At 40.6% G+C, this 217,856-nt stretch overlaps 2 protein-coding genes and 2 long non-coding RNA genes across 11 annotated transcripts; 1 reads left to right on the top strand and 3 right to left on the bottom strand.

Annotated features, from left to right (window-relative positions):
- Window positions 1-4,291: 4,291 nt before the first annotated feature.
- LOC112841091 lies at window positions 4,292-29,547 on the bottom strand. The gene is made up of 6 exons (XR_003915747.1): window positions 29,518-29,547; window positions 20,808-21,112; window positions 18,202-18,348; window positions 15,495-15,802; window positions 10,964-11,135; window positions 4,292-4,426 (listed from the first exon to the last, which is right to left on the bottom strand). It is a non-coding gene; the product is annotated as an uncharacterized LOC112841091 (long non-coding RNA).
- Window positions 27,140-28,514, bottom strand: LOC108639839. Its single transcript, XR_001920775.2, has 3 exons — window positions 27,984-28,514; window positions 27,447-27,586; window positions 27,140-27,321 (listed from the first exon to the last, which is right to left on the bottom strand). It is a non-coding gene; the product is annotated as an uncharacterized LOC108639839 (long non-coding RNA).
- PPM1K (protein phosphatase, Mg2+/Mn2+ dependent 1K) lies at window positions 28,340-43,798 on the top strand. The gene is made up of 7 exons (XM_018073419.2): window positions 28,340-28,460; window positions 31,957-32,485; window positions 33,045-33,145; window positions 40,470-40,635; window positions 41,165-41,309; window positions 42,357-42,491; window positions 42,813-43,798. Exons 2-7 carry the CDS (start codon window positions 32,046-32,048, stop codon window positions 42,942-42,944), a joined length of 1,119 nt encoding a protein of 372 aa, XP_017928908.1. The 5' UTR covers window positions 28,340-28,460; window positions 31,957-32,045; the 3' UTR covers window positions 42,945-43,798.
- Window positions 43,799-53,460: 9,662 nt separating this feature from the next.
- Window positions 53,461-186,018, bottom strand: WDFY3 (WD repeat and FYVE domain containing 3). 8 transcript variants are annotated; one of them, XM_018073365.3, is made up of 67 exons: window positions 179,748-179,874; window positions 166,314-166,524; window positions 159,522-159,645; window positions 150,584-150,693; window positions 149,358-149,519; window positions 147,481-147,673; window positions 144,198-144,384; window positions 141,335-141,501; window positions 138,429-138,896; window positions 136,887-136,985; window positions 133,630-133,823; window positions 131,005-131,462; window positions 128,908-128,991; window positions 123,384-123,561; window positions 120,923-121,137; window positions 119,246-119,358; window positions 117,932-118,163; window positions 115,809-115,909; window positions 114,621-114,839; window positions 110,876-111,057; window positions 109,675-109,906; window positions 108,264-108,424; window positions 107,067-107,178; window positions 106,439-106,629; window positions 105,171-105,323; window positions 102,736-102,809; window positions 102,472-102,633; window positions 100,938-101,032; window positions 98,794-98,914; window positions 97,550-97,767; window positions 94,651-94,886; window positions 93,267-93,401; window positions 91,846-92,025; window positions 90,394-90,438; window positions 89,711-89,944; window positions 88,261-88,360; window positions 87,190-87,350; window positions 86,384-86,613; window positions 85,434-85,543; window positions 84,449-84,631; window positions 83,770-83,927; window positions 82,223-82,300; window positions 81,030-81,257; window positions 80,210-80,263; window positions 77,736-77,904; window positions 77,356-77,519; window positions 76,445-76,593; window positions 76,055-76,175; window positions 75,629-75,714; window positions 75,271-75,351; window positions 74,639-74,693; window positions 74,154-74,273; window positions 73,257-73,374; window positions 71,995-72,101; window positions 71,067-71,220; window positions 69,024-69,115; window positions 68,477-68,689; window positions 65,753-65,900; window positions 64,572-64,726; window positions 64,000-64,158; window positions 62,374-62,553; window positions 61,129-61,311; window positions 60,400-60,496; window positions 59,096-59,425; window positions 58,319-58,430; window positions 57,683-57,880; window positions 53,461-57,148 (listed from the first exon to the last, which is right to left on the bottom strand). In XM_018073365.3, the coding sequence occupies exons 1-67, from the start codon at window positions 179,870-179,872 to the stop codon at window positions 57,028-57,030; spliced, it is 10,785 nt and encodes a 3,594-aa protein (XP_017928854.1). In that variant the 5' UTR covers window positions 179,873-179,874; the 3' UTR covers window positions 53,461-57,027. The 8 variants fall into 8 exon arrangements, with proteins under 8 accessions (XP_017928854.1, XP_017928871.1, XP_017928899.1 ...); XM_018073410.3 differs by lacking the exon at window positions 179,748-179,874 and adding an exon at window positions 185,922-186,018 and having other exon boundaries at window positions 57,028-57,148; XM_018073376.3 differs by having other exon boundaries at window positions 57,028-57,148; window positions 94,696-94,886.
- Between the last annotated feature and the right edge of the window lie 31,838 nt (window positions 186,019-217,856).

Here is a 217,856-nt window from a genome sequence, read left to right as displayed (position 1 = left end):
CGGGGCCCCGAAGCCCCCGGCGAGCCGCGGGGTGGGCGGTGTAACCTCCGCGTACAACTGCGGGTCCTGCTCCTGCCTGTTGTAAAGCACAAAGTGGTGCCCTTTCTGTGCTACCTCCCAGGGTGACCTGAGCTATAAATCCCATCCTATCTCAGACGCAAGGAGCCTTTTGTTTGACCTTTCAGGGAATCTATTTGATATTAACCCGAGTATCTGTTAATAAAGAAGGAGGAGGGTCTGCTCCTCCGAACTCTTCATTCAAGCAGTCTTCAGCTCTGCATTTTTAAGGAGACTGCTTGTGTTAATAGGGATTAGACACGCTTCTAAAGACTGTTGGGTCTTGTACCGGCTGTTTAACCCACAGGCAAGTGTTTGAGTTTTATTAACACATTTTCACAGTCAACATGGCAGCAGCAGAGATTTCCAAAGGAAGGATCATCTTAGGGATGGGAGCATAACTTGCAGATACACAAACAGATATCGAAAACAAATATAAATATGTGTACACGTTAAAGCTTCACATCTTCGTGATATACAAAGCTGTCATTTATTTAATTCTACGGAGGGAAAGGGAATGAATCTTTAAATTGGTAAAAACTTCTGCGTTTTGAAATCTGGCGCTAAAGAAACTCCAAAAAGTGTGATGGGTGTTTTGTCTGGGAAATAAAAATTGCACCTTATTCTTCATACTACACCATGTTTGGGACAGAATTTTTTGTATGTTCACCTTCCTGACCCTTTTTACACCAAAAAAAAGTACAAACAAACTCAAACCATATTTTTTCCAGAAAATGCTTTTCTGAAGTGATGTGCAGTGTTCCTTTAACTTGCCTGTGGCCTGATTTAGGAATGCCATATTTTGGGTGTGTTGGTATAAAATTTCCTATGTTTTTTGGCCAAAAAAATCAAAGACACTCCACAACACTTTCTGTTTCAGTGCTTGTTCCATTCCCTTCCTACATAATTTTCTCACATTGTTACTTTTATCTATAGAGTGTGTGTCAAGACTAGAATATTTCATATCTGCTCTCTTGTTTGAATTTCCAAGTCCTAAAAGAGGACTAAGCTCCTTTTTTTCCTTTCTTTCCTCATTTTCCTTAGTTACATACATACATAATTATGTAAGTTACATACATACATACATACACATTATTAGGGAGAGATGCTGATATCTAATTTGAGCTACAAACATCTGCAGTTTCTTCCTCGGAATTAGAAATGTTTAGAACTGTAATGCTGACACATTCAGCCTCTACAGTGAGCTTGTGTGGTTATATACATGCTGTGTAATCTTGACATTTTAATCTTAAGAGTTTGCTGCTGCCAGCATTTCTTAGGCATGTTTTGGATTCCTCACATCTACTGCTTGAGCTTCCTTGTCTTTCTGAGTCACCTGTAGTTTCCTACAGTATTGTCTTCCCTTTTGTAAGGAAAATATAAGTACATGTTTTTGCACATCATTTTTACCTGCCTGCTTTTAAGTATTCCCTGGTTGGCCTTTATCTTTAAGCTTTTCATCAGGCTATCTGCCACCAGGCAAAAGCAGAGATGAAATAAAGTTTGGAATTCTTTACGTACCTGGGAGTATTCTTTAAGTGACTGGGAGTATGAGTTCTATTTGTGACCCCTCCTGTTATCCAAATAGAATGTAACATTTGTTCTTAATATTTTTTTGCTTTCTTCTTTGTTTAACACACTGGAAAGAAAATAAATAAAATAAAATTAATTGCAAAAATCCAGCTTAATCGATTTCAGATGTTTTCATCTAAACTGCATGCTCCAATAGCCAGCAAATCCAGTTTGCCAGTACAGATGGCATTGTCATGCTGAATCCTGTCAGATCTTCCTGTATTTCCTTACAGATAAATAAATACTTCTTGACCCATCTTGGTTGTTAAAGGCAGTAGGGTATGTGCATTAGTCAAGGCAGGTAAAGTTCAACAGACTGCCAGTTTAGGGTTCCAAAGACAATTGTTTTAATTTGATTTTTCATCCAGGTAAAAACAATGTTAAATTCTCCAGGTGATCTCCACTTGGGCTGGTTTTATGTTCAAGCAACCATGCCAAACCCCCCCCCCCAACAAAGATCTGGAGAAATAAAATACATTAGATATAAGTTATTTAAACTACAGCTGAGAATTGGGAATGAACCCTGTCTTAATCCTTTGTCCTGAGCTTCCCTAGTGTGGGTTACAAGTCTGATGCTGGTTCTGTCTCCCACAAAAAAGTGGAACTGCTGAGATAAGGGAATAAAAAAATGTTTTCTCTAAACCTTAAAATCCAAAAGCATAGATTAAAAATTAACTTAAACCACCAGATTGGGAGTGAACCCCATAACATTTTATGGAAAGTACTAGTAAATTCTCTAAAGTCTATTTTGAGAAAAATATACTTTCTGTTTAAATAACGTTTTAGATATTACCATGGGTTCTGGCTTTATTCAAACCTTCTGAACCCTCTATTCAGCACTGATCAGACCCCACTGGGGATGCCGTGTCCCATTCTGGGCTCCCCAGTACAAGGAACACGTGGACATACTGGAGCAGGTCCTGTGGCAGGCCACAGACATGGTGAAGGAGGAGAGGCTGAGAGAGCTGAAGGCAGAGAAGTCTTGGGGGGATCTTTTCAACGTGCATTAATAGCTAGTGTGGGAGTGAAGTACAACAGCTGAGGAACAGCCCCACTGCCAGCTTCATTGCATCTGCTGAAAGAGCAATTTTTGGCAGCTGGAGCCATTACCCTTTTAAATTGCTGCAGATAAATCTGAACAGTGCTCAGGGATCAGAGCTTTTACGTAGAAGCACCCATTTAGTTCATATAGGGTAAGAAAGCAAGTGTCCACAATAACTCATAACTTTCTTCTGCTTACACAGTCCAACTAAATTAATGTGTTCAGTTTTGTTGGGCTTTGGGGGGGCTTCATTACACCAAGCAATTTCAGAAAAAGTTTTGAATTAAGTACATTTTAGCAATTAAATACTCTTCCTCTAAGCGAACTGAGGGAAAAGAAATAGTATATAATGTTATAACTTTTTATGACAAAATGCTTCTTTATCTTGATCTCAAACATTGGATGACAAGAAATGGCATCAAGTTGTGCCAGGTTTAGATTGGATATTAGGATGAAAGGGTTGTCAAGCATTGGGACAGGCTGCCCAGGGCAGTGGTTGAGTCACTATCCCTGGAGGTATTTAAAAGACATGTAGATGTGGCACTGGGGGACATGGTTTAGTGGTGGACTGCACAGTGCTGGGTTAAGGGCTGGACTCGATGATCTCAGAGGGTTTTTCCCAACCTAAATGATTCTAATATTCTGTCATTAAGAGCTTCTTTAAAAATCCTTGGCTAGAAATAAAAACCCAAATTAAAAAGCTGTTTTTAAATACTGTTGACCTTAAATATGAGAGGTCCTCTCAGTGTTTACTTCAGGAGAGCAACGTCATCCCAAAACAAAGATTAGCTTTGAGGAAGTTTTCTTTTGATTAAGTGTGAAGGCTTTTTCAGTATGTTAGATGGTATTGTTTTATTTTTTAAATATACTTCAGTGCATTTTTATAATGTAGAATTTTACTTTTTTATAATGTATTTTTTAAAATGCATATGGTGATTTTTCCTCATTTTTGTTTAGAAGTGTAATCAGTTTATCTCTTCATTTGCCAGCATCACATTTTCAGCATTGGTGAATTGCTGCTATCAGTGTTTTTAGAAGCACAGAATTAATAAATGAATGCCTAATGAGTGCCAGCTAGGTGGCACTGGAAAATGCATTTCCATTCTCTAAGGAAATTATGCAGGTACTGAGCTGAAGAAGCTGCTTTAGCTCATCTCTTTAGGGTCTTCAAAATGTCAGTGTAATTCCTTACACTACCCAAGCTATAGCAGGAAATATCTCATGAACTTGTACCACAGCAAATTCTGAATAAATTTACGAAACACCTCATTGTGCACTACTTTTAATGAGCACTCCTTACTTTTCCTTTTGAGTGTGCACCCTGATTTGTTACCCTTTTTTCCACTCTCTCATTTGTACTAAAAGATATAATTGTAATTGTGAAAGTCCTCTTAAGAATCCAGTTTCTGGCAGCACTGTAAGACACATTTGCTCTGTTTTCTGCTTTGGCAGTAAACCCTACGTTGTTTTTGGGCAAAACAAAGGTGCAAACAGAAGACACTACAAATCATGTTTCTTCACTGAAAGCCAAGTTTAAATGCCACATTCATCAGATCACACATCTGTAAACTTGCAGAGTGTGCTGGAGGGAGGTGTCTTTGCACTTGTGCTTACCTTGCTATGCTGGACCCAAAGGATTCTGCGAGCCTGTGGAAGCAGCTGCTCCCAGCCTGGCTGCAGCTGTGCCCATCCCTCATTACACACAGCTTGCACCACAGTTGTTTCCCATGTACTGTTCGAACTCTCCAGCCAAGCCTGGTCCAAAAGACGCATAAGATCCAGAAATAGCTCCATATTAGAGTTTTGAGAAGGATTATGAGAGGTTTTCTGCATAAAACTCTGGTATGATCTCAGAGGATGTTTTGAAATCCCCAACAAATTACTTCTCACAGAGGCTGGATTAAGATCTGTGGAGTAAATGCAGTTACAGGCCTGTGCTACATCACAGAAAGGAACGAGCAAGAAAAACTTGTATTATTATCAGTATTATACTGATAATAACAAACAGCTCACTGTTGGTATGTATTGCTTCAGTCTTTCAGTTCTATTGTATAGTTTGAACAACAAAGATTAGAGATGGTCCTGTAATGAGCAATGAACACAAAAATTGGATAATCTCCCTCTGGTTTTTAGTACTTCTCTGGATCACAACAGTAAAGTAAAAACAGTTAGAAAAGAATAGACAAGCCTGAGGATTTTGGCTAAGTCATTGTTTCCCAGGGACTGCGTAGCAACTGGTGGCTACACAAAATGGAAAGAAAATAAGGGACATGGGGTCTCTCTGAAAATTCATGCTGTATTTCATTTTCTTCTTTTTAAACCAGCCTATGCACATTTTGGATCCTGTATTAATTTTGGCTCACCTGAAACCTTTCTATTATAACTACTAATTCCTTCTATTTTTATCCGTCACACATATTTTTTTTGCTATTTCATTTTCTTTTCAATAAAGCTCCCCCTGAATTAATGCTTGTGTAGGATTCAGAGGGAGGAGGCTCTGCTGGAGGGAGGAAATTTAATAGGGCTGTGTGTAGGAGGATGAGCAGGTCAAGGAAGAGGAGATGAACCCCATGCTTTGTAAGGAAGGATAAGGATGGTATCAAAATAATGAGGTGAATTAAACAGAAGAGAGAACAGCAGAAAGTGAAAGGAATGGAATGACCTTGTTTTAATAGAAACAGGGATCAATGGCAAGGGAAGTGTTCAGGGAGACAATCCATACAGAGCAGTAATGAATCACGGGAATCAGTGCTTTAGGAATAGGATGCAAACAGGAATAAAATATTTAGAAGGCTGCTGCATTTACCAGGCTCTTCCAAACTGCAGTGTCTTTCATTAGATTATTAAAACAGACGTGTACTAAGGAACATTCTTTTACATACTTATTTACTTTAAGAAGTCACAAAATGATCAAGGATTGTCTGACTAGATTAGCTGTGGTATTTTGCATATCAAGGCACTCAAACTGACTACTTTGCAAGGCAGCCAGGTGCTGGAAGACAGTAGCTTACTGTTAAGGATCAGGCACTGTGGAAATCAGTATTTCCTGAAGATACAAATCTTTTACATAATCCTTTCTGTATTATCCCCTATATCCTATCCCCACTAGATTTATGAAACCGGCGATTCACCACTGATCCGATTACTCCAGTTAGCACCAACTGAAAACAAACAAAAAAACACACGTACCTTCACCTCAAAATGCTGTGAACATCCAGCTGACTCTGGGGAAATAGGAGCTCCGGGAAAAATCTCGGATCTGGCAGCAGGTATTGACAGTGGTATTAGGACACAGAATTAAGGAATTAATTGAGCAAAGGTAGATCTAAATCATTTCCGTAGCATTATGTCCATAACACTTGACCAGATGGTAATACATTGATAAGAGGTGCTACTGACGTTACAGCAAATAATCTGTGGAAGTACCAGTAAGGAACACAAAGCCAGTCACAGCTGTTACCTCGATGGATACTCTGTGTGAAATTTGTCTTCTTTGTGTTCATGGGAGGTGGATTGTGGGATGCGTCCACTGAGTTGTGTAGTGACTTAAATATGATGTCAAATTATCACCCAAAACTGTTGATCATAATGTAATTAGTAAAAGCTGGACTATTGTACCTCTGCAGCTGCCAGCCACCTACTCACCTACCTCAGGGATAAGCGGATCTGTTTCTGTTAATGAGGATTAGACACCGTTATGGAAACTATTGATTTACATATGCCCAGATAAATGCAATTAAACTTGTGATATGCTATTGTACTTCATTTAAAAAAACGCCAAAAAACAGCAGTATCCTAGCACTGAAAAAGCCTCCAGGAATTCTGATCCAGACTATGACACACTGCAGCCACATTATCCTGACTATCTAGAATTATCTTTTGTTACTGCTCTCTGCTGCAGAGTTTCACAAATGTATTTAAGGATTGTTTCATTGCACTGGTACTACAATCCTGATGAATGCAAAAAGGCCCCAAATATCCAGAGACTTTTCAAAACTTAGTCTAGTGGTTCTCATAAATCCTAAACTCCGAGAGAAATTTTCAAGGGAAAACGTTCCTGGAAGGCTTTGGTTTTCACATTCACAAATGGAAGGCCAGAGAGATGCTCAGTAGGATTGTTTTAACCAACTATCTGCACCAGATGAAGAAGCTGTACACTTTGTGTCAGCGAAAAATGCCAAAGGAAGAGGAAAAGAATAGAAGGTTAGCAATGCACAGTTTTTTTCTTAATTCATGGTCCATTTAGGAATGGATATTTTTTTATACAGGAGAAGAAGAGAGAGATGGGAGAATTCTACAGAAACTATTGCACAACTTTGATTATCAAACAGCTGAGCAGGCACTGGAAATCTTCAGACAGAGCTTCACACATCATGGCACGTGCCAGTGGTGGCACACAGACCACTGCCAAGCAACGTGCTATCCATGAAAGAGCCAAGAACTGCTCTGCCACAGTGGCTTCCAATAGCAACTTCAGGTACTGCACACCCTCCTCTTCAGGCCAGGGTCCCCAGGGCACACAGACAGAGGGCTTTGTGAAGGAAGTTAGTGTATGCTCCTTCAGTTTACACTCTTAGCTGTGATTCACTTTTGGACACCTCAGATACTTGAGGAAAGATTTAACCATCTAGGTTATTCCACATCCTACGCTTTGATAATTCTGATGTGCCCAGGGTGAACATTATTAGTTTTTCAAGCATAGCTAATTTTGCATTATAACAATATTTTTTATTATTCTTAACTAACTCTTGCTTTTTTTTTAATTGTAATTTTTTAATTACTCTGCCAAATTCACCACTAATGGGTTCCTCTTACACAAAAAAAAGCTAGCTTTCTTCTGCATGTTTTCGTTCCTTGGTTATGTTCTTATGAGCTTGCAAATCTGTAAGCACTTTTCTCCATTTGCAGGGCAATGTGGGGAGGTCAGGATGTTTATAAGGACCTGGAATTCCAAAAAATTCATTTTGTATTTTAGTTTTGATTATTGCCACTTAAGCATAATGACAACATCCATCCAGCTAAAAGTTCAGTTTCACTGGAAATTGCTTTTTTTTCCAGTGAACCACTGCTAATCAAAAATGTATGAGCAATGCTTTCATAAGTAAAAAAAAAAATAGTAAAACAGTCTCATAAGTAAAATAAAATAAAAAATGGAGAGTGAACAACTTTCTGTTCTAACGTGGCCATCTGTCATTTATAAAGACATCACCCCATTAACCTGTCTAATCAACTCCATTCTTTTTTCAAAGTTGGTTAAGTAAGTTTATGAGGAGACGTAGATGTTCTCTTGATTAAATCTGTTGTAAAACGGCCTCCCTGGTGTTCTGCTTTGTGTGCATTTACACATATAAAGGTAATTACAAGTACATATCACTACTGTAAATTCCATGCTTGTCATATTACAGTACATGACATTTTCATTTCCTCCTGGTGAAAATGAAATCTGATAGTTTCTGTTCAAGCAATAATGACCAATTAGAATTTGTTATTATTAATGTCTATCCTAAAGTATTCCAAGTCATGAGGTGGTTTCCTCCTAGGCAGTTGAATTTATAATGTGGAAAAAAGGGGGTTGACATGTTGCTATACCACCTTCAGCCATTCCCCCTCAAGACTGGTTATTCCTTCAACAAACTGGGAGATCCTTACGAAAAACCCACAATACAAGAGAGAATATTACTGAATTCAGGTTTAGAGTTGAAATAACTGATTCTCCTCAGCAGAAATGTCTGTCTCTCAGCTTTCCTGCCTGACATTTTGCTTTTATCACAGGAACCAGAGCTCAGTTCTCCTGCAAGTGCCCGTAGCTCCGGAGAAGTGGGAGTCAGTTAAGTTGCATTAGTCCTGATGCAATGTGGTCACTTATCTGCATCGGGATTTCTTCAGGGCCTTCAGGTTCCTCCAGTAATGGGGAAACTATTGCAAACTGACCCTTAGAAGAACTGCTCAAGGAATGAAATCAAATAACTGTGCTCTACTGGAACCACAACAGGAAGGTTTCTATAGCATGCAGTCAAAGTTTATGTAAATACCTGAAATACCAAGTGCTTTTTAAATGCTTTACTAGTCACTTAAGTAAGTCCCAAATAGGTTGTACCTGATAAAATTCCAGTTTTGTCACTACCAATTTCAGCATTAGGATAATTTTTTTAATTGCCTGACTCTTGTTTAAAATAAAATACCTGTCTTCAAATCCTAGGATGAGTAGATTTACACATATGAATAATTTTTTAAAGGATCCTTCAATGGTCATAGAAAGCAAATTTCTTTTTAGAGGAGTTTGAGAACCAAATCTCTGTGAAATCTTCCCTCTAGAAACTTTCCTCTCTAGAGGTAACTTGAGAGATAGGCAATGTACAAACCCACAGTGAAGAGAAGAGGAAAGACAGCTCTATATCATATGTGGAGAGAGAGAGTGAGAGGGTTAAAAAAGAGCAAGCAGTTGGAATTATATCATGATACATCATATGATAGAAAGCAGATGACAACGTTTGAGATGCTCCATTTGGAAGATGGAAACAGATCTCCTCTACTCTCACTGAAATGCTGTGGAGAAAGCTGGTAAAGAAACTGTTGAGGAGTGTTACAGCTCAAGAGTGGCCAGTACCTCTCTTGACAGATCTCAGATATTAAAAATTCAAAGGAGCATAAAAGTATTCAGACAAAAATTAAATACCCAGAACCTTGTATCAAGCACAGAGACACAAGAATGGAGAATATTACTTGCCACTTTTTCTTCTTTCCTCTTTCCCAGGCCATAAGCACCTGTATCATAGTCACAAAGTGGCAGCTGTTTCATCTCCTTTTTCTCTCCCTGAAGAAAACTGACACTTGGAAAAACAAGGAGTAAGCTTATGCCACCTTTACAGTCTGAAGGCAACTGGATGTAATACCATGCAGCAGATAAAACTCTAATCTAGTGTTGGCAATTTTAAAAAATGAGTGGTTTTGCACAATTTGAGCTTTACTTTACTGGGTCTTCCCTCAGAATTTTATTTTTTTCTCAAAAGCAAAGGGAGGTAGTAGTAGCAGAAGCAGAGAGTAGAAGCAGCAATGGCAGACTAAATACCCTGAACTTCAGCTTGTTCAGGCAGCAGGCAGACAGGATCTCATGAGAAGCTGTGGATGCCCCATCCCTGGAAGTGTTCAAGGCCAGGTTGGATGGGGCTTCGAGCAATCTCGTCTAGTGGGAGGTGTCCCTGCCCATGGCAGGGGGTTGGAAACAGATGATCTTTAAGGTCCCTTCCAAACCAAATCATTCTGTGACGCTATGATTCATGGGAGGGTGCTCTAAGGGGCAAAGGGCCACAGAGACTGGTCAGTCTTGGAGGCCAGCCTCCTGAAAGCACAAGGACAGTCCACCCTGAACTGCAGGAAAATGGGTGTGCACAGCAGGCAGCCAGACTGGTTGAACAGGAAATTCCTAACTCAGTTCAAACGTGAAAAGGAAGTGTATGGGGCTGGAAGAGTGGATGGGCTGAGCAGCAGAAATGGAAGTTTTGTGGCTCTGAAGGGATGGAGTTGGGTGTTACGTGCTGTTGCACATTGCCAGAGAGGCTGTGGAGTCCACAACCTTGAAAATTTAAAAAACTTGAATGCATAAGACTCTAAGTAATCTGACTGTACTTTCCAACCTAAATTACTCATCACTCTACATTCTTCACAGAATTAACAGTCATACAGGCCAGCCTAGACCACTTTGCTCAGGGCACTGTCCAGCTGAGTTTTTACTATCCCTACAGAGAGGCTACTCACGATTTTAACTTAGCCATGTTAATTGAACCTAATTTAAACTTAATCCTTACTGGTTCATTTCTGGCAGCCTTTCTTTTCAATTTGTGTGAAATGTATGTATCAGTATGTGGGTTTCTTTCTTGGAGGGAGTGTCAGTTTTCAAATCAGGATCTGCATTGTCATGAGTATTTCAAAGATGGAATCAATTAACAGCCTGATTTAATGTAGAATTTTTTTTTCAAATTAAATACAGACTGGAGGCTATCTTTTAGTTGTTCTTTCTTATGTGTATAGGCAGTTTGTAAAAGTATAATGTGATATTTTTAAATTAGAGGTATTTCAAGTTATTGTTAAAAATGGTCTCATTTTGAATATTGGCCGTTATAAAAAATGAGATTTACAAATATTTTCTGATACCCAGTCACATCAGAGGTACAAAAATGCTGTGTGTTGTTAGCATGATGAAAAATAAATTATATGAGAATAGCATAGATTTTCTACAACATTCACTGCACTTTTTATTCAACATTTTATATAAATTGATCTAAACATACTTACAGTAAGGAAGTGAACTAGATGACTTCTTGATGGCACTTCCTATAAAATATTTCTGTGATTTCTTTGTCAGGAAATTATTACAGATCTGAGCCCAGGGTTGAGAAGTCTTTCTGCCTAAGCCTATGCCTATTGAAATGCACTGAGGTCTCTTCAGTTAGATCATTGTATTTAGCTGAAAGAGATCCAAAAAAGAAGGTTTAGGTGCAGAAATAAAGGTTTACATGCTCTGGCAGTGCAGCTGTACTGGTTCTGATGACAATGTTCTGGGTTGTTATTTCCTCCTCTTTTATTTTAAGCACCCTTGCAGTAGCATGGCAAGGGTGTTTATCCGTTTAAGAAGGATCTCTCTTTTTCAACTTACATTTGTATCTCAAAAGGATACAAAATTAAAATAGATGGGATCAGATGTTAGCACATAACCTCACTGTTTGAATTTAATAAATACTGCAAATTGCAGTCTTGCTTAAAGAAAGGAGCAAAAACTGAATAAAGGGTTTGGGATTCAGCTGTAAAAAATAACCATAAGTATCCACACGTTTTTAAAAGCTTGAATTCCAGCGTTACGAGAGTGTGAATGTTGTCGGGGACTGGATATAGTATTATTCTAGTGCTAAGTCTATTTTCTGCTTTTTGAAAAAGAATTTTCCACTAAGATTATGACTGCCAGATTTCCTACACCACTTGCTACCCTCGAATATTTTGGAGGCTCCCATCATCTTAACACAAGCTGTAAAAGAGGTGATTTGGCCCTGGCACCACAGACGTGCCAGTTCCTGTGACACTTCAGACTCCTGGTAGTCTAAAGTGTACAATTTGAAAACACTTATGTGAGCAAATAACCGTGCTCTCCACTTACTAAATTAATTTAACGAGCCACATTGTAAAATTATACTGCAAGCCATTCATGATCCTTGAGATGAAACATGTTACTCTTCAAATAATGCTGTACAGTGAAATACTTACACCTTGAAAGGAGAAAAAAAAATGACAGAAATATCTTAATTTAACTGATCTCTCATATTTTTAACATATTGGCCTCATACAACTGATGATTGGGTAAATAGGCATTCAGGCACATGCCTTTTAGACAAAAAATCTTAAAGTCTCATTTTCTTAATTTGAAGTGGGTGCTGGATAAAATGCATGGGGAAAGTCAGATTTTTCTGCCAACTACAGCATAGTGGAAATCTTCTTGCATAATGAAGTGTTAACTAAGTCATGCTTTTGGAGAATGATTTAAAGTGTGATTCCAGCACCAAGAGACTGTAAAAAAAAAAGCAGGGCTCCATGGTGTCTCAGTAATTTCAGCATAAGATATGCTGAGTTTGCAAGGAAAAAAGGTGGGAATGTTTGGTTTGGGATTTTTTCCCCCTCCTAATTTCCAGTTCCCCAAACTCCTCCTTTGGGCTTTTTATATCTCATGCATCATTAGATGGAATAAATTATCATCAGACTAAATTGCATAATTAACTATGGCTGAGTTGGCATTAAAGGGGGAGAGATTTTAACCTGCACCATAGGCAAATTTGGTGGGAAATAACTGACAAAGAAAATGGTCAATCACCTCACTGGGGCTCTTCTACAAAATAATCTTTTATAGAAGAATCAGAGCTTTCAGAAAAGCATAATGAGCTAAAACAAGCTTGTATAAAAATATGCATGATATCTCAGTTTAAGGAAAACTCAGTACCAGTTTTATGGATAAATTTTAGATTGTTCTATCAAATATCAGGAAAAAAAACCAGAGAACTGAAAAACAGAGAGATAAATAAAATTTTGGTATTCAATCATTTGCTTAAGAAAATAAAAAAGAAAAAGGTAGATAGAATACATAGAAATGCCCTATAACAGGTAAATCTGAATAATCCACTGAAGTATCATCTAAAAAAGCAGAGGATTATGGAGCACAGGCACGATCTGTCCCCGTATCCTGTTTAATTTGCAGAAGTAAAAAATTAAGAGGCAGCATATAACATCTGGTCTCTATTCCCCACAGAGACCAGATTTAATTGTACTTATACTAAGAGACCATTATTTTTGTCTAAACAGCTTTCTGCTCTTTCAACCACAGTACTCTTAGTACCTTGGCTCTGCCTGTGCACAGTGTCTCCAGCCCACCCTCCAAAGCAGCAGCAGAAGGGGATGGGGATTTTGGGGGAGAGGGCAGAAGTGGCCCACTCCCAAGGAAGGGAAGCTCCCTTCCCTTCCCATTCCCCACTGCTAGGGCAGGGGGAGGGCTGCAGGGAAAGGCTGTGACCTCAGCAGGCAGCACAAGAGGTGAGAGGGGCTAGAAATGCAGTGTGCTTGCTCCCTGTTATTAGGAATGCTGGGAAGTGATCCATGCTAGCAGTAGTTTTTTCTTCATAATTTATGTGTTATGCCATAATGTTTTGCTACAGTGGGATTGAAACTATTCGAAGTATTTTTAATTAACGAGGACCCATAAAGGAAGAAAGCTATATCCGTACAAGAAAATAGGACAACAGGGAGCCAGCCAGAATTCTAAGGAAAATACTGTCAATGAGGCATAAGGCTGACTGAGTCTTGACTTACACTGTGGTGCAAATATTTAGGGCGAGCTAAATAATGTAAATTTGAAGCAAAATCAAAAGCAGAACGTTAAATAGGCTGTAATAGCGCTATGGAAAAGCATATACTCACCAAGAATGGACACTGCCTGGCAAAGCACTTGGACCATGCTTTTTTTCTGCCTAAATTACACATGAACTCTTGACTAATGTTGCTCCAGATGAAATTCAGGTTTGACTAATGTATTCCTTAATAGCTGCTTGTTGTCGGCAAAAGCAAAGAGTTATAGATAACAAAATTAAATATTTTTTTCCCTAAATTAGAGGCTTTTAGGTAAAAAGCTAACTGAAGTGAATTTGCCATGGAAGCAGGCCACCAGGATTTAGCTTGCTCTGCAGAGGTGCAGAGTTGGTTTTGCTTTTTTGCTGTGCAAGTTATTTCTGTAGATTTACCCCGACTGTAAGATTCGCTAAACTGGAAGTGTAAAAACAGTTGTAGGAGTTATCTGAGAAGGAGAGAGGAGAATTTAAAACAAAGAGCTTGTGTTTTACTTTGCTTGTAAGGTAAAAGTAAAGGGAAATTTGGGGATAACGTGTATTATGTATGCTTTATGACAGCTAAAATGAAAGGGAAGATTGCTTTTTTTTACATCTGGAAGGAATAATTTTCTTGGTACAGATATTAAGTAAAATGCTGATAATTCCTTCCTCAAATGTGGAGTACATAAATAAGTTATACAAGAATACTGATTTTGTTGTGCAGTATATTCATAAATATTAGATAAAAAAAGAATCTCAGTTACAGAAAGCAACAAAAGCTAGTGCAGTCTCCTGAGTTTTCCTTTTATTAAAATAAATTAGTAGACTTGTTTGGATTCTTAAAAATAATTTCTACCCAGAAGTTAAACATGTTTAAATAAATTGACTGCATAGATCTTACAATGAAAGAAAGGCCCAACACTACTGCCAGATTTATGAAAAAAGTTTCTTGGTTTTATCTGGTGGATTAAAAAGTATATGTTAAATAAAACATGGTTCCTGTTGATTACTTGATAATAGTTTGAATGGTCTGTGTATAAAAAAAAAATTGCAGGTTTCTCTAAAAGAGTCTGGTTTTGCATGAACTGCTAGTTTTCACTGCTGGTCTTTTTTTTTTTTTTAAAAAAAAAGGTACCAGAAGGTTACATTTTTTAGGAACACTTAAAAACACCTTTGACACATGTAGCAATAAGAAAGTGTTATTCAAAGCTTGACCATTTAAATAGAATTAATAGAAATCCATTTTGTTTAGACTGGAAACCTGAAAGGATGAGACTGAACAAGACTCTCTTTTCCCCCATTTTTCTAGAAACAGTCATACCCTGAAGTGTTGACTGAGCTGTTCATTCTCAGCTCTCTGTGACTTTAAAGGTGACCTTCTCTCTGTCTGCACTGTGTTATAAGGGTAGTGACTGCTCCTTCCTTGTAACCTGTATAAAGATCCTTGGGACTGAACTGATTTGATTTAGGGAAGCTGAGATCAGGAAAGTTTCTGGTACTTCCACTGTCCTTATCTTACATAATGATTACTAGAAAAAGACACTACAGAACCCCTTCACATTGAGGAAACATGGCAAAGGCCAGTAATTTTGGGTGCTAGAGACAAAATCTCAAAGCAGTTAACCAGTTTCATGGCAAATGGACAAAGCTAGAGGAGAAGACAGGAGATGTTGCTTCCTCTATGTTTTCAAAGATTTACAGAGAGCTACATAACACATCCTGACTTCTGAATTACAAAACCACATTTATTCTTAGGTGGGGGTTACAACCCCTTATAAGGAGACAAATAGTTTCTTTTCCCACAAAGCCTTTCTTCTAGAAATAGAGATGCTAGACCTTAGTAATTGAAGCAAGAACTACTTCACACGTATCTTTCAAACTCAGGAGAACACATAACCAGTTCTGACCACAGGAACTTATTTTGTCTGACATGGTGGATATAAAAACCACGTTGCACAGCTTACCTTCAGTTCTTCTGCCTCCCTCCAGTCACCAGGCATCTCCCTCATGGGCTGGTCTGATGGGCTAGTGGACAGGAATAGCTCTGTTTCTTACAGTATTTGAGGAAGCCACTTTGTTTAGAGTGGTAGCAAAGTTTAAAGGTCCTTCCCCTTTACTCCACACTGGTGATGCCGCATCTGGAGAGCTGTGGCTCAGCTTTGACCAGTGGCAGATCTTTTCTGCATCCTGCTGGAACTGGTTCTGTCTGCCACAGGGACAGTTCCTGATGTCTTCACAGAAGCCACCCCTGCACCTCTGCTGCTACCAAAACCTGGATACATGAACCTAACACAGAAAAAAATAATATAAAAAGTGAGAGGGTACAAGAAACATAGTGAGAATTTAAAAATACGTTGAACTGCTCAGAGGGAGACATTGCAAGAAAATTTTAAAAGGGACAAGAGACAAAATATAGCAGGAGGAATTCATCAATGGTCTGGATGAGGGGATTGAGTGTACCCTCAGTCAATTTGCAGGTGACACCAAGTTGGGTGGGAATGTTGATCTGGAGGGCAGGAAGGCTCTGCAGAGGGGTCTGGACAGGCTGGATCAATGGGTCAAGGCCAATAGTATGAGGTTTAACAAGGTGAAGTGCTGAGTCCTGCACTTGGATGGCAAAAGTCCCATGCAGTGCTACAGGCAGGGGACAGAGGGGTGGAAAGCTGCTTGTCAGAAAAGGACCTGCAGGTGCTGGTTGGCAGCAGCTGAAGAACATGAGCCAGCAGTGTGCTCAGATGGTCAAGAAGGCCAATGGCATCTCTGCTTGGATCAGGAAGGATACAACTAGTGTGGCCAGCAGGACCAGGGAAGTGACTGTCCCCCTGCACTCAGCACTGGTGAAGCCACACCTCAAGTGCTGTGTCCAGTTCTGGGCCCCTCAATAAAAGAAAGGCATTGAGGTGCTGGAACAAGTTCAGAGAAGGGCAGCGGAGCTGGCTAATGGTCTGGAGCACAGGTTTTATGAGGAGGGGCTGAGGGAGCTGGGGGTGTTTAGTCTGGAGAAAAGGAGGCTCAGGGGGGACCTTTTCACTCTCTACAACCACCTGGAAGGAGGCCGTAGCGAAGTGAGGGTCAGCCTCTTCGGCCGGGTAATAAACGGCAGGACAAGAACTCCAGCAGGGAGCGGGCACAGGACAAGGACAAGGCCGCAGTGCCGCCTCTCTGCCACCGGGCGGCGGCAGCGAGGAGGGACGGGCGCTGCAGGGCCGCCTTCGGGCCACCGGGCGGCGGCGGCTCCGCGCTCCAGCTCGGATCCCGGTCCGCAGCAGCCCTTGGATCGCCCTGCGCGCACCGCACTCGGAGAAGCGAGAACTAAATCTCAGCTGGCGCTGTTTCATCACCCTCTCGGGGCGGGAAGAACTCCCAAGATAGGAGGGGAAAAGAATGAAGTGCCTCGGGGTCACATGGCTCAAGTACGCTGCATGTAGCTTTGGTGAGCATTAAGGGAAATAAATACAAATACATGCAGCCTGGTCTCAGAGGAGGAAGGATGCTGCTTTTTGTCCCATGTTAACAAGCTACTGGGAAAGCTTGCTTTGCCGTGCCGGGGAGACCCTACAGAAAAGCAAGTCTCGGCTATTTCATTCCTCCAGGATGAGGCAGACTAGTGTCACAGCGTGGAAGGCAATTCTTACATGGTAGTTACTCTGGGATATTTAAATCAACTTACTATTACCATCTTACTCCTTTTCCCATCTAAGGAGTTGAAAAATTCCATTTCTGCCAGAGTATCATCAACTTTATAAACTGCTGCATGCTACAAGACGTCGTTTCTTCATTGTTACTTTACTCACTGGGGAGTTTTGATTTCCACCTTTCTCCCATGAAGTGGGCAGCAGAAGATGAGCCACACAAGCAACTTTTTTTGGCTTACTGCAGCTTTCTCTTGTCTTTGTGAGCCAGCTGTGTGGGGATGCAGATGCTACACATGCCTCCCTAGACCAGAAAACCTGCGCCCAGAGGTCTTTGTGCAGCAGCTGTGACCTTCAAGGAGTTTCTTTGCAGGTGATGCAGCATCTTGCACTCATCTGTCCTTAGACTGCTACTTGCTAGTACTGGGATCTGTGCTTCTAGGTCAAACATACATCTCTGGGGATCTGCATGGTATTCCAGCCTTCTTGTGCCTCTGAGCATGGCTTTGGGTCTGCAGCCCAGGGAAGGAAATATTTTCAATGTTTTCCCCATGCTCAGGTGGAGACCCGGCACAAAGGTTCTGCTGCGGCAGAGTTGGCTCAGCGCGGGATATCCAGGGAACCCAGATACCTGAGCTGCTCCTGCCTGTGGGCAGCACTACTCCTTCCTGCAGGAACCACCCTGCGGGCTTCCCTCAGAGACCAAGCCGAAGCTGAGAATTCAAAAATGGGTTTTCCAGTCACTGGCTCCTGTGGCACCGTACAGCCGATCCCTAAGAGAGCTGCCAATGGGGGGAACCACAGCCCCGGCTGGACACGGGACACAATAGCAAAGACACACCCGTCACCATGGGTGACCTGTCATCATGGGTGACCTGTCACCATGGGCTGCAGAGCTCAGCAGGACTTGGCTGGTACTCGTGCTTTGGGCTCTTTTTCTTCCTGGAGCTGGCATTCATGGAGTCTTTTCAATAAAAGGGAAATACTTTCTAATACGAATCAGTGCAATGGGAATTGCAATGAGACTTATTTGACTGACCTGAGGGTCATGTTTCGTGATGTATTTCTGTACCAGAGTCTGAGGTTATATTTAATGTGTCCTTTGGGTGCTCGCTGGGAACGAGGAGGGCAGATGAACAGACACATGTCTTAGAAGAACTGCTGAGTTCAGAGCTGGTCCTGATGACTAGCAGCAAGATACAAAAGTAATTTTGTCAGTGGGTAAAGCATTTACAAACATGTTGCATTTCCAAAAGAGGAGGTGTTGGCTGCCCTATACAGACAAGGGCACAAGGGAGGATAGCTCTGTGGGAAGCCAGATTGTTGCCCATGTAACGATTCAGGGAAAGGACATTAGAATAACTTTGAAGTCCACCTGCCACCTCAACCCCGGCTTTTTCTGTTGCCCAAGATGTGTATGAGTTGTAAATACTCAGACACCCCTCAGTCTGGCCTTTGGGTGGTTTTTGCTTTCTTCCTCATTAAGGCACTTTTGTCTTCAGTATTCCCATCGAACACTTCCCATAAACTGCAGCTTTGATTGCAGCACATTTAAAGAGGTGGGTGACAAGCTGGTGTTGTCCAGTGGGTGGCTGTAGCACTGCTTTGCCCTCAGATTGCAGACAAACCTGGCTGTCTCATTTTGGTGAAGTATCAATGACCGGACCAACCTTCAGACTAGCCAGAACACTTGCTGAACAGGTAGGAAGGCACAGAATAAAAAGATGTCTCAATGCACGACTGTGGTCCTGCCTTTGTAATTCTGCACCTGTGTCATGGTCAGCAAGCAACTCAGCCCCACTCCCTCCCTCCCTCCCTTTCCCTGGTAAGATGGGGAGAGAATCAGAGGGGTAAAAGTGAGAAATCTCATGGGTTAAGATAAAGAGTGTTTAATAGGTAAAGCAAAAGCTCCACACACTAGCAAAATGAAACAAGGAATTCACTTCTTCCCATGGTCAGGCAGGTGCTCAGCCATCTCCAGAAGAGCAGGGCCCCATCACATGTAACAGTGACTTGGGAAGACAAATGCTCATCACTCTGAATGTCCCTCCCTTCCTCCTTTTCCCCTCAGTTTTATATGCTGAGCACACCACCATATGTGTGGGATATCCCTTTGGTCAGCTGGGGTCAGCTGTCCTGGCTGTGTCCCCTCCCAACTCCTTGTGCACTCCCAGCCCACTCACTGCTGGGGTGGGGTGAGGAGCAGAAAAGGCCTTGGCTCTGTGTAAGCACTGCTTAGCAGTGATAACACATCCCTGTGTTATCAACACTGTTTCCAGCACAAACCAGCTACTGTGAAGAAAATTAACTCTACCCCAGCCAAAACCAGCCCAGTCTGGTCCTGTGAAAGGCCCTAGTTCTCCAGAAGAAGGTACAAGGAGGTCCCCTAACAGCAACATCCTAACCAGACCTTTTCCTTTAGCACCCGAGAGAGACACGACGTGAGAATCAAAAGGCAACATCTTTATCCATCGAGGCTGAAAGTAAAACCAAATGGGTAAGTCACCTGCAAATTCCATGGCAATCTAGTCATTCCAGACAAACACCTGCACAGCATGACAGACAGGTTTTCTTGGCGTCAGGCAATTAAATTTTTATCAAGGTGTAAATCAAAACACCAGCTTACAAATTACCATCATAAAACATTGCTGGAGGTTATGTTTTCCTGTTTCTTTTCTACAGCTTATTAACTCTATCTTTCTGGAATATGCTGGTTTAGATTTGTCACAGAGTAAATCAGAAATGGAATTCAGGTATATGGATGAGTCTTAAAATATTGGAAATAACATTGTGAACATTTGTTAAAGCTGCTTGTGCCTTCATTCATTGGATATTATACTCACTTGAATCCATTTTGTGTTATTATGTAGATGCATGCACAGACATAAAGCTACCAGATGAGTTACAGCTACTTGCTGTGTTTGCCTTCAAAGAAGCTGATGGTCTGTCCTGTCAGCTGGATTGTCCACCTGTAACTGCTACACCCCTCCCTGATTTATACATGTTGGGAAAGTGCCCAAGAAGGAGCTGGGCCATCTGCCAGTTTGCTGACTTCTTACTGTCATAGACTGAGGTCTGTGCAATTAGACTTTGCTGCACTACAGAATTAAGTGTATTACCTTGCCCTTTGAGATAAACAAATTAAATTTGCTGCTGCTGGTGTATGCTATGTTATACTGAGCACTCTGCTTTTTCTTTATTCCAGCCTTACAGCATCAAAACATTCATTGAAGGATGGTGGTAACATACTGTCCACATTAAGTGACATTTTATCATGCAGATCTATTTCCTTTATGTTTTTTCTAGTCAGATGTTTCTGAAATTTCAGTAAGAAATAAGGAAAATATTTTGCATGGCTTTGTCAAATATTTTAATGTAGTTTGGGCAAAGGTCAAGCGTTCCTATGTGGTCAACAAGTGATAAGCAACATTTAATAACATGCCATTTAAAATGTGTTAGTTAAAAGAAATCTAAAAGTGCTGCTTTTCCAAAGGTTCATGCAGTAATATGCTGAATTCAGAAATAGGTACATTGTGACTTGTGGTAAGAAGAGGCCTCAGTGCTGAAGTAAAGGAAAAAGGGATGAGGTGCCTATGGAGAAGAGGAGGTATAAATCTTGCAGAAACAGCAAGCAATTCAACTCACCTTGCACAGGGTATTAATGCTGACCCTCATTGCTGGTCTTCTGGTCTTGGCTTCCCTGAAATTAAGACCAGGGATCCATGTCTCCAGTGTGCCAGGAATATTGGTTATCAGCCCCTTCAGAGATGTCTTGTGGAACAGCTGGGTCTCCTTCCCACCTGCCCAGAGCCTGCTTATGGATGCTGCAGCATGTGGAAAGGATCCTCCACTCCGGCTCTGCATTTTCAGCCCAGACGTAAAGCAGCACATTGGACAAGATGCACTCCAGCGTCTCATTCGCTGTTCACACTGTGATTTAGGATTAACAGCTGTTAGGACAGAAGGAGAATATGTACAGGGTTTTGTTTGTTGCAAGGGCGTTTAAAAACAGACCTTGTAAATCCTCAAAGAAGTCGGCAGGGTGCAACTGCATCGCACTGTGCTCTGCGTAAGACGGAACTCTGGCCAGCCACAGTTAGAGCATGATGATCACAGGGAATGGGGCCAGAGAAGGGGGAGATTTAATACAAGTTAAATGTACTTTCATGGAACATTTCGGCTGGTTCTGTGTTGCAGTAAAAGCTTTACTGGTGTCAATAAGAAAATTCCCATTTATTTTATTGCTATGAGACAATCCTCCCTCCTTGGCCTCCACTAAAAAAGAAAAAAAGTAGGTTCTGGAAAAAAACACTGAATGTCATTAATTCCAATTCTGGAAGTAGATTGTTGAAAAAGCATCATGGCTTGTGAATGCAAACACTATATAAAAGCACAGGCTGGAATAAAGAAAGAGCAGAGTGCCCACTGTAACATATACTTACAGTTGAGCAAGATACATGGGATGTGCCTGACAGCACCATGTTTTGGTAAGGAATGGTTGTACTTCCCTATGTCCTGCACCTCTCCAAGATCTTATCTGAGTATGGTCTGACTCATTCATGCATTTTCCTATTTGTGGCACCGTGCATAAAACATGGTTTTGTTTATTTCAATACAATGGACCATATATGGGCCATATTGGAAAAACGGTCATTTCGCAGTGGTGTGGAAAAAGATAAGATCCTAAATACAGGCTGGGGGCAACCTGAAACCCCAAATGGGAGAGAGAACATAATCATGCACAGATACAACTGTGCAAAATGAAAACAAACTGTGCCTGAAACGCAAAGACCAATGGGCTGAGCAGCTCACAAGTGTCTCCAGGAGCAGAGATCCAAGGCATGTGGAGTTAGGACCTGTTGGAATCTGTGAGGGAACACTTCTGGTTTTTTGCTAAGGTTTTCCCAACTGATGGAATAACGTCCAGTGTTTCACTATTCATTCAGGACTACACCTGGGCCAGGCTTGCCCAGAATACAATAGGTGACAGACTGAATCAAGATGTGTTTACCTCCTCAAAAGTCAAGATGAGGATTCTCAGAAGTTCCCATATGCTTTGTGTCAGGCCCTGCCCTGCAAGTTCACAGGTTCACTTGTAAACACAGGATTTCGTGAAATCATCCGCATTACAAAATGATGCTACAGGATTTCATTTTGCATGTGGGCCTTGTGCTTTTTGGTTTTTTACAAACATGTAATTTAATTTGAATATTGCCTCAGTTTTTGTCTTACAGAAGGGGCATGGGTTTATAACACTGAATGCCTATTATCCTATTCTTCCTATTTGCTCTTAGGACGAAGCAGTTACCCTTCCTATAGTAGCAGGCAGTGGTTGGATTAACAAGTAAGCAAAGATGAGTACAGCATCAACAGGAAATAGAAACTGCTATTAAGCACAATAATGCCAAAGGCTGGGTCACATGAACTGACTTCTGTATGATTTCTACCTTGAGAAATTTCTGCTGATTTCTGCCTTCAAAACCACAAATGCAAAGTAGCAACTACTTTCAAAGAACACTCTTTTCCTGTGTCAGTTCTAGAAAAGCCTTTCTCATGAGAGTTAGAGAAAGAAAAGCACGGCCAAACAAGAAGCTATTCCTACAGAGCAGGCTTACCTAAAGAAATACAGGTATCAGAATCTCTTGAAGGATGCTTCTCAGCAATTACCTTGCTTTAGCACTCTATTTTCCAAGTTGTCCCAAAAAGGTCACCACAGTCCAGCTCTGAAGGTTAACAGGGATGGGCTATTTCAGACCAACAATGCAATGACTGTCAGAGACCAGGGCAGTGGCAGCCCCTCTTCTTCTCTCTTGAATACTCGCTCCAATTTTTAGCTCAGGCACAGAAGACAGAAAAGCTGCCTGTCTCTCAAAGCAATATCCTGATTAATTAATTCAGGAGTCTATTGGTAAGACTTGGCATTTCCCACCACTCTCAGAAACCCAGACCTCGTAGGTGCAAGAGTAGAACAAAAGAACTCCCCCTACTCAGCGCTGAACATGCTGAGGGTACAGCACTAGGCCTGCCTCCATGACTCTCAACAGTTTCTGAGAGAAGCCTCACATAAAGGCTTTGCAGCAAGGTAGCAAAGGCACACAGTGGGGAGGCATCAGGAGAAAATTATTCTCGTTCCTTTTTACTCTATGGCAGCAGGAACCATCTCTAAACTTCCAGCCAGAAACAATGATAAGTCTGCCCCAGAGACCCCAGCTGAGGCATCTGATCAGGCTCTCACAGGGCTGGGGACAAACATCAGGCAAATGCACTCCATTAGGATCACTGCTAAACACATTTGCCATGAGCAGCATTTGTTTTCCTTAAGATTCTTAGGTCAGTTCTGCTAAAGCTGCCTTAAATCCCAGACGTTCAGAGCAAATAGGGATGGCAATCCAAGTCAGAATACATAACTAAACCCTTGGAGGAGAGCAGAAGATGGTGTTTCTTTATATTAATGACACCTCTCAGATTCTCCACCATTAATGGCTTTATATTCCTATTGATCATAAATATGGAATATGGGATTGAAAGATAAATTATGCGATGCCCCAGACACTTGAAATATAAGACCAAAATAAAAGAATATGGGCTTTGCTCAGTTAAGAGCTGTGCTTGATACCTCTTTTAAAAAGGAATCACAAGTCACTAGCATTTTCTTGGGGTGTGGGAGTGGAGGGTAGATGAATAAGAAATAAAGCCCTCCATTCCCTGGGGCTGCTGGATGAGAGAGCAGTCAATAGTGAGCACACTCAGCTTCTCCACCCCTCAGGACACCTATAGGAGATCACCACCAAGAGGTGGTGTCCTTGCCTGTCTGGAGAAAAGTCTGGCAGGCAGAGAGAGCTTCCCTCTGTGCTCCAGGGCTGTTGGACAGCAAGGAACTGTGCATGACCTGGCAGCATCTTAAACTAGTGCCTTTAATATTGCAAAGCTGATCCGAATCCAGCAGTATACTTATTAGCATGTGTTGATCTCTAAAGAAGAGTGGTTGCTAAGGAAACCACTTAAAAGCCTGCTTTAAAATATTTGCTACATATTCAAAAGCCAGAACAATTTCCTGCTGTCAAATTACAACAGCTCTTCAAAGATCATTAGGAATATTCTTTAATCATTAAGACAGAAACATCCACGTGGTTCTTCTCAGCAGACAGATGACGAAATTCTGATATGGGGTATTATCTTTGTAAAACTGAAGTTACGTCACTGAAACAAAATCAGCTGTGCTACAGCACAGCCATTCCAAGGATCAGATTTTTCAACTACATATTCCTAATACAAAGTTATCATGTCTGACATCCTAATATTTTGAAGTATCACAACTTCTAACTTATACTTCCCTAAAGAGCCATAGAATCATTTGGGCTGAAAAAGTTCAAGGACAAATTCGATTTGCACAGCTAACGTGCTGTAAGTGGAGAATGCCAAAGGCACAACGTGAAGGGCTAGGAACATCCTGTTCTAACTCACTTTTCCTGGCATTTAAGAGGACATATTCTTCACTAGAGGCACAAAAAGCTCAGCAAAAACTTTTTTTTCTGTTTCCAAATAAACTGCTGAATCCTCAAAAGCCATTTAAAGTGTCAGGATAAACAATTCAATGACATTCTTTCACTTTCAGAAAACACAATGTATTTTAATGGTATGTTAGTTAACTTCCCTCGCAGTAGCCCTCATAGTGCTGTGCTTTTTATTTGTAGCTGGAGTGGTGTTTAAAACACAACAGTGTTTTGGCTGCTGCTGAGCAGTGCTGGCACTGCTCGCTGAGGAGGGCGAGTGACAGAGTGGCTTTGTGGGTGAGGTCAACCCAGCCAAGGTCAACCCACTACTCCTGAGATCATCAAGGACAGAAACCTGACTTTAGTTTTAATGATAACAGCCAATCCTCTTGGTCTGATCCTCCCAGAAAATATACAGTGTTTAGGTATAGGAATTTATTTTCCGTCTTCACCAGGACACAAACAAGCCATGTCATCCGAGGAGTCCTCTGGGAACAGATGTACTTTTGCCTCCCGTCTTTCCTAGGAATCAGAACTGGTTTAGAGCCAGCAGTTTGTTCTGGGTACTCCTGTGCTTGTGCTCAAGTTACACCATCATCCTTTTGTTTCAGAACGTCTTCTGTCTCTGTGTAAGTCACGAGTCCCAAATGAGACAGAAACTTATTGAGTAAGATAACCAGAGGGAAAAAAGATTACCATGTCCTCAAGTCTAAGCACAGAAGGGATGTCACATCACCTGTAAAAGTACTGAGCATGAATTAGAGAATTAGGCATTGCACATCATTTGAACAGTGCCAAAACCAATAGGGTTTTGCTTTTCTATTTCTTGTTTCTAATCAGAACACCTACCAGCTTGCTTAGTCATGTTTCAATGTTAACACTATGATTATTTATGCAAGGACAGTACCCAGCAAGAGTGCCAAAAAGCACATTTCCCAGGAAGAAGAAAGCTGCTTTTCACCCACACCCTGAGGACTGTGTGCAGTGTCTGTCAGCAAGGAGAAGCATGGCTGCTCCATCAAAGCTGGGATAAGGGTGACAGCGAAGTGGACAGGGACCTCACTGATAGCTCCATGGCACCTGACAGGGAGAGCCAGGCCAGCTGGTGACAGCAACAGGTAGAGCCTGCAGAGTTTCTCAGCACACAACAGCATCCATGCACACCTTTCCCACAGTAGCTCACCTGACTTTGTAGGGCTGCCTCTGAAAAGTGCTGTGAGAAATCACAGCTGCTGCCAGTTATTTGAAAGTCAATGTTAAGACAGTAGCTACTTCCCTTCACCGCAGCCACAGGATGTTTTCTGGTCTCTTCTGATCTGCTACAGAGACAATTAGCTAGAAATGTGCCATAAGGCAAAATTCTTCACTTAGGAGGACAGAAAGTTGTAAAAGTTCTCCCACTTGTAATGCCAGGCATTGCAGAGCACATGCTGATAAGAAGAGCACAGTGCTCAGACCCAGTTTGCTCTGCATTTATAGCTTGATCTGAGATCTAATACATGGAGATTAAAATGGACATTTGTTTTCCACCCACCCAAGAATCCCAGATGCTGTGTTCAGTTACAATGCTAGGCAGGACAGCTTGCTAGCACATGGGCAAACAACCTGCCCCGACCCACAGTAGTTTGGTTTGTTTTCCAGTCACTCAAGCTAGTTGATTAAGGTTTTAGAATCTGGTGATGGAAGCACACAGGAAAGAAGGATGAGCGAAAAAGGGAAGAGAGGTAGCAGGACAGAAATAATCACAGAAAAATATGTGCAAATCATGAAGGGAAAGGAGAACAAAATAAAGTAGAATAGGTGGCAGGGGAAGGAAAGGTCAGGAACATGACGAAGAAGCAAAACCAGAGGCAGGAAGACAGAAAAGAACAAGGGAGATAATCTTTCAGGAGCAGAAATTCCTTATGAGGAGAGCTGGAATCTAGAAAACTTAACTCATCCTTTAGGAAAAAAAAAAAGCAAGGAGAAAGTCCAAATTAACTGTTTGCAGTCAAAAACAAATGTTGCACAGTACAAATTCCTGCCCTTCTGGTTTCTGACTTTTTTTGCCTCCTGTCCTCTGAGTGCTGCTAGAGGCCCCCCAGAGTACCAAGTGCTGCACCGTAGCCCATCCCCTTGCCCCATGCCCCAACCTGTTCCTCTGCATATTCTTGCTGTTGTGCCCTGGCCTTGTCTTCAAGCCTGCTGCCTTCTCAGAAAGCTATTCTTCTGCTCGCTGCCTCCTTTCTCCAGCCACCTCAAACTCCATGCTGCTGCAACTTCAGCTGCCTCTCACTTGCCTTCCAAAACCCTGTAAATATAAGGGTAGTTCCACTGCACATAAAGGCTCAGCATGAACATTTATAATTTCCACGCTGGCCTTTCACTGCAAACTATATGGGGCAGAAATTGTCTCCCAGCACTTGTGCCTCCATATCATATATGACCCTGACACTTCTTGGAAGCCCCTGCTGATGCCACTCTGTAAATACCAATACCTGTTTTACAGGTAATGTGCTGGTTTTGTTCTTAATAAATCACTGTGCTAGTCTGGATACACTTCAGCCTGGGTCATTTCTGCTCAGGAGATCTGCTGCTCTTTGTCCAATGCCAGGAGAGCTGGTTTCCATGGAGCACTGTTTTTCATCCGTCTCACCAGAGAAAAATGGGAACCAGGGAAAAACAACCTGCAGTGACAGATGACAGTGTTGCCATCCCCAAAAGATTTGCAAGGTCAAATTTCATTCTAAATGCTGAGTGAGACATCACACAACTGGAAACCAGAACAATCTGGTAGGTGCTCCCTGCTTACCTAAACTCTTCATCTACAAGTAGACTTGTACACTGAGAGCTCTGAGGGTTTTTATTGCTGCTTCTCTGGCCAGAAGTTGATGGGTTTTGCAGTCAAGGCACATCGTGCAGTAGGCAATAGGACTGCTTAGCTGTCCCCTGCTGAATACAGAAGGGAGACAGCTGACATCAAGCTTCTTTCAGAACACAGCAAAGGTGCATTGCAGTGGATGCTAATATTAGTGGCAGCTTGGACAGGTTAAGGATTGCCACCTAATAACAGCACTCAATACAGATACAGAGGTCCAAGTTCTTAAGAATCTGTAGCCATAGTCAGGAAACCAAAGAACTTGGTTTCCTGAAATATTGGTGTCTTTGTGAAGTCCCTAGTTGGGAAATTGAAATTGTCAGTTTGTAAACCTATTTGTCCAGTATCATGTCTTAAAGGGCTTTTTGCACAGTCATGTTAATCACAAAGAAAAGTTAGAGGAGATAATGCTCTTGAAGTAAAAACAAACAAACCAAAACCCTTGCTTCAACAAAACAAAAGCCTTCTTACCTCACGAATATCTGGGATAAACTTGACAGCTCCTTAAGCTCCTATGGAAACTGCACTGGCTCTCTTTTTTCTCTTCAGGTGTCTGTTTTCAAGTACCCTGGTCCCCAGCAGACAGTACAGCGTGGAAGGGACAGCGTGTTTCAAAGGCTTTTGTAATAAGAGCCATTTGATTTGCCAAATTGCGTCAAAGGTCAAAGACTGTGTCAGTAGGAGCACAGCACAAAGTAAATGATCTGTTTATGGTCCCACTTGGACACGGGTCACTTAAGAAGGCAGCAGGGCTTTTCCCGTAGAAGCGGCCACCTCTGAGCAGCGCACGCAAGAGTGTTTTGAATCTATAGATGTATTTTTCCGTAAAGACGTCACCGCTGTTTCCCCAGGCCTCTTGAGCAGCCCAGGGGCAGCAGCTGCAGGCACAGCTCGGCTGTCCCGCAATGGAGCTTCCACCTGCCGACAGCTAAAGGAGGCCGTAGCCAGGTGGGGGTCGGCCTCTTCTCCCAGGACGAGAGGACACGGTCTTAAGCTGCGCCAGGGGAGGTTTAGGTTGGACATTAGGAAGAATTTCTTCACAGGAAGGGTGAGGAGACATTGGAATGGGCTGCCCAGGGAGGTGGTGGAGTCACCACCCTCGGAGGTGTTTAGGGAAAGACTGGACGTGGCACTTGGTGCCATGGTCTGGTTGACACGGTGGTGTGAGGTGATAATCTGGACTTGATCTCAGAGGTCTTTTCCAACCTAATTGACTCCGTGATTCTGTGCGACCGGGCGCTGCGCAGGCACACACGCCACCAGCCCGACGCCTCCGCTCGGCAAGGCCCGTTCGCGCCGCCTCCCCCCGCGCAGCCCTCCCGCCTGGGGAGGCCGGAGCCCCCGCTGAGGGGCGGGCGGGGGCGGTGGAGGAGGCTCGGCCGCCGGCCGCCGCCGCTGGGCCGATTGGCGGGCGCGTTGGGCGGGCGGGCCGGGGCGCAGCCGGCGGCGGCAGCGGGGGCAGCGCTCGCAGCCTCGGACGGGGAAGGCGCCGCTCTCGTCTCGCTGGGCGCTGCCGCCGGTGCCCGGGCGCGGAGAGGTAAGAAGCCGCGCTCCCCGGGCCGGGCCGGGCTGAGCGAGGGAGGGCGCCGCGGGGAGCAGGGCGGGATCCGCGGCGCGGAAGGCTCTTCCCTGCGGGCTGCTGGGCGGGAAGGCCGCGGCAGGGCCGCCGCTGTTCCCGGGGCTGCACGGCACGGAGAGGGCTGGAATGGAGGATCGGGGCTGGGAAATGGCAGGAAGGCGGGGGCTTGAACGGCGCTGCGCGACGAGCCGCGCAGCTTTTGTCGCGATGCACAGAATAAACCCGGTTCTGTGATTAGTAAACTAGTCATTCGTGATTAGTATATTGCAGCGGAGTCGTCTTTAAATTGGTGCTGTATGTGTGCAGTTCGCTGTCGAGGCAGGGGGGGGGCGAGATTAGGTTGTCACCGATTTAAAAAAAAAAACAAAAAAACCCAACAAACCAACCCTCTGTTTTAAGTCGAGCTTAACATAACAGTTAACGTACCCTTCGGTCCTGCCTGCATCTGTGGGGTTGGGAAGGCACGCGAGGCAAGTGCACTTGGAGTTGTACATTCCTTTTCACATACGTCGGATCCCCCGGGGCAGCAGGCATGCCTTCGTTTTCTTCCGGGCTTCCTTTTTTTTCCCCCCCCTTTTCTTCTGGCAGCCTGGAAAATTTCCATCTGCCGAGCAGCAGCCAGCCTGTAAAAAGGGGCACCACGCATGTCGAACTACAGTTTTAATCGCTCACTGCCTTAGGCATTCTATTTCCCTTCCTGCCTGCAGGAACTGTTTCTCTGAGTTAAATGCGTACAGGTGAACAAGATCAGATGGAGAGCCTCGAAGCAGATTTCCATCTAGAACTGTCCATCTTGCACTTTGGCTTTAGCAGCAGTGCCCCCCTCCCTTTTCAATACCTCAGTTCGTGATTGCAGACATACCAGCTAGCAAAGCACAGACTGTTGTATGTCCAGCTAAAAGCAACACTGTTTACATAAAAGAAACTGAAGAGCAGGTTCCTGCTCCTGACTTGCAGAGACGCTTGAAAACCAAAACTGTCGTCAGCATTTATTTTTGGCTGGAATAAGAGGCCTTCTGAGAGTTGAATTTGATAGGGAACAAATGCATTAATTAGCTTGTGAATTTGGACTGATCCTCTGATTCATGCTGTGAATACAGGGGAATCTAAATATAAGTAGCATTTCATGTTCTCTTCTCAAACTGACAGAAGTGAAAACGAGTGTGGGTTTTGTTAATTGGCAGGCTTTCAATTTGCTCGTGCTGCGTTTCACAAAAGGAAGTTAATGTATTGTTGTTACGATTCAAGGATAACAGGAAAGAAAAAGCAGTTTTTAAATACCTGTAAGTAGACTGAAATAAGGGTGTGATATTGCCATCACCTGCAGTAAAATGGAAAATCTTAAAATTCCAAGTGGTTCCACATTTAACTGATGCAACAACAGTGATTTCCAGAACATTCAGCCTTTTATCAAATCGGGAGTTAACTTTTAAGTGCTAAGTAAAGAAACCTTTCCTCTTTCCATGCAGAAATTGCATGAAAGGTAAACCAAGAGCATCTAAAGCAACATGCTTTGAGCTGTGAACAAGTTTAATGAATACCTCCCAAAAGCTGTGTCAGTGCCATTTTCTACTAAAGCAACCACTTACTAAGTTACCTTTGACTGCATGTTTTTTACAAGCACACGGATTTTATGAAGCTATTTAAAAACACAGTTTAAAAAAATATTTCGGATCTACAGATACACTTGTGACAGGCTTGGGGAAAGTACCAGAGCCAGGCATGCCAGCCCAGAATTACAATGTCTCTGGGGTACATGTGTTGCTCTTTGCTGCTAGATTATATCAGACTACTCTGGTGCCTTTTTTTTTTTTTTGCATTCACCATAAGCCTGGATATTTTTAGTTCCTTTATTATGGCATATAATACCTTTCACTCATAATTTTGCTCTCAGCAAACTTTAAGCAATTAAGTCAGAAATCCCTCACTTAAAATTTTGCGTGATTAGTTACAGTGATCTGATGGTCCAGTTCAAATTACTCTGGTGCAACAACATGTAGTTACCACAAACTGCATCCCAGAGTTTCACTGAGTTAGCTATTTCTCTACAAAAGGTCAAAGAAGCCAATCTTCAACATTTTTCAGCATACTAGATGAGTCATCATTAGTGAATTTTTGTCTGTGCTGAGCCAAGGGGAATGTTTTAATTTATCTGGACTGCAAAAGAGATCTGAGAAGCCAGTAGAAGATCTTGCTTGCCTATGTTAGCCAAAGGAATCCATTTCAGGGTTCAGGCCAGACAGAACAGCAAATAGCTACATGGGATTTGTTTGAAGGGGAAGGTTGTGGGTGCAATTATGGATGTCCAAGGATACACTCTTAGTGGTCATTCTTAGCGCAAAAAAAATCACAATTAACTTTGCAGGTTTGTGTTGAAAAGTATTGTTCAAGACCTCCATAAACGTGACAGAACTGAATATCCTATGCAGATGAAAAACCGCTTTAAAATCTAAGCAAATACATTTCTTCCCCCTTTTCCCCGGGGAGCCACAGTGCGGATGTTTGGAAAGCATGTATGATAAGCTCATTTTTCACAACCCATCTCATATTTTCACATACTGATATTTTAGTAAAGTCATTATCACTCTCATTTGCTCCATCATAACCACCCCAACCATTGAAAATTGGGGATGTCATTTGGCAGGTGGCCAGCAGGAATGCCTTACCTTGTTCTGCCTGCAGCACTCGGGTTAAATGTGGGCTGCTGAGTGTAGGATAGTTTGTCAGTGAGTCACGCAGACCGCCCTGGACTTGCTTCCAGGCAGAGCTGTGCTTGGCATGATTAGCAGGCTCCGAGGGTGACGTTGTTTCCTAAATGATGTAACTGAAAATTCCTCTTTCCCGCGCTTCTTGTTTCCCGATCAGTTTCCTCATTATTCTCCAAGACATTCCAGCAGCTGCCGTATCTTTTGCTCCGGATCTTTTTTTCCTGAGAATCTCTGTGAAGACAAGTTATGTCAACAGCTACTTTAATTAATTTGGTACGAAATGGAGGGTATCAAGTAAGAAGGAGAGCCGTGCTCACATCCCGCCTCTTGCAAGACGAGAAACGCCCAACGGGCGCCTGCTACGTCTCCAGCTCTGAGCGCCGTGCTTCCCGCTTTGATCCGGACGGGAGCGGCCGGCCGACCACATGGGACACCTTTGGCATCTGGGACAATCGCATTGATGAGCCTATTCTCCTCCCACCAAGCATAAAGTATGGGAAGCCGATTCCTAAAGTGAGCCTGACCAACGTGGGCTGCGCGAGCCACATCGGGAAGCGCAAGGAGAATGAAGACCGGTTCGATTATTCTCAGCTGACGGAGGATATCCTGTACTTTGCAGTATACGATGGACATGGTGGGGCAGCAGCAGCTGACTTCTGTGATAAGTACATGGAAAAATATATTAAGTAAGTGCACATCAAGGGAATGTGTGTCAAATAAATTTCAGCAGAGATTCCTTCCTTAGGACTGAGGGAGAATCAGAGGGTTTTACCTTGTTAATCTTCCTAGATTATGTAGCCACCTGTCCTAACGGGACAGCAGGAGCATCAGGTGGAACAGACGTGCTATGAACTACTTATTCTGTGTGGTGCCTGCCCTATGGAGCAAGCCCACAAAGACAAGAGAAAAATACAATTGTACTCACCATCCAGGAGATGACTGGGAACACAGGGAGAGTGTGAATTGACTGTTTTCACATAAGGTCACTGTGATTGCTGACCTGCAGTTTGCTTACACACTCTTCTCTCTATCCCATCCCTGGATGTTGGAAGAGGAACTTACATATTTGCAGAATTACAAGATTATGCTTCCATGCAGGTCATTAGTAAAACCATGTTACCTTTTCACTGAAATGCAGCATTATTCAATGTGTGCAAGAAGGAGACAGGAGTATGAAGCAGATTGATCAAAATGTGTATTTCTTGGAGAGAAGTTTAGTTTTTTTGTTTGCTTGTTTGTTTCCAGGGAATTTCTTGCTGAGGAGGAGAACTTGGAGAATGTTTTGAGCAAAGCTTTTCTAGAAATAAACAAAGCCTATGAAAGGCATGCTAATCTCTCTGCTGATGGTAGGTAAAAAGATATTCTACTCATATGGGTGCGGACAATAAAGTATGTCTTATTTGCTCAGTAGTATTGCAGTAAAATGTCCAGAAAAGTGCTTGAAAACAGTTTTACTTAACACAGGATTTAGCTCTGATCACTTAACCGCAAATGAAACAATTATGGTTTACCTCCTTAAAATGAAATAGCTACCCAAAGTCTCAATCAAATTTCCTGTGGGAGTTACAAATCTGAATGTTAGCATAATCATTAGTGAATTTCTCTTAATGTGATTCTGTCAAGGACAGTGTTTGTCAAGGTAGCAAAGAGCAATTTAGATTTGCAAGGACCATAATTTTATTGTGCAAGAAACGTGGAGGGGGGGTTGGTTTTGTTTGGTTTTTTGTGTGTGGGAGAAGTGGTGTTTTTATATGTTTGTTTGTTTGTTTGTTTTGAAGCTGTTATTCCTATGGTTTAAAAGCAGCAGTGTCAAAGTTCCCTTTCTAACTTGGCTGCTGCACCTGAGGAGGAACATAAGCCACAATTAATGCAATAGATACTGCTTCTGCATAAACAGAATCACAGGAGTAGCTGAGTGTGAAAGGGAAAAAAGCAGTGAAGAGGAAAACAAGTTTGGCTGTGGTAAGGCTGTGGTAAAGCTAGCACCAGCCCTTTTAAACTCCATAATCCTGGCTGTTAAAGAAGTTCTTGTGTACATGTCTAGAGACTAAGTACATCTGAAGTTCCAGTTCCAGCAACTGGAGCTTATAGAGAGTAACTTGGGAAGGGAGATAGAGGTGCCTGTCCCAGTTCTGTCACAGGAGTTTTCTTGGCCATAAGTAAAATTTTGAGAGTCAGTTTAGCCAATCTTAAAAAAACCCCAAGAAACAAAAGGCCAATTAAAAAAAAAGACACCAACAAACCACAACAATGAAAAGACCCCAACCACCAAACCCACCTTCCCCACCCCAACCTGTCCCAGTGCTGGTGCAGGCTCTGGAAAAATGACTGAGGTTGTTCCAGAATGGAAACTGTAGAAGTCTTCTCTCCAAGAAAGACTGGAAACCAACAAGTCCTCTAGGGACTGAAGTGATACTGTATTCTCAAGCTGCTTTTCTTAAGCAGGGAATGACTACAATCAAGTAATGGAATGGTTTCCTGCACTTTAGCTGCTAGATGAATCTAGGTAGACTCAAATTATTTCCTGGCAGGACAGGTAGCCTGACTGTTGCAGCACTGTGAGGGATACATACCTTTCCTCTTCCTTGGTACAGGCTAAGGTATCAGGAAAAAATTCTTCAGTCCTGAAATGCAGCCCTTAAAGGTATTAAATCTATAAATTTCCTTTTCCCATTGTATTTCAGTGGTAAAAAAGTCAAGAGTCACTTTTGACCTATGGGGTGAGTTTTAACTGAGCTCATGAGAGACTCATCAGTAGAGCAGACGTGCTTTTTATCCTAGTCTCCTTGCAAGTATGTTTTCTTAAAAGCCCAAATCCAAGACAGCATTTGAATGCTAGTTTATGTGCTTTCCTGGATCAGAACCTCAAATTTTCATTAACATGAAGATCTATTCATCCCCCTCCCTGCCCCCCTGTGAGTAGGACAGCTCTTGGTTTGGCTCATTGCAGTAACCTCTGTTAAGTGTCAGAGTGGCTCCTTGAGGAGAAGGGTTGTTTTTGATATACTGTGAAGAACTGTGTTTGATATACTATTCTGTTATTCTGAAAATGGTTTCCAATTAGAATATTTTGTACCTGAGACTTACAGAACTGGATTAGAGCAATATTTCATAGACAAGTTGTGCAGCAAGCTGAGCATTTTAGAACTGCTTGTAGGATTTTTTTTCATATCATTTAACTAACTGGTGCTGCCTAATGCCAGCAAACTTATGCAATGGTTATCAGGATACTGGACAAGACCTCTTAATTAAAAAAGCTTGAGGTCGAGCAAAATAGAAGGTAAAAGTGTTGTCAGGCATCCACAGGGGCCACACTCTGGCAGGCACTCAGTGTTTCTCAGGTAGGCTGAGCACCTGCAAGCTCTTGAAGGAGCCTGTAGGATCTAAGTGCCCAGTGCTCTTGGCTGAAAATCAAGCTCTAAGGCAAAGAATGGAGTAACAGGGTACGGATTTATGAACGGATTAAACTTGTTGCATATCTGTTGCTAAAATAATTCAATACCATGTTTTGACTGCTTTGTGTGGATATTTTTGTTGTTGCTCATGTTTTGAAAGTTACATAAAATTTCAGTGCTTGGCATGTGTCTGTTAGAAGCCTAATTCCAAACTGTTTCAGTTTGCCAGCAAAATGTCTGATTAATTGTGGCTATTCTAGATGTGACAGTCCAGACAGTTGCTACAATATCTTGAAGATGGTGGCTGGTTGTGTAATGGTGTGTCTGGGATATGGTGGATGCTCCCCAAGACTGACCTCCTTTAGAAACCTGGCCACAGCTGATGAAGTGGGGAATGATAGCTTAGTCTTGTTCCAGTAAATGGCCCTTCCAGGGCTCGTTCCTTTCACTGTGTCTGAAAAAAAAAAAAATAAAAGTGCATGTTGAGGATGTCCAGGTCTTTGCTAACACACAGCCAAATTTGACCTGGGTGTGTACCTGGGTGTTTGAAGGAACCTAAGTCCTGGGACAAATCCCTGTAGCCAAGATTGCATGTTTAAGGCATTGTTTGTATTTTCTATTTAAGGAGTAAAAACCTTACATAATGGCACAAATTTAACAGAACTAGAGATGTGCCTTGTTGGAGCCCCTACCTATGTCTTCAAGAGCATAGCCCTTTGTAGGTCACTTTACAATTATAAAATATTGGAAATTACAGATGGAAAATACATAGCATAATAGTTACTGCAAGCTTTCAATAGTAAAAAAAAAGGTACTGCTACTGTGTTTGGCATGCAATTCACTAGTGCTGTTGGAGGGTTGTGCTGGCCTGCTGGAGACTGTCACTCTGACAGTGATCTGTACCTGTTGCTTCACACAAAGGCATAAGAAACTTGCTGTAGGCATGTCTGGAATAATCTGTCCTCTGCCTAAATCCTGTCTAATCATTAACAGCTTGGAGATACGCCTGAGCCCTGGAGCTTGGTGTTTGGTATCTCTTCAAAAATGCATTTTCATTCCCTTCCACGCCTTTAAATATATCCAGTCACTTTCAAGGCACAGCTAAACTTAGGTATAGGGCACAGCAAAGGAAGCTCACATCCAACCAATGTCATTATCCATGGGACAACTGCCTCAGATGGGCAGAATTTTTGGATATTTTTGACCAGCCATAAAAACCGAAATGTAAAGGCTGAATAGCTTTACTCAGCAAGGACTGCAATAAGAATGTGAATTGTGTGCTTGAGGGAACTGGAGAAATGTAAGATAAACCCTCTCCTGGCTCAGTGCAGTCACACAAGGTATTGTTACTGATCCTGTTCACTGTGAGCCACTGCTCAGAGAAAACTACAGGTGGTCTGTCCATCGACCTCCACGGTCAGTGCATCCAGCTCTAACCACAGTGACCACTCACTTCTGGAATAGCCATCTCATTAAAACATAGCCAGGTATAAACTGGTGTATCTATGCTTGAAAGGCACCTCTTGAACATTTTTATGCTGAGCAAACAGCAAAAGTTATTTAAAAATAATTAAATTTTAAAAGTAGTGGGGTTTGGGTTCGTTGTTTTTTTTCAAGTTGCCATTCAAAAAATGATTTTTTATTTCTTTACATATGTTAACCTGCAACACTGAGGAAAAGAGAGAGCTGCAGAAACTGTACTTAAGTATCTCCTAAATCCATCAACGTTGCAAAGGAAGCCTTTTAATCCAAGGACCCTGATTATAACCTAATCAAGTTAGAAGCTACTAATTACAATATTAAAGGGGTGTTAATTTTGCATATTTCCCATGGGTCAGAACAATTCACAATTCAGTGCCTTTAAGATGACCCCATTTCAGTTGGTTGGCACTGGTTTGGACTCCCCATTTTGGTGTTATATATATATATATATATAAATAAATTGAGCAAACAGATTTGGCCATATTCTGTACTAAAGATGTTCTTCAAAGTGGCCACTCTTGCCATATATGAGGCAGCTGGCCCTCTAGCATTGATAAAATTCTTTGGTTAATTTGTTGGTTGATTATTTATCTCCACAGGGGGAAAAAAATGTAGATTTTATTTTGGCTGAATTTAAGGTGGTTTTGTCACACAGTTATAGAAAGAGGGTGAGAACAGTGGCAATTCCCCAGAAACACTGCGGCTGATTTATCTGTGGCCAGAGGTGCACGTGCAAGCCTGAAGTGCTTCCCATCTGACCTGCACAGACAGTGCAGGCAAACCTGAGAGTGATACTTCCCCTGTTCTGCAGCCCTTACTCTTTCATCTCCAGTGTTGCAGGTTTATTTTGTTTGAACAAAGTCCCTGGGTGAATTTCCTATTTGCCTCTGTGTGCGTGTTATTTGTGGCAGACACTGTACCTGGTCAGCAGCTCTAGAACTGGAGGCCCTGGACATGTGCTGGGCTTCAGTGGAAAGAGAGATCTGCTTAATTTTGTCCCAGGTGAAGGAGTCCAGCTCCTGGACTACTGGAAGGTTCCCACATCCTCTTTGTCACATTAGTTGAGATGACTTGCAGTAAAAGTTGTCCAGTGAGTGTTAAGAACCTATTGAAAGATCTTAGTTTTATAGTGATATTGTTAGGAAAACAAAATAAACTCTTTAATTGTTAAAAGCCAATACATATGCTGATGCAACACATTTTGTATTGTTAAATAAACTAGCAGCAGTTGTCGTAAAGCATTAGAAATGTTTTCCCATCATCATTCCTGTGGGTTGGAGTTGTGCTAGAAATCACATAATGCTGCATCCATGTTCTTGCATCCCTACCCAGATCATGAACTGGTTCCAAGAAGAGATCATGAGCAGCATTTGTGTTTTTTCTAGAAGTGCTATTTAACTAATAAACTATCAAGTCACTATGTCCATTATTACCACAATTCTGGAAAATATCTTGACTTGTTCTTTAATACCATTGCTTGATTTTGTGATAGCAGCTCTTTTCTTTGCGTGTTTGCACTCAAAAGGTGCAGATTCACCCAAATGTTCTCAGTCTTCTATGAATTAAAGGCTACGGATCTTAACTTTTACAGAAATATCTTGTGTTTCTCAGCATAGTCCCAAAACCACAGAATGAAATGGGAAAGTAGCAGCAATTCTGCATTAATTTTAATGTCTAAGTAAAATGTATTTTCTGTAAAAAAAAAAAAAGAAGGTAGTTTTATGTAGGTTCTTTATTTCACTTCTTTTAACTGTTGGCTAAAACAGGTATTTTACTGGCTCCACTTAAATTCCTAATCACAGTGGTACTTGTTAGCATCTCACTTTCGTAGTGTGCCTCAAAGTGAGGCTGCACCAGACTAGTCCTTGCTTCAAATTAGAAACAAGATGTCAGTGTTTGCCTGAGCAGCCCAAAGCTGCCAGCACCTAGTTTGGAATATCACAGCCTGCATGGCAGCCGTGACATAGTCCACGGTTTGACTTGGCCAATGTTCATGATGGACGTGCTGGTTCAGTGTACAGCTAAACCAAGTCCCTGCTGCAGTAATAATACCTGTTTTAAATAATAACACAAGCTTAGTTAACACTTTTGTGAGGGTGTTTTTCCTTTTGATCCATCAACTCGCTGATTTCACTGCACAACAAGGCTCAATGCACCTTTCAGGGCTTTGTGCACTTCAGTTTACTCCCAGCTCTGTTTTACTTACAGGGTGTTGAGGCCTCATAGGGTTGGGAAAAGAGGTTGTCAAGACCCCAGAGCAGTTGCATTCCTGTTGCTGTTTGCTGGCAGCTGGTTAGAGATGGGGCTGGCTGGCATTCCTTGGGATCAAACATGCAGTCCTGTCTCAGATCTGTCTCCATTCCCTGGAGTCAGGCCTGCAGGGCCAGATAGTTGTAGCTGAGCTCTGCAGAAGCAGTGATAGAAAGATATTTAACTGTTAGTGACATGAAAACAGGAATATAACTGGGGATTTACATTCCTAAGTAAGCCCAAAACTCACCTCGAATTGGCTTGCTTTGAAAAACTGGAACAACTGGAAAAGCCCAGAATGCAGGTGACCCACAGAGGGCCTTTCAAGGGGATTTGGCTGTGAATGCAAATAGCTTGTCCTGGCCAGACATTTTACTGTAATAGCTCAAGTCAGCAGGAGTAGCTGTTTTCCAGGCAACTCTCGCTGGGTTACCTTTGCAGAATTTGCAGGAAGGGAAGGTACTAACTGTAAAATGGGACTACTCCTTTCAAAAAAGCAAAGAAAAAAAGGAAAGCTTTTTCTTCACTGCAGATAAAACTACAGATCTTTTCTAAAATATGCAGACTCACATTTCTTCTTTTCGAGCACTTCTATTTATTCCTGAGCATTGTAGAAATCTAAATGAAAAGCCCTTAAATTTACTTGCCCAAGTTAATCCAAGGTCCCTGAGTGCAGTCAGCCAGCTCAGCTCACTGTAGGAGAAGGAGCACAGCACCCAGGCCACTGTTTTGCCCTCTAGGCAGTCAGTCTACACCCTGTAAATGATCCCAGCAGTGCCCTGGGGCAGGTTGTCTGGGCAGCCACTGCCACCTGACTGCATCAGTTTGCAGGCACGAGGCAAGGCAGAATCCCAGAATCCAGCTTCACCTTTTCACCTCCAGCAAATTGGCAGGATCTGAAGGGAGTAGCGTTTCCCCCCTGAAAAAGATCTGTGGCCTGTTGGCTGAACCCTTCTTCCCTTGGCAAGGCTGGGAGAAGCAGAGAGGGAGTGTAACAGCTCTGACAGCAATGGGAGGGTGCCACAGACTGGGAAAGGAGGGATCTGTTGCTTTTCCTCTGGTGACCTACATGGAGCTACAATTACTATTACTCAGTCGCCTGCTTCACCACTTAACAGAAGGGAAGAGCCATCACCTTTATGGTGAGCTACCTGTGCAGTCACTGTGCCCAGGGATAAGGACAATATCAATGTAACTCAAGCTGAGCTAGTGGGACAGAAAAAACTGTTTGCTACAGGCTGAAAGGATGCCCATGTAACTTGCAGTGCTTTTATTCCACTTGCCCTGTTTGCAAGGAGCCATGTTGGTGCACAGAAATACTTATCCTTTCCACTTCCTCTCTCTTTCCCCAGTCCTACATGCATGCATGTTTGCTCTTGTTTTTTTGTTTAATGTGTAGATTTAGTTTAAACTTAGAAGCAATTACTTACTGGTTATGTAGAGCACATGTTGTCTTCATTTTACCAGTTGAAACTGTTTCTGCTATAAACAGTTCCACGCTTTGAGGCAGTGCTAAAACTTCTCTTTCATCTGACATTTATAGCAACTCTGCTGAACTCTGGGACCACTGCAACAGTGGCTCTGCTCCGGGATGGCATTGAGCTGGTGGTGGCAAGTGTGGGAGACAGTCGTGCTCTGCTGTGCCGAAAGGGAAAGGCCATGAAACTCACCATTGACCATACTCCAGAAAGAAAGGAGGAGAAGGAAAGGTACCTGCTGGCTGATGATGGGGCTTCCCAGAGCACAGCCTCCAGTCAGGATGAGCTTGTGTTCTGCTGCTGGGTTGGGCCAGAAGAAAGTAGAGAGTTGAACATAGTGCTCTGAGGCCACCTCTGAGCTGGCAGTAAACAGCACAGCTCCAGTTAACTCACTGGGTTCCATTTAGAGGACTGTGGATGTGGAAAGCCCTCCACGAGCATAAACTGTCTCAGCAGTAAGATCAGCATAACTAAGATTCAGTACAGAGCCATGACTACATTGTTCAGACTTGTCCAAGACTGCCAAGTTAGAACCAAGACCTGAAGAAATGCACTGTGATTCCCAGGTCAGGACTCATCCCACCAAGACACATCCCTTCCATGGAACCTTCTAACAGCTAAAGCCAACCCTCAGTCTCCCAGCTTAGACGCTCCATACCTCATTCCCCATTGTAGCTAGGGACAGAAATTGTGATAGAGAGGGGGGTAATGGTGTGAAGCACTAACTCGTGTTCACTTCTCCTTTTGTGCCTCTGGACAGGATTAAGAAGTGCGGTGGCTTCGTTTCCTGGAACAGTCTGGGACGACCTCACGTGAATGGTAGACTTGCAATGACGCGGAGCATAGGAGATTTGGATCTTAAAAACAGTGGTGTGATAGCCCAGCCAGAAACAAAAAGGGTTCAGGTAAAAGAAGGTCTGGTTGGCAGGGACAGCAACATTCGGACTAAGGGGCATCATAGGTATTTGATGCAGGTGGCAGCACCCACACGACATGAGCCAAGGTGAAGCCTGATGGCCACGTTGTTTTTTACTGAAGTAACCAGAGAGCAATTCTAATTAAGTTGTTTCAGATTAACACTAAAAGGACAGAAAAGAATCTGGTACTAGATTCAACCAGATCAACTTCTAAAACCCATTTCTCACAGAAAAATACATGATAAGGGAAGAAAGATAACATATAATATCTATTAATGAAATAATTAGTCTGTTTGGGTCTTGTGGTCAAATGAATAACTTTGAGGTGAACGCTGGTATAGAACCATCACTGAGAACCAGGTGGGATATGGATGGGCCACCATCAAAAAAAGTAGAATAGGTAAAGGTTTGCACAGTTGAGAGGAAAGGGGGAGGAGGAAAGGGCAGCTGGACGCATTTTACCATAGCTCTGTAGTTGTGTGGAATACAAATTAACCACCCAGAAGGTATTCAGCACAGTTGCCTTCGCTTTGGCAGGAAGGCTCTCCTTTCAGCTCACATTCTGTTTGTTAATTTTTTCCAATGCACCTCCCAGGGCCCCAGGAATTTACATTCAACTGGCCCTAATAAAAATGCCACCCACTAGGCCTGAGGGGTTTAGGGAGGTGACTGCAGTGCTATGATGTCTCCCTTGAAATCCTGGCTTTCAGAAAGAATTTTGCTTACTGGATAATGTATCTGGTCTTTTGTAATAGATCTGGTCTTTTGGCTTCCTAGAACTGGAAGCACCTTAAGACACTCTCCTCCAGTACAGGGAACACAGTCTGTGTGACCCATGGATGTACCTGAGGATTCAAGGTGCAGCCTTTGGCTAGCCAAGAATTGAGGTTCCAGTTAGTCCTTGCACAGAAAGCAGGAGAGCAGGCAGTACCCCTGGAAAAAGTGCTTTGCAACAGAGTGTAACAACATGAAGGCAGTTAATCTGCCTTGCAGCACTCACCCCTTTGTTGTGCATTCTGTGTGCCTTTATTGCAGTTGCATCACGCACACGACAGCTTTCTGGTCCTTACCACAGATGGGATTAACTTCATAGTGAACAGCCAGGAGATCTGCGACTCCATAAGCCAGTGCCATGATCCTGCTGAAGCTGCCCACGTTGTTACTGAGCAGGTAATGCCAGGGCTTCTCTGGGCACCATGTGCTTGTTGGGTTTTTTCGGTTTGTTTTGGTTTAAAAAAACCCCAAGCATACAACCATACATCCAAGTGAATTGGACTTTTTTCCTTACCCTGGGTCTCGCCACCTCCTTGCCAGGCATCAGTTCAATTAACTTGCTTAGCTCACAGTTCACTGTAACTGCAGCTTGTTCCTGTGCTGAACATGTCATCGGCAAAGACAGAAATGGCCAGCGTCTCACCACGGTTCTGGATGGTGGCATATCCTGTCGAAAATTCTGGAGCATCAGGGCTGACACTGTGTTTCTCCTTTCAGGCAGTGCAGTTTGGCACTGAAGACAACTGCACGGTTGTCATAGTGCCCTTTGGAGCTTGGGGCAAGTACAAGAACGGCGAGGTCAGCTTCTCCTTCAGCCGCAGCTTCGCTTCCAGCGGGAGGTGGGCCTGAAGATCTGCCACAGCCATCTTTCCCTGCCATCATCTGGACACAGGAGAACATGTCCATCTGTTCACAGGCTGACTCAGTGTCTTGTCCATCTCTTCTGTACCCAGTGTTTAGAAGGTGCCACTGCTCCCTTGGTGCGTAACGCCCCGTTGTTGCTTACGGCTGACTCTGTTCTGCTGCCTGCCTTTATTCCAGTTGGCACTGAGGCAGCCGTTTGGGATTGTAGTCCCAGCAGCTCCGCACATCACTTTGTTCACATAGACGAGGCTCTGGGCTTTCACCTGAGGCTGGAGGGGTTGCACAGTTGTTCCATACCTACCTGTATTCCCCAGGACCCTTAGTGACGTGGCAGCTCTAAGTCTGAGCCACATGCTGGCTCCCTTGTACGTTAATACGTGGGGGAACAAACGCACAATGTTGTTGGGTAGACAGAAAGAGGGCTTGTTGTCTTCCTCTGCTGCAGCCACCCAAAATTCCCCTGTGCTTCAGGAGAAGTGGGTGAAAAATAAGGCAGAAGTTTCAGAAGTGTTTAGGTTCTGATGCCAGTGGCATTCAGTGTAGCTGTACAACTTCTGAGACAGTGCTGCTTTGCAGGGCTTTATGCCATCATCTGTGATCCTCTAGCTCCAAGGAGACAGATTAGGCTGGAGCCACGTGCTGTTGGACAGATGGGAACCTTTCTCCATTGGGTCCAAAGCCTGTACAGTCTCTGTGGACCATGCAGCAGTCCCCTGCCCTGTCTTATTTTTGCTGTGTCAGTGCTTCACAGCAGGGAAAAAGACGCACAGTTTTGATACCCAGAGACTCTCATCAACTTGAATTTCTTTTCTTTTTTTTTTTTAAATAAAGAAAATAAGCTAATTTCAAAGAGTTTACTCTTCAAGATTTGATGTGTAAGACAGTTTATTTCTTCATAAATACACGAAGATTTTTGTGCCCTCTGCTGAAGTTGTCTGAGTAAGCTGTGATCTCCCTTGTCTCTTTATGGTATATAGGGAGATGTAAAATGTCCCAAGCAGGCTAGAGAAAGGAGAGAGCGTAACTTAAGGTAATTTTTGTAAGTTTTGGGTATTGTTTCTAGGAGGTGTCAGATATTCAGACACTACAAGATAGTTTTATACTTGAAGGAAGTGTTTCCACTTCTCTTGTTGGGGGGAGTCTGTGTCCAGCGAGGCATGGGGGGACCAGAGCTCTGAGCCAGCTCATTTCGCTGCTGTGACATGGACTGCAGGTGACATGTTGGCAGCAGGTGAAGATCTGTCCCAGCATGTCTTGTTGTCTTGTTCAGACCACCTCCTTCCTTCTTTTCACATCAGGTGTGCAGGTCCTGTGGCCTCCAGGTCACCCTGTTGCAATAAAATATGGGCAGAGAAAAATTGGTATTTTCTCAGGCTTGCTGCAGTATTTCTCATTCTACAGATGTTTCCATCTGCACAATTGTAAAATCAAAAGAGGCAAAAGATATTAAGTCACCTTGCAAAAAAAATTTCTGAGGTGCCTGCCCTGATCTTCATTTTACAGCGTGAAGCACTTATCTTCATTACTTTTATCCCTTTCCTTTTAGTCCAGGGTTACTTAGTCACATAGGCAGTCATTCCACACATTTTTCCTTGCCTCTGGCTGAAGACCTTGCAGCACCCAGCAGAGCACCGTGTTGTACTGACATCATTAGGTACTCGGTGTTTGGAGTGTGCTGGTTTTGTCCCATCACTTGGTGTGTTACATGGTGTGTATAATGTATATATTCAGTTCATAAGCACAGAGAGCTTGTGAGTCTGTGTGTATAAATCTCTGTTGTACGGTGCCCAGGCCTCTGTAATGAGCAGTCCACTGTTGTACAATCATAATTCCTTCTATGTCCTCAGATTTTCCCCAGGGCTGTGGTTTGGTGTTTGCCTGGGGTCAGAATGGTTGCTGATCCTGGGCTCAGCCTGGCTTACCTGAGGCTGGGATGGCACTTTTAGTTGGGACCAGCAAGAGCAGGTTCTCAGTCTGCAGCAAGTTTGAAAATTCCCACAACCCATTTGTGGCAAAAATAGCAAAACACAGCCTCTCCCAAGCACTTGAGGAGACATTGCACCTGACAGGTTCAGAGAGCTGCTCTGGTTTGTGCTGCAGCAGCAACACCTGACAGTCTTCCTCCTGCCAAAGTGTCCTGCTAAAACAGCAAGTCTGGTAGTTCCTAGCAAAGGGTTAACCACAGCCAGCAGCAGTTACTCCAGGCACAGGGAAGGGTTGGAGTCAGCCTCTGGAGAGGGAGTTGTTGTGGAGGTGGCTTTGGTATCAAATGTCGGACCCACTTGAGGGGCACTGCAGGGCTTTGGACAAGCTCCATAGACACTGTCCTGTTCTAAATGCTGCTCCTTTCAGTTTGGGCAGCTAGCCATCTATCCAGACAGGAGATACCAAGGGCTTGGGGGTGTTCGTGACAAGTAAACACAGATTTAATTTTTTTTATGAGCAGTGCTGGGTACTTGCCAAGCTGAATACGTGGTATTAAATGCAGACTGCTAATGAAAAACACTGCAAATGAGGAGCAGGTGCTCTGAGGAGTGAGCTGGCAGCTAAAACAGCTTCTAAACATTGACCCAGATGTAACATGAAGTGAGAGTTTTCCTTCTCACTGGAGATTTCTGGGGCTTTTTTTTTGTTGTTTGCTTTATCCCTGTGTGGTTGTCTGATTGCATAGAGAATAAAAGCAGTTGGGGGCTTTTATTCCTCCTAATAGAGTGGCTGTCCTCTCAGAAGAGGGTCCATCCATAACTTCTTTTGAATTTTATAAAGGGATAAGGCAAATTCTGTGAAATAGATGATTAGATAAAGATGTACTGGTGGTTGCTATTACTGCTTTTGTACAATCACAGAAACACTTAGATTGGGAGGGACTCCTGGGCATTATCTCACCTCCTGTCTTTACCAGTCCATTATTTTGGGTGGCCCCTTAACAGCTCAGTTCCCTCTCAGGTCACATACACGGGCTCCCAGCTCACTACCATCCCACTTCCTCGTGCTCCCCTGGTCACGTGGGAAGAGCCAGGGTGCACAATGCAGCATGTGCCTGGGGCAGGAGAGGACTGGGGCACCCCTGATAGCCAAGGGGCCCATAGGGATGAGGAGGTAGAGAAATCAGCTTCAAAGTTTTGGACCCAAGAAGACACTGCCTCCATAGCTGGTGTATCCATACCCAGGCAGCACATTGCTGCCAAGCTGTTACGATGCTGGGACAGGTCGAATCGCTGTCCTCCACATGGCCTGTGTGCACAGGACATCCTCTGGATCTTTGGAGACCTCATCTTCCTGCAGATCACTGTAGATGGCTCCCAGCACTGCTGATTCTCTCAGGTAATGGATGCCTTCATCTCTGTCAGTCCCCTCTGCAGGGGAGTTCACAAGACCATCCTCACACTTGGGAAGAGCCATCTCCAGGGACCGCAAATTGCTGCCTCTTTTCCAATTCCTCTCTCAATTCCCCAGTTCCATGGAAGGGATTCCAGCTGTAGGGCTTCCTTACTTTCCAGTTGCTCACTGTCAGTCCTGTTATCCCAGCCAGCTATTGGATGAACCAGGCAGCAATCTGCTCACCTGGAGTCCTGTAATCTTCCCACATGTCTCAAAGCTCCGACAGGGTAGTTTCTGCTTCTTGTCTGAATTCACTCACTCTTTCCTCCAATTTATTTGTTGGAGGACCGGCATCTTGATCAAACCTTTCCCCTTCTTCCTCCTTCCTTTCCTAATTGATGATACGGACCTGCTTTCTTCTTGACCACAGCTTCTTTTGCACTCCTGGGGCAATCCCTGTAGTTGCTCCTGTTGTTGGGTCCTGCCTCAACCACAGCCCCGAGAGCACTGAACTGTGTCTCCATAGGCACAGGCCAGGCCCCAGTACAGGGTGAGGGGCTGCTGGTTTTCACTGGGGTAAGGCCAGGCCCCCTTCCATCAGGTGACACATCAGTTTTCCAGGGTTGCTTGCCTATTCAGGTGCAAAGTCCCAGGCTATGGGAGGTGATATCTGTCTTAGGAACCTGCCCAAATCCTTCCACACACCCTGCCACCCAGGGAATGCCGCCTCAGGGCGCATTTCAGTATTGCCTCACCCAAACCCTTCTCTTACACCAAGATGACATCGGATTCCACCAACCCACAACACACCACCACTGTTGGTTAGTACTGTTCACAGCTCACGTAGGCGTGAACAAGAACCTCTGGAACCTGCACAGTCATCCACAACAGTCCCAAGTAGGGAGAGGGAGATGAATTCCCTCATCCTCTTACGGAGATGAGACAGCTCCCATGGAACAGCAAGGCCATCAATGCCAGGGACAAAGCCCAGAGCCATTGTTTGTACTAATGTGTTCCCAAGTTCAGCAAAATAAAGAGGTAAGCAGTGCAGCCAACAAGCTCCATGACTCACACAGGAGCTTCCCACTTAGTAACTGCTGTAGCTGTAGCACACTGGAAACAAAGCTGCCCTTGTCTCGTGCCTCACATCGGTGCCAAAAAGGACCGTGGAGAGTTGACCTTGTCTGGACATCAGGAGCCCACCAAGCTGCTCTATCAGTCCCCTTCTCAGCAGGATAGAGTGGGGGGAGGAAATAAAAAGGAAAAAAACCCACATTGGCCAAGACCAAAGGTATTTTAATAAAGTGGATTAAATAAAGATTTAGTCTTAGTGTCTGGCCACTTCCTGGGATGTAGGGCTTTAAGTGCACTGTGGTTGCTCTAGAAGACAAATGGAACAGCAAATGCTGTTGTCCTCCCCCTCCTCCTAACTTTTTTTGCAGGGCAGAATGAGGGGGGAACGTTGGACAGACAGTGCTGATGCTGTGGGAGCATCGCTCTGCAGCAGCCAAAACACTGGTGTGTCACCAGCCCCCTTGTAGGTACCAATGCCCAGCCCAGCATCACGGGGCTGCTGTGGGGAATGAGCTCCATCTCAGCCAGACCCTGTGCACACTTCTAGGTTTTCTTCTATCTGGTCACTAAGCCTCCTGCTGCCTGTAGCAGCTCTGCAAGCAACCAGCTGTACACTCCAGGGACCAGCAAAATGCTCCTGCACAGCAGAGAGCTCCTTTCAGCTTGAGGACAAAGAGCAAATTGTCCTCACAACAGCAGCTGCCGTCAGAGAGGTTTATTATTCCAGGGTATTGCAGGATCTCACACTTTGAATGAAAAGAAATGGAAACTGTTTGCTCTGTAGCTCACTGTCTTTCTCGTGCATCTGATATTTCAACAAAAAGAATATTTTTTTTTTGCAGACTGAATCAAAGATTAAGGGTGACCTACTGAGCAGACCATAACAAGGGTTTGCTTTTCCCCTGCCTTTTAGGGAATGGATTCCAAAGCCCAATGGATCTGATAAGAGTATTCTTTTGCCTGAACACTCCCCCTGAAGCAGGGCAATCTCTCACTGTACAGGCGCTGCAGGAGGGGGAGTTGTGGGTGCAGAAAGGCAAAAAATGCTGTCCAGCTGGGTGCTCATTTTTACTGTAAGGATATGGAAGGCAAGGGGGGAACCTCACATTGCTGGAGTATTAACTAGGAGTGGTGTTCACACAGTAGCTGAACAGAAAGAGCAGGTGTTCAGAAACCAGCTTAGTTGCTGCCACCTGGAAAGGAGGGGTTTGTGCTTTAGAGGGAACTCACAAAAATGTCATTTGGAGCCTTGATTTAGGAGACCTGATCTCTCTGGGTGCTGAACACAGTGCAAGAGACTAAAAGGGGGATGAGATCCAGTAGTTCATTTAATATGGGCCTTCAATGCAGTCAGTCCCTTTGGACCAAAATGCTCAGGGCTGGAGAATAATGATGGAGCACAGCTTGTGCTTGAGAATTGGGGTGTGGAGCAAAATCAATATCACTGCTTTTTACATACTTGTGGGAAATAAAAATTATGAGGAGTTTAGACTCACCACAGGATTTCTGCTGACTTCGACAGGATCAGGGTATCAGGCCACATTTTCTGTCTCGGCAGGTGGATGTGCTGTGGTCAAAGGCACTGGGATTTCTACCTAAGGGAGAAGCACAAAACAACAGATACCCGTGAAACTTGATTTTTTTCTTGAACAACAGTCAGTTGGGCAGTGCTAGGTCATTGGTCACTCACCCAACAAGCTGAATGTATGGTACAGCAGCACTCCGGGTATTCCTTGGTTCTGAAGCTGCTGCTCTGCATGCAGAGATATCCATCGGGACCCAGGACACCGAGTGCTTGGGCAGTGGTGTGTGTCATAACTTTGTACAGACTCAAGTGCAATTGCATACATTCATTGCATAGTTTGCCTTAGGACTGTGTGTAATTCCTGTGGTTTGATGTTTATCTTTGATGTAATCATTGTCCAAATTTCATGTGCTACTACATTTTATAGAGCTGTCCATTTTCCCTTTTCTTTTTTCTTTAAAAATATTTGTTCATTTTCATCAACTCAAAGCTACAGCAGAGGAGATAAGTCTGTACTGGAATGCTTACAAGATCTTGTAATAAAGAATTTGCTTCTAGGAGTTGTATCACTACAAATGGATTTTTCTACTTCCCCTGCACTGCAAACTACCAGAAAAGTTTCATCTTCTCAAGCTGTGTCATGACCATCCTGTTAAGCCCCCGGCCTCAGTCCCTGCCATAAAAAGCATGTGATAACCAAAGCTTTGCCTACAAAGACATTCTCCCAGTGATAACCAGTGCAAAGTACCTTCTGTCTCTGGGCTCTGCTGCATCAGGGCGACATGTTCTAACTTGCTATTTTTGTCTGCCTGGGCGGCTGTCACAGTGAGCAATGTCATCCTGTGACACAGCACGAAGAAACAAATTGGGCCTTCTCAGGAAAAGAATGTATTTTTGCTTCTGCATGAATCAAGACTTTTCTGTTGCACTTTAAGAAAATAAGAGCCAAGGGTTTTTACCTTATCTGCAGAAGTAGCCCTGAGATCACTAATATTTTTAATTAGTACAGATTTTTCCAGCTGGGCTCAAACCTATTTTATGCTCTCTCCCTTGAAATAAGCAGCCTTGACTTCACTGAAGTCTTAGCAGTTTCCTATAGCTGAGCCCCAGCCCTCCCTTTCAGGACCAAAGTGAGTATTTTTTTTTCACTGAGCTAATCTCAGGGTCTTTTTTGTTATCCTTTGTGGCCAATCCACATCTCAGCTCAGTTTGGAGCTGATCAGCTCTTAGATATCATGGTGGTATCGTCACTGCTCAGATGGGTGAATTTTGAGAGCTTGGGTAGCGCGTCGGGAAACCTGCTGGGCAGCTCTGCCCTTCCACAGCAGTTGGGAAATGGATCCCAGCTTACTCTGCAGTCGGAGTATTTGTCCTGTAACGAGTATCCCTGTGACCTGCTGCTTTGTCTGCAGGAGAGGAGAGCGGCTGGATCCCAGCAGCACCACAGTGGTTCCCACCCAGCTTCATCAAGATGGTGTGGGGAGAGTAGCCAAGCCTTAAGAGCGGCAATCTTTGCTGTCACAGGCAGAAGCTGGCCCCTGGGAAGGGCTGGAAGCTCTTCCTGGAGCTTGTGTCAACACCACCCCCTCGCAGCTCACCTGCACGGGGCGGGGGTCGTGGCTGATGGCACAGAGCTTTCGTCACTGCTGTTGGGCAAGAGCCTTGCCACACACATCCCCCATACCTCAGTATTCACAGCAGAAACTTACTCTTGCCCAGAGGTTGTCTCTGCTCTAGCACAGTTCTGCCCAGCAGAGCAGAGCAGGCGGCAGAGGCTGCAGACACTGCACTGGGAGTGGGGAGGGAGCTGCCCCTGCTACTGGGAGGAGGTGCTGGTGGATCAGCCAAAGGCCCAGCTGGATTTGGGCTACCACTGGCCCTCAGCAGCCTGGGTTTACCTTTTACTTTTTTAACGTGGGTGTTACTTTTTTTTTTGGTCATTTCCCTCCACGACTTCACAGCTTTCCCTATTTGTTCCCACTTCAAAAAAAACTTGTCACATCTCCTGCTGGCCTGCCCACCTCACAGCATGGAGGCCCTCGGCTGGGGCAGTGTGCCAGGGGCTGTGGCACACTCTTGAGCAGGCATGATTGTATTTAGGTTCATCAGTGGCCACGTTCAAGTTTTGGACCCGTTTCTTGCCCTTTTTTGGGGCCAGCCACACACTATGCACTGTCACTCAATTCCCTCAGGAACAGGGCAGGATTTGGCTCCCAGCACATCACTCCCACTTCTGTTCTTGCATACCCCATCCTCCCCGCGTGGTGTGGCACACTGACCTCACCAGTGAATCAAATCCACGTCCTGACGTGGAGATAGACGTGTCCCACTGCCAGCAATTCTTTAAAAACACAAATACATTTTCTATAGCACAGAACACTTGAGCTTAGAAAAGCAGCTCCAGACCTCACCTTTCTGAACTGTCAGTGTTATTGCAACTGTCATGAAAATCAATTTGGTCACAGCAAATTGGCCACAAATTGGGTTTTACCTGCTAAATTGAAGGCCTGGCCCTGGGCAGTGCTTCTGCCTGGTGGGAGCTGTGGTAGAGCCAGAGTTAAAAAGGCTGGTGCACTAACCATGAGCTGCCCAATCACTCACCCACTGCCTTGTTTCACTCCAAAACTGGCTGCTGGACCAGCTGACGCCTGTTGGGATTTTACAGTTCCAACACCAACATTAGAGCTGCCACAAATTCCCAGAGCACCTTCTCCCAGACCCAGGTTTAGGGCAGGAAGCTCCCAAAAGGCTATGGCTTTCCTTTTGTTTGGACACAAAGGAGCCAAATGAACTCTCCCAACACCTGATTTGCAACTGGGACTCCAAGTTGCACTGTCTTAATGTTGACACTGAATTCTGTGCTCCACAGGGCAGGGGTGGGACTGCACTTTCCCAGTCAAAAGGTCCATCAGGACTGTGGCCCCTGCCCTATGCTTATTCCTGGCACCTCCACTCTCCATCATGCCTGGGGGATGCCAGTGCTTCCCATGCTTTGGCCATGCCTCTCAGTTTGTGGCTTCACAACCTGTTTGGGAAACAAAAAGGGCAATTTTTTTGTTGTTGTTTCACCAAGGCAGGCTCTCCAGAGGCCTGTGGAAGGGAGGTTTTGAACACGCCAAAGACTGGCAGAGGCTGAGAAGAGTAGGTGCAGAGGTCCACATTGGGGTGCAGAGGGCAAGGACTGCAAAACTACCTCATGGGGCTGGATCACCTTCCCACAGTGGAGCCATGCCCTCCATCACATGACAAACTGTGGAGAGGAGGCACTGCCATGCACTCTGCAGGCAGGATGGGACACTGACAGCAAGTTCTCTGTGTCATTCAAAAGGCTGCACCAAGTTAAGCCCATGTTAAGTGCTTTAACATGGCACAGGCCAAAGAAGGTGGTCACATCATTTTTTCCCAGGGAAAATAAAGTTGAAATACTCCGTATACTAAATGATCAGGCTGCACAGCCCAGCCTGGAGCTACTGTTAGTAAGGGTATCTCTCCCCAAAAAGAGTGGGAGGTGATGCCAGACCCCACAACCCACAGTCAGCATGGTTACCTGGCTCAGAATGCTTCGGTGAGGTTCATCCATGACCTGCTCCATGACAGCAGAATGCTGGGCTGCAGCTGTCAGCATCTGCAGCCACGCTGAGAATCACAGTAACTCCCCATAACTGTTAGAGAGAAAGCATTTTTTTCAGTGTATGGAAAGACTGAAAATGTGGAAATGCCTTGAACCTATGAAAAGGGGATGTTACCAATCCCATATAACCAAGACATGGCTTAGGAAGGGCCATGAAAATGGCTTCTATAACTACTGCTCAAGAGCACACCAAAGTATAACTAAAAAGATCCAAGAGTTCACAGAAGGAGTCCATGTGAAACACAGTACACACAGACAGTTAAGTTCATTGGTAGGTGTTCCTTTTTTTTTACACCTAAAGAAATCACCTGCTGTCAAATTCCAAGAATGCACTGTCAGGTCTGGTGCCCATCAGCCAAGGAACAGGTCCAAACGCATTAAAACCCAGTTTTTAGTTGGGAGATGAACTTGTGGCCACCAGTGCTGGCACTGCCAACATGAAACCTCACATTCTTTAGCATTACCAGCTTAGAAAAAGGTATAAAAATGGATTGAAGAATTAGAAAAATGCTTCAACATTTGGGGATCTTAGGCTGTTTCTTACCAGATAAGGTCAAGTTCTGCTCTAGTAGTTATTCTCTCCTTGAGGAAGATGATCTAAACTGGATTTTGATACAACCTCCTTTTTTCCACTGTTCTTATCCCAGTATGACATATAGTTATTCTGTCTGCTTTCTCTATATTGGCAGAGCCTATTCTTCTACACATCTTCAAATTCTTAATTCACACTCTACAGTGACACAAAGCAAAAAAGAATAAACTAAGACATTATTTCCAGCTGCATCATTATGGATGGCCATACCCACATTCAGAAAGCAAAACTGTAACAAGCAATAGAAATTTACTCCTGGTGATAATACAGAAACATGTTACTCATTAGTTACCACTCCCGGGTTAAAAATGTTTATTCAGCTGCAAATGTTGCATCTTTCCAACAAATGCAAACCAGCTTTTTGGTGGTAAATAGCAGGTATTTATTTGAAATGAAAAAAAAATACTTCAGTACCTGAACTATTGCATTTAATCATGTATTGTTGTAATTGTGTTACTCTACCTTTTTGCATTGGAGACAAATATACAATGAACATTCAGATATCACAGATTGCACACTAGATAGTAAATCGTCAGGCCTTTTACGTAACCACCAAAAAACAGATATTGGATTCTGCAATATAGTACAAAATTCCACACTCCAGTCTTAGCCAGTTATCTTCAATTTACTCCTGATGCTGTACAAATAAATGGCCATTTAACTAGGGCTTACAAGTTAATAACAGGACAAAAAAAAATATACATTGCACTGACACAAAAAGTCAGCTGTGTTAATAGTCATGCAACAAGTAACCAAACTTGCTGAAATTAAAAATACTTTCTAAAAACAGTTTTAACTGCATAAGTATTTTATACACAGTTCATTTACTGAAACAAAAGGAGTCTTTAAATGATACAAAGCAAATATAAGTTTCTACCAATTTTATACATAAGAAAGTGCAAAATAACTTATCTAAAGTGTTTTGCTATTGAACTGATGAATGTTGGCTGGAGGCAGCCAACCCCCTCTCAAAAGCATGACATTACAGTTGCACACTACATACGAATGTTAAGAGTACATGGATAAGTTTACTACAAAGAACAAGGCAGGAGAAGACATGTGAGGTACTTGCAGAGAATATAGTCTACCAATGTTAGTGTACATGAGTATATTTTCGCTCAACAGATTTTTACATGGAAAACAAAGCAAGTATTTGCCTTAGAAGCTCGAATGAAATGGAAAAAAACCCCCACTCCCACGTGAACACAACAGTTGCCCACAGCACCAGCTGCCAGAGGAAATACGAGCAGGTGTGTTTTTTCCCTCCACCTCCAGCAAGAAAGAATGTGGTTTTTTGGAACAGCACAACTGAAGAATTAGGTAAGAGGGTTGTGCTGGTTTGTTTGCAAAATGTAAACTGGGACCTCTACACTAAGGAAACTGTAAAGAATAATGAATTTTTTTTTTTAGTACGCTGCCAAACATCAAAGGTGCACAACACCACCCGTGCTGGATGCAGTTGACCACCTACCTCTGCATTGATGGCCTGCTGCCCCCGTGAGCCTGCATTAGCACTACATGCCAACTGCTTGCTTTTAGTGTTAAGATTGTATCAGTGTTACTGCCATAACCTTGTTTTTATTAGGGTTTAATTATGTGGCTGTACAAGTTCCAGTCCACAGAAAAGAAGGCTTCCTTAAATTTGGGTTTGATTTGAAATCTGGAGGCAAGGGGAAGAAAAGCTCTGTGGACTCAAAGGCATTTAGGAGTTGTTGAAACAGCCTTTTGCTCAAACGGAAAACATTAAGGCCACTAGCCTGTCTTCTGAACTATGCTGGTTTTGCATCATTTTGGGAAGGGTGAAGGCAACGTTAGAGAGAACAGCTGAACACAGAAATTCCAGTGCTCTGCACGTGCTTACCAAGGACCTTTTCCTGTTTTTAGGGTCAAATCTGTAGGGTAGCCAGGCAGTGTGGCTACTTGACCATCACTCTTTGGATCCAAAATTTGGGTCAGCTAAGCTCAACAAACCTGCATTTACTCAACAGTGTGCAAGGGCTCTAGAGAAGCCTTTCTGTTCATTTGGGGACCTAGTACACATACCAAAACAGGAATATATCTCATTTTACAGACCAGCACATACATAATAAACAAAAAAGTATCAAAATACATATTTAACCTTCAGTGCATAAACATGTGATACCAGGGTAAATAGTAGGTGGTCAGAATTAACAAATTATTCACTGCTAAAAGTTCAAATCAAGAGAAGACAGGTGTGCCCCCACAGTGTCAAGGACCTTCTTGGAAGGAGCTCACACCAGCACAGAGGGCATTTTTGATGGTGTGATTCTGATAACAGCAACGGTTTTAATTATTTGCCATCCCAGGGCCAGAGTCTGCCCAACTCATTCCAAGTGAAGTTGTGAGCGATGGCACTCACTGAAGTAGTAACAGAGCAAACACGAGGCCACCTGTCTTCTGTTGGTCTGGGCCATATCCCTACTGCTATTTAGAAGAATCCATTGTGAATATACCTAGATCAGTCTGTCACCCATTTACAAAATATATACACATACGTTAAAAACCAAAACCAAACCGAACACCAGCCTGCTCGCTGCCCTCCCTCTCCACCCTCACCCAACCAAAAACCCACTGGCAAGACCTCATGCAGAAATTAAGTCCACGTCCATGGGCCTATGCAATGTACGTGTTCCAATCCCAGTGGATATCAGTGTCTCTACTTCATCCCACATGTAGTGCAAAATAAATGACATAGTAGTAAAAAAATACTGCAATTAAATTCATATTGGAACTTAAAAACCATAATGGAAATCTACTGCTGTCCTCAAGTTGATGCCATGTGCTGAAAGACAGAGAGGGCTCCGAGAAGCATTTCTGACATGACTAAATATGACCCTGTTTTAGAGCAATGCCTATTGTTCCAAAAGGCTTTTTTTGCAAACAAGCTACAGGACAACAGCGGTTAAGTTTTATGCACAAGGAATTCATTCTGTACCTATCTGCAAGCCAATTGCTATTGACTAAAGAAGGTAAAAGCTGGTTCTTGCACTGCATGAATCAGCTGCTAACGAACAGTAAGTAATTAATAAAACTGCAGCTCTGACATATGTATAAAAGAGGCCTTATTAAATATGAACAACACTGAGGTGGTAAATAGTTTGGTATAAAATGCAACACAAGTGTACAATTTAGTTCCTGGTTATCTTACAGCTAGAATAAAATACTCCAAATTCCTATTCTCAAAAATGTTTTGGTTTTTTTTTTTTTTTGAAAAAATCCATGTAATTCTATGAATAGCCTCACTTAAATTAAGATACTGTGGGCAACTGAAAGAACAAACATGCACAGACTGGATTTTTAACAGAAATACACATAATGCCTTCGAGTTTTCTGGTTTGTTTTTTTTTTTTTTTTAAACATTCGTATTTAAATTGATAGATGAGATAAAGATGCCACACAAAGTACAGTGGTTAATCTGAAGTCCCATGTAACAGGCAGTTAAGTTCATATTTAGATAAAAAGGCCATTATACCTATTTACAATATACACAGTTGCTTGCGAAGAAGGCAGATTTACAACTATCTTCTAAAAAGCCTTCCCCTCCCCCTCCCCCCGAATAAGATGACTAGCTCTACAAAAACAAGACAAGAAGGGGTGTTTAGGATAAGTGAGGATTTTCTCCATAGCCACGTCACATAGGTTTAGGGGTTGACAGTTCTGTTGGATTTGCGGTTACTAATCATGTCTTCCTGGGCCTTGCTCTTCATTTTGCTGTCAGCCTCGTTTACCTTCTGTCAACACAAACCAACTCAATGATCCCTTTTTACTTTTAGTGCTTAAAACGCAGTATAAACGTAAGTGTAAACAGACAATATTCTAATCCCTTCCGGTCACCGCACGGTGCTCTCACTAGTCCTTGGAGTGACAGCGGGGCTGGATGAGGGCTCCGTTTGCCGGGACTCCATCAATTTCTGGGCCCCTCCTCTGAACCCCGCTCGTGCTGCAGGTTGTAGAAGCAGTTCTGGCACACTCTGACTGGTGAGGAAATCTTCAGTCGTTTGATTTCAGATTGGAACCTGCTGCACCTGGAGAGAAAAAAATAAAGCATTGCTTAACACAGGTCCCCTCCATTTCCATGCGTTTTCTATCCAGCTGTGTAAACTGTCATCATGACTTCAAACACCAGAAAATTTCCAACCTTATCTTGACATGGAAATGCAATGCAACATGGCAGAAGCAGAATTTAACTCATATGATTGCCACAGAATCAGTGCAGTGACTCTGAGTGACAGTTAGAAACAGCTGTTGTCACCAGTTTAGACTCAACGTAGAGCTACAGAGATGAAACTAGAAAAACCATCTCTGACCCAGTGGACCAGAAAGGTTCCACTCCAGTTCACGGATAAGAGGAACTCACATACAGCCTCCATGTCATACATCTTCCTGTCTGAGGCTGCCTTCCAGTGGCTCCTAAATCAGCATCCTTACAGTCCTGCACACAGTTTAAGTCGGTAAAGGAAACCTCAATCTTTTGCCAGAGTTCCGTGGCATGCAACAGCTTTACCCAGCCTAAAATTCTGCATGGAAAAGAGCCCAAAGGAGACTGCTGGCTGGCTTACTTCTGGCAGAAGAGCTGTCCACAGTTCCTGCAATGGTGACGCCTCTCAGTGAGTGAGAACCGGACGGTGCAGCCCGAGCAGCTGTCTCCCCCCTCATCCTTCACCCAGTGGTCAGCTGCGGATCGACCCGGCTGATCGCTTACAGACCAGCTGAACACCCTGCCCCGGCCATCCCCAATAAGAATCCTGCTGTGATCCCTGCAAGAAAAAAGCAAAAGCATTCCTGTAACAACTCTGGCACAGTAACACGCAGACACCGATGGCTGTTTGTACATGTCAGAGACAGTATGATGTTGAACTGTTGCATAGTAACTCACATGCCAATTAGCCTGGTCTGACTGAGAAACGGAGCTACAACACTCTATGTAACGTAATACAGCTGAATAAATCTACTTATTTCACTGTTTTAATCTCAGTTCTTGAAGAAGGCTGCCCCAAACAGAAGCATCACAAAACAGCATTGTGCAAAGAGCAATGGCTGGTTGGTACCACTTGATCCCTGTATGGGCTATTCACCTAAGAGCTGGACTTGATGATCCTTGTGGGTCCCTTCCAACTCAGAATAGTCTGTGATTCTGACACTTCCTGCTGACAACACCCAAGAATGTTTTAAGCAATAGCTTGTGAGCTACTCACTTGGAGATGCCGAGTGCAGTGATTTCTGCTGGGTGTGCGTTGTCTTTGCGATCGAATGCCGTGTGCATAGTTAGTTTGCTTCTAAACACCAACTGGCGCTCCCATCTGTATCCTAGAAATGAGTGGGAAGGAGGAAGGGATAAAGCAAACTTGTTGGTTCTCATTTTTGTTCCCTCCTCCCCCAACACTTCTACATGCAACTTTGCAGAAAGAAAAAATGTCCCGCTGGAGATCACTCTCTATGGTTCAAGTTTCACTCAGGGAAAACAGTTTTCCACTGCTTTCCAATGCATGTATGCATGGAGAGGATACACAACAATGCACAAAGCATCCAGTTTCTCTGAGTCCACTTGGGAGTTGCATAGAATGGGGACACAGTGAAGCCCTGTACCAAAGCTGGAAAGGACTGGCATAGCCTCACTTTCTTTCCTTTTTTTTAATTTATTTTAACCATTGTATTGTGTTTTTCAAGTAAAGACTTAGATTTCCAACTGTTGTTAATTTTCTTCATAAAAGGTCATATGATGCTGTGTTTGGGGTATGTGACTACAACAGTTTTGATGACATTCCAGTGCTTTGCCTATTTTACAGTAGTACTTGCAGAGTGTCTTTTTCCCCACTTTGCAACCTATCCCCTCTCAGGAGTTTGGAGGTGTGCAGTAAGCTGGGAGGGGGCACAAGGTGTACAGCTGAATCAAACCAACCTAAGGGATATTCCACACCGTATAACATTACACTAGGGAATAAAACCAAGGAGTGTGCCCAATTTTTTTTTACCTGGTTTAAGCTTGCTGTAGTGCCGTGCTTCAGCATAGCTGGGGTGTGGGTGGTTAACCTGAGCATGGGGATGCATTTTTGCTTGTCCCTCAGAATAATTCACAAAGATAAAACCATCTTTCTCATCCAAGCTGAGCTGGTCTGACCAACGCCTGGAGTCATCAGAGCCGCTGTCTGCTGACCACGCTGCTGCTGCTCTGTTGGATGATGACCTAGGCCTGTGGCTGGTGCTGCCTGGTTGACTCTGGCTCTCTGGCAGTTTTGTGTCTTGGCCTATGCATGGATCATCTGCCTCGGAGTCACTGCTGTCCTCTTCATGGGCTTCCTGCCCTGGATTCACACAACAAGAGAGATGTTGATAGCAAGGCTGCCCACAGCCTGCGCTTTTGCCTTATTCAGATACTGCCACTGCCCACAGCCCAGCGGGTACCACCACTGCATGGCGAGAGGGAAACAGCATGCTGGCATCTCAAAGCCTTTGCAGAGATTCAGCTCTTGCCAGGAATCCCACTATTCATCCCTTTTGCACTGGTCTGTCAGAAAACAACACTCCTTAGCTGAAGTTATTTCCTGCAACAGTCCACCTGAGGTAGGCTATGACAGACACAACGAGCAAAACCTTCAAAAACACTCAAGTCGGCAAAACCTTTCAGCAAAACTTACACAAGCACAGTCAGCTATGCTGAAACTGTCTGACTGAAAAATATGATGCACATTTGTTAATACAAAAAAGCAATTACCAAAGACATTTATACTCCCACTGACACAGAAAAAGAAAGTTGCATTTATATAATGATTACTAAAGAGTATCATGGTTTGGATTTGGATCTGGATCTCATATCTTCAATATGAAGAGGGCAAGAGGAAAATGAGATAGCAAACAATCAGCAAGCGCAGATCAAAATCTTCCAACAGGGGAAAATTATATCCCTGCTTGCCTAAACAGCATGCTGTTCCATCAGTAGATGTTTTTAACTCTGTTGTTATGCTACAATTCCATTTCAGACTAAAAGAATATGTAGCTTTTGGACAATGGTAGCATCTACTGGGTTCACCAATAGCACAAATAACCACACAGAGAAAAGTTCCATCTTCATGAAAAAAGCTATGATGGGTAACACTTTTTCTTACTCACAGCAACATGAAACTACCTTGGGCAAGGTGGTGAACAGAACTCAGATACTCTACTTATTGTGCCTACTGTCTTTTAAGACAAAATCTCCATCATCCATTCTGCACTCTGTAACCACAGGATTTCACCTACACATAGCAAAGATCAGATAAAAGGCAAATACAAAACATACCTATTTGTGCTTCCTGACAATCCTCTGGCATTTCCAGCATCTCTACAGGCTCTGGAGCTGGTGTTTCTGGTACTTGTAAAAATTCCATCCGCCAGAACTGGAGGGACAAGGGATAGGCAAAGTGGCACTTTACTAACTTTTGTCTTTCTTCTGAGCTACTTATAGAGTTAAAATGGGTGAGTAGAACTGTATATTTGCACTGGTAGCATGCAAGGCAGGTCACATCCCCTTGATTTTGGGGATTAGATACTATAAAAGGACATCTGTGTTCATGTCTGAACCCACTCCACAGAGCCATCTCACCAGCAGACTCTGTTTACGGCAAGCCCAAGGCTGCACACGAAAGTACTGAAAACTGGGTTAGACTCACACTGATCAGAGATGACACTAAGTTTCTCTTTTCTTTCCAGGCAACAAATTGAAATGCCTCAGGCTATGTAAAACAAAAATGGTGAACAAAAACTACAACCTCCAGGCACAAAAGCTAGTGACCAAAATGTGACCAAAACAGAGTAGGAAGGAAGATGTTTGTTACTGACCATTCCTAGTTACCACATCCCAATGGGTGCACTGAAGGGGAGAAAGAACTGCTCAGGTGAAACACCCAAGTACAGCAGGACTGCTTTTGGTACTGGCCAGGACACTGTGTTGGATAGACTTGGCTTCTCTAAATACTGTTACTACTAAGGTGTAAACTTAATTTTCCAAGCGGCGATTCCTGGCACTTACCCGGACAACTCCATCCGAATGCCCCGTTACTATGACGTTCTGGGTATCCCACTCATTCATCTCTGACACAAAGCAGCACATAATTTGCTGGCTTCGGCCAGTGAAAGTGTTGACACTTGCAGTAGGGCTGCCATTAATGCTCCACACATGGATGTAAGTGCCAGCACAGGATACAATATCTCCCTGCAAAGACAAATAACACCTCAATACAAGTCTTCAGCAAAAATATAAGCCAGGTTCGATCATAAACCAAGTTCAGCCAAGTTCAGGTTGGCAAGAAGTTTCAACTTTTCAAGAAGTTTTAGTCGAGTTGAGTTTGGCCACCTGAAGAAACCTTTAGGATTATATGCCTTTTTTTTTTAATTATACCTAGAAAATTAGACTTAGTAGCAACCTATTTGTTGTATTTACAGGGTACAGTGAGTTGACCAATTCCTCCACTACTCACAGCATAACAATCCAACAGCACATTTTCAATACTTTCCCTTCTCAGTTTCCAAAGACTCTGCTAATGTTGACGCCTCTCTTTTTCACAGACATGTACCACCTTAAATTTCATTTGCTTCCTTATTGGGAACAGTCAAAACTAGTATAGAGAGAAAACAGGAGCTGCAGTCTAAAGCACTGGCAACACTACAACCAGACCACTAACAGCTAATAAGCTGTGCCTCTTGCTACCCCCCTCTGTGCATTACAGCCCCATTTTGTCTTGATTTCAATCACTACATCTGCTCCAGTTGCAACAGGGTCCATCCAGCCCTGCTGACCATGCATGGGAGCTGCACAAATGATGACCTGTAACTCATAGGACCACCAGGCATACAAGCTTTTAGGATGTGTCCATTTCCACTACAACTGGCACTGCAGCTTCACCCAAGGTATCTTCTGCTTCCTTTATGTTAAGCTTAAGAGAAGTCAGCCAAAGTCACATATCAAAACCTTTTCTTAGCTCCTGTGGCAGGTTTGACAACCTATTCTGAATGTCACACTAGCTATACTACTTCTAGCACTGTTAATAACCTCTGCTGAGCTCAAGCTACTCTGCATGGAATGAATCCATGGGTAACTCTGGACAAAAGACACAAATTATTTCCTAAACCAGCTAATTAAGTTTTCAGATGATTTATATGATTTTTGACAAACTAACAGAAGAGCCCAGTTTGTTTTTCCTCGGTTTAACAATTTCCTACTCTTGCTACTGTTCCCACATGGAATGGCATTGAATGGGTGGCATTTGGTTCTTACCGTTAATTCATTTATACAGAGAGCTGAAACTGGAGCCCTGTGACCTCGAAGCTGCGTTAGAAAGGAGAGTTTATTCAAATCCCAGATGATGCAGGTGCGATCCCGTGATCCACTCACAATTATGTGATAAGCCAGTGATGCTGTTAAGCATGTGACAGTGTCAGTATGACCCAGTAATGCCTGCAAAACACAAGTCAGGAGGAACAAGCTGAAATCAGGAGAGAGCACAAAAATTGCACATTAAACCCTCTTATCTGGAAGATTCAGATAATGTAACATGAATATTCTATCAGAAGATGCAGCTGCCTTACAAGCATTCAGTTGATAACTATTTTCATAATTGAAAATGATAGACTAATAATTTTTTTCCCATTTAAAAAGTACTTTGTCAAAACAGAATTTCAAGAGTCTAATGGCATAGAGCCTTACACTGGGTAAAAACCATTCTGGAGCAGTAGCCTGTTTATAGGGTCAGAATGTGTTCCAGGCTGCACCTGAAATTACATTCTGAGAACAGAAACTAATGGCTCCTTTATAAACTTCTGTTGATGTTTAAGAGAAGATAAAAGAGACAAGAAAGAGCTGCAACCAAAAAGGCAAAGTGAATTGGAAGGAGGAGAAAAATACAAGTGTCTACTCATATTAGGCCCAACTTTTATATTTTAGGCTTAACTGCAGCATACTCAGTCACAAATCATTGGCTGAAGTACAGTAGATGGCCTTCAATATACTACCCTGAAATTTAACATACAGTGTTTTATCTTGCACTGTTCTGAAGTAAAATACTTTGGAAACACAGCTCTGTACAGTTGTTAGATAGCGAGCAAGGGAAGTTATTAAATAATTCTCTAAATTTCTTAAGTTTGAGTGAAAACTTTTCTCTAACAAAAAGTCCTACTGTTAAGATGCCAACAGGAACAGTAACACTCTACAACCTAACTACCTATAACAATTATACACAGTTCCTAGAATATTTGGATTTAGTTAGGGTTGGGTTTTCTTGTTTGTTTGTGTGTGCATTTTGTGATTTTTTGTTTGTTTTTTCCTTAGTAAACACAAAAACCCTCTCTGCACTTAGCTGCAACTGACTTTAAAGCCCAGCTGCTTGCTTTAGATTAGAACTTGCTGTCTTGAATTAATAAAGCAAGAAAAAACTTCAGGTGATCCTAAAGAAGTATACTCTGCTCCACAGACATTACTGCCAGAAAGACAAAAGTTTTGCACAGAAATGTAATTTGAACATTTTTAAAGAAAAAGTAATTTAAAAAAAAACAATTTAAAAAGAGGAAAATTAACCTTTAAGGTAGCCTCCTTTCACCGTCCTTCCTGACACAGTTTTTAGATGGGGGGTTACATATAACACTACAATAAAGCAGATCATTTCACAAAACACACCTGTACAGTTTTGTTAACATCACTACCAAAAGCTCCTGGTGTTCCACTATCCTTAGATATGATGCCATTTTAAAGATGCATTTTGCCCACTTTCGATGCAGATCTGTACCTCGACTCCTCCCTTCTCCAAAGATCTGCTGGACTCATGGTTTCAAAGGTTACTAAGGGAGAAATAATAACTTTGATCCTGTAACATTAATTTAAATAAAAGGCATTTTTACTGTATTTTACCTGTTTCAGTGTGAGGGCTTTAGCCTTTTCTTTGGAGACACCCATCTCCCACACACACACTGCTGTGCTTGTTCCTCCAGTGATAACAAGTTTGGGGTTGGGGCAAATGGCACACAGTATCTGACCCCATTCTGACAAACATTCGTAAACTATCACTGCCTAAAAATAAAGAAAACAAAGAAGAATTACTTGCAGGACCAGTATTTGGTAGGATAAAAAACAAAAACCTGACTGCCACCTTACATTCATTAAGTCACTAAGATATCACTGCTACCCCTTACGCAGTTTTTCCTCAAACACAAGCAATTCCAACCTCTGCCTCTGTAAGATGCCTCCTGAGGTAATATAAGATGAGCTTTAATTGCACAGATTTAATTCATTCATATTAGTTGGTTTATGTTATTCTGCCAGCGCTCCGATGAAGAAAACCAGGTAAGGAGCAAAAAAACTTACGCGGTACAAAATTATTTCATTCACATGTGAAAGAAATTTCCACTGCTGGATTTTTTTCCACTATTGAGTACCAATTGCTTTGGTACATTCAGCACCAAAACAGATTTCAGATTACCAACCTTGTCTGACTCGTAGGTACCCAGTCTGCAGCTGAGGTCTGCATAGCCCCAAGCAAAGGTTTTATTCCAGGTAGGTGGGATGAGAACCTTATTCTGTTCTACTGCCAGAATGCCTTTATCAGTGCACACAATCTGTCCCACAGGCTCCTTGAGCTCTAAAAAGAAGATGGGGTTATGTTTTAGTGCTGATCCCAATAAGTACCTGCTGTTCTGCAAAAGCAAGGTCTCTGTATTGGCTATTTATACAAATCCTTGTTTCAGCTGCAGTGATGACAACTTTTGCTTCACTCCTAACAAACACAGACCTAAGCACCACCAGCAATGGGAAGAATACTCTGAGGACCACAGACAGCTCTGATGCTATCTGTGAGGCTGCATAAGGTGTTCCTCAGACAAGATGCCTGTGGTCATTAAAAGTGATTGCAACATTTTTGACACAAATAAAAACAAGCTTTTGATATTGATTCCAACACCTTGGACAAACATTCCCACAAGCTGCTTTCCTGACTACAGCTCGTAGTGTCCTATTTGTTTTTCCCCAAGCTTTGCAAATATAGATTAGTTCTTTCTAATTTCCTGACTCAGAGTCTACACTTAAGCCCTACTATGCCCTGTGTAATAGTACATCCTCTCTTTTTACAGCAGGCAGGCACAGTCACTGACTCAGCTAGGAAAGAAATCACTGTATAGCATTTACCTGCCTCACAGACAATTAACTTTTGCTCAGTATAATGTCAAATATTAAGTCAAAAACCACCTTCTTTTGTCTCAGTGCAGCTACCAACACCACCCTTTCCTGCCAATACTTCTCAGTATTTCTTGGCACTGCAACAAAGAAGCCTTTTGCCATGAAAATCACAAAAATTGAGGTTAGTGCAGGCCCAGAAGCAACATACTCTGAATGCTGTTTGTTAAACTAAAACTCTGTAAAGAGGTGCTTGGGCCCCATTTTATCCCTCTGTTTAAACAAAGTTATATTAAACTGGTGCTTCCCAAGTACACTTTAAAGCAGCTAAGAACATAATTTTACACCATTAGAGTATTTTAAATTTGCCCTTCTCACAAAACTACAGGCAGTAGCAATATCAGAACTAAGCAAAAGATGAAAAGGGACTATCTTGCTGAAACTCTGAATGCTTGGAAGATGAAACAGGAACAATTACTGTGGCTTTACAGTTTACCTTTCACTGGAGCAAGAGATGGCCTCAGGTTGTCCAAATGATGGAAGAAAATCTTGTCACCTGTGGAACCAGGAGGCACAGAGGTTCCCACAGCCTCTCCATTCAGTCGGCTTCTAACACGCTTTGGTGGGTGTGGTTTTTTGAAGAGCTGAAATTCATCAAGAAACTAATTACGATCAAAAATTACAGGCTTACAAGGGCACAAGCGTAAAAAGATCATAAATAAGTCCAATTTACCTCCTAAAAATTCTGCAGGTCAGCAAACGTTACTTAACTTCTCTCGTATTCACTAATAACTTACGGCAATCATTTCAAAAAAACTTCAACAAACAATATGAAATCCTCCAAGGAGCAAAGTTTTTTTTAAAGCTGCTCCCAGCTGCAAAAGCAGCTGAATTAAAGCAAGCAAAAATCCCAAAGCTGATGCATAACGCGGTAAGAAATTCTAACCCATGGTAAACTGAAAGCTAAGTTTTGGCTTTGAAACAAACTGCGTCCCACAAACAGCAGCTCACTCGCTTGGAGGTGGTCAGGCTACCAAAGAACAGAGTAACAGCATGGGTGGGTGTGGAATGGGACCCCATATGACAATCATGCACAAGAAAGGCATCTGAGTCCCTGATTATCTTCTGCATAGCTTTTCATTATGAGGGGCTGAATTTACATTTTATCGCTTCAGTGACCATTCCAGTGTTAAACAAGGCAATCGTTGCTTCTAATAAGCCATGTTCATCAGTGATACACACTAAGGTTTATCACTTGATAAATTAATAATAAACACCTTAGGTGGTAGATGCTATGTATTACAATATGTAACTCACAAACATAAACGTGGAGTGGTATTTTGCAAGATTTCAACAGCTCTTTCACAGAGAGGCTACTACAGCACTGAAAGGAGAACTGAAATTCCAATGCTGAAACTTGTTTTCCTTTGAGCCCCTCGAAATGTGCTACCTGTTTGCCTTTCCAAAGCAGAGGGAACATGCATAAGCCTGAGGTAGCTGAACTATGACGGTGTAGATGTGTTTCTACTGCTTGTACCAACCCCCTGGGTACAAATAACAACACAGCCTGCATGCCACCCCCCTCCCTGAACGATAGCATGCCTCCTGTCTGGCTGGGCTATGGGAAGACTGAGAGAGAAGGTCCATCATACAGTATTTCACATGGACAACGGATCTCAAAACTCTCCAATTCCAGCAACAAAAAAACCAACTCCTCCTTTGAATGACTGTTCCTCTTGCTTATTCATTTTGCTCTGCCCCTCAAGGTGTGGCATCTCAGGCCCGTTGCAGTCGGTGAGAGCCCTCTTATAAACATCACATCAGCTCTGCAACGTTTTGCATCACAGACTTTTAAAATGGAAAACCAAACTACAAGGTGCATTACTAGTGTAAGAGATGAGATAAAGAAGATGTAGTCTCCATGTTACATCTCCGTGCAGCAAAGAAGTGAAAAAGGGCAGAGCCCTTTCCTGAGACAGCCTGCCCTGGATCCTCTGTGGAAAGTCAGAGGGTAACAGAAAAACTCAACAGTCACATAAAAATGTGCTCCAAGAGCACTCACCACCAAAAATGACTGGAAGAAGTTGAGTTTCCTGACTTTATTGCAGCTTATTTCCTCATGCAGTTTCTGGTAGATCTCACCACATTCGTATCCAACAGACATTGGAAGATTCAGGCAGACCTTCAGACTCAGCTGCAATGCTCTTCCACTGCCCTGCCCTGCCCCACCCCTATCTGTTCATCTGGCTTTAGCTGGACCATGTCTGATTATCATCACAACCCAGTGACTGGTTATTATGTAAGAGGAGAAAACCCTGCAGCCACTGCATAATTAGATTATTGAGAGAGCACAAGGAAGGAAAAGGAGAAAAGCCACAGAAGACAGATGAACAGTTCTTAGCCTTCCTTCCAAGCTGTGAGAGACCGACAGCTGTCAGTGAGTTGCCACAGGAAATATCCCGTGGCTGTCCTAAAACATTAAGTGCTGAGAGCTGAGTCTAAAGTTTCCAACACATTGGTGGGGTTCCCAGTGAACTGCTGACTCTAAAGAAATGCACAATTAAAAACCAAAAAAAAAACCAAAAAAAAACCCCAGTCAATCTCCCCAAACCTAAAACCCCACAAAGTAAAACTTTAAATTATTAAATGTAATATTAAATCTAATCTCTTAAAGAGAAAAAAAACTTTAAAGCTTTAAAATGTGTCTATCTATCTCAACTACAGCTGTCCTACAAGAGTCATAGCTTCTTAATTAAAAGTCTTAATTTTTTTTGCAACATATTCTTCAAATAAAAGATGTGGCCAAGCCCTGTAGAACGTCAAGAGACTGGTGTAAAAAAAGGAAGCATAGCTATTATAGAAATAATTTTTTTACAGGATAACCTAAAATACCTAAACACTAGGCTTTACTTTGAAACTACATTTTCACTCCTCCCCTCTAACTTTGCAGCAGGAACATACTTTTTTTTTTTTTTGATATTGATTTTTAGAGTTGAGTTATAATTCATTTTGCCTTTAAGGATGTAAAGGGGAAAAAAAAGACATTTCTAATCTCACAGGGAAAGCCTAAAGTTAATCATTGCATCATGTATGACAGAAATGTAAATGATTTCATATCACTGGAAGAACAAGTTTTACTCCTAAAACACCTTCTTGTTCCACATTAACACATTTCAATTTAAGTGTTAACCGCAAAATAAGAATTCTACAAAGGGTATACCTGCTTTGGTATCTGTCCAAAGTTATTAATGAATCCTATGGTAGCTGTCTCTTTTAATGGGTCATTGATGTTATATATGTCCACTTGCCCCTCATAGAAGAGATGGTGAAAGACATTTACAGCTTCTACTGCAGCAGGACCTTGCTGTTTATAGCCAAAGATCAAGTCAATCCACTCATGCAGGTGTGCACTCACAAAGTCACATTCCAGAGCCTGAAATTCAAAGGGCATGCATTAAAACTAGATAGACTGGTCATGGGTTGAGCTTACTACACCTGCCACAAAGAAAAATGCAGAACATATTCTGACATGTTTTTGTTATGTTCTGATACAGCTTTTCACTGAAGCAAGTCTTGCCTCAATGTACTCCCTGGTCAAAAAGGAAGGGGAGGAAACGCTGGTTCTACAGACCTTGACAACAATCAGCCATCAACCCTGAACTCACAAACTGGTTGCTAACTGTGACCACACAAACTGAGCTTAGATTAATATGCAGTGGAAGGTCCCAACTGAGGTTTTCTATTGTCATTACTAAAGTGCAAATTACCTCCCGATGAACTCTGATAAATTCACGAGGATCTCCTTTTGCCCACGGAGGGAGTATGACATCACCAAGTTTAGTGCCATTTTGTTTGCAACCTATTAAAAAGACAAAAATGAAAACAAAAGCTTGGAGAGAAGCACTGAAACTGCACTGCAACAGCAAAGGTGAAAAATATTATGAAAAAAAATTCAAATTCTAACACCTTTGTTTCATAAAGGAAGCCATTTTTGTCTTTTCTTTAAAATACTATGTTGTTTTTAACTGTCAAGCAACAAAACATGAAAAATTCTGCCTTGGTTGTTCATGCAAGACGGCTTGCAGGAAGAAGAATTCAAATATTCCATGCTAAGTTTTCTGAAGAAGTGTTTCAGCATATGGTCTTCAAAACTAACATTACTCTTCTAGCTAGTGGTGTTGATTAGATTACACATCCTCAGTCTTCAAAATGCTGTAATGTACAGTCTGAATTCAAAACCTCTATGTTTCTCTTTTAAGTGCTCTTGGAACATGATTATTTTGTCTATTTTTCTATTTAAGTAAATTTATGCTTTTCTCTTCCTGTCACAGGAAAGATCCACTGCCATGCATGAAAGTTAATGCAAACACCAGCCAATAAAACAGCCCTCTGTGATCACTGCACAGCCAGAACCTTGTTGTGCCAGTTTAGCTCCCACCTGAGCAGCCAACCCTGCTACTGGGAACTGCTACCATAGCAGCTGCCCATTTTGCACACAGAGGAATCAGCACAGCAAGGGTCATTTTCTTATCTTCTCTTTGACTTCATTGTTCTCATTCTGTGAGGAAAACTGAAATAAACGTGCTGGTCCCAATTTAAGAGAGGGCAATAACCTGTATTTGGCATCTGCTTAGCATGTATATAGCAATGACATGTCAAATGAGTGTTTTTTGAAGAAAATAAAGCCCAGTATGAGACAGTGTAACAGCAAACTGTACTGAGAGACCCTGGCGGAACATCACAATACAAACATTCTGTGTCATGTAATGGAATTATTGTTCTACCCATGAGAATGGCTACACATCATAGGAATACAGGCTAAATATTCGTTTCCTAACAATGAGCAGCTAACTGGTATCCTCCCCAAGCTCCATGTCCAAGGATATAGGTGATTCCCCTGGGCATGGTCTGGGCACAATACATTCATCCTGCCCTGGACAGCCCCATTCCCACTCTGAGCATTAAATAGGGGCATATTGTGATTACCAAAAATGTACTTGGTGAGACTTCTCAGTTATGTACTTGTGCTGTTGCTTGTTAGGTTCACAGCACAGAGCTCAGAATATAAGAGCTTAATGCCACTGTTAAGAGTTACAAAAAACCCTAAGTAACATGCATGTCCTACAGAGAACAGGTGTGATATCTGACTCCTGTTGAGTATCACTGTCACAAAAGCTGTGACATTTCAACAAAACCATTAGGAATACTTCAAAACAAAGTTCTAAAAGTGAAGACTGCCAAACAGATTTTGCAAAGCTTGAAAAAATAAGCACACAAAGATAGTGAACACCATCATGGAGTAGCAAGTTACATGAAGAAAAATGCAAAGTAGAGAAACTCCAACTAAAATATGATTATCTGTGCATTTTGAATGAAAAAAAAAAACAACACCAAAATCGAGTAAAACCACTTCAAACAAAAAACCTTTCTGGGTATTTCAGTGACTTGCTCAGCAATTCTCAGAAAAAACTCTGTATGAACTGCTTAAAAAGAACACTCATTGCTTGATAAAATATCTTAAATGATAAATCCGAAAAAATAAATCTGAGGTATCACAGTGGAAAGAACAACTCCTGCTACACTCCTCCCAGTGAAAAGATGAGTTCTGAATCATTCAGACTTGCAAATACAACACTGAATAAACATAAAGTATCAGGAAATACCTTAAGTACTCCTGCTTTTGCTTTCATGTCAGAATGGGCAAGTCACCTTTCAGTTCTGCCTGTATCAGGAGACGCTTTTATCTCATGTTGGACTGTCTGGCACTGTTCTTACACCCATAGAGATGCTATCAAGCTCTTATTGCCTACCTAGGTCAAAATTGTTGGAATTCAGTAGGAACTCAGGGAGGTAGAAGAACTCTGGGATGAGCTCCTTCACGTCTGCCATGTTGTGCTTCGACGCTGAGTACCAGGCCTCGCGCACGCTGTGGAACATCCTGTCAGCCAGGTCAAAGTGACCGCCCTGAGGGACAGAAACGGAGGCACACCAACACCACAGTTATTTCTCAGCACAGCAGGTTTTATCAAGAAGGCAAATCAGAGCATCCTCTGCCTCATAAAGACACTAGAACGTAGCACGTTTCTTCCTCTAACACAATGGATTTGATCAGCTGCATTACTTTCTGGAACACAGTAATTGTAAACATAGAGCACCGAGATACAAAACTTTAAGAAAAGAGATATCCAGTCTGACTTCAGTCTCTTACAGAGAAACACAAATCTTTTTTGCCTGATGGTTTCTGTCTAGGAAAATATGTGACATGTAATATTACAAACTGCATTACCCATCAAACTGGCAAACAATTCCAGGACCTGCAAACTTTTGTTTCTTTTAACACTCAGTACTAAAATGTCTCTTTGGATAAACATACTGGTTTAAAATAAAAATCTTTCAACACCTGCAGCAAACTAAACAACTGGCATATGATTCTTTCAACAACATACAAATAAAGCATGGGCAGCAAAGTATTTTTCACTACAAAACTTGCTTTGGTTTTTGTCTGGTGATACTTTGTTCTGCGTACATTTAGAAAAATGTTCATACTACAAGGGGAAAAAAAAGTGTATTTCATTACATCTTTTTAAAAGATACATCAAAAACCTGCCAGGCAATAACAACTCTGCCAAAAGGTATTTCTTCCACAATATTTGATGAAAACAAAGCTGACTGATCATATTTTTCAGTTATGTCTGAAATACATAGCAGGCAAGAAATACGAAGTGATGTAATTTTTACCTGTAACCGTAAGAAAATCTGAGTAAAAGGCTCCATCCGGACAAGGTAGGAAGCCACTATCATGGCTGATGAATAGTGGGTCCCATAGTGATAAGCTGGGGTTTCCCCTACAGATTAAACATCAGAAATATAGAAGAAATAAAGCAGTTAGGTGACAAATTCAGTACTGACTGGAAAAAAAAGAATTAGTACTGTATTTTAATTACTCTGTGACCGTGGTCACATTTAAAATTGGAATCTGAAATTTTCATTCTCAGAAATTTGAAAGCTTTATATTTTGTCAAGGTCAACCCTGGAGTTTTGGCCGCAGTCCAGTAGCCCTAAATCAGTGGGCCTCTGCAAAGCAATACTGAATGGTTAGTCATTTTTTATTTTAACTAATTGAAACATTGCAGTGCAGCTATGGAGATTTCTGCTGAAGAAACGTTCTTTAAAAAAACTGTGAATTATTTTTCTTTACTTTTAGACTTATCAGTTACTGTGGAATTAAAGCCTTAGGCAGAAATACATATCAGAATTGTTGGCTACAGATTATGTACAGCTTTCACTTTCTTAATTTCCTGGTGAAAAGTCTTTATAAACACACTTAGAAAATACTGATACATTTTTAGAAATGAATGTCTCTGCCACCTTCTGTTGTGTTTGATACAGAACAGCACTGCAGTAGTTAAACAAGCCTCTGTCTTTGATAAAAACATATAAGAAGAGTTGCTTTGCCATACAAAAGGTTTTTTTCAATATATAAGGAAGCTCTAAAATCATGAATATGTAGCTTAATTGCATCTCATTCTGAGGTTTTTTTTAGTCAAAAACCTGCTGTTTCTTTAGCCAAAAAACATGCATTAAGATCAGAAATGAAAAAGGTACAATACTGCTAATGCAGAAGTATTATTCTCATTCTTTCTAGTACTTATTTTCATGACACAGCACTCAAATTGTATTAGCAGACAGAGTTGATTGTGCTTCATGTGCCTGCCCATTCCAGACTTTAGACAGTTTTAAACTCCTCTAAATGTGCAACTGTTTTGTCTTTGTTTTTACACATAAACAAAACCTGTCATTTGTATTTAAAACAAACAGCAAGAAAACCAACACCCCTTTGCTCTAATTCAGTGTTCATTGGACAGTCACTAAAAAACATAGTAGAGTTCTGCATATCCATATCCAGACCTCTTTACCCATAATGTAAAAATACGAGTCTCTCCCATGACATGACAGGCACACCTCCCTCTGCTCTTCCTGAAAGATGGATCAGTACTTACCATTGGGATCTTCCCAATCTTTGTATCGCTTCTTGTACTGGGCTAACCTGTCTTCTGTTTGAGCTCCCATGGGCTTCGCCAGGTTTCTGAATGTTTTGGGATTTGTAAGATCCAGTTCCTTTAAAAATAAAACAGACAACAATTTTATAAAACCAAACCAAATCAAACCCCTTCAATACTGTTGATTACTATATTTAATGCCACATACCTCCTGAGCCTGTTATCTTTGCTTTTGACACACACAGCAGGTGCAATGTTGGATATGCTTTAAACAGTCCTTCAGTCTGATCCAAGAGAGTTAGTGTGTTTTATTTTAAATCACATCTGGGCTCTGGATAACTTTTGTCCTGCTCCCCTCATCCTGTCCTCAATTCCCCCTAATTCTGTTCTTGAATACTCGACAAGCACACTAACAATATTTTACGTTATGGTCTGGCTGATGGTAATGCCTGACCACAAAGACATTAATAGGATGTTTCATCTTTTTCAGAAGCAAATTCTTCACCATGGGTCCAGATTTCATTGTAGCCCCTACCACAGCCTTCTGGACAAGGATGCTTTCTCTGTGGGCTTAGGAGACTTCAGAATATTCAGAAAAAAGCTAATGTAAAGGCTTATAGGAACTAATGCAGCCTAGAGAGACAACTGCCTCCCTACAAATCCCAAGCCCTCACCTGTGTACTGTAATATCTGTAAAATCAGCACAGGCAAGGACCTGCACACACGAGACAGCCAAGAATCTCTCATACCATACCACTGATAAGTGGGAGAAACAAAAAAGAACTACTGATAAAGGTTCCATGCTTGGTTTTACCTGAGCATGAGCCAACTGTAATATCTGCAAAACCTCCAACTTATAAAAGATTAGTGGTAAGGCTGACAAGGTACTTCATTTACCTCTGAGTCATAGTCTGCGAGGATCCAGGGAAAGACAGGGTACTGCATGAGATCATTATAGGATCTGCCGGCCAGAGTGTTTAAGTGCATCAGGTACTGGAAGTTACTGATTTCTCCTCTCTTAAGGAAGACAGATAACAGCACTGTAAAGTTTTCACTTTACAACAATCAAATGTCTACACTGCCAGACTGTCAGTGTTCAGTGTTCTCCACAAACATATGAAACTTATTTCAATATTACAATGGTCACCTTACTTTGACTACAGCCTCCCCCCACCCCAGCTGCATTTTCAATGGCACAATCATTTCCTATTTGAAGATGATATAATGAAATATTACAAACTAAAATGCTGAGATACACTTTCTATAGTAGTATATTACAGCTGTTTGAATAAGAGGATGCAACTTATGTGTACTGATTAATTACATATCACTACAAAATGTAGAATTTAATATAAAGTAATCCCTAAAATTTTGATACTTACTTCCCATCTTTGAGTAACAGATTTTTCTCCCACTAAAGTGCTAAGCAAGCCAGACCTAATGGGAAGAAGAACATGCATTGTTTGACTTAGCAGTAAGATCTGGCTTACATCTTCACAAGACAATTCAAAGTTTCAGGAATAAATCTTGTAAATTGCAACAATTAGAGAAATGGGTCTTTAGCAGTACTCTTTTTTACTTCTAAACACATACTGTAAGAATTATGCATGTTAACCATGCAATTCAGTGCCAGTGGCGTCTACTGCATGAAATATTTTTAAGAACTTGGACACATCTAATGGCTTCAGCACTCTAATTCTTTTCAGAATGTATCTGCATACTGACAACATTAATCTTGAAACTCTATATTAACTAGTAAGAGGATACACCAATGCTGCCAGTGACATTTTCTTTGTCATTTGTTTCATTTTGACATTTTGTGTCATTTTGTTTGTGTGTTTGTTTTAAATACACTTAAAAGTAACTGGAGCACATCATCACTAGTTACTTATTTTGGAGATGCCCAATTATAAACAGAGGTTGCAGAACTCCCCAGATAATCCTGACATTAATGCAAGCATCATGTACTGGAAACTGATGAGTTCTAGAGCTTGTGAGGAACAGAGTCACCTACCCTTGCTCTACGCTGGTGTTTGGCCTCTGCCCCGACACCGACTCCGAGCTGTCGGTCAGAGATGGCACCACAGCCAGAAACCTGCATCAGCAGTGAAAAGGAGATTACAATCAGTGTTTGTGTCCTGGGTGTGTCATCTCCTGAGAATCAGAGTTTAATTAGTACCGTTACAGACTTTGTTGTGATTCTGCTACAGAACATCTTCAACAAAATCAAATGACAGGTTTCTCGCTGAAGGCATTTAGCGCCTTCTAGTGGTTCTTTCGTGCAGCACTGAGGTGCTACCAGGCATCAAAAACGGCTCAACGCAGATATTTGCAAGTACTCATATTAAATGTTCCAACTTATTTTACAATACCTTTGATAAACTTTGTTTCGAACGCCCTTTTGGAAAGCTAGAAGATAGTTTCGTCCGTCTCCTGAGAAAACTTCAATTGCAATTGGCTGAAAACAAAGAGGACAAACCCATGTCAACACTAACTCATCACCTCTGGAGGTCAGGTGCAGACCAGCTTAGTCATATTACATCTGGCACCAACTTAGGTAGAAGTAGACTTTGCTTAGTGCAGCCAGATGTCTTATTTTTGGACCACTTATATTCACTGACACACACAATAACCAGGGTGAGCCAACAAGGATGCCCAACTTAAACACTTCAACACAGTCAATAGTTTCACTTTCCAAACACTGACGAGTTACATACTGGTTTTAGCTTTTAAAAATGACAACATTGTCACAAAACTTCAAAGTTGTCTCCTCAATCCAAATATAGCGTCCAAGTTACCTGCAAAAGGTATCTCCTTTTATGCACTTCCTTGATATCTTCATATGCAAAAATGCTGCAAGTTCTTTTGAGCTGGCTTGGACCTTGCCTGGCTCCTCTAGGTATGATTGGCTCATGCATCCTGTGAATCAACATAAACAGGCAAGAGAGAAGTGATTAAAAAGAAGAGAAATTAAAAGAATTATTCTCTTAATTCGTAAGAGTCTAGTTACAGAAAAATCTGATTTTCACAATATCCCATACTACACTGAGCAATTTATAAGCACAGAGGAAATTGCACCTGAGTTCTTCCTGCACCTTACATTGTTTTGGAGTTGACTTCCCAAAAATCTCATTAAATACTTCTTGCTCAGCTATTAAAGACTGAGGAAACTCTGTTAATCCACTCACTTAGGAGGCAGCGTCTCGATGTCCCGTATTTCTCTGGTGGCTGTCATGGTGAATCCGTCAATGACATAGAAGTGCTCCTTCCCAAAGAGCAGCAGCCCTTCGCTGGTGTCAAGGCCCTGGACCCGGGCACAGCGGTACATGTGCTGGATCTGTAATCAAAGGCAAACACTTCGAGAAAACCCATTAATGAGCTCAGGCTCAGACCACTGCCTTGTTAGAACAAGCCACAGATCTTGATCACTTGTAGATACAGCAAAAATCCTGTCATTTTCTCCCTTAATCAGAGATAATGCCTGCAACTAGCAATTGGGGAGGGAGTTAAAGAAATTCTTCTCAGTATGATACAGATTTATCTATTTACCAATTTATCCACTTGCACTATGCTTCCTGAACATATTTCAGAACCTGTAGACCACTCAATCATGATCACAATTGTATTTACTGGTATACTTCAGATGGACAAAGTCTAAATATACAGCATGGTAAATCAAAGTTGTTCTTGGGGATAAAATACCAGTTATCAATCTTTTTCATTCTAATGAAGAGAACAATTAATTATAGACAGTGTGCCAAGTTCAGCATTCATATTTTCTGTATATTTTCTGTCCAGACTCAATAAGCTGACACTATATTCCAAGCATGGGATAACTCACAGTTTTCATTTCAGGACATGTTCGTTTTTCCCTTTTAGGCAGAAGTTAAAAAAAAAGAATGTTCCCAGTACAGGGTTTTCAGGGTCAGGATCTCTTTGAACCAAAGCCCACATTTGGTTTCAAGGAAGAAACTGATGAAATATACAGCAAATTCAGCTGCAGATCAGAGAAGTTATATAGGACATTATTCATGCTTGTGACATGTAATGCAGAAATTCCAATGCAGTAACTTCTTAGTGTGTTTGAAGTACACAGTACCTTCTCCCCTTCTTCAAGAAGTCGAAGCAAAGTTGTATTGTCAGTCTTCTCCTCTTCATCAATCGAACTCCCCTCAACAATTTGATCCTGTGACTGGTCCTGGTTCTCATCATCTCCTCCATCAGGAGCAGAGCGAGATCGTTTCAGGGGAGGCTTTACCAGGCCTGGAAAAGAAGAACAGAGACAGATAAATAAACCCCTGAAACATAAAAAAATCAACTTCACAAAACCTATCATCTTTCAAATTACTAACCCAATGCCAAGACAGAAAAACAAGAGTCCTACAGGTTCCTTATGCTTATCTTTATGCAAACGCATGAGAAGATATAAAGGCAGATAAATTTCAAGAAAACAGTTCAGGACAAACCAAATGATCTAACCTTTGACCCTTGCAATAGTGTCCTCCCCATGTTCTGGTTCCTGCTGAGTTGTTTCACCCACTGTATTCTCTTCAATAGCATCCTGGAAGACTGCAGGGTTTCCAGAAGCCAGGCGCATGTAGTACTCCTTGCTGTCATAGCTTATGGCTCTGCGGTAACGAGCAGGTTTCTTGGAAATAATTGAAGAAATTGTTTGGTCAGTCAACTCCTCACTCAGTGAAGGTGTTTCAGGAACAGGGGGTGCAGCACAGTGCATGCCCATCAAGTGCTTTGTGCGTGCTCAGTCATACACCAACACATATACAGAACAGGGACTCCTCAGGAGACCTGATCTGTCAGCTAATTTGCAAGGCAGCTACTAAGCCACTCAAGTAATAGTGGGGTTGCAGAAAAACCTGCAGATAAACCTACAACATGGGAAATAAGAAGTGTGGCCAGTATGTTATGAACTGACATGAAAGGCTGGGATTCTTGTGCTTAAAACTGATTGATCAGATGGCCATTTCGTCACCTTTCATAACTCCCTACAACATTTGCAGCTTATTTGTTAGACAGATGACTTCTTTGTAAGGCAATAGTCTGAATAAAAAATTGCCTCGAGGAAAGATATAGATATGTGGAAGTTGATATGACCTAAAAGCACTAACGGGTTCTGCTTTAAGGTTCGAAAATTCTTCACTAATTCAGTTGTTCCTCTTTTTGGTAAAGATTCTTATGGTTCATGGGCAGTAGACTGGCACAAGAGTATGCATTTAACTGAAGCAATTCTTTGAGCACTGTTTGTACCTTTGGGTGGTGTTTTTGGTCTTTTGGTTTGGGGGTTTTTGTTTTGCTGAGGGTTTGTTGGTTTGGTTTGGAATTTTTTGTGTGTCTGTGGTGTTTTTTCCCCTCCTTGTCCATCCCATTCCCCATCACAAGCTAATTCTTATGTTCCTCCCTTGATTATGGAGGCAACATTCAGAAGAACTAAATGAGGACAATTAATATGTTAGAATGATCACAGGAAATACAGGTGAAGATAAAACTGTTATTAGAGAGCCAAGGGTCTTTTCAAAACTGAAACACACGGATGGATGAAAACCCATTGATTTTATACTGCAGTTGGAAATTTTCTTCTCTGACTACTGTTTAACCCCACACTCAAACTCCAGAAAGTTTTTACAATTTGTTCAGTTCTCCATCACAATAATTTTTTTTTTTTGTTTTGCAGGCATTATCTCCCATGAATTTCAAAATTAGGTTGGGATAATGACAAAATACTATTATTACAAATCCAGTTCAGTGCTTTACATTATGCAGAATTGTAGAATATCACTGCCATTTAAGTCAAGATCTTCTCCACTTTTGCAGTATTAACTGGACATACCTAAAATAAGAAATTACTGGGGTTTTTTGTGTTTAACTGTATAATAGTATAGTGGGAAACTAAACGACTCATAAAAAAAAAAATCAAAATCAAACTAATTTTATTACAAGTTGATGCTTGGGGTGACGAAGTGATTAAGATCAGCAAGATGGAGAGTTATTATTTCATGTAAAACTGGCTGTTCCCAAAATAAAAAATTTAAGGCACTGTGATCTAATTTGCTCACTTATGTTCAGCCAAGCCTTCACTCCTTATCACCACAAAAATGCCACTCAGACAATGCTTAAAACGCCTGTGGAAACAATTTATCTATAGCCTAGAAAGAGAAAGCCTAAATAGCACTGCTAAGATGAAGAAAGGACAACAGTAACAATTTATATTAGATATTCTGTATAATAGAATTACTTTCATTTATACGTATTAGTTTCTTCTTGACGGTAATTCAAAATGAGTGAATGCACATTACACATTGTACTTAGTGATGGGCAAGACTGCAAATCTAATTAACAGAGAAGCACATAATCCTGAAAAGAGTAATACTGCAGAAAAGCCACTTCCAAGCAGGTCTTTTCAAGGCAGGATTCACACTTTTTAAACAAATATGTATACTTCGTTAAGAGTAAAATTGAGAAGAGCCAGCTAAGACAAAATTAATAAGGGCTTTAACAGAAGTAGGCCTGTTACAGCCCATTATGGTCAAAAAGGAGAAAAAATGCTCACCAGATCCTCTCTTAGAAACACTTTCCCACTAAGTGCTTCCCAGTGATCGTGTTGCCCATTACTAAACATGTTCCACCGACCATTAGTTCCGACCCCAAAGCCACAACACTTCACACAGTGAGAACAGTGGTAGCACAGCCCAACACAGCCTGTTAGTGTGCAGCAAAGAAGGTAAGATCTACAGAAAGTTTTATTAGGTGAAGGTTGAGGAAAGCACAGTAACGTCTTCTAATGTGATTACTGAAAAAACCTTTAGGCCTGGAATTATGTACTGAAAGAGCAAGTTGAAAGCCAAATGTAGAAGCCTTGTTAAGGTTGCCTAACATGCAGGAGGAAAAAAAGTTGTATTTATTTGACATTCTTTCAGTCAGTGTACTTGTTTCTTTACCTTTTGAGGAATGGTATCATCAGATGTCTCAGGAAGTCTGCTTGAGAAGTCAGACTGAAAACAGGGCATCAATTACATAAGCATCAGAGAAAGAACACTTTTGAGAAGAATGCATGATGGCAGTTCTCTACTTCATGTGAACTAGACTGTCACCACAGCTACTGTGTGTCAGATCACAAGCAGGCAAAATATACTTGATGGTTTAAAACTGACTGACTGATGTGACTGACTTGTTCTAAGTACTTTGACACTCAGGCTTAATTTGAGGAAAAAGATTCCTGCATGCATATACATATACTTAAAAAGACACAATAAAGACTGCTCCATTTCTTAAAAATTGTGCTCCAAAATGAAAAGGAGCTAACTGCCAAGCTTTCAAAGGCCACACACATTTCTGCTACACAGCCCACCTTCATAATCACAGATGGATGAAAGTACATTTCACAGACCAAGGACCATATTCTGTTTGGTTTTTTTTTTCCCAGACCCCTGTTTACCACATTATCTAGAACAAGGACAAGAGCTCAGACTGAAATCTCCCATAGTTATGGTACTTCTCAGCCTCTAGAGGCTTGTGAAGGTGCCTGTGTTGTTTGCTGGAAGGAACACTCAGCATACCTCACCTGATGTAGCAATTGCTAATCTTCAAGTTCCTTTAGTTTTGAGCCAAGTGCTTTACCAAGCATTTAGGACATACAGACAGAATACCACATAATACCAACAGAGCAAAATACATTTCTTAGGAAAAACTTATATAAAAAAAAAAATAGATTTTGCAGCAGGACATAAAACTACCCATCACAAACTCTTGAACACTTACCAGCAAGTTTGTTTCTTGCTCAGCTTCGGGCATGTAGGGATACTGAGTATAAAACATGTCATTTCGCACCATCTTTTTCCTCATTCTGCAGGGACCCTCAGTCATCTCCAACATCCACTTGTCCAGATGGGAGCCAATGGGGGGACCCCACAAACCTCTCTCTCGGAGTAACTCGTATTCAATCTGAGACCACTCCTCTGTCACGTATTTTAATGCATTCTGCTGACGCTGAACACAAAGACATTGGTAAATGAATCAGGAGCAAGGCTTTTAAACCTGTCTCTGATATGAGCAGAGACATTTCAACCACACTACAGAAAAGCAAGTAGTAAGTAATAATTCCAGCACCATTTTCTAGTATTTGTGGTGTCAGTTACCATAAAAGCAGATGTCATACTGTAATCTTCTTAAAATAAAAAAAAAGAAAGGGGAAAAAAAGAAAAAAATAAAAGAAGACGGTAAAAGCTCTGCTTTTTGGTTTGCATTGTTAATTGAATATATTTCTAAATGGCAAACATGAAAGAAATGTTAACACTAAACCACTCTGAAGTTGAAAAAGGATTTTAAGAATGAAATAGTTCTGGAGGTCTTCCTGCCTATATTTGCACTGTAGAGAGAAGTTTAATGAAGCAGAGTTTGGTGGTTGTTTTTTTTAACTAATTGCTTTCAATGACTTGTTTCTCTCAGAAGTTGATTTCTTAAGATTTATATAAGCACGCAGCTCAGCAACTACTTTGAATCAAATGTCTTTGAGAATGTTTGGAAGAAACCACAGGGTGCAACAATTTCATTCTGGAAAGCACAGAGCAGCCACTTATTATCACTGCATGACATCAGAAAATTTTATGCTTCTCCACATCTTCTCTTCCTTCTGCACAATGTTTTAGAAAGACAGCGTATTTCCAATCTCTTTTTGTTCCCTGTTTTATTTTTTCTTTGCACTTCCAAGTAAAGACTATTTAAGCTTCTTTACAAGACTTTTAATCTACAACCAGATCAAAATGAGTTTCCTCATTTGTTTATTGGACTGCACTTAAAAACCCCTGAAAAATAACAACTGTATCTAAACATTCAAGTGTTTCACCTATGACAAGCCAATATTTTACAAGCCCCATGATGCCAGAAATGGCATTGGCATAACCTAACAGACCAAAGTAGCAGTGTCAGGTAATTAATCCTCTAAGCCACCATACCTCCTGGTATTCTTTATACTGCATATCAACCAGGTCCCGAACCACTGCAATGTGAGTAAACATCCACTGGGAAATTTCCTAATACAAAGATAAGAGAACAGACAGAATGACACTTTATGAAGATTTTGTTTGAATGAAAATGTGTATGAATAAATGTGTATGAAAAGGTGTATGAATTCATCGCCTTGCTAAATTTGCTTGCAAATAATAGTTTTTTTAAAAAAATTACTTAGATGATGAATTTCAAACTGCTGCACACAGCAGTATTTAAGTTTTTGTTTGGTGTTTTCTTATTTTGTTCCTTTTTCTAAAGGGGATAAAATTACGTGTAGGAATATCCTTTAAAAAAAACCTGGCAAACATTTGGAAAATATTTGAAACACATGACTAATAGCTCAGAACATTCCCAAACAGCCAAACATTGGCACTGACAAATATTACTACTTTTCCCTGTTTCCTTATAAGTAATATCTTGTGGATGCTCCCTTGTTCGCTGGAAATCCTGAAGATACCCATCCCTCCTCACTCTGTCCCACAATATGCCTGTTTTCAATTATTGCTTCCTCTATTGACACAGTCAGCAACAGTTCCCATCAGCTCTTGGTGAGTTTCTTCCCTTTCACTTTCAGTGTATGCCTGCTCACCAGGGAAAGGACAGAGCACTGAGAATTCTTTGTTTTATCAAACCTATTGGCTAGTTTGCAGATCAGAAAGAAAACTAGGAACATGTTTTTTCCAGAGGACACAAACGCAGATTAAGTCAACGGGAGTTAAACATTTCCTTGTGACAGGAATACACCTTGAACCAACATGTCCCCAGTGTTTCAAGTACTAAATACAATAAGAACTTAATCCTCTAAAACTTTCAAACCCCTCTTTCCTTTGTTTTCAATGCCCCAAATAATTTACACTCTTTGCACTGCCCCATTAGGTACAGTTCTACTGAGAGCACCAGCACCCCTGCTGTGCTACTCTGCTCTGGACTTCTTTTTAAATTATTTTTTTTTAGCAAGCAGGTTTGTAAAGTGAATTTTTTTTAAGCAAGCAGGTTTCTACCATCACATGTTGCTTTGCTGAACTCTTCTTTGTAGCACAATAAAATCAGCACAAAGCAGCATTTGTTTGGTCATTATACATGCATGGTCATACAGGGATTATTCCTAAACCACATAATCTTGAGGGCAGGATGGAAAAGAGGACAAACATCTGCCTCACAGCTTCCATTTCAGTGCAGTAGTGCAAACTGAACTGAAGACCCAGACTAGCAAAGGCATAAAGCACACATGTATCCAGAAGCACCTGAGCAGTCTCACCAACAACAAAGAGTTTAACTCTTGGCTTAATGTTAAGGATATGCAGATGGACCTAGTAGATGAGGACACACAGCAGCAAGATGCCCAGTCTGGACAGTCAAAAAAGGGAAAGAAAACCAAGCACCAGATACCACTTCACACTCTGCAAGATTCCCTCCATTGGGATATTTATCACAAGCCCTGAACACACACTGCTGGATTTTAGACTGCATGTTATTAACTGACAGAAATTACCTGTGTAGAGAGGTTGTGTTTATTCAGCCCACTCTCCTTGCGGTTTCTCCTGGAACCAGTCAGTTTAGAGAGGCCAAAGCCACTGCTAACTCGTGAAAGTTTGGACTGTGTGGCTGGAACCAAAGCCTCCCCTCTACTGATGCATTTCTTCTCATGAGCTGAAAAACAAAGTGTTGGGAGCGCTTTTTAGGTATTTCCACAGCGCCCCCCATTACAGTTGGGTTTTTTAAAAAAACCCAACCTTTTCTGTTGCTTCAGAAAGGCCTGACTCCACTCAAAACATTTCTGCAAATATACTATCAGGGAGATACTGGAAAATGGAGCAAACATCAGCCAGGGACAAAGCATATCCAGAAATACAGAGACTGTAAAACCAAGCATTCCAGAAGGTTCCAGATAGTTTCCAGAAAGTCTTTCCATACATCCAGGTTAACCTCAATTACCTCAGAACTGTGTAATCATCAAAGGAGTCACATCTATGGCACTTTATTATCTGCTGTCTAAACTCTTGCTAATTCAATCAAGCATCAGTTGACCATCTTTATTATATGGGCACAGAACTAACTTGTTTTAACTTGTTGTCCACCAGGAATCCCAGGTCCTTTTCCTGGAAAACTGCTTCCTATGCTGAACAGATTTCTGAGTCAAGAAGTAGCTATAGCATCACTGCTATACTTACCCAAATGATTTTGCCAACACTTTAAACTCGCTTCCTCAATAAAAGGTCTTGCAACGGTTATGTCCACTTGGCCACGATCATTGACAGGCAGAGTCACTTTGAAAACTTCTTCCAAAACTTGTTTTTTACTGTGGATAAGCTCTGTCCACACTCTGTTTATGGCTTTTAAAAGAAGCTGGCGACCTGTACAAGTACAAGATCACAAACAGCAAGCTCTCTATAGCGCTTACAGAACTGGTATTTTTACAGTAGTGAAATGAATAATTTCTGCAATTATACTCTAGTTTCTTCCCCTCTTGCATGATGTGTGAAATGCCTTTGGTCAGACTGTCTTTTTTTGCCATTTATATGCTATCAATTAACTTTGGCCATTTTTCCCCCGTGAATTTGAAACACTGGCTCTGATCAGCTGTGGTTCATCTCCCACATCCATCTACTAACAAAATGAGATTGAAACAAACCTTACAGTAGTCTGTGTCTATATGCTTGAGTATTTTTACACGACTGTATGCCTAAGTACATACATGCATAAATATTAAATGTACATATGTAAGAAAAAAAAAATTCACTGAATATTTTCTTCCACAGCTAGTTCATACATTTCCTTTGAGTGGAAGATCCTGAGGATGCCACTAAATAATAATTTTATAGTTTATACCAACCCACTTTCCATTGCATTTAACACAGTGCAAATAATGCAGTATTCCTAATTCTGGTGCATGTCCAGACAAGAATAAATACCTCTTACTACTTTAACAGAACACTAACTTATCCTGGATATGTCTGTCTTGGTATTTCCAAGTGTCTTTTCATTAATGTTTTATATATTTTTATACACACACATAGCCCACACACCTTTCCAGAGAGTAACTGGGTAACACCCCCGCCATAACCCCCTGCCCCGAGTTACTGAGGTAAAAGATTAGTGGTGACAATACAGAAGCATCATTATGTGACATCTGTGGCTTTGTCACTCTCAGTTTACCTTCACTGACATCTTGATTGTAGACTCCATCAGGTTCTATATCAGAGGGGATCATAATGTGCCAAGTTGTCATCCTGGCTTCTGCTTCCAATCCAAACCCATCAACATTGCTACAAACACACAATGAATTAACAACCACCAGAAAAAAAAAAACCAACAACATACCAAGCTAAAGCATTTGATCCCCTGTAACAGTATCACAAAGACTAATACATGCTACCACAGCAAAATATCTTCACTTGAGTTCTGACAATCCGTGGTCACAAGCTGAACTGAAAGTTTATGAAACAATGACATGCCATGGACACTGGTGTCACTAGAGGAAGACGGTGATATTTGAAGAAACACAAAACAGACGAGGCCAGAAATAGAGAACAGGGTTTGAGGATGCTTGCCAAGTGTCTCTGGATGAAACACAAGTTGTGCATCTTTTTGGAAAGAACAAATGAAAATGCCAGGCTGGCATTTGAAGCAATGCAGAAAAGTGGGTGTCTACAGCATCTGTCATGGACACCTGATTTAATGCATGACTGGACTTACTCAATGCTCTACATAAAAGTACTAAGATACAGAATTCGTATGAAATGATTCAATAGGCAATAAATCAAGTGATGGGACCTTTATTAATTACCTAGCACCAGTGTTTCTATCTTTAAAACATTTCAAATTACAAAAGGATAATAACAAAATGGTTAGATAAACACTTGTCAGCATTTTGAAATACCTCTGTAAAAGGATGTAAAAACGGTCTCTATACCCAGGATCTTCAAACCTGATTTTGTTTCAAAATGAATCTCTTCAGCTTGTTTGTAATTCACTGGCTGGGAAGTTACAACCAGTTATCCAGAATTTGCTGATGTATTTTCAAGGTGAGCACCATTACTGAGAAAGAACAGGACATTTTTGTACTTCACAGCCCTGATTTTGAATGAACTGTCTGAGATATTTACCTTCCCCCATGCAGATTAATCAAGCAGTGAGCCAGGCAGCTGATGAACTCTTGATCATGATTCCCAGGTCCCAAAATTAAGTTTCTATTCACAGTAAGGACCCTTAGGGAATCAAGGAGAGCCACTTGCTGAGGAACAGTTTTGTGCGCTCTTGAGAACTGATACAAGATGGTTCTGTTCAGGCAGTGATAAATGGCATCCAGCGATAGTCCCTGAGATCTTCTTTTTGACTGATGAGGAGCAAAAAAATCATGATCAGATAGCAGCAGAAAATCATTTTACTGGCACAAAATCTTCCCTTGAATTGACCCATGCTCATTTTTCACAATTGGTATTTTACCAAAAGTGTCAATCCCGTGAATTTCAAGGACAAAAATTACATTAATGATAATACATTTATAATTCTAACATCTATAAAGATGTTGCTAATTTCTAACAGTCACAGTCTTCTAACAATCTCCAATAAAAGTATATGAGGAGAACACTGGCTTTCCAAAAACATCAAGGTAAATTTAGGAAGCTTCCCAAAATTCCTGCAAGGTATATTTGTTTATTTTGGTGGATTTCTAAAAAATAATGTCATCTGAGAGCAGTTTTTACTCAACTACCCATATTAAAGCACTCCACACTGACAAGATGAGCTAAGAAAGCTCAGTAAAGAGAGAGGAAGCCTGGGGAAGAAAAGCATATTTCTATGCTGACCTGACATGTGTCACTAGCAGGTTGCTTAGTGACACCACTCCATGCATTTCAACCTAACCTTCAAAAATGGTTTTGCAGGCAGGCTAATAGAACAACACTGTTACCTGTGCAATGAGCTGGATTATGAAGTCCACAAGAAGCTTGGATTCTTTGTTGAACATGCCCTGCCAAAGCTTATCTACCACACGCTGTGTAAAATAAAACACATTGTTCACCAGCACTTGGTAGCTTCCTCCACTCGTTATAGGCAGAGATGCATCTTCCCCTAGGTAACAAAGAACACAAAAGTTTTCTTCATTTATCAGAAAAACCCATCTGCATAAATACACTTACATTAGTTCATGCTTTCTAGACTTCTGCAAAAGAGATTCAGTCAAAGATAAAGTTAAAACCTCATGGTTTCCCTACAATAAGCTTTGATGGTAAGCAAACATAGTTCTGAATTTATTTTATTAATGGACTCTACCCAGTGAAAGACAAATCACTGCTATGGCAAGAAATGGGGAGCCTTACAAGCACTTTTGAAGAGAAATGCATACAGCCCCATGACACCTAGGATGGAGACAGGGCAGACCTAGAGCTCCTGGGAAGTCCAGTAGGCCACCATGAAATCCAACTGGGCCCCCGAGCAGCCATACTCCTACAGGCCCCTTCCTGATCATCTAAATCCATGCATTGGTGGAACAGCCTACCCTACTGACATCCAACTTACAAGCTTCTAATTCTCTTCCTATCCATTTATCAATGGAGTGTTAATCCTTTTTTCTGGGGTGCTGCCTTCATAATAAAGCTACAGTAGGAGGGAGTGGAAACAAAGCTAACTTTTAACCTGTGATAAATTGACACAAACTCCAGATACTCTACCAAGGTAATAAGGACATGACAGATTATGCAAGATCCAGTTTCAGTTCTTTCTGCTGTGACTGCAATTTGTCTGACTTTCATATCCAAAAGATTTATGCCATGTAGTTTTTTTGAATAACCTATTTTACAGCTTCGGCACAATCAAGGTAGTGAGGGGACATGCAAGGACAGCAACACCATTTACACATCAGAGGAGAGGAAAGGGCAGAGAGAAAAATAAAGACAATCAAGATGCAAAATAACAGGACAACAAAAAAAGAAAAAGTCATAGAACCAAAACCTTGTGTTTTGATTAAAGTTTGTTATATTACCCAATAAAACATCAGCTGCAAGTAAGTGGTCCATCACTCCATCCAAAACATATGTCTGAAACTCCTTCTGCTGTGTCCGTGTTGATCTTTCAGGGGAAGCCTGAAAAAAGATATGAAGATAATATTCAGATAATTAATATCTCTGAGCAAAAAAAAGAGGGAGAGGAAGGCTGTCCTAGGTGATTTCCTCTTTTCTCAGCTCTTGTGAACTACTTTTATTTTCTCTTAACATTCTGTCCCAAGTAAAAAGTTTTGGCTTTATCTAAAAATTTAAGCGTGCATGTCAAGGATACATTGGCTGCAAGCAGTCTTACAGAGCAGGCATTATTCCTATTTAAATCCAGTACATTTATCTTCTGCCATAATAGGAACTGGAAAAGAACACATTCTGAAAAGGTGCACAAAACTAACTATAGTTAAACATATGGTTAAACTCTGATCTCCTCAGTTCACACAGTCACCCCTCCTTCAGTAAAATGAGTAAATGGGATAGATCAAACGTAATCAATCATCACTTCTATGTGGGGTTCTGCATATTACTAAATCAGCCTTGATAAAGTCATATAATAGATATATGGGTTAAACTAAAGGGGAAAATGACTTTAGCACCTTGTGTTGGTCAGTGAACACACGATCACCCCTAACTGAACAATTCACTTGAACACTCCTAGAAAGCAATATAGCATTAAGTTTGGCAGTGTTTACATACCCAATTCTCTTTATTCTAGGGGGCCAGTAACATTGATGAGTGATAACAAGTTAAAACAGCTGTAAAGCAATGGCAACCAACAGTATATGGTCTCAAACTCTCCTTCTGATGTCAGTGGATAACTGCACCTTTTGACATTTCATTTTTTGCTTTGTGACAGCAAAGAGGTGCCCAATTGCCCCAGGAAATTTGTTAGGAAATGTACAAGCATGGTCCAAAATTCCCGCAGCTTTCAAAAAAGATCAGGGAGACTCAGCAATACATAAGATGAGGTGGCAAAAAGGCAGGTCAAGGAAGAGTGAGAACTGATGTGAACTGAACATTTCAAAATACATTGTCTGAAGGAGGTGTGGGCAGTTAAACAGTAACTGAACTCCTCACCTCCCTGCCTCACCATTAACAGGATGATGCTTTCATCAAGTGTAACAAGCTTTAAAAGATAATTTACAGGAAGATAACACAGTTATTTTGTGAGGTTTTATAGCATATGGCACCATATGTGTTTTTATCTAATTGGTACCATCTATGGCAACATTTCTTTTTATCTAATGTGAATAAAACAGAAACCTTAATATTTCTGCAGGGATTTTATATTCTCAACAAAGTCAATACAGCTGTCGTGGTCAGAAAAGTGTTTAACAAATGAAACATACTTCACAACAATAAAACTTGAAGAAAGCTACAACTTCACAATAAGTTCAAATAATAAAAAACAAAACACAAAACTCAAAGAAACTCTACCTCTAGCAGAAGATCTACCAGTGGAGTTTGTTTGTTGGCTGGTGTGAGACATAAGTTATCAATTATCATCACACGCATGAAGTCAAACACAAACTTTTTGGCAGGATGGTTGGTTAAGTATGTTTTGGTGCCAACGTTGCAGTATTCTGACTGGCTCCTGTTCATGCCAGAATCAGCTGCAAAGGCTTTAAACTCTTCAGCTGGGGACCCAGCTTCGTCATCAAGATCAGTGACCTGTGGAAAAGAGCACGTTAAAACTGTAGAGATCAGCAAATTAATGGCAGTTTTTTCACTTTTCTATTATTTGCTTGTCTTTCTAAGGCTTTTTTGCTTCATATTTTGCTTCTTAAGAAGCATTATGATGTTCAGGATCAGTTTCCTAATACACAACAGGAGAAACATCCAGTTTCAGATTCCCAAGGCAATCAATCATCAGTGAAGACTGGTGTGAGTTACATTTCACATTCACTGACCAACAGAAGTACTTGAGCAATTTCTAAACACTTGGCAAAAATAAATTTTCTCATTGCAAAAACAAAAAAAAAAATTAAAGTTTTGAAAAGTTATTAACTAAAGCAGTTAAAATAAAACCAAGACAGAAACCAACTAAAAAAAAAGGCCATCAAGCTTACATAACAGAAAACAAAAAAGTAACTGAGCCTTTTCTTTTTTTAATACGATACCTTCATCAGAGTGCAGTTATGGGTAAGCCGGTTTCCCAAAAATCTCTAAAAAAAGAGAAAAAAAAAAAGGGTCTCCACAGCTTTCCCATTTCTGATGAACAGAAACCTTTGAGAGGCTAGCTCTTAAAGAGGACTGCAACAAAAGCACAAACAGTAATGAAAGCTGTCAAATCCAAGAGACTGACTCTTTTCATGTAACTCCCTCCTCCAAGTGAAAGAAGGTACAACATGATTTCCCTCAACAAGCTTATCCATTGCCAACTCACATGTGAAATAACCAAACATTTTGGACATTTGGTCTGCTTTAGTAGGAGAGTTTTCCCAAGAAATTAAGAGGACTCCAAATATGTGTTCTTTCTAGTTTTAATAGCTGTCTCAGAAAAGCTGAAAGATCAGTTAAGAATTTTCTCTCAAGGCTGAATTTGGATTATAATGTTTCGTTGCAGAAACCTGGCTGTTATTCAGCTATTTCACAAGGGATTGATTTAGGCAGAGGGAAATGCTGGAGGAATAAACCAATTTGGAGTCACAAGAGCCTTCAAACTGTGAAGAGCTCAAGTTGTCAGGCAGCTATACAAAGTTCCAAGGGATCTAGCAGTTAAAATAAAATCTGCTCAGAGACACAAGGTTCCTCTAAAAATTCTACAGGTGAATGCCAAATCAGCATTACTAGTTTATAAGTAGCACTTTTTTGAGAGAGACCAAGCTCCTGCTAATATAAAAGCAAAAAAATCCCCTATTTTTCATGAGAGACTCATCAGCATGCTCTGTTAAAAACGGATCTCCCACTTTTATTGACAAAAGGATAGCATGCCACCAGTAAGTATTTCCTGAACTGTTTTATCATACCCTCCATTATTCTAGCATTTGGCAACCTGTAGCCCAACTATCCTTCCATGTTCTTAATAAAATTACTTTTAGATGTTGGCTAGCAGTACCTGTTTCTTTCCATTCATTTTCTAGAAATAGTATTATTTGTAAATGGCACTAAGCTCAAAGAATACTTTAGGCAGCAATGTTGAATTCACACCCTCTCCTGGCTTGAACTCAGAAGTTCCGGGAAATGCAAGAACACTGTTTTGTGGTTAGGCCACAAAAGCAGAAATGGTAAGTGGAAGAAAAAAGAAGTTTTAGATTTTATCACATCCTCCAGAGCAGAGGGTTGAATGCACAGGTTGACTCAGTCTTCTTAGCTTTTGTAAATATGAGCTAATATTTTTCATATAATTGAAAATAATGGTCCACTAGAAAACAAACAAATTGTGTATGTTCCCCCTAAAATGCTGTTCTGTTGAACACGTGCTTCTTTCAGCTCCAAAACCCAAGTACAAAATGTCCAGCCCAGCCTTGACAATGCCCTCTTTTGCAGGGTGAATTATGACTGTTAATTGATAAATCCTCAAAAGTAACATTCAGGGGAAAAACAAACAGTTAAATAGTTGGATTTCCTACCATCTCAGAGTAAGGTCGTATGTTGAAAGGGAACACTGTTGCTGCCAGCGCACACAGGAACTCTGGACTCATCCACAAGGAAATGAGGTCTGGCACATTGTGATACAAATACCGAAAGAACTGCATCAGGGTGACTGGATATTCTCGAAGCCAAGAGCCTTCCTCCTCTGACTGCCAAGGCTGGGTTGAAAAACAAACACCAGATCAGCACAGATAGCACTAATTGAAGAATGCTTATTTCAGAAAGGAAGAGAAGCTGCAGGGTCAAATATGCAATCAAATACACTGTCAAACATGCAATGACATACACGATGTAACGTGATGAAAGATGGGGCCAAATGTGACCAACCACATGGACAAGCACTTGTTCAAGCAGAGCAGACATAAGTGATTGAATACGGGGCCAAGCACATGACCAGCTGTGGAAAGCACATCAAGAACATGTCACTGTGTGTTGAAGGACTTGTCAGAACACCTGACTGAAGACGCAGTGTCTGAACATGTGACCTAATAACTGATCAAACAAGTGATAGAAAACGAGTTTGAGTACATCACCAACACAAACCTGACACAATGTGATAGAACACATATCTAAGCATGTCACCATACGATAAACACCCGACCAAACATGTGACCAACCACCACGACAGGTGACCAGCAAGAGATAGACCATGTGACAACAGGAATGTGTCCTGCAGCAGGTCATGAAGGCATAACCAGTACACATGTCCAGAAGATGCTTCTAAACATGTTAGCATGGGAGAAACATGCAAGCAATGGAGCACATCACAAACACATGACGACCAAACAGGAGACAACCAGACAGGTGCTGCTTTTAAAGCATTTTGTGAGATAATTTTCAGTAGATAACACACTCGAGATTCAAGGAAATACAGAATTTTCCCACTGAGAGACCAACTTCCACTACTCTTGACATTAGATTCAAAGACGAGAAGATGACACATTTTTCTGGCAGTAAATTCATTTCCTCCAGCATGTGGCTATTCATAGTCAGGGGACTTCTCTGCATGTGGAAGGTTCGTGTACAAAATCTGCAACTCGCATAGCTCTGAGCAGATGGAATATACTCTCTCTAACATGCCCCCACGATGTTAATTGGGAAAGAAATTCAATTATCTCTGCCAAGGACATTTTATCCTTCTGCTTTCTTGTTTTGTTTTAATTGCAGCTAAACACAGAGCCCAGCCTTTTTGTGGCCACTAATATTTCCACAGACACTGGGAAAAAAGTAACATAGAATAACCCACTAAAATGACAGTTTTCACCCAAGTATTACAAGCCTATCTCACAGCTGGTTTTGTCGTGACACTTCACAAAAAATTTTTCTAACTTGGCTTTTCACCACATGGCAAACTCAACTCATAATATTCAAATGCAAGCAAAATTTTTTTTATGCTTACAGAATTCAGCATGCTCCTCAGCATTCCCAACAACAGGAAGGCAGCTTCTGTGCAAACACTGTGTATTGAAGAGGTAACAGTGCCACAGGAGGCAGGAACTCCAAATATGAATGTCCAAATAGAGTCTAAATCAAACTGTAAGAGGTGAAAGAGAAAAAAGAAGACATGAAATAATCCCTTTCTCTTATGCAATTGGATACTGCTTTTTATTACACATACAATGCACTCATTTGGCAGTATTTAAAAAATTGTTCTGCATCCTCCAGACTTTATCACCATAAGTTTCATATGAAAGTCATATGTCACTGAAGAAAATTTCTTTCAACAATGGGCTAATGTAACTGCAATTCTTCACAAAGTATTTAAGTATTTTGAAACAAAAGAGCACACAGGTTGCACAATCCCCTCAGTTTACTTCTTGCATCTAGCAGTAAAACCCACATGGTATCCCACAGAAGAAGAAAAAAAAAAGATAACAACACCAAAAAATCAAGTTGGAATTTCCAGCAGGCCTAAATAATTAAATGAATTAAAAAATAAAACAGGACAAAGTTCCCACCTCCTGCATTAAGAGTGCTACTAAGTAGAATTTAGTTTTGATTTAACAGTGTCATACTTCAATGCTGTAAACAGATGAGTGAGCTTCATGCCTCTACTTCATGTTAGCACAGTGCTGAATGTGCTGTCAAGTACTGCTCTTGAGAATACAGGCAGACAGAATACTACCTGGTCTGAAAACTTTTACTTTTCAGTTCTCACTGATGAATAAATGTTAGCACTGCATCCATTCTAAACAGGCACTTTGTCTATCTCGAGTGTGGTTTTTCATCATAAAGCACTACCCTAGGCCTTCTAGGACTCTGTTGTAGACTATATAATATCTACTCATTTACATATAATTCAAACAAGCCCCAAATCAACCTGCTCAGAATAAGAGCAACCAACATTTTTCAGCAAGAACTGGATTGCCTCCCCAAAAAAACCACAGAAACTTTTTGAAATGAAAGCTATCTTGTTTTGTCTGTAACCTTGTGAACCCTCTTTAACACAACAACTCCCTACTTCTTAAAAACCACAAAGAAACCCCACAACCAAAGAAAGCAAGCAAAAAATTATGTTCGCTTCAATGCCTATACCCCATCAGATTGAACTAGGGATCTGGTTCTCATTTGACCCCGAAATGGACCAAAATGATGGCTAAGCCATAACAGCCTGGCTTCCACATACCCCCAGGGTACCCTGTCCTCCCACCCCAGACAGCTCAGCACTAAACAGCACACCCTGACTGAGTCAGCTGCAGAGGAGAAGGAGGGGGTCTGGTTAATCCGTTATTTTCTTTCATGACAGACAGAACTACATTTACATCTTACTAGATAATCCCTACCTGGCAACCCTGATTACACTGGCTGCTGATGACAGGTGCACTGACCTGCAGGTTTTCAGGCAGTTCAGTGACTGGCTGCTGCAGGAAAAGGGCCATGAGAAGGAAATAGAGTGCAGGTACATTAGTGTGCTTCGGGAGAAGGGACTGCAGAACAGGAAAGCCTGGGAAGTGACAAGCATCCCGGTTGATCTCCCGGACCGTTGATCTGCCGCCAGCACTCCTGCCCACATTGAACCCTAAGATGAAAAACAACACACAAAGACAAAAATGTTAACAGGGAATTGCCTGTGAAGATCACTCTTACCCATGCAGTGAACTTGAGAGAGTGCCTCCTCAGAAACTGATGCTGTAAAAAATGAATGTGTGCATACAGACTGACACACACATATGACACCATTCTGCTTCAGATGTTCACTTTTTTTAAACAATTAAAAAAATAGATGACACTGCTCCATACAGACTGCCCAATGCTACTGCTTATAACACACAGATCCATTTTCTGGCTGCGACCACAATTTCTGACTTCTGAAACACCCAAGCTTCTGAAAAAAGATATTTTGCTGGCTGAGAGGGAAGTTATCACCTTAATCTCAGTTACAGACTTATATTACCAAGCAGCAATTCCATGGCCCATTTAAGTCTATGGGCAGCTAATTTTTCTCCAAAGATGTCTCAGGGGCATCTTATTTCAGATGTTTTGTTAATGAATAATCAGCTGGTATTAAGTATTAAGTGCTCTTATTTTGTTTAATTTAAGTGCTGTCAGAGCCACCTTTTGTGACCCCACTTCTACCTAGGTATTTGAATTTCCTCTTTAATGAAAAAAAAAATCACCCAAACATCAGGATGGCAGAAGTTCTTATTTTCAAGTAAAGAAGAAGGCAGGAAGACAGCTCAGTCTCCACATCAGCAGAGTGAGCCATTCTTCTGACATTGCCAGAGGTCAGGTTGTTTTTCTGAGACTCAAATACAGATACACTTTCCACCGGAAACTGACTTTTTAAACAGAAAACATCTATCAGGAATCAGACCAGTGAAATCTGTGCTACAAATTTGAGGGAATTCCATCAGTAACTTTCAACAAAAATGGCTCGTATTTCACCTCATGAGAAATTTTGGAGCCAACATGTTCCCTCTTATTAAAAAACACAGGGTACAAAAATTAGATAATCTGTCGCTATCGGTTGATGAGACACAAGTTTAAAAATATCTGTTTGGATATTTTAGTCTAGCTTGGATTCAATAAAGTGATACTATAATAAGAAAAATAGAGGAAAACTCTACAAATGCTCTTCAAATGTGATTGTATATCAAAATCTTATTTAGAGAGATTTTGTGACTGAAGAAAGTGTTTATGTTATTGGGTGCTTAAAGCAGACACTGAATAAACAACAGTCTATTGCCTAAAATACCAGTGGTTTTCAAGTTTTTAGGCACAATCATGCAAGGGAAATGCTTGTACAAAAACTGTTTCTTAAACAAAATACAGAACGTTAATCAAAATTAGTCAAACAACAGATGCTTTTTATGATAACAATAAATATTTGCATGTGTTATACGGCTTCAGAAATGTTGTTTTCCTTAATCTTCCTAATTATTAATGCAAATCATTATTAATGGAAAGAACCATCCTATGCTCCTAGCTGAATATCCCAAGGGATATATTATGGGAAACTGTAAACATACAAACTTAACGGAGAGTTTTATTTATGCAAAAAAACAACAAGATGGCATACTTTGAAACCTATCAAAGAGACAAAGCAGAATATTTTTTTTTTTAAAATATTTTTATACTTTCATTTCAGGAAGAGCCCTCTTCCTGAAGTAAGATCACTTTCAACAACACTTCACAATTATTTCCTTATAATAAACCAATTCAGAAAAGCCTTTGGCACAGAAACAGATCATACACTGCTGCAACACAGAGAGGTGGCTCCTTGTACAGTTATTTTAGGAATAGCTTTAAGTTGAAAGTACTGTGATACAAGTGCCCTGGTCTAAAGGCTACTCAAGCTCCTGAAAGACTCCCATTTAACATCAATCAGTGGGTTTGCACCAGGGCCTGAATGGACATTCATCTAAAACATTCCATCTTATTTGGACTGAAAAAAACCCCAGGTCTACAAAGAACTGACATCCATTACTTCAGACATTTGGAGATGCATTTCAGACAGTTGAGAGATGCTCAAAATGGGTCCTGTAGACTGAAGTGTTATACACTGAATTCTAGATCACATGGGGTAACTGAGAAGTCTGATAACCCTGATAAGTGAGGCTTTAAGAACCTGCAAAAAAAGTCTTTAATAACAGAGAGCATGTTTGTGTATGGACGAACATAGGAGAGGGAAAGAAACTTTGAGATGATACCACGAACACAGAAATTCCTAAGAAAATAAAAGTCCAGATTGGTAAATCTGATTGGCACAGAACTGAGTAGACAAAGCAGTTCAAGTATAACACCACACAATGCTCTAACTAATAAAAGTAAACAAATAAGTAAATTTTACTGGATCTCTGTTAGCTGTGTACATAAGGTGCTATGCTATACTACCTTTTCATCTATAGCTTAGATGTGCCTGCCCATGGGACATATTTAACCTTACCATGATGGTAACAGAAAAAAACAACTGGCTACACAGGCTTTGTGCAGATGAACTACAATGACATCTGTGCGATGTCAACTGGAGGGCAGTTTTGTAAAACCTCTCCCTTTTGCCTAGGAAATCTTAACTCTTAGTTGTAAGAAAAACGAGGAGCAGAACCATCTGATTGCAGCACAGACAGTAACAGAAAGGATGCACCTCCCAGACAGCATCCATACAATAACCCCCCTCCCTCAACACATGAGCACAGACGCTCCCCCAGTAATCCCTAAATCCTGAGGAGTTGAGATGCATACCTAGCACAGTACCAATTTTATTGGTCAGGACAGAATCCGTCTGATCGAGCCAGCCTCCACCACTGAGACCCTCCTTAAACTTGATAAGGATGGACTGATTACTCAACAGGACCACAAGAATTCGCATGGCTGCTGTGACTGTGGTGGAATGCAGATGTTCTTCCATAAACATCATAATCCAATCAAAACCCAGTGTCTTGACCAGTTCTTCACAAGCCCTAAGTAAAGAGAGTTAAAAAAAAAAAAAAAAAAAGTCACATTTTACAGCATTTAGTTTCCTACTAGACAGTAAAAAACAATGTCCTCCAGTGCAGGGCAAACTTCGAGAGCAAATTCAGATCTATCAAAGAGTTAACTGAATTCTTAGGTAAGTTTGCTACAAACACGAATGTCACTCGTTGAATCTTGTTAGATGGAACAGTTAAGTTGTATTTATTTAGAAGAAAGAAAAAACTAATTACAGCTCCTGGGACTATTCCATTGCATGATATTTCTCCAACTGTTGCTTGTGATAACGAATATGGAATTCTGAACTGGAAACTTTTTGTTAAGCCATATGGGAAGTTTTCAGAAGTCTTCTTAGAAACCGGTATTAAAAAAAGTGAAGGAATGTTGTTTGGTTGGTTTTATTAAGGGAAGAGTTGCTTGGAAAATATCTGAAAATACATGGGGTTTTTTTCCCTTTTTTTAAAGCACTATTCCTTAAAAGCTTAAACAGTTTTGGGTTGTGTGTCCATCAATCCCTACATAATCTACAGATGCCATACATTCACAAAATGCCATCAACAGACTCCAGACAGGCTACTGGGTTGAAAGCTGTATTTTGTCAAGGTTTAACATGAGTGATTCAATGTCTCTTCTCCATCTTGCCATATGACTCTATGGTCTCATTAAACTACAGTATTATTCTTCCCTCACATGCAATTTTAAGTAACTAAGGGGCATTCTACGGTCAATGATCCTAACAATAACCCCTGCTGGAGCCATTTGATCTCAGTCAAATGAGAAGCTGATTACCCCACTTCTCTAAAAACACAAGTTTCCTCTTTGACAGATTTTATTTTCTCTATAGCCACACATGAAGTTATGAGAAAACAGCATCATGAATCATGTATTCCATCTCTACTGGCATGGTAGAGGTAATTAAAAGGTAATTCAGTGAATCAAATGGGGTCTGTGTAATTCTCACCCTTGAAATAAAAAACTATAACCTTTCTCTACCTCAAGGGTTTTTTTGTACTTACTGCAAATTAACAGTTGTCTTTTCTTTAGATGTATATAGAAGCTTCAGAAGGATATCTAAAAGTCTGTTCCGTAGTAGAATAAGATTAGCTGAAACAAGTCCTCCAAAATCATCCTCTGTTCCTAAATATTTAAAAAAAAAAAAAAAAAACAAAATTAGGTTTTTGGAACTTGGGCATTTTAAGACTATTCATTTTAAGACAATTCATAAATTCCATCCATAAGCAAAGGAAGGTGTACTAAGTACACATACACCGCTGAGAAATGTTTGGTGCCCCGTTACCACTGTCACACACAGTTTGGGCAGTTTGAAGAACAGGTAAAAGGTAATCACAACTCTTCAGACAATAATCTAAACTGAAGTAGTCACTCCTGGCAGGCAGATATACAAAACCAATCAAATACCCTTCACATTCCCCTCCCTTCTCTCAAAACTGCGTAACATGCTAACTAAATGCACATTTAGCATTTTGAAAGCTAGGTTGGTGGGAATCCTGATACTTCCCAAATCCCTCCCAATCTAAGAAATGGAGACAAAAATTAGTTTAACAGATCCCCAAGCTCATCATCAGTTGAAAAACACACTGCAGCCAAGCAAATCCATGCAGCTCAGGACTAGCTTCACAGTTATTTTGCAAATTCCTCTTCCTGTACCTTATACTATCAGAGGAGGGCCATGCTTTTACATTATTTAAAATCAATAAAATCACAACTTGAGGCAATATGAACAAAAATAAAGACAGATAAATGGATACTTTCTGAGCCAAGGTTTTGTACACAAGATGCAAACACCAAGTATCTTCTATGACAGAAATACAGAAGAACTGGTGAACACCACTAGCCTAAAAATTTCTTGTCTTCTGCCTCAAAAGCTTCTCTCTCTATTCCTGCCACATCCTGAATTTCTCCCCAAGGTTCTTCAGTCCCCCAGACAGGCAAAAAACCAGCTCAGGCTGTGGTTAGGCTGGGGAAAAAAAAAATCATGGCTGGCCTGTAGTGAAAACATCAATCTGGATCTCTCTCCAATACCCACAGCCTCTTTTTTACTAAAAAGCTCAAATTTAATCATCTTTGAGACCACAAAAAGCAAAGGTATTGAGAAGGAAGAGGTGAGGCACAGCAGAATAATGATGAATCTCACTGGACCACAGAATGGTTTGGGTTGAAAGGGAGCTTTAAAAATCATCTAGTTCCAAACTCCTCTGCTATAGGTAGGGACACCTTTCAGTAGAGCAGGTTGCTCTATCCACCCAACCTGCCTTGAACACTTCCAAGGATGGGGCATCCACAACTTCTCCGGGCAACCTGTTCCAGTGCCTCACCACCTGACAGTAAAGAATTAGTTCCTAATATCTAGTCTAAACCTACTTTCAGTTTAAAGCCAGTCCCCCTCGCCTCATCACTACATGCCCTTGTGGAAAGTCCCTCTCCAGAAAGTGCAGTCTGCCTAAACCTTGTTCTTCAGGAAACCAGATAATAAAACTAACTTTATAGCAGAAATACTTATCTCTCACTTGTCCCTGCTCACCAGTATATTCCCAAGAGATGCAGAAACATAGGATCTTTAGGTACTCCTTCTAGTTATTTGGGTGACATTTACTGTGGGACTAAAACATTTCTGCTCAGGGAGACTGATGGAAAATGCAACTGCATAAGCCTTTTATCTTAAGGAAAACAAGGCTAGAAATGGTCTCAATATATTCAATATAACTCAATATAAAAATTATTGAAGGACAATAACATTTTTTTTTCCTAAGAAAAATAACTAGGCTGTCTTAGTTAATTCTTTCACTTCTTCTACACCTGGAGGGAAGATGCACCTAGTAAAGATGCACCTAGTAACAAGTTGCCTTTTTTTTCCCTTTCCTCCCAAAGAAGCAGAGATGCACAGCTGATTTGAAGGAGCAAGTGGAGGAAAGAGAACAAAACTATACAGTGAAGGAAAGGAAACAAAAGAAAGCTGAAAAGGTTTTGCTCTGCTTTGCACTCAATACTGAAAACCAAAGTACCAGTACTAATGGGCAGCCAGGTTATAACAAAATTATGACATTGCTAACGGCACTATTTCTACGTTTCATGTGTTCAAGCACAGAAGAGATCACAAAGTATTTTTATTCTACTGCTTCTAAGTGATGTCAACACTTACCACTGTCAAGCTTTTCTTCATTGTTTATTTCCATGACCACAAATTTCTCACAGACTGCAAACGTAGGTAAAGTGGAAGAGATGAACTGTCCAAACCTTGACGTATATAGAAAAAACATCACTCACTGGTATGACAGATGCACTCTCATCTATCAATAATTCACCTTAAATATAAAACTGTGACACTAGTGACAGGGTGATATCCCGAAATGTCAGCTTTCTCACATCTAAAGATTGAGGAAAATCATCTCTAATCAAAGTAACTAGCCAAAACACAAATTAACTTGTTGTAATTAATGGAATCTTTGCAGACAAGTCTGTAGGCAAGGGACCCAGAAAATGCTAAGATTCAAGAAAGGAAACAGAGATATCACCAAGTCCTAGTAAAATGAACACCTCAAGTTAAAGACAGGAGAGCAAAAACATTATTCTCAACTCTTTACAGATGAACAATTATTACATCAATTATTACAGTGGTTACTCAACTCTGGAATAACATTTATGTCTATAGCTTGAGGTTATGTAACACAAGGTCATGGTTTTCCACGACAAGACGTTGATGTACTCAAAGAAAGGAGATGCAATATATTCCCCTTTCTGCTGCAACTAACCTGAAATGATCCCTAGCCAGTGTAACTTTTCCCAAGTTATGCAATATTTTTCATTTTTTATTTCCAGGAAGGAAAACAAGGAAAATTCAGACAGGCATCCTACAATTTGTTCTGTAACCATTTAAGCTTAAAATCAATGGTTATATTCTTGAATAATTTTTTTCTTCTGTATAATTAAAACAAAGACAGGTCAGATGTTCAGGTTGAGGCTTCTGACACCTATAATTGTACTTAAAGTGAGAAGCTGAAAACATGACCATTTGTATGCAAAGAACTCCCAAACCCTGCAATAATTTATCCATTTTCTTTATAATGAAATGGGAGAGGAGAAAAATCACGTTATCAAGGAGTTCAACTAATTTTAAAGCATTTCATATACTCCTGTATGTATGAATTGCAATAATTGGTGTAATTTCCATCAGTCTGAATTAATGGTAACGTATCTGACAGTCTTAAATATTTTTTTATACCGTGATGATTAAGAAAAAATCTGGAACTAAACCTTTCACTCAGGATAGTAATTAAAACTGCACTTTAACCTGAAGTATCATTATAGCTCATCTCAAGTAATATTAATAATATTCAATATTCAATAATGGTATTTAAGAGAAGTGCTCAGTGCTTCACACGAACAAGGGAGTTGCAATTCAGCACCTTTAACTTCTCACCTGTAGAACATTAAGCCACTTTGATAATCCAGTCATACTTGATCAGATACAAACTGAAAATAATATGCAAATCAAGGCTTTAACATACTGGCTATGTCTAGTTCAGTCTAGTTCTTCGAGAAGCAAAACAAAAAAAATCAGTTCATGAGCATTCCATGTTACACACTCCAAGGCCATATGACCATTAAGTATTTTTGACAGAGATCATTAACATAATAAAAACAAGAAAGACAGAACTATCACAGGTGTGGGATACCTGAGTAAGTCATAGCTGCTAGGGAAGCCTTGAAGCAAAAAGCTCAGCACATTACTAATTGCAGCAATAGTGGGCTGGGACAGAGACATGTCTCGAAGAGTCAGGAGCAGTCTTGGGATGAGCTGGAATTCCCTCATTAACTTTGCGTTCTTTGCTGCTTCGCTGGAAGAAGGAAAGAAAGGAGGTGGCAATTTAAAATTGGGGCATCCTCTACATATTACCTAATCCTGTAAGTCCCATTACCAGGTTTGCATTGGCTCGTACCTTGACTCAGTGAGAAGTTCAATGAAGTGCTCAAATAATGACAGATGAAGCTCATAGGGTGCATGAAGCCAGACCTGAAATACAGAATAAACAATGATGTGTTGGGTACACAAACTGACTTGTAGAATAAAAAAGGACATTAACGTACCAAAGGTTATGAAAGGCTTGAAGAGATTAAAATTGTTCTTGTACACGACTATTTACCTGTCCATAAAAAAAATGCACACTTCCAAACATATTATATTCTTTGTCAGTGTATCATGCTGCAAACTTCTAAAGAGTTCTAGACAAAAAGTTACACAATTGTCTGGAACACCTCTTTAAACAGATGGTGCGAAGCAGTTATTGGGGTTTACAAGGCTGATGTGAAACGCTGTGTTAAGTTTATTTGGCTTAACTGAAGATTTTTGTCTTTGTAAAATTAACTTACTATCCTCTGCCTAGATTAAACTCAAGGTCTTCCCTGATTTTGATTTTTTTTTGCCCAGCATTTCCTGCAGTTAAATTAGTTAGATTCCCTAGCAAAAAAAACCCCAAACCAACAAACAAAACAAAACAAATTGATTGTTCAATCAATAGAAGAAATAAAAGATATAAAAGCCAGAAAGCTCAGTTACAGCTGCCAATCTTAAAATTGACTTGCCATTGAACAAAGCATAATTAATACTTGTGCTCTGGTGTATAAAACTGGCTTAAATAAAAATGTTTCTAGCTTTTGCTTTTCTTCTAATCTTATAATCTAAAATGATGAGAACAAATCTTTTAATTTCCCTGTTCTGCATGAGTAAGAACATCTAATTTATCCAATTTAAGTGAAATGCTTGGGTCACTGATTTCTGAATGCAGAAGAAAATAAATAATTTCAAAAAAACCCAACCCACAAACAAAAAAACCAACTAAATCAAAAAAAGTTTCTTCTTAGTGACTCACAGACCTACTGCCTGCACATTTTTAAATTTATTTTAATCTGTTAAGTGGATTCATTCATCAGTTGGTCTTCAGGGAAAAAAGAGAGGCACAAACTAAACAACAACAAATTGGACCTTTTATAGTTGCTTCTGAGTGACTATACACCACTGATGAAATTTCTCAGTTGGTTCTTTTATGGGGGAAAGAAAACAAAAAGGGGAAAAAAAAGACAGAAGAGTAGTCTTCAGCAGAATTCATTTACAGTCTCACTGTAGAAGCAGTTGGGCTGTGATTCACACTCTTCTCTGCTAAGCGTTCACCTAACTTAAGATCTCTACTGCAAACATCATCTCTTGCAGATGAAGTAACTTATATTAAGTCTATGTTTAATTTCTGAGGACAAAGGAAGCATTTTTGTAACTTATAAGGTTTATTAAAGATTAACTAGTCACATGATACTGAAAAACCTATGTTTAGACACAGCACAAGCTTATACCTAGTTTTAACATTACACTTAAAAAAAAAAAAGGAAACTTTGTTGGATGACAAATTTCCTCTGGTTTAGAACCCCACTAAAGTTAAAAAACCCGAGGCTCATTTCCTCTTTCTATGTGTCACAATTACAGCATATTGTTGATTTTGACAAGTGGGGGCGTTGGGTGCATTGAAGACCTTTAAGGTCAAGAAAAAGCAAACCTAACAAGATCAGTTGATTTTATTAAAATAAATGCTATAGTAAGCAGCAGGAGAGTTTTTCATAGACAAGACCCTTCCATAACGTTTCCAGGAGTGCTCTGAAACCCTCAAATAGACATCTAAAAAAAGGAAATGGGTTAAGTCTGTAAAGTCATTTGTGCAAGATGGACTTGTGATATTAAGTCAGTATCTATAACTAGCTTAGTAGCGTTAGTAGTATTTTTATTTATTTATTTTAGTATATGTGAGTCAGAATTCTTTTACTCAGTCTGTGTTAGGTACAGATAATACCAAAGGAGCAAACGCTAAAGGACAAGGTCTACGAATCGTTTATCACCCTCTAGCACACTAGCATTTCCTTCTCAACTTTGCTACTTTCCTTAGTTTAACAACACTTAAATATTTCATAGGTTGTGCAAGATGAGTTTTAACTCCCTTACTACTCCTGCAGGAGATGTATGATAAAATGATTACCATGTTTTCTGTTGAAAGTTTACCTCTTACTGTTATTTTCAGTGCATCTTTCATGCCTTGATACATGTACTGCAGTAGAACACAAAGGTTAAAAGAAGTTCATGAACCAAAAACTACAAAATGTATCCTCTAAAACAACAAAAAGCAGAAACATCTGTGGCACCCATTCAGTGCTTCTGCAGTGATTCAAGCCATTTCAGCAGGAAAAGTCACCAATAATCTTGTTGCTCAGCTGCTTTATTGTACTATGTGAGAAACAGTAAGTTCTCAGCATAACAACCTAGTTTGCTGCTGTTCAATATTTAAGGTAATCACTATCCAGCATCATCACCACTTCTCTGTGCAGCTTTACATACTTCAAAATCACAGAGCAGATCCTGGAAGGCAGCAGAATTTGGAATAATGGATGTCTCATGCCCGCTATCAACAGTTCCCACCAAGGAAAAGGTCAGATGGAGGATGTGGCTGTTCAGAAGGGATCGTTTTTTCTTTAACAGCATTGCCAGCAACTGGAACAAGTAAACAGAAAAAGAATTAGCAGCCAATGAGCACACAGCAATGTTGTCTAAGCACAAAGAGTAGAGATGAATGTCTGCATCCCTTCTTAGAAGGCCCTTAAAGTATGTCTGATACTCTTGATAAAAGGGCTTGAAAGTGGCATTACAGCTGGCTACAAAAGGGGCATATCCAGGACACCCTCCAGTTCATAAAACATCTGTTCTACACTGCAGACAGTATCTAGGTCCTGAGGATTAGGTGCACACACACACCTCTCAGCCCTCTGGCAGTCAGTCACAGTTGAAGAATCTCTCTCAAACCACACTATTTGGTGATGTCAATACAAGTGGAATGTAAGGTCATATGTGATGATCCACTGACTACTTATGGTACAAGGAGGACACTGTCTCAGTTTGTTTGGTCAATGTAAGCCAAGGTCTGCAACAGGCTACTTGGAATAATATGTTTTGACGTAACTATACCAGGCATTAACACCACAAGGTTTGTAAATGTGCTGCCCAAACCACAGAACTTTCCATTTCAGTAAAGCAGTCTTCATGAGAAACATAAAATTCATTGCTCATGTGAAGATCTTTCCAAGTCAGTCAACCAATCCTTCTGCATAACTGACTGCCCTTTCCCCATTCTGATGGAGAAGTAATAAGTCTTCAGCTTGAAAGCAAACAGCATCACCAACTATAAAGTTTGTGCAGTCGCCTCAGAATGATGATTCTAGGAGTCCACTTGTTTGGTTTGCTTCATGTGTCCCTATCCTCCTCTCTTGCTGGCAGATCACAGAGACAGAAGCTCCTAGGCTTGCAGAGGTGGGTTTGAAAATCATGGAAAAAGAACCATCTAAGTACCACAGTTGTGCTCTTATGTGCTGTTAATGAAGGCTCAGTTTCACCAAAGCACCTAAATGTGCACAAGGGCATGGCAAAGACACTTTCCCCCCTCTCCTTTAAAAGCCATCCTAAATAACTCATCTGTGCTAATTAGCCAAGAGCTCAGTAAACTTAAGAACAGAAACTCAGGCTACCACAACACAAGGAATTTCCATGGGAACTGCTGTGACAGACAGTGAAATTCAATCAGCGTGATCTGTTTTAAGACATTTCTTACATACCTGATAACCTCTGATTCTTTCCATCTCTTTGCTGGCCAGTGGATTGCTCTTTACCACGCAGACTAAGGCCTTCACAGCTGCATACAACCCTTCTACATCTGATGCCATGGCTACAAGTCCCAAAATAGCAGCAGCTCCACCAATGTACTGCAGTGTAGTGGCAACAGGCTTGGGGACAAATGTTCTTACTCCTAAGCATAGGCAGAGAAAATAAATTAAAGCAAAATAAAATCTAATTTCTGCAGGAAATAATTGTGAAAATATAAAAGTATTTTGCATTTTAGCATTGCTTGAATTACAAAATGAATGTCACTAGAAGAACTATGACACCTCAGAAAAGGATGTGAAGGAAATATATTGCACTGGAAAATAGTTTATGACCTAAGGTAAAGTAATTAAATATATTTTCATAATGATACATTATACAAACTGAAACAAGCATCCTATGCTAGCAAAAAAAGATAATAGTATTTCCATGGAATATAAAAATGTTCAATAAATATAACAATGCACCATTATACCACATGAATGCACCATTCATCAATTACATGATTTATCTTCTAGACCTAAGTTTTTATTGACAAGTAATTAATAATTTTTGAACATAATTCTCAAGTACTCAACTCACCCAAATACCCTATCAAAGCTGCACCAATGGAGCGTGCTGGTCCATTCAAATGTCCTGCTGAGTTATGGAGCAGCTTCACAGGCGTGGCATTTTCATGAGAAGAAATCGCCAGCTGAAGAAAACAAGAAAAAAAAGCAGGGGCTGAAGTGAAGATGTTTTTTTAATGCAAATCTAGACATAACTTCTGTATTTTCCTCCTGTGATAAAGAGTAACATATAACAAAAGAGAACTAGAGTCATTAAGACACTCTCTGAAGTTAAGAGAAATCTCCAGTCTCAAAGGTTAAGGAAGATGAGTCTAACTACTAAAACAATCCCACCAGGCCATAGAACGAGTTTGGGTTGAAAGGGACATTTAAAAATAATTTAGTTCAATCCCCCTGCTGTGGGCAAGGACATCTTTCACTATATCAGGTTGCTCAAAGCACCACCCAGCCTGACCTCGAACACTTCCAGGAACTGAGCATTCACAGCTTCTCTAGGTAATTTCTTCCAGTGCCTCACCACCCTCATCATCAAAAGCTTCATCCTTATGCCTAATTTAAATCCAGCTTCTTCCAGTTTGAAATCACTGCCCCTTGTCCTACCACTACAGGCCCTGGTAAAAAGTCTTTCTCCATCGTTCTTATAAGCCTCCCACAGGTATTGAAAGGCTGCCAATAAGGTCTTCCTGAGCCTCTTCAGGCTGGGCCAGGCCAAGTCTCTCAGCCTTTTCTCATAGATGCTCTTTTGAACTAAAAATTCACTGATTTTTAATGTACTCTGAAGAAAAAGTAAACTAATGTTCTGGTTCCCAGATGTGAATCACAGCTAGAGGAGTAATCTATCAGTTCTGTTATATGCAACAGTAGAAATATTGTTGAACAATATAATCTTAACTGTGTTTCTATAGGAGTACAACTATCATCTACATCAAAAAGCCAAAATACCCCCAAAAGGTGCTAAGATACATGGTTAACAGTAAATCCAAGAATGTGTATAAAATTTAGGAGTAATTTCAAGAATATGAATAGAATCTAGGGTTACAGTCTTCCTCTTTCTCCCCCTCTCCTCCCCCCTGCCAAACACGACAGTCATCATGGACAACTTTTCTGACAAGTACATTATTGTTCCTGGTTGCATTGACTAAATTGTCTTCAAAGAAGTTAAAAGAAAGGAACAAGTCACGCACATTAACCAACTAATTTCCCAACGTACCTGTTTGGCAATAGCTTTACTGTCCAACTTGTTGTAAACTTTCCTTATTTTTGCCACTGTAAATGAAGAAACTGACAGTGCATAGAGACCAAAAGACACCTTCTCTTCTGGTACCAAAGATATTGGAGATGGATTGATTCCTTCAGACTTCGAATCTTTGCCTTAAAGACAAAATAAAAGTTCATTTCAGTAACACCACTGTTTTCCTTTTCAGTTTCAAGAGTAAAATTAAGAAATTTATATTGCAGAATAAGTATAGAGGAAAGATTTGACAAATAGCTGAGATGTAATATTGTCCAGCCTAAGGGCTGTTCACTTCCCATCTGAAGGAAAGCAAAGTAATCAAAAAGCAGAGAAGTATTGGGTACATCTGCATCTCTGCCTGTGAAAAGACTTTCTACAATGGTTTACTAGAAAAACCGCTTTAGGATGGTACAAAAGATGCAAGATTCAAGGAGAATACATAACCGTATCTTTAATATTTTCTATCCACTGCTCTGAAAGTGGATGCTTCTTGTGAGGCACTGCAAGCACTGTGATTGACAGCTGTCTACAACCTCAGAGGAAGCATGCAAAACTCAGCACTTAAAGGTTCAACAGAGAAATTCACTTCTGCAGCTCCTGTCAGGTCAAAAGGTGCAACTCTGGTGAACCACAGGAATGGAATTAGAAAAGCATGAAGGATCCTCACCTAACACAGAAAGAGAGAAGCTGGGTGTCTACATAATTTGTTAAGTCTGTCAAATCTCACTTGGGTACGAATAGTTCATTTGGGTGTCTGCATATTCTAAAACAGGGCTATGGACACACGTTTCTAACAAGGTTATTTAAATCTTTTTGTGTTGCACTTCCCTCAATTTCAGAGAAGAACACTTAAAATTGCTCATATTTGCTAGCTACGAATATTTAAAGGTTTAAATACTTAAAAACTATTTGCTGCACCACAATCTCTGCCTTTTTAACATTTTTTTCCTCAGTTGACCCATTTGGGCCTTACGAATGACATTTCAAGACAGCTGTGCTTGAAGTACAGAACAGATTGCAGATTAGCAAATGAGAGTTATCACCAGAAGCTGACAGGTTAAAATGCCTTTCTAATTTCACTTTCTACAGATAAATATAATATACAGTACGAATAATGACAGCTTTAAGCGTTTCCAACTAGTTTAAAACCGAAGTGAGGAACACAAGCACTTCTATCTATCATATCTCAGTACAAGAACTACCAGAAGTATGTTAAAACAGTAATTTGGATTTCTATCACTGTCTTCAATAGCAGCTACTAATCTTCTTCCTGTGAACAGTCATAGCTTTTCCTCTCTGCCACTGCATACTCTCTCACCTCTTCTGCACACAAAAGATTCCACTACACCCAGGCCAAGTGACCAGCTGCCACGTGAACTGTACTTACATGGTACATATACCGCTTGGAAGCTTCCGACGTAATTTGGTCCCAGCTCATAAATGGTGCTGATTCCTGGGGCAGGCAAAACCTCCTCCAGGAAATGCGTAGGGCCCAAACGCCACACCAAGGACGAGAGCTGGCGCTGGGCGGGCGGGGTGCCAATGTAGGCATAGACAGTGCTGACCACAGGTGGATTGGCAGAACCAGAGCCACTGGGACTGCTATGAATGTAGTGAAGCTGCAAAGGAGAGAAACATGGGGAAGTTACTGAGAGAGCACGGGTACCGCGACGACAAGATCAGAAATTCGGGAAAGCGTTTTTGCACGCCAGGGGATGTATCAGACAGCTGCTATGTAACATATGGTCTTCTGATACTGTGTTGAAACAGGCAGCGAAAAACATTAAACTGAAAGTAAATGCAAAGACCAGAAGCTAAGGGGCTTTCAAAAGATGAAGTTGTGTACGAAAACACAGGATGAGAATATGCGGATTCTGTGCTTAAAGAGGTTGTATCTTGATTCTAAAAACATGGTGCTCTATGACCATCATTGTTTTTTACAAAAACAGTAGGACAACCTCAAAGTTGTGTTGTTTCTCCTTTTTCACCCAGTGAAAACATACCTTTGGTAATTATACTGCTTTGAGCTAAAGTGCAAACGTGATGAACTAAATTAGGTAATATTTTTCAAACCATAAAGCAAATACATGAGTAAGATCCCGGCCTATATATAATGACAGTAATAATCTCACAGGCCTTTTCTATCTGCATTGTAAAAATTGTGTTACCAGCTATTGAATGTATGACAATGTATTGAATGTATGACAAGACAGATGGCCAGATACATGCTCATGTATCACAGTTATTAGCATAAGAAGTTACTACAGTCCTCCTTCTGTAAAAGGAATACTGGAAGGCAAACTTTGAAAGACAACATATGGTTGTACCTGTGTACAGTAACATTAGCTAATTTACACCCCAGACCAGGTTTTGCTTTCTCCCTTAAAGCCTATACTTGACAAACGATGTTTTTTTGGGTTTTTTTGGGGGGGGAGTTTGTTTTTGTTTTTTTTTTGCTGGGGGGAGAGGGGATGGTGCTGGTTTGTTTTGTTCTTGATTTTTTGTGGGGTTTTTGTGCACATACTATGCACAGAGAGAGAAAAAATCACTCCAAGCAGTAAAAATGAGGTTTGAAAGATTTATATTACCTTAACAGTGTTAACAAGCTGTCCATCGAGGTAGAGAGCAGCTGTGCTGTTCTTCAGCATGCCTTTACTCATGACCAGAACTAGGTGATGCCACTGGCCTTCCACAATGAGGTCACCGCAGCGGAAACGGGCACAACATGGAAGAATTTCATAAAATGATGATTCCTCACTGAAGTCATCAACTAAAGGAAAGTACCAGTTAGTGGGCACCAGTAAGAGCTTAAAACAGACAAATATGTAATCAGAATTTATGCAATATGAACTACAGCAGTACATTAAAGCCAACTTTTTTGAAAGCATGTAATTAACAAAAACCACAGCAATATAAGAATAAAGCCATACAATTAAAAAGTATTACTTTAGACTTTCAAATACAAGAATTGAAGAATGAAATCAGATTTTTTGGGAAAGTATTCAGACCAAATAGTCCCAGTCTGACAGGTTGACCATCCTGAAATACTTGCATGTTAACAAACCATTACAGTTTTGGTATTATCAGCAACAGATCTCCACTTCCTTTGCCTTCTCTAAGAAAATTCTCAGGATACGTTCAGACTTTAGACTTTTGACCTTCTCCCCTCCCTTTGAAACTTTACCTGGAATTACTAGTTTCCTCAAGTATTTACTAACTTTCTCATGCCACCATGCAAGTCACAGAAAGATCTGCTGTTTTTCTATTTACAAGTTTTTATATTTACTGCAGTAGTCACAAAGAAATAAAAAGATGTCTCTCCAAACCCACAGAGCTTTTTTTTCACTTTTCTCACACTGTGGGGAGAAGGATACCCATACTTCCAGACATTCTCCTCCTAGTTTTCCCTGCTCCACCATGGTCTCCTCCACAGGTCCCACTAAGCGCTCCAGTGTGGTTCTTTCAAGAGCCACTGGGAATCTCCACTCCAGTGCCTCTAACACCCTCTCCCCTCCTTCTGCTCTCACCTTCATGTCCTCAGGGTGCTTTCTCTCACATTTTTTCCCCTTATTCCTTGCACCATGAAGTGTTTCACTCTTTTTTCCCCAGCCTGGTTGCTGGACTCAGCTGTGTCCTGCAGGGAATATGCTGTGGAGCTGGTCAAACCCAGCTATATGTGCCATGGGGCAGCACTGGCCCTTTCCCCACAGAAGCCTCCTCTTGATCCCCTGCACCTGGCCAAAAACTCAGTATGAACTTATCACTATATTGCTTGAACCATTAGGTCACACATAAAAGAAAACACAAGTGAAAAGATTGCCTTTCAAAGTGTCTGCATCAAAATCATGCTAAATCACAAAGCATAAGTGAAGTTAAAGATGAGGTTGAAAGCCTGAGACATTTTTCCTTAATAAAAGCCACAAACAGGATGTCTGGCTGGCAAGACATACATGAAGCACAAACCGAGGGTACTTGTAATTCAAGCCTAAGCACGGTGGCTTTTCTTGTTCCCTTTTTGCAGTTCTAAGGAAAATTAATTTTCTGAAGCACTGCTACTGAAGGGGTAGCTCAGGACTGAGACGTTTCTGCCCAAGTCAAACCAAAGACCTCGCGATGCCTTATTTGTTCCATTTCAGTCCTGTAACCACAGCGAGTTGCCCTTCCCTTCCCACCTCCAGGAGCCCTGGTTGTAGAGGTCACTGAGTCAGGGCAAGCACCAGCTGCTGTGGGATGAGGCAAACGGCACCGACAGCTCTGGTGGACACCATCACACCAACAGTGAGAGGAGTCACAGACAGATGCCAGCCTTCCAGACACATGGACACAGGAACACATTCCCAGCCTCCACAGGGGCTGCTGACCACCCAACCCCAATTCACCCATCCACACCCTTCAAGCATTTCCCAGGACTTTTTTCACTAATGGGTGCCCAATTCTCCTCTCCTGACTGTTGAAATACTTTTTAGTCCTCAGCACGGAGTTTTTTAATTTCTCCAAAAGGCATCCTTTGACTTCATGCCAGAGGGCAAGATCAGTTTGCAGGTGCATTAACTCTCCATCACAAAACAGAATGACCCACACTTTACTTGAAAGTCCCCCCAACAAAAAAAGATTGAAAATAAAATAAAAAAAAAGAAAGCCCAGGGAATAGTTTGACAGAAAACAGGAACTTTTCAGATCTCTCTTCATTCTTTCATACTGAAGGAAAAGGAACCATTAATCCCCTTAACCACAACAGCTGCCTGAACAGAGAGAACACTCATTTCTTTAGAAATAGCACAAGGAAAATCATAAAAGCAAAGTAGTTGGAACTAACTTTCAGATACAAAAATAATCTCAAGTTCTCTCAGCAAAACATCTTTGAGAATAATTCTTGCTTACCCAGTCCTTAAACCACCTCATCTATTCTTACAACAGACTGCCAGCACTTCCAGTCCCTGTGTTAGTGGGCCTGTCATCTCAGTTCCTCAGGTACTCACCTGCTCAGCACTTGATGGTAAAACCACCAGTTATGATTTAGCCACAACAGGGTAACACTCAAGTAAAGCAAAGTATCCTGGTCCAATTAAAAATCAGTCTTTTAGCTGGACAACTTCAGATCTTTTCTGACAAAGCCTCTTCAAATCCAATCTCTTTCAAGGACTTACAGTAAGGGCTTACAAACTGAAACCGTATGATCTATAGCTCCACTGCAGGCTAAAGCAGTTAATATGAAGATAAACTTGTTTCATTTTCTAAGAATTCAGTCTTCTGAGAAAGAAAAAGCTGCCAGTACCTCTGTAATTTAATAGGTTTAATTCCTCCTTCATACTAGGGGTTTTCAGCTCCCAAGTTTCAGATTTTGAACCTGACTTCTAGTGAGGGAGACTGCTGCCATTAATGATGTGAATGCCTGCTTACAAAATACTCCTTATTTTCTTGGTAACAGTCCACTTAGCTGTTTGTGTTGTTTTGGGTTTTTTTTAATAACAACAGTTGTATAAATTCTTTATTAGTGCCTGCTACTCAAAAGGAAAGAAAAAAAGCAGGAGCAGATTTTTGATAACCACTTGTAACCCAGTGTGTTGGTCTGGTGAAGAGTTAACCCTGAAACACATGCAGAAGGCTGTCCTACTCCTCTCAGTTCCCTCCATAGGCCCAGTGTGTAAACTGGCCTGTCAAAACTGACCACTTTGGGAGGCTCCGATGGAGGACAAGGCAGGAGAGAGGAGATGGCTAATCCTGAAGCCCCTGACTGCACTGACAGTGTTCTCTAGCAGATTTACTGGCATCACCAGCTTCACCTAGATCTTCACTACATCTCTTGTAATTCCACCTTTGGTCACAGATACTGAATGAAGCTACAAACTGTTTCTGAAAACTGATCACAGCATTAAAACATGCAATGAATGATTGACTGCCTTCAAACAGCCCTCCAGTGCTGGGATTATCCAGAAAAAAACCTTCACAACCCATTAGTTTACTATTTCCAAACTTCTTCAACGCAAAGACAGTTGAAATTTGCACCTCGAGACATGATGTCTAAAATGAACACTACAAGATAATTAAAAGGCAAAAACCTTTCAAAACCATAATGTAATGAATATATAGTACTTTGGCAAACTTTTTTCTTTATATACAGACATCTTATTTGGAAATTATAAAGGCTCCCTAATTTCTACATGAATGATCAAATTTTACATTTTTCCATGGTCAAAACCCACTAGGAACTGGTGAAGCTGCAACAAAAGTTACATCAGACAAGATTCTTCTCGACACCAGGTTTAAAATAAACTTGCTATAGCATCCCCAAAATACTGTCAGCATTAGCTGATGACATGACACAACTCTTACCATAATTTTGAAGCAATTCTTCTTTAGTTGAAACAATCAGTGACCGGTCCTTTGCCGAGAGGACAATGGCAAGGCATACGTAATGCTGCTCTGAGGAGTTTGCACGACGCACTACAGTCAGAAGTCTCACAGGATGGTTATTAGGAGGGGTACTAAAATGTTCAATACAAAACCAAGTTGAGTAGCTTAAACCAGACGGTGGTGGGAAAAATCTCTCACCTAAAATCAAAAAAGAAAGCCCATTACACAGTTGCAGTAGGTAGTACTTAGGATATCTACCTGTTTCTTTTTCCGTATCTGACATCAGCTCTGCCTTCTCAAACTTTTCCTTCCTGGACTTCAGTGTTACTTACATTTCTGACTCAAGTTTGCAGGAAAAGCCACATAAAGCTAGCTCAGAGGGGTTTCTTTCAAAACAAAGTAAAGCAAGAATTGCCCACTATTCCTTCCTATTCTAAAAAAAAAAATAAATAAATCAACTCTGAAGCTGCGTTTGTTCAGAGCAACCCAGTTTCAGTTCCCTAGACTAAAAAAGTGGAAAAGGATCAGGCACTCAGAAATGGTTAATATCATGATAAGGTGCTTCTTCCATAGGTGTGACTTGCCGAAGAAGTCTCTGTTGAGGAGTATCTCTCCACCACAAACATCTGACTCTATTTCATCTCTCCTAGGGTGCTCCCACTAATTCTGTCTTACTGCAGTAAACCTTCAACTTAGTTTTTAGACAGCACACCAGGTTCCTGCAGGGTGAATAGCCTATAACAACATGTAAAGCAAACAATTTTGATGAGATTTTTGTGATGATGTGTGCAATTACACCTGTAATCAATGCAGTCAAGAACTCAGCAGAATAAAGTCGCAAGTACGGCATCATAATTAATTCCATGTTTCCTATGCTCTTCACACTACTACCTCAACTTTTTCTTAATGCACCTAGGTTCATTATTCATATGCTTGCCTGATTACAATTTCACCTGCTGAGAGCCTTGTGTTTTAAAGCAATCACAGGTTTGTATTTTATATTGCTTTTTATTGCCCTGGGGGCAAGAACACACGCACAGAAAAAGACACAAGAAGTTCTCGATTATGAGTGCACAGTGTTCAACACCAACTTCACAGCTAACAAAGACATAAGAGAACTAAACATCAGATACAAAACACCGCTGACAGTCATACTTGAGTACTTACCAGTTCCAATTCCACTAACAACTGCACCGTCAACAAGTCCTGTTGTAACAGCATTATTTGTAGGTGCATTGTGGGGAGCCAAACTTGGCAAGAACAGGCAGCTGTTAAACAGAAGACCAGCAACACACCAGAGTTTATGGAAGTCAATATAAGTGGAGTTCAATACAAACAAAATATAGCCTAGGAAAATATATTATAAGCACACAATCACTCTTCATGACTTTATGTATTAATGAAAAATAGAAACGAATTCTCAAGACTGCTCCTTGTGAGCAGCAGAGCCTCTTTGTGAGGTTAAATTATCTCCTGCATGAAGAGCTCTGGCAGTGTATGTTATTGGTGTAAAGGCATAGAGACTGATGCCCATGTGGTTCCATTGTGTAAGATGCTCCTCTGTGGGCAACCATAACTCACTACAGCCTTTGAGTTTTTCTGGACTCTCTAAGAGGTCAGCTAAATATTCAAAAGATCTGGCAATTGCATACTATGGTGTTCTTATTTGATGTATGCTCTCAGAGTAACATATTTCACCAAATTAGCAATGTTTGGTCCTTACAACATCCACTGATGCTGTGGACACAACAGAAACCAATATAAGGAGTCCCTCCCTTAGGTACTAAAAGAGTTTCAGTGATCAACCTATCCGAAATGGAGTGAATGCCCACAGGAGTTCAGCTTATCTATGTGTATAGATAGTCCTACTGGAGGAAAGATGATGGTTCTTCCACTTGTTGAGAGTCATCACTCTGTTGACATTTACACCTGTTTATACTGTAGCTGAGTTGCCTGACAGTGCTAAGAGTTATTTTGCTCTCTCCATAAAGAGTTAACTTGACCACTCATCTCCAAAGTAACAACAATCCAGGATTCTGGTCACCACTATCTTCTTTTGGATTACAGTTGTCATTATATACTTCTTCCTCTCTCTTGAAAATGTTGTTCTCTGGGTGAATTCCCCGTGGTCAATGGTACTACAAGCAAGTTCTCTCTAAGCAGGTAACTTGCAAGGGTCCGCTAACTGTGGATTTCGTGAAACTTCTTGGCACCTAAAAACAAACTAAAAAGTTTTAGATTTTTTTTAAGTGATTACAGCAGCCTTCTTAGGTGACTTGCTGAAATTACAAGAAGTCACAGCTGCATTATGTGAGTTACTTTTGGACTCATTACCAGCACCTACAAATCTCTGGAAGCAATGACAGTGACAATTCATTTTGCAAGCTTATTGTAAGTTGTTCTTAGGTTCCAAGCATTTTCTCTTTTCTTATGAAGGATGTAGAACAGAGCTTATAGTATAGCATTTGTTATAAAAAAACCAAGGTCTGTCCCTGATTATATTGGATATGAAGGCTAGATGTAAAATGGGTGTTGCATTCTTGCTTTGGAAAGCTGAGAAGAGAATGCAGAGCAACAGAGCTCCTAAATATCCAGAGTTTTCTATTCCACTTTTGTAACCAAAAAGACAAAATGTTTTCCTTAAACAGACGCTAAGAATGGTGTAATGTTTTAACCTTCTGAATAGTCAAGTTAAATCATATTACGTGATCCTCATAAAGTGCTTCATTCAGCAAGTGTTTAATTAGAGAGAGAAAAACAGTAAGTGATACTGGGTGCTAAAAGAAAAAAATGAGTTAAGCATGATATTCAGGCTCTGTCTCCAGTTAATACTACTTTTTTCAGTTATTTGAACTCATCATAGCTGCCTTGTCTGCTTCACTTGTATTTCTGATTTGCCCACTTCCACATTTCCAAGTTTTTCAGCAATTTTAGGTGGGTCTCAGAACAACTGGGCCATCCAAATGTCATACGTAAATCCCAGTAATCCTTCAAGGGTACGCATGCATTCCTTTGTTTTAAAAGGAATGTGAAACCCAGAACTGAGAGGGCCCTATCAATGTTTAAATACATACCTACTTCTACTTTCACACATGGCAAGCATTTGCTCTCAAGGCATTAACGAATGAGAATGAATTTATGTGACTTGAAGTATTCCTTTCCCTTCTTTAAAGAATTCATTTGTTCTTTGCTTGCAAACAGCCTATTAAAAGTTACAATTTGAAAACAAAGAAAGTAACACAACATTGCAGTGTTGCCCCATGTTATTTGAGAGCACCGCAGGACCTTACCCGAACCCTTCAAGAGACGTGTCAAACTCGATGAATGCTGGCGTGACCGATGATCCGTGAAGCCTGATATCATGTGGGGTTGTCATGGAGACCAAACACTTCACTCTCGTCAGGGGTACTGTGCTCCCTTCTGCTGGCTTGAGCAGGCTCTTGCTTATCCGGTAGTGGCTGTCTTCGTGCACGCCGAAGACGCTGTCAGAACCCAGACCTTCCATTGAGGTAACCATGCTATCTACAGTAGAAGCCAAGAAACAACACAGCATTGCAAAAGGGAGGCCTTTTCAGACTGTATTCGGACTTTTCAAGTAGTGCTTCCGATGCAAGAGCTGAATTGTCAAACACCATCAACTAGTTCAGCCTCTCAGAAGGTGATGGGTTGGGAACTATTGCTTCCATTATAAAAACGCTCAACCCCAGGCAAAAAGATGAGCATCTTGTGCAATGTAATATGGAAAGCTTGTGGTAAAGCCAAAACACTGAGCCAAGAGGCCATCCCATTTCCTAACATCCGCAAAGGGTCCCTAATGTAGCTAACTAACTAAAGCTCTGGCCAAGGGATAAGGTGAATCTCTTCTTCTCTCCTCTTCTAAAATGTACTGAACACAATGATACAACACAAATTCGGTTAATTAATTTATTTATGTCATTATTTAATGTTTAATCAACACCACCTAGGATACATCCTAGTTCCTTTTCAAGTAATTAAAACATTTCTACTAAGGTATTTTTAACTATGCGTTACAGTGAGCCATACAATGACCCAGCTGACACATAGAAATAAGTATCACATGCTTTGGAAACTTTTCAATAATTTCTTTGTATTATAATTTACCAAGACTCTCCTATACTACATGAACAGCTATTCCCAAGCTCTACACCTCATGGATAACAATAGGAGAGAGTGCAGCTATTTTATCTGACACCTTACTGAACCCACGAGAGATGATACTACACAGATTTACTGTGGGTCTCAGAACATGATGTGCACATGAAAGGATCTGAGAAAAAAATAATGTTAAATAACTACAAATGCAGGATCTACTCTACACTTAAAAGCAAACTATTACCATATTTAACAGTACTGTTCTTAAAATAAGAAATGATAATCATCTTGCTGGATAAACATTAAATAAGAGTACTACATTCTGCTTTTAGAACTTTTCCAATCAAACTGTTCTGATGATTTCACATTCATAGGAAGTTGGGGTGAACTTAGCTTTTATGGATGGTTATCTACAGATTTTACCCAAGTATGCAATTGGGGGATATAAGAGAAGCATTCTTTACACAAATTTTTAGCACTTCAGCACCTACTTCTCATTTCCGGTTCAAAACTCAGTGAGCTGGGTTTGTGCACTCGGTACTGCTTCAACAGCTTTTTGTCCCAGGCTCCGCAATTCAAAGGATTTCCCAAGCGTAAAAATTCCCTAAGAAAGAGAATAAAAAAATTTGCAAATCATTTTGTCTATTTATTTGCCCATAATGGCACCAAATCTAACCCCTTTTTTTTTTTAAAGACAAGAATTACTTGCAATAAACATAACTTTCAAGTAAGAAAATAAACCAATGAATAATTAAAAGAAAGATATTTGATCCATTTGAAACTATTTAATGTTTGAACATACAGTCTAAAAAGTCAACATTATTTTAACTAATCAAACAATTTTGATAAAGTTTCTAATTTCCTTCTCTTCATTCCAAAGGCTTGGCAGGAGGCTGCTGTACCCCACAGGAGAACATCAGGATACTCAATGATGCATGTTCAGCAAGCTGAACTCCTTTGGAGAGGCAGACACAGGCTGAAGTAAGTGACCTCAGCTTTGTTTTATCCCTGTGCCCTGTTTGGTTGGGGGAATGATTTCACAGCTATCAACATCTGCATCTATAGATAACGATATTATCTATATATACAGCTACCTAGGCTATTGGTATCTATGCTTAGAGAAGCCTAAGTCCTGTGATGTGACAAGCAGCAAGTCCACTTGCAGAACCACTTCTGACACAGCTCCATGCCACTGAGGTGAACCGAGCAGCTGTCCTGGTTGCAGGTCAGCCAGCCCGCAATCCACAGGAGATAATACAATTAAGTTCCTTATTACAGCTGAGATCACAGAATCACAGGATGGTTTGGGTTGGAAGGGACCTTTAAAGGTCATCTAGTCTAAGCACTCTGCTGTGGGCTGGGACAGCTTTCGCTTATATTGATTTGCTCAAAGCTCCTTCCAACCTGACCTAGAACAATTCCAATGACAGGGCACTCATAGCTTCTCTGGACAAGCTTTTTCTCACCAACCACACTGTAAAAAATGTCTTTCTTATGTTCAGTCTAAATCCAGCCCTCAGTCCTGGTCCTGTCACTATGGGCCCTGGTACGAAGTCTCTCCCTGTCATTCTTTTAAGCCTTCTTTTCATGTTGAAAGGTCTCAAGAAGGTCTCCCCAGAATCTAACAAGCAATCCAAACTATCATACAGCTGTGTGAGTATTTAACAAATGATTCATAATATGCTCATAAACTTTTCAAGCCTGCTTTTACGCAGAAAGATAAACCTTCTAAAGCTATGCATCCCCAGATACCTTTTGTATCGCATTCCTGCATTTCCTTCACAGACATAAAGTTCTAAATAAAAGTGCTGGCATGAAGTTTTTCTAATCCTCTTCCAGAGGACATAGCCAGGGATAGCATTTTTGATAGCCTCTCAAGATTTGCAGCAAGAAAACAATCATTTAACTTCAGTACAATCTCTGTGAAAAACACCAGATCTCCCTGCTCCATACTTCTCCCTGCTCTCCAAATACCAATGTCTCCAGGGTTACATGCTGATTAACAGAAGCAAGACAGTCTATTTGATGAGAAACAAAATGGGATCTTATGCTGTCAACTACCACATCAGGTCACTTAGGCTCTTTACACTGCGAGCCATTTACAGTGAGCCAGCGACAGCGCGGGCAGGGGGCTCAGTCCACCTGAACTTCCAGGCTATCTTTCTGACCTCAACACCATCGGCTGCAGAGCCTGGGAGGCCAGCCTTTCAAACATCCTTTGGAGTGGTGGATGCAGTGAGTGGTCCTCATCTGCCAGAGCAGCGCTGCATCTCTGCAGGAGTCGTGCATGGAGCCCGGCTTCACACATGACTTGCTGGTTTCTCTCCGTGTGCACCAGAGATTGCAGGATGTTTGCCACTGCCAGCTGGAGATCCAGCGCATGCTGAAAAAAACAAGAACAGCACGAAACTTCAGAAGGGCAAATTGAAAAGGAAAATAAAATAAAAGCCTTATGCATAATAATGAAAAGGAAAACTACCATTAGCAATAACTACACAAAATGACCTCTATGTGCACGCATGTGTGCGTTTTGGGGGGGTGTGTGCATGTCTGTGTGAAGAAACACTCTTTACAAAAAAGAGTAGGAAGTTTTATGAGGGATTATCACAACTACTGTCAAGAAAAACAATTCATCTCTACTTCTCGGCAGAAAAGAGAATCAATTTGGAAGTTCTTAGTGCTTGGAGAGAACCTAGGACTTTCATTTTTGTGACCTAGTAACTTAATATGGAAACATATAATCACTTAGGTTGGAAAAGACCAACACTGCCATGTCCACCACTAAACCATGTTCCCAATGCCACATCTACACATCTTTTAAATACCTTTTAAATACCTGGGCAGCCTGTTCCAGTGTTTGACAACCCTTTTGGTGAACACATTTTTTCTAATATCCAACCAAAACCTTCCCTGGCACAACTTGTGGCCATTTACTCATGTTATGATTTGTTTGACTTGTTGAGACTGATCCCCACCTGGCTACAACCTCCTTTCAAGTAGTTGTACAGAGTGATGAAGTCTCCCCTGAGCCTCCTTTTCTCCAGGCTAAACAACAACAGCTCCCTCAGCCTCTTCTCATAAGACTTTTGCCCCAGACCCTTCCCCAGCTTTGCTGCCCTTCTCTGGACACGCTCCAGGACCGTGCTGTCCTTCTGGTAGTGAGGGGTCCAAACCAAACAGAGAATTTGGGGTGTGGCCTCACCAATGGCAAGTACAGGGGGACGATCACTTCCCTAGTCCCACTGGCCACACTATTCCTGATCCAGGCCAGGATGCCATTGGCCTTCTTGGACACCTGGGTACACTGATGGCTCATGTTCAGCTGCTGTCAACCAGCACCCCAGGTTCTTTTCCACAGACACTCTTCCAGCGACTCTTCCCCCAGTCTTTAGCATCGTATGGGGCTGTTGTGACCCAAGGGCAGGACCAGGCATTTGGCCTCATTGAACCTCAAACCTTTAGCCTCAGCCCATTGATCCAGCCTGTCCAGATCCCTCTGCAAAGCCTTCCTACCCTTCAGCAGATCAACACTCCCACCCAACTTGGTGTCACCCACAAACTGACCAAGGGTTCATCCCCTTACACAGATCATCAATAAAGATACTAAACAGAACTGGCCCCAGTCCTGAGCCCTGGGGAACACCACTGGTGACCAGCACCCAAGTGGATGTAACTCCATTCACCATCATCCAGCCGGTTTTTAACCCAGCGAAGAATACACCTGCCCAAGCCATGAGCAGCCAGTTTCTTCAGGAGAATGCTGTGGGAAACTATGTCAAAAGCTGAGTCCACACAAACAATATCCACTGCCTTTCCCTCATCAACTAAGTGGGTTGCCTTGTCATAGGAGAGACCAGGTTAGCTGGGCTTGATTCCATGACTGTTCAGTACATGCTGTGTCTTGGCACACATGATGATCTGCTCCACAACCTTACCCAGCACTGAGGTCAGACTGACTGACCTGTGGTTCACCAGATCCTCTTTCCAGCCAGTCTTGTAGATGGGCATTACATTTCACTAATTTCCACTCAACTGGAACCTCCTCAACTAGCCAGGACTGCTGATAAATGATGGAAAGTGGCTTAGTGAGCCCTTCTACCAGCTCTATCAGTACCCTTGGGAAGGTCCCATCAGCCCCACAGACTTGTGTGTGTGTCTAAGTGGGGTACCAGGTTGCTCACCACTTCCACTTTGATTGCACGGGCTTCATTTTGCTACCTGCCATCATCATAATCTCTACAAAATGTAAGATATATGCAAACAGCACATATGCCCCAAGCTATAATGCTCAATCCTGCATCCTCCTCATACTATGCAGTAACACTTGATACATCGGAGAAAACATGAATTAATCCCAGTGTTTGGAAACATATCTGATGGTCACTTCAGACCTTTCTTTAAATTTACATTGCTGCCAGGAGTTTGAAGCAGATAAACAAAACAAAGCCTGTGAAATAAAACAATTCCTATCAGGCCTCTATGTCACCAGTCATTCAACTCAAACGGTCTGTGAAATATTAGTTTTTCAGCACAAAACGAGAGGACATGATCAGCTTTTCTATTTCCCACAGCCATCCTTTTTCCCCGGTCACTCTCAAAGCTTGAAGACCACAGAATTTTTTTCCCTACCTCTGGGTGTGTAGCTGATCCAACAGAGGCCAGAAGATCCAGCATTGCAAGCATAGCACCAGGGTGAATAATGACCGCATCAGAGCTTTGTATGGACGTGGCTCCTGTTTGGAGTTTCATATCAGCTATGTTTTTCTGAGGGCAAACAGGAGGTGTTGAAACAGAATGATATGCGTGCCTGCAGGACAGAAAACATCCCATGGTTACAACACCCATCTATTACAAGCTCTGCATTTTTCAAACAGCTGTAAAATTGTACTGGCCTATAGACTTTACTTCCCTGTCCTTTCTCTTCACTCAGACAGACCAAGTGTGTTCCTCTTCTCAAACCTGTAGGGCATGTTTCCCTAAAGACAGCCTGGTAGAATTTCAATTTCTCAACTGTTCTTGAACTCAGAAGCCTCTTCCCCAGGTGCTACATAGTTTGACAAACTTAAGAGGTTGTTTTTATTGCCTCCCTCTTTTTATTCTAGTTGCAGTGGCAGCACAAAAAAATTGCAGCGTGCAACCTACCACTGCTCCTGTTCTGGGGGGTGAATTCAGCTTTGAATATGTTTCTCTCCATTTGTTTTTCATTAACAACTGATTATAAAACTCTCTATCACAAAATTCTCAACAATCTCCAATCAGCTCTGGGAACAGAAAGTTGGTCTCTGTGCATACTCGTGCCAGCAATCCGTATGCTCTCAGTCTTTCCATGACTGCTACGGCAATTTAGTTTTACATTAAGGTGCTTTAGTCTGATCCAGGCAAAAGAGGCCTTGACACACTGACTTAGAAGCAATGACTTGTCCTGAGAACTGTAGACATGTTCCCCACTGAAACTCTTGGAGGCATCAGCTTGATGCCATTCTTCTTTCAGCATGAGGTTCAATCCACAAACAGCACGAGCAGCTTACTGAGCCTGTGCTTTCAAGATTGTACTTCAGAAGCAGAAGAGAAATCGAAAGGCTCATGCCCACCACAAAAAACAAACAAAAAAACAAATGAAAAAACCCTACACCAACACTCCCCCCCCCAAAAAATCACAACAAAAAAAACCACAAACCAGAAAAACCTCAACCTGAACCACTCGTATTCTCACAGTATTTATCATAAACACTTATTTGTAAGATGAAATAGAACAAACTGTGTGTAACAATTTTTCTTGAAGATCACATATTGCCTTCTGTTTTACAAGAAGTGGATCCAGCCAAAAAGAGTCTCTTTTTACCAAATCAGTTGAAAGAGGCATTTCCTCTCTTCATTTCTCAGTGACAGAGATTTATCTAAACCCTAACACAAGTAACGCTTGGAGACTTGCTGTGCCTCACCCATTAAGACACTTCCAAGGAGGCAATCTTTTCTCCTGGGAAAAAGAGGACATAGATTGGAGATAAGGAATGCTGCAAGTGCAATTCTATCCTAAACACACATACACAGTCCACCCACTCAGCAAGAAATATATATGTGGGGGAAGGCTGAGACAATGGATTATTTAGCCTAAGACAGGGCTCTAGGAAGTACTGTGTGCTGGCTGGAAAACAGGTTCAATAAAAAATGTTCCAGTAAAAGGGTTCCTACCAAAAAGCTTGGCACCTGAACAATCTAAGAGAACTGTTCAAAATAGAGTTTTTTTACAAAAAATTAAATTACTGATGCTTTACTCATTCAGCTAATGCTTACAGCAATCATGAAATAGTATGGCAATTCTCTTGAAACCAACTACTAAGAAAACTATCTGCCCAAATGAACTTTTCTAGTGTTTTTTATAAACCTTTAGCCATTAATTTCCTAAACTTCTCTATCAGATCCATTGATTGAAACATCTGGTAGGTAAGGAGGACTTGTCTCTTTTAAAGTTAAATTGCATTAAGAGTAGCATAACAACTGATAATACTATCACAGAGACATGTTATCTCAAGTCTTTTCTCTTGTCTTAATGCAGAGATTGAAATGCAATTGTTTCTTATACATTCTAACAGCACTGGTCTTCATCTGAAGGAGTAAACTGTTCCCTCTTTCCAATGTCACCCTGAGCATCTCAATGCAAGTTTTACAGATGCAGTTTAAAAAGTAAATATCCATTTACATTTAAAAACGCTCTTCAGTCTAGTGAAATTCCATTCTCCAGCACATTCTTGAAGACAAAGCTTCTGTCTACTTTTAAGCACAAATTTTACTTCTTAGCATGTTGATTTGCACTATCACACTCAACTCATTAGGTACATTAGGTTATAACACAGTAGTAATGGGGGGAGCGTAATAAAAACCCGAGCCATTGCTCAGTGTGATTCACAAACACAAATGTGATCCTAGTTTCCAACTGCCTGGACTGCAACACTACACAACTGAAAAGGAAATACATTCAAAACTAGGCTTTCTGTTATGTCCTTAATGCATATATTACTGTAGTTTTCCATATAATTTTAAAATATCTTCTGTATTTAGTTTTTCCACATAAGGAATACTTGTATCAATACAGTGGGGGGAAAAAACCCCACCAGTTCATAAAGATATCTCTAGGCAGGAAAGAAAAAACAGATACTACAAAATCCTGCCAAATATTAACTGCATGTTTTAGGTCTATGGGCCAGTGAGGAACCTGAAATAAATTAATTTAGCCATGCTCCTACATTCTTCATATGACCCCTTTAGGGAAGAAGAAAAGAAGCAGACAATGGAAAAAGAGAGTGTACTGAAGGTGACATACAGATCCATCTAATGTAACAAAGAATATAACTGAAGAAAACTTGAAACTTTAGTTATAAAATTAATTACAACTCTTGATAAGAATTACAACAGCATTTTCATCAGGAAAGAAATAAGTAAAATTTACTGTAGATAAACCTCTGCATATGATTTGCCAAGAGTAATCAGCATCCAAATCTTCTAAAAATAACATCTAAAAGTCTTGCAAGGTCAAAGTTAAATTCTATTCTCTACTTCATCCTGTCAGGTCCAAAGTATCCTCTCCAAAAAAAAAAAATTATGAGAATGTCCTGTCAAGATAAGTTTATTTCTGCCAAAATTTACAGCAATCAAACAACTGAAAAAGTTGTAGTTCTTGATTAAAATTATACAGGTGTGGAAGAATAATGCATTTCATGTAATAGGGCTGACAGCCATATACTGCCATCCCAATGCCTGTGCTGCAGGAGTCCTACATGCTCTGCTTCTATAAAGGATAACACTTGGAGGGCACCAGTTCATAGGGAAATAGAGCTTTCAGAAGTGGAAGACATATCTGAGAGAGAGTACTACCATATCAGTGCAAACAGAACTGTTCTAAACTGTGTGCAGAACCAGAACTGTACTATTTTTATTTATAAGAATTATTTGTGTGCACAGTGTCTGCTTGCTCATTTAGCCAAACACCACAGAGTTCTCCCTCAGGCATCTATCTTACAAGTCAAAAGGGAGAAAACCAGGCCACAACAGCAAGGGAGATCCCAGGGATGCAAAGTAAAGGAGACAGAAAACAGTAAGAGAAGAGCAAACACTTCTCTCCGAAGAGTCAACTCTGAGAGAATCTGACCGTGTCTGACATTTAGAAGGAGGAAAAAATAACACTGGACTACAAACCCCAAGCTGCTTATTTTTGAAAGTAGAAAGATCCCAGTTACTGGCACTGAATTCACTAGGAATGACAAACACGATGCTGAACAACTGTGAGAAAGCAGACAGCTCTTCAAATAGAACAGCTTTTTGGAAACTCTAGTCCTATTTTTTTACTTGAAAAAATGCTTTTGCAGAAACTATTTGAAAAGTCACCCAGGTCAGCATGATCATTTCTGTCCAGTTTTGCTTTGAGTCTTACACAATTTGTTATAACCCAAAGGCCTTTTTGGTTTGTGAAAATCCCTGTCGAAGGCACTCTTTACCCCAGCAAGTACCTAGATTACTATACTGGTGCTTACCTGAATTGCTCAAGGCACCCCACAGAGATAATGACTTTTTAAATTGCCCAATCTTTGCCTCGGGTTTTCAAATAACTGCTTTCATTTTCAGTACTACAAAAAACCAGGGAAGCCTCACATATCTATTCACATATAGCTATATTTATTTTTAATTATCAGGTTGTGTCAACAACCCATCTGGCACTCTTTATTCACTACACACTGGAATCAGCTCCTGTTTGGAAGGCATTGTATGTGTTCTGCTGCAAGCCTTTGCATATCCATGTGTTTGAGTAATTCAGTGAACCTGAGCAGCCATACCTGTTACACCTGGGAGAACAGCAAAATGTAGTACAGGAAAGGGCAATCTGTACAACTAGAGGTTAGTATCAGGGCTGAAGCTGTAAAGAGCTCCCTAAGAAATGCTGTTTTCTTTCAAGCTTCTTCAGAGTAAATGAGAGGGAAAGGAGGTTGGCAGCTAAGGGGTTTTTTTCTCTGTAAACTACAGCGTTTGTTCCTAAATGTGCTAGAAAAAAAAGAAAGTGACAGTCTAAGAGGTTCTGGATTACTGTGAAGGTGGCCTTGTCCAAGCCACTCCCTCTAGAATACCCAGGTACGACTTGGGTAACAACACTCAGCAAGACAAAAAAAGGGTTTTCTTTACTAACCTGCTTGAGTATCAACATTTCTTTCAAAGCAGTTTCTAAAAGCATCTTTGGATGCTTCCCTTTGCAAAATACTTTACATTCCAAACATGAAACTTGATGGTTTATTTTAAGCAGTACACCAAGTGAAAATTGCTGTATTTTCCACACATGGCACGTGCACCTCAGATAACCCTGAGTCTTTCAAATGTCTTCTTAGCTTTCAAAAGCAAATCTCTGCCTAACTTACATCTTCAGATGGCAGAGGGCTGCTCCCTTCCCTAGGGACTCTGGGAAAAATCTTTTCATCATTTGAACAAGCCCGTAAGTAACACTGTTGTTCAAACAGTAACCTTTATTTTAAAAAAAATAAAAATCTACCAGACACATTAAGATGCGTAAGAAAAGACAGTAGTTTGGGAGTTGAAGTGGGTACTAGGATTTCTCAATTGTGCCATTTGTGCTTTCTTTCCAAACCTTTTAATTTAGCATGTCTCTACATCATTTGGTAGTCAAGTACTGACAGGTTCATTCTTTTCTTTTTATTCTGTGCAATTACTAACAAATAAGCACCTTAACAAGACGTTCACTTCCCTACTTAAAATATCTCTTCTTGAAAAATTAGTTGAGAAAAATAAATCCTGCTGTATTCATTGATCTACAAGCTTAGTCTGATTGTCTCTAAACTGCTCATGAGAGTATCATGTATACTGCCCTTAGATAATTTCTTATACTAGGTCTTACTTGGTTTTGAATCATGAATCTAACTTTCAGTGCTTTGGGAGTCTGGAGACACCTCTACTCTCATCCATCAACATCACTGCCTAAGACTGGCTGTGAAACATGCCCTGACATTTATGCAGTAAACACACAAGTGAAAATGCACACCTCAGAAAAAAACTGCAACTTGAGAGAACTGCCCCTCCCCACCACCAAACTAAGAAACACAACAGTGAGAGAGAAATCAGAAGCGAGATCAACTTCTCTTTGAAGGGTTGGTACCTTTTTCTGGACAAAGCTGGCGTACCCCAAGGAGAGGGGAGAGAAGTCTCATTTGTCAGGCAAGGAGGGATCTGTTCTGCACGACTACAGACAAAACAGACAGGGGTAGGACAGAGAGGTTAGAGAAGAAACCAGAGGCCATACATACATAAGCTTGTTAGTTTTACAAAAGCGCCAGTAAAATCTTCACTAGGATCCATTCTTCAGAAACAACACGGATGACGCAGGACGCTATGGAATGACAGCATCAGGTAAACATCCAGACATGCAAAGCGTGTATGTACTGCTCTTGCAGAATGACTCTGCAGTGCTTGTTCACCGCTCTGAAGAGATCTACTGACACCAGTAAAGCAGAACATCTTCCAGCGTTAAACAGCAGAAGTCCAGAGGAGAAAGTAAAGCCTCAGTAAATTAGGTATAACCAATAAGGTAGGAAATAAAGTCAATGTAAACTTTACAATGAATGACGATCAGGAAATTTAAAAAAGAAGGAAGAATGCGTCACTGAAAAGAACAGCCAAAAAACCCAAAAAGGAACTTACATAGGTATCTTAAGCAACATCACCATGGGATTTAACTTACCCCACTGTTTCCTCATTCTCTACTGTTAGCCAGTGTCATAACTTCTACAGGATGTGTAACACATTCTTAATACAAATTTTCCTCCCTCTATCTGAATGCTTCAATAATACTTTAAAATGAGATCAAATACATCGATTTCTGGAGTTAGCTCTTAGTTTTGTTTTGGGTGGGGGGAAGAAGACTGTTGTGGTTTTTTATATTTCATTTTTTTTAAAGAAGAGAAAAGCATTAAGATTTGCTGCTTTGGTGGCAAAATGTTCATAACAAAAGCATCAAGTCTGTACTTTACCAGTCACCGAGTTTTAACTGGCAGCTCTGTTAATGTATCAACATACACAGCCATACCTTCAACACTTGGAAAATCAGACCCTGTATTTGACTAACTAGACAGTCCATCTGATTAAAACAGAAGCTTCAAGGGTCCCAGATACAAAGCTTAGGTCTGCATTTTACTATTTTGTACCTTAAATTAAGGTACAAATTATGATAAATTAAGGACAAAAACCACTTTAAGACAAGCCAAACTTCAATATATACTTCACCAAGTTTTGCTGTCATTTTGAATCAACTTTAAGACACACATTTGTGTTTTAAAAAAAAGTAATTTACAGACTAGAACTTTAAAGAACATGCAAATCCATCTAAAACAAGATGTCAGTCTTGATGTGTTAGCAACGAGAAAAGGAGGTTCAAGGGAGACATTACTGCTCTCTACAACTACCTGAGTGATGATTGTAGCAGGGAGAGTGTTCATCTCTTCTTCCAAATAACAAGCATTATGGCAAGAGGAACTGGCCTCAAGCTGAACCAGGGGAGGTTAAGATCGGATATCTGAAAAAATTTCTTCACCAAAAGGTTTATCAAGCATTGGAATGGGCTGCCCAGGGAAATGGTTGGGTCATCATCCCTGGAGGTTTTTAAAAGACCTGCAGATGTGGCACTTAGTGACATGGTTTAGTGGTGCACTTGTTAGTGCTAGCTTTCTAGTTAGGTTGGATTTTTAGACAGTTTTCCAATCTAAATGATTCTATGATTCTGAACTAATCACAATGTTATCAAATCACTTACAGTTCTGTATCAAAGGAAACATGAAGTTCAGACGTGACATTGAACAACCAATTTTCCATTTCACTTAATAAAAGCATAAAAATTTTGTAGTTCTGTACGATAACGCAACCTGCCAGCCTATCAACCAACAGGCTGCTTCACAGCACCAAATATAACCATAACCTTGTACCCCTATCTTAACTGATACCATGACAAAAACATTCAACACCAGAGAGAATGCTGCATACCCTGGAGAACACCAGCAAGCTAAGTCATTATTTGGTCAGATGTTGCCATCTTATAATCCCCTCACTGGAGTGAAATAACAAAGAAATAGATTAAAATGGAAATACAAAAGCTTGCAGTGAAGAAAGAAAAATTATTCTGGGGAACACTGGTAGGGGGGCAGGTAGGATGAGAAGATAAAAAAAAGCAAGGGGAAAAAAAAAAAAGAAGCAAAGTTCATACCTGTCAAAAGAATCTGTTGCTACCTTGTAGAGGTAAATAAAAAGTTTGCTGCAGTGTCTGAGAGTAGGTGAAACAGAATCCAGGGATATTAGGTCATCGTCCAAAAGTCTTTGAAATAGTTGTGTATTTGAAGGGAAGACATTCAAGGGACTTATTTTTCTCAAGTCTGAGAAGCAGCCAAGTAATCGAACAGCATCTGCCAGTTTCTCATACTGGATCTCTGTTTTGAAGAAGTGAGAGTTGGCTGGCTCATAGCGCATTGCTGCAGTCAGTGTGCAGAACACAGTGTGAAGCAGTTCAAACACTTGATTCTGGTTTACTTTTTCCCAGCCATTCTTAGGAGGCGAGCACAAAGATCTCTCCATAGCAACGAGTAAAGATGTGACATACACAAATCCACCAACTTTCCTAAAAACTGTTCTTGTGCGGTGACTTTCTCTCAGCACCAAGAGTAGGGCCTATGGACAAAACAAACAATCAAAACAGGGAAACAACAACAACAAGGCAGCAGCATTACAAACAGCTTGGAAAAAGGTAGGAACATTTTTGTTCACAAAGTGCTGTTGTGCTAGCAAAATCCTCATGTCATTTGTCAGAACTGGGTAATGCCTGAAGTCTCCACAGATCAACTTTGTACTGCAGGAGTCCTCATACTCAAAAGCTTACAAAATAAAAAGAGAAAGAGCTGAGGGGAAAGTAGAGCATTGCCTCTAATTTAGAAATAAGAAATTAAGGAGAAAGAAACCTGTCAGGAGAAAAGACTTGACCAAGCCTAGAAGGGAACCCAAAATTTTCAGGTAATTCTCTTAGTGATAAAGTGGAGAATATAGTATTGAAAAGGAATCTTCTGTGCCATCACACTTCACAAACAATTTCAAACAAGAGCGGGCAAATGACTGCTTGCAGCAATGAGGAATCTAAACCTTGAAGCATCCTAAAACAAGTCACCCAGAAATCTACAATGCAGAAGCACCTGGCAGCTACGAAGCCAGAACAGCACTCAAACATAACAATTCAGTTAGTGAATTCAGGCAGCAAAAAATTAGCCAAAAAAGTTTTAGCTTTCCTCTATAACTCTCTGAATTGAGCGAGACTTCATTCTAAGAGTTGCTGTCTAAAAATAAGCTTGAGTGAGAAACAAAAGTGGATAAAACCTTACTTGCTGAACAAATAAATACAAAGGCACAGCATTAACAGCAGAAACTACATTAACCTGGGTACTAGAGGATAATATGCATTTATCTGTGAAATCTGGGAGTGGAAAAGCCCCTCCACACAACCAAAACCAAACAAAAACACCATCATGGGAAGTTTGACCCACATGTGAATATGGAATACAGAAGAAAAAATCTCCTATAGGAAGTATTGTAAACAACAGAAAAATGTTACTGAAACACCAAAATAACCTAGTGGGGAGTCTTCCATGACCAAAAGTTTACTTCTTCAGAATTGTGCTGCTATTTTTTTTTAAGCACTGAGAAGATGGGTATTGAAATAGGTAGACTGTCATTCCTTTGAAGGTAGGATCACATCTCCTGACAAACCTGAACAAACAGTAAGAGACATATCACTACACTGTTCTGGACTGTCAGTTCCATAACCAAAACTTCTGAAAACAGCACTGATGGAAGACAAGTACAACAGATCACATGAAAGACAGAAATCCTGATTTTCTATGTTAAATTCTTTGGGGAACTGCAATATCCTTTCTCTCCCCTTAAGTATTGCAAGTAACACATGTTCAAAAATGACTGACAGACAAAACACTGCAAATGAATAACTTTATTACTAGCTTTCCTTTCTGTCTTTTGAAATAATATGAAGCTGCTCATATGCCAGAGAAATAGTAAAGCTCCTTTGAACAGAGACAAACCTAGATGTCTCTGAGCTCTCTCCAGTAAGAGTCATTTACTTATGAGTACTTGCCTCACCTTTTCTACCCTAAAATAAATGGTATTATGCCAATTTACAAAAATAACATGAGTTACTCTGAGAAGAAATTCTGGGTCTAGATTAACAGACAAAAATCCTAATACACTAGGAAACAGATAAAAGTTTTCTCACTTCTTCCACTCACAGCCTTACTTCCCTCCCTTTTCACTATTTTCCTTAAGCATGCAAGTTTTTTGGCTTTATCTTCTACTATGATCAACATAACTTACATTTATATTAATTATTTCAGTATTCATAACCAAAAAATTGGTAAAATAAAATAAGCTTGCTACAGGAAAATGCAAGCCAGCACTGAAAATAAGCTTATGTGTAACATGCTTGCTTTTTTCTCCCCACACATTCTCATTATTTTTAACTGAACAATACCCCACCAGGAAAGATTATCATAACTGTAGAACCTCATTTCCTATCCACTAAGACTGATGCCAGTAATGATGTCAAAAACATACTCACTCACTAGCCTTTACCTCTGATTCTGAAATCTACCATGGACAGATGGAAGAAAATAAAAATCACGGATCAAATGTACACATTTCAGCTCAAGAGATGATCTACATTCAGTAGCTAAACACCATCCACGCAGTCCAACTCAATTCAATCCCCTTTTCAGTGTTTTCCTTTCTGAAACATCATCTTAGGAGCAAGAATCACGAACAACAATAGTTCCCTTACCCTTAAGATGTCCGTTTTCAGCTGCAGTTCCGTAGGTGGAGCCGAGTGCATCAGTCCCAACAAGGTGCCCATATCATCCTCTCCACTTGGTGACAACACCAGCTGCTGGATGATCATCAGGGCATGCTGGCGGCACTGCGGATACTTCACTATGTTGTGGACACATCTCGCGCCACCAAACTCCCTGAAAATACCTAATCGGAAAGAGGGGTGAGGATAAGGAGTGTGAAAAATACGATCAGTAACAAATAATGACAACAAAACAACGCAGAAGGTGTTTATTTTCGTTTCTAGAAACTGTATGGCAGAGTTTTAGCCTTAGGGATTTAGTAACTTACTGCTGTCTTTCCTCTCTTGCCACAAATAAAAATACAACTTAATACCTTCTAGCAATATTTTTCATTAGAGGTGTTGAGTACAAGGATGGAAGTCAGTTCTAAGGATTTCCTCAATAATCCTGTTTCTCCAACAGTAGTTACTCTTTTCATGCTAGAGTTCAAAGAGTCTCAGGATGAAATAAAAAAATATACTAAGTCCTCCATCTTTTGTGAAGACTATACACTGTTTTGGTTAAGGGTAACGTTTATATTACATTTAGCAATGAATTAAATGTAATATGAACTAAAAATATAACTGTTTCTGGACAAGATGACCAAAGTAGGAGCATTGGTTGAGAAATGGTTCTGTCTATCCACAAGAGTTGTAGGATTCTGCAGAATCCTGTCTTCCTGTGGCAAGACTCACCTCTGTAGAGATTAAGCTTAAGTCAAATAATGATTTTCAAGCTTAATGGCTACTCAGAACAACACATGTGCAATATTAACCAAAAATTATATGAAAATTGATTCTGAAATCATCATAAAACCCGAAGTGGAATATATATGATATATAATGTGTGTTTAGTACACTGTCAGCACCCAGAGCACTGCCCTATGTTAATTACTGAAAATGAAAACAGAGTAGGAAAATGGATCAATGCTGCATTACTGCATCAAAAAGGATCATTTTCATTGTGACCATAAATCAAAGGGTTGTTTAAATGACCAAGTTCAGGATTAACAAGTAAGACAATGTTTATTCCCCTTAATGTACATAAACATTAATCCCACTATGCATTTCCAATTTCCTGCCTCTTGCTTTCTCTGGTGTCCTTTGGATGAGATACGGACTTAGTGTGAAAGGAGAGGCCTCAGACCCTGAGACATGTAAGCTGGTTCCATCCCCTCACATGCAAAGTGCATCTCTTCAGTGGTCAGGTCTCTTATTTTCAGAGAGACTGAAGTAACATTTTACACCCCTCCCACTCTTGGCATTGGTTCTCATCTATCCAAGGAACCTATGTGAGTCTGGACACTCAAAGTTCCGTTGAAATTTGGTTAGCAGTTATGAAACATTCAGGAAACTTTATCAGAGACAGCAGTTTAGCAACAGGAACTAAGCTTTGAATACGGTATGAATCACTACAAGGTTGCACAATGCCTACTTATGCCTCTGTGATGACCTGTAACCTCTGCTGGCCTTTGGCTACAATGGCACTGAGTCCACATCCCAGTCACGCTGTACAGACATTGGAAAATGGTTTCTCAACCACCTTTTGCCCAATTTCTCCATATATATAAGCCCCCACATGTCCCTTCATGCCACTTCTTTCTGATTCATTTCTAATTCTGCCTTTTCTTACATGGTAAAACCATGTACTGGCATATTGGCAAAACCAAAGATGAGTGATAAGTACAATTCACCTGTGACCAATACCAATTCCTCTCTAAAACCTGCTTATTTCAGCCTATTAATTCACTACTGTTTATCACAGAACAGAATCCTCTAGTAAATCAAAATGATGGGGTTTTTTTCCTTTCTCTTGACAGGAGGAGTAGCTTGGGGGACAAAAGGGAAGTGGCAAAGGAGACACACAACAGCTTCAGCAAAGCTTCTGGCAGCGTCATCCACAGCTTTCTCACAAGGAACCCAACCAAATGGTCTATGTGCAATCCTGACAGACTGAATGTAAAACCAATGCAAACACCTACACAGAGCAATCTCTGCTTCATGGCAATGCCCTTCGGCTTGACTAAGGGCATGCAACTGGGGTTTATCTCAAGTGCCATGAATAATGCCTTTCCTGATGGAATGATGAATTTGCTTATCAAAAACATGGACAAAGCCAAGCTGGCAGATGTTATAAATGCTCAGTGGGCAGAATTCAAAAGTCATCTTTGGAAGTGGTTTGAAACCATAAGCTGAAATGCAACACATCAAGTGCAAGAGTTAAATGACACAGACACCACTGGAGATTGTTCCAACACTGAGCCTAAATTTAAACAAAAAAATTTCCCAGGCAAAAGTAGAAAAGAAACAAGTTACAAGCTTTAAGTCATTAGCCCATAAACTGATATTTAAACAGTGAGCTATCAACCAAGCTGGAAAATTGTCAAGATTTCTTTCTTAAACATTTATCAAAGACTGTAGCTTCTCCTACTTATATGAACAAAAACAGAAGTAAGAAAACACCAGTCAAAGTTGAAAAAGAGGAAAAAAACCTGCTGAAATAAAGATGTTTCATGGCCTCCAAGGTCAGAAACTCCCTGGTTCCTCAGGGTGGAGTCTGTCCCCTCCCACTTGCTCATTTTCTTTGTCTAACAGAACAAGTAGTTTAAAAACATTTGTCATCCTTATTTAATCTGCTATTTCAATCTCTCAGAGACGGTTTTTACCAGTATGAGGTGCACATAGTGTCTACTTCAAAATCACTAAGTCTTGGCTAATGAAGCATAATATAAAACTGCCTGATTTAGAAGAGGACAATCATAACAGAGTCCTATTTATATATATTGACTGGGAACAAGCCTTTAAGAATCAAAAAAACAACTTTAACTAAAGATGCAAGCATTGCTAATCACATTTAAGAAGATGTGACACTGAACACTGAACTACATTCCTAATTACAAGCTAATTTTTTTGATACACAAACTGTGTTAAAAGCACTACTACAGATTATTATAGTACTGTTGGAAAGTGATGGGGTGTGGTGGTTGCCTTCAAGTAAACAACAGCAAAAAACCACAAGTTAAAACACTATTTTGTGCACCTTTATTTCCTGCACTCTGAATTATGCTGTCTATTCCCTTTACTGGAAAAACGTGGCAAGAGCGAGTGTATATTTCAGTGTTTGATTACTTGTCTGAAGATAGAAAGTCAAGACATGGTTTTCTGTGTTACTCTTTTATACATATTTTGGCAGCAATCTCTCTACTTACCTGCATTTGTGTTTGACCCTTGTAGTAGTACTGTCAAGGTCTCCATAACCAATAAAGCCAGCTGCTTTTGGTCCTCAAATGAACTGTTTCTTGAATCCACTAAAAAATAATTTCAGAAGCTGAAGTCATAGTAAATATCACACTAGAATGCCTCTTGATACTTTCCACCAACACTTTTATTTTCTTTGCTTCCCCAGAGAGAAGGCAGCCCAACCATTTTCGAAAGCAAATTAAGATTCAGTCTACACATGGGAAAAGCACTGGGAAAGCTTAGCTTAGCTATGAATCATTTGAAAAGTTAATTTATAAAGACGAGAATTTAAATGGAAACTTGTGAGCACTGCGAGCTCAGCAGTCTGACACTACAGCTGTAGGTGTAGTTTCACATCCTCGGCTATTGTTTGTCGAAGCCACAAAATCAAACCACAGTTGAAGACTTAACAGGATCTGCTCTTGTTCAGTATTCAGTACTTCAAAGGAGAAATTCCACACAAAACTACACTCACATAATTACAGCAAATATGCTTATGACTCAACGGGTGTAACAGACCAACCAACATCACACATGGCAGGTCACACACAGCATCACACTCCCGAAAAAAGTGGGTGTTTCATTTTTTTTTAATTATTCTAATAAAAGGAAAGCCACAAGACAAGGGCATGTGTGCCCAGGTAGCACCCTAATCATATGACAACTTTGTCCATTTATTCACAAGAACATGAGAATTGATGTGTTTTTCAACAGAGCTGCTGGTAAAAAAAAAGCCTTCTAACTCTAATCTGCAGCTACCACTCAGTGAGGATTCACACAACTAAACTCAGGTAAAACACCCAACAGCTATGGTTAAAAAGTAAGTGACACTGATTAACACTAACTTGACTGCAGTTTGAACAAAGAATGCAAAAAAACCAAACCAAAACAAACCCACAAAAATTCTGTGTGTGTGCATGTAGGTTCCTATGGCTCTTGGCAGTGTCTGCTTTGCAGGCCTGGCAGCTATGCAGCTTATCTCTGTGATGTTCAATTCTGGAGATAACTAATTTTCATATTTTTTTTTAATGCTTAGAAAAATGTAGACCCAATTTATAAAAGTCTGCAAACTTCAATAAAAACTCCTATTAAGAGCTTAAATTTGAGCTCTCTAGTATTTTTTCAAAGCTGGGGCTAGACATACACAAGGAAACCCACAAGTACCTTTTGTTAGGAAGAATATGGATGTTATGCATTGCTCCTTTACTTTTTTCATGTTAAGTAACAGATATTAAACCAACACATCACAAAAACATTTAAAAAGGAAAATACTAACTCCTACTATTTTGTATTCATACAGCATTTTTCATTAAAGGTTGCCTCGAGCCTCTCTGAGGACATTAAGAGAGAAGCAATTCCAATGAGCTTTTAAGATGGCACAGCAGCCCCCAGCATGATTCAGCCCTTGAGGCACACGTTCAGACTCTCCTGTTCCTCCTCTTAAGTGCTAGATTCCACTATTCCAAATCAAGAAAAGACACGTATTAGAAAAATACGAGTGGACACGCTACCTTGATCATTCAGTGCCTGAGTGGGATCTTTCAAAAGGGCTGCATATTTATGAAGAAGATTTACCATCACCTCCAGAAGTCCCACTTCCCTGAAGACATCCTTAAAGATGTAGTCATGACGGGTGAACTTCAGGAGTGTCTTCATGGCAATGATGCTACACTGAAAAGAAGTGCTGGATTTTAAAAGGATGCTCACACTGATCAGTTCTTTACAGGGTATGTAATTCAAGCTGAAGACAACCAATTCCAGCATCTCAAAGTATTTGGTCTGCACTTCTGGAAGTCTAGGAATTTTCTCTGCAAACTGAGACAATGTGTGCTGCGATTCCAAAATGAAGTAGTTGGCATTGTCCGCCATATAAATATTCGTGATGGCATCAAGGATGATTTGTGCTAGATAGTTGGTTTTTGCTCTCAAAAATGCATTCTGGAGGACAGAAAATGCTTGAATATTCCTCACACTATGACCTAAATCAGGAAACAAAGTGGGATGGGAGGAAAAAGGAAAAACAAAGTTCTTAATCATCATAAACAATGAGTACGCTTATTAATAATGATTCATGCATTTTAACAAGTGGGAATTAAATAACAATATATTTCATGTATAAAAAGAAGCCTCTACACAACCACTTACATTGCAAATCCTACAATCTCCTGTTCATTACAATGGCATCTTCAGCTTTGAAAGTGTTTACTTAAGCAGCTAAACCAAAGACAATTTCTTTAAAATAGCTAAATAGGCTGATTTAGTACTAAAATGTACAACGGGATAAGTTCTAGAGACAAAACAAAGCCTGCCTGTCATCTACCCAGGAGAACACATTAAAGCAACAGTAAAATGTTCTGTATTCCATAAGGCAGAACACAACTCTGGCAGGCTAAGTTTAGAACAACAGCCACCTACATCCCCTCACTCAGTAGAGCAATAAGCAGTGACAAGTCCTTGTCAGTTGGTATCAAAGCCAGGCCACCAAATTCTCTGCTCGATTTCTCCTTTTGGCAACTGCCAGTGTAGAGAAACTCCACAGGGCAGCATAAGGCCAGCTTGTACAAATTTCTTCTTATAAGTACCTGCAAGCTGATTAAAATCTCACTTATTCAGCCAAAGAATGCTTCATTTATGAGTGCTCCCTGTGGTTCCCAGAACTTTCTATGGGCAGATATTACTCTTAGTCTACTAAAAATGCCTCAAAGACAGCTTTTTTAACTTCTGTAGGAACAGTACAAGTCACAGTTGGCAAATCCCACGATACGGAAAACAACTAGTGGTAAAAAATAATTTTAACAAAATAGACAATCAAGAGTGAGACTTTAAAGACATTCTAAACAAAGCATTTAGGATGTTTTAACAATAAAATCTTATTTTCAAGCAAGGTCTACACAAACTGATAACCTGATTTAAAAATCCTTTCATAAACAAAGAATTCTGATTTATTACATATTCTCTGTGGAACACTACTCTCTTAATTGTTTATAAACTAAGCTGTCCAATTTAACAATAAATTCAATTATGTTCATGCCTAGCCTCACCACTTCCCATGCTAGTATTTCTCCAGAAGACAACAGGAAACTCTCTTGAAAATGAACATGGAACAATTTCACATACTGGAAGAATATTAGTTACATTATAAGTCACAGTCAGTTGTTTCTAAAAGGACTTTTTAACATGCTTTCCTTACTACAAAAAAATGTCAAAAAGGAGGACTTAGAGCTTATTAAATGTGACAGGAACATAGAATATAAATAGTTATATCTGACACTAATTTAGTATCAACAGTTGTTCCAGGCAATCAGGAAGATTATTAAATTAACTTTGATTATTATAAGGACCCCTGAAGAAATGACATTTTAACCAGCTCTTCAGAATTCAAGAACTAACATGATTTAAACAGCAGCAATTAAAAAAAATGAGTATGGTCTTTATAAAAAGACAACTTCCACCTATAATGAAAAGTAGGTGAAAGGAACTGAGAGATGTCAAGACAAATACCGCAAAATTAAAAAACTTTTGCAAATTGCAACAGGTCATGGTTCTCTTATGCTACTGTACCAGAAAAACTGATTAGTCTAAACAAAAATTAATATTATTACCAAAACATGGAGAAATTAAACTGTGAGTGTATCACCACCTTTCTCTATTTAGTGCAAAAGAAAAACAAATCCCATGAACAATGAACTCTCTCAATAGCAGAGAAAGGAAGTCATTGTTCAAGGAACATGAGAAACAGTGAAAATAAATCCATTAGCCCATAAATCTATAAATGCAATCCTATCACAAATTTGTTTCTTTTATCAGTGGTATTAGTAAATCTCATAAAAAGTTCAAGTAACAAACTAGCTCCACAATGACTATTAAGTTCCAAACTCCTTAGTTACATACAAGACTTAACTGAATTTTAAGTTTATGCAGAGGACATGAAACATAAGCTTATTTTTATAAAACCCTTTCTCCCCTGGGAATTCCTCAACCTTATCTCTGGATCATAATTGACTGTGGTTGCAAGCACAACCACAGATTTTATCACTGTGAACACTGGTGATGAAACAACAGATTCCAGCTCACAAGTTACATTTGCGTAAGCTGAAAAAAGCTAACAATGCAAAATGGGGTGGGAGGAGGATTAAAAAAAAAAAAAAAAAAAAAAAAAAATCAAGCTAGCACATCAGTCTTTCATATCAGTTTAGTAAGAGCAGCTTAAAACACAATAAATCAACTCAGTGCATCTCTTCACTATGATAATCTCTTACAACATCCACGCAGAAAGTGTCAGCTTGAAATCCAATCTTATATAAAAAAACTAGACTCAGTTGCAAACAGTTTGTGTAGTAAACAGCTTCTCTGTATTTTGTTGTTTACATTTAAAACAACAAAAAGCCATACAGAGAGAGAAAGCAAACAGACTCACCTTTGCCTGCAGGCTGTGGGACTGCAAACCCGGGTAGTAGGAAAGGTACTCCCGTGGTAACACCTGCTGGCTTTAATTCATTGACACCATATGTCGTTAAGGAAGTGATCAAATTAACTAGGTCCTTCAGAGCATCCTTAGATTCAGCTTCTTTTGCCTGTTCTAATCTAAAGAAAATACAACAGATCAGGTTAGCAGCATTAGTTTATTTCACCTCAAATCACTTCAGTGAGACCCATTTTCCTCAATTTAGAGCCCACAGTTTTACTGCCCTATCCTGCAGTATCTTACATGTTTGTATGTCATACCATTCAGTCAGTCAAACACTGACCTTGGAAGAGTGTACAGTTATTTGCCATAGAAATTCACCTCATAAATCTTTCCTTGAACTCAACAGTCTATTAAAAAGCAGTACAGACATGAAAATTACTTTAAAAATCCTCTCACAGACATGAAGCTATTGGATATGAAAGCAAATATATAGTCTGTAATTAAATAAATCCATAATTAACTTGCTAGATTACAGCTGCCACTTTGAGAGTTAATATTTTATGTTAATGAGATGGTATCTTGGTAGAAGCCTAACACTTAGAAGCACTGGATGAAGCACCCTCATTAGAACTCCAAAACTTTACCTTTGAGCACAAGAGAATGGAAATGTAACATCCCATTCCAACCAGTTTCCTGCCAGCAGCTCACCATCAGACCAAACCCTAAAAACTGACTCTGAACCCTAGAACCATCCTCATTTTCCTTCTACTTCATCAAAAATTATGCCATGTTTAATTGCTAACTGTATAGCCTCTGCAGATCCCAGGAGGAAGCTGGGGACCACAATCTCCTATTTGCTTATGCAACGCAAGCTCTGTTTTTCTTCCTGCTGACAAGCGATCGTGGGAGCCCTTTAGAAGCAAGCTCATTCTTCATCCTCCATCTTCTTCTCAGTCAGACATAGCTGAGGAACAATCTCCTTTTAAACAGGAACCTCCTGTAAACAGTCACTACAGAAACACTGATCTATTGGCATTCTACTGATCCTCCACATTCCCTGCCCTTTCACACCTTCCAGGTGCAATTACACACTTGCTCCTCCAGCCCCTCAAAAACCTTCTGCAGTTTCTTACTAAGCCACCTTCTTCACACATCTTTCTGGTTTTCCAGCTCCAAAGCCTTTTTTTTTTGTAGCTAGAGGCCCAGTGTCCATATTTCATACCCTTACGTGACAGTCATCTTCACAAATAGTGCCATTAGAGCTGGACAAGTCTCTGTCAGTAGGTTTGATCCAAAACGTGTCCAGGGAGAATGTTACTGTTGTTCATCACTGATTAATACACAGGTTTATTCAAAATGACTGTTTTTTGAAAAACACCTTTATTTGGTTCTAGAAGACCACCTTGGGAAGAAATGAGAATAACATATTTCTATGCTATTAACCTTCACTGATGTCACCTGATGATCAGACATGCATATCTCAAGTCTTCCTATACCTTTGTCAGGGATCTCCCATTCTTTGATTTAAAGGATGAGCAAGCTCAGGAGAGAGTTTGGTGAAAACACCTGCTCTACAGAGGATCACTTTTGTACCTGAAGATGAAAATGCTAATGACAGTGCATTCCCCTCATATTTCACCTAAACTTTGGCTGACAGTTTCTGGGAAACAACTGCACTTGAATTACACGGCTTTGAATTAATGCATTAGTAAATATAACATACTTCAAAACTCCAACAATTCCTTAGTAGGCATTCTAGCTTTTGTGGTATCAAAGATAATTTATGAATAATTTTGACCACAATCAAAAATTTCAAATGCATGTCTATGTCTGGTACCCTTTTAAAACAAACAAAAACCCCTCAAAATTATGTAGTGGAAGATCTAGTTCAAATATTTAGGTGCCAAAACCCAGCATCCTAGTACCCAAAAATGAATGACTTGAAAGAGGGAGATAACATTAACATCTCTCATTAAGACCTAGTGTTTTTTAGTACCCTTGGCCCAAGTATACTTCATAAGGTACACACTTGTAAACATAATTTCCAAGTTTCCATCTCGGACTTGAAAAACACATATATTTCAAAAGCTAAGCATCCTTCTTCAGATCTTCATATCCAAACAAAGCAACATACACTGATAATAGATTTTACACAAATAAAGCAACAGACACTAATTTGTTGACTGAGAAAGGAAAGAAAGAAGTTTCTTCCACAGAAAGAACTAAAATCATGGATAGATCATACATCCAAGTTTTGTTTGGGCAGGCATTTTCATTACCATATTTTCTGATGCATTAGTAGCATCCTTAATAAAAAGTAAAAAAAAAAAAAAAAAATAAAATACATACACACACATACACACTGATTCCCTTGCAACATGCACCCCACTTACATACGTGATTTTTCATTATGATAGCATGATAAGACAATAACATAATCACAGAATTGTTTAGGTTGGAAAAGACCTTTAAGATCATTGAGTCCAGCTGTTAACTAAGCAGTGCCAAGCCCACCACTAAATCATGTCCCTAGACAAAACAAAACAAATCCCCAACCAAATCCAAAAATCACTAATTGCAGCCAAAATTTTATGTTCCAAATTATTTCTAAATATTTAGTACCGTTGTTTTTAAGCATCTGCTCTCTTCACTAAACACAGAAATATTTAGTAATAAATCACTACTAAAGACTAAAAAGTTAAACAATGTAGTTCCATAAATCGAGAGAACCACATAATGTAATGTCTTCATTCCATAATAATCTATAATCACTTGTTTGTTCAAACCCATTCACCACCTATTCTTTATTATGAAAGCTTTTTTAAAAAAAGCTCAGCTATCTGTCTACATTTCTTCAAGCACTTTTACATACCTGAGGAGGAGGTCACAGAGGAAGTTGTATCCTTGCCATATCCTAAAATCATCCAACAACGTTTGGGATACATCACTGGAGTCTTTGAGAAAACAAGAAAGTCCAGCAAACATCTCAACTATTTCTAGGGGAGAAAGGTCATCAGACTGCTGCATGTTCTGGACACACGTGGACAAACATTCCTTTTCTGAAAAGAATTGCAATTAAGAAATTTAGGATTTTACTCACATCAATCACAACTAGAAGTATAACTAGTACTATAAATACGGTAACAAGGTAACTTATTCAAGTATCTCTTATCATGTAACATTGAGTATCACAGAGTACTTGAAGATGAGAAGGATCCTCAAGTGGCTTTGGATTTGAACTCTAACCTCTTTTTGCCAACCCCTTCCTCCCTTTTATAGTCTTTACCCTTGTAAGGAGGAAACTGTAGATTTTTAACTAGTTTTTAACTAGTAGATTTTAACTGGTTTTTACCTAAAAAGTCTGACCAGATAACTCGACAGAATAAAAAGACAAATATGGCAACTGTAAATAATTCTAAAACATAGTTTTTTCTTTTAAAATACAAAGCTGTACAAAATACTGACCTAAACTGTTACTGATGTTAGGTAAAACCCTACACATAAGCCTTTACACCATGTCTTTTTATCGCTGTTCTGGTTAGCATTTCTTTGACTGGTATCAAAGAGAGACAGCTTGTCTTGTTCTGCAGAATTCTCTCACTCCATCAGTTCATCGGTCAGTAGTAAAAGGTTTTCCCCAATCTATAGTGAGATTTTAGGTTGCACTCCATTTTAAAAATGTTCCCCCTTCAATTATTTGCTATTTTAACTTTGCAGCATGTGCAACACAAAAGCATTAATCTTTCTAGCTAGACTGATAACAAAATTTCCCAGAGGCCAAATTAAAGCATAAGATAGTGAAAGGATGCTCCTTTGCATACGATGAAACGTCTTAACTTTTTTCCCTGAATATGAGATGAGCCTCTTGACAGATGTTCTCTCTTAAGTCATGTTCATTTTTGTATTCAACAAGTGAGAGGGAACACTGACTGGTTTTACGATTTTATTTCCCTTTCTAAAGATCCTAGAGTATCTTTTGACATGCCAGCTTCACTCCTCTGTGGATGAAGCCCACAGAAAAGAGATAATAGTAGTAGCTGTAATATGCCAAATGACACAGTCAAATGTCTAGTTATTTTCTTTGTTGCCCTTCATAACATTTTCACATATGCACATACACCTGCTACACTCACCAAAAACCCACCAGAAGACTGTTACAGATGTGACAAAAAGCCTATCACCTTTTAAGCCCTCTCTGAAAATACTTAATTGATGACTATGCTGTGCTTTCGAGTGATATTTGTATATTCACATCTTTTTTACTGGAACTGGAAACACACTGCTAGCCCAAGAAAAAACACAGACTGAAATTTTCTGTGAAGTATTTGGGAGCAGGCTGAGGTATTTAATAAACCATCAAAATGGTTCTTTCTGTGGAGCCTCGTAAGTACTCGCTTTCCAGGGTGTGAGCAAACTGTGGGTTTCTTTTTTTCCAGTAGGTGTACACAGTTAAAATATATGATAAGGATCTTAGTTCATTTCAACAGTCGGTCCAATTTAAAAACTACAAATGCTTCTTTTATGTGGTCCTACAGTCTAAAAGCCTCAAATATAATATTAGAAACATTATTTTACCAAACTTCCTAATCCAGGTCCAACATACCTAAACACCCATGCAGTTTTCAATTAATGCAACTTGAGTATTTTGTATGCAAAGCTGTTTCCAGGCAGCTCCAACACTGGTTTTCATTTTGTTTTGCTCTTCCAAGTTCTTTGTCATGAACCAGCTTGGCAACCTCCTCTTTACCAGTGTCTTGTAAGACATATGATGAGTAAACTACTACTTTTATTAGTTACCAAAATCTGTAAACAGCTAGAGAAATACCCCTGTACACTGCAGTTTCCATGCCTGCAACAGTCAGGATGCTGCTTGCCTCAAAAAAGAACAGGAGGTAAAATGGAATGACTCTGGATACTTTGTTGTTTTGATGGCTGGATTAAGCCCATGAGGTATTTTTAATTTGGCCTTCAGGATGCACACGACATGCAGTCTGTACGCTGTATGGCAAAGTGGGGAAGACTTGGGGAAGAAATGCAGACTGGTTGAACAGTCAGCAGTCTAGTCAGACAGCAGAGAAAAACGGGCTGCAAACCCATCCAGCAGCCAGGCTCTTCCTAGTTGTGTCCTAAAATCTCTGCACTTGGTTGTGACACAGGCTCTAGGGCAGGCTACTTGTAAACTTCCTAGGAGCACCAGTACTGAGAGACTGTCTCACCACAGCTGTGGTTCTCAGCCAAGTGAAGAGCACCTTCCCTGGGTCAGGCTCTAGGGACAACATCCTTGGCTTGGGGAAGATGGGCTGGACCACAGGGCAGGAAAGCAGCTGCCTGTTCCATCCATCAGCACTTGGAGGTTTGTAGTCTAGTGTTTCTGTGCCCATGCTCCCTTGAGCATTTCCTAGTGACCATATTACACCAGTTTTGGGGTTACCAGGATATGCCACTCCCAATGTTCTGGAGAATGGAGAGTATATTGCAAATCAGCAGTGGTTTTAACAGCCTCATCCAGCCTTTTCCCGCAAAAGCAAGTTGTCTTGGAGAATCTTCTCCCAGCATACCCAAATTAGCTCTCCCTGGTTTGCATAATGCACCAGCATTTATTACAGGGCAGCAGCTTTCATGGCCTTCTAATAGCTCCAACTGCGTCAGCAGAACACATGGAGTTCGTTCCTCTTCCTGTGGCTTTCTCAGATGTCTCTACACTTTATTGCCAGCTATTGTGGTACCCAGACAAGCAGCTGTAAACAGGGCACTGCTAGCCTGCCTCGTGCCTTTACAAGGGGCTGCTGCTGACAATTCAAACACAGGACTGAACCCAACTTATTCTTACTAAGAATTAATGTTCACAGCAAAAATGACAAATTTATGCATCTTCCCAACGAATATTTTCCCATACAGGCAGTTACTGAAGTCACTGAAAGCTTTTCGTTTTGCTCATCATAAACTCTACACCAAAACACGAGGGGAAACTCTATCTTCCAATGTTATATTGAAATGTGAATGAGACACACTCTCTCACTACACAAGGGCTTTGAAATTTCACCTGTATGTAAATATTATTGAGCTATTATTTTCATGCCTATTTCCTAACTAAGAAAACTGCAAAAGAAGAACAGAAAAGACCCCAACAAATAACACTGAAGAGAAATGCATACCATGAATGTATTTCACTACATTGACACTAAGGCCATGACGAGATATGGTCATTAGTACTTCTCCTGCACTCTTCCTCCAAGGCAGATTATAGGGAGGGCACCATGAGGTTATTGCACTGAAAAGAAGCTGGAGATCATCCTTTTGAGCCAGTTCTTCCGCCGGGGACACAAAACTGCACAATTTTACCAGGATCTGAAATAATAAGTCATTAAACAACTAGCATTAACACCCTGATCATTGATATTTTTGCCTAGAATGTTTCATCTTTTCCTAAGTCTTCCACTTAGCAAACACATTAAAAAGAGTAGCAAGCTATTTTCCCTTTGTGTGTTTCTGTATTTCCAACTGAAGACAAGGTTATTCAACACTTGGTTATTTTAAGTCCCAGTTCAATTTAAAATGACTACCAAAAGATTAGCAGCAGAGTTCAAATCTCTTCAGCTGACACAGCATACTTGTATGGATACCATGTTATTCCATTCTTGGAGAATCTACCAGTTGCCTAATTTACAATTAGGCTAAATGCTGCATTAGGCAGAGGCTCTGTGAAGCAAACTGCTGTATCCCTTCCTAAGGCAGGAAGAAGGCTATCGATGGGTTGTTGGCAGAGCAGCATCCATAATATCTTAGTGAAATGAAAACATCCAAAACAGCGTGTCAGGAAAGGCTACAGCAACACTGCAGACCTACCTCAATAACTGGCACCTGGATCTGAATTTCCAAGTTGCCATAAACAAGACAAAATGCAGCCACACAAGTGAACCTACTACGTTGCTCTCTCTTTTCTGTGTGTTTTGAGGACATCTGATCTCCATTTTGTGTCTTGTGCAGGAAAAGCTGAGGCTTCCTTTCAGAAAACTAGAAGACAACTTTGGAAGGCTGTCAGCATCTGGAAGGGCAGGTTTGGAAGCTATCTGAAACCTCACCCATTCCATCCAGCCTATTTGAGAGCACCACTTTGAGTCCTTTGAAGAGGGAGAGAAAAGAGCTGAGCAGTAGTAGGTTGGGGGGGACCCTATGTGGTAACACTGGTCATTAACTCTGCTGATTGAAACACAACAGAGCAATTTCTGAAAGATAGGTTACAGCACATTGTGATTTCTGATTTGGAAGACAGCACCAAAATGCCTGTCAGACATTATACTTACAAATCCTGCCACTGCCCTCAAATTCCTGAAGGATGCAAGTTCTGACAGACCTCTATGGTTTTGCATACATGGCTACGATAACCTTGCACAGAGATGTACCCAATTTGCACACTGACACACGTAGTGTGACCATTGACCCCCTTCTGATAGTAACTGTCAGCTCCTTCTAAAAGTTTCATCAGGAGAACATACAGGAATTTCTTTGCAGGATCTCCAACTGGAACTTGAGAAAGGAGCAAGTCAGATTAAGTCCTTGGTCTCCCTGGGAAATCTGAGGGGTAATTTTAATAGTAAGTACAAGCTCAGATTGCTCCCATGTTTAAATTACTTGTTCCCACAGTCATAGGGCTTTTTTCACATAATTATAGGGGAAAATAGCATATGTTATATAAATTATTATCAATACTAATGTTTTTTTACTATGTTTATTTCAATCAGTAACAGCCAAAGATACCAAATACTAGGACCACTTAGATGAAAACAGAATAACAGCGCACATGTTGCTCCTCTTAAGCATCTGTGTGGCAGAGTTGCATGCATTTCTGTGGAAGAAGTATTTGCCAAGGACAAAAACTATTGGAGGAGTGGAAATTTAACCTCATCTGTGCCATCAGTTTGTGAAGAATCAAGGAAGAGTAAAACCTGGTTCAAGTGAAAAGTTTCTGACTTCTCATATGCAGCATTTCCATTCCTCTTGCAAATTCCATGACCTATTTTACCTTTCTTACCTGTACAAAGACTTTCTGTAGTAGCGCTCGGCGCTCTGCGAGAGGTAGTTCATTCTGTGCTCCTCCAACTACCTCAGGCACATGTGGAAGGTCAAAAAACAGATATAGACATTTAACAAGTGTGGAAGGCACTGACATTGTAGTCATGCAGTCCACAGTTTTCTGAGGAAGAAGAAAACAGAACAAAAAAAAAAAAAAAGAACACCAGTTCAGCATATTACTCAATTAAAAAAGTCACACTCCTATAATGCAGTTGATTGAAATGCTGGTTTTTCTTTCTCACACCTTTGGTTAGGTATTCACGTGACAGTACAGATTCACCATCTATTTTTGAATGCCTACCTAAACAGTAACTTTAAAAATAGGATAATTTATTTACAGGACAACAGCATCTAATTGCCACAGTTCTGAGCAGTCACTGCACAGGACAGAAACAAAACCTGTCAGTCTCTGCCAACAGAAGTTTACAAGTTAATAACAAGACCTTCAGCCAAGCCCTCATCAGCTATCTATTCTTTGTAGCAGTGGAGACGGGAGTGGAGGGGAGGACTATTCAATTTATGCTCTCACTTGCATGAAGGTATAAACTGGCATAAGGAGTAAGGTAGTAGAAAATATGAAAGCATCAGTGGGGAAAAAAAGACAAATTGGAGTGGAGGCTGCTGACATACTAAAACACAGATAAAATGATATGCTGAATTATAAAGGTAGATTAGAACAGAAATAACAAACCATGCAGCTGTCCAGCAAAGTGCCAGAGATCGGCTCCCTGGGAGGGCAGCACCAGAAGCAGAGGCAATAATGATTCACGGCACCACCCACTCATCACTGCTGCTGGCTTTGCTTTTTGCAACTGCTGTTGCCCTCCTTCAGTGAGGTGCCCAAAGTTCAAAGTCTGAACTATTTAGGTGAGTTAAATGACATGTATCTCATGGGGCACTAAGTAGCAGCATGCAAGAGAAGCCTTTGGGAAGCAATAGAAGTTGCATGCATAATTCAAAAGAACATTATAAATTAAAGTTCCAGAATGATTATATTTTTTTTTAGGCAACTGAAACCAAGGAACTAAAACAGAAGTCCCGTGGCAGTATAAGAGAAAAAGGATTTTAACACAGTAAGCAGAATATAGTTACATCTTTTAGTGAGTGTTCATGCAGTTCATTATATTACTGCTGTTGTCTCTCCCACCCTCCAATTTATTTTTAGCTTTGCAGTTTAAGACTAACCTGTCCTGATGAAGCTAGTAAATTGATTGTGGTGAGCAGCATCCAACCTCTACTTGCTTCTTCACTTTGATTGACCTCCAGAAACTGGACTATGGCACGACTTGCAGCCTCTGTAGGGGGCAGTTAAAAAAAATACAGTAAGAATTCAGTTTGATAGCTTGCAGAAGGGAACACGTCCTCTCCCAGCAGTCCCGAGCACGGAGCATAAATCCACCTCTACAACACTACTTGAAAAAAAGGACTAGGCTTAGGCCTACACTTTCCAGACACACATTCCAGTCGTCCACACGCACTTAGCTTTGACACCAGTGAGGCTGCAAAAAGTACGTTATTAGGTCACGCATCATCCTGTAACCAGACAGATCTCAGTAACGGGCAGCAACTTTTGTTTGAGTATTTTGGCTTTAATAAATACAACATAGTCCTTCCCAAAGTCAAAATGTCACTATCACTTAGTGGTCTCAGTGGAAAAAGCTGATATTCAATTCCTGAAAAAAAGCACTGCACTGAAACAACAGCATGGAGAATAATGGGAAAAGATTGGAAGGAAGGAAAGGTGCAGAAAGACAAAAGGAATAAAAAACAGGAAAAAAGTAAAATTAAGACTGAGATCAGCAATTACAACATCCCCATCCTACATTTTTTGGAAAATGAAAACACTAAGAAGGTTAATTCTTATGATCCAGGGATCACTTCTGGAATTAGATGCTATTCCATATCAGTCAGAGTCCCAGACATATATTCTGCCAAGTAAACAAGTTATCAGCCTCAATAAATAAATGAACAGAAAATGTAATCCTATTTCACTGCTGCCTGAATACACACTTATGTTAAGAAGTCCATAATGCCAGTTGTGATGACTGCCCGTTACCTTTAAGGGAAACCTAAAACCACTTTGCATTAGTAACTGTGTATCAATCATCTTCAGTGCTTTTAGTGTCAACAAGGACAGAAAAGGAAGGTGAACAGTATCTCTTAAAAAAAGAAATTGCAAAGGAATTTCCAATGCAGGAATAAATCCACAACTGAAGAAAAATCTAATTTTAATATTGGTTTGTTTGCTTCATCTGCTGTCAAAATTTCCCAGCACATACCTGTGACAGAGTTTATTCGAAAGTAAACACATTCCATAGGGCAAAGTACTTATCAAACTTCTAGCACTGACTACATTGAGAAGATAATTTTCTGAAGCACCAGACTGTAAGTTATGTTGGACTAAAAAAACCTATGAAGTAGGTGATCCTAGAAGATGTCTAAAACTGTTTGGTTTACATTCCTAACTTTAACTTTTCACAAGAGCAACAACCACCATGCGGAGCCAACATCATCAGCCATCATCCCTGGTGAATCAACGTAACAAAAGTCAAGGTGTAAAGAAACCCTCTTATCAACAGGAGGACAGCAGGTAGGTGAAGTGCAGAACTACCCTCTGCACAACAGCCCTGAGATCACGTGTGGAATGCTGCATCCAATTTTGGTCCCAGTGCAATACAGGAAAGACAATGATCGATAGGAGGTCAACTGAGAGCCACTGAGATATCTGGGGGCTGGAGCACCCACCCTGTAAGGAGAGGCTGAGGAACCAGGGCTTGCTCAGCTGGGAGAGAAGACAGCCTTAGGCAAACTGAGCAGCACCTCAGAGTCCATGGTGGAGGGAGCTGCCGAGAAGCCAGAGCCAGGCTCCTCACAGCACTATATGGCTGGAGGGAAAGAAAAATTGGCTTAAATCAAGAGAGGTTCAGACTGAATATAAGGAGACATTTCCCCCTGCCCCAGGGACAGAAATGCACTGCAATGAGGCCCAGAGAGGCGGTGCTGTAACCACCCTTTGAGGTTTTCAGGACATGACAGGACTGAGCCCTGCGCAACCTGGTCCCATTTCACAGCTGTGAGCAGGAGGTCGGGCAATAGACCTCTCTTATTCTGTGATTTTCTCTCACACAGAAAAAGCTCTATTTGATGTGAAGTCTCTCTGAGATCACCCATGCTGGCAAGTTTCATTCTCTTCCAGTGCAAAGAGGATATATTTTTCCCTAAACCAAAAAAAAACCAAAAAACAGAGAAACACATTCAAGGTAAAAATCCAGATTTGTTTCATTTGTGCAATGGTTCTCCCATGTTTTTGTTTTGCAGACTTCCTCCTGTAACAGAATTTTGTACAAACCACTGGCTTTTCCAATTGTAATGCTGAAGTAAGGAGAGGCCCCTACTGCTTCCCTACATGAGACTGAGATAAAACAAAGCTTGAAATACCAACGTGAAAGGTAAAGCAATTTTTAAAACTCACACAAATGTGGACAAGCAGCAATTTCCCAGCATGCTGACCTGAAGCACCTGGTGGGCACTTTGTTTCCCCAAACTACCAGTGCAAAACATTAGTCAGGTGGTTGGGTGTACGAGCAGATCAATTCAGAAAGCCCAACAACCATGCCACATTTCCTATGCTAAAAGCATAGGCAAAATGCCAGAATTTCTGAAAAAGTCAGTTCTCCTAAATTCTGAGTCAAGCATGCCTAAAGCATGCACTGCTTCTACAGTGACCATACCCCACCAGCCCAGAGTTAAGTGTGGTTTTGTAGGTCTGTTCTCTTTCTATCTGACCAAAGACAGAGCTGGGCCAGCACTCTCTGACTTCAGGCAGGTACAACTGGTGCCAAACAGGGTGTGCACAGCCTCCTTTGGGAATAGTCTCCAAAAGCCACCTGTGGACCAGGGTCTCCTTTAGTCATCTTTGAAAGCGAGACTCAGGGGTTAAGTCCATGCTTCTGAGGAAGTTGTCATGCTGCTGGCATCCTAAATGGCATAGCAGTTGAACATTATAAATAGCAGTTTCAAAACTGTCAGTCTTAATTAAGCACTACCTAAAACACAGACAGCATTTTAAGTGCTGGAAGACGTTCTCCTGTCATCTGCTCAGAGCAAATTTGATAGCACTATCATTTAAGATTAATTTCTATCATCAGCACTGGTCTTAATTTATTTCTTGTACCTTTTCCCAGGTCTTGAAGTGCTCGAGTCACCTTTTACTGTAACATCTTTTATGTGCACTACTCAGATGTCCTTAGCCCTTCAACTTCTGCTGCAGAAGAAACCACTCTAGGATTGGGATATCTATCTAGTAAAAACAGTAAAAAAGCAAAGACAAAAACCTATAAAATAATGTGTAAACATACATATTTGTGACACCTGTGCAAGCACGTACACGTAAGTACGAGCATGATTATGTGGTTACATGTTAATACACAGGAGTCAGGTTTTTCAGCATGGATTCAGAATATACAGGAGAGAGGCTTGGATTAAACACCAGCATTTGCTTTATATGTAAGAGATGACACAGGTCTTTGCATCCTGGGCTTCAGAAAACCAGCAGGTAGAAAGCAATGGGATTAGACCCATTCAGACTGCGAGCAAAAATCAGTACTGCACTACAAGCAACCTTATTGCCTATAGAAATAGCACTAAGGACAAATTCAGTACATGAAGCTTTTAGTTAGATGTTCCAGTACCTTAAACAGCATATAATAGTGTCATCAGACTTTTGTATAGCTTATTCTTATTCTAGAGTGGAGTAATAATGAAAAAAAGTCCGTGCATATGCCAAGGAGGGGGAAGATAAGAGTGGGTGTGTTGGGGAGGTGGTGAGGCTGAATTCAGAGATCCCTTCTCTAACTGAACCTTCAAGAAGTCTCTACTACTTCTTGTGGAGAATACCTGCAAACACAGTCAGATATCTAGAGTTATAGAATACAAATCACTCCAACTACCCACGTAGTAATAGAGAAGTATCAACCCAAATGAAAATGGGATGGCAAAACATCTTGCCTTCAATCACCAGGGATCGAACAGGGCTGTCATCACAAGTCACAGATATGAAGTGGCTGATGCCTTTGCAGTGTGCAAAAATGGAGGGCTGCTCATCCAAAGATAAACAACTCAACTGTGCCAGCATTTAGCCTCTGTAACTCAGATGATAAAAGAATGGGCTTTCTAGGATCTCTTGGAAAGGCTCTCTACTGCACTACACTTACCTTCCATAAGATCTGTTAAAAAGCACCAACAGTAAACAGAAAGTTAACCAAAAGTATTAAGATATAGAAGTCATTGATCAGAACTGACTCCTGATGAATAGTAGCTGATAGGACACTTCTTTTTGCCTTTCAAAGCCATTTCAATAAATTCAAAGTAGAATCACCTTGTAATGCAAAGTGAACCACAGGAAAAAGATACATATGTAACGAAAAAGCCAAGACAGTGGTAGTCAGAGCATATGAGATTTCCATAGCATGTGAGATTTTCAACCTAAGTCTCTTCTCAGCAGAAGAAAAGTTAACTTAGCAAAAAAGTCTGAAAGCTGCCCCTAGGTCCACTTATTTTATCAAGGAAGTTCCTCAACTCTTCAAAGAGAAGCAGACACTGCAAGTAACACTATGAGGAAAACTTCAGGCTCCATTGCGGGAGGAGCCCGAAAGGCTGCTTAGCAGTAGAAGATAAGAAGATTCCTTTAACTATCATCTGTAATTCACCCAAATGCAAGATGCACTGAGACAAATTACACTAACTTTTGGGTATTTAGGACAAATATTAGATTAGTTCTGCTGATGTGATAAACTGCAATAAAAATGAACAATAAAAACAGAGTTTGCAGATCAATAGAATTTTATGAAGAATAAAGGTAGGCACTGTCAGAGGCCAAAGATAAACCACTGATGTGATTTTCTGCAACAGTTAAACATTATGGTGATGAATGTTTATCAATTTGATCTCCCAAAGTGGTTTGAAGATGAGATAATGACAGTCTTTCACCAGATCTGTTAGAGAAGTGCCTAAAGAGGTTTAAAGCATATTCAGTGGTGAAACAGTTTAAGTAAATCTGTGAAATTAAGAGGAAAAGAGAGAAAGCAGGGGGCAGAACCACAAAAAACCTAAAAAACAAAACCAAACCAAAAATAAATAAAACAGGGGAAAAAACCCAACAAACCAAACAAATAAAAACCCACAATACCCAACTAAACAAACAAATAAAAAAACAAAATACCCCACGAAAAGACCACACCACCACAACATTCAGAGGGTATAAACAGTAACTGAAATTGTTGTTTCTGGAGGCAGGAAGGATTAGCTGAACAGTCTAGAAGTATAGTAAAAATAAATTTGGCATTAAATAGTAAATACTGAGACAATTGCATAAAGAAAATGTTGTAAATACAAAATGAAGCACTGACTGAAGTTAACGAAGACACAACTAAATTGAATTTAAGAGGTGCATAAAACAGTGATATACACAGAATAGCACATGTAAAATCATTAAAAACCCCAAACAACTACCAAACTTTTGAAATTAACTTTGAGAGGAGGCTAAGAAGTTCCAGCCCAGTGCTGTACCATTTTGTTTTCTCACTCTTCAATTTTCTACCCTTCTGCACAGTTTCACAGACTGTCCTAACACTTACTTATACTCTGACTGGGCTATGACCTTCCAGGATGCAGGACTGCCCATCACTAAGGGAATCATTCTAAACCTCCTGGATTGCCTATGCCCTGTTGTGTTGTCCCTTCAGCAGATATTGGGGTTGTTGAAGTCCCCCATGAGGACCAGGGGTTGTGAATGTGAGGTTGGTCCTGTCTGTCTACAGGAGCCTCATCCACTCCGTCTTCCCGGTCAAGCAATCCTCCAATATAACATCACCTGTGCCTGCTCTCCCTTTAAATCTGAACCATATTATCTTGGTCAGCTCATCCATCCCCAGGCAGAGCACCACACACTCCAGCTTATCACTGACAGAGAGAATGACACCTGCTCCTCATCTTCCCTGCCTGCCCTTCTTAAAGAACCTGTATCCTTCCATTGCAACACTCCAGTCACAGGAGCCATCCCATCCTATCTCCACGATGCTAGTATAGATAGCTCTGCAGTGTGTGCAGTCTCTTAATTTCTCCTGTTAATCCACATGCTCTGTGCATTTGCATAGACACATTTACATTTTAGCTGTGTCTCTGATGCAGCCAAACTACTGGCTGGTGTGACTGGAATTCCTTTGTGCTGCTCTTCAGATGCTTTCCTGCTGACCTGTGATCCCTCTCCAGGGCTCTGGGTATCACTTGCTGACACTGGCATCAAAGTGGTAGGAGTGGGATGGATTGAGGCTCCCTTTTTCCCAGCAATTTTAAAGACATGCTGTTGGAATATCAGCAAAATCAGACGAACCAATTGCATCCAGGATATGTCTTTTCAAAAATACATTAAATGAAAGTGTTGCTTCCCTTCCAGCCAAAGTAGCCATTAGTAACCACATTTATTAAAGATTCCAGCTGTCCCTTTCCCTTTTTTCAGAAGTCTCTTTCAGCTCTGAGCCAGATGCACTTGCTCCCAAAAGAAAGATAAATTTCAGAACTGAGACTACCCCTAGACACAGATGTTTGAACATACATTTTACATAGCACTACCATAATTTTTGATCAATTCAGACACAAAATTGGATTTATTTGTGGAAAATGTGGCAGCTAAAACTCTTGAGTATACAGGAGTATCTCAACCATGACCTCACCATCTTCTAAAACAGACTTAGATACCCCATGGCAAGGGAAACCATTCACTTATTCTCATAGATACAATTATTGCTGCCACCTGAAAATGCTCACTGTTATACACCAAAGACTTATACATGAAAGATAATTTAACTCAGTTTTAACTGCTGTGTTTTCCTTACTCCAAGATTACATCCATCCTAGAGAAATAAGACAGTTGAAACTGTAGTTGAACACACAACTACAGTGGCAATGTTAAGAGACCACTTGAGATAAGGTGCTGGCACAGTTACCACTGAATCACAAAACGCCGTTCTGAGGAAACTTGGACAGTCTGCCAAGAATAACTGAGATATGCCTCCACGATGGCAGGCATTACTCACACAGCTATTAGCATAAATATTCAAAGGCCCAATGAAAATAATTGCCCTGTGTTCCATTATGAGATAGAGGAGGAAAAAAAAAAAAGAAAAGGAAGAAAAACCCCAACCACAACACACTGACAGGTAAGATTTAATCATACAACATTCCCCAACTGTAAAATACTGCCAACACATTTATAGAAATCAAGCTCTTGTAAAATTCTTTCCTTTCATTAAATATCTGAAGTTGAATTTTGATTATGTTTGCATGGAAAGCTAAAACAAGCTCGGCAATTTTGTAGACTTAAATGGTGCACTTCACACAAACAGGAATTTGCACTTGTATATTACCAGGGACATTTCCTTCATGTAGTTGTTTCTGAAGTTTTTCTCTTTTAAAAACATGCTAGGAGATATAAATACCTGTCAACAGCTATTAAGATATGCTCTATTGTTTTGTTTGGGACACAGAAAGAATGGAAGTTCAGAAAAAAAATAATGCAAGAACCTTCACAATCCATAGACACAATATTATGCTTTTACATAAAATGTATTTTAAACAGCCAATAATTTCTATTTTTAAATCAGTACCACAAAAAAATGTATATCTAGCTCTAATCAGTTTAACACAGAAGTCTACAAACTATGAGTTTTAACAGCTTGTTAACTGGTTATTCTGGAGAGGACACTGCAATTCCCTAGTCCCATCAAGACTTGCAATGCAATTTACAGAACATGGACCTACCAGGCTTTCTTAAAGGAAGTATAAAAAGAATTTACTGACCAGAGTAACAGCAATCCTGCTAACAGAGGAAAAACAACTGTTTTCTGTTTTAATAGAAACATTGGTACTCATTACATTAAGGCTTAGAAGAGCCCCAAACCATCTTTTAAGTCATTGTGGTCAAGTTTTCAAGTGGGGGAGAAAACAACAAAAAAACCCAAAACAACCACTGCCAATGAAAATCAAGGGTAACAATTGAAGTAATAAAAACACAAGAATGGTTATTCCCAGCAGAATGCCACTGACAAGCAGGCATAACAGATGTTCCCCAGGAAGAAAGGTCAAGCGAACACCACCATTCTGCCAACACGGCTGTTGGACATTTATTTCTCCAAAATACCCACAGAAAAGACATTTTGCGCCTGTTTACCCATAGAGAACAGGTTTTGTCTATGATATCTGTTTAGCCATCTGGAATGTTTCACTGTTAGTCACTCTACTTAAAATGGAAATATATTGTAATTGGCACAGTTTGTGACTCCTGACTTCCTGCATAATAATTTTCACAGCCTTTTCCAGTCCTTATTTACCACCAAATCCAAGCTGAGAACTCAGCACAGATCTTAAAATTATCTAGTAGGCAAGGACTTGATACTTCTCGGAATCGTTCCTCTTCAGAAGAGGAAATCAAAGAGGAAAGCTAATGAACCATGCCTTCTCAGTGCATTGTCCTCAGTTATGCAACTCCCAATATGAGGTCAGGTTCTCACACATTCAGGGTTCAAGAGAACCAAATCTCACCCTGACATTTAATAATCAGAGCAAAAGAGAAGTCCACTCACATTTTTCTAGGGCTGGCAGCATTGGTCATAATGCAGGACCTGCTGTACTTTCACATCTTATTAGCTTCCAGGCTGGCAACTAATTTAAAATGCGTGGTTTTGGAATCTTAACATATCCAAGGGACACAACACACCACCACCAGGCACCTCAGGCAAGACACAGCAGCTGTCGACATGCATGTTCTTGGCCCTTTTCTCCTAGCAGGTCATGCAACTGAGCTCACTCCTCTCTCTTTGATCTGCTGTCAAGCTCATGGAACTCAGTTTTCTCTGCAACCCAGGGAGGAAACCTTTAACCTCCTCCTTTTCCCCTATCTCAGTCCAAAAAAAAAAACAAAACAAAAACAACACACTTTCATTGCAGAAACTTCAATTTCTGAGCCTGCACAGCTGCTGTGAATGGCAGCTCATAGTATTTCAACTAATCTGAAAATCAAGAGGCACAGATGTGAAAAGCCCAAACTTGTGCCCCACGCAGTAAATACCTGTAGATTTATTTGATGCTCTCCGTCGAATTTCTGTCACCATCAATCGTGACACTTGAGTAGTAAACTGCAGGAGGTCCGAAAATTTTTCTGTCATTGTACTTGGAGGAGCATTTCCAAACACCTACAACAAGAGAAAAATGCATGCATTAAAAAGTCATTCAGTTTACAAGGATCGTTACAAACTGCCATGTTCCTTTCTGAGGAAGTATTCCTATGGAGGTTACAAGTTTTTGTTTTCATGATGCAGCAGTCATCACTGTACTGGTTTTCACAGTGCATGATCTAAAATATATTCATAGTTGGAATTACGACATCATTCAGGGGGGTATGATCTGATGAATGAAAGGGAAAAAGAGATTTGCAAGTTTTCTTGCAAGATGAAAACCCCATAGAGGCCCAAAAGACTGGGACTGCACATAATGGGGTAAAGATCAGATACCAGATCAAATTCTTTAACTCCTTTACTATCTGCTGGACCTAAACATCCCACAGAGGTGCACTGTATGTACAGAATGACGTGTAAAACCTTTTAAAAGGAACTAGGAATTAGAATTGCCCTGTTAAGTCTTTCCTCAATAAACTGATGATGCCAGGAAGCCTCTCACACTGCTGATACCCCAAGGACTTACTCTCCTCTTTTGAGATCTTCTTGAATGTAACAGCAGTGGGTTTTTTTATGAATTGTCACTTAATTCTAGTAACTTATTCTTCATGATTAAGTATTTATTAGGTTATTAAATCGTGTATTAAATCACATTTAACAGGGAGAAATGTGTTAATGCTGTGGCATTGCACTAGGCTGTGGAACACAACATTATCTCAAAATGGAGTTAGCCAGTTACTGCAGTAATTTACTTTTCATTCAAGACTGCACACAAAAAGCAGTATCCATCCACACTTCCCATGTAAAACTTGCACTAAAACAGTCACAATAAACCCACAATATTCATTATCAAACAAAGCATGCAGTCCAAATTCTGGTATCATCTCTTGTGTCAGTGCTGAAGAAACAGAATAGACTGCTCAACACCTGAACAATCTCTGCTCATTTACATTTTTCTCCCTTGTAGCTATTTATGTAACCTTCAGGAGCGTCACCAGATGACAGTATTTTTCTAGTAAAACTTTTGTTCAACAGGTTATATTGGCCTCTCAGAAAGTGGATGTCATCTTAACAGTTCAACTGATTTGGACTCCACAGTTATTTCACCCTCATCTCCTTTCTCTGGGTGACCCAGTTATACTATTACAGCTGAGCTGCTAACATACTTGGCTGAGGTCACTCTCAAGTCCAGGGACATCCACTGAAATCTGTGATTACAGCCAACAGAGATAATCATGGTGCCAACTTACCATGGAACCCCTAAGTTACTGAGGAAAACTCAAAAGGCAGAAGACAGAATAACCTTTGTCTAAGTTTGACTTCCCTTAGTATCAGTTGCTCTGGCACATCACAGAACAGCCAAAAATATTTTTCCTGCCTACTTGCACTGCAAAGTCATGATGAAATGGAGCCAGAAATACAACAATGAAATCGAACACTCTGTTTCCTCAAAACAAAAATAATTTTCATCAAAGGCATAAGTATTTCTCATCCAGAACATTTCAACCACCACTATCAATAAAAGCAAGCAAATGGGAGCTGAGACTTTACAGGCAGACAACTGTTTTAGGCAGATCAAGAAAAACACCTCTCATTTGAATCACAGAGTACAGACAACCCAAACTTCCCTAAATCTTTCACAAGACCTCCTTTTGCAGTTGTCTGCATCAGCTCCCAGTTCATCAGGGAGTAGCTAACTTCCACGAGGCTGTAAGAAAGGAAGAGGGCCCTTGAGGTTTGCATATTCACTGACAGAATATAAGCAAGATTATCTAGATCAGGATGCACATTGGCAGAGCATCTTGTCATCACTAATTGTTTAAAGCTCTTCCACTCAGACCAAGGGAAGAGGAAAAACTAATAGCCCTGTTACCTGCCTGAGTTTGCTCAAATTTGTCAGCAGACCCCAGGAAATACAGAGAGCTCAAAGTTACAGTGAAAGGTTAACTGAGGTCAACTGAATTTTAATTAGTTGTCCCAAGTTTGCACGAGGTAGAATAAGCATTTCTATTGGATATTTATATCCGTGTTTTGACTAAAAATGGTAGTAAAAGCCAGGAACAGGATATTACACATTTTACCAGTAAATCATCTTTTTAATAAGGAAAAGCAAGGTTCTTTCAAGATAATGTAAACAATGTACCACTTATTCAAAACCAGCCCCTTCATCATCCCATCCACTTTTTTCATATACTGCAAAAGCATTACTACCACGTTGGTGGAGCAATGCTTCTGCGAACTCGTGGAACTCTGAAAGGAGCCTTTTGAGTACTCTTCCACAGGGCCAATCTTTAATTGTTAATTATGCACCAATTTAGCTTTTCATTACTATGTGATTCATCATTTCATAAGCCTCTCTGAACAATGAAGAAACAGGAACAGTCTGTAAACCCATTCGTTACCAGAATTAGAAAGATGGCTTTACCTACAGCACGTTTGAGACATTCTCTATCTATAAACCAAAGTTAAGAATGCTTTAGCTCTTCTGGATTTACTGATTAAAAATCTTCAAAATATCAGGAAGAAAATCAAACTGCATTTCACACAAAACTTCAGATATATCTGAAGAGAGGAAAAAAACCCAACCCCATGGTTAAGCATGAAAGCCTCAAAAGAGCTCCTAGACACACTGGTTATTTAACTGGCTGCCTGCTGCCAGCCATTCGGATGCCTGTGGGAAGCAGACTTACCTTCCTCACTCTAGATCTCTGTAGTCAGTAAAAATAATGTGTCTTCCACCCTATTTACTGGATTTCATGCACAGACACCCTGCCCCGTTTCCAACCACACACGTGCAGCTCCCACTTCCAACAGCTCACTACTGTGGTGTAAGAGGCGTTCTGGAATATACATCAAGGTATGGCAAAGTTTTGATCTGAGCTCCACAATTTATTTGGAGTCCTCTCCTAACACAGACATCCCAATCTTGTAACAGATAATGCTTTTATGGTACATCATGGTCTTTGCTTAAGGCAGTAACACAAAAGTACTCAATCTCTCTTAAAAATCTTCAACAGAATAAAAATAACTATGCAAAGTAACTGAGGGATTCAGAGTCTTAATTTGAATTAAGTTATTAACTGATCGCTTAAAACATTTGCAGCTAAGTACTATATTTGAGAAATAAGGAAATTTTTAGAAAGGAACTTATACCAATGTTTTTCCTGTCAGCAAAAGATTCCTTTCTCAGAGGGAAGTCACCTCAGAATTTAGAGTGAATGAAGATTTACCCTATCTGCCACAGAAAATCTCTTCCAAGACTCTTCAGAAAATTAAATTTCTTCTGTACTATTTTTTATTCCAATCAATTTCAGAGTTTGTCTTGTTATGACTTGCAGAGTTACTAAAAGCTAGAAAGATTGTTCCAAAACAAGCTGTACCATCAACAGATGACATTCTCTAAAAAAAAAAAAAATAGATAAGCCAAGGAAACCATAGCAGACTCTACAGGTAAACATCAAGAGAATAAGGTGGCATTAGCCAGGAATCTTAAAAGGTAAACTGTGAAAGTAGAAACAGCTGACATCACAACTGCTCAGCCTCTTGAACACAGGATGACAAGAATGCATTTATATGAAAGGCAAGCTAAAAAAAACCCCTATAATAGTGACAGGATGAGATCTGACTGACCAAGAAAAATCAGTTTTGTTTGGGCTACACTAACAGTGTGTGACAAATGATAATGGTTATCAAGGACTGTGAGAATGGAAGTGAAAGAGCACAAGCAATGCCTGTTTCCCGCAGTGTGCCAGGCTATGATCCACATTTTAGAGATTGAAAACTGAAGTGACAACATCTGGCAACAGCCTGTATTTGTGGCATGAAGGACAACTCCAAGAAGGTCACAGGTTCAAAACCTCTAGAGATTGAAGATAGCAATGTTAAAACCAAACAAGGAAACTGAGAGGGGAAAAAAAAAAAGAGGAGGAAAACAACCAAGGTAGGACTGAAAAACAAAACATGGCAAACACAAAACAATGTGTCTTCAGCATCAAGTTCACTTCATTATAGAAGGGTACAAAAGAGTCTCTAGGACTTGGAGGATAGAGCCCATCCTCAAAATTAGATGGATTCTGTAATAATAGAATAGAAAAGAGACACAGGGAATCTGGGGAAGGAAAAACTACTAAAAACAAGGGAAAAACTAGGAACTAGGAAGAAAGAGTAGCCAAGACGTATTCACTCAGAAATCACAGAAACCATTAATCTTTTCAGGAATCGAAACGGCACCTGAGACTACTTAGGCAAGAGCTGACTTTGACAAAGTAAGAAGAAAACTTGGGGCTACTGGTTTGTTTTTCAGAATGCTTCAACACATGAGCTGAATGCAGGACAGTGAGAGAGAACAATGGTGCAGAGACACGAGCAACTACAACTAGGTTTCAATGGAGTCCAGCAGAGGGACTCAGAATGAGGACACAGCCAGCAAGTGCTGTGAAAGACGGGGGAGAAAGTGCAGCAAGAAAGAAAATAGGAAAAAAGGCAGAAGCAATGGAGAAATTAGAACCTCTTCTTTTTCATCTCTGAAGTCTAACCAAAATCTCTCCTTAGACTGCTGTAGAGAAATAGGATGTGCACTGCTACACTGGTTTTACTCAAACCCAGTTATATCACCAACTGCAATTTTCAGAGGTACAATGCTACTGACCAGTAGCTACTTGGTCACAAAGGCCAAGAAAAAAAAATGTTCTCCACCTGCAGATCACAGCTAAGTGCTGAAGCAGCTCTAGTGGAGGAGCCTCTTTTCCAGAAGCATCAGCCACCTGTAACCACCAGGGGGAGATTTCTAAGCATAACAGCATCAAAATAACCTTCATAGGCTCAAGGCAAGATTAAGTTTCCACTGTGCTAATTTGTAAAAAACAAATTAAGAAAGTCTATAACTAAAGGGCATATAATCCAAGTAGATAAATTAAAGAGGAAGCAGATGAACTGAGCTTACTTCTCCCACAGTCACGCAACAGGTTACCCAAAGAAATAAGACCTAGGGTAAGAGAATGACATTTAGGTGATCTATCCACTAAAGCATACTACTTATTAGACTGAAAATCCTATTAATCTTATGTCCTTACTAGGATTAATTTTTCTTCACAACACTCTCATAGTTCAACCTCAGCTGGCAGCTAAGCACCAGACAGCCACCTGCTCACTCCTGTCAGGTAGAATGGGAGAGAGAATCAGAAAGGTAAAAGTGAGAAAACTCGTGAGTTGACATAAAGACAGTTTAATAAGAAAAGTAAAAAGCTGTGCACGCAAGCAAAGCCGAACAAGGAGTTCATTCACTACTTCCCACAAGCAGGCAGATATTCAGCCATCTCCAGGAAAGCTCCATCACACCTAACAGTGACTTGGAAAGACAAATCACTTTGAACAACCCCCTGCCTCCTTCTCCTTCTTCCCCATTTTATATGCTGAGTATGGCACTGTATTTATGGGATATCCGTTGGGTCAGCTGTCCCGGATGTGTCCCCTCCCAGTTCCATGTGCACCCCCAGGCTCTTTGCTGCTGGGGTGCGGTGAGGAGCGGAAAAGACCTTGACTCTGTGTAAGCACTGCTCAGCAATAACTAAAATATCCCTGTATTATCAACTTTATTTCCAAAACACAGCCCATATTTGCTACTGTGAAAAAAATTAACTCTAGCCCAGTCAAAACCAGCACAAGCATGCAAGCACACAAGCAGTGTCTAATACCATCATAAGCCATACTGTCAACAAAGCATCCATTTAAAAGAGAGAAAGCTGTGTTGATTTTTCTGTGGAGCTTTTGCATTTCAGTTTTTAGATTATTCCAGTTCTTTATGGTATCATATACAAGCACAAATCCATCACCCAAGAAGAATTTCAGGAGTAAGGGTTCAGGTCACAGCAGGTTAAAAAATAAGAAAGCTAGATCTGTACCTACTGCTCTTTCAAGACCCTAAAACTACCATCAAAATTATTATTCACAATAGAGTGGCAGCGTAACTGAGTGATGTAAGACATCAGGAGGATTATTCATTTAATCCAGTGACAGTTGCCACAGTCCTGTCTCCAAACAAAATCTCAGTGCCTGAGCACAAGGGAGGAGTCAAATATGAATGCCACTGCAAAAGTGACTATTATATTTTCCCTACAGATTGCATGTTCAAAATCTCCCTTATCCAAGAAAGGGGATTCAAACTCAGTACATAGGAGAAGGCCTACAAGGGTGAAGAGAATATAGAGAATATATCACATGAGGAGATAAAAATTGTTCAGCTCAAGTAGCCCAGCAAAACCAAGCTGACAGGAGATACTATGACTGTTATCTCAAAATATGCAATGGTACAATAAATGCAAAGACGAGAGAAGAGTTATTTAGTGTCAAGGACAGTGCTGTCACAAAAAAATGGGTATAAACTTGCTACTGAAGTTCAAGTTGGAAATCAGATGACTCTGTAATAACAGTGAGCTCTGCAGAAAAGCTCTGTGTCAGTCTGTGTACTGTGGATTGCACTTGAGAAAAAGGGATAATAGAAGAAAATCTCCAAAGGCAAGTTTATGCACTAACACAACAGTATGTGACGAGAAGGGGAGAACTGAAAAGATGCCAGTGGAATTTTGTAAACCTTCTGTTGTGCTAGAACCAAAAAGGTCTTGGGAATACAAAACATGAGCAGTCTAATTCAAGTAAAGAAAACACCTCTTGCAGATTCTCCAGCTTACCCTGTTGAACACTGGTAACATCATGTAAAGTTTCTCTTCCTGCTCTTTCTGGGTCATGTGCCGTGGAGGGTGACAGAGCTCTGTGAAGAGGCGCCGCAGATGCATCAGGCCCAGCGCGTTGTCCTGGGGGCTACACTCTTCCTGCCGCGGCCGGCCCATGATCCTCTTCACCATATTCATCTTGACTGACTTTTGGAAGCTCCCTTGTATCCTGTTCAGAAAGGAAAACGAACTTACTGAGTACGAGTACAAGAGACTGAGGCATCATTCCATCAAAGCCTTTAAATGGATGGCACCCTCTCCCACAGTACGTACCACACTGCAGTTAAGAGCTAATTTTATATGCCAGGCATTGATTAGTATGCGCCTGGAGGATTTAAAGCCAACAACTTTTGAAAAAGATCCGATACCCTTCAGCAGAAAGCACAGCTTGCCAGGCTTTGAACACTGCAAAATGCTTTGGTACTTTTTATTAGACCATTTTTACAATTCTTAGGTGCACATTCCACATCTTCTACAGCAGTGTTATCTACTTATTGCAAAGTATTCTCAAATTAATTCTAGAATAAAATCAGTACCAGTTATATACTTTAAAATCTAATCACACAAGACCTTCAAACTGTTTCAGACATTGGTTTTATCATAGAGAGACATGCTTAAATTTTTTCCTAACTTTCCTATGGCAAACAGACAAAGCTATCCAATGGAGCTGTCATTCATCTCATACCTCAGCTACTGGGGGCCTGCAGAATAACACCTCAGTCTTCTCTTGAAGCACAAGAAAACTTGTTTTATAATCATAGAATGGTTTGGGTTGGAAGGGACCTTTAAAGACCATCTTTTCCAGCAGACATCAGGGTGGCTGAAGTCCCCTAGCAGATTGCTTTGCTCTATAAGCATGTGGATCCCATCTCTCCCCAGCAGCCTGCATTCTTTGAAGAATGTCCTGTTATCACAGAAGTTACAGCTCTGGGCCTGTACTCCAATCCCTGACTGGAAATATAAAGTAGAAGATCACTTGGGCCCCTGTCCCCCTCACTCATGATCTCAGGGCTCTGAACTCCTGCTTGATCTTGCCCAGGTTCAGCTTTACCACATCACGTGTGCCCTATTTTTAAAACATCCCATTGATACAACACAGCGCCTGTATTTAGTCCTTTATTAGTCTTCGAAACAACACAGACCAAATCTTCCAAATGTGAGACTAAAGCCTGTCAGGCAGGATCTTGCACAAGAGTTGTAAGGGTCAGGGCAGATAATCCCTCAACACATGTAGCAAACTGGACACTGCAGCAGAAGGGACTATTCTCACAGCGAGGTTCAAGAAAGCAAAAGGGTAAGGGAAAACAAGGGAAACTGTTTCGGCTCCATACCCAAAGTTAAGACCACCAGCAATGAAATACTCCACAGAATTGTAATGCCCTACATCTCTTTGCTTAAAGGCAGTCAAAAAACCAAAGGTCAGTAGCAGCTATAAGAATTATTAAAGAGTAGATAATGCCTCACAGCAAGAAAGTTAGAGAACTTAATTATTTCAATTATCCAAAAGAGATGTTACCATGAAGGGTCAATTATTAAAAGGAGAAGTGATGATTCCAAAAGTGCTGTGATTAAAGCAACAGGGAAGAAGAACTCAAATCCAGAGATTAAGTTGTGATGAAAGATGATAGCTGGGTACTAAAGCCAGGAAAATAAGACCAATAACAAATTGGAGTTATGCCTGTAAAAATGAAGATAATCAACTACTAGTAGGAAGCATTGATAAAAGAAAAATATTTTCCCCCTAACCCAAGAAAGAGATACCTTTTTGGAATATGTTCAAAAAACAGCATTTTACTAACACAGAAGAAAAAAAAGGAACTAATTGCTACTGAACATTTTGGTACTATGCAAAAAAAGAATTTATGAAATGAGAAGTCATCAAAAACCCCACACCAATGTACAAGCTAGAAACTGTCAGCCCATGCTGGAAACGTGCATTGGCTTTTTACATTTGAAGAAAAATGAGACAGAACTGCAGTTGACTTTTAGTGTATCGTCCCTAAGAAATAACACAGGTAAGACTTCAAATCAACATGAATCATGCAGCTAAAAATGGAGGTGTCTCCTCCAGAAACCCAAAGCATTTTCCAGCTTCTCAGTTTGGGAATTCTTCTCTCGCTGTAACAACACGTAAACTAACAGAATACCACATGTGAGCTCAAAGAGCCAAAGCCTCTCTGTCTAAGCAGCAAGAAAAAAAAAGTTGTATTTTCTTTTTCATAAAATCTTTTAAAGATAATGTTTTATATTTCTTTTTATGATTAACAAAATGTTGAGTACTCTAAATCCAACACCCAAAACGATATTGTCATTGAATCCACCACCGCTGTAGACTTTTGCTAGTGTGGACAATTTCTCTTTTAAATCCTATTGCTGTCTTCAGCCTAAGCACACACTAGAACAGGTATTTGCACTTGTTCAGCCACATAGTTGTAGCTGTAGATGGGGCAACTATCTTACAGTCAGAGAAGTCCAAATAACTGTTACACATTATTTTCCTCGTGTAACGGGAGTCTACTGGGACAGCATCTCCAAGATGAGATCTATTTACCTCCACTGGGGCAGTTTTAACCCAGAGGGATGACAAATGCAGAGAACAATTGAAATATTCTCACTTTCTTAATACAGCCATGGTCCCTTCCTGTCTATTTCCATAGTATGATCAAGTATTAAACCTCAATGTAAAAGACGGGGCAGAGAGGAGGGGAGAATGGAAATAACACAGTATAAATAACATTCACATTGATTTAATTTTGGCGCTTTTTTCCAGAAGTAATCAAAAAACACCACAAAAATCAATATATTCCCTGTGTGTACTTAACTGAGTTAGAACTCCACCCCCCACCACCACCAAAAAGAAGAAAGCCAACCCAAAAACCAAACAATACACCAAAGCACCACAGTGTCCAAGGAATTTCAGATTACTGTCCCAAAGACACCCTTGCAATGCTCAAGAAAACCTTCCTAGAAGACATTGCCTTGGGAACGCTCTTGACAATAAAATATTCACTTCCTTGATATTTTTCACAGATACAGAGTCCATGCTGCATTGTACAAAGCGAAGACGGGGTAGTAATACTGATATTTACACTTTGAGATCTTTACAATACACGATTCTTTTCTTTAATGATATTACCTGCCCTCTGGACCTGCTTTATTTGGCAGTATTTTCTGCTCAGTCTTCAGAATCATGGAAAGTCTACCCTCAGTTCCACTGCGAATTAACCTGAAGGTACACAATACATAAATTTCGGAGTAGTTACTACTTGTGGAATTATTCCAGAGTTGAATCCTACTATGTTCCTGTCCTATTAGAAAAAAGGCAAGTGTGGGCTCCATGCATCATCATCTGAAATATATTGTACCTGAATACTGAAAGAATTTCTGTGAGTTATTTTTGCCAATTCAAATACAATGATACTCTCTCTCATTATCATTGTACAGATTACTTACGGATATACAAGGAAGAGAGCTGTGGGCTCTGGGAGCTCCAACATTAGGCCCAAGTCTTAGACATGTGAAAGTGAACAGGGAAAGAACATGTCGCTACTTTCTCCTGTATAAATATTTTGACTGAGGTTTTCTTTGTTTAGCTTTAGGCCTGCAAAAGAGAAAGCAGTACACCTAAACCTTTTCCTACAAACAAAAAAGATGCCGAAGAAAGGACTTTCCTGTTCTACTGAGTGAATTCATGTGCACAGTCTTCACAGTCAGTTGCAACCACTACACATGACTTGAGTTCAGCATTAAGGCCTGCATTCTCCTTAATGCCAAAAATTAAATGATTCCAGTATTTTCAGTAGCAGTCACCTGTTCACAACTGCTTGTTTACAGCACATGACAATCAAGCACCCTGCACAGCAATTAAGAGAAGCAAACTCGCAAGTTAAGGAACACCTGCCTTGTAATTGCTTGTAGGGCTTGAATTTGTCCTGGCTCTGCACATGCATTACAGTACAGTCTTAAATTGCACACTCACTTCCTACAGTCCCCAAAGAGCCTCCTGCCTCTCCCAGAAGATGCTTCATAAGCAGCTGCTCAGTATTTTGTTACTTCATCCCTCAGATACACCTTAGTTACTGCAACATGGACAGAAAGGCTGCTCTGCACACCCAGCAGTGAATTTCCTCATGGATTCTTCTGTCCCACTCATCACTGCCAGTTCAGAATGACTCACAACCAATAAACCAACCTATTTTCACAAACCTGCCCCACAGCACAGGCATGTTAACAGCCTCAATATACACACAATGAACACACTCACCCCCTTATGCTAAAACTGGTGATGTCTAATAAGTTGGATATCTAGTTTAGGATACTTTGGGGAGCAACTAATCCTGCATGCTGTCTTCCAATGCTTGAATCTTTCTGCTTGCTTGCCTTGTGTCCCTTAGAGACCAGCTGATGTCCTCCTCCTCTCAGCCTGTGATCTCAAAGCTAAACGCCTAGTACACTAGGGCTGCAATTAGAGGGCAATCCCAAAAACCTCAAGAGGAGTTTTGTGGAAGAGGCAAGGACAGAAACGAGTTCTCAGGACAGGAGACTGGCTCTTCCCTGCCTCATATTCCCTCTTCCGGCACGTTCAGCCTGCTGCAGCCACACGTTCTTTACATCATCATCCTGATGAGTTACTTCCCCCAGCAGGTCCAAGTAGGTACATTCTTCATAGCAAATTTGTGAGCTGGACATTCCAGCTGTTGAGTCTTTGGCTTTTTTGAGCTGAGGAAGAAGTCAGAATTTATTCTGAAAGAGTAGACTAAGCAAGAGCAGACTAACGCAGCCTCACTAGGACAGGTACACAGTTTATCAGGAGGGTTGAAGCAGTTCAATCTACTGCACCCATCTTCTGGAGATACAAATGTGAATTAATGGCAGCTGTGCTATGTATGGACCAAAACTAAAATAAGACACTCAATGAATAGATTTCAGACATGCACAAAGACAGTGACAATCAAAACACCGCTCTTGTAACACATCCTTTTCTCTTAGTGGTAGAAGCAGAAGTGTCTCCCTCCACCAGAAGAGCAACGGAGTAAGCAGTGAAGGCAAAGCACAAGCATCCTTACTTTGAAAGCCCTTTGTTTTCTTCCACTGGCTGTCAGATGGCTGCACATTTCCCCATGAGCATAAGTGAGGCTGATCTATTTCAGCATCTCTGAAATAAAGCCATTCACCAAGTTCTTCACTTTTCTGTTAAATTTATCTGAGAATCCCACAAGATGAATGCAAGAGATTCTGAAGAAGCTTCACAGGAGTTAGTCCAAGAAGTAACTTCTACGCTTCACAATATTTAAAAGTTTTCCTACTGTTAGTGGAAGCTGTTGGAAAAGTGATCATAAATTATGCTACAGAAAATACCAACAACTTACAAAGCTCAAAAACAGACACTGCAAGAAAAACACAACATGCACACTAATCATTAACACAAGTTAGGGTATGATAATGTATGGGTAGTACTACTAGAGCTATCAAAACATTTGTGAAGAAAAAAAATTATAGACAGGCAGAAGCTGGATGAGACACGTTCATTTTCACAATAACTATTACAGGTCCAAGCTGTGCATCTAGTTCCAAAAGGGTGTTATTTAAATAAGCAGCTAGGTAATTATCTGCTTCATAATTACAGTCACAAGTGTCTCTCCAGGCACTGTACTGGTATTACATCAGCAGCTTAGCAGTGAAACAGGAATCAACTTCTTTCTTTGCAGATTATAATGGGACACCAGCACACATCTCCACCTCAACTATCTTAGAAAAATGAAATTAAAGTCTTCTTGTTATAATGAATCACAGAAGCCCATTACTATCAGTAAATTCCACACCTGCTATTTCCCTCCACACTAGGTCTGATATTTCTTTCCTTAATTTCAGATTCCCTAGCCATGTAGTTAATACTAACATTCTGAAGATGATCATGGATATGCACTATTCAAAAGGACATTGTGTGGCCTTCAAAGGAAACAATAAAGAGCTGTTACTGGCTAGATACACATCCATTTGTGCTTAGAACTGAGCGGGAATAAAAAATTCTCTTTGTAGACAAAAACATCAGCAGGAGGGGAGGCGAGGAACACAACTACTTCCTGCCATTCCAACCACCACCAAACAGAACAGCTATGTACACACAAAGAAAATCATGCACAAGGAAGCTGTGTTGCTGAAAAGGATGCCATGAGCTCTCCCTGACAGACTGAACTAGCACACCTTCGTTTGGGGAATATTGTCTGGTCCCTGTAAGACAGGGTTTGAAACAAATCCAGTGTGTTGCCCTAGTAATAAAAGTGCCCATTCCCATACTATGTTTCCCTCTTGTTAAACAGCTGGTCATCTGGCTAAAACAGGAGCTATTTCAGTCCAAAATTTGCAAGGTCACACGATTATTTCAGGATGACTTTTGGTGTGTGCTTTGCTTTTCTTTTCTTTCACACTGAAATAATTTAAAACTCATCTCAAGGAACCTAATGTTATCACCTAAAAGTTTAAACTTCCCTTTCTTAGATGAATATAAGAGTGCAGAGGTCAATCTAATGAAATACTGGTTTGTTTCCACGTGTTGAAGAGATGCTTACAGAGGTATCTCAGTTCACAGGCAGTGTCCAAATCCGAGAATTCAGTGCAGTTATTTTTTTGCTTTAACACCTCTAAGAATAAAAAAAAAAAAAAGAAAGAAAGAAAAAGAAAGAAAAAAAAAAAAAAAAAAAAAAAAAAAAAAGAAAAGAAAAGGCTTGCTATCCTAATTCAGGACATGTTTTTCCTGTTCTCTGAACTCAAATCAGATGACAGTTACAGATACAATTCTTTTGTTATTTGCAACATTAGAAATGCTATTTTATGCTCAATCTGACCTTAATGCCTTGAAATCCCTGCAAACAAAAATTCTTTATGCTTCAACAAATATGAAGAACTTTAGTAACTGGTTAGTCAGAAAGATAAAAGATATAAAACAGGGACTATCAGTCTTCTTTGCAGGTCCATTTCCCACAAATTATTCATGATAATGACACATAATAGCAAGTGCTGATAGAACAGATTTCCTGTGGTTTGTACCCTCCTGAAGGTTAATGTTTTATATTCAGTGTAAAAGGACAACAATTAAATAACAGTGATACTTTTGACCTATGCTGCAGGGATGGAGGAAAGATGTCTGCTAAAGACTAATAATGCACATATTTCTTATTTAGTATTAACTTAAATGAAAATGACCTTTAGTTCTATCAACTTTTTGAACTTCATCGGGTTCAAATAAGGAAATAAAGTACTGCTTTTGATTTCTGTAAAGTCTTTCTTGACTTACTAGTGTAGAAGCTTACGTCTAGAAGACAACCCTTTCATTGCATTTTCTAATGCTTTAATTAATAATCACAAAATTTCCAAAAATTACTTGTAGCACTATAACAAAATATTTCCACGCTACAAACATTTCTTCCGCCACCTCTGAAAAATCCAGCCTGTAAACCAAAGTATTGAATCCCACCACAGCTGAAAATAATGTGTAGTACTTCTCCAAACCACAGTTCAAATTTCATCAATTTTCTTCTTTTCCATTTCTGTACACAAAAAGCACAGACAACTTCAACATCTCAAGTGCAGACCCACCATCCATTTTGCCCCTGCGACTGAAGAGCCTACTTCAACATAATTTTTTAGTGCAATAGCACAGAACAACAGCTGCCCAGCATGAAGGACTCCTGATGCACATGTGGAGGCAAAGGATGTGATTATAATCGTTGTTCATAGATATCTGGGGATGGTGTTCAAAACTCCTAACTTGGTGGAACAGAAAGGAGTAACATGTTTGTTACAGAGAGCAAAGACAAGACAGTGCAAAAGGAAGCAAACATGAGGGTCACTTTTTCCTATGAGGAACAAATCTGTCCACATTGCACCTAGAATGGGATTTTTGGCTGGATGATGATAAATTTGCTTCCTACATCTTCATTTAGCACCCATTAAGATCTGCCACCATCACCAACCCAATTCTCAGTACTGCTTTTCTTTAAGGAAGACTTTAACAAGACTTCCACTTTCATCAGTAATGAACTGATAATCAACCTGCAGAATTGCAAATGCTAACAAAGCAAACTGCCAGAAAGCTCAAATATAGGCTCTTTAGACTGACCACACATATTCATTTAAGGTTTCTGCCTTGGTATATTTTACTCTACATCTTTTTCAACTAAAATGAAAGATGAATTCTTATTTTATCTTGAACTACCACACACAACCATGAGAACCAAAAGGTAAATCTGCATTGTCAGCATTTGAATAGGTACATCCACCATTTGTTTAAAAGCAGCTTTTGAAAAAGGTCAGGGAAATTGAATGAGTAATTTCGACTTTTCAGAAGCCAAATAGCATGTAATAAATATTGTACCAACATCCAACCAGGTTGTGCAGAAAACCTCATCTTTGAGGTACCTATAACAGTATAGACAGTCCTTCATCTCTTCACAAAACAATACCAAGAAATACAGTCCAACCCTAAGGCTACCCGAAATCCACATTTAACTGCTGGGTTCTACACAGCTTCATCTCTGAATTTCAATGCAAAGTCTTAAACCACCTCATCTGCATACAAACATAGATCTAATCTCCAAAAACCAGTTTGGGTTTGCTAGCCATCAAGGAAGTCTAAAACTCCATACCTCAAACTGTTCTCACTCCACAGTATCTCCTCGGGTTGGAAAAAAAAAAAAAAAAGGTAATATTTGTACCAGGAAGAGGTTTTAAATAATTTGTGCCAGGCAAAATATATTGCCATTGTAGGGCTGAGGACCAAAGAAAACTCTTCATGTGTAAAAGAAGCCTTTCTGCTTTACAAGATGAGGAATGGTCACTCCAGAAAATAAATGTATCTTGTCATGTTTCATTAACCCTAACCACAGGTTACAGTAAAGATCAAAGTACTGGCTCTACACAGGTATTGTGTTAGAAAGGAGACACCTGCAATAGCACATTCAGGTGGTTCATTCATAGACATTCAGGCTCCAAGAAACTATTTGCTCATGCTTGTGCAATCACACATCTACGGCATTTTTTCCACTCCCCTGACTTGTTCCAATGTGGTCTCAAAGCTGGCAATCCAGCCCTGACTGCCACAAAGTCTGAACTAGCTTTGGACATACAACTCTTCCTCTCCTTCAAGGAGTGCAGAGGACACTATTTGCCAGAGAAATGTGGTAACTGAGAAGACAAAAATACATGTAACACAAAAATCCTGGTAGGCAAAAGCAAAGTCCCAACTTGTCTGGAACAGACATAAAAGATGACAAAAATAAGAGAAATGTCTCCACCGACATGTATTTTTGGAACACTCATTTACAGAACAATTATGCCTAGTAAGTTAACAGGTTATGGACTTACGGATTAAAACTTCTGGTTTTCAATGTTACCCTTAGGAATATACTGTAAACACAGCAGATCACTTGTGGAAATTAAAATTCACCAGATTAGTGGTAATCACACCTGTTGAACTGGCAACACAGCAGATAAGCAAACCCCTATTATCCTGCAAACCTCAATACTGCTATAAACACCTACAGCCGAAAAATATAATGAAGAAAAGCAAGAACTGAAACATTGTTCTGGTTTTGAACACGCTGGAGAATTGAAATATCTCAGAAACATTCACAGCTCAGCAAAATCATCCAAAATGGAGAAATCAATCTGAGCATTACACGAGAAGCTTATAAACCAACTAACCTATGCAGTGTCAGGAAAAATATGCATAATACTATAAAGATGGGTAATAACTGGTTAAAAAACCCAAACCAAAACAGAACAGGCTATTTGTTTCCAAAATATTCTTGGAGAGCAAATTCTAATTGAATTCTTGATATGTTTCATGGCAAAATATCTTGAGCACCTCTGAATGCTGGTTTTCTTGTTTTGGTTTGGTTTCAGAAGGCCTATATAAACTGATTTGGATTAATAGGACAAACAGAGTACTAGTTACAGCCCGTTGGGAATAGAGCAGAACTGAAATTTTAGTTTGCCAACCTGACCTGCGTGGCAATGACTAAACCATGCAATTCAGGAGAGGAAATGCTGCTAAGAAGCTCCTGATAAATTAAAAAAAAAGGGGTGAGGGGGTGAGAGGAGAGCAGGCACACACAGAGAAAAACAAACAAAAAAGTAAAAAACGCCTGGGACCTTAAGAGACAAGTGTGTGTGCTTGGCTGGCATGCAGACATCAATAAATGTGTAGGAAAAAAGCAGTGTTCCAGAGGGTGGCTCAGGCATTCGCAGTAAACAAGCAAAGTAAAAAAAGCCTTCCTAGAAAAGTTACTGCATTAGAATCAATAATGAAACAGTGAGCTGTTATTAGGAATGGGGAAGAGTGCTTTGGTTCGTTTGCCTTTCCAAGCAGTGGGGGGTGGGGATGTGCGGTGGTGAAGATGGGGAAGGGAACTTGGAACAAGAGAGCCTGTACATCCCAGCAGCAAGGCCATGCACAAAGCACTGCAGCCCCACACAGCAAATTCAGCAATGACAATAGCAAGTCTAAGTTCAGTTTTCATATTTAGCTAAAAAAGCCAACGATTTTTTTTTTTAAAGGACCGTGGTATTACACAGAGCAGATCCCCATCTGTGGTGGTGGTTGCAGTGGTTTTTCTTCCCAACAGAAATCTAAAGCATGGAGTTCCTCCAGCCATGTAAAACAGCCATTTATATACCCAAAAGCAGAACATTTCTTCTGCCTTTAGGAAATTTGCATATGAAAGAGCAGTAAGCAGAAGCCCATTACCTGTAAAATTTGTCTCCATAGAGCTGCCCTTGTTTCTAACAACATGGATAAGAAAAACAACAAAGTGATCCTACCAGCACATGTTTGGCTGATGTAATAAAATTCCTCTCTCTGCTACCATCTAGTCAGAAAGACGGCAACAAAAACAGCAGCGTATCAGCATTTAAATCAGCATTAAACCCTGGGCACAAATGCTTGTTTATTTCTAAAGCAATAGGAAGTAAATTAATGTCTTAAGCTGCGTGTTCATAGTATTCCTAAGTGCAAAACAAAACAGCCCAAGACCTTATAATTAGCAGTTGAGGCCAGAGATGAATGGAAAAGCAGCAGAAGTACTTGCAGATACAACTCTACTGCATTTTAGACAGTAACCGATCTCTTCCAAATACCACATTATTCCATTGTCTGTTTGCACCCAACAGGAAGCTGCTGAACTTGACCATTCCCTACACATCCCTAGGCAAAGGCCCCTCCATAAACGGTGAGGAAGCTGGGCACCGTGAACACAGCATTTAATGGACTCTTCTTGAGATGACTTTTCCTAGATGGGGTTCCCCTACACTGAAACTAGGATAGTCCAGAGACATCCACTGGGCTCCACTGGAATCAGCTGCTGCAAACCATACAGCACAGAATCACAGAACCATTTAGGAAAAGACCCTTAAGACCCCCAAGTCCAACAGTTAACCCAGCACTGCCAAGCCCACCATTAAACCATGTCCCCAAGTGCCACATCTACACTTCTTTTCAATACCTCCAGCAATGGTCAATGAAGGTCACCATCTGGTGACTGACCACTTCTCTGGGTTGCCTCTTCCAATCCCTGACAACCTTCTCCATGACAAAATATTTCCTAATATGCAATCTAAACCTCCTCCAGCACAACCTGAGGCCATTTGATGGCTGATGATGTGAAACTGGGGGCAGTGGCTGATACACCTGAAGGCTGTGCTGCCATTAAGTGGGACCTTGTTAGGCTGCAGAGTTGGGCAGAGAGAAACCTAATGAGGTTCAACAAGGGCAAGTGTAGGGTCCTGCACCTGGGGAGGAATAACCCCAAGTACCTGCAAAGGCTGGGGGCTGACCTACTAGAGGGCAGCTCTGCAGAGAAGGACCTGGAGGCTTATTGGGTGACAATCTGATCATGAGCTGCAGTGTGGCCTTGCAGCCAGGAGGGCCAATGAGATCCTGGGGTGCATTAGGAAGAGTGTGGCCAGCAGGTCAAGGGAGGTGATCCTCCCCCTCTACTCTACCCTAGTGAGGTGACATCTGCAGTGCTTTGTCTGGTTCTGGGCTCCTCAATACAAGAAAGACAAGGAGCTACTGGAGAGGGTGCAGTGGAGGCCACAAAGACAAGGAGGGGTCTGGAGCATCTCTTTTGAGGAGAGGCTGGGGCAGCTGGGCCTGTTTAGTGTGGGGAAGAGAAAACCGAGAGGGGATCTCATTAATACATATAAATATGTCAAAGGTAGGTGTCAAGAGGATGGTGCCAGACCCTTTTCAGTGGTGACCAATACAGGGCAAGTAGCAATGGCCATAAACTAAAGCACAAGAAGTTCCACCTCAACACGAGAAAGAACTTAACACTGAGGTGGCAGAGCACTGGAACAGGCTGCCCAGGGAGGTCATGGTCAACCTAAACAAACAAACAAACAAAAAACACAAACACCACAAATACAAACATACAAAGCAAACTAAAACTGCAGACTTTTAAAGCAATATTAATTGCTCAAGTCAAGGCACTCTTCCAGTTCTCTCTAGTTCTCCAGTCACAATTTTTTTCTGATGTTCACTGGCATACTTATTAAATGACTTAAGTGGGTGTAGGTATTCTTGGACATTAAAGTTAGAGTCTCTTGTACAGGGACAAAACTGCAACATTTTAAAAAATCCATACTTATTTAGCTTACTTTTTATTGCTAGTAAAGGGGTTGGTGTATTTATTCTTTACCATAACTACTTTTAAAACTATTTTTCTTTTTCTCTTCATTACCCGTGTTCTATTCCTGCTTGGCAATAATGCCAACATAAAAGTTGTACTTCACAGTGAATATATGCCTTCTCAACAGAAGTTTGCAATATACTACAAGATTAAATAGGACAGCTAGAAATCCACAAAAAGTGAGCTTCTCTTATTCAAAGAGAAAAACTGAAGCCTATAGCACTCAGAGATGAGGAAAATATTATTTTAATATGATCAGTTCTCTGACTTTGTTAAATTTCTAAGAATACTGTGGATAACATGCTTGTTTCACAGCAGAACTACTGCACTTGAGAACAGACTCATATTACCAGTATTTCAAAAACTATGCACATGTCAAACTAAAATCAATTATTTTCTTCCTTAGATGGAATGACAAATGTAATTTACCTATTTTTGACTTATTTCTGTGCAGCCAACACCCTAAACACAGAAAACTGTGCACTATTACTTACATTATGCAAAATATCACTACACTTTGACTAAATCTCAGCTTGTCATTTGGTTCAGTTTCTCCTGTAACAGCAAATACAACTCCAGAAGAGTCTGACAAGAAGTAGTACAACTTCACAAGCCAGTCACGTAATTAAATGCTAGTCTAGGGGTCAAAAAAGTATCATACAAAGAAATAAGAGTAGTTGCATTCATTTAGGTCTCATCCTACCTTGAATTCTTGAAGTTCAGCGCAAGCATCTTACTTTTCAAATCCTCTCCTTGCAAGATACCATTAACAGGAGAGAGCAAGTTCCTCTGCCTACAAGCCACTGCCAGCCCTTCGTTAGTAAACATCCTTCTGGCAGTCAGCTGGACCTCCCGAGCTTTGCGCCGACATCCCCCAGTGCCAACTGTACCAGTGCCCAGGCGGGTGTGATTGTCAGGGAAGGAGCAGCTGGTCCCTCCCAGCTGCCCAGGGATCCCTCCTCCTGCCCAGGCCACGGTAACTGACACAGCTGCTTTACAAAGAATAAACCAAAAATCACCCGAGCAGCAGAACAAGATGACAAACTGTATAGTCGAGCAAAAAGACATCTGGTCTGCAACACAGTCACTGCAGACGAGAGCGACGTATCATGGCTGACAAATGAATTTGTAAGATGACATTTTCCTGCTTTATTTATCTCATAGAAAAGTAAATATGTTTCAATTTCTGTTACAATAGAACTAATTTTTATTGGGGGGGGAGGAACAAGAGACACTCCTTACTAGAATCTGTATCAGATACAATGTGGATTTTTCTTAACTTTTCTGCTTTTTTTGGAGTTTATTGTTGGGGGGTTTGTTGGGTTTTTTTTCACAGTGCTTACTATTCTAGCTTGCAATGCTACTTTCATGCACAGCACCATACAATCTAGAACTGCCAGTTGTTTTGTTTTAATAAAAACTATTCAGAAGTGGTAGTATTTTCCAAGGAGATCCATTATCAACAACTATGGGTATAGTTATTGCATGTTATGTCTTGACACTATACTAGCCCCTTTCCCCAGTAATAACCAAAGGTACAGAAAACAAATCAGGATTGAAGCTGTTGCTCTCTGAAAAGAATTCTCACAGTGCCACAGGAGGATGTTCAAATGACTACAGTGGACACTGCTTTTAACTGAATTTACCCCAGAAAAAAGCCTAAACACCCACTTAGCAAAAGCACAACTACTGCAGTGGAGGTTACTCACATTCTCCCCTTGGATTTATCTACACAATACACACACTAAGGAAATACACTTCCTTGCTAGAGGAAAAAACACCAACATGAAAAAAAAAGGCAGTAATTATATATCAAATGCACTGTAATGTCTTTTACAGCTACAGAAATCACTTACTAGTTATTTAATTCAAGTCCTGGCCTCTGCAGTGCATCTGTGAAAGCATACGGGCTCACCTGGACAACCTGCACACGGCTTGGCTGCTTCTGGATGCAAAGAACCTGGGGACAGAACTTGCTCTCCACAAGGGAGAAAACAAGGTTTTTTCAATGCTATCCCTTTTCTCTAGTTTTGTGTCCCTTTGAAGCTTTGACAGCAAGCAGTGGCACTGCACAGAATGAGGATAACTGCTCTTGTTTATTTTTAAGACAAACACAATGCAATAAACAGAGTGAAACCCAGCAATATGTTGATAAAGATGCATTAAAGAATTAGGTAAATAAGTGCCCAATACCAGGATTTAATTGCAACAATAGGAGGGTGTTCAGGATTTTTACATCAACTTGTTAGATAACAGCTATTATTTGAACAGAGAAAGGATGCTCTAAAAGCAGAGTAATTTACACAGAGCTCAGAGGGGTAGCAGCATTCAGGTGCAGCTCCTCCTCTTTCTCTTACTCCCAGATGGAGCAACGTGGAGTGTGTATTTGAGAGAACATCTGAAAATTCTGACAGACGAGTAAAATTAAGTCAAAGAAAGGAATGTATGATAAAAATGTAAAGGATTATATGGATGCATAAGAGTTCAGAAGCCTTTGCTGTGGAACTATTGTTGCAATTAAATCCTGCCTTTTAGAGAGACTGTTTGTTGAAGGCTTCCATGTTAGAGGACTAGATAGAAGGTGTAGTAAGATAGCCATCTCTATCACAGGAAAGAGTTCTGTCATCCTGAACCATGGAGCAAAGCAGAGAGTAGCAGTCTCTTCCTAGCACTTCTCTCATGCAGATACTACAGGGGTGACTTTGTTGTCTTCCCCTAAGGTGACCTTTTAGCAACACTGAAGAGTAAACAGCAGTTGAATATACTCTCACTGCAATACAGCCAGACAGCAGCCCACTTTTCCACTATTATCTCCTCACTTATAAAAACCGCTACACAGAAGTTTCATCTCCCAGCTTTGAACAGCTATTCCTGCATCTACAGGAACCTGCCTTTGAAATTTCTCCCAGGTAGCTTTTTGAAGTTATAATCAAACAAGAGAAAGCTCTGAAACTAGGTTTACTGTGCCTCCAGTTGTTTCAGTTCATGGGACTTAAAAGACTTTCCAAGGGACTGCCTAAGGCCATCAGAAGTGGCTCTTCCAGCACCCTCTACTTGGGACAGAAGACTGGGCATGAAACATTCACAGCATTCTTGTCATTCCAATTACACCACTGGTGCACCAGGTTTCTGCTGCTAAGGGGCATCTATCATCAGTTTAATTTGTAGTTTTGCTAGAAAAACATTTACTAGGATCCCAAAGAGAAAGAGCCATACTCCAAGAAGTCACGGAAACAGCAGCAGGGATCACAGAAACAGCGAGCAGCATCTCCGCAGAAATAACCTCGAAAACTTTTTCCCCTCACTATGTTTCACATCTGTAAGAGACTATGGCATCACCAACAGATGGGAACATGTCAAGAGGAGTTTCAGGCATTAATCTACCACTAGCAAAAATTACTGAGCTGGTGTGAAATATTGGTGTTTACCTCTAAGGGAGCCAGGAAATTAATCTTTCACGATAACCTGACAACTATGGGAAATGCATTGTGTATACAAAAGCACGGCACACAAACATCCTTTTCTATCACCAGGACTTTAAAACAAAGCAGCATGTCAGACCTCTCTAACACCATCCCAGATGATAATTATTTCCACATTTCATATCTTACTCTACAAAAGCTCTTAAAAAATATGGTCACTCCTCCCTACTCATGCACTTTCTCCCTGTGGCAGAAAGGAACTACTATAAATAAACAAACATTAGGGCAACATCCTGCAAGGAAAAAGGCTTGAGGTGCTGAGGGAAGCTCTGCTAACTCCTCCAGCAACCTAGCAAAAATGATATAGAAGTTATTTTTCCCTATTGTACATCTTCAACAAGGCAAACAATAACTCACAGCTTGAATACCTCAAGCATTGCTTTTCCCCATCCCCTGCCCCTCCATCCTTCCTGAACCTCATACAGCAACTGGGATGGCAGTGTGTGTTCTCAACTATGCTCACAGAAATGCAGGAAGAGAAGAGGGGCTGTAGGAGCACCTGCTTTTAGTCCAACCAGCTGCTTTAGCTGCACTATGGAGACCAAGCAGAGGGAGGTAGCCCCAGTGTCAGGTTCCCAGCTGGGTCTGTTGATGTGCCAAGGGTGGAAAGATAAGGAGGTGGCACTCCTAAAAGCCTGCAAGAGCAGCTGTGTACTCTACAGTGCCCAACCTTCCCTTCCCTCTGGCACAAGAGAAAAATCCTGGGACTTTCCAGAAGTGTTCTTTACTTTCCATGTGTATAATTCAGCCATGCCCCAAGACCCCAAATCCAGATACACTGTTTTGTTACAGTAACAACCACTCCCACTCAAGTTCTGGGTTTCAGTGCTGTAATTTTACTAAAGAATAGAGAATTATCACAAACTGTATTGGAAGAGGCCATCCAACTCAGTAAAATCAACATAGTAAAGTTATATACACTGGCTGAGCTACTGTAATATGACAAACAAACACTGGGTGAGTCAAGTCAAATGAACACACACGAACACTTGGCTCACCCCAATCACAAACACCTTCATATAAACCCTTTGTGGCACCCTTCTACTCCCAAGCTGACATCATCTGCTCATTTTGTAAGTAAACTGTACTCCATGATCTAAATCATGGATGCCATTAGTGACAAATCCAGGCATGGCAAGCTACTACAGAAGCCTACTTCAAATGCCTTTCCAAGTGATCCTGAATCCCTGTTAACTGCTCCAATCAACCACTTTAATAAATTTTCCTCTTGCAATATAGTAATTTAGGGAAGATTCCATTTTTAAAAAAACCACTACACGTACTACATTCAAAAGAACATCCTTCAAAACCTCACACCCTTCTGTTTGTATCACTTCTACCCCTTCCCTCCCTTATGCACTAATCTAATTCATCTGTCAAGGAAGCAAACTAATCAGTTTGACACAATTTTCTCCCTGGCAAATTCATGTTGGTTGGCTGCCTTCCCCTATCTCATTATCTTCTATGTGCTCATAACTGCATCAAATGTTTTACTCTTATCCACGTAGCTGCAGGTACGTCAGGCCACAGCTGGAACGAAACTCAACGCAGCCCCATGGAGAGCTCAACCAAATCAAATGTAGCAGGCTCAGCTCTGAAAGGGATAAAACCACAGCAGTGGTATACCCCAGCTGTTAAGCTCTGCCAGTTCTTGCACGTCCTCGGAACTGGAAGAACAGGATGCATTAAGTTTCAAGGAAGTATTTCCTCCATAAGTATCTGAACAGCAGATCATGATGCTAGTAAGACAGTCTTCACAGATTCACAAAATAGCCTGCACTCAACAGTCTGCTTGAAATTTCTACTAAGTCAAGGGGGAGGCTAACAAGAGAGGAGATGAGCCTTTCATCTTTTTTTTTCTCCATAAAGGAGAATATATACATATAAAAAAAGAATCTAAACACAATGGGTTGAAGGGAGTGAGGTATTTTCTGTGAAAGTAAAAAAAGGCATATTTCTACTAGACCCCCTTGTGGACAGATTTTTTTTTCTTGTTAATGAATAAAACATTGGAAACAAAAGCAGCAGCACAGAGCTAGAATGAAAGCATTGATGTTGGAATGCAGGATTTCAGATGGAAGGAAGTGTTTGGGGATTTTTGTCTTTCCTTACGCTTTTGTTAAACTTGAAGTGATAACTCGCCTTCAACACTTTACAACTCTCAGTTTTATATGAAATAAGATGGTGAGAACATATGAATAACTAAAGCTCTCAATAAGAAATGGCACCCCTTGCAAGAGTAGTTGTTGAGCTCTACATGCCTCAAAGAGCAATGTCAGCTAGCATTTCCTTGTACTAATGCCTTTTCCCACTGGGGTCACCTCTTCACTTTCTGCGTCTGTGAAGTGCTGCAGCCCTTTTTCTACTGTGTTGTTTTTCTTTTTGCTCCAAAAGGGTCTATATCTTAAAGAGCATTCTAGCAAAGCTTTGACACTACTCTTCAGCAGCCACACCACGCACATCTATGCTTTTAAAGTAAACTAACAAAGATTAGAATCCTTTACAGTAACCAGACAGATTTAATAGATTTTTAACTCAACTTTCCCATGGAAATTCACCCCTTTGCTTAGAAGCACTTCAACAGGCCTACCACTTCCGCTCCCCTTCCCAATACTTCATCTAATTTTACTTGCTACATTTCTTTTTCATCAGCAAAACCAAGCATTACGGGATTTGATAGCTATACAAGCTTTTTTTGACTTCACTAGTTAAGAAGAAATCCACTGGGTGATAAATCCACTTAATCCTCTTTAGCTTCCCAAAAAACGTGAAAGCAAACTAGATTGAATATTCTACTTTCAAGAGGAAGCCTCTTGTAGGCCATGATATTTGTAGCAGGATTGAGTATAGAGCTACTGGGAAAAACACTCACGGTAATCAGTCTATACAGCTTGTACATAATCCAAAGGAACTAGGACAGAATACTGAAATCAAGTCACTTGAGACAGAAATAACTTTACCTTTGTGTGGATATAGAATGGACCTTTCCTAGCCCGTGAAGAGCAGCAGCATTCTTCTCTCAAAAGTAAAAATGAGAGACTTGAGAAGCTCAAAAACAAATCATGTATTAAGATCATTTTCATCTTGGGTTTTTTTAATCTATCAATTAAAATCTTCAAGTTTAATGCATCTTGTCTCTGAGCATGCATTGCACCCACAAAACTTTCTGTGGCCACCCAGCTATGCATTTCTACAGCACCTACACAGATAAACAGAACCCTAAATTTTGTTTGGGTAGAGCAATTTTAAGCTGACTGTGTTCTGACAGTGCCTGAATTAACTCTCTTTCAGTGACAGGCAAATGAACTGCTGCACGCAGAATTTATTGAAGAGTGTGCCAATTACAAATCAAAAGGCAATTTCCACAAAAGCCCTTCAGCATTCACGTCACTAACCTCTACAGCATTCCTGGGATCAGGGCAAACAGCTTCAAGAGAACAGGGCCCATTCCTTTCCGAGGTTTCTCTTCAACACCAAAGCTGCTCTCTCACTAGGTAAAAGAGAAAAAGGTTAGAATATAAATGTGACAATAAAATCACAGAGCTTTGCTGTTCTGAAATGGATGAGCAGTCATTCCTATGACAACTGGACTTTCATAAACCTAAGAAATCTTTTAAATAGCTCCTGGGAAAGGAACTGTAGCAAACTAGAGACTGACACACAGCAGTAAGCTTAAATAAGCATTATCTCCCCGATTAAATGGTACTCGCTGAGAACACATGAACTGCTAAGAGAGTTAATACAAAGTGCAAGACCACTAATTAATGCATTGACAGCCCGTGATCAGCAAGAGCATCCCTCCGAGGAACTAAGTGATTTCTCATCATTACAGCAGGAGAATAAGAACTAAGTTGCATTGACCCCAACCCAGCTGAGCAAATGTGAAGCTCCCGAATGCGCCTGGCTTTCCCTGACCTCTCCCCTAATTTGTCTGACTCTTTTTTCAGAGTTATAAAATATTCATCTTAGGATTTGCAAGTGGACACACACAAGCCAACAAGGGGCACAAAGTCTGAGCTCACTTCAGCCTGACTCCACGAATCCATCATGGTGACATACTCCAGCTAACCCAAGGCAGGTGGCAGAGGCAGCAAAACCAGCACTATTCACTGTAGGACCTGGTAAACAATTAGGAGGAATGCTGCACTTTGGTTAATTAGCCATGAGATGGCAGACCTCTGATTATTTTACCTCTGATTCCCAGTCAGCCCCATTTGGCACCAGTAGTACAGGTGTTCCTGCAATGCAGTGCACTACACAGTACAGGCCACAGTACAAACCTAAAGTAACTGGGAAAACTTTACACTACAATTCACATCATTTGTTGTTTTATTGTTTGGTACATGAAAGGGAGCAGGGAAGATATTGTGAAGCGGGGGCAAATTGACATGGGTAAAAAAAGGCAGCACAGCATCAGGTACCTTCGAAAGGTTTTGTGAGAGAGATGGCACTAATGTGAAAATCTTGCTCAGAGAGGTGTTGCAGAGCTTAAAACAATAAAACATTTTATTACAATGCTGTTGTAGGCAATAAAAATTGAAGTAACTTGCTGGCAAGTGCAAGAGTTCAGCATTAACAACTAAAGCAGAAGTTCTCTTCTAACTCCATCCTCCATGACCATAAAACCCTCTGCTACCCCTAGTACAGGGATGAGAAGTCAGTTAACAAAACATGCCATTTGAGACTCTCTGGAGTTTGTAAATTGTTTATTTTGTTGTAAAGCTAAAGGCCCTTGCTTTTTGATTGAAGACTGCTTTTAGAGAGAATACTCCTGTTTTAGTCTAGGAAATTGGTAAAAACATTTGAGCAACAAGCACGAAGAATACACCAATGCCCACCAGCACACAGGATGATGGGCTAATGAGTTCAATTTCCAGAGGGATCCATCCACTCAGGCACTTAATGTGCTCCCCTCACTAACATTCTCAAGTATCTTCGCTACTTCAATTCACCTACCTCTCCTACTCACACAGCATCTGCTTACAATCATTTTCTCAGGAGATTAGCTCCCACCTGCAGTGGTCAGCACAGATAAAATAAACTAGATAAACTCAAGACCGGCAGATATCCTAGAATCTAGCCACACAGTGTCACTGCACCAATGCCCATGATTTATGCAGTATCTTAGAGGTTTCTCTGCCAGTGTGAAAGTCCAGGTTAATGCCAGGCCTGGGCAACACACCGCAGGCTCACACTGCCACACAGAACCATCAAGCCCAGAGTTCCACCCTACGGTATCCTCGCTTTATTCAACACAATGTCCTTGGAAAGCCTTTATCCTGCTCCTACCTGTCTTGTCTCCCCATCTCTTCATAGGGAAAAATAAGGAGTCACCAGTCAGTACCAAATACCATGTGTGTGCACAGAGTGTGAAACAGTAGAAACTGGACTGTGGAACTCAGAAATACAAGAAGTAGGGTGAGCACTTTTATCTCTACAGAAGCAAGTAAATATTTAAACTAAGAGGATAAACAAACAGTCCTTCTGTCAGAGAAACAGTTACTGTGACAAGCTTGGCAGTAAACCTTAACACAAATAGGGAATTGCAGCTACCTTCAACTACATTTTACTCTATTAAGAACTGTATTATATAACCAACAACCTCTCAGGTTCAAAATAATAGATTTTTATTTTTAAATACAGACAATGGAGGTCTCAGGTATGGGCTCCAAATAAATCAGACTGTGATTGTGTCAAACTTAATTAACACTTACTATATTTGCAAGGCTCAAACGACCAGTTAGGCTGCAAGAACTCAAAACCCACAAGCTTACTTGAGCAGAAATTAAAGGGTAACATCAGCACCTTCTCCAGCTAAAACTGTAAAGAACAACATTAGGAAGTAAAACCCCGAGGACGGCTTGCAACCCTCTTTCACATGTGTTATTTACTTGGTCCTGAACCAAAAGTTTAGTTTATCTAGTTTATATGTATTCCCACAGTACACTTGGAATGCCTTGTCTCTAAATCTTGAGTCCCTTACATTTATCCTACTTCCATATTTTGTCAGGGTCACAATAGCTTGAGAAACACTTTATCAAAATTATCTACACAAAAAGAGTTGTTTTGACTTATAGTCTCAAAACCAATAAACACAGGGGAGCAGGAGGTACTGTTTAAACATAGTTAACAAGAACTAAATGCCTCTCTTTGTGCCAAAAATAAAGCAGCCCTACTTTACTTACAGGAGAAACACCTCTGGCAAATACATTGACTGGCATTAAACACTGAAAACAAACCCTTCCTCTCCTTATGCTGGAGGAAAGGATCTATGTTTTCCAAACAATCGACTCAGATTCACCTTTCCTAGATTCCTTAGGGTATTCGCCCTCTCTCCATCCGAACCAGATTCCTGACTCTCCAAAGGGACAATGTGACGTGCAGCCACGTATGGTACTCCACGGCTGCGCTGCCTACAGGCTTCCTTACCCACCTCTGTCCACTGAAAGGGCGCAGAAAGGAATAGAAGTTCCCCCTGAATCAGACTGCACCTTTCCAGACACACAGCACCTTGCTCTCTGGCTAATGGCTTTCCCATTAGCGCACTATCCAGAGGCTGCTGAAACGCCTAATGGAGGAGCAGCAGAGCGAAGAACCCAATTGCCCATTTCATATCCGGTGTCTTCTCCTGCCCATTTCAGAAGCGTCTCAAGTGGCAATTACCTCATGAAAAAATAAACCATCAGTAACAAATATAACGGAGAGCACCGCGGTTGCCCTCGCAGAGGCAAACAAAAGCCTCCACGACTTCTCATCCCCAGAACACCGCACGGCTGTACGCACAGGCAGCGTGTGATTCAGCAGACGGCAGCACGACGGAGAAGCCGCGCTGCCGGCTCCCAGCTCTGCGTCACTTCATCTCCATGACCCACCACTGAACCCTGGCAGCAGCCACAGCCTTTATTTTCCAGAAATCAAGTGTCATTCAGAAAACAAGTTTCAAGTCACCAAAAACACTCCCCCACCCATGGCTTACATAAGGCTCCCTGCTGCACTGAAGGGCTTTCCTTTGGTTCAAAGAGTTAGAACGTGTCATTTGCAATTGTTTGCCCAAAACATAGTATTAGGGTGGCCAGCTTGAGTGGGAACAATAAAAACATAAGTGACACTTCACAACAGTTATCATTAATTTTAACAGATATTTGCTTTTTCAGACAACTCCCAATCTACAGGCACTCCTTGAAGAGTTTATTTATGTAGGAATAAAAGATTTTTGGTTCTTTTAACTGCAAAATGCATTTGGTCAATATGTATTTTATAATAAATGCACTCTTTTAATATACACATCTTTTTGTTAAGACAAAGGATATAGTCAACCGAACTTTGACTACTGCTTATCCAAACATCCTTCTCCAGAACTGATGCTGGTAAATTTAAATCAATTCTAATAATATGGATGCATGACTTGAATATTTCTCTTAGCTGCCATTACTTCTTTGTCCTTGTCATTTAAATAATTTGCTTGCTGTAACAAACATTTCCAGACCTGCATCCCACCAGGTATTCAACCAGGAGCTTAGTTAGGTCTCTACTTTTGACTGAATATCTCAGCACTCACTGTTTCTAGATCTAAACAAGTCAAACAGAAGTTGATTGCTTCCCTCACCAGACATCACACAAAAAGTGATGAATAACAAATCTCAGCACTCACAAACCCCTTGATTCCTGCAAAGAAGAAAATTGATAAAGTAACACCATAAAAATCTGTTTTTATGTATATCTCATTTCTGAAAAAGAAATACAAATGTTTTGCAGACTTCCATCTTAGCTGCTTTCCCCTTATTTGAGGTATTTTCAAGTATTCCTCTGCGGATAAACTGTGTTTATCAAGTTCATGTATACTGTACTAGTGGCATCAGAATATTAAAAAATGAAAGCCCTAAAATGTGTCTTCTGTGCCACACACCACAGGTATTCAACAGAAACCTATTCAGACCTAACAAGTCATTTTCCTACCTGCTTCAATGTTACAAAACTCACACGTTTTATCAAAGAGAAATCAAGGAAGACATTACCTACAAACTAAACACACATCAGTGAGAGCTGAACAAAGCACTGATGTTGAAGCCCAAAACAGTTGTTGCTAGGAATTACAGTAATTGAGTGCTAGCACTTACTCCACATCCGACAGAGATAAAATCCTGCCTCTAACTGAAGGAAATCAAAGGGATCATAAACATTATGTGATCCAAGTGCATTTTCTGCCTTTTCTAGTAAAGATGTATGCTTAGCATGTATTCTTTAGCTCACCGGAGCACTCTCAGATGCACTACAAAGGGACATGATGACAAAGACCATCTTTAGCCACATAAGGTGAGAGGTCAGGACCAGATACCAGCAAGAGCCAACATCTGAATTCATACTGCCTACAATGATAAGAAATAACTTTAGCAGCCATTTATTTCTGCTGTACACATAATTTGTTAGAAGAGAAACAAATGTGGGCAATATGTTGTCTAAGGACCTCCAGCTGTTTTAACCTTAGGATCAGGATGAAAGACCCAGATGTTTCCCTCTGACAAAGACGAGACCATAAAAGCCAACGTAAGGGTCACCTTCATTTCTAAAAAAAAAAAACAAATAAAAACCTCAAGATAGAGAACTTCAGTGTCTGGTTCCCTCCAAAACCCTCTTTTGTTACTGTTTCTTATTCACTGCTTCTGCTAAAGCAAACTCTAGCACTGTAAAACTGCATGCAGGAACAAGTAAAGATACCACATCTGTTTTCAATAAAGTTCACAACTCCAGCAATCCAGGTACTTTCTTCTCCTCACAGGTATTACTGGATTCCTTTGCTTTTTGTTTTTAAATCCAACTCTTGGCATTCTTGTCATACTTCCAAATGAATGCATGCTTCCTACTGAAGACTCCATTAACCTCCTCATGCTCAAGGAGAGACGAAAGGAAATGCATAAAGGCAACACTACACCTTCCTATAAAACAGCAAAAAATGACACAAATAAGTCCACAGACACTTGTCACCACAGACTGCTTAAAAATTTTCACCAACTATTACTCCATCCATCTTCAACTTAGAAGATGATCATCCATAACTCTGTTTTTGCTGTCCCCAAGACCCAGTGTAACACAGCTTGGAAACACTAGAAAGATGATACCAGTGGTGGGCAGGGAGGAAACACCACCACACCTTAAACACAAATTTCAGGAAGTGGAGGGGGAATATATAATTCAAACAACTAATCACGTTTAGAGAAGAAGGAGAAATATATTAGAAAAAAAAAATTTAGGTTTTCCCACTCTGTTCAACAACGTGACGAATTCCATACTAACCCTGAAAACACAGACACTTTCTCACACTCAATAGCAAAGGGGAGGACCCTCAGGAAAGGGGTCTTAATGACCATTACAATGACTTTAATACATACGTACAACTGTTAAATGTTGCTGCTCTCCAGTGAAGTCATCCAAGAGCTCAACACAATCAAATTACAGACCCCTTGACAGGTATCTCGAGCACCACACATTCCTATGTCTTTCAAACAATAGTTCCTCCTAAAAAATTCTAGTCTGGCATTTTAGCCAGATTCTTTCCAACACAGCAAGGCCTGATAAGATATATAAGCAAAGTGCCAACTAAGTACAATAAAGGGAGACATCACCCTAAAGAAAATGCTCAAGTTGCAGCTGCATTCACATCTCCTCCAGAAGCATCTTATACACAGAGAGCAGAACATAAAAAGAAAACTTGAACAATTTGGCACTGGGTAGAATTCAAAAGCAAGAGAAGTTTAACACCAACAACTCAAGCTTTTTTAATGCAAGAAAATTAAAGTCAAGGAAATAAATCCAGTCGCATTTATTGCAGGTAAGCTCTGTTGGACAGCCCAAATCTTGCCTCAGTGTAGCTGCAGTCACTTGGAAGAGTCAGGAAAACTTAAAGCAAGCCTTGATTTCTATGCCACTGGAAAGAAGAAGAAATGCTCCATAAACTGTGCATTTATATTAAGTCAAAGCCAAAATTAGTCTGAAAAAGGAACAAGAAAATTGTCATACACGCTTCATGTTCCTTCACCTTTTAATTACTCCCTAATTAAATTTGCAAGCTTTGATAATATCTACTACTATAAGCTGATGCTCCAAATGGAAATAAATGCTAATTCCCCCTCCAAATGAACCATCAAATCCATGTGCATTTAAATAGATTAGTAAAATTTATTTCAAGTTGTCTTCAGAATACTCTCATCTACCGTACTCGATCCTCAATTTACAGAAGTCTTTGCCAAGGATGCATTAATCCACAGTCACCCATAAACAGTCTTCTGCTCTTAAGAGCAAAGAAAAGTGCTTCTCGTAGAATAAATCACAATGTGTCAGCGTTAAACTCCAGATGCTCCCTATGTAGATACGTTAAACTGACTTGCAGGTCACCTGTGACATAAAATTTCATCAATTATATTGCTTGATAAGAAGCATTATCTTTTTACATAGAGGTTTTCAAATTAAGTAACTGGGTCTTAATGTTACAGCACTATGATTTCTGTCAACGAAATGCTGGATGCTGTCTACATGTAAGTGCAGAACGATACAGGATGGAAGGCATCTATGAAGGTCATGTGGCCCAACCTTTGCCCGGCACAGGGTCAGCTTTGATCAGGTTACTCAGAGGTCTAGGTGAGCTCTGAGCACCTCCAAGGGTGGAAATTCCATTACCCCTTTGAGAAACCAACTCCACTGTTTACCTTCATGGTATAAATTTTTAGCCTAGTTGTAAATGACCTTGTGCTGCTCATGTCCAGTGCCTCTCATCTTATCCCTGTGCATCTCCAAGAGGATAAGGATAGTCAAAATTTCTACAGTGGTCATCTCTTCTAAAATAAAGATTAATGACCATATGAATACTTTATAAGTTGATCAAATATCAAAGGACAGGAACCATAATCAGCCAAATACACATTCAAATAGTAAGTGTATTTTTTATACAAGCTATTACTTTATTTATGAAGGAATAAATAAACCTTACTGAACACACATAACATTTTGCTTCATCAAATTGGAAACAGAAAACAGAATAATAGAGAGGGGTTCTCTGTATACTTCAGGAAGCTAATGCCTGGCTAGTCCTTTAGCTTTCCACAGGAATGAATAAAACCCTCTGGATATAGAGACAAACCCTGATTATCTAAATCACTGGTATCTAAAATTCTGAAATCCAAAGGTCAGATGCCTGCCTGGAGGACAGATGCTCTGGTATTCCTAAGAACAGATCAGCTACCTTGATGACATTTGGAGGCTTGCAACACAATTTTAAGTACTATGTTCAATTGCCTCAATGGTGGGGGGTGGTTATTTGTTTCTTCTACTAAGAGAAGTGTGTAAGTTGTTCCAAACAATACACTCAAAAGTAAATAAAGATTTTTCCCTCTCAATTAGTGTTTACATGCTAGCTTGCTCAATATAGCTACACTCACTGATGTTATATTGCATAATGTAATCAATATATCACTATGTTATCCCTGCCATTAATTCCAAGCTCATATTCATTTTTATTTACTTTAATTAATCACAAAGTTACAACTTCCTAACAAGGACTGAAGGCTGACCTATATTAAAAGGTGCCACAGGCTATTGGCAAACCAAAGACAAAGGCCAGGCTTTTCACAGCACTGTATGGTGGGAAGACAAAGGACAACAGGCATAAATTGATACATGAAAGGTTCAGACTGCCTCTAAAGAGAAGCTTTTCTTCGCCCACTGAGGATGGAGAGGCACCAGAATGGGGCCCAGAGAGGCTGTGCTGTCTCCAGCCTTGGAGGTTTTCAACACACAACAGGATCAAGCCCAGAGCAACTTGGTGCCATCTCAAAGCTGGTCTGGCTGCAAGCAGGAGGTTGGACTACGGGCCTGCCAAGGTTTCTTCCAACCTGAGTCATCTTGAGAGGGCCTTTTCCCTGCTGTCATGTATATACTGAGTCTTAGTCCCAGTGTCCCAATCTAACATTTAATGTGCAAAGTCAGCTGACTTACTACTCTGCTTTCCCAAATCTCCCAATTGCACGGATTCTTTTCCCTCTGAAGCCTTCAGCTTCCTGTCAATTCTGTTACTCTACAACAGGGAAGGCAACCTTTCACCAGTGGACATAACTTCCTCTCCAGGCATCTGCTTGGAGGCCAGAAAACCAGCCATTAAGTCTGCAGTAAATGAAAAACAGGAGGAAAAGAACAGAAAGCAGACATACTATAGACCATGGTGGGCAGAGGACAGGCCCTCCCAAGCATACAGACCTCCTCACTACTGACTAGGAGAGTCTCCTGTATCTGACTCGCACCCAGCCCTAAAAACTTCAAGCAAGTTCCTCAAGGCACCCACTACAGCACCTGAGTCCTGTGAGAGGTTTTTCTCCAGCAACCCCAGTGCAGGGGCAACATTTTAACCTGTGCTAACAACCCTTCCTTAACAAGGATCACAGACAATCATAGCATGGTAACATTTTGGTGGTCCTACCAGGAGTCAAGCCGAGACTAGGGTACTACCCAAAAGCAGCTGCCCTTGGTGAGCTCCCTTTGACAACAGCACAGCTATTTGCATGGTGCTGTCCTTCAGGTAACATGTTCAGAAAGGCAAGAGCTGATCTTGCACCCAGTTAACTCCTGCATCTGTGCATCTCTGCTTTTGCCCATGTGTGACATGGAGAAATTGTCCCAGAGATAATGGAGATGTAGCTGTGTTTTCCAGACAGAAGCTTTAGCCTACATGCATCTCTTCAACAGTGCCCTCCCCAAAATGCCTCAGACAAAGCTTCACAACAGGCACGGCACTGAGCCTCTTCCTTGAGTGAAAGGAAAATTAGGGCACCAGGCAAAGAGGAAGCAGACTTCCAGGTACCTGGCCAGCCAGGCTGCTCAACTTCCCATCAGTCCCCCTGCCCTGGGCTAAGCACAATGCGTGCTGCACAGTTGGTGTCCAGGTATATCCAGGGATCAGAGGAAACAATTTGCAGAGGAGCTTTCATTTCTGGGTTTCCAGCCAGCTATTTGTGTTCTGCAAGAACTTTTTTCTGGTCAGTGACACTGGATTCCAAATCTTGAACTGTACATATTTCAAGAAACTGCTTCCTTGTTGTTAAATTAAATGTTACTGTTCTGAGAAGGTCTTTAGGTCAACATCTCTTTTTGCTAGAGAATTTTGTCAGCTCCGATAGAGATAAGGCAATTAGCATCCTGAACACCAAAGGAACAGATCAGTACATATTTAAATGTTTACAAAAAACCTAAAGATTCTGTTCAACACTGTAACTGAACAAGTCAAAGTTGATCATATACGTAAATCCTAATAATAAAGATGTACTTATTCTATCACATGCTACACCAGAAATCTTCAGCTCCCAGAGTCTGTTTCCAAAGTACATGTATAGCTGTAACATGTTTTGTAGCTACTGTGGTGCTGGTCATCTCACCACAATTTGCCAGCCTTCACATCTCAGAAGAGTTCTGCAGAACTCTGATTCTCATCTCACAAAAGAGTCTTTTTACTCAGCTCCTGGAACTCCCATATGTAACCTGTCTTTTGTACTCAGAGTTTGCAAGACCAGTATATATTCGGACAGTTCTCTCCACATCCAAGTATTTCCTGACTTAATGAAGTAACAAGGCATGTTAGAAAAGGAACATTAGGAAAACAACTTGCATAAATGCCTGTTTCACTGCACAGTTTACCAGCTTCTGATGGTAAATGAGACGTCTTATTTCAGTAGTTACCTGGAAACAAAGAAATCTATTTAACTATTACCACGGTCCTGACAGAAGACAGACTTTCTGAATATTGTCCAAGATTATTTACTGTATTCCTGGGAGAGCTTGTTCTGCACACTGTCTGCAAAGTCCTCACAGCTTTGGGTTCTGCCTTCTTGACAGCTGCCAGAGACCTCATTTTGAACCAAACTTGCCCTGTTTTGACCAGCTAATACAAGTGTTAGAAATAAAATTTTTAAAAATTTTTTAAAAAATTTAGCAGATTAAAGTGATACTGAATATCCCAATAACTGCTTCATTCTGCAGTGTGAAATCAAAGAGTGTCCAAAGTAAAAAGTCACCTTTTCATTTAGTGACCCCCGAGTAGAACAGGATCCCCTACACAAATGGAGGGGTCAGACCTGCCAATGTGGCTCATCACTGGCACTCAATAAATTTAAGATAATTGATTTTTTTTTTTTCTTGAACCAAAGGGAAACTAAGCTACTGCAGAACAAGTCCTAATAAAAAAAAAAAAAAGTGTCTAAATGGAGTCACTCTTAAAATCATCTGCAAAAATTATGACCACGTACTTTCTCTTCTTTCAGAAAGCAGCACTCAGCATTTGAAACATGTTAGTCCTGTTTCTCGAAAGTGTCTCCCTAGACAATCCCTTCATTCCTCAGTTCATTCATTCATTTCTTCTGAGATGTCAGATCCGAGAAGGAGATCACAGGCCAACAAAGACATCTTATAATACACACTCCTAAGCATTATTAACGTAAATCAGATTCCGACCCCTAAATAATACCTATTTTTATCCTCCAATTAACAGTGTAACTTGATGTATTGCCTAGCAATCCTAAGAACTTGAAAGTGTAAGAATGCAGATAAACACATTCAGTTTTCCATGTTTTCTTTCTGTCCAAGCATGTCCTCCACACAAAAAGTGTCCTGCCAAGACTTCAGACATGATGTCTACACAGAAAAACATGGGTGAATGTTCAAACATCTGTAAAAAGACATGGATGCAAATTTCAGATCCAGACCATTTCCAATGGGTAAGTTTTAATACATGCAGGGGGAAAAAAATGGTACATGTACTGACTAAAGTTGAGGAAATGTCACCCATCAATATGAAATTACAATGCCTCTCCAGTCATCCAGTTACCTCACTATTGGAGTGGTCTGCATGGCCAACCATGAAGAAACCTCTTAAGTATCAACAGATCAGAATGTTAACTCTTTTTCCACAGTTATGCAGCCCTCTGTGTTACTTGGGCACAGAATCAACTTCATTAGTACATTTTTCTAACAGATTTGTAGTTATTGGGTTTGTGTATGCGTGAATTTTATTTTTCTGTCTGCATTTTTGTCTTGGGTTTTTTGGGGAGGGGGTTGTTTGGTTTGGTTTTGGGTGTTTTGCTGAGGGAGGGAAATGGGACAACATTTAGGAAGAGGAATATAACAGCTTGATGATACATCTCGATCCTTCCTTACCAGGTAACTCAATTGAAATTTACCTCCTGGAAGAGTACAGGTGCAATGGACAGATTACTTTGAACTCTCTTGTAGGAGAATTAACATCACATGAATATGTCCTTAGTAGTTAATTAGAAAATCCAAACAGCACATAACACGAGAGAGTACAGGTTGAAAAAGAAATTCTTCAAGAATGTTACTGGACTTGAGCTGCTGTTCATTTCCAGTGTGCTCCCAACACCACTGCAAATTGGTACCAATCCTCACCAGCAATTCAATAGAAGCACGTGTAGTGTTATCATTTTCCATTGCCTCCAATAGAAAAGAAACTCTCCAATAACCAAACTCAACAGTGCACTAAGGGAAAATGTAAAGGGCGAGGGGGAATCTTTTCTCCAAAGTAGCAAAGAAACATCTTCCTCCTATATTGTTCAATTCCTAAGATTTCTAACTCAACAATAGTAAGAAAAAAAAATCTTTTAAGTTACCAGACTATACCAGACCTTGTCAAACACATCACTACAACCAGAGAGTCACATACTAATTTATATATGTATTCATTTAAACTGCTAAAAAGTCATCAAATGCTTCTGGAGGATCACACCACTTAAACTCAGGATCAATCAACTGGAAAAACACATGCATAAAGCAGAGACATGGAGGCAAACAACAAATACTCCAGGAATACACCGAGATTAGGACCACAGAATATCTCACTAAGAAGGTCTGAAGAGCCATCTCAAAATTCTCAATGAAGTTTGGGTCTTACACAAGCATTACTTTTGTGAACTCTACGTTAGACCAGGTCATTCCCACCACCACGCTGACAAAGAGCCAGCCATGATATCTAGTTTTTATTTTTGGTTTGATGTATTTTTCCAGAAAAATCTTTTCAATCCTTCCCTTCTCATCATTACTTTCTGGGCTTCCCCAGTACCAGGTGCTCTGGTAAAGTACAATTGCATTCATAGCACCAGCTCTGCAGGGCCGAGGTGAGAATTCTCGCAGAATCCTCACTAACACTGGAAATAATCAAATGACTCAGTGACAAACATGGCTACAGCATACAATATTTCATAAGCAGAACTCAATGTCCCTGTCATGAGAAACTTGGGGGGTAGAGGTATGAGTAGATAGGATTGAGGTATACATGCTATGAGTCCAGGCTGCAAAAGAAAATGCCTTCCGTGTGCCTGGTCTGCCAAAAGCAGAGGCATATTGTCACTGAAGGCAAAGAAATTCCAACACAGACAGCTCAGAAGAAAAGGACCACAATTTCATACAAACGACAGCATCTTGCCATCTTCCCAAATACCTGATCTACAGTACAGACACCAGGAGCAAGAAAATGCATCCTCTGTATTCCCTATAACTTGTTTGGCATAAGATTTACAAACTAAATAAGGACCTTAAACCCTTAACCCCAATTTATTTCCTGATATAGGACACTAAGCGCTAGAGCCTATTTACGACTGATGCAGACCACATTTGACATGAAACACAAGCAGTGCAGCACACAGTGTGGGATCACAGATCAACTATTATTTCTCCTCTACTGGGACTCGTATATTGTGTACTCAGTTCATCTGTAAGCAGCAAGAGCACAGCACTGTAGACTAGAAGTCTACCATCCCTTGTCCCATCACACAGTACTGTACAGGCAGGTTTCCAAATGTTTATCACGGATCAAAACAGCCTGCCTTGGTCACTTAAGCTCACAGGAAGCCACGTAACATGAAATGGAAACAACATGACATAAACTGTGAACTGAAAATGAAGTGTGAATAGGGCAAGCATTTTTACAGTATATTGACTGCCTTTATTATACTGCAGTGAGATCATTTGGCTCTAAAAGCATAAGATTTACAACCACCTCATCTTATACACAGGAGTACTATATTTTATTTGGTGATCCCAGGGCAAGGCCGGGGAGGAGAATTAAAATTTCTCTCAGGCCCACCCTTTGAAGGAAGGAAAAAACCCCCAAACCAAACAAACACCAGTTATTTACATGTTTCTAATATCATGAGAACATGAACTTGTAACTTTTGACCTCAGCTTCAACAAAGGCCATTTGCAGTATTTTATTTAGATCCAAGCAAATGCCTTTCCTTACATACCCGTAAAATATCAAGCAATTCTACTGCTCTATACATTTAATTCTTCCCACGACATACAAAGACAGTTTGATTTTGCGACATTACTGAACTGAAGAATAAACCCAAACGAGCTACTGTCTCATTAGCATTGGAAAGAGAAGGAAACAGCAACATGGGAAAGAAAATAACTTGTTCGCAAACAAAGCAGGGGGGCAGGGAGGAAGAAAGGAAAGGGAAAAAAGCAGCAACCAGAACACAAGCAGCTGGTGCTCAGGGACTAGGAAGGACTTTGGCTCCACAATAACAGGATCAGTTGCATAATCGCTGCTGCCTGAGAAGTTATACAATGTCCGCCCTTCTCGTCATAAAGAAAACAAATAATCAACAAAAAAAGTCCTTTTAGGGCACAGCATCTAATAAATTAAATACTACATGTTAAATCCTACTAAAGAGGAGGAGCTCTGTAGTTTCAAACATTACTTTTTAGCTTACTGAAGCATTAACCATCAAATTCTATGTTGACCCTTACTCAAAACATCTTATTTCCCCTAAAAGTAACACGTCCTAGCACCAGTGCCAAGCCACAGGAATGTACCACCTGGCTTTTCCAGCCCTGGTCTCAGAAGACATGTTTGCACTGGAGAAAACTGTCCCTAAGGCCAAGTTGCATGAAATGTGATGTCTCTTGTTGCTGTAGAACATTACAACTTCTGTGGCTATCGTGACATTTGAACCCAAATCATAAATTACAAAAGAATCCCAAGCACTAAGACAGTGCTAACTCTATAACTGGGTATTTTGCAGATACTTACAGCAGAACTGGCACAATACTCCTAAGAGGAATGAAGACAAATCAACCTACAAGGAATGACACATCACTGAAGAGTGAGCAGGAAAGAGGTTTTCCTGAGTGGTCACGTGTTGTGCAGACCTGTAGGCTGTGGCATTGCACAGAGTGAAAGTGAGGTTTGTCAGATGTGAAAGACAGCAAAGATACTGCATTCAGATTAAGAGGCAGTTGAATTTTAGTTTGCCAGCACTGAATCTGTAAAGATAATTCTAGTCTAATTATAGCCCTCTTGTTAAGGACTTGGACCAAAAGAACAAAAGCTTTATCTCCTCATCTAAAATTTGCATTTCTCTGTGATTATCTCTCCTATGCTGTTAAGTCTTGTCCATTTGGTTCTTCTTACCTCTGGGTCAGAAGTTTTACATCTTCTCACCATACTTTGGGCTCACAGCCCAATGCTACTGCATTGCAGAGTCAGAAAAGACATGATGCAGCAATATTCCTGAATTTCTTTGGATGTGGAGGTACATGTCATTGCTGCCAATCCCTGATAATCCAATCCCCGCTGCCATCCAGATAAAACTCAAGAGGCTCCTGGTATTTCAGAAAAAAATAATAAAAAAACCCACCCCCATAACAATGACACTAAGACGACCATCCTGACACTTATGTCCTGTTATTTTCTAGCTGGTGTCTAGAACATTGCAAATTTAACTGATTGTGCAAAGACAGAACAAACATTCACCCTTCTACTCACCCCTAGAACTCCAAGCAATCCCCCTTGTGCTCAGCACAGACCACTTCCAGAAACAATTTCAGGAATCAGAAGCTCCCCTTGAAGCGAAGTGGAAATACCAGGATCTGTTTTGCAGTGGAAGCCCAGACCAATTTCAGAAGGAAGGGAGACACCTAACCTATACTCCCCTCACCATCACTCAGCCTGTCAGCTCCTGGGTAAGGAGACAGATGAGAACAGCACCATCTCTAGTCAAGGGAAAGAAGCTGCTAACCTGACAGCCTGCACCAAGGAATATGCTGGCCACACACTGATTCTGTACATCCAAGATATTCAGGGACCAGCAATTAGAGAAAGGCCCACTTCTCTCTGCTTAACTTACCAGCCCTGAACTTGCCTCAGGAAAATGATGTAAATGCTGCTCTGACACACCATCCTCACTACACTGCACCAGACTGTCTTGACCAGTTAAAATTTCAGAGGCAGTGGCCAGGTCACAGCAGCATTTCATTAGCAACCACCTTAACTGGAGAGCAGTACATTCCAACTCCATTTTTCAGGGTTTTTGGTTGGTTTTTTGCATATGAGGGATTGCTGCAGACAGCAATAATCCAATCCTTAAAGCCCCTTACTGTGAATATGCTACAAAGCAGCATGGGTTTATCTGTAATGTCTCAGTTCTGAATTAAGTAAGCCACTTACCTTTCCTAATGCTTCTGCAACAACTCCGAATTTTGATTAATGACCTGCTCTGCAACAAGCGCCCCTTACACCAACTTCATCAGCAGTCCCCTCACTCCCCTCCCAGCTCTCTGGCAAACACTTTGAACAATTCTCATGTTCGGGACTCAGGGGAACCATTTTACCTGTTCAAAGAGTAAAGCAACTCCAGCCAACTCTCAAGACACTACTGTACACTAATCCAAGTGCAACTGGAACAGCTATTGTGGATAAAGTGTGTGATGACCTTCTTTGAGGAAAGACAAGATATAAAAATCCTACACACACACCCATTCCTTTTGGGTTTGGTGTTAAGGAAGGAACAGAAGGAGAGAAAAATTACGAAGCGCTCCAGGACTCCAACAAGCAAAATCTGGTATTGTAATAAATTTACTTACAAGACAGATACCTAAATGCTAAAAACTAAGCTAGTGATAAAGCTCATCGTTAAGATTCCAATGCTCTTTACTCTGCTACCCACTTTCTAATGCACATATAAATGGTTTATATAAAAATGTGTCTTATTAGTAAATTTACACATCTAAAAGACAATCAAATTACTCACTTCTTAGGTGCCTAGGGTTGCTCTATAGTTGATAACTTCTCATTAAACAGCTCTCTGAAAGTGTGATCTTCAAACCAGTGTCTAAGGTAATGGGAATTAAGTACCTGTAAATGGTATTTACTTCCTCCCAGGGTTATAAGGGCATTCTACACTCTATCTTGATTATGGACAGCTGGGTCCACACACTTATGAGAGGTGAACTCTGCCCTCTGTGCAGCTCAGCTAATGAGCAGTTTCTTCTAACTCAATCACCCACTATCCAATATCAAATACTTCAAGTCTATAATTACCTTTTTCTCAATAAAGAACGGACAGACAACTAACCCAGACTTACTGCAAAACCCCTCATAAGATACTCAGCATTTTACATCCAGGTAATTTGTCTTTAGGCTTTGCAAATATAATTGAGACTCATTCTGGGTCCTGAAAAGTCTTCCCCATTAAATTAAATCTACCTCTTTCTTCAAAGGGGGGAGAGAGAAAAGAACAAACCAGAAGAGGAAAAAAAAAGGCAATTATTAGTGACTTGGAAAACAATGACAAAATTGAGCAGGTAAGTTCTGCATGCAGGAGGGAAAAAGGAGATGCATCCAGGAGACATGAAGGAGATGCAAAATGGAACAGACCACAGTTTTGTGGGCACACAAGTCCTGAAAATCTATTTACTTAAACCACTAGAAGCTCAAACACAGATGTTCAAATCTGATTATTCCTGCTTTATAACTCTAAAGCTTAGTTTGGGAAGAGGTCAAAAAATGAAAGCAACAATGGCATAAAGTAATGAAAATAACTGTCATTTGTTTTTCCCTTAAAACCATTAAAAGGCTTTTGCCTGCTTTGTCAGTAGCATAATCTAGGAAATCCCAAAGCTTATTATGTTTTGGCCTGAAAAGAACACAAACATGAACATACCACTTCCTAAACTTGTCAAGTCTCGACAGCTACTCTCCTCCCCAGCAAAAGAAATATAAAACTTTCATCCCTATATCATCCCAGTCAACATGAAATGAACACAAAGAAACAAAACTAGGATTTATATATTTTGCATAAAACTGAATTAACTCACTGATCACCAATCCTATGGACAAAAGGGAGCCAATCTAGATTCTCTTAATCAGAAACAATTATGCTGATCCCACATTACCTGTGCATGTATATGCTGAAATAAAAATAACAGCAATAAAAATAAAATAAAAAATAAAAATAAAATAAAAAAAATAAAAAAAAATAAAAATTGCCTTTCTGAAAATGGCAATAATATTTAGAACATCAGTGATATCCTGGATGTAAATGAGATGAAATTATAAGAAGCAATCGGGGAGGGGGAATAATTAATTGGATCTCCATATTAAAAAAAAAAAGAGAAAGGCAGGGAGGAGGGGCAAGTTTTGAGAAGGGTCTGAGTGGATCAGTTCCACACTGCTATCTGTGGTTTCTCCCCCGCTCTGACGCATTTCCAGGAGGACACTGGAGGAATGCTCTGTAGCAATCTTTTTCCAAGCAACATTTTGGCATAAATCCAAAGCAGTTGTTTTAAAACAGAAGCCCAGCAGACTGGATCAGCAATAGACCTGCAGAAAGCCCCCATAAAAAAATTTTCTTTCAAGGGCACATCAGGAAGAGCATAGAATTGAGATTATGACACACACATGCACAAAAAAAGACTCCAAAAAAATCCTTCAAACCACCAGAAAGGATAAATGAATGCTCTGACAAACCAGCACACAAACACACACACTTTTGTTCTCATATGCAGTGTTTTTTCAAGAGCAAAATATGAAAAAGAAACCCAAACAGGAAAGCGAATTAATGCATTTGTTTCATTTAAAGCACTCCCAGGAGTTTGCCAGACTTACAAGAACAAACACTGCAAGAGAAACACTAACTGTGAAAGAGAGATGGGTCACTAACCTGGGCTCTTTTACTTGTGGCAAGCTGACACATTCCTTCCGTCTGCCTGTCCAGACTTGTCAGCACAGTGCCTGGAAGCAGCCGAAAAACTTATAACCATGTTGATAATGTGAAGTGTAATTCAGACAGCACCTCCTCCTCTATCAAGAACTCCACCATCCAGCAGGAGGTGCCCAAAAGCGACTGGTAACTGGAATTATCTGACTACAGTGAGATGAAGGAAAGAAGGAAACAAAGAGTAGAAATAAAAACTCAGGGTGACTGAAGAGCAAACGGTGTCACAGGCAGAAAAGACATATTGCCTCCTCAAATCCCCAGACTTTTTCTTCCAGTTAAAGAGCAGGAACAAATCCCTCTCTATGTTCAAGTGAGACTGACTAGTGCTATTTCCTAAACTGATGAGGATGAGAAGAAGAGTTTTGCATGATGACTGCAATATAATTTTCTTAGGCTTGCAGATCTATTAAGATAACTTCTCTAGAACATTCAGAAGAGAAACTGTCTTCCAAGAACTACTGTGGCACAAATGGCACTGCTTTGTCTCCACCTCCATCTCCCTGCCTTGTTGACAACACAACCAGCATGCTGGAAGCCAAAAAGAAACGAACTGGTTTAGTACTGGGAGGATCTCATATTCTGAAATCATCTGACATGCTTAAACTACAGGGGGAATAAAACAAAACAAAAAAACCACACAACCATAACAACAAAACACAAAACAGCACCACAAAATCCCACACCTCAAAACAACAACAAAAGCCCACAAAACAAAGAAACTCAAAGAAACAACTCCCTCCAAGCCTTCACCTACTGGGTTGAGTAATGAAATTTCGACCATTTTGAGACTGAATTGTAGGTGATGATGATAACATTGTTTAGACAAGCTATATTAGTTCAGATTTTCCAGACATCTTTCTCAAAGACGTCTATATTTGCTATCTCACCCACATTATTAAATTGATCATTTTGAGATAAATGTGGTATCCTCACATGAATATATTCACTCACTACCAAAGCTGCCACGGGCTGCTCAGCATCATTAAACTGATACCTTCAGCTCAGCAACCTCCCTTTAATCACATTAAAGGTACCCCAGCTAATGTAACCAATATATTAACAGAAGCCAATAATTCATGTACCTGGATGAGCACACTGAAGGGGTACGTGGTAATTGCAAACTGAAACAATTATCTGGATCTCTTTCCAGACAGGGCACCTTCTAACAACATCCATTTTAGTACAGTGAAATGCATGAGTGCATGCTAGGAACTGGAGCAGGAAAAAGGGATCCAAATACGTAGGACACAAATCCCAAAAGGACAACCAGAAAGCCCACGGCAACATGACCCTTGGATGCAGCAGGAGGAACCTCCAAACTGGGGAAGGAGGAGAGGGTTTCAAAGCAAGAAATAAATATTTCTCTGTATACCAGGATGCCAACAGACAACCCTGAGACATCTAAAGGTCATTCTTCTTATAGCTTAAGAGGGCAACCAGAATACAAAGAATACAAATAATGACTACCAAATGCTTAAATATATTTTATTTTTCACTGAAAGCTGAATTTATTCCTGAAGGTCAAGAGAAAGTTAAAAAGAGACTGGGTCATCTCTGCATGCAGATTGTATTTACACAGCACAAGGCTCTTTGACCAAGCAGATAATGGCACTACAACATGTACTGGAAGGTGAGCAAACTCACTTTCAGTATGAGAATAAAAACCTCTTAAGAGAGTGGTAATTAGCCGAGAGAACAGATTTCTAACCATGTAAGATTTCCCCCCAACTCAGAGCCATTAATCACACTGGATATCTTTTTAAGAGACACCTCCATTCAAATAAAAGATGCTGCAACCAGTGCAACACTGCTTGTGGGGATAATAATTTCTTACTGTGAAAAAAATCACAGTCATCCAAAGATCACCAGTGAAGTACCAGATTCTTCAAACAGCAGTTGTTTTGAACTAAGAAAGGACACCGTAGAGAGTGAAAAGGTGTCAGGCACTGTAATTATACTGCTCCAGTACACACATTTTTCAGACGCTGCTCTGGAACACCCACGTTTCTCGGTCCTTTTGTCTTTCTCTCCTCCTCCTTTTCCAAGCCTTTTTATTGAAAAAAATTTAATTTAGACTGGGCTAGTTATTCTTCAAGATGAATCAACAAGACATTGCAAAACAAACACCAGGAAATAAGAGTAACCTATTAAGAGGTATAAATTCTGAGACAGTACTCTGTATTTAGTACAAGCCTTCAGCTCATGATGAAGCTTTGCCATCTTCTTCCCAGCCCTGTTTAACATACTCTTGTTAGGTCTTAGGAGTCCCATCTTGGGAGTACTCATTACAAATAGTATTATGAAAAGTGAGAAGCTTACTTACTTACTAACTTCAAAATATTTAAGCATAGCAATGAAAATCAGAAAGGGAGGGCAAGAACACCACTTTCTTTTTGTAAGAGAGAAATAAGGAACAGCACTAACACAATGCATGTGAGCACACAGGCTCCACACAGCTCTGTCTAAGCATTATTCTGACAGTATCTGCTGAGAAAACTGAAGGGCAAGAGAAAACTTATTTTTTACCCCAACACTCAAAAGTCACAGTGAACTGGTCAAAACAAAATTCTCATGTCTTGTTTGCCATACTGTTTTTATTTTTTTTTCTTTTGCTACTTAAATGTTGTTAGTGAACAAACCAAGGGAGGAGGGAAGGGCAACTATTTTGCTTTTTTTACTTTTTATTGGTGGATTTTTGCTTGTTACCTGGCAAACTGGATGTGACCATTTAAGTAGTCATTTAGAAGAAGGGGGAAAGAATTCTACAAAATTCAAGGTATCTGCAGACAAATACCTCTAGTCCAACATAAAGAAATAGCAACAATACTCCTATTAATGATAAAATAGCACAGAAAAAATAAGTCTTTATCAGGCCTCCATTTTCCATTATGTAGACAGAGCTATCTTCCTGAAAACCATGCACAGAATCTTCATATGCTAACAAGAAAACGCAGTACTGTGTGCCTACTTTTCTTCTTTAAATATCAAGACCGTTCATTAATCCCAAACAATGCAGTTCTTTTAAGAACCTGGGTTATTCAGAGGCTTTTTTCCTCAAACACTACTTAAAGCTTTAACAAGAAAGTACGACTTCTGACCAACATTCTTTCCATGTCTCAGGTTAACACTAAACTTCCAGTCAAGTCATGGTGTTCCTGATGTCTCTCTCCTGTCCTTCTTCCCCCGATTAACTACAGGCTGTTTCCTTGAACATACACCCTAAGCAAAGTAAAAGGGTCAAAAGACACTTATTGTTTATAAATAATTTGTTTAATTTCTCGAAAGCAGTTTGCTTTCTCCTCAGCAGAGGTAAGAGCCTTCCAAACGCTGAGCTAACTCTCCCACTACCAGGACCTCACAGCCTCTGACACATCACTGCTGCCCTCCACTGCGAGAGCAAACACAGAATAAATCTAAGCAATGGACCAGTTATAAGCCCAACACTGAAAAAAATACAGTTACAGTAAAATATCCAGTACTTTCATAGCCCATCAAATTAAAAATTATCTTAAAGATTCACATGTTTTCATTTGCTGCTTAAAGCACGCAAAAAGTTCGTCCTACACCCTTATCTCTTCCTCCAGAAAGCCAAGCCTCTAAATCCCATGCTCCCAACTAAAACGCTCCAGCAAACGTCCTCCTTCAAGCATGATTAGATGTTCCTTCCAACCAAAATGTCTCTGTCGTGTTTCAACTGTCCCAGGTGAACTTAAAATTTAAGATAAATCCTTCCTCACATCACAAAACAGTGATGAGTATTCAAAGACAGCATCAGTTAATCTGTTGAACCCAAGTCCATCCTTAAAGCCAGAATAAACCCCTCAACATGTTCCTGATATATAATAGATAAATACTAGAGAGCCTTCCTCCAAGCATTAGAGAAATTAATGCCTCCTAACACACTGTTAAGGATAAGTTTGCAGAGGCAGGCTGTGAAAGTAAAAAAACCTGACATCTATCCATCCCTCTCTCTCCACACACACACCAGCACAGTCTCAAACCACAGCTGAATGCTGTGTAACAGCATTAACTATTCACTGAAATAGTAATAAAGCACTGTATTTCAAGGAAGCTTCTATAAATAACCTTTATCCTGTTACAAACAACAGAGAACAAAAAAAGACTACTGGTTTCTGGACACAGAATATTTGGCCCTTCATACGGATTCACAGGCTGGTTAACTTCTCTGGTAAAAACCAGGAACTTAACCAAAATCAAGAGATGTATTTCAAATTACTATGATCCTACACTGCTTGAAGTGCTCCACTTTCCTACTCAAAGGTAGCATTGTGAGGAATACTACGAAAGTAGAAAACAAGCAGGACTAGGGATTTCCACTTCACCACCACAACTCTCAGCTTAACGCAATAACAGAAATCTAAACTCAACTTCACTCAACACAAACTAATGATGGTATCCTTTTTTTCTTTTACTTTATTTAAGTAAGCTTATTTTTGTACATTGTGCTATTATGTTTTCATTTGAAATGTTCATCCTTACTCAGGCAGCAAGTTCAACTTTGTTCTGCAAAGAATGATGACAAAGAGAATAGATGGGAAAGCAGAGGAGAGTTTTCATCTTTCAAATTTATTCTCTGCCAGAGGAAGCTAAACCCTCACCTTGGTATATTCTCTACTCAATCTGAGCTCCTTCAGAAAAACATTAACTATGCTGATCTCCTTGTGCAAAGAAAGATCACAATTTAAAGACACACAGCTAGACAAAAAAGCTTTTTCCAAGTACATCACTTGCAATACACACATCTGCTTCCTTTCACTAAAAACACCCCAACTAAACACAAACAAAACCCTAAACATTCATATCATCCTATGTATCTGAAGCACACATATATACATGCTTTACTGAAATAAAAGTGGTTATAGCTTTAGGTGGTTTAACTGATCAGCAGGCTATCCCAATTCACATCAGGAAACTGTATCTGCTGGTTTTGGCTGGGGTAGAGCTAATTTTCTTCACAGTGGCTGGTATGGGGCTGTATTTTGGATTTATGCTGAACATGGGGTTGATAATATAGAGATGTTTTTCTTATTGCTGAGCAGGGCTTATACAGAGCCAAGGCCTTTTCATACTGCCACACTGGTGACACTGGAGACTGGGAAGCTGGGAAGAGACACAGCCAGGACAGGTGACCCCAACTGACCAAAGGGATATTCCAGACCATATGGCATCACGGTCAGTATATAAAGCAGGGAGAAGAAGGAAGAAGAATGATGTGTGGAGTAACTCTGTTTGTCTTCCTAAGTAACCATTACATGTGATGGGGCCCTGCTCTACTGGAGGTGGCTGAACACCAGCCTGTCCATGGGAAGCAGTGAATTAATTCCTCATTTCACTTTGCTTGCATGTGCTGCTTTTGCTCTACCTATTAAACTGCCTTTACCTCACCCCAGAAGTTTTCTACCTTTTACCCTTCTGATTCTCTCCCTAGTCCTGCTGGTGGGGGAATGAATGAGCAGCTGCATGGGGCTTGGTGGCTGGCTGGGGTGAAACCACTACACTGTACAACACTAGAACTAAGAAAAAAAATTCCAGCTACTAATATAGCACATCCAGAGTCCTGTCTGTACAGGAACATCACCAGTGAAATTGCAAGGGATTTCAGACACCAAGGAAGCCTTTTGGAGTTGTATGCATCCTTGTTGTGTCCTCCATTGTCCCCGTACCCTGATCCAACACTGCTGGGGACATGTTTATGTTCCTGGTAAGAAACTTAAAGCAAAATATTTCTGTCTCCAGAAATTACTACAATCAAAGTAAGACGTGTTGCTACTGTGCCTTTACACGCTCTAATAAAGAAAAGCTTGAAGAGATACTCCCTGGTTACTTCATGGCCCACTCAAAACCTAAATTAAATATTCTTCACTAGCTAAGCCTCACTGCTCAGAACTGTGAAAAAGAAACTTTTGCAAACCTAATTAACAAGCAAATTAGCATTCTCTTAGATCATATCCACAGAGAGTTTGTTTTTACATTTCTAGTGTGGCTCACTGCTTAACTGCTACTGACTCAAGTATTAGCATTTAATTTGTGATGCAATACCAAAACTGTTTCTATGCCCATTCCACATGATTGCTTATAAAGAATGTTTACTTCTGCCTGTTCAGAGAGGCATCCTTTCTTCTGTGAGTATAAAGAAACTCCCAAATAAAATGCATTTCACTCCTCTTCAGTCACCTTATCAGACAGGAAAGTCTGATGTGTGAGTGTTACCAGCTCTGATCACAGCTTTTTCAATCTCACTATACCCGTGGCACCTCAGCTCCGAGCATTTTGCCATGTGAAGATTTCAAAAATGTTGTACCCCTCACAGTTGAGGGGAAAAAATTGACAATTGCATGCTCAACGCTCAAAATCAAAAAGCAAATCCATTTGTTTTGTGTTTTTAATGCTTTAAAAGCCATAACTTGAGTCAATCTCACAATCGAGGGCCTGCACCATGACATTTCAACTCTTAGGCTGGCAACGCTGAGAACATAAAAAGGCTTCACTTTTACATTAAGAAATGTTACCTGCTCTGTCTGTCATTCTGCCATGCCATACATTCTGCACCCTGTGCACTCATGCAAACCCAAAGCAAGGCCTTGACCTCGTCCCTGGCTCTCACATGAAGACACAAGGACCTCCATAAAACCCCATTAGAAGTCAATAGGTCTTGGCCAGCATACAACTGCAGAGCCAAATCCTAAGACCATCAATGGCACTATGAATGCTGTGAAGGTGGTGAATTCCCATGCCCTGGTTCCCATTACTCCTTCAGTTGTCCTTCAGACAACTGCTTTCTTCCTCTTTTTGTTGTGCGTTTTTTTTCTCCAAAATTAAGAATAATTTCTGAGCTTATTTCCATACAACACCTGCCCCCTGCTCTGCACAGTTTGGTTGCTGGAACCACTTGAACTAGTACTGCCACTGATGCCTCCCTATCATAAGAAAAAGTTTCCCCCAGTACAGCTCACCTACAACGAACAACCCAAAGGTCAATACCAACACCAGTCTAATAAACTCCAGACAAAAGCTAAGGCTGATTATGCCGAGTACACTTATATCCGATTAACTTTCTTAATGATTTTTACCCTCTCTAAGACATTCTGAACAGTCCTTCTCCTTTTTGGGACTGTCCATCATCCAAGACTTGAAAAGTCTTTTTAGAAGTTTTGTTACCAAGCCAAGATGATATTTTGTCATATTTTATCCCTCTGTATGCATTTTTTTCCTTTAAACAGCCCTAAGCATTTTTATAGCCCTGCAATTTCTTTTTCTATTCCCCTAATCTCAAATTATACACAAAAGGATATGACTACAGTGCCAAGTAGCCAAACAAAATCTTTAGGACATCACTGCTGTACAAACTCCCCCTTCCTGTTACAGTCCATCTGTGAGCTAAGATTTTGGTTCTCAGCAACAACTTGGGGTAATGCCATGGCATTCAAATACATTCCACTTTTTGAAGCAAGATCCCATCACCTATTACTTTACACAGTAAAGTAATCAAACCATCCTGCTCTGAATTATACTGAGATTTCTACCATGTCTTCATTTGAAAATAATAAATCCTCTGCTAATATAAGAACATAAAACATGGCTCACTTGCACCCACACTCCACCTGGCAGAATGATACTGAGAAAAGTAACACCAAGACAAGTCAGGTAGTGCTACCCACTAACACCCAATACTTGGTGACAACTCTGACAAAACCTGCAGTGAAACAGAAAGCCAGATGTACATTTCTCTCAAGAGCTTCTGATCCACATTCTCAGTGAAGACATACCACTCCAAAAATGAAGGACCCTAAAAAAACCCCTAAGGAACATGTGGGAGTATCTTCCCTTTCTAGCCACGTGTCTATCTCACCATACCAAACTGTCAGCTCTGAAGGTTTTGCCTTTTTTTTTTTACAACTGCTTATTGACATAGCTGCTTTCAGTTAAGGATCAATTTTGGTAACTCCCCCTGTATTCTGAAACTCTTCCCTACAAGGCCTCAAATGCACATTCAAAATCAGAACTGGCATGGTCACTAGTAAGAAAATGGATGATTCAAGAGAGACCAGCTTGATAGTTCAAAGGGTCTGACTTCTCTAAGGTAGGTGTCTTAGAACTGGAATAAGAAGCTTAAATTACCCATGTAACTGATGAATATCCACTCAACCTGAAAAAGTAGGAGTTTACCTCTCACATGCTTTCAGTGTAACATAAAATTTCTCTAGAGTAAGAAGGAAAGGGATGAAATAAACCACCTGGAAAATCCACTTCTTCCATGTGTTTTCAAATTCATTATTGTCTATATACTCAGTTAGCCAACCTGATCGAAGCTTTTTCCTTGTTGTATTGTAACAAAAATGCATGACATGGAAATAACAATATTTGTGAAGATATAAGAACTAAACATTCTATTAATGTATATCTAACTGCTGTAATTCAGATGCATCCATCTTATCTTCCTCTGGCACTTCTTAATATTTGCACAGAAATGTGAAGCTATCTGCCCTCCTACCATTCAACAACCCTTATTGTTTATTTCTCCCACACAATTCCCTCCTTCCTAGCACAACACTGTTCCACTGCTTTTGAAATTTCAGAAGCTATTTTTTTACATGTGCTGCAGTAAGTTCCGCAAATCTGTTCCTATTCTGTGGTATGACAGAAGCATTAGAAGTCACATGCTTAAGACAGGCTGAAATCCATCACCAGATAGTGATGAAATACCAAAACCAGCAAAGCAATCAAAACCATTCTCCCTCAAAAGAGAAACATCCCAAAAGATGACATGTAGCTCTCACTGGAATAATCCAATTCCAAAGAAAGTGCAAATTTTTTTTTTCCTCCTAAATCTCAATACAGACAGTTTTACTTCCACAATCACAGCTTTGCTCAACAGGTAGGGAGAGAAAAAAGAAAAAACTTACTCCATAAAAAAGACAAAAATATTCCCTGCTGTTCAAAAACATCAGCACAATTGTCAAAAATTGTGGCAATTGCACATTTCCACACAGAACAAAAATCAGAAAATTTTGCCCCAGAGCTGTTCATGGGGAAAAAATAAAGGATGTAGGTCATCTCCACTCACAAAAGACTTAAGAAATAAAAAAAAAAATCTCCTGCACATTTAGAGCAAAGCAAATAGAATAGGAACAAGACCTACTCTTCCTTCTTTCAACGGGACTAAGCTGCCCTTCGCACCTGTTTCAAAAGCCTTGGCACCAGCCAAGAGCTCCAAGCAGGTGTAAGGCAGTTCCCCCAGCAGTGACACCAGCACCTGAGACCAAAGCCATGGCCTCTTCACCAAGATGTTACTATCAAGTCCTCACAGCAGCCACCAAGTCCCTGTTTGTATCAACTTTTAGAGAGAGAGAGAGGAAGAAAAAGGCATCCAGTATGTGAGCAAAACCCTATTTCAGCTGAGCAACAAATCTGCTACGTTCTGACTAACTCTCACGAAAACGGAGGTATGTCGAGCTGGGCAAGGGGCATAGGGAATAACCAAGAATTCCCCTATACCATTCAGTTTCCTTAAGGACCAAGCAGAAAAGACAAGTTCCCTCAATCCTTACAGTTACATATTTGAACGCTTTTATAGGCATATGTATCACAATCAAATTAGCACCATCCCTCCAAAAACTCCTTTTGTGAGTATCAAATCAACATAGAGGGTTTAAACAAGCCACTGAGTCAGGAAATGCTACACAACACTAACCCAAGAGTTTTACACAGTATTTCCCATTCCTTCTTCACCTGTTAAGCTCTGATACAGTAACAGCAAAAAGATTGAGCGAGATATTCAACAACTGTGCTACAGATCTTCACTTAATTATTTAAACTTGGCTTAAATAATCATCCCCATCATCTGACAGGTGACCCAAACACAGAGAGTCTCTAAGTCCTCTGTCATTTTCCTCTGTCAAAAAAGAAAAAGGAAAAGTGCTGTACACACTTACCTGTAATATCACAGAAGAACAGGGGATGTGACCAACAAGCACTACTGCATCACCAAACATGGGTTGCTTGCCAAACAGATGCTCTCAAGGGTGGATCACCAATAATGCATACTCAGTCTTGCAAAGCTTGCAGTGCTCTCACCTGAGCCAAGGAGCTGCTCTCAAGTCAGCACCAATGACTTCAGTTAAAATGTTACAAGCCACCAGCAGAATTTTGTACACAATATCAGCACCTTTGGCAAGGAGAGCACAAATAGGAATTCAGCAACACTTTCTATACTGTCTGTGGGAAAGCTGGTTACAACCAGTGAGCCCAGGGGCCTTAAGTAATTATGTCCTGTCCTCTCCTACGCAGCCTGGACAAGGTGTGAACAGCCCAGCAGCAGGATGTAAAGATGACAGGAGCTACACAAGAGTGAAACTGTTTATTACAAGATGAAAACTATAAACCAAATGACAAAGTTAAAGTGAGCTGTTCCAGAGGATGTGACAATCTTACATCAGCACACCTCAGCCTTCACTGGAGGCTTATGGTTATAACTCAAGCTGTTGGTCACTCAGGACAGGTAAGTAACAAAAAAGTATGTAAAACAATCAGCATTACAAATACCTCAAAGAAACTAATACTATTGAGTATTTGTCACAACTTGGACATTTTAAATAGCGTACTACTGCAATTAGCAACACTATCACCAAAAAAGAATCATGAAGGAAAACAGTGAAGTTAATAGCTTCTGTATTAAAGCCATGAAGAAATAATTTGTTTTCCCCCTACACACTTATCCAAAAATTGTACTATGGACCAACAAAAAATTCTATTTCCCATTGCCAAACACAAGTTTCATTCTAGTAACATACCATATGAATAGACTTCTGTGGTTCTAATTATCAGAAAAACAAGCAAGCACCAGGGGGTAAATTGTGAGTTAGATGTATGGTTTCTCACAGTATACTTTATCTGCCCTCTCAAAAATCTGTTTATTTTGGACAAATGACACAAGACTTCCTCATAGCAGGAAGTCCTGCAAGTCAAAGGCCACTGCTGAAACACTATTTCCACTATTTTGCAATAGGAACTTAAAAATCACTTACAAAGATGAGCGAAACTGCTAATTAACATGACCAGATTTGTCCTTTGGCAATTTACCCAACAGAGAGGAAATTACTGGCTTTTCTTTACATCTTCAGCTTAGCACATCTTCAAAAACCCAAGTGAATCCCCAGAACCCAACACCACAGAACAGTTACAAACATTTGGGAAGTGAAACCCCGTGTTCCAACACCAAAGTTTCCAAACAATCTCATGACAGTCCTGAGCATTTCAACGGGCAAGCAGAATATCTGCCCACGCTCACCCCCATACCCTGCACATAAAGCACCACAGAAGTTTTCTGTATGCTAAAAAATCTCACTGAACGCCTGCAGAGAACTATGAAATAGTTAATGTAAGGCTGGTGGGTGGGAAATGCGTTGCTGAATTCCTCTAACAGCAACACACATATATACATCCTGAAGACCTGCTTGCCTTGCATACTTCTGGCAGTTTGGCTCCAGTAAACCAGAGCTAAACACCAAGGTTTCCATACCCACAGATGGCTGTTGGCTTACCTTCTCAGACAACTCATGCAGCAAGATGCAACAAGATAATAGAGCCTTCTGATCTAAAACTGTTATTTCCACGTCAAAAATACTAAGAATTATAATTATTTTGTTATTTAGCACCTTTCTGTTATGAAGGAAAGAAATAAGAGTTCCTTTCCCATAGTACTATGTTTTATCACTACTAGCAAGTAGCAGATACTGATGCACTGAACTGTAAATAAAACAATTGATCAGATACACCAGCCCTTACTTAAACCCTGACATAGAAATGTTATAATACATTTTTAAATGGGTGCTGAAGATATTAAAAATCACAGCAGCACTGTGCTTAACTTGCTTCAATTAGATAATCAGCTGGTTAAGAGATGCAACATGACCACATAACCCAAAACATACTACATTTTTTATTCCTAGTCTAGCAGCCTAAAAACTGCCCAGCAAATTGGAAGAGCAAACACATCAGTTCCTAGCAAACACATACCAAACTGAAGAATACTATTCACTGACCTCTGGTCTACCACCACTGATATTTGAGGGCTTCTTCTACCCAAAACACCTTGCTATCAACAGTGTTAAGAATTCCAGAGCTGGCTCCAACTGAGCTCAACACACCCACACCACATAATGAGGAGACACCCACTCATACTCCAAACACGCAGCCAAAGTTAGATTACCAGCTCTAGGAGCAAAGGCACAACGCTACAGTAACACAGACACGTGTTTCCAGCACCCAGTAAGTCCTGCACCATAAACACGCCTGCCTTTAACCTAAAAGCACAGAAAGGGATTTGGCTGCCTTACTGCGACTGACCAGTTCCCACAGCAGGGCAGTTTCCTATTTGCAAAGGCTGCAAGTTTACCAAGACTGCACAGACTGAGGGAAACACTGCAGAAACACCAGTTCATGCAAACTGTACAGTCTGTTCACATAGCCTACTTCAACATGCTGCTAGCTTGTCACCAAATGTGCCAAGGATGCAATCAAGCTGGCTCTCTGCAGAGCCTGACTGAATCCATAGGAGTCTGTGAGCTCAGAAACATCCTACAGCTGTACAGCCATAACTGGGCACAGGGGCGAGCACAGGCACCAGGGAGCAACACAGCTCTGGTGCAGAAAAATAACTCGTGTTTGCTACAACACGCAATACATGGACACACACAGACCTTGTCACAAACCTGAACTGCCAAGAAACCTAAATTCAATCATTAAAGTAAGGCCAGGACTCACAGGTCTACACTGAAACCGTGTGAGTTACCCTAGTTAGCTAAGAAATTATTCATTAAAACCGCAGGTCAAAATAAACACATCTAGTCCTATGCACTATCTCTTCCGTAAGTCTTTCCCTACGCAAGCAACATAAGCACAGCTAGAAATTATGGTCCTAATCTTTCAAGGTGAACATCGCGCTGGCTTCTCAGCACCCAGCACCACTGACTGGTCTCTATGAAAACCCCTCCATGTACGTGTATCACCTCCCACAACGGCAGGGCAAAAACCCACGCTGCAGAGATGCAGCAGGTACCTCGGCACCTCCGCAAATCCCCCCGCACCGTGTCCCGAACCCTCTGGGAGCCACAACATCCCTGTCCCCGGGGACGCGCCGGGGACAAACCTGTCGGGTGCTACAACTTCAATGCCCCCGCCGCACCGCGGGGTCGGCAGCTCGAGACTGCCGCCAAAATAACCCCGTACGTCAAAAATAAAAATAAAACGAAGGGGGGAAAA

This window comes from Manacus vitellinus, unplaced genomic scaffold, assembly GCF_001715985.3.
Source record: "Manacus vitellinus isolate BGI_N305 unplaced genomic scaffold, ASM171598v3 scaffold_0_pilon, whole genome shotgun sequence".
NCBI lineage: Eukaryota > Metazoa > Chordata > Aves > Passeriformes > Pipridae > Manacus > Manacus vitellinus.
The sequence above is the reverse complement of the archived record's forward strand: the minus strand, read 5'-3'. Positions and strand labels throughout refer to the sequence as shown.

Coding starts and splice junctions, on each gene's coding strand:
- PPM1K (XM_018073419.2), top strand. CDS start 32,046: ATGTCAACAGCTACTTTAATTAATTTGGTACGAAATGGAGGGTATCAA. Junction 32,486..33,044: donor TACATGGAAAAATATATTAA/GTAAGTGCACAT, acceptor GTTTGTTTCCAG/GGAATTTCTTGCTGAGGAGG. Junction 33,146..40,469: donor TGCTAATCTCTCTGCTGATG/GTAGGTAAAAAG, acceptor TGACATTTATAG/CAACTCTGCTGAACTCTGGG.
- WDFY3 (XM_018073365.3), bottom strand. CDS start 179,872: ATGTTTACTAACGAAGGGCTGGCAGTGGCTTGTAGGCAGAGGAACTTG. Junction 86,614..87,189: donor TAATCCAGCTCATTGCACAG/GTAACAGTGTTG, acceptor GCTCCTCATCAG/TCAAAAAGAAGATCTCAGGG. Junction 68,690..69,023: donor TTATCAGAGTTCATCGGGAG/GTAATTTGCACT, acceptor TTTGAATTTCAG/GCTCTGGAATGTGACTTTGT.